General features: G+C 40.3%; 3 protein-coding genes across 10 annotated transcripts; all 3 read right to left on the reverse strand.

Moving 5' to 3' along the window:
• Positions 1-30827: 30827 nt before the first annotated feature.
• Positions 30828-159336, reverse strand: LOC126475272 (ras GTPase-activating protein-binding protein 1). 2 transcript variants are annotated; one of them, XM_050103013.1, is made up of 12 exons: positions 159176-159336; positions 158882-159078; positions 130824-131007; positions 103360-103476; positions 101902-102006; positions 93717-93956; positions 82757-83069; positions 71505-71626; positions 53994-54150; positions 45869-45990; positions 41988-42119; positions 30828-32335 (listed from the first exon to the last, which is right to left on the reverse strand). In XM_050103013.1, the coding sequence occupies exons 2-12, from the start codon at positions 158977-158979 to the stop codon at positions 32075-32077; spliced, it is 1851 nt and encodes a 616-aa protein (XP_049958970.1). In that variant the 5' UTR covers positions 158980-159078; positions 159176-159336; the 3' UTR covers positions 30828-32074. The 2 variants fall into 2 exon arrangements, with proteins under 2 accessions (XP_049958970.1, XP_049958959.1); XM_050103002.1 differs by having other exon boundaries at positions 53994-54165; positions 159176-159335.
• Positions 159337-160139: 803 nt separating this feature from the next.
• LOC126475274 (RNA-binding protein squid) lies at positions 160140-166702 on the reverse strand. 7 transcript variants are annotated; one of them, XM_050103037.1, is made up of 11 exons: positions 166435-166702; positions 164396-164436; positions 164196-164323; positions 163889-164035; positions 163684-163815; positions 163146-163260; positions 162872-162946; positions 162699-162794; positions 162378-162446; positions 160696-160808; positions 160140-160477 (listed from the first exon to the last, which is right to left on the reverse strand). In XM_050103037.1, exons 1-10 carry the CDS (start codon positions 166632-166634, stop codon positions 160732-160734), a joined length of 1080 nt encoding a protein of 359 aa, XP_049958994.1. In that variant the 5' UTR covers positions 166635-166702; the 3' UTR covers positions 160140-160477; positions 160696-160731. The 7 variants fall into 7 exon arrangements, with proteins under 7 accessions (XP_049958994.1, XP_049958986.1, XP_049959001.1 ...); XM_050103029.1 differs by having other exon boundaries at positions 160140-160480; XM_050103044.1 differs by having other exon boundaries at positions 160140-160480; positions 163167-163260; positions 166435-166701.
• Positions 166703-237391: 70689 nt separating this feature from the next.
• Positions 237392-270061, reverse strand: LOC126412629 (uncharacterized). Its single transcript, XM_050082340.1, has 2 exons — positions 269616-270061; positions 237392-238003 (listed from the first exon to the last, which is right to left on the reverse strand). Exons 1-2 carry the CDS (start codon positions 269946-269948, stop codon positions 237392-237394), a joined length of 945 nt encoding a protein of 314 aa, XP_049938297.1. The 5' UTR covers positions 269949-270061.
• Positions 270062-270955: the final 894 nt, after the last annotated feature.

Consider the following 270955-nt stretch of genomic DNA (forward strand, 5'->3'; position numbering starts at 1 on the left):
AGGTACTCGTGTTGGCCACAATTAAGGTCACATCAGGTATGAATATATCAAAAGCATTCACATATTCTCCTATACTATCACCATATTTACAAACAAAATCACTCAAAATTAAGCATCTCTAAACTGTAAAGATGTAACTATGTACAGGTTAATGTCAATGAACCAAAAATTAATTATATATGTATCCTTTCTTTTTGATTAATATTTCAGTATATTCCACTATACAGTATATTTGACCCCCCACCCCAGATCTCATTTAACTCTTTATCATATCAAACAAACTCACAGACTGCTCATCATCACACCATTTTGTAATAACAAACTTTCCACAAAATGTCTTTTTTCACAGTGAAACTTGTCCATTTAGCAACACACATACATCTTTACCATTGTCCATTTGTTCATCTCATTAGCAAATTCATAAACACATGACCATGCATGCAATTCTCAAAGAAGAACCACAAATCAAATACATGCTCTCCAGAGTATAACTACAATAACTGGTCAATCACTATTGTAGGAAAGTCATATTTAGTACACAGTTTACATTTACAAATTATTCCTCAAATAATGTCACTCAACAGTCATATTACATACAGAAAACTTATACTACAGAGAATGGACAGTATTTTCAGTAAGAGATAACTTCAATACAGGTTTATAAATAAGTAAAAAATGTAGCATCCGAAAACAAAAAGAAGAAAAATGGAATGCTACATAGCTCGGAGACCTAGTGCTCGCCATGCGCTTGACACAAAGAAGTGTTCTCCTGAGGGCATTTACATCATCTTAATTTTTCTTGCTGTTTGACACTCCATTTGGTTTGATAAAAAATGGTACATGAGGTTTTAGATTAAGTCTATACTCATAGTTTTTCACTTTTCAGGTTTCTCACTAAACACATCATTGTATTCCCACAACAAACTACCTAATTGATCTACCTGTTCTTCATCTAGACTTCCAGCTTCTTTTAGTTTGGTGGCCAATTCAGAATACTTGTCTTCACTGCACTCTTCTTCATTGTCTCCCTTGTTAATGTCAACATTTTCATTTACACCATTCTTGTCTGCACAATTTCTCTTGTTGTTATTGTGATCTTCAGTCCAGATACTGGTTTGCTGCAGCTCTCCATGCTACTCTATCCTGTGCAAGCTTCTTCACCTCCCAGTACCTACTGCAACCTACATCCTTCTGAATCTGTTTAGTGTATTTATCTCTTGGTCTCCCTCTACAATTTGTACCCTCCGCGCAGCCCTCCAATACCAAATTGGTGATCCCTAGATGCCTCAGAATATGTCCTATCAACTGATCCATTCTTCTAGTCAAGTTGTGCCACAAATTTCTCTTCTCCCCAATTCTATTCAGTACCTCCTCATTACTTACGTGATCTACCCATCTAATCTTCAGCATCCTTCTGTAGCACCACATTTTGAAAGCTTCTATTCTCTTTTTGTCTAAACTATTTATCATCGACGTTTCACTTCCATACATGGCTACACTCCATACAAATATTTTCAGAAATTACTTCCTTACACTTAAATCTATACTCGATGTTAACAAATTTCTTTTCGTCAGAAACGCATTCCTTGCCATTGGCAGTCTACATTTTATATCTCCTCTACTCCGACCATCCTCACTTATTTTTCTCCCCAAATAGCAAAACTCATTTACTACTTTAAGCATCTCATTTCCTAATCTAATACCCTCAGCATCACCCGGCTTATTTCAACTACATTCCATTATCCTCGTTTTGCTTTTGTTGATGTTCATCTTGTATCCTCCTTTCAAGACACTATCCATTTTGTTCAGCTGCTCTTCCAGGTCCTGTGCTGTCTCTGACAGAATTACAATGTCATCGGCAAACCTCAAAGTTTTTATTTCTTATCCATGGATTTTAATTCCTACTCGGAATTTTTCTTTTGTTTCCTTTACTGCTTGCTCAATATATAGATTGAATAACATCGGAGATAGGTTACAACCCTGTCTCACTCCCTTACCAACCACTGCTTCCCTTTCATGCCTCTCGACTCTTATAACTGCCATCTGGTTTTTGTACAAATTGTACATAGCCTTTCGCTCCCTGTATTTTACCCCTGCCACCTTCAGAATTTGAAAGAGAGTATTCCAGTCAACATTGTCAAAAGCTTTCTCTAAATCTACAAATGCTATAAATGTAGGTTTGCCTTTACTTAATCTATTTTCTAAGATAAGTCATAGGGTCAGTATTGGCTCACGTGTTCAAACATTTCTATGGAATCCAAAATGATCTTCCCCGAGGTCGGCTTCTACCAGTTTTTCCATTCGTCTGTAAAGAATTCATGTTAGTATTTTGCAACCATGGCTTATTAAACTGATAGTTTGGTATTTTTCACGTCTGTCAACACCTGCTTTCTTTGGGATTGGAATTATTATTTTCTTCTTGAAGTCTGAGGGTATTTCGCCTGTCTCATACATCTTGCTCACCAGATGGTAGAGTTTTGTCAGGGCTGGCTCTCCCAAGGCTGTAAGTAGTTCTAATGGAACGTTGTCTGCTCACGGGGCCTTGTTTCGACTTAAATCTTTCAGTGCTCTGTCAAACTCTTCATGCAGTATCATATCTCCCATTTCATCTTCATCTACATACTCTTCCATTTCCATAATATTGTCCTCAAGAACATCGCCCTTGTATAGATCCTCTATATACTCCTTCTTCTGCTTTCCCTTCTTTGCTTGGAATTGGATTTCCATCTGAGCTCTTGATATTCATGCAAGTGGTTCTCTTTTCTCCAAAGGTCTCTTTAATTTTCCTGTAGGCAGTATCTATCTTACCCCTAGAGATATACACCTCTACATTCTTCCATTTGTCCTCTAGCCATCCCTGTTTAGCCATTTTGCACTTCCTGTCGATTTCTTTTTTGAGACATTTGTATTCGTTTTTGCCTGCTTTATTTACTGCATTTTTATATTTTCTCCTTTCATCAATTAAATTCAGTATCTCTTCTGTTATCCAAGGGTTTCTATTAGCCGTCGTCTTTTTACCTACTTGATCCTCTGCTGCCTTCACTATTTCATCTCTCAAAGCTACCCATACTTCTTCTACTGTATTTCTTTCCCCCTTTCTTGTCAATCATTCCCTAATGCTCTCCCTGAAACTCTCTACAACCTCTGGTTCTGTCTGTTTATCCAGGTCCCCATCTCCTTAAATTCCCACCTTTTTGGAATTTCTTTAGTTTTAATCTACAGTTCATAACCAATCGATTATGGTCAGAGTCCACATCTACCCCTGGAAATGTTTTACAATTTAAAAACTGGTTCCTAAACCTCTGTCTTACCATTATATAATCTGTCTGAAACCGGTCAGTATCTCCAGGCTTCTTCCATGTATACAGTCTTCTTTTATGATTCTTGAACCAAGTGTTAGCTATGATTAAGTTATGCTTTGTGCAAAATTCTACCATGCGGCTTCTTGTTTCATTCCTTACCCCCATTCTATATTCACCTACTATGTTTCCTTTTCTTCCTTTTCATACTATCGAATTCCAGTCACCCATGGCTATTAAATTTTCGTCTCCCTTCACTATCTGAATAATTTCTTTTATCTCATCATACATTTCATCAATCTCTTCGTCTTCTGCGGAGCTAGTCGGCATATAAACTTGTCCTACTGTGGTAGGTGTGGGCTTCGTGTCTATCTTGACCACAATAATGTGTTCACTATGCTGTTTGTAGTAGCTTACCCACATTCCTACTTTTTTATTCATTATTAAACGTACTCCTGCATTACCCCTATTTGGTTTTGTATTTATAACCCTGTATTCAACTGACCAGAAGTCTTGTTCCTCCTGCCACCAAACTTCACTAATTCCCACTATATCTAACTTTAACCTATCCATTTCCCTTTTTAAATTTTCTAACCTACCTGCCTGATTAAGGGATCTGACATTACACGCTCTGACCCGTAGAATGCCAGTTTTCTTTCTCCTGATAACAACGTCGTCCTGAGTAGTCCCCACCTGGAGTTCCAAATGGGGGACTATTTTACCTCCGGAATATTTTACCCAAGAGGACGCCATCATCATTTAACCATACAGTAAAACTGCATGCCCTCGGGAAAAATTATAGCTGTACTTTCCCCTTGCTTTCAGCCGTTTGCAGTACCAGCACAGCAAGACTGTTTCGGTTAGTGTCACAAGGCCAGATCAGTAAATCATCCAGACTGTTGCCCCTGCAACTACCGAATAGGCTGCTGCCCCTCTTCAGGAACCACACATTTCTCTGGCCTCTCAACAATACCCCTCCGTCTGTATCGTTGAGGCATGCAAGCCTCCCCACCAGTGGCAAGGTCCATGGTTCATGGGGGGCAATTTCTCTTACTTGTCTGAATTTTACTTAGAGCTACATCAGATGACTGCTTGATGTCATGTCCCTCTTTTACACACTGTCTACATTTCCCAGAACTGATCTCATTGTAAGCCTGCCGATTGGTTCTACCTTCCCAGTTGGAGTGCAATTCTTTACAAATAATCTTGATGACCCTTTTTACTCTGTCGCTGTCACTATAACCCTTGTAAGTATCCCATAAAGTTTCTAGCATCACATCTAAATCATAATGTCTGTCCACATGTCCTTATTTGGATGATACCTTCCCAGTTTCCATTGGTACAATCTGGTTCTCATATTCTTCAGAAATACTGCTGACATCATCTTCCTCACCATTAATTAATCTTCTTTAACCTCCATATACACCATGCCGTCTAATTCTTCCTCCCATTCATCATCACTACGAGAGACGTTTGAAAAGTCCATGCAGAGATTGCATCACCGGCATGTATGGAGGTCATGTTTAGTTAGTAGTATCTTTGGAAAGAACTCACACCAAGTTTCAGCCATATTTGTCTATTTATTTGTGTTTGGCATTCATGTGAATCAAGGAAGTCGAGTGATTGTCAAAAATGGACGAAGAAGAATTTCGTGTGGTGATGGAACATTATTTTATGAAAGGCAAATGCCTCAGGAGACTAAAGAGAAGCTTGATAAACCTTCAATTAGAAGGGTTCATAAGTGGTTTCAAATTTTTGGAGTGGCCATACGGGCACAAGTGATGCTGAACGTTCTGGACGTCCTGTGGAGGTTACAAATCCAGAAATCGTTGATAAAATCCATGATATGGTGATGAATGACAGAAGAGTTAAGGTGTGTGAGGTTGCTAGTGCTGTGGGCATCTCAAATGAATGGGTACATAATATTTTGCATAAACATTTGAACATGAGAAAGCTATCCGCAAGGTCGGTTCCGCGATTGCTCACGCTTGACCAAAACTGGGATTGTGCGAAGTGTTGCAAGGATGGTTTTCAGATGTTCAGGAAGAATCTGCAGGACTTTAAGCATCGTTTCATCAGTGGGGATGAAACATGGATACATTACTATACTCCTGAGACCAAACAAAAAGTTAAGCAATGGATTACCAAGGGAGAATCTGCACCAAAAAAGGCGAAGACCGTTGACCAATATCCTTAATCTGTCCCATCTGTTCCTTCGCTTCTTTCATATGCTGCATTAATAACATTAACAAATCATCTCTGCCTACTCTTCCCTGTGCAATTGTAGTACTCGTGGCGACATTTTCACTGGAACCCTCTCCACCAAAGCTTCAGTCTACACTTTGATTACTACTGGGTGATAGTTCACTGATACTTGCTCCTAGTTCTGAAGTGTTTTCCATTGGTTCGCTGCTTACAAGTTTTTCCTCACCCGTTTTTACCTTGTCGATATCGGCCATGGTAAATTACAAAATATAAAATCTTCCCACACAAATGTTTGTCACTGTCACAAAACTATTTAATTAAAAAGATAAACTGTTACTCACCTGATGGTTGACAGCGCTGTCAGAGAATTTGGTCCTTTTTATCCACACCAACTCTTTCCTTGCTGTAACGTACATTTGTTCTGTGTGTCCATAACACAACATTTTTCAAGGCAATTTATGTTTGGCGTTTATCTTATGTTCACCTCAGACAGTCATTTGTTAAACATATTTCCACATTTCAAACATCGATCCCAGCTCAACTCCACCAATTGTAACAATTCATGTTGAATGTTACTTAACTTAAGTTTCTTCTGTCTGGTACATTGATAAATGAATGTGAAATTTTCATGCTTCACAAAATTGATTCACATTAATTGACATCTGAACTGCACATTCATCATGTAAACAAAACACGGACAGACTTCACTGATCTCTTTGACTTCCAAAACTGACTCCTCGCAGTATCGCTGCATCGCTTTATGTAGAATTTTAACAATAACTTCCAAAATAAAGCATTATTAATTTCGTATAATTGTGATGTTACAATTAAAATTTACAAAACGTAAAGAAACTGATGCTACAGCTGATAACAATCCGGATGTGTGTGTGTGTGTGTGTGTGTGTGTGTGTGTGTGTGTGTGTGTGTGTGTGTGTGGTATCAGACATTTCATATGAATTTTGGGGAAGGTTGTATCATTATAACTTACTGGATGGGACTTGTCATCACATCTGGTAAGTCTCCCCTGATCCAGGATTATGGGTGACTTTCCTGAACTGTATCCCTTTCCCTAAACCTGTCCAGTCCTTTTCCTTCACCCTTCTTCCTTCCCCTTCAACTCTTCTGCCAGAAGAAGGAGTCACTGGCTCCGAGAGCTTGTAAAAGTTAAATCCTTTTGTGTGTGCGTTCCCCTGTCACTGCTTGGTGAGCAGATTTTTTATCTATCCATTTACATCATATTTCATAAAGGGTTCAAGACACTGAAACAAGGTTTTGGCAAATAATAACACACAAAGAGAAGAGTATTTTGGCATGTAGTTAATCCGCAAAACTTTTGTATACTTTGCAACAGATGTAACGATAGTTTAAAAAAAAATGGAATGATGTTTTTTAAAGAGTATCAATAGATGGTGAAAGGAGAAATTGTGTATGTGTGTTTGCGTGCATGCGCATGCGAATGCGCGTGCAAATGCGTGTATGCAGCAACTTAAGTGAAGTGACTACACACTTATTTTCACACCAACAATGATTTATCCTATAAACTGTTGACATGTGTTTAATCAGTTGCTTGTTCAATAATGTTTTACAATCCTGTAGTAGTTGAAATAGCATTAGCATGTTTGTGACTTTAAGTTATATAAACTCCAGTATGTTTTGGCAAAAGAAGTTAAATTTAACTTAGCAACAAGAGAAATGTAAATACCGTTGCTTAGAACTTGCCATTTATGAAACCTCTCTGGGATAGGGGAAAAAAGAGTGTGACACCACCTCTGTTGCAGTTTCAGGGAATCCTGTGACTCAGTGTATTTTTACTAATGAGCAGCTGGGACTGAGATTTACCTAAGGATTTTTCTTTCTGTACTGCAGTGATCTCTGAACTATAAACAAAAAATTAACAGCAAATGATGTACCAGCTTTTCGTTCTGTCACTGCACAGGGTGAAGGACTGAACCTTTTCACTTGAAATATCTTATAGTTCATCAAAGATATTCATAAAATGTTTTTGATTTGATGAGTAGTCACATGGGTTCTGCAAGTTATCAGTGAATTCACAGCTTTAAATCTGCAAAAAAGTTATATTGTCTTAATGATAATTACTATTCTGGAGCTAAAAAGCAGCATAGTTCTATTAATTAATTATGAATACATACTGCTTATTATTTTGTGAGCAACTTGTGACTACTTTTCTCAAGGGCACCCAATCCAGCTGCTCTTTATTAAAAACACATAAGGTTACTGGATTTCAAAAAAACTGCTACAGAGATAGTGATTTATTTTCATCTGAATTTTAAACCCCTTTTTCTTTCAGAGAAGTGTCATCAGTGTTAAGTTCTAAGTAATGCCCACATTTCTCTTGTTGCTATGTGAAACTTGGCTTCTTTTACCAAAACAAGTAGAGTTTATACAATTTAACTTCTCTACAGCGGCAATTCTGTTGCAATTGTAATGGAATCCTGATCGCAGTCTATTGTTAAACAAAAAATTGAGGACAATGTTATTTCTGAAAAATCCTGAAAGTTCATTTACTTCAAATTTTTATACAATATTCGGACAAACATAGGCTATATTTTTTTTTAAACAATGACGTGCCGGCTTTCTGTTGAAACTGACTGCAAGTGAGAAAATGCTATGTTGTGCTGTGAAAATGTACAGTTTTGTTTTCTTTTTCAGTCAGTCTTAACTAAGGTAGCAGAGGATTTAAGCCATTGGACAAATTGTTTCTCCCCATATATTTTTTCACATGTATATAATTTTAAACAAAAATAGTATACACAACAATGTGCTGTTTTGTTTTCTTTTTCACAATTGGTTTTAACAGAAAACTTTTGTATTATGAAAGTTGTGTTTATGGCTTACAGGCTTATGATTAGAATGCTCCTGAATCAGCAAAACCTTTGTAATGCTACCTGCTTGCAGATTAAAATTAATGTGTGGTGTGGGATTCCTTGGAGATGAAATATCCCGTTCACACTACTTCACAAGTTCTCTTACTTGTGAAGTGTATCGAGCTTTTATCTTTGATAGTTTAGCTGCTCTCCTCAAAAATGTCAGTGCAAATATTAAAGGATGTACATGACTGCAGCACAGTGGTCTCCCAGCCCATTCATCACATGATATTGTGCAATAAGTAAATAACAGATTCATGAAAGATTGTTAGAATGACATGGTCCTTAGGAATGGACTGCACAGTTGCCCAGTTTAACACAGTAGATTTCCTTTTAGAGGGTATATGAAGAATAATGTTTATGTCACTGAATCTACAACCCCAGATGACTTCAAAGAGTGCATAGGGGAAGCTTTTTGCTCCTGACACCACAACATTATATACTGTATGCAGATCATTTAGATGCTGCATTGAGTTGTAAATTTATGAAACTGAACACTCATTTGAATATCACACTTAAATGTACATTCTGCAATCAGAACATCCACCTGAATGCAGCCCAGTATGTGCAGCATGTTGCATCAAACCCTAAAACTGAATATTTGTAGCTCCCTAACAAAAATTCATAGAAATTTAATTTAAAATGGTCTGCACTCAGTAGGTTTAAATACATCAGCTACAAGGTGTACTACTTTGCTTCTGCTATTTGCCGATAGGTGGCGACAACAGTAAGTAGAGGTCAAAAGAAACAGATCGCAGACGTCAGGCAGTTAGCTTGGATGTCAGTCAACATAACCTCATTCAAACATTAGTCGATTTGCATCTGTATCATAAAGTTGTTCATGATTGAAAATGTCAGTTTACGAGCCTAATTCTCTTCATTTGCGAGAGTTGTTACTGTTTTGTTTCACTATAAAGAAAACAGCAGCTGAATGTCATTGAACGCTCTCAAGTACGTATGGTAAGGACGCTATTAGTGAAAGAACATGTCATGAGTGGTTTCAATGTTTCAAGAATGGTGATTTTAATGTCATATACTGGCATAGTGGTGGAAGAGAGAATGTTTTTGAAGATGCAGAATTGGAGACATTGCTGAGTGAAGACTCACGTCAAACTCAAGAAGAATTGGCATGATTTGTGTGAGTGACACAGCAAGCGATTTCAAAATGTCTCAAGGCTCTGGGAATGATTCAGAAAGAAGGAACTTGGGCCCCATGTGTGCTGAAACCAAGAGATGTTGAACGGTGTTTGTGTGTTTGTGAACAGTTGCTTCAGAGTCAAAAACGGAAGGGATTTCTGCATTGCATTGTGACTGGGGACGAAAAATGGGTTCATTACGATAACCCTAAACACAAAATATCATGGGGATAGCCTGGCCATGCTTCCACGTCGACGGCCAAACCAAATATTCACGGCTCCAAGATCATGCTCTGCATTTGGTGGGACCAGCTCAGCGTCATGTACTATGAGGTATTAAAACCAAGTGAAACAATCGCAGGTGCTCATTATCAAATGCAATTAATGCATTTGAGCAGAGCATTAAAAGACAAGCAGCCGCAATACAGCGAGAGGCATGATAAAGTGATTTTTCAGCACAACAACGCTCAACCCCACAATGCGAAAGAGGTCAAAACACACTTGGAAATGTTAAAATGGGAAGTCCTACCCTACCCGCCGTATTCTCCAGACATTGCTCCCTCTATCACCTGTTTAGATCAATGGCAAAGGCCTGGCTGACCAACATTTCTGATCTCATGAAGAAGTCGCAAATTGGATCAATTTGTGGATCACTTCAAATGGTGAACAATTTTTTCGAGGCAGGATTCATACACTGCCTGAAAGATGGGAGGAAGTAGTGGCCAGCGATTGAAAATACTTTGAATGATACATGTGTAACCAATTTATTTCATTAAAGCCTCAAATGTTGGGGAAAAAAATGGCAAAAGCAAGGTTGTACACCTTTTACATGTCAGAAAAAATGTTCTGTTAAAAAGTTATGACCTGTCTTATAACTTTCTGGAAATTAACTACACAAATTACGTTCAAAATTCGACAGGAAAGTAATATTTCTTTTATTTACTGACCTAAATAAATTTCCTTTCATTTATTATTTTGTTAAGTTACAAAAGAAAACACCTCACCTGAAATATTCCGTAAGTATACAGGCAGTAGTTTTCTGTCAGAACTAATGTGATGCATCTATCTTCTCTAGTCTAACTTGTGCAAGTCCCTTCATCACTGTATGTCTGCATACCTACTGCAGCATACTTCCATTTGCTCCTAGTTTCTGCATTCAGGCATTGTTCTCCCACTTCAATTTTTACATCTCCCCCTCTTCCAACACCCCTCCACTCTGCAAATATCTACACACATTACTGTCTCCTACAAAATAAAGTATTTCCTGATGTCTAAGAACACCTCATGTCAACCTCTCTCTCCTTTTATTAAAGCTGTACCATAAAGCTCCGTACTCCTCAATTGGATTCAGTACCTTTTCATTAGTTACTCTGTCTACCCCTTTGATCTTCAACATTCTTTCTTATTAACACATTTGAAAAGCTTTTTTCTGTACAATTTATCAATCATTTTTCACTTCCATATAAGGCTAATACATAAATACTTTCAGAAAAGACATCCTAACACTTAAATTTTTATCTGATGTTACCATATTTCTGTTCCTCAGAAAGATATTCTTCTAATTCACTATTACAGATAATTGACAAGTCATACCCAAGGTGTTATTCCTCAGGTAACTAGAGCTTTAAAAATTTGAAACCAGAACAGAACAGTAATTTTTTTAATACACAAGTGACTACTTCCTGCAAGCAGCATGTGAGACTGAAGAGACTGTAAGGTTTTTTATACACATGGGTGTCTGCTACAGGTGAAGGTGGATGTGGTAGTTTGATCTGGCTTCAAAAAAACATACAATCATTAACAAAGTGTTGTGCATTCTTGGTGGAACATTAATGATGGAAAGAGTGAAGATAACAACTCACCATTTAGTTGAGGCATCAATAGGCACACAAACAAAACTGAGAAATTGGCTAAGCTTTCAGAATTTTACTGGCTGAATATATATTGTTATTCATAAGTTTCTGTGTGACATACAGAAAAATACACACATCAGTGGATGTAGTATCTCCCCGAGTTTCGATTGACTATACATACAGTAGTGTATTTGAGGAGAGCACCACTAGTGGCAGGTGGATTGCAACATCTACATCTACTACATCTACATTCATATTCCGCAAGCGACCTGATGGTGTGTGGCAGAGGGTACTTTGAATACCTCTATCGGTTCTCCCTTCTATTCCAGTCTTGTATTGTTCGAGGAAAGAAAGATTGTTGGTATGCCTCTGTGTGGGCTCTAATCTCTCTGATTTTATCCTCATGGTCTCTTCGCGAGATATACGTAGGAGGGAGCAATATACTGCTTGACTCCTCGGTGAAGGTATGTTCTCTAAACTTCAACAAAAGTCCGTACCAAGCTACTGAGCGTCTCTCCTGCAAAGTCTTCCACTGGAGTTTATCTATCATCTCCATAACGCTTTCGCGATTACTAAATGATCCTGTAACGAAGCGCGCTGCTCTCCGTTGGATTTTCGCTATCTCTTCTATCAACCCTATCTGGCACGGATCCCACACTGGTGAGCAGTATTCAAGCAGTGGGTGAACAAGTGTACTGTAACCTACTTCCTTTGTTTTCGGATTGCATTTCCTTAGGATTCTTCCAATGAATTTTAGTCTGGCATCTGCTTTACCGACGATCAACTTTATATGATCATTCCATTTTAAATCACTCCTAATGCCTACTCCCAGATAATTTATGGAATTAACTGCTTCCAGTTGCTGACCTGCTATATTGTAGCTAAATGATAAAGGATCTTTCTTTCTATGTACTGCATTTCAGTACAATTTTCCGTTGTTACAACCTCTCAATATACCACAGCATCATCTGCAAAAAGCCTCAGTGAACTTCCGATATTACCCACAAGGTAATTTATGTATATTGTGAATAGCAATGGTCCTACGACACTCCCCTGCGGCACACCTGAAATCACTCATACTTTGGAAGACTTCTCTCCACTGAGAATGACATTCTGCATTCTGTTATTTAGGAACTCTTCAATCCAATCACACAATTGGTCTGATAATCCATATGCTCTTACTTTGTTCATTAAACGACTGTGGGGAACTGTATTGAATGCCTTGCGGAAGTCAAGAAACACGGCATCTACCTGGGATCCCGTGTCTATGGCCCTCTGAGTCTCGTGGACGAATAGCACGAGCTGTGTTTCACACGATTGTCTTTTTCAAAACCCATGCTGATTCCTACAGAGTAGATTTCTAGTCTCCAGAAAAGTCACTATACTCGAACATAATATGTGTTCCAAAATTCTACAACTGATCGACGTTAAGAGATATAGGTCTATAGTTCTGCACATCTGTTCGACGTCCCTTCTTGGAAACGCGGATTACCTGTGCCCTTTTCCAATCCTTTGGAACGCTATGCTCTTCTGGAGACCTACAGTACACAGCTACAAGGAGGGGCCAAGTTCCTTCGCGTACTCTGTGTAAAATTGAACTGATATCCCATCAGGTCCAGCGGCCTTTCCTCTTTTGTGTGATTTTAATTGTTTCTCTATCCCTCTGTCATCTGTTTCGATATCTACCATTTTGTCGTTTGTGCAACAATCTAGAGAAGGAACTGCAGTGAAGTCTTCCTCTGTGAAACAGCTTTGGAAAAAGACATTTAGTATTTCAGCCTTTAGTCTGTCATCCTCTTTTTCAGTACCATTTTGGTCACAGAGTGTCTGAACATTTTGTTTTGATCCACCTACCACTTTGACATAAGACCAAAATTTCTTAGGATTTTCCTCCAAGTCAGTACATAGAACTTTACTTTCGAATTCATTGAATGCGAGAGGCATAGCCCTTCTCACACTACATTTCACTTCGCGTAATTTTTGTTTGTCTGCAAGGCTTTGCCTAGGTTTATATTTGCTGTGAAGTTCCCTTTGCTTCCGCAGCAGTTTTCTAACTCAACATGATGTATAATGAAAAAAAGTGTGCCTTTCACATCCCTTAATTTGCTAAATATAAGTCAGTGTGTTCGTTCAATGATGATTTCATACCAAATATGAAGTAAAATCTCCAATGTACAAAACATCCATGGGTGACACATTCTGTGAGACCAGTTGCTTATATGGTGCAAAGAAAACCTGCTGGCTGGCTAGCTATCAGCAGAAAAGATGGAGTGCATATGAGAATCATTCATTAGCAGCCTGAAGAATCTGTCAACATACACAAGCAGAGAACTGCAAATATCACAATCAATTCTCTTGTACATTCTACTGTGTCTAAAACTGTACTAGTTGCACTTGTTTGTTACATGCACTGGATATTTGGGACAATGAGCTTCGTTCTGACATTTGCTATGACTTCCAGTAACTGTCGGTGGAAGGTGGTTTTTCGCAGAAGTTAATTTTCAGTGACTGACCACATTTTTTGTGCCTGGAAATGTGAACTGTCATAACATGCACATTTGGAACACAGAAAATTCACATGTGATTTTGGAACGCAGTCATGGTTCACCTAAAGTTAATATGTTTTGTGTTATGCATTTTTCAGAGATATATGGTCCATTTTTCTGTGCAGAGAAAATTAGGACTGGTTTCATGGACCTGGACACGCTGCAGCAATGGCTTATGCCACAATTTTAGCAAGACTAGAGAGACTTCATTTGCAATAAGAGAGTGCTCCACCACACTTTCCTCCAAACAGATGTGATTACTTCATTGCCAGACTGCCTCTTCTGTAGTCCCAATGGTCTCCTGTCTCAACGCTATATTATTTTTCTCTTATTGGATTATTTTTTAAAAAATCATACTTTCGTGCTTCCACTGCCACTTAATTTGGAAGAATATTTTTTGTGGGCTTCAGTCCTGAGACTGGTTTGATGCAGCTCTCCATGCTACTCTATCCTGTGCAAGTTTCTTCATCTCCCAGTACCTACTGCAACCTACATCCTTCTGAATCTGCTTAGTGTATTCATCTCTTGGTCTCCCTCTATGATTTTTACCCTCCACGCTGCCCTCCAATGCTAAATTTGTGATCCCTTGATGCCTCAGAACATGTCCTACCAACCGGTCCCTTCTTCTCGTCAAGTTGTGCCACAAACTCCTCTTCTCCCCAATTTTATTCAATACCTCCTCATTAGTTATGTGATCTACCCATCTAATCTTCAGCATTCTTCTGTAGCACCACATTTCAAAAGCTTCTATTCTTCTCCTGTCCGAACTATTTATCACCCATGTTTCACTTCCATACATGGCTACACTCCATACAAATACTTTCAGAAATTACTTCCTGACACTTAAATCTATACTCGATGTTAACAAATTTCTCTTCTTCGGAAATACTTTCCTTGCCATTGCCAGTCTACATTTTATATCTTCTCTACTTCTACCATCATCAGTTATTTTGCTCCCCAAATAGCAAAACTCATTTACTACTTTAAGTGTCTCATTTCCTAATCTAATTCCCTCAGCATCACCCGATTTAATTCTACTACATTTCATTATCCTCTTTTTGCTTTTGTTGATGTTCATCATATATCCTCCTTTCAAGACACTGTCCATTCCATTCAACTGCTCTTCCAAGTCCTTTGCTGTCCCTGACAGAATTACAATGTCATCGGCAAACCTCAAAGTTTTTATTTCTTTTCCATGGATTTTAATACCTACTCCAAATTTTTCTTTTGTTTCCTTTACTGCTTGCTCAATATACAGATAGAATAACATTGGGGAGAGGCTACAACCCTGTCTCACTCCCTTCCCAACCACTGCTTCCCTTTCATGCCCCTCGACTCTTATAACTGCCATCTGGTTTCTGCACAAATTGTAAATAGCCTTTCGCTCCCTGTATTTTACCCCTGCCACCTTTAGAATTTGGAAGAGAGTATTCCAGTCAACATTGTCAAAAGCTTTCTCTAAGTCTACAAATGCTAGAAACGTAGGTTTTCCTTTCATTAATCTTTCTTCTAAGATAAGTTGTAAGGTCAGTATTGCCTCACGTGTTCCAATATTTCTACGGAATCCAAACTGATCTTCCCGTAGTCGGCTTCTACCAGTTTTTCCATTCGTCTGTAAAGAATTCATGTTAGTATTTTGCAACCATGGCTTATTAAACTGATAGTTTGGTATTTTTCACATCTGTCAACACCTGCTTTCTTTGGGATTGGAATTATTATTTTCTTCTTGAAGTCTGAGGGATTTCGCCTGTCTCATACATCTTGCTCACCAGATGGTAGAGTTTTGTCAGGGCTGGCTCTCCCAAGGCTGTAAGTAGTTCTAATGGAACGTTGTCTACTCACGGGGCCTTGTTTCGACTTAAATCTTTCAGTGCTCTGTCAAACTCTTCACGCAGTATCGTATCTCCCATTTCATTTTCATCTACATTCTCTTCCATTTCTATAATATTGTCCTCAAGTACATCGCCCTTGTATAGACCCTCTGTATACTCCTTCCATCTTTCTGCTTTCCCTTCTTTGGATAGAACTGGGTTTCCATCTGAGCTCTTGATATTCATACAAGTGGTTCTCTTTTCTCCAAAGGTCTCTTTAATTTTCCTGTAGGCGGTATCTATCTTACCCTTAGTGAGATAAGCCTCTACATTCTTCCATTTGTCCTCTAGCCATCCCTGCTTAGCCATTTTGCACTTCCTGTCAATCTCATTTTTGAGACGTTTGTATTCCTTTTTGCCTGCTTCATTTACTGCATTTTTATATTTTCTCCTTTCATCAATTAAATTCAATATTTCTTCTGTTACCCAAGGATTTCTACTAGCCCTCGTCTTTTTACCTACTTGATCCTCTTCTGCCTTCACTATTTCATTCCTCAAAGCTACCCATTCTTCTTCTACTGTATTTCTTTCCCCCATTCCTGTCAATTGTTCCCTTATGCTCTCCCTGAAACTCTGTACAACCTCTGGTTCTTTCAGTTTATCCAGGTCCCATCTCCTTTTAAATTCCCACCTTTTTGCAGTTTCTTCAATTTTAATCTGCAGTTCATAACCAATAGATTGTGGTCAGAGTCCACATCTGCCCCTGGAAATGTCTTACAATTTAAAACCCGGTTCCTAAATCTCTGTCTTACCATTATATAATCTATCTGATACCTTTTAGTATCTCCGGGATTCTTCCATGTATAAAACCTTCTTTTATGATTCTTGAACCAAGTGTTAGCTATGATTAAGTTATGCTCTGTGCAAAATTCTACCAGATGGCTTCCTCTCTCGTTTCTTAGCCCCTATCCATATTTACCTATTATGTTTCCTTCTCTCCCTTTTCCTACACTCGAATTCCAGTCACCCATGACTATTAAATTTTCGTCTCCCTTCACTATCTGAATAATTTCTTTTATCTCATCATACATTTCATCAATTTCTTCATCATCTGCAGAGCTAGTTGGCATATAAACCTGTACTACTGTAGTAGGAGTGGGCTTCGTGTCTATCTTGGCCACAATAATGCGTTCACTATGCTGTTTGTAGTAGCTTACCCGCACGCCTATTTTTTTATTCATTATTATTAAACCTACTCCTGCATTACCTCTATTTGATTTTGTATTTATAACCCTGTATTCACCTGACCAGAAGTCTTGTTCCTCCTGCCACCAAACTTCACTAATTCCCACTATATCTAACTTTAACCTATCCATTTCCCTTTTTAAATTTTCTAACCTACCTGCTCGATTAAGGGATCTGACATTCCATGCTCCGATCCGTAGAACAATGTCCTCTTGAGTAGTCCGCGCCCGGAGATCCAAATGGGGGACTATTTTACCTCCGGAATATTTTATCCAAGAGGACACCATCATCATTTAACCATACAGTAAAGCTGCATGCCCTCGGGAAAAATTACGGCTGTAGCTTCCCCTTGCTTTCAGCCATTTGCAGTACCAGCACAGCAAGGCCATTTTGGTTATTGTTACAAGGCCAGATCAGTCAATCATCCAGACTCTTGGCCCTGCAACTACTGAAAAGGCTGCTGCCCATCTTCAGGAACCACACGTTTGTCTGGCCTCTCAACAGATACCCCTCCGTTGTGGTTGCACCTACGGTATGGCCATCTGTATCGCTGAGGCAGACGAGCCTCACCACCAACGGCAAGGTCCATGGTTAATGGGGGGGGGGGGGGGGGGTGATGGGGGGGGGGGGGCAGGGGAAGGGGCGAAAGAATCGTAAGGATGCATAATGCAGTTGCTAATAGTGACAATGACGTGTTCGGGCATATTTGGCAAGAGTTCAACCATCGTATTGACATTTGCTATGTCACAAACAGTGCCCATTTTGATCAACTGTAATGTAAGTTAGAAATTTGGTTAGATGCCCTGATATGTAAGTTTGTTTTGTATACCTTTTGGTTTTGCATAGTTGTCTTCTGAAACCCTGGAGGTACGTATGAATAAGTCTGTATAGTGATGATTAAAACCACCATACCAGGCAGCCTTCCTGAAATTTTGTTGAACAGTGTATACATAAAGAATGTTACAAAACATCAGTTCATTTGAAATTGTAACTGGATTCTAAACTCCACAGTGTCACATCTATTTTTATAAATTTTGTGATGTTGAGATTATGAACCAATTTTTATTTCCAACATAAAAGTTATTGTTTTTTTCCCTCTGCTAGAAAATTTGATTGTAACTCATGGCTATAACCACTCTGTCCAAATTTCGTGGAATAATTTAACAGCATCAACAATACTGTGCAGTTATTCAGTTGCCTTGGAATAACATATTAAAACAGTGTTTCTTTTTATAAAAAGAAGAAGAGTGAACAACTTTATTCAGGATAATGCATAAAGAAGCTTTAACAGCAAGAAGAAACCCAGCAATCGAATGTCACTGACAGGTAATATTTAAAAATCAAAAGAAGTTAGAAATGATCTTGGTAGCAGTACTTGGAAATCATAGCTGGAAAATCAGTGACAATAATTGGGCCTAGATGTGTGCTCAGACAGCCTACTGGTTAAGGTGACTGCCTATGAAAAACTTGAAATCTGGGTTTTTAGTCCTGGTCTGGTGCATATTTTTTTATCATAACCTGTTCACAGAAGTGAATGATCTCGTGTGACAGAGATATAGGGAGAATAAACTAGGAATGGAAACAAATTTATAACGATTAACAACAGAAGAGAAAAAGGGCAGACAAAACCAGTAATGCAGAAGAGGTAAAAGAAATGAAAACAATGGAAACTTAAGAATATAAAGATAGACAAGAAAGTAAATGTGATTATAAGGGTAAAACAAAGGCAGAAACTTAACTGTCTGCCCCTTGCCCCCTTACCCCTCTGTCAGCCTCTACCTAACACCTCACCCAGAATATCTTTTGGAATGAGTGTTATTAATGAATCGAAGCACTTCAAGAACACAAATACAACTGCATGAGAACACAACTTGGTCACTAACAATATATTCCAGATGTTATAAAATAGGAACTGAATAGGGTAGAAAATCTATTTTATGTTTGCAACTAACAATGGAAATCCAGGATGGAACCATGACAATATTATGAAAAGGATAGATTCTACTCGCCATATAGTGGAGATGTTGGGTCACAGGTAGGCACAACAAAACATCTGCCAAACAAGTAATCTTTCACCCAACAGGCCTTCTTCTGAACTAGGCATAACACACACACACACACACACACACACACACACACACACACACACACACACACACACACTTGTGCAAATGCAGCTCACACACGTGGCCACTGTCTCTGGCTGTTGAGACCAGACTGCGAGCAGCTGCACATGATGGTAGAAGCAATCTGGGTGGTGGAGGTAAGCAGGCAAATGGGATGTGGAGGGGAGGGCTAGCAGGGTGCAGCAGGGAGATGGTAGAGTGCTGGTTGTGGGAGCATACAGGGACGAGATAGAGAGGGGGTAGGGCAGCTAGGTGCAGTCAGGAGGTTAGACAGAGGGTAGCAGAAGGATGGCAGGAGGTGTGAGCTGCCAGAGTTCTCAGTCGTGTGTAAGGTGTGCTTGCTTGTGTGAATGAATGGTGTGTGTGTCTCTTTCCTTTTCCAATGAAGACTGTGGCAGAAAGCTTGTGTGTAAGTGTCTTGTAATTGTGCCCGTCTAGAACTTAACATGTTATCTTTATGGTAAGTGGTACTATGTCTTTTTGCACAATGTTGATATTCCTACCAGGAGTTTATATTATTCAGTTAAAGTTATAATGCTTTCAGTAATTAGAAGGTATGTTGAGATGAAGTTCCAGATGAGTGCCTCCTTAGCACGACTGTACATACAGTGAGGCCCGCCATGCACATTGTGATGTCAGACTCCAGCAGTACTGCTGAGTTGGTAGCACATGTATCATTCAGAGAATCTTACCTGGAAAGTAGCACCAGAGCTGTTGTTGTTGTTATGCTCTTCAGTCCAGAGATTGGTTTGATGCAGCTTTCCATGCTATCCTACTGTGTGCAAGCTTCTTCATCTCTGAGTAACTAATATACCTCTATATTCTCCTGAATCTGCTTAGCATATCCATCTCTTGGTCTCGCTCTACGATTTTTACCCTTCACACTTCCTTCCAATACTAAAATGGTGATCCCTTGGTACCTCAGAATGAGTTCTACCAACCGACCCTGTCTGCTAGTCAAGTTGTGCCACAAATTCCTCTTCTCTCCAAAATACGACACAGTTCTCGTTGGTGTTGTGTGCCTAGATCTGCAGAACTGAATGTGTTGTGTCTTTTTTAAATTAAAAGTGAGACCATTCTCAGGAGACCAGTCACTGATTTTTTTAAGAACAATGGGGGAGATTAATGTCTAACATCCTGTTGACAACAAGATCTGCAAAAAGAGCTAAGTCTGCTTGTTATATCTTATACGGAAGATCGTTTACATATATGAGGAACAACAGTGGACCTAAGTTTGAGCCTCAGGGAATCCCATATGTGATTTCTCCCCAATCAGAATTAGCCCCCAGTCTATTTTGGCTGAATTAATAAATACAACTTTTTGCATTATTTCATTAAGTATGACACTATCCACTCATTGGCTATACCATCAATTGCATAAAACTGTGATTCGCATAGTCAAATGCCTTAGATAGGTCAAATAAAATACTAACCAGCACTTTTTATTATTTAATGCTTGGTAAAATTTGTTAAGTGCATATGTAAATTGTATTCTCAGTAGAACATCTTACCTGAAATAAAAACTGTGGTTTGCTGACAATTTTAAGGGGAGATACTATTCTAGAATACATCACCTTCCAAAAATTCTGGAAAATGATTTGAGCAGCAAAACAGGTCAGTAATTATCCACATCTCTCTTCATATTTCTTAAAGATGGGTTTAACAATGGCATACTTCAATCTATATGGGAACTGCCTCGAGTGAGTGATACATTACATATTTCAGGTAAGATTGGGGCTTATTGGGAACAAATCTTTAGTATTCTATTGGGAACACCATCAAAACAAGATCAGCTTTTCAACTTTTATTTTTGACAGAATGTTTAATTTTCTCAGTTTCAGTAGATGAAGCTGGTTATATACTCATCTGACCAAATTTTAAGAGAGCTACTTTCTCAACATACTGCTGTAATTTTGATCTGTTTATCTCTATGCTTTCTACTATATTTAAGATATGATTATTAAATATATTTGTTACTTGACTTAATATTTATAGTCCTATTCAATTCAATAGTAATGTTATCCCATTCGACAGCTAGTTGTCCTGCATTTTGTTTTACTTCATTCCATACAGCCTAAGTCTGTTGTTCTGACGTTAAAGTGCATATTCCTTGATTTTTTTAATAGCTTTTCTTAATAATTTTGAGTACTTTTGTTGTGCATCTCTAATTGTTCTTGCTAACAGATACATTTCCGTTCACTCATAGCATACTTTAATACCTCTAGTGATCCATGGTTTTTTCCATGGCGGTTTAATGTACCCTCTGATCAGCTTATATGGAAAGCTATTTTTAAGCTTATGGAAACTTACCAATATGTAAAAGACATTTGATTTCAGGAGAAGGAAAACCAAAAACCAGTCACTTTTTAAGAATTATTTATTGTAAAACTACTTCAATTTATATGGTTTATGAATTTACTGAACTACAGATAGTACAAAAAAATTTAAATATTGTTTGGATATTACAAACATGAGTCCTCGTCCAACAAACATGGTATCTTTTTCAGTCGTTCTCATGTAGTTTTTTTTTTTTTTTTTTAAATTTGAAATAACACTGCACTTCATTTGCAATTTGTTAATTTTGATCCTTTAGGCATTATCAAGTGATGCATCTGATAATATCCAGGTGGGGGGTGGGGGTTGGAACAACGCATCACAAATTGTTTGAAATAGTGTGTATTTCAAATAATAAAAAAAAGGCATCATATACAAAATTACTTCTTCCCAGAAATTTAGTGTAGTTGTGAAGCTTCTGAAACAGGTTATTTCCATATTAAATCCTTGATATGCTCTAAAAATCTACGAATATAAAGATAATTATGTTACATTCTGCGCCTGTTTTTAACTGCGAAATATATGAAAGAACAATTTGGAAAAGAGAAATTCTGATCGTTCATTACAGCTTTACCCATGCATATGCAAAGAAAAATATATAGGTATTAAGTGCATTATTGGACTGATTTTTGCATTTTGTGCCAACTGCACTGCGAATTCCTGTTGCTATAAACACACTTTTGCTAGGAACAGTTCTAGATATGCAAACAAACAAAATCATTAAGGCAATAAATGTATCAATGGGCACAATTTTTTTTCATTTTGAAATTTATTTAAAAACCTGTTTGATGACTGTTCACTCTCTCACCAACAGTGACATGGATAAGCTCTTTGTGCCAGCTAAAATACACTTAACACCATTCAATCAACAGCACATTACAAAAACATGCTGAAACTTGTTCACTTGCATGAGAGAGCTGTGTTTCTCACTGGAAACTGAATAACTACATGACCACAATGGTAACAATCAAGCATCAGTAATATATAAATCTTAAGAATGGAGGGTTGTTTGTGATTTAGTAAAACAGGATTCTTCAATAAGTTTTTTTTCCGATTGACAGGGGTTCAGTTTTTTGCCACGTAAGATCAGAGCATGAGTAACAGTACACCACAATACCTACTCTGAACCCTGAAAAAGAATTTAAGTCTGCATGAAAATTATTTTTCAGTTTTGTACTGCAGTTACGTAAACCACAAAGCAACAAACTGATCTTTATTAAGACACAACCGTTATTAAAGAGAATGAAAGTGCACGCGTGAATTCCTAGAACGCTTCTTCTCTGCAATGTGTGCAGTTACTTGGTGCACATCGTTCTCACAATGCTTAATTTTGCGATAGACCATGAAAATATAGGCCGAGTTGTGGGCTGCTAAGTTCCACTATATATTTTGCAAATAGTAGTTCTGTCTTATGTGATATATGTGAAAAGAATCTCTCACAGCAAAGCAGAAAGAAGAGACATGTTTAGCTTGTGTTGTTGATCATCATCCTAATTGTGTTCTGCCACTCTCCACATCAAAGATGTCATTAAGATTCTTTCAAACATGAGTACATCAGCACTGCACGAGATAGAGCTTATTCTCCTTTGCACTGCTCCTCTCACTGCAGCAATCTCAATTTGGGTGGAATTTGCTTCCTCTACTCCTTGCACAACCTTTTTGTAAGCTATCAAAAAAAGTTTGTCTAATAGCATTCTCTCATCATAACAACATTTCAAGACGTGCAATGTATTTGGGAGTGTGAGTCAAAATTATACAGCTGGGTTGTTATTGCAGAGCAGTACCAAGGTGTTCCTGCATCCATTGACAGAATTACCTGAAGCAAATAACATCTGCACTTAAAACGCCTAATTTGGCAAGTTTTGGCAGGTTCCATTAAATCTCACTCCATTTGACACTATCCACGCACCAGATGAGCAGGGGCTTTGGCAGAGAAGAGGGAGAGCTATCCGATTTGTCCTGCAAGAGTGAGCTAAACTGTTCTGACTGCAGTCCAACACTGGCATCTTAACTGCTGAGAGAATGATCGGTCTGCAAATTCAGTGACCTACATACAGCTACGAGCTACACCTGGTCACTTTTGGTTTCAGCACGGTTTAACAACTTATATATCGTTAATCTTGAGACATTGCAGCAAATCGTGTGGCACAATGCAATTAAGGTACTCCTCTGCTACAAATTTGTGGACCATATTTTATTATGCTGACTAAGAACAATGTGCTTTAAGCAGGTGCAGTCTGCAGTCTATTACACTAATTCTCTCTCTCTCTCTCTCTCTCTCTATCTACCTATTTATCTATCTCTCTCTCTCACACACACACACACACACACACACACACACACACACACACACACACACACACACACACACACACAGTTTATACATAGCTCGTAATATTAATAGGAAACTTCTGTGCTGCATGTTTGTGCATATCTTAACACTTTGAACATCTTGCTGCATTCTTTTATTAGATATGTGGGACCGCACATCTAAATTATTATTTTTTTTTTTACTTTAAGTGATTATTTTTTTACCATATACAATATCCTTTGTTATTTTGACTTATTTTGTATTTTTATGTATTAGTTTAATTGTACACCTGTAGTCACATGGTCCCAGGAAGTACACTCCTGGAAATGGAAAAAAGAACACATTGACACCGGTGTGTCAGACCCACCATACTTGCTCCGGACACTGCGAGAGGGCTGTACAAGCAATGATCACACGCACGGCACAGCGGACACACCAGGAACCGCGGTGTTGGCCGTCGAATGGCGCTAGCTGCGCAGCATTTGTGCACCGCCGCCGTCAGTGTCAGCCAGTTTGCCGTGGCATACGGAGCTCCATCGCAGTCTTTAACACTGGTAGCATGCCGCGACAGCGTGGACGTGAACCGTATGTGCAGTTGACGGACTTTGAGCGAGGGCATATAGTGGGCATGCGGGAGGCCGGGTGGACGTACCGCCGAATTGCTCAACACGTGGGGCGTGAGGTCTCCACAGTACATCGATGTTGTCGCCAGTGGTCGGCGGAAGGTGCACGTGCCCGTCGACCTGGGACCGGACCGCAGCGACGCACGGATGCACGCCAAGACCGTAGGCTCCTACGCAGTGCCGTAGGGGACCGCACCGCCACTTCCCAGCAAATTAGGGACACTGTTGCTCCTGGGGTATCGGCGAGGACCATTTGCAACCGTCTCCATGAAGCTGGGCTACGGTCCCGCACACCGTTAGGCCGTCTTCCGCTCACGCCCCAACATCGTGCAGCCCGCCTCCAGTGGTGTCGCGACAGGCGTGAATGGAGGGACGAATGGAAACGTGTCGTCTTCAGCGATGAGAGTCGCCCGCACGTCCGCATGTATCCCGTGCCACCCAACGTGCTCTAGAAGGTGTAAGTCAACTACCCTGGCCAGCAAGATCTCCGGATCTGTCCCCCATTGAGCATGTTTGGGACTGGATGAAGCGTCGTCTCACGCGGTCTGCACGTCCAGCACGAATGCTGGTCCAACTGAGGCGCCAGGTGGAAATGACATGGCAAGCCGTTCCACAGGACTACATCCAGCATCTCTACGATCGTCTCCATGGGAGAATAGCAGCCTGCATTGCTGCGAAAGGTGGATATACACTGTACTAGTGCCGACATTGTGCATGCTCTGTTGCCTGTGTCTATGTGCCTGTGGTTCTGTCAGTGTGATCATGTGATGTTTCTGACCCCAGGAATGTGTCAATAAAGTTTCCCCTTCCTGCGACAATGAATTCACGGTGTTCTTATTTCAATTTCCAGGAGTGTAATTTTGCATTGTGGAACCGAATGACCACACATGGGCATCTTGTTTTTTTAGTTTACGCATTTATTTCATTTCAGATACTGAACTAAAATGGGTGGTAGAGATCACTAAGATGCAGAAATCACTGAAATGCTGGCTAATCTTTCTGAAGATGACGCAAGAGGCTTTTCCGATGAATCCACTGAAGACCCGAATGTTTCACCTGATGATGGTTTCAGTTTGAGTTCTGGGGTTGATGATTGTGAACATAATGCAGGCTCAACTGATTCTGAGGCTAACATCGACGATCCTCTTTGTCAATCTTTCAAACAGGAACAAATGGGAACCTGTAGCAGGGGACAGAATACAAATCACTTTCTTCTCCTAATACATCATATTGCTAATAGTTGAAGAGACCCATAGGTTTTGCTGTTTGAAACACTGCTGCAGGTGAAACTCCAAATCAAAGGCTATCAAGATGGTTTGACACCAATACTCATGACATGCACACATTCTTGGGGATCATTCTCTGATTTAGACTTATGCAGTTTCCCAAATTGAGGAATTACTGGTCCAAAAAGAATTTATGAAGATGGGACACCAAAAATAATGAGTCATAACAGAATTGAGTTGTTACTTTCAATGTTGCATTTATCAAATATTGAGCAAGAAAGAGGTCCAGAAAACAGACTCTTCAAAATCTCACAATCTGTGGCTATTCTAGGGTAGAAATTCAAGGAATTCTACACTCCACAAGAAGTGGTTTGTATAAAGTTTTGTATTAGAGGTGGTTATACTTGGTCGTTCAAAGTCTACACTGGCAAAGAGCAGACAATATATTTGTTGTCAAGGGCGGTAAAAGAATTAATGGATCAACTCTTAGATAGATATTACAGCCCAACAGAGTGGAGATAAAACTGTAGTCCTAAAGTGGAAGGGTAAACAAGACATGCTAATATTTCGTACTAAACATGACGACTCAATGGTCTTTAGTTACCCGAAAAGGAAAAGAAACAAGTAAGCCCACTATACAAACGGAAAGGTCTTTACTGACCTCAGACCAGATGGCTTCATATACCACATGTGTAAAAGAAGACCTGTCAAACAGTAAAAGACACTTGTCTTGCATTTAATCACTTCTAAATCTGTTGTAAATGCTCTGTCTTTGTACAATAAACTGGGCATCAATAATTTCCAAGAAACTCTCACTGAAGTACTTATGTATCCTACACTGGATCCAAATTTGTCAAGACCTTCCAGCTGCAAGCCTTAACAATTGCTGAAAGAATACGAGGAGAGGCAGAAAGGGTTACCAAGAAAACATGCAGCTCATGCTACAAAACCATGACCCAATGGCAGAATGCTGCTTATTCTCACAAAAATGGGAAAAAATTAACACACTCTGAGACACATGTAACTTACCGATGAGCCTTGAATGTTTCCAAAAATATCACTATATGTACTTGGTACAGAAGCCTTTTTCGCATTTCCAATGGCTTTACTTTTCATCACAGAAACAAAGCATTAGTTTAATTTTTGTCTCACAATTTCGCTGCAAAATGGTTCAAATGGCTCTGACCACTATGGGACTTAACATCTATGGTCATCAGTCCCCTAGAACTTAGAACTACTTAAACCTAACTAACCTAAGGACATCACACAACACCCAGCCATCACGAGGCAGAGAAAATCCCTGACCCCGCCGGGAATCGAACCCGGGAACCCGGGCGTGGGAAGCGAGAACGCTACCGCACGACCACGAGATGTGGGCAATTTCGCTGCATTTCATTTAGATACTCATTTCCTTTATTATTGCAAATATCACTCATTTCCTCTTAAACACTTGGATGAATAAATATGTTACTAGTTGTAAGAGCTAGTTCACAAATCATATTTTTATTTTATGAGCATATTTGTAACCTTCTATGTAGCATTTCAGGAAAACAAAAAAATATAATCGTGTAACATATCAATGTTGATCCTCGAAACTTTGTATCAGTGTACACATTCTCCTCAGTCTGCATATGGCTTTGTTATTCACTGGGACCACAAAATCCTCTGGTGTATGTTAATAATATATAAAACACACCCAAGGTTGTGCACACAGGCTTGAAGTAAGATACACTGAATGACCACAGGTTAGCACACGAGCTGACAGAATTCAAAATGCCCACCAGTGGGCATATGTCATTCAACGTGTTAACAACTCTAATATATTTATTTATTCCATGTGATCTGATGGTACACAGTGTGTTGCACATGTCGGAAAATATCAGTTAACATTGTTAACATATATTAACATAGGCCTATAGTATCCTAATGTATTATATTGCTCAATGTCTTCAATTTAACACAAATAGCAAGATTACTGTTCTAAGTATTCATTTACAGAGTAAAAACAGTGACACAACAAATATGACTTCATGGCTTTGCTAAATTTTATGTTGTCTTCGATGGACTTAATATTAGTGGGAAGATTGTTGAACAGTTGGAGGCCCATGTGGAAAGCTCCCTTTGAGTGTTTGTACGTATAACATGCAGATTTGCGTTTTTCCTGGTGTTGTGTTCATGTATTTCATTATTTTTTACGACTCTGGGGTCAGTTGGCACTATGTGGTTTCTGAAAAATTTTAGAGTCTTGAGAATGTAGAGCCAAGGCAGTGTAAGGATTTCCAACTTTCTGAAGATGGGTTTGCAGGAGTCTCTGGGTTTGCTCCCAGTAATAATCCTCATTGCTCTCTTCTGGATTCTGAATGTGCTCAGAGCAGTTGGAGAATTTCCCCAGAATATTACACCATATTTTAGGTGGGCTAGAACGTAAGCGTAGTACGCGCTGGTTGTTTTCAGGCTAGCACGTTTTCAGAACATTCAATGCGTAACAGCCAGTACAAATCCTGGCATTTACCTTTCCTGTATGTGTATTCTATTTCAAGTTATCTTGAACCCACAGATCCAGGAACTTGAAAACAGTGTCGGTATCTATTGGCTGGTTATTTACAGTGACAAATGGCTGGGAGGAATTTGCATTTTGTGTTGTGTGAAAGATCATGGAAGCTGTCTTTTTGGTGTTGATAGTTAATCTGTTGATTTTAGCCCAGTTGCTGAGTTGTTCAGTGGCCAAGTTCACAGCTTTTTGCAAAGCCTCTGTATTCTCTCCTTTGAGTAGTACAGTTGTGTCATCAGCAAATATTATTGTTTTGTGTGCATCAACATTCAGCCTCAAGTCATTAATATACTGGAGGAAAAGTAAGGGTACCAATACTGAGCCCTGTGGAACACCTTGCTTTACAGTTTTATTACTTGATAGAATTTCGATTATTGAGTTGCTTTGTATATTAGTGTATTTCATGCTGACACTCTGCATCTGATTGGTTAGGAATGTAGCAATCCAGTTGTTTGCAATTCCTCTGATACCATAGTGTTCTATTTTTTCCAGTGATAGTTTGTGGTCAACAGTGTCAAAAGCCTTTGACAAATCGAGAAATATGCCTGTTATGGGTTGTTTTCTATCTAACAGTTCTAATAGCGTATTCATGCAATCATATACTGCAGTTTCAGTAAATTTGTTGCTTCTGAACCCACGTTGAGCTAAACTTAGTAATTTTTTTTTCTCCAATGAAGTCCATAATTTTTTTTTTTTTTGTACATTATTTTTTTCAAAAACTTTAGAAAAGCAGGATGAGATTTAGATAGGCCTGTAGTTATTCATATATTATTATCACCTTTTCTGAAGACAGGAATTACTTTAGCAAGTTTCAGAGCTTCAGGGAAGACACCTGCCTGGAAAGAACAGTCACAGAGATGACTCAATTGTTCAGCAATTGTGTGTTCACAATTTTTGATTACAGCTGCTGGGATACCATCAATTCCAGCTGAACATGAATTTTTTAACTCCGAGGGCTTTTGCAACATCATTTTCAGTGACTTTGGTAATGAAAATTGACTCTGCACACGTGTGATATTTTTGGTTTGCTGGTTGGTAATTTGTGTTAGGATTATTTTTGACCAATTTTTCAGCTATGCTCGTAAAGAAATTGTTGAAAGAGTTCACCACGACTTCGGGATTAGATATAGATTCATTGTTCAGTTTGATTTTTATGTTCGTGTGTGAAGCTTTCATTTCCCCTCTTTATGATATTTCACATTTCTTTTACTTTATTGCTGGATTTGTCAATGTACTCATCATTTTGCATCCTTCTTGCTTGCCTGATCACTCTTCTTAGGATACATGCGTAGTTTTTATAGTATTCTGTTAGTTGGGGGAAGTCACTATTTTGTTTACGTAACATGTGGAGTATTCTTTTATGTTTGCGAGAGATTTTTATAGCTGGTGTTATCCAACTCTTGTTTCTATTATATTTATCCTTACTGGTTTTTGTGGAAAGGCCTCTTCAAAGTGGTGAATCATTTTGTCAAGAAATATGTTGAATTTCATGTTGACATCATTGGCTGCGTACATCTCTGTCCACTTTTCTTTACTAAGGAGGGCATTTAGCTTGTTCAAGTTCTCTTGGGTGAAAAACCTTCGTAGAGTTTTAGGTGGGACTGGGTTTGAGGTATCTTTGCTAACATCGACCTTTAGAATGACAGCTCGGTGGTCGCTGAATCCTGCATTGTATTCTTCTAGAGTTGGGTTAAGTTTATTTCTATTTGCAAAAATTTGATCTAGAGCTGTCTTGGATGTGGGTGTTATTCTAGTGGGCTCGTTTACAAGGCCATGCAGATAATAAGTTTTTGCAATGTTAATCAATGTTTCCCTGTTTCTGTTGTGGGTGAGAAAGTCTATATTAAAGTCACCACATATAATCACATCCTGTTTCCACTGACTTATTTTAGATAGAAACAAGTCCTTTATGACAGAAAATCATTAATACTACTGGAGGGGGGGACGGTAAATTGTAGCTACAATTAGATTTATATCTGTAAGCTTTATGGCTGCATATTCAAAGATCTTGTCTGTTCCTATTTCCTTTAGGGTAGGAAGTGGGCTACATTCAATGTGTTGTTTGATGAAGATGGCGACCCCACCATGTCCATCATTTGATCTGGAGTAGTGTTCACACAATTTGAAGTTAGGTAGTGAGATTAACTTAACTACATCAGTGCAGAGCCAGTGCTCTGCTAGGCATAATACTGAGATCATTGAGTTCACTGGTCAGCAAAATGCTTAAGTCATCAGTTTTGTTGCTCAAGGATTGGACATTGTGATAATAGATTTTCAGGTCTGAGTGGGGTTTACTCAGGGGGCTCGAAGTCATATTTACTGTGTCACTGACCTTTAGTTTAAATTGTGCTGTATTCCAGGTATGTTGACTTCCGAGCAATTGTGCTGTTTCTGTTGGTCATCCTTAGCAGCAAACCCATCTTCCAGGTGGGCCTGAAAAGTATCCACATGCACTTCACACTGCTGAGGCATGACATTGACGTTTTGGAGGGATGTCTCAATAATGATCACCATCACATTATTGATCCTTTCAGGTTCTTCATCTTTTTGAGGGGTCAGGGTGTTTGTGCTTCGTCTCTGTGACTTCGTGACACATTTGTCTAGTGTAGTTTCCACGGTATGGCCACTATTACTGGTTTATGTTGCCCAAAGTCCATAAATAAGAAACAAAACAGATTTGTTAACTCTGTATGCATTGTATTTTATTATTACATTATCACAGGGAGTATTAAAGGAAAGATGACGGGCACAGAAGGGAGATATGGAGGGAGACATCGTATAAATGTAATTCATTCTCAGGCAGAAAAATATTACAAAATACATGAAAAATGTATACTAAAAGTATTACAACTATTTCTGTATCACTGACAGTATTTAACATCAGAAATGAAACATGTCAAGAATTGCTGGAACATTTGTTGCAGTTTCTTCTTACACAAAATGTTTAATTCGTACGATCATCACTTTATCTTAAAACATTATTTCTTTAAGTTCCTACAACACACACAACTTGGTTTCCACAACACACCGTGATTCAAGTCTGCATTTTAATTACACAAACAAATACGAAGTTAGGGTCTCCAAAATTCTTCACATGAAAACTTAAGTTAAAAGCCACTCAACAAATGAAGTATTTGAACGACTAGTTGCTGCAGTCCAAGAGAGGGTTCCTCCACATCCCTCTTCATAACCAGAAATGCCCTCAGAACTGTAAATGGCAGAACCTGGGAAAAAAGTGTCTGAACTGCCCTTTAACTTGACAAACTGTAGAAATGAACTGAACAAATAACATTAATGCAATTTTCTCTTTAGGCAACTACTGGTAATTAAAAGAAAAGGAAAATTAGCACCAATGTTCAGAAAGTATTCTTTAAAGTGTGCCTCTATCACTGTCCTAGTCACACTTTGGCACTTCCACAGTTCTCACAACATCTACGAAAATAAACACAGGTAGAGTTTTGTCAGAAAATTCCACGTAAACTCTCGACACTGAATGCACAAATCTCACCAATAACGCCGATGAGACTGATTTAGCCAAAAAGAAAGGGAAAAAAAACCCACAACAGCGACAGTGGTTGCAATGTTAGAAAGTTTTTAAAACAGTTCACTCTGGAAACTCATGCTTAAAGGGAAATGCAAGACTGTCTTGGGGAGGGCAAAAAAAAAAAAAAAACCACTTTGCTTGCAATTCAGTCAAGGTCGTCTTCAGTGTGCCAACGATGCATGTTGCAAATTACGCATTCTTTCTTGAATGATTTGTCACTTGCTTGGTTACTAATCCATTAAATAATTATATAACAATAGTACTGTTTTCATGACAAAATAAATCCCTGCTCAGAAAATTAAAAGCCTCAACATGATCGTTCTCCACAACTGAGAAACCATATGATGCAGAAGAGAGAACTCTTCTCACATTAAACTCGTTAGCGTCTGTAATTACCCCTAGTCATACCACCACCTCTCCCCTCCCCTCGGCCAAAGCCACCACGTCCCCCACCACGATGAAGGCCCGTACCTCCTCGTATCATGCCGCCTCGTGGGCCTCCCAGGCCACTGTTGGCACGACCACCAGCAATCAGTGTGTCACCGCTCGAGCCTAAGCGCCCTTGTTGGTCAACACGTAGCCTATTTGAGGATGTCTTCTTCTCTTCAACATTCAGCTTCTGATCTTGAAAGTAAATTGGCTAAAAACATAAGGGAAGCATGTTATTAGTGACGTGTGTGCTCATGGAAAAGCAATTTTTATAAAAATAGCTCTCTCTCTCTCTCTCTCTCTCTCTCTCTCTCTCTCTCTCTCTCTCTCTCTCTCTCTCTCTCTGTGTGTGTGTGTGTGTGTGTGTGTGTGTGTGTGTGTGTAAATGCGATTACTCGCTGTGTACTGCATGTACTGAGTAGTAGACAGGCACGTAGACAAGAACTGAATGTTTGTCACTTATCTTATCAATGGGCGATTTACAGGGTAGGCACAAAGGAAAAGATGGTTTAGGCCATGGGCTGATGCTAAGAGACTGCAGGACTAGAGGTTGTGTTTGAAGGACAGTGTCTGGACTTTATCCGTTGTAAAATAACCACTGAAAACTCTCATGCTCTGCTCAGTAAAACGCTTTCCCTTATATTTTATACCCCAGGCTGAGCTGCTGAGCAATTAACTGCAAGGAGTACCATCAAATTTGGGGTCTGTTTTAAGATCACAGATCGTTGCTGTTATTTTATGACAAGTGGTTTGTGTTATTGGCAAACGATGCACGAATCTTGCCAATAACACCAAAGAGACTGATTTGGGGGGGGGGGGGGGGGGGGGGGGGGGAGATAAAATAAAAATATAAAAAAATAAAATACCGCCAGTGGCTGCAATGTTAGAGAGTTTTTAATACAGTTCACTCTGGAAACTCACACTTAAAGGAAAATGCAAAACTGTCTTGGGGAGCACAAAAAACCACTTTACTTGCAATCCAGTCAAGGTCGTCTTCAGTGAGCCAATGATACATGCTGCAAATTACGCATTCTTTCTTGAATGATTTGTCACTTGCTTGGTTACTAATCCATTAAATAATAATATAACAAGAGGCAAGGTTTGAACAAAGGCATTCTTAAGTTTGATGCTTTTGGTCAGATGTGGCCAGGTTTTTGCAAAGCTGTGTTTCCATTAAAGAGGGGGTGAAGGACTGTAAATCTTTAAATAATCCAGCATCTTGACATTCTAGCTGATGAGACATTTGAAGTAGACAAACTTCTGCAAAATGGTGGTTTCTGGTGGATGGATTAATAATAGTGTCAGTTTGAATTTGAGTAGGCATCTGGAGTAGGTTTCTAGTGGCACGTCTGGTTTAAGAGACTTGCAAGGCAAGGTGTAGGTTATACGAGAGGCTTATGGATTTCTTCAAGCATTAATAGGCTTATGGATTTCTCCAAGCATTAATACAGTCTTTAGGGGTGTAAATGCTATTATAAGGCAGGAGTATGAATGCAGACAGTTGGAAGTATGTGAGTTTAACTCTGAGGTAGGGTGGGAAAACTGAGATTATGGTTAGAATCTCATCCCCAACAATAAGAACACTAGAAAAAAATCAAGTTCGGATAGGAAAAGGACGGGGAAGGAAATCAGCAGTATCCTTTACAAAATAATCACAAATCTGCCTTATTTAATTTACGGAAACAACAGAAAACCACTAGAGCCTTGATGCACATCTGAAATACATCCTTCTCAAATACAATGTTAACGTCATGACAAACGCACCACCTCATTCTGCAAGCACAACAGGAGTATGTACCGGGCATTGGGTTACTTCATGAATGAGTGTCAAAGAAATTCTTTCTGTAAAAATACTGTTTGTCCACTTTTGTAATAATGGTATCGTACAAGAAATATAACAAAGAAATAATTTGAATTTCAATGTACTGTGTTTTACCTTTGGATCCATTTGTGGAAAATTTTTTGAATTTTCATTGTCAACATTCTAAAGTTATGAGAGCAAATATGGAAAATTTTGAACAATACATTCAGTTAACAGTCAATAGCACATAAAGTATTAGCTGGCACAGTGAACTGGTACCCTGATAGTTGCATGAACTAACTTTGTCACAAGACTAGGTCCAGTCACATTACAGTTCAAAGTAGTAAACAGTTTTACCTCACATTACAAGCAGGGAAAGTGACTGCACAAAATGACTTCACAGAAAGCTGCGAGAACTTGCTACAAATATCACTGGCTTCACTTTCCCTAACAACAAGGAAGATGTGATAGTGCCAACAAGTGCGAGCAAATGTTAATATGCAAAAATTAAATTAGAGACTATGCTGAATGGAGCAGGATTCAAATATCTGCCCCACGGCAGACTAAGTAAAATTCACACTTTTTTTGACATAGATAAATATGACATTAGACAGCAATTTTGGCAATGTTATGAACTATATAGGCAAAATCATCTTTACAGAAACTTCACAGCTCTTGTCACACAGAATTGGACTTGCAGGTTAGCAAAAAAAACTCTCAGAAACTCAACTATGGATTTTGGTTTTAAAAGGACTTGCAAAAAGAAGCTCCGGAATTGAAACAGCTGGTGTTTTATTTCACATTTGTGGATTCATGCACACTACAGTGTTAATAATGGTTGCAAGGTGACAGTGTGAAGAGCATTGTCATAAACAGTGCCAGGCAACACTTTATTGTTGAGTATGCGAAGTTCTGTTTATTGTTCACTTGTGTGTGACAATAAGAGGAAAACCCCAGATTATGATGCAGAAATACACAGAAAAATTTAAAAATACGTAGTGACAAGGGAAGATGAACTTAAGGCATGAATTAAGGAACACATGCAAGAAATAACATAGTTTTAATATGTCTAGCATCTCATCTCTCTCTTTAAACTGAAGGACGAACGGTCGATGCTTTTGCTGTTGCGAGAAAGTCCGTTTCTGGGGCTGCACGAGTTTTGCATCCCCTTTCCCAATGCAGCAGTGAGAAGATTGAGGAAGCATTGTGAGACAAGATACAGGATTCTGCCTTGGCAAGAGAAAGGACTTTCTTTAAAAAACTGATTTATACAGATGAAAAAAAATGATGAGGTCAGGAGTGGGATTTAAGTACAGGAACAGAAACAAATCAGAAATTAGCACTTGGGAATCATACTGCAAATAATAATGAACAATGGAAAGTACCAGACGGAATAACATTATTATGAAAAGTATAGACTGTTACTCTCACTATAATGAGAAGACACTCAGTTGCAGACGGGCATAATGAAGAGACTACTAGACATTTTAGCTATCGACTAGAAGGCATTCTTCACCAGTAGAAAACATACACACACAACTCACACATATATGTGGCCTGTGTGTGTGTGTGTGTGTGTGTGTGTGTGTGTGTGTGTGTGTGTTTCCTACTCTGAATGGCTTTTGGACAAGCTAACATTTAAAGCAGTCTTTTCGCTGTTCCTGAGTGCGACTCAATGTCGCCTCTATGTTGTTGGTAATAAACAGTAGAAATAAAATGTATTAAGTGAACGCTTGAAGAAAAAAGTGAGCTAGCTAAAACTAAGAAGGATAGAAATGTGCAGAGGGAAGAAAAGAGAGGATTGGGGAACAATTGTTTGGCATGTTGTGTTGTCCCTGTCAAATTTCCTATGTTGACAATGTTAATATGCATCTGATTTTGCATCAACATATTTAATTTTCTTGCAATTTACACTTTATGAAAAAATGTCCATTGGGGGAGAAAACTTAAACAACATTGGCAGTCGAGTAGCATTTACAAACTTTAAGATTCTGGACACCAGTGCACTCTACACAGCACATCTAAACCAGCAGCCGGTAACAATTGATGCCATATATACTGCCACTGTCACACTCAACTTGGCACGGTGACTGATGGGAGTAATGAGGTATCATGACCAATCACAACAATTTCCATACCGTGTATTGCACATGAGCAGCATCGTGATTTTTGTGACACCTTTGTTGAATCGTATTTAGCATTTTTCACCATTTGGCCACTTGTAGTGCTAGCTAACACCTTTGCTCAGTTTGCGTTGCTCAAAACCTCATATGTTTTCGGTTTAAACACAGCACTAGTTACCCCCCCCCCCTCTCTCTCTCTCTCCCTCCCTCCCCCCCCTCACCCTCTCCCTTTTTTTTTAAGACCTACACCATCGTTAATCACTCCTATGTTTGCATTTCAAGTTGGGTGTGTACTTGTGTAACACTGTTTTCTTCCTGCAATACTAACCTAATGAACAAGTTAATAAGCCAGTGTATACAATGGGAGGCAATTCAAGGAGGAAGGGGAGGGGAGGGGGGCATATGGCAAAAGGAAGCCGATTTCATTTTGAGCATCATCAGTGAATTGTACTGTCTTATCACTAGACAGACTTTGTATCACTACCAAGCTAAAGCTTAACTTTAGATTTGAACCGTTAATCCAAGAATTTCATATCTCTTATCAAATTTTATTGTCAAACCATGAAAGGACAACGTGTAATGGATCTTCAGTTTGTGCAACAGCTTGGTTTTACAGATTATTATGTAATATGGAATGAAAATTAGGAAAACTGTAACAGTTAATTACCTTGAGACCACACTGCTTGAACACAGCCAAGTGCGCAACAGTATTTTTGTGTGTTGACTGACAGAATATCTGTACCAAAATTGCTCAGGATGCAGTTGAGATACATACATTAGGTTTGTTATCTTGGCAGTATTGTAACAACAGATACAGTGAAACCCCCCCCCCCCCCCTATTAAGGGACTTAAAAAAAAAAGTTATAAATGCGGGAAATTGTAAAATGTGGGAAACAACATTTTAGGCTGTAAAAGTTACATATAGGATATCCACTTGCATTTTCGCACTTTATGTATGATATATGTACATAGCACGCTTCAAAAAATTTGTCAGGTACATTTTTACTATCTAATAAAGATTTTTTATTAGATAATAAAAACCTCTGATGTAACTGGAACTGATAACTGTCTGCAAAGTAGGAACGTTTGATTCAATTTCATACATCATTATCGATGTTTTTGACAGCCTGCAGCTCTCATTAATTATTTAAATAATGAAACACTGCACTAGTTGCGTATTTTTTCACCCTTAGTAAAACACATTTCGAGAATTTTTCTCGTTGTCAATTGCAAATATGTACATTAGTATTGTGTGTTTGAATATGTGTATCATTCTGCGTCTCTTGCACTGTAGTCATCTTTTTGAAGTTATCAGGTACTGTGCATCCTCAGTTATGCAGAAAACCACACACATACACAGAAACTATCACTCACATTGTTTGTTTGTGTAAAATCACAAAAAATACATATGTAAATACTGCACTTGACAACAAGAATAGATTCTCAGAACATGTTTTGCTTGGTAAGAAAAAAGTACGTAACCGGCGGTACATTTAAACTAAAAACATTTGAGCAACACCAAGTGAATAACTGAGTCAACTAGTGCTACAAGAGGCCAGATACCGAAATTTCGATAAAGACATCACGATGATCACAACAATCAAAACATTGCATTTGCGCAGTAGAGACAGATTGGAAATGGTTGTGATAGGTCGTGATAACATAGTTAGTCCCATCAGTAACCACCCAAGTAGAGCTTGGCAGATGTGGGAGATGCGGCACGAATTGTTCCAACTTTAACATGTTTACCAGTTCAAATCCGCTGAGTAGAATGCCCTGGTGTCAAGAAACTTAACCACGTAATATGTAAACACTACTGGATGGCCGATATCTTGCCAACACCATTTTTTTCTCTATGAACATTTTTTGTAACACTTAAATCGCAGGAAAATTATAAATATGTTGACGCAAAATTGGGTGCAAATTAACATTTTGGACTGGACATAGGAAATTTTTTTATCGTTCCCATCAAATGCCATAAACAGTGGGAAAATGTAAAGGTAGGTTTATACTGTATCAAACAAATGGTGGCTTGCACAGTATGTATGTAGATGTAGATACAGAAATCACTAGTACAGCACAAAATGGAGCAAAGTTTGTTGTGATAAACATTCTTTGTGCACAATCCAATATCGTTATGCTAACTAGTAAATGACTGCTTTTGTTCATCTGATCATGTTGAACTATTCGTGCTTTTTTGATGTTTGAATACATGGAATTTTATGTACAGACACGAACTGTGACAGTCACTCATATGAAATTATAGCATTTTTCACACTGCAACTATATGCAATGTTCAACTTCTTTTAAATATCAATCTATCGGTTACGTGGAACTGTAAGCTGACCTTCACTGGAATCAGAGTGTGTCAGTTCGCAGAATGAGATCACTAGCACTGCTTTCTTCTAACATTCAAAGTTTACACTTTTCATTACATTTTTAATTAAGTGATACCAAGTAACCCTGCTATTTGTTTAACATTGTTTCAAGTGGTGTCATCTTCCTTGAATCATATAGCAGCAATGTAGTGGACTCTGAGGTGAATGGGGGGAAGCAGCTATCAAAGAAATGTCCCATTCAACATCATTTTCTTCAACACTGTACAATGCTGCCTATATATGGAATGACAATACCTTATCAAATGTACTACCACCTGCTGCCAGCCGAAAGTGGTATGTTGCATTACTTTTATTTTCTGCTGCCTAGAGACGTATCTCCATTCATAACCACTACGCCAAATTTATTAGCTTGGGTTTTTGTTTTATCTAACATCTCACCAGAAGCAATGCCAACATTTTTGCAGAAATTGTGGGTGGGAGTGCCATTCTGCTCCTACAAGCAGCTTGGAAACTTAACATCATGTCAGGTGGAACAGCTTATCAAACACTACAGATATGTGTTACTTAGTAAATACTTCCACCCATTGCAAAAATACATATGAAGGTGGGTCAAATATATACAAAGTTTTTATTTATTTTAAATTTATTTGATATTACTATGTCAATATGCATTCCTTTTCTAGTCAAGTCTTTTGGTTTAGAAATACATGTAGCCCAGTGCACTGGCAGCTTCCCGATGGAATCATGCACATGAAGCCCTCAAATCATTTGCCTCATACTGCCTAATGGAGAGGTACTAAGAAATGAAATAAGATGTTGGTTGAATGGTGTCCTTTTTATTTCTTCTAATTTCTGACTTGTGAAAGCTGCATTTTGAGAGTCGGCAATGTGATGAAGAATGACTTCTCGTATTGGTTGATCATGTAGTTTGGTGCGAGAAGTAAGTCTATCCTCACTTAAAAAGTTACAGTAATGTGATGTTTTGATGGTGAACAACTTAAAGAAAAATAAATATGCAAAATACTGCACCACGCGAAGAACACATTCGTAAGCACCTTGCCGGATGACATCCGAGTTGTGACTTTCACTGAGGTTGAGTTGTGACTTTCACTGAGGTTGCCTCACTCTGCCATCATCACTCTTGACTGTAGAGTGTACCCTATTTTTATCACAGATCACAATATGACTCAAAAATACTTCCCTCCTGCAGTAAATACGGTGAATGTGTTTCACTGACATTTGGACATTTAAATTTGTGTTCTGCAAATATCAAGACATCTTCCTGGTGCACACTACATGGTGGCCTAATTACTTTATGACGACGACTTGATGCTATTTTAACTTAATATGATCTGGGAAGTAACTTTCAATACTAGTCAAATTTATCAGCTTCAGTGAGGTCACAATTGTCACTACTGTTCTAATACATTATGCTCGACTGTTGACGACAATTGTGGCTTATTTTTAACCAGTTAATGGCCTTTTGGAACTCCTCATGCCAAGAAACACACAATGTCTTGAAACTGTTTCACCACAGCATGCTGTCAATCTCGATGAAATTTCTGCTGGCTGCATGCTTTCACAAGTAGGAAATTTGACGACTCTGTGTCACCCAGTTGTAGAGTAGCAATCAATTGCTAAATCATCATAGGTACTAACACAGGAAGTCTACAATTAATGTTCTACTTTCAAAACACTGTAGAAAACCACTGCTCAAATGACATCAAATTTGAACAGCATATTATTGACATGGGGGGGGGACCATCACGGAAGAAGACAAAAAAATTAACAAAAATTTGCGCAATAGATGGCACTGTAAGCAACAGAAATGTGCCCAACAAGAGATGCATGGCACAAGGCTATTCCTCAGTTTGTTTCCGCCCAGCATGACTGTCTGCTGGTATAGCTCTTTTTCAAGAATGGTGACTGTGCGCCAGTAGCCCTGCAGAAGTTTTTGTCACTCACGAGTACGAAAAAAAGCTCTGGTCCTATGTCAGTTAAGGGTCTGGAGAAAACGATTACAGAACTCGAAAAGACAGGTTCTAATGAAGTGGAATGTGGTGTAGACAGAGGAAAGCAGTTGATCCTAAGTTGGTCGAGGATGTGACCACAGCACTGCGGGAGTGGTAGAGCAGTGGTGTGCAAACATGCGATGGATGGGGAATTGCGAAAATGTTGGAGCTGACTGAACATGATGCATAAAATCCTACGAAACATCCTGCATTGCTACCCACACAAAAATCACCTTTGTTAGGAGTTGCTTCCTGTCAGCCTGCCAGCAACACAATTTTTAGCTCTGGAATTTCTTGCTTGCATTGAAGCGGAGAATGAATGGCCATGGGACATTAGGATGGATGAAACCAATTTCCATCTCCAACATGTCAATAAGCAAAATTGCAGGATATGGGCAGCAGAAGATATGTCGGCACATCAACCTGTACCACTTCATTCTGCAAAGGTGACTGTGTGGTACATGTTGAGGGCATCATTTATCGTACGGCCATATTTTTCAAGGAGGCGAATTCTGCATGTCCTATTACCTGTACCATCACTGGTGAACACTATGAGAGTCTCTTGCACACCAACTCCGTTCCAACCCTTGAACAGTGTGGATGTGTGGGTAGAATCATTTTATGGACGATGGGGCTCATCCGCATAATGCACCGTCACTGAAGCACCTGCTGCAGAGGCATTTCGGAAATGCTAAAATTATCAGCTGTCATTTCCCTACATCCTAGCCATTCAGATCACCTGATCTTAATCTGTGTCAATTCTGGCTATGGGGTTATCTGAAAGATGAAGTGTTCAGTGTTCCAATTACAAATGTAGCTGAATCGAAGGGCCATATTGTGCAACAATTTTTCAATGTGAACCCTGAAGAAACTTTGGTCTCTTGTGGAAAATGTTGTTTCTCTATTTCAAGTGGTGGCAGAAAACCGCGTACAGCACATTGAATACATCTTACACTGGTCTCATGACACAAACCAATGTCACTGTGCTTTTTATGCAAATTTTGGCCACGGGAAAATTAAAAACTGTTGTCATTTTGCTTTTTATGTGGTTTTTGGTCTAATGACAATTAAACATGTACGTTTCCTATCCAATGTGGAATGTGATATGACCTTGCCGTGGACGGCGGGGTTATGTTAACTGACACTGCCACATCTGTTTACTGCTGAGCTTACGCACATTGAACAGTGCGGATGGTGCAATGGCAATAGAAACCATAGTCATCGCATTGCCATTCATCTGTCATTTGTAGCCAACCCCGTTTACATCAAGATGCACAGAGTACTATCTACTAGTAAAATTTTCATTATTTTTTACCCCGTGGCATTTCCCCCTTGTGTCAATAATATGCTGTTCATATTTGACATCATTCTGAGCAGTGGCCACCTTTCTACAGCATTTTGAAACGGGAACTTTAATTTCTGACATCCTGTGTCTAGGTCTGAGAAAGTGATCTACCTACCATAGCCATTCCTGATGTCTCCACCCACCCCTTCAGCTATACCCCAAACACGCAAGGTCTAGCTTATATATGTTTCTCTAAATATTGTATCCTGATCTTCAACAAGTGTTTAACATAGCTGAACTCACCCGTTTGTTAAGCAATGTCTGTACAGAACTCGCTTCTTCATATATGATGAAACCGTAGTTTGGCCTGTTTCCTGTATTTTGTTTTGCATGGATTCGTAAATTTACGATACGTCCATAGGCACTAAATAATTCCTGAAAATAAATAAATATAATCAGAGAATGTATTTTATGGACTCTCAGAGAAGAGACAATTTCAGGATATTAGTGACAGATCAATAACAGACACTCACTAAGTCATCATGATAAAAATTAACTGCAGTAAACAAAATGCAATACAGCAGAAGATATAGCACCTCCTGTCTTCTTCAAAACTGTAATTCGCAGAAATTAAAGTAAAGGTGATAAATTTAGAAGAGATACAACTTTGACATAGTTCAAGCAAACTTAAAACCTCAAAGAAACCACAAGACAATAGTAAGATTAATTTAACTCAACTCTGGTTGTAGCACTGTAGCATTATTGTCATTTAAATCAAACCACACAACATTAAGTTCTATTAATTACTGGGAACTACAAATACTTTTTGAATTGTAATCTTCACAAAATGAGCCCTCTATCTAAAGGCTAGGCTACACAATTTCAGAAAACTATGTACAGAAATCTTGTTCATGAGAGGAGTATAAATAGTAAAAACAATTTGTAGATACAGTAAAATCCCTTTCTGAGTTATCTCTGGGGATTCAAATTGTATTTTTTCCCTACAATGGGACTCTCCCCTTAAACAGTGGTTTGTCTCGCTTACACCTGTTAGATGATACAATGGTTCATAAATGACCAGCTATCAGGTACCAGATCCTATACTATACTATACTATAGCTTAAAATGAACTGAAAACTGGTTTTCAGTTTTTGGTTACATGTCAAATCATCAATTTGTATTGCAATTTACAGAAAGTATCCGAAATGAATAAGTAGATTTTATTCCCATGTGGTTTTATTCTACTAGTGACACCAGATAATTATATATACCTTTTTTGCTTTAAAAGGAAATGTACTGAAAAGATTACTTTCCTTCCTTATTCCATTATAATGTCGTAACAGGTGATTGCCCTTCAACCAGTTGAAGTATCAGAAACTGACTGAACTGATGAAAACTAGATCCTAACATTATCAAGTTCTTGCACAACTGCAAGAAAACTTCTTGTGGGTGAACACAGAACCTCCCACAGAAGAGCCACAAAAGTGCCCCACTTGTGACAGGATACTTTCCGGGACTGGATCAGACTCTGAATGTGGCTCTCCAGCAGGGATACGACTTCCTCAAATCCTGCCCTGAAATGAGATCCATCCTTCATGAAATCCTCCCCACTCCACCAAGAGTGTCTTTCCGCTGTCCACCTAACCTTCGTAACCTCTTAGTTCATCCCTATGAAATCCCCAAACCACCTTCCCTACCCTCTGGCTCCTACCCTTGTAACTGCCCCCAGTGTAAAACCTGTCCCATGCACCCTCCCACCACCTACTCCAGTCCTGTAACCCGGAAGGTGTACACGATCAAAGGCAGAGCCACGTGTGAAAGCACCCACGTGATTTACCAACTGACCTGCCTACATTGTGAAGCTTTCTATGTGGGAATGACCAGCAACAAACTGTCCATTCGCATGAATGGGCACAGGCAGGCAGTGTTTGTTGGTAATGAGGATCACCCTGTGGCTAAATATGCCTTGGTGCACGGCCAGCACATCTTGGCACATTGTTACACCGTCCTGGTTATCTGGATACTTCCCACTAACACCACCCTGTCAGAACTCCGGAGATCCTGTTTTTATGTATAAAACCTACTAGGCCAGCCGAAGGTTAGGAAGACTAACTTCAGGACATCACAAACCCACTGTTCCTTAAAATTGATTGAATGTAAGAAGTTCACCTGTTAATAATCTCAATTTTGTGGAGCGTAATATTAATGAAGGAAAATAAATCAGCAAGATATTTCACGCTGACTTTTTACACCAGAGTGATGGCAAAATGTGAAATTTATTTTTTTGGAGCTTTTTAAAAATGATCACTGAAATTCCAAATTCAAACCATGAGACTGTCTGTGACATCCAGCCACGTGGCTTGCACCACACAGCACATTGAATTTGAGAGTTTTTTTTTTTTTTTAAATTCTTCTGCTCTGATTGGATAAAGTACTACTGACATTTACAACCAGATGCATTAGAACACTGTGTCAACATAAAAGTTGACAAACTTTGGGTGATTTCTCTGCACTTAATATATTATTTCACAAATGCAAGTATTTTACACTAAAACTGAAGAACATGATTCCACTAGAAATCTAAACATTTCACACACTGATGATTATGCAGTTGCTCAATGTAGTCCTACTTCACAAAGACCACTGAAACATCGGGAACTCCAATTGAATACATTACAACTGGAAACCAGTTAATCAACCGAAAACCTCACTAATTACATATTGATTGGAACAGGAAAATTTTGCGAAAATGAAGCAGCAAAAATCGGCAATTTTTATAAGATATAGTGAATTTCATTTTGCTATACAGACTGCAGCTTTGAAATTGCATTGTATTTTCTAATCTCATCAAGGCTGAAGTAACAGTTCATTTCCTGTGTAACTAGTTTTCATGCGATAATGAAAACAGCACTGAATTTGGGTAAAAATATCACCAATTTTGGCAACAAAAAGCACCAAATTTGGAGGGAAGGGGAGGTGCAACAGCAAAGGATACACCGACCTTGGAGAATCAGCAAATTTTAGGGGGAAAAAAAAATTGGTCAGATGTGAGTACGACTCTCACTATGAGGATTTCGTACAAACTTACTTACTTATCCATACCACTCATCCAACCTGAAAATCCAGAATCTTTGTGATTGTTGCTGGCTATCGGCACTGATACTGACAACAAATCGGTTCCGGGACTTATAAGGCTTCAGAGAATGTTTTGAGTCTGAAGTCTGATAACAAATGGCAAAAGAAATATTTTTCGTGCAATATAATTACAAATTAATAGTTTGCAGATTTTTCCTTTTTGTTGCACTATTGCTTACTGCCAGATTTCATAATTCTACATCAACAGGAAGTACCATATACTTTTTTTTATGAGCAAGTACCAAAATGTGTGTCATAACTGGCCATATCTTTTGATTGCACTGACATATAATCTTAGCTTTTGTACTCCACCAACATATCGTAGCAGAACATTGTGTTTTCTACAAATTTTAACTTCATTCATCAATCTGCCCACGGGAAAAATGTCCACAACAACAACAACAAAAAAAACACACACACACACACACAGACTGATCCTATAAGGGTTCCATGTTTACTGAATGAGGTACACAACCCCTTTTTTATGAAAAAAAGAACACCGCCAAATTTGGGCAAATGGCCATAAAATACAATGATCTTTTCCCGTTCTAACCTACCAACTGAAAGGAACAACCACAAATTCTGCTGCAACTTATTTAAAAATGGGAAATTGAGTTCCAGGCATGTTAGAAATTATGAAAAAACTTGGCAATCTGTGAATAGTTTCATATTTATTCCTTAAAAACAAACATGCCTTAAAATGATATTCATTAAAAATGAATATCACACTGTGTGTGCGTGCGTGTGTGTGTGTGTGTGTGTGTGTGTGTGTGTGTGCCGTGTGTGCCGTGTGTGTGTGTGTGTGTGTGCCGTGTGTGTGTGTGTGTGTGTGTGTGTGTGTGTGTGTGTGTGCGCGCGCGCGCGCGCGTGTTTTGTCAGTGAAGGAATGATTCTCTCACTCTGTGTGCATGTGCACATGTGTATGTGAATGTGAATTTTGTAGATCTATTTTTCCAAGCTCCGCAGAGCAACAAGAAACTGGATTACGCATGTAAAAACCACACTATCTCATCTTATAAGGCAACAGAAGTTATCATGTACTTCCCCACCTTTAGATCCTCTTCAGTTGCATGATGAGGAATATTTCCCAAGAACAGCTGATGAGAGTCTGGATACTGTTGCATAATACCAGTACCAATCCTGCGGCTATCTGCATCTGCTGTTACATTTCCTATTGACATGCAAAGCAATAATACAACTTAGCACCACTACCAAAATCAATTATTAAATTCCAGATAAAACAAATGGAAACATTATTTTAATGTAATAGACCCACATATGTAAACTCACGGTGGCCACCAAACCTTTATTTCAAATTCAAGGTTTTTTCCAGGTTAAAATAATGATTTTCCAGGTTGACATGTAACGTATTTTTACCTAAGTGAGGTTAGCAAATATACTGTGCTAGAAATAACAAGTAATATATTGTTAAAATATATATCATACAAGCTGAACCATATCATGTTATGATGTACAATACATAGTCTATAGTGCAATCAAATGTATTCAAATTGCATTGATTCATACAACAATGTTCGTTTAAGATAGACTCCTGATGATCATCTGATGATTTAATAAAAGGCAGGCACACTTAAATACAGAGTCATTTCTCATGAATAGCTGTAGAATGTTCCATTTCATCGTGAAAGATTACTTTAAGTTTCATCTAGAACTTTCTCCTTAAAGGTTTCCAAGGCAACAATATCCTAAAATTGGTTTCTTTAACAAAAAGATGTCATTGTATGATTCCATAACCACTACAAATCTTATGTTTCACATTTTGTTTTTGTTCCACAGTATTACTTTTATTGTGTTAATCAGTTTTCAGCTTACAAGGCCATCTTCAGAGATTTACTGAGTAATGCCTTGTAAGCTGAAAACTGGTTAATACAATAAAAGTAATACTGTCGAACAAAAGGAACTGGTGCTTTTCATTTATTATAATGTTGCTCTACCAAGAACCGATGGAAGATTCTGAGAACATTGTTTTTCTCAATTTTGTAAACATGCCTACACTATGCAGTATGTAGTGACAGATCAGTGCAACGGCAACTTTTAGGACATGCTGCAAGGTCTAATTCCGAGGAAACGTTATGGCGAGCCATAAATTATTATGAGAGATATAACAATTTAACTACTTAAGAAAGCTGAATTCTCACCTCTTCAAGTCTGTGAAGATATGCAGTCTGAAGAAGCATACACTGCACTTTTTAACTTAGACCGGCCCTACTGTAACATACATACTAAGGCATAAACACACGGAGGGGGCAGAGGCAGAGGCAGAGGCAGAGGCAGGGGCAGGGGCAGGGGGAGGGGGAGGGGGAGGGGGAGGGGGAGGGGGAGGGGGAGGGGGAGGGGGAGGGGGAGGGGGAGGGGGAGAGGGAGAGGGAGAGGGAGAGGGAGAGGGAGAGGGAGAGGGAGAGGGAGAGGGAGAGGGAGAGGGAGAGGGAGGAGTAACACATGCTTTACCGGTACATGCTCAATAGTGCATTTTAAACAGTAACATTATTTCGTTCTAATTAAGATGCTTCATTTTTGTGTTCTTACAATTTTAAAAAGATGACAGATGATCTGCAAACCATGACAGATGATCTGCAAACCACATAATTGAGAGTTTGCTATACTTGTGTAACTTTATTTGTATTGTTTCCTTTTTATCAATTTCAGTAACATTTTATAAAATCACTTAACATATATAGACATCTACCCATATTTTACAAACAAACAAATTCTGCTTTTACCTCTACAAGTAACAAGTATTACAAACTTGTAACTTGGAACATTTATAAATTGTTATAATTTATACTGTATTACGAACAGTATGATCAAAAACCAACAAAAATATTTAGATGCGAACTACTTTCTGCCATAATTTTTGCTGCTTAAACTAACATTTTTGTCTTCTTCGATTCTAAAAACCCTAATTTCAGATTGCATTCTTTTTCTGGCGAATTCTTGTTCTTGTAGTCTTTCAGTTTCACTTAGTTGTTTCTTTTTATCGTCTTTATACAATGAACTTGCATTACGAACAAACAGAATTAAGCTTTCGTCAATTTTGAAATTGTGAACACCACAAATATCATCATAGATCACAGCATAAATGTGTTTCTGAACAACAAGACCTTTTTTTCCATTTTGAATCTCAACAATACACTTAGAGTTTACTGAAAAACTTCATTCCACAACAGCATTTCCGTGCGAAAGTATTAAAATGATTTTGAGAAAATCTACACAACATTCGTTTTGTGAAAATTTAATCACATTCATCCAAAATTCATTCAAAGAAGTTTCACTTCTTTTGAACAATCTCATTCCTGTTTGAACATAAGCATTTCTACAGATACCAACAAACTCTTGTTTAACACAATCTGCTTTTACGCCAAATAACCTTTCGCAAGAGACGAGAATTTCTAGGCACAGTGTGAACCTTTTTACAGCCGTTTCTTGATTTAATGTTACTGAAGAGTCAAACATGAAATGGCACGTGTAAGTTTACATTTCAGTGGTGATTTTTCAAGTAGCTTTTGTATCGTGGCAGTAATACAAGAACACATTTCTCCTTTAAGGTTCAAGAAGTCACTCGGGTCCTTAACTTTTTTAGGGCATCTTGTGTAGTAAAATCCCATGCAAAGCACTGCACAGTACTCAAATTCTCCTTATCCTTCATGTCAATCTTCATGAGGGATTTATCATTTACCACAACGTCTGATTTGACGAGTTGCTGTATTAAAGCGGTGGTAAGAGTGAACAATTCTTTGTACAAAATCATGTAAAAAACCTTCAAATGCACATGCAGTCACAGCAAAAAAGGCCAATTCTGGACCTAAGAATCTGTCTCCTACTGCGTAAGATACCATTTTAAAACTCACTGAATTAGTGTGTTTTATTCGGAGCCATTTCAGAACATAATTTCTTAGATGTGGAAGAATTTTTAAAGCTCATTCAGCCACATTTGCATTTTCGATCCCTCTCGTACCACAGAATTGCAAAAGGAAATATGAGGCAGCTGCATATTCTGCATATTGGCTTCTTCAGGTAGGTGAATCATGAAACAAATAATATAAGACCCTTAAAATTGTGCAATTTCCAAATTTGTTTGTGACATGCCAGTTTTGAAAACTCCATGAACTACATGCATCCTGCAACTACCTAACTGTAACAGTTGCATGTTTTCAGAAATTTCTTTTAGCTCACTATTCAAGGCCTTCAAAACTTTAAAATTCATGTCTGGTCCATCCGTCGACAACTGCAAATTTTTTGGAGATTCTGCAAACCAAAAGATCATTTCGTAGCATTTGGTAGGGCACTGGCCCTTGTGCATTGAATAAAAGCAGTGTAAAAAATCGAGCTGAAACCTGTGACTTATTTCGAACCCAAAACCTAATATGAATGTCCATTTGTGTTTCTCAAGGAACAGTGTTTAAACTCTCATCAAATTCAAGAACAACATTGTCACATTGTTTAATCATGTCAATAAGTTTGGCATGAACATATGGAGCAATACCATAAACAATACTGCATGCATTTTTTGTCCTTTGGGACTACATTTTTGCCACAATTGGACTATCTGGAAACATATTGGGAAATAATGATATGCAAGCAGCAGAACTTCGGACTTGCCAATAATTAAAAATTGTACGTAAGCACCACAAGATTTCAGCTTTTGAGACATTTTCCAATAATAAAAGTGACTGCACTGAAGATTTTTTAGACGGTCAGTTTTTTGAAGCTGAAGGTGTCATACCTGCTTCTGCAGTACCAGTTGCCTTGGAAGAATGGCTAGACAGTGAAATTCAGAATGGCTAGACAGTGAAATTCCTGTGAAATTTAAGTAGTGTTTAACTTATGTTGTTGTTGTTGTTGTTTTCAGTCCAGAGGCTGGTTTGATGCAGCTCTCCTTGCTACTCTACTCTGTGTGCTTCATCTCCCAGTACCTACTGCAACCTATATCCTTCCGAATCTGCTTATTGTATTCATCTCTTGGTCTCCCTCTACAATTTTTACCCTCCACACTGCCCTCCAATACTAAATTGGTGCTCCCTTGATGCCTCAGAATATGTCCTGCCAACCAATCCCTTCTTCTACTCAAGTTGTGCCACAAATTTCTCTTCTCCCCAATTCTATTCAATACCTCCTTATTAGTTAAGTGGGCTACACATATAATCTTCAGCATTCTTCTGTAGCACCACATTTCAAAAGCTTCTATTTTCTTCTTGTCTAAACTATATATCATCCATGTTTCACTTCCATCCATGGCTACACTCCATACAAATATTTTCAGAAATGACTTATCTATGCTTGATGTTAACAAATTTCTCTCCAGAAATGCTTTGCTTGCCATTGCCAGTCTACATTTTATATCCTCTCTACTTCGACCATCATCAGTTATTTTGCTCCCCAAATAGCAAAACTCCTTTACTACTTTAAGTGCCTCATTTCCTAATCTAATTCCCTCAGCATCACCCGACTTAATTAGACTACATTCCATTATCCTTGTTTTGCTTTTGTTGAGGTTCATCTTATATCCTCCTTTCAAGACACTGTCCATTCCATTCAACTGCTCTTCCAAGTCCTTTGCTGTCTCTGACAGAATTACAATGTCATCGGCGAACCTCAAAGTTTTTATTTCTTCTCCATGAATTTTAATACCTAATCCGAATTTTTCTTTTGTTTCCTTTACTGCTTGCTCAATATACAGATTGAACAACATTGGGGATAGGCTACAACCCTGTCTCACTCCCTTCCCAACCACTGCTTCCCTTTCATGCCCCTCGACTCTTATAACTGCCATCTGGTTTCTGTACAAATTGTAAATAGCCTTTCGCTCCCTGTATTTGACCCCTACCACCTTCAGAATTTGAAAGAGTATTACAGCCAACATTTTCAGAAGCTTTCTCTAATCCTAGAAAAGTAGGTTTGCCTTTCCTTAATCTATCTTCTGAGATAAGACGTAAGGTAAGTATTGCCTCACGTGTTCAAACATTTCTATGGAAACCAAACTGATCTTCCTCAAGGTCGGCTTCTACGAGTTTTTCCATTCGTCTGTAAAGAATTCTTGTTAGTATTTTGTAGCAATGACTTATTATACTGAAAATTCAGGGGACTTGTCAAACTCTTCATGCAGTATCATATCTCCCATTTCATCTTCACCTACATCCTCTTCCATTTCCATAATATTGTCCTCACGTACATCGCCCTTGTATAGACCCTTATATACTCCTTTTACCTTTCTGCTTTCCCTTCTTTGCTTAGAAATGAGTGTCCATCTGAGCTCTTGATATTCATACAAGTGGTTCTCTTTTCTCCAAAGGTCTCTTTAATTTTCCTGTAGGCAGTATCTATCTTACCCTTGCATATATGCCTCTACAGCCTTACATTTGTCCTCTAGCCATCCCTGCTTAGCCATTTTGCACTTCCTGTCGATCTCATTTTTGAGACATTTGCATTCCTTTTTGCCAGCTTCATTTACTGGATTTTTGTATTTTCTCCTTACATCAATTAAATTCAATATTTCTTCTGTTCCCCATGGATTTCTACTAGCCCGAGTCTTTTTACCTACTCGATCCTCTGATACCATTACCATTTAATCTCTCAAAGCTACCCATTCTTCAACTACTTTATTTCTTTCCCCCAATCTTGTCAGTAGTTCCCTAATGCTCTCCCTGAAACTTTCTACAACCTTTGGTTCTGTCAGTTTATCCACCTCCTGTCTACTTAAATTCCCACCTTTTTGCAGTCTCTTCGGTTTTAATCTACAGTTCATAACCAACAGATTGTGTTCAGAGTACACATCTGAACCCAGAAATGTCTTCCAATTTAAAACCTGGTTCCTAAATCTCTGTCTTACCATTATATAATCTATCTGAAATGTTCCAGTATCTCCAAGCCTCATCCATGTACAAAACCTTCTTTCATGTTTCTTGAAACAAGTGTTAGCTATGATTAAGTTATGCTTTGCGCAAAATTCTACCAGGTGGCTTCCTCTTTCATTCCTTACCTCCATTCCATATTCACCTACTACATTTCCTTCTCTTCCTTTTCCTTTACCTACTATCGAATTCCAGTCACTCTCGAGTATTAAATTTTCGTCTCCCTTCACTATCTGAATTATTTTCTTTTATTTGATCATATATTTCATCTATCTCTTCATCATCTGTGAAGCTAGTTGGCATATTAACTTTTACTTCTGTGGTAGGTGAGGGGTTCGTTTCTTATCTTGGCCACAATAAAGCGTTTTTCATTATTATACCTACTCCTGCATTATCCCTGTTTGATTTTGTATTTACAACCATGTAGTCACCTGACCAGAAGTCTTGTTCCTCCTGCCACCGAACTTCACTAATTGCCACTATATCTAACTTTAACCTACCAACTTTCCTTTTAATTTTATTTTTTTGTCAATTATTATGATAATACTGGATTGTTGCCACAGCACCTGTCTTAAAATAATAATAATAATCCAATCCTGGATTTCTTTGTCAAACTATGTTCCTTGGGGCGCTGAGAGTCGATGTTGGGTGGAAAAGTCTTGAAAAGAATTCTTCCATTAAAAATGATATTCTAAAAATCTTGACTGCACATCATAGTAAGTCATATGCTGAGGCTAGACATGCATTCCTCCCAATTACTTTCTGTAAAAACTGAAATACAGCAAAAATCATCATGGCAGATTAAATACAATGATTTCCAAAATCAACACAAATAATTCGAAGATCAAAACGAAGAACAGATTCACTTAATTTTAAAAAAGGATTCCAAATACAATTTGCATAGTTGCAAAGAAGATAGAATTTTTAAAAAGTTACTATCGAGATATTTGTTGATTCATAATGGCTGATATTTAAGGAGGTTGATGCACTCGGGCATAAAAGTTGGAGAGATCATTTTTAATGCAAAGATAATTCTAATCAACATCTTCCTCCCCTACATCAACTCAGCGTCCAGCGTCCCAACGAATACAGTTCAACAAAGACACCTAAATTTCGATTTTTTATCTAAGACGATGACATCGTGGCAACATTCAAGTCTTATAAAAAATAATCTTACCTTGTTCACTGATTTGGGATTGAATTTTCATTGCGTCAGATTCTTGGCATAGCATAAATGTATTCATCAGAAGAGACTTCTGTTTACGGAAAGTTTGTTTTCGGATGTTAGCATGGCTGCCCAAAGCGCTTTTCCCCATTGTCGAAATATTTATTGTTGCATTGCACCAAGAGCATAATGTATTCATTATTAGATTTAAAAACAGCCGAACCGTTGCACAGGATAAAGTAATCTTTACCTAGGTTTCGATAAGTTTAAACCTATCTTCTTCAGAAGTCGGCACTATTATATTAACATGGAATAACACGTCGTTGCCATTTTTACAAACGTCTCCGTAGCTCCATTAGTCAAAATCAGATATTGCCCTACGAGTAGGGTTTGTCAGATAAATAAAATTCAGTACATGGAAGCTGGAGAGCGCATAAGCAAGAGTTGCTGTGTTTGCAGATCTCTCCACCATTCTCTGGCGGGCACACATGCTGGAATAGCCTACTCTAGAGGATCTAAACGTTAGTGAACGGCTCTTACTGAATATGGTATACCTGAAGAAACTTTTAAGACACTCATACTCACCAAATTATGGTTAATATCAAGGTTAGAAGCAGGGTTACACCGTATGCACACAATGTCTCCTGGATGTGATTAATTTTTTGTCCAGTGTACTTATCTTACATAAATAAAAAACTAAAGTACAGATTTTTGTGATCACTGTAGTAATCTGTAAATGATATTGGATGTATTTTAAATTTTTCCAGAACCTTACACTTCCTGTGTGAAATATGTGATGCATATTTTCATAAAATTCTTTTTGGTTGTAGACTGTGCCGTGTTGTAAAATAATAGCATGTAGCTTATATACCCTGATGAAATCAACATGCAACAATGGCAAAATGTATATACTGTAGTTCACAAAGTGACATGCTCTACAACCCAAATGAATTTAATGGACACTGACTCTGCCTATTAAAACTTATAAATATATACATTAGTGTGTATGTTATTTCTTTGGCATTTTCCCACTCCAAAGGGATCACTTCACTATGTCTGCATAAATTATACATTGAATTAACCTAACATAAGCAAGTCAGACATGCGTAAATACAGCTACACTAACATGCAATAACATACCATTGTCATCACCAAACGTTCCTCTGCCAGTACCAGAAGAGCGGTCTGGTCGGATAACACCACGGATGCTGCCTCCCCCACGAGCACGTGCACCTCTTTGACCTTGAGATAAACCACCTGGACCACTAAGGCCAGCCATCTGAGAGTCGACACCATGCTGCACCATTGGAGGCTGTTACACAGTGCCACACAGCAACGATACAGTACATACAATGTTGCGTTTGTGGAGGCTATTGCCCGCAAAACCCTTTTAAGGGGGATAGGACGTCAAAACAGGATGACGAAGCAAGAGAGGCACTACATGACATTTTAATTTCCACTGTCTATACTTTTACAAACAAATTCATAAAACTTTGTCAGCATGACCAAGGAGGATTCAGGATTCATACTCATAGCAGTGGAAGTTCAAAAACGTAACACAATAAAGTTTTTTTTACATGTGAAATTTCATCATTTTTTCACTTACTATATGCTGCATTTGTTGCTATAGGTACACTTTTCTATACAAACCATACTTACAGGTGTATTTATTTAATTTATGAAAAAATGAATGAGCTGTTGCATTTTAAACTTCATATTTAGAAAATACTCAAATTTTATAGTTAATTACCTCAATTTCTAATAGATTTGGAAAGTAAGTATCGTATGTATGCTGTGCAAAATTCATCAAAGATTCTCTCTTACTTATGAAGAAAAGTGTACCTATAGCAATAAATGCACTAGGTGAAAAAATTTATTAAATTTCACTTGTCAAAAAAAAATTGTTAATGTTTTTGAACTTCCACTGCTGTGAGTGTGAATCCTGAATCCTTCCTGGTCCTGCTGACAAAGTTTCATGAATTTATTTGTAAAAGTATAGACAGTGGAAATTAAAATGTCCTATGGTGCCTCTCCAGCTCCAAGCCGGCCTGCTTCATGTCCTACCCCCTTTAAGTGTTTCACTTAATATGCTACACAGGAATAGCAGTCAGTGTAGTATGAGAGGGTCAAGTAAAAAGTAATGCCTCTTTTTTTCCACTTATATAAAGTTTAAGTGAAAAATTCCCCCCCACCCCCATGAACCCTGAATCTTGCTGTTGGTCGAGTGGCTTATGTGCCTCAGCAGTACGAGTAGCCATACTGTAGGTGCAACCACAATGATGGGATAACAGTTGAGAGGCCAGACAAATGCATCTTCCTGAAGGAGGACACAGCAGCTTCTCCAGTACTTGCTCGGGCAACAGTCTGGATGACTACTGATCTGACTATGTAATGTCAACCAGATCAGCCTTTCTGTGCTGGTACTGCGAACAGCTAAAAGCAAGGGGAAAACTACAGCTGTAACTTTTCTCAAGGATATGCAGAACTACTGTGTGGTTAAATGATGATGCCATCCTCTTGGGTAAAATATTACAGAGTCCCCCATTCGCATCTCCAGGCAGGGACTACTCAGGAGTATGTTGTCATCAGGAGAAATAAAATTTGTCTTCTACAAATCTGAGTGTGGAATGCCAGATCCCTTAATCAGGCAGGTAGATTATAAAAATTTAAAAATGGAAATGGACAGGGTGAAGTTAAATACAATGGGAATTAGTGAAGTTCAATGGCAAGGGGAACAGAACCTTTGGTCAGGTGAGTACAGGGGCATAATCACTAAGTCAAACAGGGGTAATGCAGGAGTGAGTTTAAAAACGAGTACCGTATTTACTCGAGTCTAAGCCGCACTCGAATCTAAGCCGCACCTGAAAAATGAGACTCGAAATCAAGGAAAAAAAATTTCCCGAATCTAAGCCGCACCTGAAATTTGAGACTCGAAATTCAAGGGGAGAGAAAAGTTTTAGGCAGCATCTCCAAATCGAAACAAAGTTGGTCCACTGTAATATGAGACAATTTAGGTCGAATGAATGACGATACAGCTACAGTAGTTTGGTTCGAGTCGTAAGCTTAGCAGTTAAGCTTTACCAGGTAGCCATTGCTATGCGTCAGGTGCTCCGTCCATATTTATACGGGTACCCTTCCTTTTCCACGTGCTTCGTCTTGTTTGAATTGACTGCTTATTTTTCTATGATCTGATAAGCGCAGTTTTCTTTGTTATAGGTGTTTACGTCATTCTACGCTGAAAATGCATTACTGTACTGTGTCATGCATTGTTTGTCGTACTCTGATACTGCGTATTTACGGCCTGTCGCCGATCGCGGCATGGCTTGCTTTTGAGCGCGCTACCGCCGCTTACAAATAAAAAAAAGAAAAAGAGAGAGAGAGGAATCGTCTCATTAGCGAAACAATGGCAAGAGACTGCTACTTGTTGTTACTCACACTGCTGCTTTCTTTGATAATGATTAACAAGAACCAAATAATAGACTGCGTATGATAGAAGATGTTCTGAACGAGAGTTTAGCGAAAATTTTTCTCCGTTTGAAAATCTTTGCAGGCGCCTCTTTAGTACATTGCATTCTGCATAGAAATTAGAGTCATCTTAGATTTAAAAATCTAGCCAATTGCCTCGCTTCATTTCTGACTGTTTAGCATAAGAATAATACGAATATAAACATGACATGATATGTACATTCTTCCGCGTTTGCTGTTGTCTCACTCTAGTTTTGTGGTTTATTACGCAGACAGGATTTAAATGAGATAGTAGCAAACACGAAACAATACATGGCAAAATGTTTATATTCGTATTATCCTTATGGTGACGAGAATACTGCATGTGATTCACAATTTATATAAGTTCGTATTGGCAACCATCTCTTCTCACAGATAGGAAAAAATTCAGAATGTAGAGTTGGCCATATTGACAAACATCCTAAACATTCTTGCCAGTCGGGTTTTCGTAGTACATTGAAATGCTGCTACATTCGAAGATGAACAATACGGAATTAGTATTTACTTCGTTGGATAATGTATGAAAATGCAGTGGTCGAAACTCGGCGCGGAGAAAAAAAAGGTTGTCTTCCACCTTTTTTTTAATTTATTTACTGACACAGAGGTTTTGGCGCCAGTATTTATCTTTGTGCCTACAAAGCATGCCTGTGTAGCGCTACATATATATTCGACGGCAGAACTAAGTTGTGGCGGCACCCACCGACATTTTTAAGAACTTCCGCTTGCTTTGCACTCGATTCTAAGCCGCAGGCGGTTTTTTGGATTACAAAAACCGGAAAAAAAGTGCGGCTTAGATTTGAGTAAATGCGGTAAGAAAGTATGAATGTGGGTAAGCTACTTTGATTATCATAGTAAATGTATTAGGGTAGCCAAGGTAGAAACACAGTCTGCCACTATCACAGTAGTACAAGTCTATTTGGCAATTAGCTCTGCAGATGGAGGGATTGAAGAAATGTATTAAGTGACAAAAGAAATTATTTACACAGTTAAGGGAGACAAAAATTTAAATGTGATCGAGTACTGGAACTTCACAGTAAGAAAAGGAAGAGAAAGAAAAATAGGATGTAAATATGTCCTGGGGGAAAGGAATGAAAGGGAAGCCACAAGGTAGAATTTTGCAGAGTATAATTTGAGCTTTACTAACACTTTGTTTATGGATCATGTATATGTGAGGGAAGATTTCAGATTGATTATATAATGGTAAGACAGAGATTTAGGAACCAGATTTTAAATTGTAAGACATTTCCATGGGCAGATGTGGACTCTGAACACAATTTATTGTGTTATGAACTGTAGATTAAAACTGAAGACACTGCAAAAAGATATTAAATGAAGGAGATGGGACCCGGATAAATAGAAAGAACCACAGGTTGGCGAGAGTTTCAGAGAGAACATTAGGGAACGATTGACAAGAAGGGAAAAGAAATACAGTAGAGGACGAATAGGTAGCTTTGAGAGGTGAAATAGTGAAGGCAGCAGAGGATCGAGTAAGTAAAAAGATTAGGGCTAGTAGAAATCCTTTTGTAACACGAAAGATATTGAATTTAATTGATGAAAGGAGAAGATATAAAAAAGCAGTGAAAAAGCAGGAGAAAAGGAATACAAACGTCTCAAAACTGACATCGACAGGAAGTACAAAATGGCTAAGCAAGAATGGCTAGAGGACAAATGTAAGGATGTAGAGGCATGTCTCACTAGGGCTAAGTTAGATACTGCCTACAAGAAAATTAGAGAGACCTTTGCAGAAAAGAGAGCCACCTGTATGAATATCAAGAGCTCAGGTGGAAAACCAGTCCTAAGCACAGAAAGAAAATCTGAAAGCGGAAAGAGTACACAGAGGGTCTATACAAGGTGGATTACTTCAATGCGGTTTTATAGACATGGAAGAGGATGTAGACGAAGATAAGATATGAGATATGATAGTGCGAGAAGAATTTAAGAGCACTGAAAGACGTAAGTTGTAACAAGGCACTGGTATTAGATGGTATTTTGAAAGAACTACTGATAGCCTTGGAGAGCCAGCCATGGTAAAAGTCTTCTACCTGCGATGTAGGGGACAGATGAAATACCATCAGACTTCAAGAACAATGTAATAATACCAATTTCAAAGAAAGCAGGTGGTGACAGGTGTGAACATCTCTTAATTACCAAATAAGTCATGGCTTCAAAAAACTAACAAATTCTTTACAGGAGAAAGGAAAAACTGGTAGCAGCTGACCCTGGAGAAGATCAATACGGATTACGGGGAAATGTAGGATCATGCGAGGCAATACTGATCCTATGAGTTATCTTAAGAGATAAGTTAAGGAAAGGCAAACCTACGTTTACACCATATGTAGACTTGGAGAAAGCTTTGGACACTGCTGATTGGAGTACACTGAAATTCTTAAGGTAGCAGGAGTGAAACATAGGGTGCAAAAGGCTATTTACAACTTGCATAGAAACCACATGGCAGTTGTACGGGTTGAGAGGCTTGAAATGGAAAGGTGGTTGAGAAGGGGTGAGACAGGGCTGTAGCATAACCACGATGTTATTCAATCTGTACGCTGAGCAAGCAACAAAGGAAACCACAGAAAAATTTGGAATAGGAATTACAGTTCAGAGAGAAGAAATAAAAAACTTTGGGGTTTGCCAATGACATTGTAATTCTGCCAGAAATAGCAAAGGACTTGGGAAGAGCAGTTTAACAGAATGGACCGTGTCTTGAAAGGAGGCTATCTGACGAACGTCAACAAAAGCAAAACAAGGATAATGGAATTTAGTCTAATTAAATCAGACGATGCAGGGGGAATTTAGAGTATAAACAAAACACTTTGCTATTTGGGCAGCAAAATAAATGATGGCCAAAGTAGAGAGGATATAAAATGTAGACTAGCCATGGGAAGAAAAGTGTTGTTGAGGAACAGAAATTTGTTAACATCAAATACAGATTTAAGCCTTACAAAGTCTTTTCTGCAAATCTGTGTATGGAGTGTAGTCATGTACGGAAGTCAAACATGGGTGATAAACAGTTTACACAAGAAGAGAACAAAAGCTTTTGAAATGTGGTGCTAAGAATGCTGAAGACTGGGCGCGTATATAAGGTAACTAATTACGAGATACTGAATAGAACTGGGAGAAAAGAAATTTGTGGCACAACAACCTGACTAGAAAAAGCGATCAGTTGATAGGACACATTCAGAAACAATAAGGGATCACCAATTTATTACTGGAGGAAGTGGGAGGGAGTACGGGGGTCAAAAATTATACAGAGAGACCAAGAGATGAATACAATAAGGAGATTCAGAAGGATGGAAGTTACAGTAGTTCTTCAGAGATGATGAGTCTTGCACAGGACAGAGTATCATGGAGAGCTGCATTAAACCAGTCTTTGCACTGAAGACTACAAGTGAAAAATTCTGATTTGGTTGTATTCCACAACACTGCTTCCCCAATCTACTGCAGTAGTAATTTTCTACACCAACAGATGACAATACAGCAGACGCTTACAAAATGGCTGACTTCGATATTCGTATTAGACAGTGTTCTGCGATAGAATTGAATGCAGAAGCAGAAATGCTCATTCGCATTCATGAAATACTGAAATGTGTATGAAAACGTAACAGTGGACATCAGCACTGTTAGATGATGGTTTCATCACTGTAACAAAACTGAAGGACAAACACCTTTGGCCAACAAAATATGGAGCAGTAGGCCACTGACTGCAGTGACTTCATACAACATTCAGCAAGTTGATGGCATCATTCATGGTAACCGTCGGGTGACTGCAGTTGATTTGTGTCCCATTATCTTCCTTAGTAAAAGCAGTGTGATGAAAATTATTCAATAACTGGTGTACTTCATGGTGGGGGAACTTGGGGACCAAGAATGTAAGCTGACCAGAATGAAGAGACAAGAAAAACGATTGCCTCCTAACTCTTAAGGCATTTTTGTTTGGAGGAAGAGAAGTTTTTGGAAAAGATTGGCAAGAGACAAAAAATGGGTTCATTCTGTCCAATACATCACAGCCCCAACCAGCATGACAATGTGAGACCACACATCAGTCGTCACGCCACTGAAGAGAGTGTGAAAACCGGATGCAATGTCTTTTCCCCGTCCCCCACACAGCCCTCACCGTCAGACTTCAATCTGTTTGGCCACTAAAAGAAGCTCATTGCGGGACTCACTTTGAAGATGAGGCGGCCTTGGAAATGTCTGTGCACCAATGACTTCAGAAGCGCAGGACCTTGCATTTCCCCACAGTGGAATACATACCCTTGCTAAAGGGTGGACCATAACTGTGGGAATGTCCAAAGATTATATTGAAAAGTCCCAAATTAATCACCATGTTATGGTTTTCAAGCCACATAGTTGCATTTTGGGAGTAGGGGGTGGGGGATGAAGAAAGGAAGGAAGAAATAGGTGGTATTACTTTTTGACTGACCCTCTTATCTGACAATTAAAACCCAAATCTTTCACTTAAAATGCTACATAGAAGTAACAGTAAATTTAATATATGCCAACTGAAACCCAATGGCATTTTAGTAAAAAATTAGAATACATAATAAGCAAAGCAACAACACTGATTATGGGAGTAGTAGGAAATGAAAGAACAAACAAGGGAGAAATTGACACTTGTTTCATGTACAACCTAGCATTCCAGTTTTTGAAGAAAACACAGCATGAGAGTAGCATCCATTCAGTACACACTACTGCCTATCTTCTGTGACTGGAAGCATTTGAGTAACTGTTGTGTATACAGTATCAAAAGCAGGTATATTATCAACCAAATGAAACAGCTATCCAGTAGAACTAACAACCATTTTTGTGCCACCGGTTTAATGAACAGATGTGAGATTTCAAAGTTCTCCTCTGCACATGTAGAAGAATTGTTTTACGTGGAATGCTGAAAAGAAATGACTGGATGATTTATGTAAACGCAAAAATGTTTCCCGAGATTTAATGGTAATCTATCAGCATCTTCACTGAGAAATCCAACAGGCAAAATGATGGGACAGTGTTTCATTTGAGGTCCTTATGCAACAGAAATTATGCTATAGGAGCACTGCTAACGATTCGAGTATCTTTCGCAGGAAAATTTGGAAAAAATGGTAGTTTGGTATTTGTACTGAATAGTAAACTGAAACTCTTTGCCTTTACAAATGTCTGCTTGTGTCTGTGTATGTGCGGATGGATGTGTGTGTGTGCGCGCGCGAGTGTATACCCCTTCTTTCCCCCTAAGGTAAGTCTTTCCGCTCCCAGGATTGGAATGACTCCTTACCCTCTCCCTTAAAACCTACATCCTTTCGTCTTTCCCTCTCCTTCCCACTTTCCTGATAAGGCAACAGTTTGTTGCGAAAGCTTGAATTTCATGTGTATGTTTGTGTTTGTTTGTGTGTCTATCGACCTGCCAGCACTTTCGTTCGGTAAGTAACATCATCTGTGTTTTTAGAATAGTAAACTGAGTTAGAGATGCAACCCGTTAAATCACTGAAGGCCTTGGTATCAGAATTTCTGTGATAAACACTTAATACAAGTGTGTTGAGACAAATACAGGGTAGTTCAGCTGGCATTCAAGATTCACTATACGTAAAGTCTCCTAAAAATTCAACATTTCTGGAAGCTTGCTCCCTTTCCTAGCATTTATCCGTCACAAGAGGTCCTCTGCTTTTCACAATTTGGCAAAATGTAGCTATTTAGTAGAACTCAATGGCCAGGTCCCCCTCCTGTCCCTATAGTCGTCAACTAACATAACAGCCAGAAGTCATGTACAACATCAATCTCTGAACTGCTTGAAATGTGTTCATGTTTTTACAGCATTTTAACTGTTTGTATAGTGTGTTTTCTACAGTGGAGATTAAGGAACACACCAGCAGTTGTCTTAATGAATATGGAAAACCACCTAGAAACTACATTCCGGCTGGCCAATGTACGAGGTGCATTCAAGTTCTAAGGCCTCTGATTTTTTTTCTAATTAACTACTCACCCGAAATCGATGAAACTGGCGTTACTTCTCGAAGTAATCGCCCGTCAGACGTACACATTTTTCACAATGCTGACGCCATGATTCCATGGCAGCAGCGAAGGCTTCTTTAGGAGTATGTTTTGACCACTGGAAAATCGCTGATGCAATAGCAGCACGGCTGGTGAATGTGCGGCCATGGAGAGTGTCTTTCATTGTTGGAAAAAGCCAAAAGTCACTAGGAGCCAGGTCAGGTGAGTAGGGAGCATGAGGAATCACTTCAAAGTTGTTATCATGAAGAAACTGTTGCGTAACGTTAGCTCGATGTGCGGGTGCATTGTCTTGGTGAAACAGCACATGTGCAGCCCTTCCCGGACGTTTTTGTTGCAGTGTAGGAAAGAAATTGTTCTTCAAAACATTCTCGTAGGATGCACCTGTTACTGTAGTGCCCTTTGGAATGCAATGGGTAAGGATTACGCCCTCGCTGTCCCAGAACATGGACACCATCATTTTTTCAGCACTGGCGGTTACCCGAAATTTTGTTGGTGGCGGTGAATCTGTGTGCTTCCATTGAGCTGACTGGCGCTTTGTTTTTGGATTGAAAAATGGCACCCACGTCTCATCCATTGTCACAACCGACGAAAAGAAAGTCCCATTCATGCTGTCGTTGCGCGACAACATTGCTTGGCAACATGCCACATGGGCAGCCATGTGGTCGTCCGTCAGCATTCATGGCACCCACCTGGATGACACTTTTCGCATTTTCAGGTCGTCATGCAGGATTGTGTGCACAGAACCCACAGAAGTTCAACAGTCATTCGGCGATCCCCCAAAACAATTCTCTCCACTTTCTCGATCGTGTCGTCAGACCGGCTTGTGCGAGCCCGAAGTTGTTTCGGTTTGTTGTCCCACGATGTTCTGCCTTCATGAAACTGTTGCACCCACGAACAGATTTTCGACACATCCATAACTCCATCACCACATGTCTCCTTAAACTGTCGATTAATTTCAATTGGTTTCACACCACGCAAATTCAGAAAACGAATGATTGCACGCTGTTCAAATAAGGAAAATGTCGCCATTTTAAGTATTTGAAACAGTTCTCATTCTCGCCGCTGGTGGTAAAATTCCATCTGCCATACGGTGCTGCCATCTCTGGGACGTATTGACGATGAACGCGGCCTCGTTTTAAAACAATGCGCATGTTTCTATCTCTTTCCAGTCCAGAGAAAAAAAATCTGAGGCCTTAGAACTTGAATGCACCTCGCACCAAACAAATGGTTGTTAACCCATTGCTTGGATTCAATCTGAGTCTGGCACATCTTCATTGCACAAGCTAGCATTAAGCTATTTGGGAAGGTCAACAGTTCTGCAAGCTAGTTCAGTAACTTATTTTAGAAGATCAAAGATAATTAAAAGTTACTGAAATAATACAATTAATGAAACAATTATTTAAGTGATGTAAGAAAATGCAGTTATTGCCTCTCAAGCACAACTCTCTCTCTCTCTCTCTCTCTCTCTCTCTCTCTCTCTCACACACACACACACACACACACACACACACACAATTTTATCAAAGTTAGAAGACTGAATTCCAAATTTAAAAAAGTGATTTGCAACTAATGTATAATAAAACACTTTCTTCAAGTGGTCATCAACAGCAGCATTAGGTTTTGAAAACTGCACGACACACAGTATTACAGAAAATGAATATATTGCATCTCTGTCATGCATTTATTATTATAAATGAATACAATACAGCTCTGTGTATTATAGCCCTTCTGTGGTGTTAAGGAAGAAATGAAATGGGTAATTTCATGGGTTACAATGCAAGCAGGTAATGAAGAATAAAGAATCTATGCAACCAGCAACACAGAGGATGATTAGAAGCCGATGCTTATAGTTTATTAGGCCATATAGAAGGTTAACAATTATTGAAGTTGATATTAATATATTTCGCAATTATGACTGCTCCATGTATAAATATTTTATAATATTTACCCAATTCTTATCAATTACAGAGGTCGCAACGCACTTCTGACTGACGGATATACAAGAGGCATTCAATAAGTAACGCTACACTTTTTTCTCATCCAGTTCCAGTCGAAAAAATGCAGAATTCACTGTCAGACATCATGGAATATTCCCATTTCAGCACCTACAGTTTCATGAAGTTTCGATAGATGCCAATGCTACGTGTACCCTTCAAAAAGACATCTGTAATGAAAGTTTGTTCCAAGCAGGGAGCTGTCGTTGAGTTTCCCTTGGAGGAAAACCACAGCATCACAGATACTCACTGGCGTGTGTAGAATGTCTACAGAGACATGGCAGTGAACAGTAGCACCTTGAGTTCTTGGGCAAGGAGTCTGTTATCATAGCAACAAGAATGTGCTAACCTGTGCGATCTCCCACATGCCAGCTGCCACTCCTGCAACGTTGGAACATGTGGACACACTTGAGGTGATTAATGGATCACATCAGATGCCTCACTGCGCAACTGGACTTCTCTGTTGTTGCTGCTGACAAACTCATCCACCAGTTGGGGTTCTGAAAGGTGTGTGCCCACTGGACTTCTCACCATATAGCAGAAGACTACCAGGAGCAACGAAAGACCATTTGTTGTCCCAATGAAGTATACACTCCATGGGCAACAGCAAGAGGGTAACGGGGAGGGTACTGAAGCACAAAGACAATGGGTCCAACATCTATCAGCAGAGTGGTACCATGTGGGCATACAGGTTCTCCCAGTAAGAAGGCATAAAGTTGTCACACTGAATGGATATTATATTGAAAAATAGGGTTTTGTAGCCTAAAGATTGGGGAATAATATAGTGTATCAGAATACAGAAAAAAAACCAACCTGCTTTCAGAAAAAAATGTGTTGCATTCCTTATTGAACACCCCTCTTATTTTTTCTGTTTAAATACACAAAATTATTAAAATATTGGATAGAAAATGAAAGCCAGGCTTGAATATGGAGTAATGAGCTGAACTAATATTTACAAACATTCCTTTCTCACATGCTCACAAAGAAAGTACTTTTACTTTCGATGGAAGTGGAAATGAACATTTCCAAACTGACTGACTGATTAAATTGTGGAAGACCTTCACAGCCTCTGCCGCTCACTCAGTCTCCCTCCATTTACCAAGTGTGGAACACTGCCCTCTTCACTTAATGGAACAAATAAATAACTGAGTTTTTGTCACAGTAGATGAAAAGTCAGATTAGGAATATATAGAAAGTATAGTATTATTATTCTTTCTTTCTTTTCTCAGACGTTATGTCTGGTCAAAAATGGAAAGTGACACGGGCCTTGATCAAGCGTGACTTCCTTTTAACTGTACGGTATATGTTATATTGCATTTAGGAACTTTCGGGTAATTGAACATGTATCAATAATTACGGATTGCTGTAGTTGTATATATAAGTTTGGATATAATTGGTATAACGTCAACTTTATCCTGATGCCACATGTCCTTGACTTCCTCAGCCAGTTGGATGTATTTTTCAATTTTTTCTCCTGTTTTCTTTCATACAGTCCTGGAAATTGAAATAAGAACACCGTGAATTCATTGTCCCAGGAAGAGGAAACTTTATTGACACATTCCTGGGGTCAGATACATCACATGATCACACTGACAGACCCACAGGCACATAGACACAGGCAACAGAGCATGCACAATGTCGGCACTAGTACAGTGTATATCCACCTTTCGCAGCAATGCAGGCTGCTATTCTCCCATGGAGACGATTTTAGAGATGCTGGATGTAGTCCTGTGGAACGGCTTGCCATGCCATTTCCACCTGGCGCCTCAGTTGGACCAGCGTTCGTGCTGGACGTGCAGACCGTGTGAGACGACGCTTCATCCAGTCCCAAACATGCTCAATGGGGGACAGATCCGGAGATCTTGCTGGCCAGGGTAGTTGACTTACACCTTCTAGAGCACGTTGGGTGGCACGGGATACATGCGGACGTGCATTGTCCTGTTGGAACAGCAAGTTCCCTTGCCGGTCTAGGAATGGTAGAACGATGGGTTCGATGACGGTTTGGATGTACCGTGCACTATTCAGTGTCCCCTCGACGATCACCAGTGGTGTACGGCCAGTGTAGGAGATCGCTCCCCACACCATAATGCCGGGTGTTGGCCCTGTGTGCCTCGGTGGTATGCAGTCCTGATTGTGGCGCTCACCTGCACGGTGCCAAAAACGCATACGACCATCATTGGCACCAAGGCAGAAGCGACTCTCATCGCTGAAGACGACACGTCTCCATTCGTCCCTCCATTCACGCCTATCGCGACACCACCGGAGGCGGGCTGCACGATGTTGGGGCGTGAGCTGAAGACGGCCTAACGGTGTGCGGGACCGTAGCCCAGCTTCATGGAGACGGTTGCGAATGGTCCTCGCCGATACCCCAGGAGCAACAGTGTCCCTAATTTGCTGGGAAGTGGCAGTGCGGTCCCCTACGGCACTGCGTAGGATCCTACGGTCTTGGCGTGCATCCGTCCGTGGCTGCAGTCCGGTCCCAGGTCGACGGGCACGTGCACCTTCCGCCGACCACTGGCGACAACATCGATGTACTGTGGAGACCTCACGCCCCACGTGTTGAGCAATTCGGCGGTACGTCCACCCGGCCTCCCGCATGCCCACTATATGCCCTCGCTCAAAGTCCGTCAACTGCACGTACGGTTCACGTCCACGCTGTCGCGGCATGCTACCAGTGTTAAAGACTGCGATGGAGCTCCGTATGCCACGGCAAACTGGCTGACACTGACGGCGGCGGTGCACAAATGCTGCACAGCTAGCACCATTCGACGGCCAACACCGCGGTTCCTGGTGTGTCCGCTGTGCCGTGCGTGTGATCATTGCTTGTACAGCCCTCTCGCAGTGTCCGGAGCAAGTATGGTGGGTCTGACACACCGGTGTCAATGTGTTCTTTTTTCCATTTCCAGGAGTGTATATTTGTTGTATTGGGTATGGATATTTCGATTAGTTGTGTTAATTTCTTCTTTTTATTGGTGAGTATGATGTCAGGTTTGTTATGTGGTGTTGTTTTATCTATTATAATGGTTCTGTTCGAGTATAATTTGTATTCCTCATTCTCCAGTACATTTTTTGGTGCATACTTGTATGTGGGAACATGTTGTTTAATTAGTTTATGTTGAATGGCAAGCTGTTGATGTATTATTTTTGCTACACTGTCATGTCTTCTGGGGTATTCTGTATTTGCTAGTATTGTACACCCGCTTGTGATGTGATCTACTGTTTCTATGTGTTGTTTGCAAAGTCTGCATTTATCTGTTGTGGTATTGGGATCTTTAATAATATGCTTACTGTAATATCTGGTGTTTATTGTTTGATCCTGTATTGCAATCATGAATCCTTCCGTCTCACTGTATATATTGCCTTTTCTTAGCCATGTGTTGGATGCGTCTTGATCGATGTGTGGCTGTGTTAGATGATACGGGTGCTTGCCATGTAGTGTTTTCTTTTTCCAATTTACTTTCTTCGTATCTGTTGATGTTATGTGATCTAAAGGGTTGTAGAAGTGGTTATGAAATTGCAGTGGTGTAGCCGATGTATTTATATGAGTGATTGCTTTGTGTATTTTGCTAGTTTCTGCTCGTTCTAGAAAGAATTTTCTTAAATTGTCTACCTGTCCATAATGTAGGTTTTTTTTATGTATTTGCGTACAAATATCACTCAATGTGAAACCCACAGTCACATCAACAAATTTTCATTATAATTGCTATTTTTGTGACTATAATTCTACCCCTTCCATTTTCAGCAAAATTTCAAAATTCTCTTGACAAGCAGTCAAGTGTCGAAAACCATTTTTCTACAGGGTGGTTCATGGAAATATGCAAATATTTTAATATGTTGCAAGTTAAACAAAAGATAAAAAGTTCATATAAACGTAGGTACACTAATGTTCAGCTACACAGTTACAGTTAATAAGAGATTTTGCCCAATTTTAACAACTTTGCTAATATGAAGCCATCACAAAACTGTACGAGGTTAAAGTAAAGCATAATTTCCATTTATTTTGTTTTATTGATCTGGTGAACAGAATGTCCCAGACGTGTATCTACAGGAGTTTTCCAGAACATCCAGATAAGTAAAGAAGCAATTTCGTAAATTTTTATTTATTAACTACTTGGACCAATTTCCTTTTTAAATTCCAGACAATTGCACAACGTATTCGACAAAAGTTGTAAAGAATTTAATTTTGGTGAAATGATGGTAATAACGTTAACTGAAACTGTATGAATATGTTAGATAATCTGCTTTTATTAATACCACAGCACACGTGAATTCATGTTACACCAGAAAAGAAACAAAGCTTAGTTTTAAGGAAGTTGTACATTGTACATACAATTTCACAATACCTTCACAATAAATGATCAAAAATGTCTTCACTGAGTTCAATGCATTCAATGCATGTATGAACAGCTTTTGTTGCTCACTTCAGTTGCACCCGGATTGTTCTTAATTTCGTCTATTGCATTCATGATGCAAGCAAGCAATGCCTCATGTGTATTGACTCTGTCCTCATAAACTAAGTCTTTTATCCATCCCCATACACAAAAATCCATTGGTGTTAAATTGGGCAATCTGGGTGGCCACAGACATGTAGCACCACAATCAATCCATTTCTGGGGAAAATGTTCATTTAAATGTGTAGTAATGGCATTGGTGAAATGTGGAGGCAGGCTGTCATTTTGAAAATACATTTGCAATCGCGTAGCAAGTCGAACATCTTTGAACAAGTGGGGCATTTCTTCTTGAAGGCATTGCAAGTACGTCTTGCCAGTTAGACGTCCTGGGAAAATGAATGGTCCAATAAAGTGTGTGTTGATTACACCACACCACACATTTACGCTTAATCACTGCTGGAAATTGCGTTGCAGTGTTGCATGTGGGTTTGCTTCAGACCATAAGTGCTCATTATATATATTGTTTGTACCATCTCGAATAAACTGTTCCTCTCAGTAAATAAAATGTATTTGTGTAACTGCCAATTAGTATTTAATGAGTTGCACAACTCCAAGCAAAGGGCAGGATCTCCCAGACATAAATGATGCACTTTTTGTTTATGGTAAGGATACAGATTATTGTACTTCAGTGTACGTCATACCTTAAATTGTGAAATGCCTAATCGTTGAGAGATACGTTGTGTACTGCTACCCGCGCTATGTTGAACAACATCCATATTATCATCGTCATCATCATCATCAGAGTCTTCACGTATCGAGTAATTGTACTGATTATGAATGCTAGACAGAGAACTTGTCTCCTGTAACATTCGAAATACTCCACTAATTGTTCGTGCATTCGGAATCCTCAGTGCCTAATAACATACGCGATATTTGTTAACTGCAGCTGTAGCATTACCCACCATATCGGCATATTCTTCTTCTGTCAATTTGAAACACATCCCTATTTCGTAAACCTACAAACTACAACACTTACTATGTGGTTTCACTTAAATACACAGTTGTTATCTTCCTTCACTGAACAATACAGACATCTAACTTGTTTCAAGATTAGGAAACGACTGAAACAGCTCACTAACAGTTGCCACCAAAGACATAAGCATTTACTTGTATAATAATCTTTGCTTCTCTGGATGTTCTGGAAAATAGCTGCAGATACACGTCTGGGACATGTTTTATTAGATTCACCAGATCAATAACAACAAAATAAATGGAAATCATGCTTCACTTTAACCTCATAGTTTTAAAATGGCTTCATATTAGTGAAGTTGCTAATTTCAGGCAAAATCTTTTATTACCCATAACTCCGTAACTAAACATTTGAGGACCTATGTTTATATGAACTTTTTTCTTTAGTTTTACTTGTAGAATAACAAATTAAAATATCTGTGTATCTGCATGAATCAACATGTATATCCAACTGTTTCTTTTGACAAGAACCTCTTAGAAAGTCCATAGCACGACAATTTAAAGACGCAAAAATTGGTAAAAGTGGGACAAACGTAACAAATAAATTGTATTTCTCAATTCAAAAAACTTTACCAACAGCCGTACACTTCGGGTTATTTCATTTCATATATCAAATGCTATGTTTCGGCAATCCAAAATTACCATCTTCAGGCCCCTGCATAATAAAGGAGTATACATGTAGTAATATAAGGGTGTTCAAGTTAAGCTTACAAGTGACAGGTAATCATAATACCTCTTAAACTTGAAAATAATGGAAGTATTAGCATTATATCAAATCTGTGTGTCCATCCAGTACAATAGACTAAAATGTACGTATGCATTTGTTAACAGCATTAAACCAAACCTCTCTGTATATATAGCACAATAGACTATGTCACATAATAAGGTATGAATTACAATAGTTTGCATATTTACAGCCTAGGCAAAATCACAGATGGTAAGACAAGTAGTTGTCACAGTATCAAAAATAACTTGACACAAAACCCAATGGCAGTCTATATATTAAGAGAAAATATCATGCATAGCAAACACTAAGAATATTCACAACTAACTTGTGGCCTAGGTTATAAAGTAAATCGGAATAAAAGATATGATTGGTTTCATTTACATCACTGAAGAGGGTGGCATTACCACAGTGAACCAAACAAACAAACAAGTCAAATCCTACTTAAGCAAGGCAAATCCTTGAAGTTCACAGCCGACTACTTCATACAATGTCGTTGGGAGTATAAAGCAATCTTCGCATGACCTATCTATAGATGCCAAGCCATCTAAATACTAAGACCTAAAAAGTTGTGTAGCGATAAGGTACACGAGTACGGGGAAGGTAAATAGGTATGCAAGACCACTACAGTGTCGAAGCGAATACCATAAAATAAGTATCTTTTCTATCTGAATGAATACCAAAACCCATCTGTAGTAAAAACATAACTGCATACTCTCTAAACTGCATGGAGAAGCAAGGACCACACTAACACGCTAATAAACTAACTGGATCCTTATCATACTCATCAGGTGTGGTCAAGACATACCAAATTCCCACAAGTGAATAAATTGTATGGTTGTAACTTGAACCGGACAAATGTAAATTACTACTAGTGTTAGATACAAGCATCTTAAATTCACAATTAAGCATGATACATTCCGCATTAAAATAGAGGGCAGCTGCAACCCATATACAGTTTATATCTTTCATTTACTATTATTCTTATGAATATTAAAAATGTTACTTGACTTACAGGTGATGATGTCGGTTTTACTGCAGCACCTGTAGCTGTTGCTATTGATGAGAATGATGCAGTACCAACACCAATTCCACCAGTTTTAACTAGTGTTGCATATGTTTTTGGTTCGCTGGATGCTGTAAAATAATAATGAAATACATTAAGCAAGGCAACAAAAGACTAGAAGAGAGTGTGTGTGTGAGTGTGTGTGTGTGTGTGTGTGTGTGTGTGTGTGTGAGAGAGAGAGAGAGAGAGAGAGAGAGAGAGAGAGAGGTACTCAGCATTCATAACATTACAAAAACAAAGGAACTACATATTGAGAACATTATTTCTACAAGAGAAAGGAAATACCATAGTTCCTATGGACAAACAATACACTGACGAACAGCAAAACAATTATTTACACAATAAAAATATAATAAACTTGAGAACACCCAACAAAAATTTCTATAGTAAAAAAAAAAATTAAAAATATGGACTACATACTGGATGACAGAAGAAAGGGAAAATTAGTACACACTGCACCGCCACCCCCTGCATTATTATGGCATAATGCCATCTGAGCTAGAAGATGGAATACGTGCACTTCAAATGCAGCAAACAGTTGAAACTAGCCAAAAGTGTGAAATTAAACAGTTTCAAATAGATTGACTGCCTCACCACAAAAGATTGATAAAAGCCAAATCTCTTTCGCTAACCGACAAAAATAACTTCATTTTTCTGCAAGGCGATTAATGCTCAACTGTCAGAAAGGTGGAAATAAAACCTGAAACTAATAACATATTTTAGCCTTCGTAATTATGCGAACATATTTTAAATCATTTGATAGCTCCTGGCCACAGAAATCCATTTTGTTTTCATTTAATGTGAGAGCAATAAATGAGGAGGAAACAGCAAAAATCACTAAATGTAAACACAGGTCAAGTGGAGACTACCCACCTCCCCACAACAACTCAGACTGCTCAGTGGATCAGCCCCGGATCTCCGATATTTCCCAACTGGGGCAATATTAGATAGTGGTGCCCAGCCACACAATTGTAGCCAGAAGCGGGAGAAGGTACTACTCATACGCCACTCAACTGCACATTTACAAGAGCCCAACCAGAACTGCTCAAACGAATCTAATGTAAACAGCTGTCGTGTCACACTCAAAAGAGGCAATTTGTTGTTAGGAAGCACTGCATAGTCTTCCTAAAGCTTTTGACACACTTTGCTGTTGGCAGACGCTTGTATGAGCACTGTGTTTTATTGTTGTATATGGCGGATTTCCTTTGTGGCTTAAGTTTTATTTTTGTTTTTTTCTCTCGTTCATGTTTTGTTGCTGCAGTATTATTCTGCAGAAGTGGGATACAATAATATCCTTGTTAGAGTATTGGTTCTTACTAGTCAAAATCACAAAAATTTAACTGAAAACTAAAACAATGAAAAATTCCCGGAATTCTAAAAAATTCCCGTGTTTTTCCCAGTTTTCTCCAGGATGAAAAAATTCCTGGGTTTTTCCCGGATCTCCCGGGTCGTATACACCCTGTTTACAATAGTTATAAATTTACTCTTTTTAACTGCACGAAGAACTGCTTAACAGTGGTTTGTACAGCCCTTTCTGCCTAACACACAAAGTGGCGAATACGGAAACGCAGGCACAATAGAACATAGCATTAAGTCCAAAGTGAATACATTCGAAATTACGCACTTAACCACAATGTCTCAAATCATTTAAGTTTCTTTTGAATAACTTGCAGTTCTTATCAGCAGTTGAACTATTGCAGACAAATTTTTTTCCAAGTGCCTAGCAGAAGAAAGAAAATAACAGCTATCTATGATGTTACATTATGGTCCACCAAGTACACCAATAGGAACTTTCATTGACATGAAATTGTTGACATGAATTATTTTACAACAATTCCTGTAGCACAGTTATAATTTTCGAACAATGTATATCTTTTACCAACAATGAAATGGTTTCATGTTTATTCCCTGTGGGAATCACAAAAAGGCAGAAGTGCCTAATGCACAAAAACAAGCAACTTAGTAAAAGAGAAACTAATGTGTTCACATTTCTTGCAATTACTAGTTTAATTCAGAGAGAACTGGAACAGAGTGAGAAATGGTCACAGCCACTTTTCTGCATATTGTGCCGCGTACCAGGCGTACTTCATCAGACTTGTAAAATGTGGTGATGCAAACTGACAATGCACAAATGGCTGAACTTTATCACTACTGTTTTGCTGAAAACGTGAAATGAAAGTGCAACCAGATATTATTATGTCTGACATTTTTCTGAAAAATATTTACACTGTCAAAAAATTTTTTTACACTTTTAGTACAGGGTGGAATCTGAATTACACATTATATTAAGTGTTTCTGTCACTGTAGTAAATACTGAGGTGTTACTATGTCCAGACCAACAAAAGCAGTGAATTATTTTCTGCATCTGGTAAAATCACATTTTGTATGTAATATGGGAAATTATTCTTCCTCATTTCTCCAGATTTTGCTATGCGATTACAGGATTTTGCAAGTAGACAGTTTTTTTTTTTGTTTTCTTTTTTTTAACTTGAGGTTCCTGAAGACGGAATTAAAGCTGCAAAAGTAATCCACTGATACTTATCACCAGTACGTTGCATACAATGTTAACACTCACCGACTATACAAGAAACACACTTATTTTCAATTGAAATGATACGAAATCTGGTTTTCACTCAGTTCTTGCATGAAACCAGGCTGACAGGCTTTATGCACAGCATTTCAGGGGATAAAACAAGAAGCTTTGTCTTCTTATCAGTATGAATTTCTCTATAGTATTACCTGTAAATGACATCTCTGCATGATTACTTTCAGTAAACAATGATTAACACTCATTTCATTTGCACTTCAGAAAGCACAGTCTCTTTGCTCTCCCTCAGTAACTACGAACTGACTCAAAAGCAATTTCATTTTGACACTAACTTCATCCTTCATGTAAACCTTTCTTCCAGTTATACTACTTACACAATTCGTGTTCAGATTTTATGAAACGAAAGTGGCTCTGCACACTGTTTAATTTCAAGTGTTTCTCCATCCTTCGCTACACCAAAACATTCACACCCTTTTCCTTGTCACTGAAAGCTACTGTTGTACATGTTTCCTTTGGGCTAGGAAGGTACTGTGTTTTTATTCTGGACTTCAAATAAACAGAACACTCATAGTTTGAACACAATTCACAGAACTGTAAAAGTATTTCCTGTTTCTTCTAACGTTTCCCAAACTTCTAACAAAAAGTCGACATCATTCAAATGAATGTGCAATAAATTAACTAATATACGGCATTTCATGTTCATATGCCATCTTTGCAGGGTTGGAAACATTAATTGGACTCCACATTGCTGCGGAACTCTAGAACTTGCATAAGAACATATGCCATCAGAGAACTTGCATAAGAACATATGCCATCAGTATACACATACGAAGAAAAAACAAAGAAAATTAGTTCAGTTTTATCTCCATTGTTAAACATTTAGCAATACAGAGATGGTCAACTGCTAATTCCTAAGGTATGCTGAAAAGTAATGCACACATGCTCTTAGAACAAGACCTAAATGGCCTTAAATATGTGCCACGTGGCACAGAGAAGGTAATTTTCTCCTCTGTACGTATGTGCCATTTGAATGAGTTGGGTTCAGCAGTGTGTTTTGAGCAGTGGAATTATAGAGACGTATTCTAGTGCTACGTCAACACAACTTGAGATTGTGCTGTTATCATTTCAAGCCTGTTAATGGTGACAGTGCTGCTGATAGATCTACTGTTAATCAGTGGGTAGCAAAATTTCATGGTTGAGGGCCTGAAAAAGACATAATTGTTGATGGAACATGTAGCAGACATCCAATCACTGCCACAGACGATAAACATCGCAAACTCATCACCAATTTGATTCAAAATCACCAGCTAATCACCCAAAAGTGTATCGTAAGCCATATTGGAATATCCAATGAATGTGTCTACTTCACTGTTGAACAATTAGGATACTGTGAAATCTGTGCACAATGGGTACCACATTGTCTCTCAAACAAGAGCAAACAGCATTATTTGGAATGCTGTGAGCAACTTTTGCAATGTTACTGTGATGACGATGACGTTTGGCTTGTGGGATGCTCAACTACACAGCCATCAGCACCTGTACAAGGTCCCAATCTTTAAACAGTCCAATCTCACCAAGTTCATGAATGATGATGAAATGAAGAGGACAACATGAACACCCACTCCCCGGGCAGAGATAATCTCCAACCCAGCTGGGAATCGAACCCAGGACCCCGTGGTCCAGAGGCAGCAATGCCAGCCACTAGACCACAAGCTGCAGACTCACTACTGTGATAAAGGAGACAACTCCCTTTTGAATATTGTGATGGCAGACAAGTCATGGGTCCATTGTTGAGACCCAGAAGAGAAACGACAAAAAGTGCTGTATTCCAACATCTGTCACCTTCTCAGGGGCAAGAGTTTAGGACACAACAACAACAAAAAAAGACTCTTTTCACTGTGTTTTGGGATGCTTTCTGAGTTTAAGTGACCAATTATGTGGTATGAGTGGCAATGGCAAATTCTTCTCAGCACATTCAGACTCAAAAAAACACCTTCAAAGCTGAGTTTGACATGTTAGAGACAACAGAACATCAGTATTCTTACAAAATGACAATGCTTGTCTACACACGTCACATGTAACTGGTGCCTTGCAATTCTAATTTCTTTCTCCCCTCCCCGTCCTCTGAAGAGAGACCTCAAGGATAATCATTACACCTCGGCCAATGAGCTGAAGGCAGCTGTCCAGTCCTGAATTCGAGAAGAGTTTGAAAAATGTTTCAGTGACTGAATAAAAAAGCTTATTATACATTGGGAGAAATGTGTTAGTCTTAACAGTGACCATGATTTTGAAGCTTCAGAATTTTATTTTAATGTACCTTTTAACTGAACTACCTAGCTGTTTTTGTCGGTGTTCTACAAGCATATGTGCAATATTTTTCAGCCTACCCTCGCAAACTCAAGTGAATAGCAACTATAAACAACTGCATCAGAGAAACTATCAATGAAAATTTAAATTCACTTTACAAATTAGGATACAGTGTGTCGCGTTATCTGCCTACCACTGTTTCGACAATCAACACTATGTGCCAGCCATGTTGCACACGCACTGTCTGCTGCAATTCCAATAAGTGTATATTTTGCAAGCTGCCTGGCGAGCTACGAGTTGGGCAATTTTCAACTTTCTATTCTTACAAGGGGAGGCCGCCAATTGTGAAATTCAGATGCGATTCATACTGCGCATAATTAAAGCTCATGGCCAGAGATGGAATGTGGCAAAGCACCAAGATGCACTTCTCAGCCATTGTCGAGAAAATCGACAGTTAAAAGAAACCGTTGCCGTGAAATACTCTCTACGATTAGCAATTTTCTACAGCGTCGTGGCGCAGCGGTAAGCGCTCGGGTTCGTAATCCGAAGGTCGCCGGATCGAATCTCGCGCCATGCAATTTTTTTTATTATAGTTTTTTGTAATTCAAATATATATATATATATATATATATATATATATATATATATATATATATATATCTGCTTGTGTCTGTATGTGTGGATGGATATGTGCGAGTGTATACCTGTCCTTTTTTCCCCACTAAGGTAAGTCTTTCCGCTCCCGGGATTGGAATGACTCTTTACCCTCTCCCTTAAATATATATATAAAAAGATGAGGTGACTTACCGAACAAAAGCGCTGGCAGGTCGATAGACGCACAAACATACACACAAAATTCAAGCTTTCGCAACAAACTGTTGCCTCATCAGGAAAGAGGGAAGGAGAGGGGAAGACGGTGTGTGTGTGTGTGTGTGTGTGTGTCTATATATATATATATATATATATATATATATATATATATATATATATATATATAAACTATTAATGAATTGCTTATGCATGTTGGTGAAGGCGGACCGCTCTCCAATTGTACAGCCTCCATTTTTCCGTTTTTTTTAACAGGGTGTACCAAAGCTCTCCCGTCCGCACTGATTTTCGATGATGTTATAAGTTGCGCTAGGGACCGCATCTACCTTCTTTCGAAGTTAGCAGGCAACTACGCTGTTATGCGGTGGCTCGTTTCGGCCCATTCAACATCTGTCCTTCAAGTGTAACGAGCGAGTAACGGAGTTTATATTTCATACATGCCGCAGCAAATTTGTGTTCGTGGGGTCTCTATTCTAATTCGAACGTTTGACTTACGCTACACGTATTCGTTTCGGAATACCGTTTCTACGTCTTCCGTTAACTATACGTGGTTATCATTATGAAGACAATTAATAACATTTGTGAAATACAACTTTGTTTGCGGAAAACATAATGATGTTCGAAGCCGCCAGTTTTTGCACGACAAACAACTTTCAACAACTTATTATATGCGTAATTGTTGCAACTGATTGCCGGGAATTATATATATATGAATTACAAAAACCAAATACAAAAAAAAAGTTGCATGGCGCGAGATTCGATCCAGCGACCTTTGGATTACGAGCCCAAGCGCTTACCGCTGCGCCACGATGCTGTAGAAAATTATTAATCGTAGAGAGTATTTCACGGCAACGGTTTCTTTTAACTGTCGATTTTCTCAACAACGGTTGAGAAGTGCATCTTGGTGCTTTGCCACATTACGGTTCTGGCCATGAGCTTTTATTATGCGCAGTATGAATCGAATCTGAATTTCACAATTGACGGCCTCCCCTTGTTAGTGTTTTTCTTTGGCATTTTCTTCCCGTATAAAAAAAAAATTTCAGGGCAGGTTTCAACGTGACAGATTAGACCATTACCTTGTAAGAACTTCCACAAACAGATGCACTATACTGCACTATGTCAAGTACAGTGATGATGCCCTCTATTTAATCTGTGAACCAACATCACAAGCTGACCAGTTGCACAAAAACAAACAATACACAAACTGTTAATATGCATCATGGAAAAACATTACAACCAGATAAACTTCTTAGATATAACAACTAAAAACAAAAACAGCATAGCTGAAATTTATAGTAAATGTACACAATTGTATATCAGACCTTAAATCACCCAAAATAACTAGAAATCACCATATTTAGAGCAACAAATAATAGGTACAATACAAAAGTAAAAAAATGAGCACACAAAATGATGATATAAAGAATGCATAAAAAGAAAATGAGAGTCAAGGTGATAGACAATGGTATACAACCATAGACTTCGATATGAAACAACAAACATCTTCCTAAGGCAAGACAAAGATGGCATTCAGAAACAAAATTCAGTCCAAAAGTACATCCTAAAACAAAAAAAGGAAAGCCACCTACCAGAAGGCAAGAATATACCAAATAGAATGAAACATACATTATGAAAGCTATGTAAGACACACCAGCACATTTGAAACCTGATACAAAGAATAAATCAGAGCTGGAAGTATGGGACAAGTCACACAACTTCTGCAGAACATTTAAGAGAAATAAATCACAAGCCATTTGAATGAGAGAAAGACATGAAAATAGGATAAATAATGTCTGCGATAAGACACATCAAGGACTTAACAGTCTCCAGGGGTGCAGCAGTGCTGATGCTGCACAATTCGTGCAAAGTCAGGTAAGCAGTTCTTTATTACTGTTTCCATTGTTGATTACTATGATTAGACAGGATTTTTATGATTTGTTAGTGTTTTTTGTGGCTCAGTTACCATGTTGTAAAAAGTACTTCAAGAGTAATTAAATATTAATAAAAGGCACACAATTATCATCTACAGCAAAGGATATGGAAGTAACTTATAAATTTCTGAACTGGAGATTGTGTGCTGGTCCTGTACCTGGTCCAAATATTAGACTTGCTGATGTTAAGTATGGTGCAGATAAAATACTCATTTCATTCTAGCGTTCTTATTCCTTTGTACAGAAATTTGCTGGACATCATTCTAATATTATGCAATAAATCTTTTCACACTGGAGAAAAAAAAGAAAAAAAAACTGTTTCGTTTAACCACTCAATTGCCCTCATCTACAAGGGAAGTTTGAAAAGTTTGCCAAATTACCACCAGTTGGCAGTGTTAGCACAATGAGGTTCCATGTAATGATGTCATCCTTTATGAGAAGACATGTGAGGCATCAATGCTCCAGGTGGAGCAGACATCTCTGTGTTGTTGCTTCTGTGTAGTGATATAAAGAAAGGAAGAAAGAAAGAAAGGCAGGCAGAGCAGGGGACTTTAAGTCTTTAAAGTAAAATATAATTATTGGGTTAAAATATATGTAATCTATAATCATTCTTTTGGTCTAAAAGCCTTTCTGGATGTCCTGTTCCAAGGGGACAGCACAGGACAGGACAGGACAGGAAGATCGAGATTCAAGGGGTAGGTAGGTATTTCATAAAGCAAGGTATGGAGAGAGGAAAAAAAGAAACCATGATCTAACTTACCAAACGAAAGCGTTGGTATGTTGATAGAGACACAAACAAACACAAACACACACACACAAAATTCAAGAATTCAAGCTTTCGCAACCCACGGTTGCTTCATCAGGAAAGAGGGACAGAGAAGGAAAGACGAAAGGATGTGGCTTTTTGCCTTTACATATGTCTGCTTGTGTCTGTGTGTGTGTGTGTGTGTGTGTGCGCGTGTGAGCAAGTGTATACCTATCCCTTTTTCCCCTAAGGTAAGTCTTTCCGCTCCAGGGATGGGAATGATTCTTTACCCTCTCCCTTAAAACCCACATCCTTTCGTCTTTCCCTCTCCTTCCCTCTTTCCTGATGAAGCAACCGTGGGTTGCGAAAGCTTGAATTTTGTGTGTGTGTTTGTGTCTCTATCAACATACCAACGCTTTCGTTTGGTAAGTTACATCATCTTTGTTTTTAGGTACATTTTTCCCCACGTGGAATGTTTCCCCTCTAATATATATAAACACAAAGCATTAAATAGTGCATTTATATGACTGATTGGTAACTATCTCAGCGTGGTATTTTGCCAATAGCTGGCAAACTGTGTCATTTTCAAGCACAGATAGTAAATTTTTTCTCACCTAGCTCATTTATTGTGTATTACTGCTGCGGACTTTGATGTATGATACCACAACTTAGCACTGTGTTAGCTGAAGTGATAATGAAGGAACAGGTGTGTGTTTGCAATTGTAAAACAACAGTGGAATGGTACAAGACAATGTTATTTGCAGAGAGTGCACTTCATACATAGGTGCACTCACTTGAGGGTTAAACTTCCTGCCCAGCCTCGCCTATATATGCTATTTCGCAATTGCTGCATTCCAATTTGTACACAGCAGACCCTGCATACTTACTGCTGAGGGGGGGCACTCATTATGAACAGAATTTACCAGTAATTGAGCCAACATTCACATCTTTGTTTCTAAAAAGCTTAGGCAGATCATTGGAGAGAGTCCCCGTGAACAAGACTCTTACAAATCTTGACCGAGCGAGGTGGCGCAGTGGTTAGCACACTGGACTCGCATTCGGGAGGATGACGGTTCAATCCCGTCTCCGGCCATCCTGATTTAGGTTTTCCGTGATTTCCCTAAATCACTTCAGGCAAATGCCGGGATGGTTCCTTTGAAAGGGCACGGCCGATTTCCTTCCCCATCCTTCCCTCACCCGAGCTTGCGCTCCGTCTCTCATGACCTCATTGTCGACGGAATGATAAACACTAATCTCCTCCTCCTCCTCTTACAAATCTTGATTTCAAAAGCAATGGGGTGTGGAAAACTTTATGCCCAATTGCTGATGTTCTTGCTTCTTTATCCTCTTTACCTACTACAGCAGGACAGTAAGAAATGCTTACTGTGATGTGTTTCAAGTTCCCTAATTCTTTTCTTATCACAGATGAGCTGCGCTGTATCTCACTAATATGGTGTACCATAGATTTGAAGCTCCTGATTCTGGTGCTTGATGTCTGGCTTTGTTGATTACTGAATGCATGCACTGTACAGGCACTTTAAATTTTAGCCAATTTACTGCAAATTACTAGGCTTTTGTGGCAAACTTGATTCGCTATGTATCACGCTACCGTCACTTTATCTTTCCCTTTCGCCTGGTCACGCGGACCTTTATATATTTGCTTATGCAATTTTCTGAGTTCTTGTGTAACATGTATTTTAATCTATCTGTTTTTATGTAGTTTTATATTCCCGTGAGTGTATTATGGCTAGTTTTTCATGTCACATTTGTGTGACTGTGAAACAGAGCTACTGTAGGATTTTAGAAAGCATTCTTGACTGGAGCACAGTGATCGGTATAAAATGTTACAATCAAATCAACTGGTTTTGGCCCTTTCCTCAGACCGTCTTCAGGCTTACACCACCATTAGGGCTGCTGGTTGCAGCAGATGGAGAAGATCCATAGAAGTACAGATGGCACTGCAATTTTACTTCTACGGATCGTGCTCTATCTGCCGCCACCAGCAGCCTTAATGGTGGTGTAAGCCTGAAGATAGTCCGAGGAAAGGGCCAAAACTGGTTGCGGAAAAAAAAAACTGAAAACATGATTGAGACTGTTTTTATTGCTTTTTAAGACCTATTGTGATGCGCACAGCTGATAGCATGTTTACATACTTTTGTAAGCGTGTTCTATGCTGTGCTGCTATGGTGGTGTTTGCTAGTGTGCTGAATATACCAGAGTTTATTATTATTATTATTATCATTATTATTATTATTATTATTATTATTTTATTTTCTCATCTTTCATACACAAGGTGGCTTACTGCCATTATGTCTTTCTTTTAATTAGGTCCACATCTCATTCTTTATGTCTATGGTGGAAGGGTTTCACACAGTTTCTTTTGCATAAGTTTTAATGTAAGTTTTAATTTATTTATTCATGTAGTCATTCAAAGTAAGACCATGTCATTCCCTCTATCTGTTCTTAATGTATTGTTTTCTTGTTTTGCAGACAATCTGTTGATGTCACGAAAAGGCGAAACACATTATTGTAATTAGAAACTTTGCAACCACGACCTTTTCCAATTTGAAACCGAATTTATTGTGTGATTTCGCTTCCTACGATTCTAGTAAAGGCAGCCAGTACCCTTGAGTAGTAGTAGGAGAGTAGTAGAAGACTGTTTTATTAGACACTCTTTCTTCAGCACTTCTTTTCCCAAATACTTCGGGTCTTTTGATCTCCAATGCTTCACATTAAAAGATCAGATGCAGTGCCGTTTCACTACACCTCAGTATGTAGTCAATATGTTACTTGCAACCAATAAACACTTCAAAGGCAAAACAAAACAACTGTTTTTGCGTACCAGATTCACTAATCTGCTGAGTATCATCCAGAGTCTCTTGAAGTTGTCCCTTATCTTCATCAGCAGTATTGCTATCACGTTGTCCCAACTGCACATCATGTTCTTCATCTGTTCCATGTTCCTCATTGACTTCTGGGGCTGATACCTCCTCCTGAGGTGCAATAACTTGCTGTGTCTGCTGCACTGTTCCAGAGCTCGAATCATCTGAATGGGTACCATTTGGTACAGAGGCTCCTGAATTAGGCACTGTCACTGGCTGTGAAGCTGGTAGCACCTGAGGAGTTGGCCCTATTGAGGCTGGGCCAGATGCTACCTGCCACAAAGAATAACGTGTCAGCAATGAAAGACACAGACTTCAAAAAATTAGCTGAATGACATGAAGAACTCAAAAACACAAACTAACTCTAAATGTACAACAATACAACAGCAAAAGCTCTCAGAACTGCAGCACTTAGTTACTGTCTCACCAGACTTCATATATTAGTCAGGATGATGTATGCAACATTCATACTGCAACTGTGAGGTGTAAATTACATACTCTTAAGGGAAGTCCAACAAAAAAAATTTCATCATCTATATACTACTGATTTTTTCTCGTTAAGATTTGAATTTTTACCTTTTAATCTGTCTCTTGATATCGTAAAAACATTCGTATGCCTCTGTCAGTGATAAAGGTGAATCAATATACTCTGGAGGAACTGTGCAATGTTCTACTTCAGCTTTATTTCCTGCAGAAAGTTTTTAAAATAATGTACGAGCCTTGGGTAACTTCAATTCCTGAAGGCATTATCAAATTACTGTGGTCATGGAAAGTTATTTTTATTCCTGGATCACAATAACAAGGTGATGGACAGCCAGTTGTTTACAAGACAGCTCCCACAGCACCAACCAATTGAAGAATGAGCTTGATCAGTCTTCTGTTCTGTTTATTATTGTCTTATCACTTTATCACCTTAGGTGCCACCTGCCACAATCAGTTGCAGATGACACTAGCAGCCAGTAACATAACAATGTAGAATTTTTTCTTTTTTTAGATTGCTGCATTGTTTCCACTTGCGGGAGTTTTATTTTATGCAACAATGTTCTAAACTGGTTGCGAAACTATGCAGAAGAGATAAGACTTACCACCTTGTTAAGCAAACCCAACACTGTGCTGTACACCAAAGGGCAGTGTGTGAAAGTATTCATAATAGGAATGCCCAGCTGTTGTTGCCGTAGTCATTTAGTGCGCTCACACAAACATGACCCGATGACCTACGCTCCACTGTCAATTGCATTGTAATTTTGATCGAGGTGTGAACTGATGAGAAAACAAATGCTATTAATTTTCAAGCATAAACCACCATACCCAAGAGTTTCAAACTTTGGACCAAAATGTGCTGCCTCCTACAACTATGTATTAAAAGTTCGTCGATCAGGGATAGTCCAGATCCACAAGCCTATGTATGGTCTCCGCTAACCTCTATTTTTTCACTTCCATTATCTCCTCTCTTTTGCTCGCATTGCTTTAATAAACTTTCACACATTTCAATCAGTACCCAACAAACAGTTCCCTACACGAACATGAAACCAGATCAAGTCACCACATACACCTGAGCAGCAAAAACAAAACGAAAACACAGAATAGTGTACTATACAATGGACTTAAACTATTCAACGAACTTCCACAGAAAATGAAAGACAGAAGCGAAATACATGCCTTCAGACATAGCCTAAAAAGTTATTTGTTAGAAAAGTGTTTTTATTCTATCAAAGATTACCTCAAAAGTAGGTAAAATTTCGTTAACAATGTGACTGATTAAGTACTGTAACTAGGGGCTTTCTTTGGTATGTTCAATAACAGAGTGGTACACCATGTATAATCGTGAAACACAGTAAGCAAATAATTGTAGTTTATATGTAGGAAATGCAAATGTACTTTCATATACCCTTGTGTCTGTATCATATATATGTATTTGTTGACAACATCCATACAGTCTATATTGTCTACAGATGGATAGAAAATATAAATAAATACATTCTGACATCTATAAACAACAAATGAGAATGGTGAGTATAAACATTTTCTCTGGATACTTTGCTCATTGATTGCAATTCATCGAAAACCCACAGCTTATGATTTGTATCTTAAAAGAGTAAAAATGTTACTAAAAATATTTTACAAAATTTGCAGTATTCCCAGTTTCAATATAATTGTGGCAGTCTAAGTTCTTTTCAGGCATGGTAAGACCCTTTTTAATCAATTTTTTGGCACTGCAGTACTAATTTGGGGATATTTGTATAGGCAAATTCATGCTATACAGAGACAGTACAACAAAGTTTCATTGGCGAAAAAAATGCTACCCTTGTGATGACAGTACAACCCTTGCTGCATGTCCACTGCATCAGGTGAAACTACATTTACTCCTCAGGCCAGAAATTGCATGCTTATTTTATGTACGTATTTACAGTGACAACTTCTGATTCTCAGGAATGGATAACGACACCAAAAAAGATTTGTATGTTCCCCGAGGTCATCATCTTAAGAACACACGGTAAAAATTTTGATGACCTGTCATGAATAGAAAGTGCCCATTCCCAAAATTGCTACTTTTGGTACCCACAAATTACGGTGTGGTTTTTTTCCAGTAAGTGTCAAAGAAGAAATGGTGCTCTAATAAGCTGCATAAGATCCACTCTAGCCCACACCTAATGCAAAAGAACAAACTGACTGCTCAATTTGCTTGTGCTGAAGGAAGTATATATGTTCATATTTTGACCCAATACTGACGGATAGCTAGGGTAAGCCTGTTCTTCCGATATGTATACAAACACACACTTGGCCAAGGGCTATCCAGAAAACTTGATCCTTCATCTCTGGTCAACAGACCCCGACATATAACCATCTGAAAAGTCACATTTTCGAGCACAGCTTTTTGAAATATACTAGTATCAATGATTTTCCTCTATTTCAAACCAGAACAAAGGCAGAACCCTTTAACATGAAGGACATATGTGTTCCATAGTTTTCTGTTTATGCATCCAGGGGCATCTCTATTATTAATCAAGGTGAGAAAGCAACTCATAAATACCCCCCCCCCCCCCCACACACACACACACACACACACACACACACACACACACACACACCTACCTTCAGAAATACCACAGTGCCAACAAATAGTGTGAGGAAGAATTTCATGTGGCGAACTTCACCACTCGGAAGAGTATTACACTAATGTCCAAACATTACAGAATTGTTCTGAATGTGGCCGTTTTATATCACATTATAAATCCAAGTGATCATAAGCTCATGAGAATCAGAGCAAAAACTGATATAAAGTTAGAAAGTATTTGACAGGAAGTCAAATTTAGGTTTAAGAACAGGAAGACATAGAAAAATCAAAGTAAGTAACAAGTCCAGTATCTTAAAAAGTCAGGATTTTTTGTGGCACAAGATTCAATATATATTGTGGATACAAGGAAAGAGAAACAGACGTGAATGTCAAATACAACAGAGCAACTATTAAAGAAACAGAAAATGATAAAATTCTAAGCAAATGATTATCGGAACAATATAGAATATGCTGGCCCAAATTAAATTATCTAGGAACGTCTTGAGAAGTTGTGACAAGAAACAATTAACTTTTAATTAGATAAACTGGAAAAAAATAAATGCATTATGAGAAAAATCTTATGCTGGGCAGACACTGCATCAGTTAAGATGGCTGATGTCACAGTAAATAAAACCATGAGAAATTGTCCAAGCATACCTACAATCCTTTATTATGTTTCTATAGCTCAAGAAATTCGTCAGCTCCACAGGTAACAGTTATATTTTGAAAGTAATGGTAGATGGAGTGCATAAGGTTCAATGCATGAAGACAGTAAAAGTGCCTCGAGATTATCATCATCCCAATGAAACTGATTAAAGCTGGAGAAAAGTGATAAAACCCTGACTTACCCACACCGCAAGGTAAAGGATCATTATCAGTGAAGAATATATGCATTACGACCGTATCCTTTATTAGCTGCATCCCCATTCTGAAAAATCCAGAACTGAGAGAAGCTGGGCAAACATTCCATATCACCACAACCACTATCAGCAGCCCTAAAGCAAGTTCTCACTTCTAAACCAGGTACAAGACGATGCATGTGTTAATGGAACTGCAACTATTTTTCACCCATGACAACATAATGTTCGTCTCTAGTGGAGACGAATTTCAACAATGAATGTAGCATAAAAGTAGGTCTTGATGCCAATTATGACAAGCCTCAATGAACAAAAAAAGTAATTAATTATTGAACCTATTTAGGACATTTGAAGACAACTTTATGGACAATGTAGCACTCCTAACAAACACAGGAGTAAAAATGATCACAAGAGCTTTTGGTAAACTAGTTTGATGCACCTGAAGAGGAAAGTTTATGAACAATGTGTATTAGCAATTTTGCACTATGGCAGTGAGGCGTGAAATTTAAGTGTAAAAACTGTACAAGAATTGAGGATAGCTCAGCAACCAATAAAGAAAATTACAAGGAGATACAGGAAAACACACAGATCTGGTGACAGACTGTGTCAGAAGACTTAAATTACAAGTGCAGGTGGGTAAGACATTGAGCCTGAAGACTGTACGAGTCGGACAGCACAACTGATCCTCCACATAAATATATTTTTATTAAAATGTCACTAAGCATCTGTTGCAGCACGTCTTGTCCACTCTCCTCTTTAGAATAAAACCTGCAAATTTGAGATCTGATGTGTTCAATTAACATCCCTAATAACATGTCTCTTGACAAAATCCGTAAAATATGACTTGTGCACAATAAACTATGCACTCAACGTGTTTCAAATCCTGACCCTTTTTTTTTATTCAAATTGCAGAAACTGCACCTAGGATAACACCAAGAACAATAACTTTCCTTTGCCGATAAAATCTCCTTTAACTGTTCTAGTTAACCTCAGACTTTAAACAGTCATACATACTGGAGATGAAAAAATTAAACACTGACATTTTTTAATGAAACTTCATCCATGGAAATGTCCCAATACGGACTGTCCACTGCCAATTGTCGTCTACATAGAAATGTTTAGAGTTAACTTTCAGGTGTCAAGTTGCTTCAATACATTGCCAACTGAAGACTGCTAGCCACTAGTAGCAGCTTGAAACACAGCTAATCTATTTTTATTGTCCTCACTGTCTACTTGGTTAGCCTCGTAAGGGCACAGGCAACCCAGTCAGTGCAATCTCAAGATATATGCACAGTTCCAAGTCAAACTGTATCATTACTCACAAATAACAAGTGTCTTCTCCAATGATTTGCATGCAAGTTTTTATGTTCTTAAACAGGATCACATGCCCCACACTGATGACAAGTTTTCTTTCATAATTTGCCATCTGAAATTTTTCGAAAAACGTTTTATTCTGGATACAAATACTCCCTCCGATTTGAAGTCTTGCAATATGCCAAATTTAAGTTCATACTTTTAGTGCTTTTCATATTATTAGATTTGGCAACTAGACTGAATATTCTGTATAGTTCACAATAAGGATGGCACTGGGCGAATATATGCAGAGAGCCATTCTCCTGTTTGCAATTCTATTTACATGCAAGCATCAATAGCAACTGCAGGTAATATGATCTCTTCTCAAGCATCATACATGGATTTGAAAGTATTTTATCCGAACGGTGGGAACCTGCAGATGTTCAAATAGTGCAAGTCCAAAATCGTTACCATGGTACCAACATGTGCAGCAATAAGACGATGTTTCAAGTCTTTAAAGTGACACTTCTACATGATGCAAAAAAGGGTGAGCAACATGAAAAGCAATAAATCGGGAAGGGTGTTTGCACCAACAATACCTTTTGCATGGTAACTTTACTTAAATGGAATATCTGCAGATATTGTTAATTGCATATAAAGGCAAATAACATGTGCCTCACATTTTAAGATTACTTATCAAAGTTAAAACAAATCAGTCATCATTCAATTCTGAGGATGGGTTACAAATACATAAAAAGGTGATGAATATTCCACTGATTTAACTGTGTGGTAAAATGAAACAAGTGGAATTTTAAACTGTGCATAAAATCGATGTGTATCTCTCACTATGATAGAGCAAAAAGGTAATCTAAAAGTTATTTACATAGTGATTTGCATAGTTACTTTTCTTTGAGAGAAGTATGGGAGTATGTTGAGGAAACCAATGAGCCACCTGTCTACATATAAGATTACTTTTGTCAACGGAAATGTACAGCATAGTATTATGAAAGCCTGAATGCAGCTCTTTTTGAGACATGGGCAGTGTGATGAAGTGTCAAGTATCCAGAGCTCCAGATCTAACATTCTGATAAGTAACATTGGACACTTTAAATAAGTGTGTACCACAGAGAGAAAGGCAATTAAAGCCATGAGAGATTTTAATGGTCTCTGTATTCATTCTGTGTCCATTTTAACTTAGTCTTACTGGTATGTTGTATATTGCCACAGGGACTGAATTGCTATTGATGGTGGCGATTTTCATTCTTAGCTGTGTAACACTGCTTGTACATGAATGTCATGCATTTTGTCATTAGTATTCTTGTTACTGCCATTCAAGTTCATCAACATGAGGCATTTGCAACTCATTTCCAGAAATTGTTTCACTCATCATGTATGTAGCAATCTTTTGGTCACATAATTACACAGAATAATTTCAATGGCTGACATTCATTGAAAACTGCTCCACATAATGTGCAGATATTACACCAGGAAAAATATCTGTTGTTCAAAACTTACTTCCATTCTCTACAAATATTAATGAGGTGAAAAACAAAAACCTTCAATCTGATCACATATTTATAATGTGTTTGCGAATCACCTGTCTCATTTTGTGCACAGCACTTACTTGGAAGTATAATTAAGCAATTCACCTCAGTTTAAGCCGATGTCAGTGAAAACTTGTCAGCATTGATGTATTTGTTCTCCACAGCAGAACCCCACCAATATGGGAGAGGCACAGGGAAGATGTGTCTGCCTCTGCATCTGTAACAACACCGTGCCTCTGACCCTGACAGTTTGTATGCTTGATAAACAAGCATTTTAACAATATTTTTTTGAGAGGACCTTATCGATGTACACTGTGCATGCAAAAGTATTATTGCAGTTTTGATCAATAACATCACTGCCCATGTCTTGCTTGTTCCTGCATCCATAACTATATCCTTCATTAACTTTGATTGGAAAGGAATTTGCTCTGTAATGATATCTACAATTGTCTTCTGATGATCAGTAGCTATCTGTATACAGTGTTAACTGTTAGACACCGTTGCACTGCATGATCACTTCCCCGATTTAATAAACACAAATGACATAACTGTTTCATTATCTTACTTCCACGCCTCGGCTGTCACTCGTGTGGTTTTTCTTGACCTCTAGTTGAAGATTTCTAAGAGGACCTTAGACAGCTAGGAAGGAACAACACTTCAATATTTATTGAGGGACTGTACAATGACAAACACAAAATACTAATATTGTTTTCATTCAATGCACTTCTAAAATTCAATGTCTCATCAACAGTAGCCCTATATAAACTTTAGACTAAGAGCTTTCTACAATGAAATACGACATATCATCTGCATAAGTGTCTGATATTTGTGACATTTTTCTACTAGTTACTGCATCTGCATTGCGGCTGCATTTCAAATATTAAATGTTTGTTCTCTCTGCAGGTGATTGTAGTAATTCTTTGTCCAATATTTTCTTCTAGTTTCCATCTATGCACTTTCAAAAAGTTTATCACAGAATTTGGAAATCTTAAATGTAATAATGACAGCAGGAACTAATATGAGGATCATTGATTAGTGCTTCTTTTACCAATGACTCAAAAATTTAATCAAAGGTTAAGGACATGAACTATGAGATACTATCTAGGTAACAAATGGAGCACCGATACAGAAATATTTAACATTTGGAAAAAATGTATTTGGAATTGGTTGAGGAGGAGAGGAAAAAGGGACATGGGCAACAGTTTTTAACTTGAAAGTAGATTTATTACAGCAGGAGATTCAAATTAGATTTTTTTTCCACTAACTAGTGGCTGCAAACTGGACCTTGGCCTGGAAACTTCACGTACACTGATGTTTCAAATACAGAAGCGAAAACTAGATGAAACATAATGGCCACACAACATGCAGTAAAATAATTTTAAACACGTCTGGACAATGTCAATTTCTGACAATGTATATCAAATCAGTTGACATAAGAATGAATGAAAATCACTTAAAAATATTCACATAGAAACCAGTAAACATATTTCTAAAAAAAAAAAAAAATGTATTCAACAAACATGAAAATAAAAGAAATAGACATGCAATTGTTTCTCTTCATAAAAACAAGAAGGGTACAAAAATTGGCAGCTCCTTGCAAAAAACGGAAGATATGAAGATCAGGCTCTGACAAAGAATCATCCTCACAAAAGGCACCTGAGAACTGTGTAAATAGGAATTGGACTACAGCACAAATAAAGACAGCTATTGGATTAATAGTTTCTCTTTACAATGTGCAAAACGCCCACAATTTACAATACTGATGGTGCTTCAAACTCTGATGAAAAATAGTTTACCACAGTATTTTACATTGTGAGTGTTGCATTTCTTTTTAGATGTGTTGTGGAAAATAGACGAAAGTAAATTTAATATAATACCTGGACTGTCTTGTCAAAAGCAGTCATTTGTTGCAAGCAGGGACTTGAAAATGTTGCTTCTATTTCTGGCAAGATTCTCCTCTATTTTTGGCAAAATTTGCACTTTTTTAAAAATCAATGGACGCAGATTTAAAAGATTATCATGCTACAAAGCTTTAGTGCTTTAACATTGATTGTTAAAAAATGTGGTAAATGGGGAGTTTTATGTCTGAAACATCTCTTTTTGCAGAAACTCAAATGTTTAATTTTTTTCCGAAATGATCACTGTTTTACTTCTTTTGGCTGTATTTAAGCTTTCAACAGTGGACTGTTTCTGTTGGAAACCAATAGTATTTTTCCATCTGTGGTCTCTCTCTCTCTGTGTGTGTGTGTGTGTGTGTGTGTGTGTGTGTGTGTGTGTGTGTGTGTGTGTGTGAGAGAGAGAGAGAGAGAGAGAGAGAGAGAGAGAAGAGAGAGAGAGAGAGAGAGAGAGAGAGAGAGAGAGAGAGAGATTTAAGGAGTTTCTTGACATTGTTTTCCTTTTCCCATCCAATTCGATAATTACAAAATCTGTACTACATTCATATCAACCTTCCATGGTAAGTCACTGCCGCGTGACACATACTGTAGAAGGCTCCAGATAAAACCAAAAAGGCACTTACAGAAATAGAAGCAAAAATAACCCTCTTCACAAGATACAGAGAGAATTTCGGTGCAGTTGAAATAAGTTGACGAGTTCTGTTTTCCAGTTGCTGTAGTGCAAAATACAGACGCTATAAAAACACAGTCAATTCCAAGCGTAAAAACTAGAATTTTGACTGGTAGAGGGGAGCGAAGAGGAGCAGTTCAAGGAAATGAACCCCATCTCCCTCTCGCATCTGTGTTGTCTCTCTCTCGGAAAGCAGAACTGACACATGGTCACAGGGAAGACAACTAAAATCCATGCTGGACCAGGATTAGTCTTTTCACTTACTTCAAAATATGACATCAATGTGCAACGCACGACACAAAGAATTCAATTATAACTACTGTTACTGTGCAACGGTTTGCTGAAGTTGACATCATCGTAAATTTAAATGCTGGTCTACAATTTGTTGCAAGAAGGGACCTGAAAATGTCCGGTCCGAGCAGCTGAAGATGGTGGTCGTGAGATAAGTGGTGTGCTTGCTTGTGTGAATGAATGTGTATTTTTTTTCTACGAAGGAAGCTTCTGCCAAATGCTAATGTGTAAGTGTACCTGTCTGCAACGTAACATGAGTAACAATCTATCTTTTCCTTATGTTGATAATACTCCTTTCTGAAGTTTCCACTGTTTGATTGTCGTCAATCACATAGTTCAGTAACGGCCTCTAGCACTATTTGACACAACCACAGTTCAAAACATGGGCCACTTAAAACTGCCACATTAGAAGTGTCCACATTATACCAAGTTTTACATTTCAGCTAGCAGGCAAGCGTACACATTGCTTTGTTCTAGACGGTAGGTTCCACAGCTATGTTCTACTTTGCATTATGAGGTATGTGCCTCATACAGACCATCAACTACCCAAAATTGGTGTGGCACCAGAGCATGAAGTGCACTAATACACGGTTGGATTCATACATTTTTATTTTGCAAAAGTGAGAATGCTTTAACAAGTTTCAAAACAATAAAAAAAAACACACAATATTATTCTCTTTCTATCAAAATGTTTTGGAAAAAATACATTTTAATACTATTCAGTGACAAGGTAGTTTGATTTTATTAATTTGTATTACTACTGTATTCCAACAAGTCTTGAAATGCCTTTTCTTATTTTATCAGTTCTTACATGGAAATACAAAATAAGCCAGATGACCACAAGCCAAAATGCACCACTTTTAATTTCCTGCTATTAGCTGACCACAATATTGTTGCACCTGGGAGTGACAGCATCTCTTTCGGCTTGTGCGTTTCGCCCGTGCCCTTTAAGCCTGTAAGAATGCTCTCTGCTGTTCTACTGGTCAGACAAATTTCTCATGAAGCTAGTAGGACTTCCACAGTGAACAAGGCAGTTGAAAAAATGGAGAAGATAGTCATTTACTGCAATGTCGCTGCGTGTTTCTGATAGCAGCCAAGGGCGGCCAAGTGCAATAATATCGTGGCTTGGTAGTACCCAACTATAAGGAGTGTCATTAGTGGATCTGACATTAAGGTCTGAAGAAACAGTTACATGTAGCTCAGAATCAACTTCCAAGTGATTTATCCCATCAAATACATAGAACTGTGAACTATGTAGAAGCCATCAGTTCATATGAAATACACTGTTTTATCAAATCTATGAACAGACTAATACCTGCTGCAATGGAAGCTGTGGTGACTGCTGCTGTGACTGCTGCAAAGGTTGGGATGTTGGAAGTTGCAGAGGAACCTGCTGCTGTGGGGGTGGCTGCTGCTGCTGAGCTGTCTGTTGCAACTGCTGCTGAGGCTGTACAGTGGTTGCTGGTGCAGTGTTGGTTGGTGGCACAGGGGTAGGTATTGGACCAGTACTATTGTAGTAAGCCACAGCCTGCGACACAGGCTGTTGCTGTACTCTCTGTAAGAAAGGGTGAAAAATGTTTGGCCTGAAAGCACATATTCCAATACTTTATGCACAGAACACAACTCAGCTGAGACTTGTCACTACCTGCAGAAAAATATCTCCAAGATTTACTCTGTCTAAACTAATGTAGGAGTTCAATATTTCTGTCAATATACAAACGTAGTCATAATCAGTGTGGGAAAAGTTTGCTGCCAACAATAAAAATATGTACAATATATCTGTATTATTACCACATTTAATGTTTCTTATGATATTTTACTTCTTTAACATTACACGTGGTGCCAAAATTCTGTGGTACTTCACACCTATTCTTTCCAGCAATCAAAGCCGTCAAATATGACGTTAATTTACTTGAGGTCACATTATATCAGCCTACAATTATCTACAGTGGACTCATTAGCAATGCCCTTAAAATACCAAATTTTTCTGCATAGTATGTATATTTTTGGAAGTCCATGTCCCAACTGCATTAAACCAAAGTTAAAATGATTCATGTATACACTCTCTAGTGTAGTAATATTGGCACCCCAAGCTGCAGTACTTCAGGAAATATATATGCCCGCACCATGAATAATAGAAGATAATACAGAAGAAGCTGCAGCTGCTGTTCTTCAAGATTATTTGGAAATTAAAAACTATATGAGACGTAAAACAAAAACCTGATGGGTAAAGCTAGGCCAACTCAATATTATGAGGGAACAGTGTTGTGTGACGTCACGGTAGCATGGTGATATTGGGTTGGGTCATGTTTGTGCACGACTTCTTGTATTGGTGGCACTATCTCATGTTGGATATTTTATGTTTCCAAGTTGTTTGTTAGGCATATTAGTGTGTCATTGATATGAGCTGTGTGTATGTCAAGCTCTTATTGGAAGAGTTTATGCCTGTTTGCTGGTGTGTTACTTTGATTTCATGTACTGTGGCATTGTTTGTGTCTGGAATTATTACTGCTGTGTTTCTTTTAGTTGGAGATTTAATATCATTTTTCTTTTTTGTCAGGCCTCCATATAATACAGAAATTTACAAGTAGGTCATTGTTTGTTGCAATGTGCAAAGATATGTTGTCTTCGATCAAGTTCCTACAGCTACCTCGACTGATTGTAGCTTTGGTTGATAAGGGTGTTTTTCTTTTTTTAATATTAAATGTATGGTACATGTGTTAATTTTCATAGCAGTTTCTGTAATAACTATATTGCTGACAATGCAAGTGTTCATGAATTTCAAGGTTTTTCTTTTTAGCGTTCAATGATTGTGTTGAATTGCAACTAGTAAGTATTGTGGATATTGGTTTACCATCACTGATGATGATATGTTTTTGATAGTAGTTAAGTGAGCGACTTCCGGTTTGTTGTACTTTGAACTTTGTTTCAGACAGATAGGAAGGTCTGGATAACAGATTTGATGGTCTGAGTGTATTACCCTTTGGTAATGCAGGCTTCACTTTAGCTGCTATACAGGTCAAGTGAAATTTGCGGTGTTGGTTTTTCAAGTTACATGTGGATTTGTCCTATCAAGGGTTTTGCACAAGCTGTAGAGGTCAAGTGAAATTTATGGTACTGGGCATCCAACATGTGCATGGGTTACTGGCATCATGATCTTCATTTGAGCTATATAAATAAACAAAATTTACAATGCGAACATTTTCATTTTTGCATTTTTTCACTGCACTGAATGTTGAGAATTTCATGTGCTCGACTTTTGGATTATTATTGTTTTGGAATGGTGTCATTCTTATTGTCACACTTTCAGTTTGTACTCGTGCAAAACCCTCTACCCCCTGCAGTATGTTACTAATGTTAGTTTCTGGGTGCAAATGAGTTATGGCATGGTTGCCATTTTGTACTTGCTTGAAATAGGGGTGTCCCTCATCTTGCTGTCCAATGTCAAAACAGAAGGGTTGAATGGCAACTTTCGTTTAGCCTCCTTTGTTGAAAGCTGCACCATTCTCATTCAAGTTAAAAATAACAGCAATATGATTGAAGTGGGATCAATTAAAAATTTAATAGCTGCTCCTTTTCAGCTCCTTGACATATAAATATTTTTATGAAGTATGTACGAAATAAAGTTGTGTGTTTGTAGTTCTCTCTCTCTCTCTCTCTCTCTCTCTCTCTCTCTCTCTCTCTCTCTCTATGAAACGCAACCCTAAAGAATAATATTACATATGGACATGTGCACACACCTCAAAGCTTGAAATAACGGGTCATGAATTTTTTATCACCACCATGAGTTAACTCCCAGAGTATACTTTTGCACTGTATACTAGCCCAGTTTTCCAGAAATTTAAAGACCTCTTTCACTTCCTCTGTCGATATGAAACCCAACCACAAATTTCACAATGGTTTTAAAATATGGTGTCACAGTATGCACAACTTTATCTTTATTCTCTTCTTATCTTCATAATTGTTAATCTCTGTGTTTCTTCCCTTGTTAATAAGAAGCACAATTTATTCAATTGTTTCTTTAGTTTACTTTTGAGTTTCTGTGTGAGGTCATGAGAGATTTCTTGTATATGATTATTCTGAATGAACTCAAGTGTTTTATTTATATAATCATGTTTGCCCATGATAAATACTGTATTGCATTTGTTAGATTTTACTGCTAGTGGATTGCCCTCAATGAGCTTCTTGTTTTTAAGTAAATGGTTCTCCTCTTCAGCTTTTTCCAAGAAATTTTAAAACCCACTTTAAAGAACACATTGACTGTTTCAGACTTGGCAAGGCGAATTAATCAGCTATAGCGAAACATATAAATGAAATAGGACACAGTTTAACAATTGATAACGATCTCAAAGAACTACATAATTTAGAAAAGAGCTGGAAAATGTACATCTTTGAAGAAATGGAAATCTTCATCCATGGCCAAATGGGGAATAACGAGAACCTGAATGTAATGACAGATTTTAAAAATTCACATTTATTTTCCAATTTCACTACAGTTCTCTCAGAATAAAAGATGCCTAACACCTAAGTCTTTTGACTCCAGCCTCAGCAATAGCTTAGAAATGTGTAAAATAAATAGTACTTATATCATCATTTGTAAAATAATATCTTAACAGGTGCTCAATTGTAATGTATTTTGTCAACCTACATATGTAATATGATAACAAGACGTGCAGAACGGAAATACCTCAGCTCATCACGAGACTGCCATGCCATAAGAAAAAAGTGACTGACTGTTACAAAACATTTTCATGCAAACCATCAATCTAGCTTACAAAGTGACATCGCCTCTAACAAGGTTCTCTCTTCTTCCACAGGATAACCATAGCATTAATGGAAAGACTGTTTAACATCTGTATGATCTTCCTATGAAATTGTTTTTGTAATGCCATTGATGAGGTATTCCCTTGAAACATGTCGCACAGTAAATAAATAATACATTAGTTTACAAATTTTGCGATTGGTAGCAGTAATTAAAAACCTTTACAGAGAGAAGTATGTCTTTTTGCTAGCAGTCCAAGAAAGGGCATGTGCTGCTGGTAGATGTTTATCATTTACAATGTCCTTTTTCTTTTTACCAGTTCTCTCTCTCTCTCTCTCTCTCTCTCTCTCTCTCTCTCTCTCTCTCTAACACTCACTCACTCACACACTCACTCTATTGTCAGGCATAGTGACATTTGTTAGAGACTACATTTTTCTATTCTGTTCCTTCCTTTATCAACTTGCATATGACTGCACTCCTGTAAAGATAAAATGAGAATATTCACACACACACACACACACACACACACACACACACACACAAAAACCACCTACATCAAAAGACTGTAACTGAAAATGGAAAAGTCTCACTGCTCCAGTCTTATAAGATCTATAGCAGTAAGCCATAATTTTATTCTACACTGGTTCTTGGAACAGCTAACCATTCTTCGCCAGTTGCAGATGATCACGTTTATGAAACTAACAGTTCTCTCACTGTACTGTTAAACCTCAATAAAATATAAGATAAACAGCTGATTGTTATTTCAAACTAATGTAAATAATGCCCCAAGTCTGAGGTGTAGCACATCATTTTAGGGAAAATACCGAGTTATTCTCTTGGTCCTTCTAAACAAGCGAAGATGACACTGCACATACCATTTTGAAGATGTGAATTTTGGAAAAAATTTTGAAATGCTGTACCTCTGGAATAGTTCTTCTTGTGGGAGACTACAGATCAGTTCTCAGCAAAATTATAGTGAAGCACTAAACATAGTTCTTCAGCCTATACACACCCTTTCCCTTCTGCAATGTGTTGTTGCTATTCCTTGAGATGCTGGTGTGTTACTGCTTTCACTGACCATTTACCAACTTCATCAATGAAACTGTCAAAGGCAACAGTTTTCTTAATTTGTTTATTTTCCTCTCATGTCACATATGTAATTTCTGCAGAGTTATCTGCTACGTCTTCCAGGCCAAGCGTCTGTATAGGCAGTCCTCCCTTTCCTGGGCAGTCACGACATTCTTGAAACAAACAAATGTCTCGCTTTATGTCACAGATTACTACAACTTCACACTCCCAACCAAGGTGTCATATGTCACGTGCTCCAATAAGTTCTTCTAAGTTACCACATAAAGTTCAAAATTCACGCAGTACACTTATAAGCAGACGTCTCTACATGGGTATGTAACTACCAACTTAGGTCGTAGTGCATCAAATTTCAATCTTCCAATACGTGAAGTTGTATAGTTGCTTTTATAAACTGCAAAAGTTTCTTTAATACTGCTAGTCATGTACCTCTTCACCTTCACAACTATTTGACCTTCAACTGTTACAGTAATAGGGTCTTTTTGTTGGCACTCTCGTGAGAACAGTCCAATTTATCTTCCCGATAAAATGAGCATAGCAGGGATCTGGTCTTCCAAAGACTCCTTTCACAGACCCCATATTTCTTGATTTGTCTACCATGTACTATGATACTATGGAACATGATTCAATTTTTTTTTCTTTGAAAATGTCTCTGGAATAACACTTACAACTTGCACCTTTACACTGTAGGATGCAAAACATTCAACAGCTGTATTGATATTTGTGAAAAATTCCTGGCAAGAGGTGCAAGAGTGCTTTGGTTCATTTCCTTCTGAAGATGGAATTTCTATTATGAAGGGTGTGGTCAGTTTTGCTGTAGTGTATTTCTCTGCATTTTCTTGATGCATAGAGCTTATGACTCAACTTCACTGCCCATGTGTTCATAACAGAAGTAACACCTGCCTCTGTAGTTGACTGTTTCAGGGTATTTAATTCCTCTATTGACACAAAATCTGCAAAATCTGCATCATCTGCACCACGGGAGGCTTCACCTTTTTCAGATACTATCATTGCTGTTATTCTGTCAAAACATTTAGAACACAAAACATCTTCACTTTGAAACAGTCTTCAACTGAGAACACTTATTCCCAACCTGAAAAAAGTCTGTTTTCTTGTTTGTCTTGTATATCACTCTTATGGATATGCAAATAGTCAGCACACTTCACTCTCCTGTGGCTCCAATCAGAAGACATTTCATACAATCCTTTTCACAAAACACAATGCAACTGTGTCAACTGGCAAATTCTTCACGAAAATACAGAACTCACTGGATGGTCTTGGATTTCTTAGAAGCCTCTTCAGTAAACAAATTAGCGCTGCACAACTACAATACAGACACTTGCAATGAAGAACCATGACAAAGAACTGGCACGAAATTACAACAATGTGTAAGAAATATCTGCAACAATGAAAATGAAAAGCAATAGCCGCAACAAAGAAAGTGGTAAGAAATAGCCACAACAAAGAAAGTGATAAGAAATAGCCGCAACAAAGAAAGTGATAAGAAGTAACTGCAAACAAAGACAATACAAATTAGGTTCGCAGGAGAGCTTCTGTAAAGTTTGGAAGGTAGGAGACGAGGTACTGGCGGAAGTAAAGCTGTGAGTACTGGACGTGAGTCGTGCTTCGGTAGCTCAGATGGTAGAGCACTTGCCCGCGAAAGGCAAAGGTCCCGAGTTCGAGTCTCGGTCGGGCACACAGTTTTAATCTGCCAGGAAGTTTCATATCAGCGCACACTCCGCTGCAGAGTGAAAATCTCATTCTGGAAACATCCCCCAGGCTGTGGCTACGCCATGTCTCCGCATATCCTTTCTTTCAGGAGTGCTAGTTCTGCAAGGTTCACAGGAGAGCTTCTGTAAAGTTTGGAAGGTAGGAGACGAGGTACTGGCAGAAGTAAAGCTGTGAGTACCGGGCGTGAGTCGTGCTTCGGTAGCTCAGATGGTAGAGCACTTGCCTGCGAAAGGCAAAGGTCCCAAGTTCGAGTCTCGGTCGGGCACACAGTTTTAATCTGCCACGAAGTTTTTTTAATACAAATAAACATTGTAAGAAAGAAATCAGTAAGAAACAACTTCAGTGAAGACTTAATTATCCTTGCAAGTTGAAAAAAATCATTTTTAAAATAAAACCTGTCCAACTTAAAAGCTCTCCTTTACACAGAATATAGTACTATGTGGTACTAATCAACAGGAAAAAATCTAAATTTTCTGGATTGGCATTTTCGGGTGGGGGGACAGTAAATTATAAAAAAATTCAAAAGACCTTTGACAGATATGTGCAAACGGAGGATACCATAAAGCAATTACCTTTCAAACAAAAAAGCATCTAGAAGTTACAGAAATACAGCATTTTAAAAAATTTTCCAAAATTTGCATCTTCAAAATGGTGTTCACAATGTCATCTTTGGAGGCCTTTATCTCGGGGCAGGAATTATTTTGGAGAAACAAAAAAACTTGTTTCTTACTTACTCCTGAATTTTAATATGTGCTGAATTCAGTAAGATCTGAGACTATGAAGTGATACGTATTATGCCCTTTGAGACTTAAGTTTTATTTTGCTGTTATTCTCTCATTTATGTTTTATTGCTGCAGTATTATTCTATACTAGTGGGCTGAACTGAAATTCATCATTACAGTATCAGTTCTTACCAATCAAAATTACAGAAATTTAACTGAGAACTCAAACAATGAAAAATTCCCAAAATCTTAAAGATTTCCCGCATTTTACCTGGATTTCCTAATTGTTCTGCGATGTACACACATTTACACTGAAATTGGAAAACTGTGGTGGACACACACACACACACACACACACACACACACACACACACACACACACACACAAACTAAATATGGCAAAAGAGAGATGGGGGAAGGGAGGGGACGGCACCGAATTGGGGGGGGGGGGGGGGGGGGGGTGGCCCAAAAATGGCCGAATGTGTCAAAAAGACACACAACAATGACAACACTTAACTTTGCGAAAAAAAACACCAAATTTGGCCATAAAATATTTTCCTGTCCTTATCCAAAAATTACTCTTTCAGCCTTGGCAAGACACATTATCCTCATTCCACCATAGCATCAACATTTGTCACCATTTCAACCTGATCCTGAGCTCCACATGCAACCTTTCTGGACATTAACCGTACCTCTTCCAGTAACTCCAATAAAACTTCTGTCCATATAAAGTGCAACAACCTTCCGTAGCACCTGTATGTTGATAGTTGCCACCCTTGCCATATTAGAAAGCACAAATTACTGTACTACAATTTTTGTTTGCTTAGTAAGGCTTGTTGGAATGTCTTAATTTCGTATTTCCAGTTAATTTTTTATTATTTTGAAAACAGTCAAAACAAGAAGGATTAACATTTAGTGCCTAAATCTTTGGTGGTATTTTAATGGTACAAAGAGAGAGAATCAACTAGACATCTGGCATGAAAAATTGACAACTGTTCTAAATCCAGGTTGTGTTAAGTAGATATGCTATCAATAACACATGCACACGCACAGAGAGAGAGAGAAGAGAGAGAGAGAGAGAGAGAGAGAGAGAGAGAGAGAGAGAGAGAGAGAGAGAGAGAGACTATCAGCAATGACTTATTTAATAATTTTATTATAATTAAATATGTTTTAATCGCAAATGTCTAAAAAAATCATACCGGCTGTATCACTTCTGGGGCGGGATGAAGTTCTGATTCAGCATCATCTTCAGCTTCTGATCTACCTGAATCCTGTTCGACTTCTTCATCACTTAGTATCATGTCCTTAACAGAGAAAATAATTAACAATATATAACATCAGAAACCTGGCATCACAAAACATACACATTTCTTTAAAAATGTTGTAAATAAATAGTAACATTAATTTTTTTGCAGTATACAGTTAATTCATTCTCAGACTTATTTTCAATCGTTCTTGTCAGTGTACCTGATTATTAGCTGCCCTCTTAACTGCTACCTAAGACAAAATTTTTTGTTCCTGTGTTTCTGTTTATTCCTTTACTTAATGACTGTTTCAGACAGAAATATTGATTTCAGCAGTATTTACTAATGTATATACAAAACTGGTCATGGTTGGACCTAATCCAACAGACCCTACCATCACTTGTCAGGATAGATAGCCTGAGAGTGCCGCATTAAATTCCTCCAAACGAGTCAATGAAGTATCGATTATATGGTATTATGTAACAATGAGCCAAACATTCAAGAGAAACAATGACAATAATCCAAACCACTGAAAAACATTCAGCATAAAAATGAACTCAAATTACTTTAGTAGTAAACATATTTGCTTTATCCTAGAGACAGTCATAAATTACTAATTGCTCAGCTTGGTAGCTAATGTGTTACAAAATTTAAGATTAAAAATAAAGTACTAAGCTATTTTTTATTGAACTTCATGGAAAATATAAAATTCTGCAGTAACTCTGCAAGATTTGATTATGTCGAAACCATTGCAAAAGTATGATTCCCTAAAACAACAAATGCTGCCAGGACGATGTGATGTTGCTACAGAACAGAAAATCAGATTCATAAAGCTAATGTAGAGAAAACCAATGTAAGAAAGATATTTAGATTAGTAACACCCACTGCATTGCGATTTTAGCAATTTTCTCTTGTGTATCTTAATTTCAATTAGATCCATCAACTACAAAGCAGTGCTGTTTTCTTTAAAACAGCAGCATCGAATACTGCTCTCAGATCCATCAACTACAAAGCAGTGCTGTTTTCTTTAAAACAGCAGCATCAAATACTGCTCTCGGTTGCCAAAGTGATCTTACATCTGTTATTTTACAATGCCTCATTCTTCCCAGTAAGAGAACTACATTCTCGCCCTTCTTATGCTTTGCTTGATAGTCCTTCCACCGCACTTCACTGAAATGCACTTTGCATCAGGATCTAACCCCCCAATTCTCAATCAATATATGTAGTATTGACTGAATGATGATTTCTGCCAACATATCAAATTTTTTAAAATTCTGTAGGTGAGCAAAGTTAATAGAAAACATTACTGCGTTAATAACAGTATGGTGAGCAACAAATATTCAAACAACTGAATACTGTAATTAACTAGCAAACCCAACAAAAGGCCAACTGCTTTAATACATAAATACCAACCTGATAGCGAAATATGTCATTGTGAACATAATACTGCCTTGGTGCCTGTGCCGCTAGAACAAAAGTTTGAGTAAAACGTCGCATTGGTTGACCACTGTTTGACAGTTCACCTGTTACCTGCAAACCAAAAGCCAGTTTCAATAGCTGCTGTCATAACCAACGAAAGCCGGCTGACACATTATTGACATGTACTCTCTTACTGAGCAGATAAAAAAATAAAATTGAGAATTATTTCTCCTTTTCTACATTATTAAACAATGGAAAGTTCAGGAAGGAATGCAACAATATTAGAAAAGGATAGTTGCTACTCACCATATAGCAGAGATGCTGAGTCACAGATAGGCACAACAAAAAGAGTCAGAAAATAAGCTTTCAACCAACAAGGCATTTGCAAAAAAAACAGACACCAGGTGCACGCGCGCACGCACACACACACACACACACACACACACACACACACACACACACACACACACACTCACTCTAGCACAGTCTCTGGCAGATGAAGCCACAATAAGAACAGCAGGAGTAGCGCATGATGGGAGAGGCAACTGGGTGGGGATAAGGAGGTGGCTGGGGTGGGGAGGGGGACAGATAGCAGGGTAGGTGTGGAGGACAGTGAAATGCTGCTGGGTAGTGTCCAGGGATGAGGTGGAGAGAGGGTAGAATAGCTAGGTGCAGTTGGGTTAGACAGAGGGCGGGGGAGAGGGGGGTGTGGGGGGGGGGGGGGGGGGTTGGTGGAAAAGGAGAGAAGTAAAAAGACTGATGTGTTGGTGGAATAGAGGGCTGTGTAGTGCTGGAATGGGAACAAGGAAGAAAGAAAGTTTTGGAGAGAGATAATTACATTCTCCAGCTTGTTCCCATCTTACAGGGTGTTTTCCAGAAGAATTCTTTAGCAAACATTATAACATAGCAATATTCGCAGAGAATAAAATAAAACTTTATTTATACATAGTAAGGTATTATCAGGAGAATAACAAGGAAGAAAACCATCTCCTCATAAAAACTCATCCCCTATACACAATACTGCAGTATTAAATATCAAATAGTAAGATGTATTCATAAATTTCATGAAATATTAATGAGGTGGAATCCAGAATTTTCAGGACTGGTGCTGCCATCTGGAAAGTAGTAGTAGTAGTAGTAGATCTTTGCACTGCTAGGTGGCAAGAGCTGCACATCTGATGAGTCAGTGTGTGGAGTGGCATTCAGCTGGGAGGATGTGTTGAGTGTCCACAGTGATTTCCGTAATACTCTGTGTTTGGTGTGTGGTAATTTTACGATGGATCCGCGAACAGCACAGCACGTGTGTATCAAATTCTGTGCGAATCTCGGGAACAGTGCTACGTAGACCCTTGCAATGATTCAAGTGTTTGGGGGACAGAGCATGAGCCGTACACATGTGTGAGTGGCATGCTCGGTTCAGGGCCGGCCATACAGACGTTGAAGATGATGCTCAGACTGGAAGGCCCGTTAGCCGCACAACACCACAGATTGTTGCCAAACTTCAACAATTGGTTCATGTGGATCGACGTCTAACCATTCAAGAGCTTGCAGATGTAGTGGGTATTGGTTATGGGACATGTCAACGAATGTTGACTGATGAATTGGGCACGCATCGTGTCGCTGCAAAATTTGTGCCAAGGATCTTGACTGCCAATCATAAGCCACAGCGTGTTGTTGTGTGCACGGACCTTCATCAGACCGCATCTGACGCTCCAACCTTCTTGTCATGGGTTATCACCAGCGACGAGAGCTGTATTTAAGGTTATGTCCCAGAGACAAAGCAAGAATCATCCCAGTGGAACAGCCCGGGCTCTCCAAGACCCAAAAAAGCGAGACAAGTGAAGAGCAAAGTGAAGAGAATGATCATCATTTTCTTTGACACCAAGGGTATTGTGCACAAAGATTTCGTCCCACCCTACCAAACAGTGAATTCCGCGTACTACTGTGACGTTTTGCAACAGCTCCACGAAAACGTGCGGCGACAACGGCCTGAACTTTGGCGTCAAGGGAACTGGCTGCCGCATCACGACAATGCACACTGACACACATCCTTACCTTGCAACTTCGTGCTATTCCCAAAACTGAAACTCAAGTTGAAAGGCAGTCGGTTAGACATTCTAGAGAGGATTCAAAAAGCATCGCTGGCGGTGATGAACACCCTCAAAGAACAGGACTTCCAGAAAATGTTTGACCAGTGGCAGAAGTGCTGGGACCAGTGTGTACGTGCTGATGGCAACTACTTCAGGGTGATGGTGACCATTAGTCCAAAGGAAAGGTTTTTAACAGATGGCAGCACCAGTCCCAAAAATTTTGGATAGCACCCTGTATTATACAGAATAGGCACAAGAAGATAACAAACTGTGCACATTTGTTGCAACTAATTTGTTATTACGTGCAGAAGATTTGTTAACATTCCACATAAAATACAATGGTCATTCAATAATTTGATAATTTATGCATTTGTTCCAATGGGCTACAAGCCATTTTATTCCAACTGTAAAGAACTTTATCTTCTTGTTTGAACCAATTTCCCACAAATTGTTTCACGTCCTCATTGTCACGGAACCTCTTCCCACGTAATGCCACCTTCAATGCACCAAACAAATTGAAATCACTAGATGCTAAATCAGGACTGTAAGGGGGTGAGGCAGTACTTCCCAGCCAATTTTGTTGATGGTTTCACGGGTTAGTTGAGCAATATGAGGATGTGCATTGTCCTGCTGGAGAATCACACCTCTCCTATGAGATCCACGTCTCTCTCTCTCTCTCTCTCTCTCTCTCTCTCTCTCTCTCTCTCTCAGGTTGGCTTCACCTTGTTTAAAAGCAAATCAGAGTAGTATTGACTGTTCATTGTACGCTGCTCTTTGAGCTTTTAAAAAAATAAAAAAATAAATAAATAAAAAAAATTAAAAAAATTAAAAAAAACAAAAACACTGGACCTTCAGCATCCCAAAACACCGTCAACGTGACTTTTCCTGTTGATGCTTGGGTTCTGATTTTTTTCTTGACAGGTGAGTTGGTGTGCTTCCTCTCCATGCTTTATCTTTTTGATTCTGGCTCAGAATAGTGAACCCAAGTTTCATCACAAGTTAAAATTTTATTGAGGAAGTGCTCACCTTATCTTTCATAATGTTCCTTTAGCTCTGTGCGCACCCTCAATCTTGTTTCCTTGTGTAGCTGCGTCAACTCCTTTGGGACCCATCTTGCACGTTTTGCGGTACTTCAGCTTGTTACAAATAATATTATGAACGGTACCATTACTAACTTTAATGTTATCAACTATCACTTCCACAGCCACACAGCGGTCGGCAGGAATAATGTCATCAATTCGACTTTCACGTGAGGGAGTTGAAACTGCTACTGGTCGACCAGAAGGATGTTCGTCAGTCACCGAGTCATGACCATTTTTGAACTGTTCTACGCACTTACCTTCACCATAGATTTTAGACATTCTACAGTACATTTTCACTGGTTTCTCACCTTCAGCAAGTAAAAAACAAATAACCGAACACTGTTTAACTAATGCGAACATTTCATTTCAAGCGGACTCGTCATCTTGAAACATATTTTTGAGGTTACAAACGAAAACAATGTTGATACATCAGCTGATCAGGGCTCATCCCAGTAATACCAATTTACGGGGTGTATACATGGGCAAGGAAAAAAAAATTGCTGTATCTTTCCAGGATTTCCCGGTTAAAAATACACTTTCTCCCGGATGAAAACACACTTTTTCCGTGTTATTAAGTACAGTATATTTTCCCTTGGAACTGTAAAACTTATCAATCCTTTGAATGGTTATGTTTTTATACACGGGCGTAAAATTTCCCGGCACTTTAGAAAATGAAACTCAGGGAAGAAAACTCCTTTTGGAAAGATTTTCGATGTGCAGCAACATGTAAGCTGCATATTTTCGTATTACGAAAGTATAAATTCGAATTCCACCAAACACCGAATGTTACTTTCCGAACCATTGTAACTGAAATTGCGATGCGCTTTTGTAAGCCAGTCATAGCTCATGCCGATGACAGCGGGTATTCAGACCACAGGATATGTGAAGTAGTCAGCTAATAGCAACATCACTGTTAAACAGGAAAAGTTAATGTTTTAAATTAATATACATAGTGTTGTTACAAGAAAAGCAAAGCTTTCACATATAATATTGATATTTTTTACGCGTATTACACTTTAAGATATATCGCAAATGAGCCAGTAAAATTTTTTAGCTGAGTCCAGTGACTTGTCCACGAAATTTTTTGCAAATAAATTAGCTACCGCAGAGGAGAGAGAGAGCTTCCTGTAGCACTACATCAAGTTGCTCATAATAACGATATAAACGCCTGATCTTCTGGGCTCGAAATACTGCTAAATGGCTCGTCATCAAATGCTCTGTGATTTAAGAAATTCATCGTACATTCTCGCACGTAGTTCAACTTGCGTAAAAGGTAATTTACTTTGAAAGCAGTGCTTTTCAAACTACCATTCGCAATATTTTCCCGTGACCTGTTAGAAATAGGTTCATTTCAGCAGTTGTCAGAGAGCGCCAGATAACAAGCATCACAGCCGCTATGATGCAGGAAGCTCTTATGTTCGTACGTGTAACAGACATCAGAGGATACTATAAGAGCACCGGAATTTCGTGAACCATACTAAATTGGCACATTTAAAGTGCACACTTAAAGAGCACATTCATATGTCCAGATTCTCAATGAAGCTTGTATTAAGCTTTTCAGTGTGGGTTTTGGGATGTAAATTTTCTTGGAGTACCAGTACTTTATTAACTCATTTTTGATTCTTTATCATGTCATAATGCCATACGTGCTAGAAGATGAAAACGTGAACTTGAAATGCAGCGAGCGGTTGAAATTAGCCAATAGTGTGGAACTAAACACTTTGTTTCAAACACAATGACTGCCTCAGCGTAAATGATTAATAAAAACCAAATTTCTTTACCAAACTGACAAAATTAACATCATTCTATAAGGTGATTAATGCATGGGTGTCAGATAAGTGGAAATAAAATAAAATCTGAAACTAATAATGTACATTAGCCTTCTTTAATCATGTGAATGTATTTTAGTTCACTTGATAGCTACCAGCCACAGAAATCCATTTTGTTTTCATATGACGTTAGAGCAGTAAACAAAGAGGAAACAGCAAAATCACTAAATGTAAACACATGTAACGTGGAGATTACACACTTCCCCACTAACTCAGATTGCTCTGTGCATCAGCCTCGGATCTACGATATTTCCGAACCGGGGCAATACTTAGACGTGGCACCACGCGCCCTCGAGCATTTGAGATACAACGTCAAAAATTTTTTTAAAAAAATCGAGTTTTCAAAAATATGTTCATTTTGTAGCGCACATCTTTCTGAAGAGTCTTATACATAAAACATACATGTTCGAGGAAATGTAAGACATGTTATTTGGTCTTAAGTGTGCCCAAATGCAGTGCCACCCCACTTCACACACACATTCTTCTATCGTATGTCACTGCATTTCGCTCCGTGGAACTGAAACGTGTATATTTTGTATTGGACGCCATCAAACTATATTCAGGCCAGTGGAAATTAAACTGTCTTATGGCGCCTCTCCTGCTCCCAGTTGCCTGATTTGACATCCTGCCCTTCTTCCTTTAAAAATAACTTTGTTTTGGTGACATAAAATTAAATATAGGATACATAAAACCAGTAAAGGAAAGAGACAAGCAATAAAGTACACATTTCTTCAAGCCTTAGCGCCAAGAATTGATTTTTCTCTCTAATCTTGCTACAGCTTTCATGACGTGCTTTCCTTTCTGCGAAAGAATCTATTACCTCATCAAAGTTCGTCAAACATTTTGCTACATGAAAAATCGAAATAATAGCGTTGTCTAATACTGAGTAAGCTGTTAATACAAATAGTACCCAAGACTGGTGTGGTTTCTCGATCTGATTACGTCTATTTTGTCACTGTCTGTTAGATAAAACAAAATAGGCCTTTCTAACACTGCAGGCTTTGCAACACACACCAAATAAACGAGACTGTTTTGGCACAAATGGTCATTTTTATAACAAGACAGAACATAATTCACGAAGACCAACATCAAATGCCTATTAGGCCAACTACAAGCAAAAACCTTTGTTAGAAAATAGTTTCACATTTCATTCATATGCTCCAGTTTCTCGAGCACGAGATCGAAAAGCAGTAGTACGAGATTTTTATATAAATTTGGAATCGTCATTTTCTTCCCTAATTTGTGTGATGTCCCTGTTTCTTCTCCTTCCTCGTTCTAACAAACAATCTTGTCATGACTAATTCTGGAACTATTCCTGCCTTTGTCAAAACTTATTCGCCGGTTAACTTTACTAATCCAGCCAGAATCACTGGTTTAGTTATCCCTAATTATTCTCCGGTTAGGCATTGTTATGTTCGTACAAAGCATTTTCAGCGCTACTTCCACAATAGAACTTAAGTGGCTGCTAGACAGGGACTGTACAACTGGCCCTTACTAGTGTAGCGATCTGGCCAAAAATTTTCTGACAACATTTCATTTTCCTGCATACACCGAGAAGATAATACGTAATCTTTATTACCTGTTATTCCTGTTAGTCGTTAATTTCCACTCTGGTAGTCTAAATCTAAGGATTTCCCTAGTAATCGCCGGCTGCGGTGGCCGAGCGGTTCTAGGCACTTCAGTCCAGAACCGTGTGACTGCTACGGTCACAGGTTCGAATCCTGCCTCGGGCATGGATGTGTGTGTTGTCCTTAGGTTAGTTAGGTTTAAGTAGTTCTCAGTTCTAGTGGACTGATGACCTCAGATGTTAAGTCCCATAGTGCTCAGCGCCATTTGAACCATTTTCAACCTAATAATTATGACAAAGCTGATCATTCGCAAACTAAAACTACAACATAATGAGACAGTGATTGGCGTTCACTCGTTCCGCTTTATTCCGCACAGCTCGTGTAGTCTGGTCCCCTTTTGGCGCCCCCCCCCCCCTTTTTTTTTTTGGGGGGACAACACACACACCCACGCGCAAGGGAGGATTTGAATCTCCAACAAGGGGAGCCGAACGAACCGTGACAAGTCGCCCTAGACCGCACGGCTACCATGCGCACCTTATGATTCATTCAGAAATCAACTTACAGAGTGTGTTCAAAAACAACAGGGATGGGCATCAAAATCATATGTGTAATCGATAGACCAGCGTGCGCTTCACGCTGGGCACTTTGTGAGACATGGTTTTTTCTCCTCAAGAATATGAATTTGGCGACCCCCTTCCCCCACCCCTCCCTCCTAGATCAGGGTCCACTGTGCATGAGTGAATCTGGGAGCGCTCTTTTTTTTCCTTTTTTTTTCTAATCACGTTTTGTACTATATTGTTCGTTGAATTTGTTCGTGGCGGACATCCAATGACACTCGCTCAGGCTGTTCGTTGATCTGTTCACTCAGTTTTTTATTACAGAGGGTAGCTAAACCCTCTGACCGAACATGCTGAGCTACCGTGCCAGCATGCAGCTTGGGTGCGGCAGTAAAATTTTTCCCGGTTGCATCTAGCTGCTTGCTGCGACTGCTTACATAACCAACAGCCACATTTCTGTAGCCAGAAACGGGAGAAGGTAATACATGCCACTCAACTGCGCATGCGCATGAACCTGCTTGTAACTGCTAAAAGGAATCTAATGTAAACAGATGTGACGTCATGCTCATCGGAGGCTATTTGTTGTTATGAAGCATTGCATAGTCTTCCTAAAGCCTTTGACACATTTTGCTGTTGGGAAACGCTTGTATGAGCACTGTGTTTTGTTGTTGTATATGGCACATTTCCTTTGCAAATTTTTTTATATTTGCGTTTCTTTTTTCTCGTTCACATTTTATTGTTGCAGTATTACTCTGCAGGAGCAGGATATAGTAATATCCTTTGTTGGAGTATCCATTCCTACCAGTCAAAGTTACAAAAATTTAACTGAAAACTAAAACAACGAAAAATTCCCGGAATTCTAAAAAATTACCGGGTTTTTCCCCGGTTTTCTTCCCGGGATCTCCCGGTTGTCCTGGGTCATATACACCCTGATTTAAAGCCATAAAAATACCAAACTTTCCCTACAGTTTTTCCCCAGACCAATTTGTGTCTCTAATTATTGAATAACCCTCATATATTTTCCTGGCCAGCCATGTTCATTAGCCGAGTTAGCTATTATGGTAACTTTCAGCCAGTTTCTGGCCGCTGCGGGAAAGGAGATTTTGTGCACCCTAAAAAAAATGGGGTGGCCTTTCTGTAACGCTTCTAAAAGGATTGTGGCTAGAATCTACATGGTGGGCTTAGAGGGACAGTAATCTTCCCCACAATGGCTATTGTTTCCAACATCCATCATAGGAAAATTTCTTCTAGTCCTGGCAAAAGGCAGCATCTCACATAAATACTGCAAGCAGGAGTACGAAGTGGCCATTAAGGAAACCTCTATTCTGCTCCTGATTCTGACTGACAAAGGCGTGTGTGTTAAATAATTTTGTGGATTTGTTTTGGAGCTGTGACATCAAGAGTTGGCCAGCAGGCTTCACGGAATTCAAGTTTTAAAACGATTATTATTAAGGAAGTCTGGAGTTAGTGATCCATAATGGTCAACTGGGATACTTTTCCAGGGTAATAGGTAATTTTGGTAAAACTGTGTGTTACCCAACATCTATCTAACTGACGAATGAAGAGCTTGACAGCTGAAACCATTGTTTATTACTATAGTATAAGAGGTGATGAAAAAGTTTCTGTTCAAAGGCCATACAGTCAAAAGTCAGTGTGACAATTGAGCAAATTCACCATGAGCATGGAGACAACCATCCCACCGACACAGCCGGTTGAAGATACCCATTCGTTACACCATGTACTGCTGCATGAAGAAGTCCACAACTGCCTGTTGCACATTCTTGTCAGACAGGAAACATTAATCCTTCATGGACATATAAGGAACGTGCTGTGGCGCGCACAGTCACACAAACGCAATGGTCGGCCAACGCGGCAGAGTTAAGTGGCGCCTGCAACTTAGTGCCGGCACGTTCCACCAGCCGACACTAGAGGCATTCCCGCCAAACATTCAATCAGCCGCAAACTACGCACGCACGCAAGCCTCTTTCTGGCGCAGATGGTCACACTATGATATCACCATCCACCAGTCAGGGATCGCCAACGGCCGCCAATCATCACTCCGGAATCAGTGGAAGAAGACTGGAGCCACCATGTTAAATAGCCGGAAGAAAGGGAAACAGGAATCTTTCGACCCGCCACAGACTGCCGCCCGGAAGATACTTCGACACAGCCATACTTCGACACAGCCGAAACGTCCAGGTGCCACGTCTTCGCTACGCCAGCCATTGACCCTGGACTCTGCACCCATCTACTTCCTCGGCATCCACCAGAAAACATCGAGAGAAAACCCGACAAAGGAATGTAAATTCCGTTCAGTTGCTAATATTTCATATCAATAGGGTGGCATATTCTTTGGCTTGTTATAAAATTTTGGTAGGAGAGGAAGCTTTTTGTTTTTGAAGAAAGTTTATCTTTTTGTAAAATTAAGCGGTGGCCTTGCTCCACCTAATAACAATTTTTGTTCACACATGGATGTTAATCTGTGGATATAACAGAACTGAAGGTATGATAACTGCATGGGGAGAGATCACAACTATAGGGCTGTTGCCCAAGTGTCTCCCACTTGAGTTGGCTTAACTTCTGCATTACAACTTTTGCAATATTAGGGTGTCCTGTGTTGAATCACAAAAAATTGGCACACTACTCCACAATGGTGGTTTCTGACACACATACTGCCCCACACATGTTCTCCATTATCCAATGGATGTCTACAGGTTTTTGTCCTTCAGCAGCCGAGAGAAGAATGACAGCTTGTTGGTCATGTGTGGACACATTTTGTAATAATGTAGCTACAGCTCATGTTTCCATATTTACTGTATACATCAGAAAGGCAAGAATGCCACACTAATTCCTTGCCTACAAGGCAGTGCTTATTTACTGCACAAGAGACATTCTAAATTGCAAAGACACTGCAACAAGCCCCTCAAATGAAAATTTTTCGATCACCCCTGATTGTTTAAAAGTTTACACTGTTTGGAAGTTTTGGTTAATGACCATGCGCATGAACTTGTACCCATGGATTCTATGAATTCCACGAATCTTCAAGTGGGGATCACCCGATTTGGTAGTTATTCTGTGTTGTGGCATGCCAACCTGGAGAAACAATTTGCGCTTTTGAATAAAGAGCACACTTTGACAATGAAGATGAGATCACAAAGTATCTCATTAACTGTCATTTGGAGAGAACCGTCATTTGTTGCTGTCAGACAGAGATCATGCTTATGTCGTGCTGAATGTTTGGATTGTAACTGTGTATGCATTGTTCTTTTGTCTGCAGCAACTGTAACACAATTCAGATTCCAGCATGAGAACCACCACAACGGAGAAGAAATACAATTTATTTAATACACATTGTTATATCTGAATATTTAATCAAGCAGCAGCAGTTCAGAGTTGGAGAATATCAATATTCTTAATTTGCACAAACTTAGACATTCAAGAATAAAGGCAGCAAACCACAATTCTGACAACAGTGCTAAATAACATTAAATTTGCATTTCAATTGCAAGAACTCAACAACCTGGAGGAAGCTATTAAATTCAAATTACAATGCAGCACTTGGAACTGCTAAGTTACACAGTATTAGGGTGACAACAGAATTTTTTGTCTTAAATGTGGGTCCCAGAATAAATGTGCATTACCATTAGAGAAGATACTAAATTTTTTTTGACCAAAGAATTTCCGATGAACATCACTCTGTTCTGAACAATAAAGGCAACAGCAGAAATACGACGACATAGCAGTTCAGTAATTATGTCTCAAAACAATCAACAAACTTCAAAGAATTTGTCAATCAAAAAATAACAAAACATTCAATCAATAATTATGTTGAAAAAGAAATAAAGTCCAAAGTCTTAACACGATCAGTGTGATTAGGAAGAGCTGCTAGTCTCATCTGGTTGGTAATTTTGTGATGGATAGGAGAATCAACATCAACTGCTCAACTGCCAAAGGAATGTTAATTCACCAAATACAATGACCCAGTTTCCTGGCAATTTCAGGATGTGGTGACCCAAGTAAGTATTCTTATAGAGCTGTGTTAAAACTAAAGGGATGTGTGTATGTGTGTGTGTATGTGTGTCAGTTACAGGAGAAAATTAGTTGTGAACTACATACTGTTTTAACTGTATAGCATTTGTAACTAGATATATGGATGATTAACATTATCAAATAATTTTACAAGCTCTTCTCAATGTTAATAATTAGCTCCATGCATAAGATGCTGAGTTACAAGCGCTACTCAAGTCTTGAGGTGATTAAATACATAAGCTACATAAAAATACAGAAAAATTTTGTACTAATGTAGAAATGTCAATAATATGAAGCTGTGATGAGAAGTGTGAATTAAAAACACTGATAGATGCTTGGGGTGTTACTGATCAAGAAACAAGCTTTTACTGGAATAGACACAATCGGTGAGAAAATAATTCGTCAAAACATAATGTTACATGTACAAGGCTAAAAAATAACGGAACTGTTGCTGCAAAACATTTTACTTCGAGAACATACAAATTTAGAGATTGTCTTCGTCAATGCAATCCCCTCCTTTATCCCTATAATTCTGTATGTTAATTTTCTATTTTCCATTGATGGAAATAGTGCTGTAAGTCTTCCTCTGTGAGCTCCTTGACGAAGCATTCTGCTTTTTCTTTCACTGCTTCAACGGATTGAAATCTTGTTCCTTTTAAAGCTGGTTTCACCTTAGGGAATAGACAAAAGTCACATAGTGCTAGGCCAGGCAAATAAGATGGGTGGTCAATACTAGGATGCCATACTCTGCTAGAAACCTCTTGACAGACAATGCGGCATGAGCAGGTGCACTGTCTTGATGTGGAACATGTGACTTGTTCTTCCACAATTTGGGTCTTTCTTCCTTATTTTCTCATGGAGCTGAGCAAGAACCTCAAGGCAATAATATCGATTAATAGTCTGACATTCAGGAACCCCGTGAAGATACAACATTCTATGACTATCGTCCTCTCGGATAAGTTCAGCCCTTCAAATGCATAGATTGGCACTTAGTTTCTGAATCATAAATGAAAAACCAAGATTTGCCATATTTTCACTCTTTCCAAGAAATTAGGATAATTTTCAATGGTATTCAAAGTGTCAGTACGAAGTTTTTCAGAAGATGCTTTTTGTTCGCTCTAGAGAATTTTCAACACCAACACCAATTTCGCACACACTTTTCTCATGTTAAACTGGTTATGTAAAATGTACCTTATGCATTGTGTCCTACAGTTACAGCAATCAATCAGACATTCAACAGACAGTCAGGCCAAATCAGATTAAGTACATTTTCGATATTTTCTTCTGGTTTTTATGTTTAAGGGTGTCCCAAGCGTGAGTCATCTCCCCATCTCAGCCATCCCGGAAGCACTAGAACTATTCAAACACTCGCAAATATGATGCGCAGTCTTCACCATACACGTCTTTTAGTGGAAGATTGGTTTCAGTAACAGTTTTTACAAGTCTCATGTGAAAACTTCACAATTCATTGCTCTATTATTACATTTACCGTTTTTCAAGCAAAACATAGTAATGGCTCATAGCTCTTATGCAAAAATAAAGGTCATGGCCACAATGATTTGTCTACAGACGCCAGAAACAGTGCATTAGACTGAGAAGTAACTTCACAGTTACTGGTCATTTATCTTTGGCACCTGCATACCTACTATGTGACAGAACCAGTCCCGTTATTTTTATAATCACAACTCATATATACTGAGGGAATCAGAAAAATAAAGAAATAGGTAAAAACTTGCCCCAACTGGAATCTAACACCTTATATAAGAGGAGTGATCAGACGTTAAGTTTATAAAGCCTGCAGTGAAACCTGTACATTTCATTTCGTACAAAAAAAAAACAGAAAACTGATAGTACATGCACTGGGCTATTTTTTTGACAGTCCCCATGCCAGTTTAGGCAATTGTGGAATCGTAGGATGGATTTGAATATACCTTAGTGGTAAAAATCCTATCGTCATGTGATCAGCCACATTGACACAGTGTTCTAATACCTCATCTGAAACAAATTATCGGTCTCCTAGGTGCACCTTCCAGTAGGGAAAAAGGTGAAAGTTGCTTGTAGCTAGGTCTAGGCTGTAAGGAGGGTGGTCAATGAAATGCCAGAGAAACTGCTTCAAAAGCGTGGTTGTCTGCTTGGCTTTATGAGCCACACATCTTCATGAAGGAAGATTACACCCACAGTGAGATGTCCTGAACATTTCCTGCAAATCACTTCACATAATCATGTCAAGGCCTTGCACCATCAGTCAGCAGTCACTGTCACTGTCTTCCCACTTTCCAAAAACTTCAAGAGTATGACACCCAGACTGTCACAAATCATTGTGGCCTTGTGCCTTCCTCGTAGATGATACAACCTTAAATTTCTATGTCTTTTGAGAGGAGAAATTTTCCCCACTCCATTTAGAACCACTTAGACAAGAGGTGTTGTAGTGGATGCACGTTTCATCAGTCATGACAATGCGGTGAAGGAAACCATTTCCTTTCCTGGCAAACAGTTGCACAATTTGCAAACTTGTCCCAACGCTCTTCTCCTTGTGTTGGACTGTTACAATTTTGTGTAACCCATCGGGAACAATATGACACATACTTCCAAATGACATTCCCATTTCCACAATCAAAAGCCGCGACGTGATCCCCATAGTCTAAAAATCAGTTCCTCCACAAGAACCCATAAAGGAAGTCAACAGGTCCAGTGGATGTTAGCGCAAAAGAGGCTGTCTAGTGATTTACTGTCACAAGCCTTTGAAAATATATGGAAATGTCAAAACAAACGGATGAGGATTCTCAAGCACTATGATCCTCATCAACATTCTTTTCTCTACCACCCACGAAATTTCAACACCACTCCGACAACAAGATGACACGGCATTACAGTCTCTCTGTAAACCTCTACCACCTGCCAGTGTATTTCAGCTAAGGGTTAATGTTTCACCCATAGAAATTTAATAACTGATCATCATTCTGACATATCTAGAGAGAGAGAGAGAGAGAGAGAGAGAGAGAGAGAGAGAGAGTGTGTGAGTGTGTGTGTGTGTGTGTGTGTGTGTGTGTGTGTGTGTGTGTGTGTTGGGCTTATGGGTGCTCAACGTCGAGGTCATCATCAGCACTCTGACACGCATTAGAAGAAACAAATGGGTACAAATTTAGTAAAATGGAAGCATACATGCAAAAGAGCGGAAAAAGATGCAAAATGTTGTACAAGAAAATAAAACGTAAGGAAAACAAAAAAGGAGTGTCAAGCAAGGGTGCCACAGGAAATTGTCACTGGCTGGCCATTTACGTAAAATATGGGCGAGCCAGTCATCCTGTGAACAAATTAAGTCCCTCTCCCTAAAATTTTGGTAAAAACATTGGACAAGTCACAGAACTTTAACCACATTCATTTGATTACTTCCTAAAAGAGATGGCAGATCTTCCAGCAGGTAAGCCGCAGCCCGCTGGTCAGAAAATAAAATGTGGCGCACAGTGACCTGGACGCCACAAGCACATATCTAAACAACCAGATTACATTCCAAGTCCATTAAAGGTACATGAGGTCGAATGTAACACTAAATCAAAGAAAAAACTGACACAAGTGTCAGTTCAAATATTTTAGAACAAAGCTCAGATTTAAGTAATGTAGATGTTTGTGTGCCACCTTGTCAACTCTGAAGGAGTGTAATAGTGATTTATTAAAACTAAAGAATACAGCAGGATGCTGAGTTATCTACAACACACCCTTGCTGCCAGAAGTTGCAGCTACTCAAACTCTCTGGGAAATATTAAACGATGTTAATGCACACTGCAATTAAACTAGTGGAACATTTATGTGACAGATTTCAGTCAAGAACTTCTAATTAACTGAGTGGATTTTAGTTGTTTGGTAGCATCTGGTAATAATTTACATGACATGTAAGATGTTTTCATATGAGCAAGCACAAATAATTTAGTATTGACCTCCACAGAAATGATTAGTTACAGTACGGACAGTCAGAGTACAGTAAGATTTGGCTAAACATTTGCATTTCAACTTTACAGAATGTCTCAGGGTTTTAACTGTTTATGGGAGATAAGAGAGATGAAAAAGGAGATCTGAAATGGTAGATAGGTGCCTCGTGCCTATATTAAGCAAAAAGTGAAGTACGTGGATCAAGGGGTCAACTGGCGTACCCAATGATACATGTTGGGGTACGTTTTTTCATGCCATACACGGGAAGAAGTTATAAACATGTAGCATATTACTTCCTGTTTCAATAAATGAAACTATCCTTTAGTTCTACCGATAACTGTTCTTTCCATTTTATTTTCTCTCACTATCCTATCCATAATTCTCAAATAATTACATAAGTACATTAATAATTTACACTTACGACAATGTCAGTTTGTAGTAAACTAACACAAGTTTAATATTACTGTAAAGCCAGAAATATGGAGATAAAAAGAGAAGGGAGGTGGCATTACATTACAAACCTGAAGCCAATGTCCGCCATCTTTACTAACCCAAAACATTGGGTTTACTGCAGTCTTAGCCCCATAGTTCACCACAGTGACACTTACCCATGATATCACTCTGTCACATTACTACAGCAAATACGCATTCAAGAACAGAAAAACATTCAAAATTGCCTTCCTTACACTATGCTATTTATGTTAGCTCTATAAGAAGCATTTGTAATCAGTAGTCTGCTAACGTTTTGGGCTACTTAAAATGGCAAGAAGCCCCGCCATATCTGGTTTCAAAACAACATACAGTGAGTCTGTAGTGCCATCTCCTGTCTTTTTAACCTCCATGGCCAGAAACAATGTACATAACCTATATAAATATTCTTTTTTACATACAAATCCACCAGTGTGAATGTGGATGTTTGCGTTGCCACATCAAGGAGGGGCAGGATGATAAGTCTAAATGTAGACTAAGTTGGATGACTAAGTTGGATGACTAAGTTGGATGACTAAGTTGGATGACTAAGTTGGATGACTAAGTTGGATGACTAAGTTGGATGACTAAGTTGGATGACTAAGTTGGATGACTAAGTTGGATGACTAAGTTGGATGACTAAGTTGGATGACTAAGTTGGATGACTAAGTTGGATGACTAAGTTGGATGACTAAGTTGGATGACTAAGTTGGATGACTAAGTTGGATGACTAAGTTGGATGACTAAGTTGGATGACTAAGTTGGATGACTAAGTTGGATGACTAAGTTGGATGACTAAGTTGGATGACTAAGTTGGATGACTAAGTTGGATGACTAAGTTGGATGACTAAGTTGGATGACTAAGTTGGATGACTAAGTTGGATGACTAAGTTGGATGACTAAGTTGGATGACTAAGTTGGATGACTAAGTTGGATGACTAAGTTGGATGACTAAGTTGGATGACTAAGTTGGATGACTAAGTTGGATGACTAAGTTGGATGACTAAGTTGGATGACTAAGTTGGATGACTAAGTTGGATGACTAAGTTGGATGACTAAGTTGGATGACTAAGTTGGATGACTAAGTTGGATGACTAAGTTGGATGACTAAGTTGGATGACTAAGTTGGATGACTAAGTTGGATGACTAAGTTGGATGACTAAGTTGGATGACTAAGTTGGATGACTAAGTTGGATGACTAAGTTGGATGACTAAGTTGGATGACTAAGTTGGATGACTAAGTTGGATGACTAAGTTGGATGACTAAGTTGGATGACTAAGTTGGATGACTAAGTTGGATGACTAAGTTGGATGACTAAGTTGGATGACTAAGTTGGATGACTAAGTTGGATGACTAAGTTGGATGACTAAGTTGGATGACTAAGTTGGATGACTAAGTTGGATGACTAAGTTGGATGACTAAGTTGGATGACTAAGTTGGATGACTAAGTTGGATGACTAAGTTGGATGACTAAGTTGGATGACTAAGTTGGATGACTAAGTTGGATGACTAAGTTGGATGACTTGTTAACACCTGATTAGATCCAGGTGAGCTCAGCAAAATCATTAAGATTCACATTACCCCCCCCTCCCAACTTCATTGAGTCCTACCGAAAATACTCAGCACAGTGCGAAATTTCAGTTAGCTTCACAGAGTGGTATTTTTCAGTAGGCACGATATTCTTCAATTCAGCAAAAGGTGGTGTCAGTCAGCATCATTGAAATTTGTTCACGGTATAAAGGAAGTTGACAAGTCCTGCGGCAGCTAGTACAAAATAGTCTACCAATCCATCGTCACAAGCCTTTAAAAAATATTGAATGAATAGGGGGATGAGAATACTCTGTTATCTGATATGCAGTCACATAATCCGGGAGTGCCACAAATCTGCTATGGAACAAAATTAGGTCATCATGCAGAATGAATTTAAAGATTTAGTTGATGATGAAAGAGCAGAAAATTACAATATTCGACACGTGGTATTCATTGTTCTGTACATCAAGAAGCATTTTGTGCTAAATTTCAGGTATGGAGCATGTAATGTAATCTGTGGTACGAATAATAAATTTTCAGAAACTGCATTCATTTTTACAGTTTCAGTTCCAACCATTTTCATCCGGAATGGAATACAGGCATCACATTTGAAGTGGACTGCTCACAGTATGACACTGCAAGCTAAGAAAAACTTGTTTCTGATTTAATGGGGATGCATTTCAAAAGAAAATTTCATTGTGGAAGGGAAAAAACTTGGCCGAAAAATACTGACAATGTTCCGTAAGCTCACTACCGTTAAAGAAACGCAAGGTTTGAAGAATTCATTGTGACCTTGAAAAAATTACAAGGATTTTGAGGTCACTGCCAATCTTACATCTGTTTTCAAACTGTTTATGAGCCATTTGCCTTTTCAGTTGAAAGCAGCCTTGTGCATGTGCACATGGAACTGATTGATCTGCAATTTAATTCTTATTTAAAAGACAAATTTTTTCACATTAAACCAGTTCAAAAGGTGTACGTGATTTTCCCCGGGGGAAGTTTTCACTTCTCCATAATGAGGTTGCAAATAATGTTAAAATATTTTGATTAACGTATTTATATTTGAAAGGCTTTTTTTATAATGAAACTAAGGAAGTCATGATTACATGGCATCCAGATTGCGAAAATCTGTGAAATTACACTGTTTGTCCATACGCCAAGTTTGTATTTTATTAAAATTATATTATGTATTCTGCATGCCAAAATAATTAAATAATACTGGAATCTTGTTTAGTCTATTATCTATGTTCTGGAGAAATACAAATATGAAACCAAATCATACGCAGTGCGACTGGGTGAGAGAGCTATGCACAGAATGTCCTGAGGAAAAAGGTATGTCATTGGTTGTTTCCACAAAGCTGAAATACTAAAATTTTGAGGCTTACTCAAAAGTTGCGAATTACAGGAAACCACACAAGTCACAGTGGTACAGTTAATATATCAAATCTGAAACATAAATATGAGATGAGTGTCGAGTTTTGTATGCCAGCCCTAAGGAAGGTTAAAGTTTGTAAAGCATAGCAGTGACTGAAACAAAGAAATCACATTTTCATAAAATATATGTTGTTATATAGGACGGTATGCCTATTGTAAAATAGGGTTATAAGAAATATCGACTGCTTCCATACTGTGGTAGTAGGTGTTAGGATATTTACCAGGGACTTGCACATCCACTTCATAAAATGGGAAAAATCTGGTACGGATCTGTATAAACTGTTTTGTAATACACTGCTCTGAAAACTTAACAGTGAGCGAGATAATGTAACATGACATTAACTACCTGGTAGTGTCTGAAGTCACGTACAGACAGCTGGATGTCACATGGCATGAGATCAGCATTACTGTAGTAAGTGCGGGAATGCAGAAAAACTGTATCAATCAGCAAACAATTACGATGCATTGCAGCGCTTTTCTTAATTACAAAATGGCCCAGAGAGAACTTTGTGAAAGAGGGTGCAATTGCAATCACATTTAACAGGACTACAAGGCATGCAATCTCATGCTCCACAGTGGCATGGTGGCTGCATAGGGGTGGTCTCTTCGTCCAATGATCAGTATGACGTGTTCCAGTGACATCTGCACATCAGCGGTACCATTTGAGATAGTACAGAGAACATAAGCATAAGGAGGACTGGGGTCGTGTAAACTTCTCTCATGAGAGCAGATTCAGATTCAGTCTCAGTAGTGGTTCTGGACATACCCTCAGGAACATGATGCAACTGCAGTGCACCAGCTTGGAGAAGCAGACTATGCCATGACACTGAAGATGACTTCACAAGAAAGAATCTCATTATCTGTCAATTGGGATAGAACCGTCACTCTTTGCTGACAGAGAGATCATGCTATGTCATGCTGAATGAATGAATTATAACTGTTTTTGCAGTGTTCCTTGATCTCCACCAATTGTAACAGAAGCCAAGTGGGACTTCATTCAACGTCAGAAGTTGTTCCAAGGCACAGACGAATGGAACATTTCAAAATTACATGTTCATCCATGTAATCTGCCAGACGTTCCATAATCAAATAAGACGATCTCTCTTGCTAAGCAAGATGACTGTTGGTGCATGCACATTGAAAACTGCTGTAATATTACAATAACATCTTATGCAACTTTACCAGTATGACGACTCTGCACAAAGTGAGAAGACAAGGTAAACAAGTAGGGGGTCTTAAGTGATCCGAATCGTGTAACATGAAGTGGCTTGTCACACAGAACTGTAAAGGTGAGGTGATCTAAATGGCGAGAGATCTCACTCACAATGACTTTCCTCTACAAACAACACAAAACTAACTGTGTTAGATTAGTAAAACATTCCACACTATTTAAGTTTTGCAAACATCAATGAAAAGAAAGCAGTACTCATTAGCGCACACCTGTTCACCAATCTGCTCATGAAAACTGGCTTTTGATTTTAAAGGAACTTCTCCCTTCTTTAAGTACTGCATCATGAAAGTATATATACTTGAATTTAAAATTATGGCAACTTAACAAACTGTCATTCCTGTGATGACTGAACAGTTTGCACCTCCCAGCACTACATAATGAGTCTGACAGCCACATTTTATAGCAAGTGCTCACTACTCAGGTGGCAACTGAGAATGAGCACTCTTACTTGTCTAGCTGCCTCCTGCACAGGCCTGATTTAGTGCATGAGAATGAGAAATGAAAATTTAGCTTCTGCCTGCTGAGATATGTGAAAGAAATACCTGCTACCGACATCTTGTACACAGCAAGTGTACTATTGGCATAAAGGCTACAGCAACAGGTTTCACGTGCTCCCATTATTTTCACTACTACCCGTCTTTCATATTGTGTATGTCAAGATTAGGAATGTGTGGCCATCAGGAAAATGGAAACTTGCGTTCTACAGGTTGGCATATGGAATGTTAAGAATCCTTTATCAAGCAAGTAGTTCAGAACATTTACAAAGGCGGACATAAGTTGAAGTTAGATATAGCAATAATGAAACAAGTGCAGTGGCAGGAAGAACAACACTTCTGATTAGATGAATACAGGGTTATAAATACAAAATCAAATACAAGTAATGGAAGAGTGCGTCTAATGTTGATTAAAAGCAATAGGAATGTGAGTAACCTAATACAGACAACACAGAGTGTGAAAAACTATAAGATAAGAGAAATGAGTCAGGTAGTTATGGGATGCATAATTTAATAGTGACTGAAAACTGAAATTCAACACCAGGAAATGGAAGGCAAGGAAAAGTAATTAGAGAACATCAGAAAAGCCATCTTGTGAAATGCATAATTTAGTCATAGCAAAAGCTTGGTTTTAAGAATCGTAAGGGAAGGTTTTATACATGGAAGAGACCTGGATACACCATTAAATTTCAGCCAGGTTATGTACAGGGAATACTGTCTCCAAAACCAGATTCTAAAATGCATAACACTTTCATGGGCAGATGCTGACTTTTGAGCATATATTTTTTGTTTATGAACTGTAGATTAAAACTGAATAAATTGCAAAAAGGTGCAAAATTAAGGAGATGGAACATGGATAAGTTGGAAGAACTAGAGGTTGTAGAGAGTTTCAGAAGGAGCAATAGGCAACACAAAAGATGGCAAATGGGTAGCTCTGAGAGATTAAATAATCGAGGAGACAGAATCAAATATGCAGAACAACAATGCCCAATAGAAATCCTTGGATAACACGTGAGATACTGAATTCACAAGAGGAGACAACAAAATAATGGAAAAATGTGACATGAAAAAAGGAATACAAATGACTAAAAATATGACTGACAGAACATGTAAAATGGTTAAGCAGGTGTTGCTCAATGACAAATGTGAAAGCATGCACAACAAGGAGAAAGGAAAATTAAAGAGACTTGCGGAGAAAGAACAAGCAGCTTTATGAATATCAAGCACTCAGATGGCAAGCCAGTATCAGCAAAGAAAGGAAAAAGAAGGTTGAAGGGCTATACAATAGACATAAGCTTCAAGACAGTATTATAGAAAAGCAAGAGGAAAATAACAAGGGACGTGGTGAAGAATTTGACAATGTGGCTAAAGGAAATGGTAAAACTGATAAGACTCATTATGACAAGAAGAAAATTTTTATCTAGTTACAGGGAAGAGTGCGCAGGAAAAATGGTAGATTGGCACCTAGGCTTAATAAGCAGATTCATAGGGGTGAAAGATAGAGACAAAGAGGCTTGCGGAGGGTAGACAAGCAACAAGAGCTGCATCAGACCAAGTTTTGGACTGAAGATTATGATAAAAATACAAATCTGCCCAGCAGGGTTAACTGCAGACCTGGGACAGGGTGGCACCTTGGTCTTCTATATGCCCCAGAAACATGCGGAGAAAATATTAATAGCCTACAGTTCAGTATTGTTATGATGGACCATTGTCCTATATAGCACAACAACTCACCCACACTTTAATTTGAGAGTAGTTCACACGATCACTGTCACAATACTTATTCACAGTGTTATGTATATGATATATTGATTGTGTTAAACGCAACCTCACATGTCGAAAAATTCAGTTTACATGAGAGCAATAAAAATTATTACCTCAATATCAAACAAATGTAAAACTATCATCAATATAATACATTTCACTAATAAATTATTACATGAAAAAAATTGGAAATTATAAATTTCAAGTAATGCATTAAATAAAATTTGACGTACTATGTTGTTGTATGAATGAACTGACATACAAGGTTGCAGTTGAACACCATCAACAAGCTTTCCTGATATTGTCTTCCCATTCGTATGTGTCCGCTTCGCTTTCCTGAAACCACGTTGTCTAATTTGCTACTTTATTCTAGTGCCTATTGAAACCAAGCTCCGTAGACAAAACTACAAGGTGCCCATAAATTATCTTTACAACTTAAACTTTAATAACTGTAGAACTATACTAGATGTTAATGAACGGTTTTCAACATGTGGTAAGATAAATCAAAGCTTTTTTTAACCATCCAGGTAATGCAATTTCGACACTAAACTAAACTTGAAAACCTGATAAAATGTCGATGTCTCAGGAGCAACCTTAGTGTGTGGCCTGGTCCATACAGATGACACAGACTAACAGAGGCTGTGTGTAGGTCCGTCAGTAAAATATCGAGTCAGATCGCAGTTGGTCTTCCCAGTTTTGGGCAATGCACAAACTGTCTGAACTGCTGGATGTGGAACAGAGTTGGGTGACATAGATGGGTAGACATCTGATGAACTGTGACTGCGTAACTTGCGTAACCACGCAGTGGTGGTGATACTAGTTTCCACCAGGAGGCTGTCAACAGTGCTTTTACGGAAGGCCCCCGTTGCCAACCACATGCAAGTGTCGTGAACTGGGTCCAGCAGGCTCAGTACAGACAGTGCTACTGACCCATAGGCAACACATCCGTAGTCCAAGCAAGATAATATCAGCGCTTTGTAAAATCCCAGAAGAACTATGTGGGGTTCATGCCCCACGAGGAGTGACTACGGAAACAGAGGGCATTCAGCTTCTTCATGCAAGTTGCCTTGAGCCAGTGGACATGTGGCAGTCCTCAGAAGTTGGCGCTCAGCAGCATGCAGCGATGCAGATGCGTAGTACAGGCGAAGATCATCCGCATATAGCAATAGAGACTGTGGGATCAACTGCATTTGCAATAACATTGATGGGGCAACTGCAAACAGTGTTACGCTCAAAACCAATCCCTGAGGGACTCCAGTTTCCTGTACATATTGGTTGCTGAGAGTCAAATCTATCCTGACAGGGGGGGGGGGGGGGGGGGGGTGAAGAAGAAAAGAAAAGAAGAAAATAGAAAAGTCTGGATAAAAATGGTTAAACTGCCCCAGAAACCTCACTCATGCAGTGTAGATAGTGTATGACCTGCTAGGTGGTATTTTATGCCTTCTGTACATCAAAGAACATAACACTCAGATATTGGCGATGCGCAAAAGCACTACACACTGCGGATTCCAAATGAACCAGGTGATTTATCATGGACCAGAAAGCCCAAAAGCTGCTTAGGAATTGTGATATACGCCCTCCAGCTTCAAGGCACAAAAAGAGACAGCAGTTGACCATTCGTTCGAATAGCTTACACAGCCCATTCGTCAGTGAGATTTTCCTGCAGTTAGTTAAAATATGTAGGTCCTTTCCAGGTTTCAGGGCAGAAAAATAATATTTTCTCACTATTGACAGGGAAATACTTCCTCCCACCAAATGTGGTTAAAAAGCCCGAGAATATGTTTCATTTTGTCGGCACAAAGATGTTTGAGCATTTGGTTGCGACGCAGTGCCAAAAGCGCTGCAAAGTCTGTAAAAGGGATGTTATATGATAAGAGAGCCATGTGCATTGAAAGATGGCAGGCGGGACTCAATACAGCATTTCTGGGTCAGGAAACGAGGATGATAATTACTATGAGTGGACACTTCACTGAAGTGTGTTGTGAAACATTCGCCAAGTATCACGGGGTAAGTGCAGATTTTAACATTGACAAGGATGCCAGGAACCATTGTGGGTGGTGGATGGCCGTAAATGCGGCAGAGTTTAGCCCATGCTCGAGATGATGGGGTGTGAGATCGCATAGTTGACATATATTGCTCCCAACACTCCTGCTTCCTTTTCTTTATCAAAAACTGCGCTTTTGCTCGGAGTCTCTTGAAAGCTATTCTCTTGAAAGCTCCATAGAGGGATGGCACTTGTACCACACAAGCACCCTGCAGTGCTTCCTTACAGCTGTGGCTATGCCTTCAGACCACCATGGCAGTGGCAGTCATCAGGATGAGTCTGAAGAGTAGCTGCTCAGCATGTGTAATACTGTCAATAGTACCCCGTACTAATTTGTCGATATCTGTCACGACTGGCTGCGTAAGTTCTAGATTGTTGTGAGTGGAAAGGGAAAGAATGATAGGAAAATGGTCACTGTCGCAAAGATTGGCAGGGATGAGCAACTAAATCAAAGGGCAAGATACTCTGGCAGCAAACTGCAAGATCAGTAGCTATAAACATTCCGTGGGCCACATTGAAATGGGTTGGATCTCCAGTGCTAAACAGGCAGACATCCAATTCTGAAAGAATGTGTTCTAGTACCTGGCCTCTGAAATTTAATGTCGCTGCCCCACAAAAGATAATGAGCATTCAAGTCCCCCTATAAGAGGAAGGAGCGGGGAGCTGTGACACTCTTTCGAACAGCTCACGATAATGGAAAGATCCGTCTGGGGGTAGATAAACACTGCATATTGTCATCCAAACTGACAGGTAGACATGTAATGGCCACAGCTTCTACTGCAGTGGTAAGGGGCACATGCTCACTGAAAATATCAGAGCGTATGAGGGTACAAAAACCCCACCAGATGCCCTCAAGACATTTGTGTGATTGTTACAGTATGGTTGGTAGTTTATCTGAGCAGGGAGGTGTATTGCCCTAAATGGTGTTTGCTGATGGGCTATGCCAATTGCCGAGTAAATAGCCATTTTGCCATTAAATGACAGAGTTCGGTCAGATGGCAAAGTAACCATTACAGTTCCAGTGAAGGAATACTGGAGTCAGGTCTGAGAAAGTGGAGAATGGAAAAGATGGGTGTGATTACTTTGTTACCAGGTCGTGGTTGACCTGATTGTGGGATCCATCATCCAAGTGCACAGGCTAGACCACTGCAGGGCTGAGGAGCGGAACATCCAAAGCCTAAGAAAGTAGCTTACCTTTCTGCTTAGCCTTCTTATCCTTCTGTGACTTCGATTTCTGTGAAGATTTCCCATTTTTTCTTCCGAGAGAGAAGAGCGCCATACTTTTCTGCAGCCTGCAGCCTGTGGCTGTTGGTCCTTGTCTTGAGAAGGCGGCCACCCTGACAGGTGTCCTCACCCTGACGCCAGAGAATGACTGGACATCTCTGGCCGCACCAATGGTGTGGCAACCACCAGTACTATAGGTGTAGGGTATGAAGGAGCTGACATTCCCTCCCCCAACTGTGGGGCAAGCCCTGGAATATGACAAAGGCCAGGAGTTTTCGTGCGAGACCTTGTCATTGTGTGGACTGTGACACAACAGCTGCAAAATTCAAGGCCACATTAGTCAAATGAAATCTGAAAGACTTTTTCCTTGCACCTTGGTAAGACAGGCAGTCAAGCATTTTATACTCTTGAATTTCCTTCTCCTTCTCGAACATCGAGCATTGCGGTAAACAAGGAGGGTGTGGTTCCGGACAGTTGAACACTGTGGCGGTTGGTCACAAGGACTGCCGTCATGGGATGCTCATCCACATTTTTTGCCCTACATATAACCTCATTAGAACAGCAGGAGGACATGTGCGCGAAACTTTGACACTTAAAACATCTCATTGGAGGATGAAAGTAACACCTGACATCTCACCTATAAATCATGACCTTTACCTTCCCACGTAAAACATTGCCATCGAAGGCTACGATAGAAGCTCCAGTGTCTGCTCTACTTGATTGGAAAGTGCAAAAAATAACAGCATACAGCGGAGAGGTAATCCACCACAGTACGGCATTCTTCTCCAAACGGCCCGCACTTCAGTAAAATTTGGAAAGCGGAGGTCAAACTCAAAAAGGGGACAAGAATTTAAAAAGCCAAAAAATGTGAGGGAGAAGTGTTAAAAACGTGAAAGGAGTAAAAGCCTTCAAAATTCCAAAGACCGGTCACAAGACCAAGGTTAAAAACTCTATGCAATAAAGAAGACTCTTATAGTAGCCTCTTATGATGAACAAGAAAGAACCATGGGTCTATTCTAGCCACCGAAGGGGAATTGTTTTGTAAAGGATTTGGTGTACCAAACCAAGGTTAGAGACCTACAGGACTTCAAGGCTTGCAATCACAATACATATGAACATGTCACTGTGGACATCTTGAACCATACACAGAGAGTAAAACAAAGCTTTGTGTGTTTCCTTTTCGCATGTTGAAAACCATTTGTTAAAATCTAGTACAATTTTAAAGATATTAAAAGTCAAGTTGTAAAGTTAATTTGTGAATAACCTTTATTTTTGGATTTTCTTGTTACCCTTCAAGCAATAAAGGCTGTAAGTTTTTGAAAAGTTGATACTACTACTAATTGTCCATAGCATCAGAGAAACTGCTGCATAACACATTTATCTATATCTATATATTTGTTGCACTTTGCTACTGCTTCTTTGACACAAACTTCAATCCCAGTCCACTCAGCATTGTCCTTTCTGTTGCAATTTCCAGACCAATACAACTTCATTATTTTGTTTGCAAACTATCAGCTTTTCAATGAGTACAGTGACTTTCTCCTTCTTACCACCAAGAAGATGGCAAGCAGCATTTGAATTTTCCATTATCACCTTGTGTGCCTGCATTGTGAGATATTAACATGAGCAACTCTGAAGTTGTACAAGACTGCACCTAGTCACCGCGTCACGTGATAGCAGTCAGTAAACATTCCCCAAAACGAGAGTGCAGTAAACACTGCTAGTATTCATCCAAAGTTATCTACACTGCTGTGGATAGAATGTATATGTGCGTGTGCGTGTGCGCAGGGGGGAGGGGTGGTGGGTAGTGGCACGGAACACACTGGCTGATTTGCTTATGGAGTCATCCCATTCTGTTGCATGCTCTTGTTACTTACGGCACTATTTTTGAGGCACATTTAGTAGGTGATGGCACTACTTCGTAGTCTCAATATAAATCGTGCACGAATTGAAAACTAAAATATATAGTGTATTATTTCCATATGGCAAAAATCTGACACTTTACTGGAGTAAAATTAGAATAAAGTACTCAATTTACCAGTAAGTGGAAAGAGTCAGACAGTACTGATTTACCGCACATTCTGCTTTTGCTTATCGAGTTCAAAAAGTCAAAATTACATGTACAAAAAGAGGATTACTAAATAAATGCTGACAAAGTAATTGTACACATCCAATGCTGTAAATACCTGGACAACAACACCATCTCCAAGTGTTGCCTGAGAATCAACTTGACTTATCTTAGCATGACAGTCATGAAAATTAAGCTGTTGAATTTTTTGATGGATCTGCTTTTGTCCAATCACAGGTGTCGTTTCTCTATTGGGTGCATCTAGACCGCCATGTACAAAGGAGGAATTATTGTTGTAAAACCTGAAAGAGAAACTGACTTAATAAGAATCCATTCCTCCATATTAAAAACAAAACACATATTCAAAAGTAACAGCGTCAAGAATGACAAGTGAAACACTTCTTCAAAACTACAGCAACACAAAAAAAATCAGTTTACATATCTAAAGCACGTATGAATTACTTCAAATTCTAATACTCTGCCAAATGAAAGATCAAAATTTCCACAGCAATGAGAAGATTTGGTGCTGCACTGTTTGAAAGTAACTTAGTACTAACACACCTGTTGACAGCCATCTAATGTTTATCTACATCTAAATCTATATTCTGCAAACCACTGTGAAGCACATTGCAAAAGGTATATGCCATTGTACCAGTTATTGGGGTTTCCTCCCATTCCATTCGTATATTGAGTTTGGGAAGAATGACTGTTTAAATACCTGTGTGTACTGTAATTAATCTGATGTTGTCCTTATGATCCTTATGCGAGTGATAAGCAGGGATCTTAGTATATTCCTAGAATCATCATTTCAAGACGCTTCTTGAAATTTCGTAAGTAGGCTTTCTCAGGATAATTTATCTCCAGGAGTCTCTGCCACTTCAATTTCTTCAGTATCTCTGTGAGACACTCCTACGGGTCAAACAAACCTGTGATCATTCACACTGCTCTCCTCCGCACATGGTCAATATCTTATGTTAGTACTATTTGGTACAGGTCCCAGGTCTCACACACTTGACTGATATTACAAAATAGGTCACCCGAGCGATTTGTAAGCTATCTCATTTGCAGACAGCATTTTCTCAGATTTTCTCAGTACTCTAACAATAAACTGAAGTCTACCTCGTACTTTAACCATGATTAGGCTCATGTGATCATTCCATTTCATATCCCTACAAAGTGTTACATCGAGGTATTTGAGTTGGCTGATCCCAGCAGTGACTCAGTAATATTACAGTCATACGTTACTATGATTTTTTTTCTTTCTGTAAAGTGCAAAATTTTACATTTTTGAACATTTAAAGCAAGTTGCCAATCTTTGCACCAATTTAGAATCTTTTTAAAATCAGAAAACGTTTATGCAGCTTCTTTCAGACTGAGCTTCATACAAGCTCTGTTCAAAAAATTCCGGAACTTTGTCCACAATTCCCCCCCCCCCCCCCCCTTCTATACTTACCTTTTACTTATTGTGCATGGCCTCCTTTGAAAGACTCTCCTCAACAATTGATACCCCGGTGCCAGCTCCATTTCCACCGGCAGAAGCAGTCTTGGTACACCTCTTGCGGCATCACAAGGAGCACCGTATGTGGATTTTCTTTTATCTTGTCTATCGTTGCATATCTTCGTTCTTTCAACAGGGTTTTCAAATTTGAAAATAAAATAAAGTCCACAGCGGCGTGGTCTGGAGAGATTTCATTTTTTGTGCAACAGTCACACACCAAAAGGGATGAATGCGCAGGTGATGCAAGAGCCATGCCTTGCCTCTCCACATTTTGCAGATTACATGATGAAAGCCGTGAATAGAAAGTCTAGTTACGACATGTCGCTGTTCGAAGTTTGGTGCTGTCCATGAGTGATTCGTCATTGCTTCGGTGCTATAGAACACCGGCCATATTTTTTCTCGTTTGTCCTCCATGATCTTCAGTTGCTTTCTGGAAGCCCTGGTGTGTGGCATCATATATCGAAGTCTGATGTCTTCAATTAGGAATGTCTCTCTCGCTAGCAGGTACATTAGTCTAGATCTTGTCGTCTTTGAGAGACCTAGTGCTCTTTTTAGATAGGTCGATTTTACCTTTTCTAGTGTTTCTAGATTTTTTTCTGTCAGGTGGTCCCATATAACCTCCATCCCGTAGGACAGGATTGGCAAGATTTTTGTGTTGAATAATTTCATGGCTGTTTCTAGACTGAGTAGGCGGATGTTTTTGATGTCCTGTATTGCTATTAATGCTTGGGCTGCACGTTCTGTTGTATTTTTTGTGAATCATTTGGCTGTTGGTTGCAATGTCACTCCTAGGTATTTAAGTCTGATGAGATTTTTATTTTTTGTCCTCTGATGCTGATTTCCGCATTCCTGGGTGTTTTGCCCCCTATTCTGAAAATTACCATTTCTGCCTTTGTTATGTTTATGTGTAGTTTGTGTTCACTGCACCATCTGTCTATTTTCTCAATGATTCTCTGCAGCTTCTGTATATCTGTTGAACCTACTGCTATGTCGTCAGCGTATGCATATACATACACATCTTCTTCATTTTCTCCAATTCGGAGTACTTCTTCAGTGGCAAGAATGTACAGCAAAGGGCTCATTGGGTCACCCTGTAAGACTCCGTTCAATTGCAGAATGGGGTTCGAAAAAGAGAGGTTGTCTGATATTATGATTAAGTTGTATTTGAGGATTGACTTGATTCTTGCCCATACGCTATCTTCTCCCATTGTGTTTTCCAGTTTTTGGACTATGAGATCTCTTTCCAATAGGTCAAAGGCTTTGGTAAAGTATATGAACACTGTGTAGAACATTTGCTTCTTTTGTAGCGCTTCGTCGATGATGTTTAGAAGAAGCCTGACTGCCGTAAGTGTTGATCTTCCAGATCTGAAACCCATTTGTCATTCTGGGAGATGACTGTCCACAGAGGCTTAGATTTTTTGTGTTATCTTTGAAAATATCTTGAATTGAGTATTTTCCAGGGCTATGCCTCTCTACTTGTTTGGGTCCACTGGGTCTCCTCTACCTTTGTAGAGAACTTTTATTGTCGAGTGTCTCCATTGTGTCTGAATTCTTCCAAGCTCCAGGCATTTGTTAAATAGTTTGGTCCATATGTGTTGGAGGGCCTCTTTTGCATCTTTTATATGTTCATTATGTATATTATCGGGTCCTCCTGCTTTCTTGTTCTTCAGTGCTTTTATTACTTCTTTCACATCTTCTTCATTTAGAGGCTCCCATATATTGTCTTTTTCCTTAGTTTGATGTTGTTTCTCTTTCTTTGGGGGTGTTTTGATTCCTCGTTTGTTCATTTACTTACTGAAGTGGTCTTCCCATTCCTTCAGGTCTATATTTGGTGTATGAACCATTTTTCTTGGTCTTGCTGCTATGTATGGGTCTTTCTCTGCTTCATCCGCTTCTCTTTTTGCCTCTCTTTCTATGTATTCTTTTTTCTTCTCTTCTATTAGTTTTTGTAGATTCTCCTCTCTTCTGTGTACAGTTTGTATGTTTCCTCATCATGCTGGTTTCTTTTTAGTCTGTGGAGCATTCTTAGAACAGTGTTCCTTTTGCTGTAGCATTCAGCATCGAACCATCTTTTTGCCTTCCTTGTTTTGGGGATTGTTTGTATCACTGAATTTTTTAGGAGGTCTTCTATTTGGTCTGTTGCTTTTTCAAGGTCTCCTTCCTCTATGAAAGTTTCTATTTATGTTGATTGTTCTTGCTGGTTTGTTAATTTTTCTATATCAATTTTTCTTTGTGCGATTTGGTGGGTCTTTCTTGCTGGCGGTGACGTGACGATATTTATTTTTTATCTTCATTGGAATGTGTTTTCGTACAGGAGTAATGGAGTCATGCCATATTGGTTGAATACTTCCTTCTATTTCTCCTCTTGTTAATGCGATATCAATGGTGCTTTTCCCATTGTGGCATATGTATGTAGGTATCTGTCTATCGTTAAGTAGGGTGAAACCACCTTCTTCTAGGCTTTCAACAACTAGTTTTGTTTTATAGTTTTCTGTGTCTATTCTGCAGTTGAGATCGCCTGCAGTAATGGTGGGTTTGCTGTCGCACTGTTTGATGAGTGCGACTATTTCGTCAATTATTTCTACAGCATTTGTGTGCTGTTTAAAATAGGCTGCAATTTAATTTGTGTTTGCTGCTTCTACTAGCATACTACTTTCTTGTTTTATGATTTTTTTGGTGGGCCTTCTCTATTTGGAACCCTTAAGGAACCCAAACTGTGACTTGAAAACTAAATTCTTTGCAGTCAGCTGCTTAACAGGACACTTGAAAACAACCTTTTCAAATATTTTGAAAATCCCGGAAAAAATGAAATTGGATGATAGGTTGTCTGTATCTTTCTATCTCCCTTCCTGTCAAAGGACTTACTTTCAGCATATTTTAGCCAGTCTGGAAATATTCTACTGATAAGAGAGGATTGTACAAATAACTCAACTGAAGTGAACACCCTTTGAAGAACTTCGTTGATGTGTTACCATAACCACTAGAAGTTTCTGATTTTTAAGGATTTTATAATGGGTGCTACTTCTTTTGGAGTAGCCATTTCCATTTTATTGAAGTTATTCATAGAGACTGGTCTCAGATATCCCACAGCACTGTTTACTGAACCTGATGACCCCAAACTGTCAGTAACAGAAACGGAACACCTGTTTTAAGAGGTTTGTAACACTACATATACTTGTTACCAATGTCTCATTTATTTTAGAGCTATCTGTTCCTTTTCCTTTCTGGCTTCCTGCTGCCTGTCTTCGCTATATCCCATATAGTCTTTATTTTGTTGCTGAAGAAATTATCTTTTTCTCATAACAAAACTGCTTATGTTTCTGGTTTACTTGCTTCAATATATTGCAGTATTCTTTGTAATGCTAACATCAGAGCTGTTCCTAGATAGTATATACACTTTTGTTTTTTGTCCACATGATACCTTTATACCTTGTGGTTTATTTTTAGACTTCTGTTAGGTTTCAGTTACCTTCAGGGGAAAACAATTTTCAAATGAGGAAGTAACTTTATTAATGGATGTTTTGTATTTTCCATTTGAGTCTGAAGAGACATCTATCCAGAGACATCTATCCAGTTCATGTCTTTGAGCAACCTCCTAAAATCCTATACTCAGATTTAATAGATTTTATATCCAACAAGTTTCAACATTTACTATAAGATGCTACATGTCATGATCAATAGTCCACTTACTATTTGTTTTGTGATATGGCTTTTTTCCCCAATATTTGTCTACAAAGATATTATCAATGACAATCTCAGAATAATTACATACCCTAGTTGCAAAATTCATGGTAGGTATTAAATTTAATGATAGCGATTCTGATTGCAGTAATGTTTCACTGACGGAGCTTTTCAATAAACCCACATTTGAATCACCAGCAACGACTATTTCTTTGTTTTTCACTGTGAGATGGGACAACCAAGCTTCCAGAATTTCTCATGAAGGACCGAAGTTTCTTGAAGGTGCTCTGTATATACTTACTTTGGCTTTGTGAAAGATCATTTGACCATATTCTACTACAGTCGTCACCGAAGGCTTCATGCAGTGCTCTCATGAAAGCCAAATGTGTTTCATTCAGCCTTTCTCTACCTATAGCCTTATGCTACCTATCATGCAGTAGTCTCTTATTTGGCTATGTGGGACAATTAGGGATGTACCTGATATCCAATCATATAGATATGTAGGAATATTTTATTCTACATTACCAAGAGCAATGTGGAGCCATTAACCAATTGTAAAGGAAATGCCTTACCTTTTACTGGTCGGTGGGCAAAGACTACAAAAACTGACAGACCATTTACTGGTTAATGCCAACAGCCATGCCATAATGGTAACTCCAGTCCAATCAGATCAGTGAAGTTAAACCTGTTGAGTTTGACAAGCACTTGGATTGATGATTGACTGGGTCTACCAACCCCTGTTGGCAAGTGGGGTGCACTCAGTCCTTGTGAAGCCATTCAGGAGCCACTCGATTGAGAAGTAACAGTCGGGAAAGTGGCTTGCTGACCACATGCCCCTCCATACAGCGATGCCTAACAGCTGAGGTTGACACTGTAGTCCATCAGTACCACTGGGCCTTCCAAGGCCTGTTCAGATGGAGTTTTTACCTTTAGTGGTTAGTAATTGGTTCATTTTAATGGAAAGTATTTTCAGTCACATCAGCAAAGCACAGAAAATGTAATGCCACTATCAAAGTGCAATTTGTTTTATTCTGCCCGGGTAGTAGTAGTTCAAAATTGGTATTATGTATCCTTTAAATCTCAATAGGCAAGTGAACAATTATATTTGTATGAGGGTCCAAAACAGGCAAGTCCACAGTTTGTTGTTGCTGAGGTCTTCAGTCCAAAGACCGATTTGATGCTACTCTATCCTGTGCATGCCTTTTCATCTCCAAATAAATACTGCAACTTACATCCTTCGGAATCTGTTTACACAGATACTAACACGGTAACACCATATATAAGGAATCCAATGCAAGATTCTTAAGACACGGGAAAACAAAATAAAGCAGCCATGTGAGAAGACAACAATTTGAGAAAAGCATACGAAGAGGTCTGACAAGTCTTCAAAGTGGATGAAAACAACATGATTTAACAGCAGGTTCCTGAGCCAGTATGATCCTATTGGTAAGCTGACATCTTTAAGATTCAGGAATTCTGTCCAGAAGACACACTTACTCAAATGACAATGGTAATCAGCACTCTGCAATAATGGTGGTGTACAATTTGGCACACCACCTAATAACATCAATCTGTCACATCTGTATTGCATGTATTTTGAAAGAAACATTAAATATTTAAATACATTTTACTGTTAGAGCATGTATTACCACTGCTGTGTTTACTGCAAATGGCACAGCAGAAATTACATGAAGCCAAACAACAGTGTACAGCATACATTGTTTTATGAAAGAGTAAGAAACAGAATCTTAGTCTAATGGCACATGTCCCATTGCTGGCAGTATAACGAACTACTGGGGCCACTGGTGTGGGAGAAGCTCGTGACAAAGTATTTTTTGTCTCTCACCGCACAGAATATATATTACACCCACATATTCAAATATGACAGTGAACAATCTATTAATTTGGTTTCTTTCTGTATGTACATTGTTAACACAATCTGTTTCAATTTTAAATGTGTCTGCTGTCTTATTAAGTCAAAAAATCGGAAATCTAGGCTGGAACAACAACATGGAAAGGGTAGATTGGCCAAAGTCCTTCAGAAAACCTTTATACACACACACACACACACACACACACACACACACACACATACACACACACACACACACACACACAGTCTAAAGGCACTACAGTGTCTGGTCTTAGCACCTAGACACAGTGGCCTTGTGTGTAAGAGTTATGCTTGTGTGATACAGTTGTTTGTAAATGTGAGAGTTTTCTGCTTCTGAAAAAAGAATTTGAAAGGTAAAATATTTCACGTATTTTTCTTCATTGTGCCCGTCTGTGAATCAATGCCTCCTCTATATGGCAAGTAGTGAGCTACACTTTCTACCATCTTACAGCTTCTTGTAGTTTTGGGCAAGTTTGCTCTGCAGTTCCTTTCTATCATTCAAACAAACCTCCACTAATCATGATAAGTGTGTAATTAATTTGAACTGGAATGTAAATTTAAATCATGGCGGAGGATTACATGATTTAATGTCCCTCAATTAGTATGCCATAGTGAGCTGTGGCCAGCTGCCATTTCTCTGCCAAAATTTTTCTGGCTGCCAAGTTCTCACTCCTTTCCATACTAGGTAGCACTAGTGGCCTTGGCAACACTACCTCAAAATGCGCTAATCATTTCTGACAGAGTTTTCCCTGTCTGAACATTTGTAAACCACACCATTAATTGCTCCTGATTAGTATAAAATGTGTACCCACACTATGACTTCACAAATGAAATGATGTACAGAAACAAAAAAAAATACAAAACTGGCTACTCTTTTCAACATCAAGGCAAGGATACCAATAAATTAACTATTTTAATTCCCCAGCTGTACAGAGTCAACAGGGGTACACATAACTTCCTTGATCCCTGTACTGAAAGTAATTACCTAAGCCCCAACATTTGGGGGGAAAAAAAAAAAAAAACACTGAAGAGCAAGGCAGAGGGTACTTGGCACAGAGTACCATATATTACGGTGGTTGTAGTGTTCCACTCACATGTAAAGTGTGTGGAGTATGAAAAGAGTTATTGTTTAAACTCTTCTGTGAAAACTGCAAGAACTTAAGATGCGACTTAACTGTGTGTAGCAATTTATACGGAAATGACCTTAACAAAGTCAACAAAAGCAGATATATTTTCACAGCTGCAGAGATTTAAAAAAATGAAACAAAACATTCCCAAGGCTCCGTCTCTTAAATTATTACCTAAAATTCATGAACTAAATAACCCCTAGCCCTGTGGTCATCATCATTATCCATGCAACAACCTACCATTTAGCTCAATTTACTATGAACAGCATACGCACATTGCAAACTGAAGCCTAAAGAACTCCACTGAGTTCTGAGAAAATAAGCAACAAATGGCATACAACAGAAACACACACACAGTAGGAAACACAACAGAACCTAGCATACATAACTAACGTGTTAGCCAGCTGTAAACTTGCAATTATTGACTATCTGTAGACCAAACTTGTAGGAACTAAAGAACCAGATACACAGAGCATTAGAAAAGTAACACTCAACTTTTGTATACAGTTTTGTTGATCAGAAACAACACTGAACAGATACGGAAATTGATACGAAAATTTTTAAAACTAGTAATAGCTTGCAACAAAAATTAATACTGGAAGATAACTGCTGTATTCTAAAATCAATAGCCCAAGGAAAAATGTACTAAATGAATACATATCAGCCTTCAATAGAACAACATTATCTGCCACAACAGAAGAATATTATAAATACCCCCCCTCAAAACACACACACACACACACACACACACACACACACACACACACACACACACACACACACAGACAGAGAGAGAGAGAGAGAGAGAGAGAGAGAGAGAGAGAGAGAGAGAGAGAGAGAGAGAACGGCAGTGAAGCTTTGAACTTTGTGGACCATCCTTCAAGTTAACACACAAAACATAACATATGAAGCACACAACAAATAAATAGCAGACAATCACACTAACACAACCAATTTTTTTGTGACAAAATAAAAAAAAAAAAAAAATCAGATCTTCCATTAACAAAGAAAACAGTGTTTTAACACATTGAAAATGACAGGAAACAAGGGTAGAGAATCAGAAATCATTAGATGAAGTGCCCATTAATTATGTGTATCAACCCTTGCAAAATATGATTCTTAAATGTCTCTTTTTTACATGTATACAAATAACTTAAATTTACTGCAACGAGGTGGTCAGTGGCACAGCAGTCAAGCTGAAATTCTTCATCTACATCTACATTTATACTCCACAAGCCACCCAACGGTGTGTGGCGGAGGGTACTTTACGTGCCACTGTCATTACCTCCCTTTCCTGTTCCACTCACGTATGGCTCGCGGGAGAATGACTGCTGGAAAGCCTCCGTGCACGCTCGGATCTCTCTAATTTTACATTCATGATCTCCTCGGGAGGTATAAGTAGGGGGAAGCAATACATTAGATACCTCATCCAGAAACGCACCCTCTCGAAACCCCTACACCAAGCTAAACCGCGATTCAGAGCGCCTCTCTTGAAGAGTCTGCCACTTGAGTTTGTTATCCATCTCTGTAACGCTATCACGCTTACCAAATAACCCTGTGACGAAACGCGCCGCTCTTCTTTGGATCTTCTCAATCTCCTCTGTCAACCCGACCTGGTACGGATCGATGAGCAATACTCAAGTATAGACAGAACGAGTGTTTTGTAAGCCACCTCCTTTGTTGATGGACTAAATTTTCTAAGAACTCTCCCAATGAATCTCAACCTGAAACCCGCCTTACTAACAATTAATTTTATATGATCATTCCACTTCAAATCATTCCATATGCATACTCCCAGATATTTTACAGAAGTAACTACTACCAATCATAATCCTACAATAAAGGATCCTTCTTTCTATATATTCACAATACATTACATTTGTCTACATTAAGGGTCAGTTGCCACTCCCTGCACCAAGTGCCTATCTGCTGCAGATCATCTTGCATTTCGCTGCAATTTTCTAATGCTGCAACTTCTCTTTATACTACAGCATCATCCGCGAAAAGCCGCATGGAACTTCCAACACTATCTACTAGGTCATTTACATATATTGTGAAAAGCAATGGTCCCATAACACTCCCCTGTGGTACACCAGAGGTTACTTTAATGTCTGTAGACGTCTCTCCATTGAAAACAACATGCTGTGTTCTGTTTGCTAAAAACTCTTCAATTCAGCCACACAGCTGGTCTGATATTCCGTAGGCTCTTACTTTATTTATCAGGCGACAGTGCGGAACTGCATCGAACACCTTCCGGAAGTCAAGGAAAATGGCATCTACCTGGGAACCTGCATCTAATATTTTCTGTGTCTCATGAACAAATAAAGCAAGTTGGGTCTCACATGATCACTGTTTCCGGAATCCATGTTGATTCCTACAGAGTAGATTCTGGGTTTCCAGAAATGACATGATACACGAGCAAAAAACATGTTCTAAAATTCTACAACAGATCGATGTCAAAGATATAGGCCTATAGTTTTGCGTATCTGCTTGACGATCCTTCTTGAAAACTGGGACTACCTGTGCTCTTTTCCAATCATTTGGAACCTTCCGTTCCCATAGAGACTTATGGTACAAGGCTGTTAGAAAGGAGGCAAGTTCTTTCGCGTACTCTGTGTAGAATCGAACTGGTATCCCGTCAGGTCCAGTGGACTTTCCTCCGTTGAGTGATTTCAGTTGCTTTTCTATTCCTTGGACACTTATTTCAATGTCAGCCATTTTTTTCGTTTGTGCAAGGATTTAGAGAAGGAACTGCAGTGCGGTCTTTCTCTGTGAAACAGCTCTGGAAAAAGATGTTTAGTATTTCAGCTTTACAATGTCATCTTCTGTTTCAATGCCACCATCATCCCAGAGTCCCTGGATATGCTGTTTCGATCCACTTACTGATTCAATGTAAGACCAGAACTTCCTAGGATTTTCTGTCAAGTCAGTACATAGAATTTTACTTTCGAATTCACTGAACGCTTCACGCATAGTCCTCCTTACGCTAACTTTGACATCGTTTAGCTTCTGTTTGTCCGAGAGGTTTTGGCTTCGTTTAAACTTGCAGTGAAGCTCTCTCCGCTTTCGCAGTAGTTTCCTAATTTTGTTGTTGAACCACGGTGGGTTTTTCCCGTCCCTCACAGTTTTACTCGGCACTTACCTGTCTAAATCGCATTTTACGATTGCCTTGAACTTTTTCCATAAACACTCAACATTATCAGTGTCGGAACAGAAATTTTCGTTTTGATCTGTTAGGTAGTCTGAAATCTGCCTCCTATTATTCTTGCTAAACAGATACACCTTCCTCCCTTTTTTTATATTCCTATTTACTTCCATATTCAGGGATGCTGCAACGAGCTTATGATCACTGATTCCCTGTTCTGGGCTTACAGAGTCGAAAAGTTCGGGTCTGTTTGTTATCAGTAGGTCCAAGATGTTATCTACACAAGTCAGTTCTCTGTTTAATTGCTCGAGGTAATTTTCGGATAGTGCTCTCAGTATAACGTCACTCGATGCTCTGTCCCTACCAGCTGTCATAAACATCTGAGTGTCCCAGTCTATATCTGGTAAATTGAAATCTCCACCTAAGACTATAACATGCAGAGGAAATTTATGTGAAATGTATTCCAGATTTTCTCTCAGTTGTTCTGCCACTAATGCTGCTGAGCCAGGAGGTCAGCAAAAGGAGCCAATTATTAACCTAGCGCGGCTGTTGAGTATAACCTCCACCCATAATAATTCACAGGAACTATCCACTTCTATTTCACTACAGGATAAACTACTACTAACAGCAATAAACACGCCACCACCGGTTGCATGCAATCTATCCTTTCTAAACACTGTCTGTGCCTTTGTAAAAATTTTGTCAGAATTTATCTCTGGCTTCAGCCAGCTTTCTGTACCTATAACGATTTCAGCTTCGGTGCTTTCTATCTGCGCTTTAAGTTCTGGTACTTTAACAACGCAGCTTCGACAGTTTATAATTACAATACCGATTGCTGCTTGGTCCCCACATGTCCTGACTTTGCCCCGCACCCTTTGAGGCTATTGCCCTTTCTGTACTTGACCGAGGCCTTCTAACCTAAAAAACCGCCCAGTCCACGTCACACAGCCGCCCCTGCTACCCATGTAGCCGACTGCTGGGTGTAGTGGACTCTTGACCTATCCAGCGAAACCCGACACCCCACCACCCTATGGTGCAAGTCAATTAATCTGCAGCCCAAACGGTCGCAGAAATTGTTACCATAGTATAATACCTTTCAGGCTGAAAAGTCTGGAGGGGGAGTGTATTATTGATGATGATTACTACTACTACTACTGCTAGTATTATTATTATTTCTTTACTTTCTCAGACGTTAAGTCTGGTTAAAAATGGGATGTGACGCGGACCTTGATCAAGCGTCACTTCCTTTTAACTGTACGGTATATGTTATATTGCATTTAGGAACTTTCGGGTAATTGAACATGTATCAATAATTACGGATTTCTGTAATTGTATATATAAGTTTGGATGTAGCTGTATTGTATTGATGTAATGGTGGATATTGTGTGGTATGACTCCTGTAGTTGATAGTATGATTGGTATGATGTCAACTTTATTCTGATGCCACATGTCCTTGACTTCCTCAGCCAATTGGATGTATTATTCAATTTTTTCTCCTGTTTTCTTTTGTATATTTGTTGTATTGGGTATGGATATTTCGATTAGTTGTGTTAATTTCTTCTTTTTATTGGTGAGTATGATGTCAGGTTTGTTATGTGGTGTTGTTTTATCTGTCATAATGGTTCTGTTCCAGTATAATTTGTACTCATCATTCTCCAGTACATTTTGTGGTGCATACTTGTATATGGGAACATGTTGTTTTATTAGTTCATGTTGTATGGCAAGTTGTTGATGTATTATTTTTGCTACATTGTCATGTCTTCTGGGGTATTCTGTATTTGCTAGTATTGTACATCCGCTTGTTATGTGATCTACTGTTTCTATTTGTTGTTTACAAAGTCTGCATTTATCTGTTGTGGTATTGGGATCTTTAATAATATGCTTGCTGTAATATCTGGTGTTTATTGTTTGATCCTGTATTGCAATCATGAATCCTTCCGTCTCACTGTATATATTGCCTTTTCTTAGCCATGTGTTGGATGCGTCTTGATCGATGTGTGGCTGTGTTAGATGATACGGGTGCTTGCCATGTAGTGTTTTCTTTTTCCAATTTACTTTCTTCGTATCTGCTGATGTTACATGATCTAAAGGGTTGTAAAGGTGGTTATGAAATTGCAGTGGTGTAGCCGATGTATTTATATGAGTGATTGCTTTGTGTATTTTGCTAGTTTCTGCTCGTTCTAGAAAGAATTTTCTTAAATTGTCTACTTGTCCATAATGTAGGTTTTTTATGTCGATGAATCCCCGTCCTCCTTCCTTTATGCTTAATGTGAATCTTTCTGTTGCTGAATGTATGTGATGTACTCTATATTTGTGGCATTGTGAACGTGTAAGTGTATTGAGTGCTTCTAGGTCTGTGTTACTCCATTTCACTACTCCACATGAGTAGGTCAATATTGGTATAGCATAAGTATTTATAGCTTTTGTCTTGTTTCTTGCTGTCAATTCTGTTTTCAGTATTTTTGTTAGCCTTTGTCTATATTTTTCTTTTAGTTCTTCTTTAATATTTGTATTATCTATTCCTATTTTTTGTCTGTATCCTAGATATTTATAGGCATCTGTTTTTTCCATCGCTTCTATGGAGTCACTGTGGTTATTCAATATGTAATCTTCTTGTTTAGTATGTTTTCCCTTGACTATGCAATTTTTCTTACATTTGTCTGTTCCAAAAGCCATATTTATATCATTGCTGAATACTTCTGTTATCCTTAGTAATTGGTTGAGTTGTTGATTGGTTGCTGCCAGTAGTTTTAGATCATCCATATATAGCAAATGTGTGATTTTGTGTGGGTATGTTCCAGTAATATTATATCCATAATTTGTATTATTTAGCATTTGGATAGTGGGTTCAGAGCAAGACAGAACCAGAAAGGACTTAATGAGTCTCCTTGGTATATTCCACGCTTAATCTATATTGGCTGTGATGTGATGTTATCTGAATTTGTTTGAATATTAAGTGTGGTTTTTCAGTTTTTCATTACTATGTTTAGAAACTGTATGAATTTAGGATCTACTTTGTATATTTCCAATATCTGTAGTAACCATGAGTGGGGTACACTATCAAAGGCTTTTTGGTAATCAATGTATGCGTAGTGTAGCGACCTTTGTTTAGTTTTAGCTTGATATGTCACCTCTGTATCTATTATCAGTTGCTCTTTACATCCTCGTGCTCCTTTGCAGCAGCCTTTTTGTTCTTCATTTATAGTTTTGTTCTGTGTTGCATGTGTCATTAATTTCTGTGTAATGACTGAAGTTAATATTTTGTAGATTGTTGGTAGGCATGTTATGGGGCGATATTTAGCTGGGTTTGCTGTGTCTGCTTGATCTTTAGGTTTCAGATAAGTTATTCCATGTGTAAGTGTATCAGGGAATGTGTATGGGTCTGCAATGTAACTGTTAAATAATTTAGTTAGATGTGAATGTGTTGAGGTGAACTTCTTTAGCCAGTAATTTGCTATTTTATCATTTCCAGGGGCTTTCCAATTGTGTGTAGAATTAATTGCTCGGGTGACTTCATGTTGCAAAATTATCACTTCAGGCATTTGTGGTATCATCTTGTATGTGTCTGTTTCTGCTTGTATCCACCGTGCATGCCTGTTATGTTGTACCAGGTTTGACCATATGTTGCTCCAGAAGTGTTCCATGTCTGTTGTGTTTGGTGGATTGTCTGTTTTAATGTGTGTGTTATCTATTGTTTGGTAAAATCTCTTTTGGTTTGTGTTGAATGTTTGGTTTTGTTTCCTTCTATTTTCACTTTTTTTGTATCTTCTAAGTCGTTTGGCCAATGCTTGTAATTTCTGCTTCTTTTCATCTAATTGCTCTATTGCTTCTTGTTGTGAGATTTTACCTAACCTTTTTCGTTTTTTGTCTGATATTTCATTTCTTATAAATTGTGTTAGTTGTCCGATGTCTTTTCTCAGTTTTTCTATTCTGATCTGTAGCCTGTGTTGCCATGCTGGTTTTGTGGGTTTCTTCTGTGTATTGGTTTGTTCTGATCTCTGCCTAGTGTGTATTATTATTATTATTATTATTATTATTATTATTATTATTATTATTTGGGTTGGGGGGTGATCGACATCATGTTCATCAGTGCCCTGACGAAAAAGTCAGCATGCTAATCTCATGGGTGGAGATGAAGGCTGTTCCCAAATGTGCGTAAGTATGCCGCCCTTTCCCACCAATTTAAGGATGAAGCCTGACAGTTCACAAAATTTCACCACCCTGGTAACACTGAAATCGGTATCCGAAAGGATGGTGGGCACGTCTTTTCATCGAGACTGAGGGCTGCCTTAAGATCAGTATAAAGGACACATGTAATCCCAATATACTGAACGGAAAGCAGCATGCCACAAACTTCACAAATTGGTGGATCATCCCAGTGGAGGAGGAAGCCATGTGTTAAAGGGCTATGCCCAATGCGCAGTCTGGTAAGCAGAACCTCCTTCCAGCGGTGAGGCTGACATGAAGTCCGTCAAGCCTTTGTAGTTGATTTGAGCAATCGCAGTTTGTTGTCTGTCAGCTGCAACCATTCAGTCTCCCACAGACACATGATGCGACTGTCAGAAAATGAGATGATGGTGTGCAACGGGATGGGACATTGATGGAGAGCACCATCCCAACATGCTTCCTTGGCAGCTATGTCATTGCCCGTATCCCAATGTGGCCAGGTACCCAGCAAAAGAACACCACCTTGCCACGGTGTTGGAGCCTCTGTAAGGAGTCATGGACAAGCTGAATCAGCGGGTCTACTGCATACATATGGTGAAATGCTTGCAGTGCACTAAGAGACAGAACAGAACAGAAAAGAAACATTGTACGGTGATGACTGAATCCTCTCCTGTGCCATCAGAATGCATGTAATTCCGCATAATAATTTGTAAACTGTTCCAGGAGATTCACTTTAAAAACTATCAAGGAAAACACCAGAACAACCAAGAGCATTCTCTTGCTGGCATCCACCTCCATAAACAACAATAAAACTGTGGTATGTACATAAAATTGACAAAAAGAAAATTGTAAAAACAAAATCTGAAGTACAAGTTTTCTTGTACTGTGTCAAACTTAAAATCGCCAAATCAAGGCAAGAATGTGTTCCATCCCTCGCTGTGCATTTTAATGCCTAAGAGATCCAGATCTTTGAGACAGTCTGTAGCACGTATCCTGAACGGCTTGGTCGTGTGGGGCTGATTCCTGAACCCTCATGTTGGAGCACGTCTTAACATCCTGAGGTAGGAAGGACGGGCCAATCCATAATCATGCTACCATAATCTAAGCGCGATTGAATAAATGCCCGATAAAATTGCAGGAGGCGGAATCTGTCAGCTCCTCATGTTTTTCCACTGAAGTATTTCAAAATATTTAATGACTGGAAGCCCTCTGTTCATTGATCTTTCAGGTGTGGGAGCCAAGTTAATTTCGAGTCAAATAATAAACCCAAAAACCGCACAAGTGTCAGGAAGAGTAAAAGATTGCAAAGTAATCCACAAACAAAGAGCATATTACAGGGCTCCTGACTGCAGAGGAAATGCCACTGATAGCAATGGCAAACAATGACACTGAGGACACTGCCCTGGAGGGCCCCATTCTCCTGAACACAGCAGTCAGACATGGCATCGTCAATGTGATATCAAAACGTTCATGTAGTCCCAATTCATGAAGTTGGCGAAGGAAGTTGTACGCCAAGTAGTGCAACATGCTTTTTTGAGGCCAAAGAACACACAAACCAAATGATTTCGGCATAAGATGGACCCCTGCATCATCGCCACCAGGTAACTTGTCAAGAGGGGAACAGTAGTACCTGAAACTCCAATGGGAGCATCTCAGGTGACCTTGGGATTCTGAGCAGCCAGACGAGGCGACAGTTGACTACGCGTTCAATAGTCTTACCCATATGACTGGTAAGTGTTACACTTCGGTAACTGTTAGGGGCGCTAAGGTCCCTGCCCGGTTCCCAGAAAGGAATCAATATTGCCTACTTTCAAGTTGTAGGGTACTGTCCACCAAACCAGATCTTATTGAAACAAAACAAGAGCAGTCTTTTCGCTTCAGGGCACAGATGACGAAGTATTGCATAATTGATCTAATCAGGGCCTGGAGCAGTTTCTCTAGCTGCAGACAAAGCTGGCTCCAGTTCCCACATGGAGAATGGAAAGCTGTAGACTTCCTCATTATGCAGGAAGAAATTGAGCTTCCTCATCTCTGCAGTCCTACAGAACACGTTAAAAGCAGGAGCTTGTCTGGATGACATAGTAACAGTAAAGACGTGTTCATCTAAAACCTGAGCCATGTCTTCTGGCGTGCCCACCAAGACACCCATTACTTGACAAGGCTGCAGGGAACATGTACTACCATTCCCTGAAATCGGTCTTATTGATTCCCAAACTTGCGCTGTGGAAGTGGACCGATTAATGGAAGTTGTGAATTCGCTTCAGGAAGCCCTCTTCCATTCTTTCATCACTCGCCTTACATGTGCTCTCGCAGATCTGAAAACATGAAGATTTTCTGTCATTGAACAGTGTTTGAGGTTCCGCAAAGCTGTTCATCTAGACCTGATTGCCAATCGACAGTCGTCATTCCACCAAGGTACAGGCCATCTTCTGAGGTGGTCACTAGACCAGGGGATGGACTCTGCCGCAGCCCACTGGGACTCAAGTGATATGGGCCACCATCTTCTGTGCACTATCCTGTTATTCAAAAATAGCCTGTTGACTCTGGTGCAACCGATTTGCCCTTTGTATCATACATCTGTGTGGTCTCCTGTCAGCTATCACTCTAGTCGGCAGACAGATCCACAATGGGAAGTGGTCACTAGAACGTAAATCTGGAGCCAATCCCCACTGAACTGAGTCTGCAACAGCTGGGAACAAAATCAAAGATCAATGGCTGAAAAAAAAACCTGTAGCCGTGGAAAAGTGTGTCATCTGGCCAATGTTCAGAAGGCAGATACTGTAGTACACATCCACCCTGGGCTCGGGCGCCACAGCACAGTTGCGACACCTGAGGATGGGCTTATGAGAGCCTGAAACCAGTCTCAGAATGGACAAGTCACTTAATCGTCCAACCCCTGGAGCAAGTAGTAGCCGAGCCCCACAGCACATTCTGTGCATTGAAGTCTCCCACAAGGAGGAATGTGCACGGGAGTGCCCAGAAGAGGCCTGACAGTGCGTCTGCATCCAAAGCACCATTAGGGGGAAGGTACAGGACAGAAGAGGAGTGCCATCTGCCAGTGATGAAAACAGGCACTCCAACATTAGTCCTGTCTCCATTAGTATCGTCCTTCCGGTATGCGTGGTAGCTCCATAATGCAGGTGTGTCAGTGACTTTATGATGTGTTTCTTGTAAGTAAATGCAGGATGGTTTCTCCTGGACCAGGAGCTGCAATTCTTCCAAATGTGAGCGACATCCATTCAAATTCCACTGCAACCATCAATTTAGGAAGAAACACACAACTCACAGGAATAGCTTCATATTATTATTCAAGTGTCAGCTGGTTCAGGTCTTTCAGCATCTCTGTGATGCTTTCTCCACTAATCAACATATGTCTGCCACCTGTGTTACTAACTACTAGGCCTTCATGGTCATTCTACTTCATAACCTCCACAAACTGTTACACCCTAGTATTTGTACAAGTTGATCAATTCCAACTGTGATTCACTGATATCTCAGTCTTAAAATGTCAAAATTTTGTAGTTTTTGATGTGCGCAATTTTACATTTGTGAACATTAAAAGCAAAATGTCAATATTTGTGCCACTTAGAATTCTGTTCAAGATCAGACTGCTTATTTGTGCAGATTTTTTTCAGACAGTACTTCATTACATATCACTGCATCATCCACAAAAGTCTAAGGTTACTATAAATATAGTCTGTCACATCAATTATAGACAATATGGACAGCAAGGTCCCAACAGTTCCTTGAGTGAAACTTTCTGTATACGTCCTCTCCTAACAAATTCTTCCATCCTCTGCTTTTATACATTCCAATGTAGCCTTCATATAGCAACCTACATATCAGTGAGTCGTGTTCTCTGCAGTATGCTCGTCATTAATATCTATTATATTTACTTTCCCTTTTACTCATAGCACAGATCATTGATAATTACAGCCTGTAACAAATTCTTTGCATTTGTGAGAAAGGGTGCTTCCTATGATTGTAGACAAAGTTTTGTACATTGCCTTAACAAGCTCTATTAATGAAAAATAGACAATATGGCTTATATAATGTACAGCAAGTATTGCAAAAAATGTACTATTTGCGGAATGTTCATGACTGCAGCCAAAATTTTTACACGAGTGAATTGTACACATGACCCAAGTTTCAGGATATAAACCGTTTGAAGAAGCAACAAAAAAACAAGGAAAACTGAAAGGAATTTCCATAAAATTAATCAACACCAAAAAGGACTCATAAAAATGTGAATATCATGTTATATCTTGATTGCATACAATAATGTCATACCAGTCATATAAAAAAAGTCCAACAAATTTATCAAGTAGCATGCGAGCTGCAATGTGGGTGAGACATAAAAAGTTGTCCGAGTCAACCAGTATCACACCGGATAAAATGGGCTGAACTGAAAAAGCAGGAAAGCAGCAACAAAGAGGCACACACTGCCAGCTTAATGTAACCTATGACACAACCAGAACTACTACATACGAGACATGGGCTAACATTACAATGGTGACACACAATCCGTAGAATGCCTATCTGTGAACCTCAAAAGAAGCTTAAAATGTACGTGCCCTGTCCACTGCACATTGCAGAAGCCCAGCAAGACTAGTCAACAGAGTGCCATGCGAATCTTTGCAGTTCAGACAATGTCAGAAAGGTGGAAAATTTTAGGAAGTGGAGGGAGAGGGGGAAAAGGGGGGGGGGGGGGGGGGGGGGGGGTCCACTCCTTTACTTTTATATATTTGAATGACCTTCCACTCAACATTCAGCACGCAAAATTTGTAGTTTTAGCCAGTGAGACTAGTGTTATAATACATCCCATTAGAGAGAAAGCAACTGAAGAGTTGGTAAATTACAATTTCCATATTATTAAGTGGTTCTCTAAAAACTGACTCTCCCAACATTTGGGGGGGGGGGGGGGGGGGACAACAACATTACATTCATTTCTGTACAACAAATAGTCATACCAAAAACAGATGCAGCAAATCATCAGGAAACCGTAAATAAGGTAGAATGCTCCAAATTTTTGGGTGTACACACTGATGATTAACTGGAAGGAGCGTACTACTGAGTTCAAACAATGAAGCTCAGCTTCTTTTGCTCTTCACACAATTGCTTATCTTGGAAATAAACCAATCATCTCCTGACATATTTTGCATATTTCCACTCAATAATGACACACGGAATAATTTTCTGGGTAAATTATTACTTAGGAAAACATACTGATTGTACAAAAGCAAGCAGTAAGAATAATATGCAATTTAACCCCAGATGACATATACATACCTTTTTTAGAAGCTAGGCATTTTAACTGTAGTGTCAAAATACATATATTTGCTAATGAAATTCATCAAAAACAATCCACAGTTTGAGAAGAGCAGTGCTGCACATATCTACAACACTTGAACGTAAAATGACCTTTATTTGCCCACTGTTAAGCTGTCAGTGCCTCAGAAAGGAGCTCATATGAAGTGACAAAAATCTTTGATCATTTGCCCCAGAACATAAACCATCTTACATATAACCAAGAAAGTTTTAAATGTAATTTAAAATATTTCTCCTGGACAACTACTCCTATTCCACTGATGAATTTTTACTTAAAAACTGGTAGCCAGTAATTGCACAGCTATGACTAGAAATAATGTTTTCATTAATGCTGACACTAATCATGTACACACATCCTGTAAACTGACTCATTTCACACCATTTCCATAAAGAATCATTCAAATGCTCTATGGAACGTGTAACTAACACAGTATAGTACTGGCTGACTCAAAGAACATTCCCTTGCCTCACCTGCACGGGATCTCACATGCTACTTGATAAATTTGAGGGTTTTTTAACTTCCTTGTAAGAAATCAAAGTATAATTTTGTGTTCACATTTTTATGGGCCCTTTTTAATATTAATTTTATAACGCAACCCTCTTAGTTTTTCCTTGTTTTCTGCAGCACCTGAAGATGAGATTTGCATACTGAAACCCGTGTCATTACGATATTAGCCAAATCAAGGTTTAATCAAGTACAACAGGAGCGGATTTATTCGTCAAGAAAAATGGTGTAAAAATGGTAAAAATAAAAAATCATGGAAAATGTTTCAAATGTAGTCATTTCTACTGCAACAAACAGGTAACTAAAATAAATGAATCATTGTGGGTATTGTTAAGTTCCCATAGACACAAAATTTCTCAGTTCCTTGCAAAATACCTGCACTAATCCACATTTCCTTGAGTATTATCATAGGTTCAAAACACACAGGAGACTACTGTTAGCGGAAGAAAAATCATTGAATGACAATATATAATTCAGAAAATAAAAGCTAAGTATTTCAAATGATAGAACACAGCAGTTAGTCATCCTTTTCTTGCAGGTTTCATTTGGCAACAGGGGACTGACGCATTAGAACATGCATTGACACTATAAAATGGTGCAATGATAATGGCTAGGCACTAGCCAGAATCTAGATTTGCCAAACAGAAGCTGCAAGAAAAGGACTACTGAATGCTGTGCTCTATAATTTTAAAGTCATATCACAGTTACCTAGTGCACCCATGTTCCTAATGGAGGATAACCTGGAAAGCTAAGTAGCTGCAATTTTGCTTTCAATGTTCAGAATGTAAGACAACAAAAAACCACAAATGTGGCATCTTATGACCACGACATCAGACACTTACAACTGGGATTGGTCAACTCTTACAAATACTATGGTGTACCAAGCTTATAAAACAAGAAACTGGAAAAGTTAGCAAATATTGTAAATGATTATTTCTCTGGTATTAAGGAGAAGCTGTAGAACACACGTAGTACTCAAAATGACTTACACTGCAAGCACAATGGTGATGTTTCTAACAACAGAGCTTGAAGTTTGGAAGACAGTACGACAATTAAAAAATAAGAAGTCAGTGGGCATACGTGAGATTCCTGTCTGTTCTGAAGGCAAGCGTAGATAGCATACAAGCCCCAATAACAAGCATAATAAATTAATCTTTTAATTCAGGTGTTTTCCCAGAATATCAAGAGAATGCAAAGCTAAGGAAAGGTAATGCAGAAAGCAAAGAAAACTACACACCAGTCTCACTGCTGTCTTCATTCTCAAAAATAATTGAGACACTCATGAAAGATGCAGAAGAAGTACAATATTGGCCACTGCAGAATTCACTGGCACTTTAAGCTCTTTATAGGGATAATTGTTTTACAAGCATTTTCTTAAACATATCCAAGGGTTTTTACACTGTTGCTCATAAAATTTTACTGAGCAAACTAGAAGTGCCAAGTAGAAGCAGTAGATAGAATAGGGACAGTGAAAGAGTCGTTCAAGCGTTACTTGGAAAAAAAGGTGCAGAAGGTGGAGATTGTTCATGTCTGCTGATGATAATTTTTAATAAACAATTGTCAGACCAAAAATATATAAACATTAGGGTTCCTTAGGGTAGTGTATTGCGTACAATTCTGTTTTTAATACATATCCGTGACTTTCCAGACACTGTAAGACATGGAGAAAAAGCTCTCTTTGCCAATAACAGCAACATCATAGTCATTGTTAAAACATCAGAACTCTTATAAGAGATAGCAAACAAAACCCTGAAGAATGTTTACAATTGGGCACCATGTAGTACATTAACATTAAACAGAAAGAAAGCGAACAGCCTGCATTTCAGCATAAAAAGAGAAAGCAACTGTGTCACTTTAAGTGTAGATAATTCTACAGATTGTGTAGCAAATACAAATTTTTACGGTCAAACATTGTTAGCTAACACGGTTTAAACAAAAATATTGGCAAACACAATGTGAGCAGCATGCTACATCTTGCGATGTTAGCATCAATTCGCAACAATGTCTTGGAGTGACATACTATGCCTACACACATTCTATTTCTTGGCAATGGGACTCCTTTCGAGAAATTGTAGGCACAAAACATGAACACAGTTTTTAAACTGCGGAAAGGATCATAACAACAATAACAAAGTAGTGGTTGGGGTCTCACATAATAGCTATTTAAAAAATTAGGTATCCTTACTGCACCAAATGAGTACATACACCATTCTGTGGCATCAGGCAAGATATTAATAAATACTGTACTAATAGTTATATTCATAATCACGGAACAAGAGCTCATTTGAAATTACATTTACCCTCAAAAAACAAACAAAACACAAGAGTATTTTATGTTGGGGATAAAATTGTATAATTTCAAAAGGAAGTGAAAAAGTTTAATGAAATACATTTATTTACATAGGCAGCTAGAAAGTTCTTCACAAGTAATGCATATCACTGAATTCAAGATTACTTAGAGGACCCAAGAACAGTGGGTAGACATGAAAGAGGCTACTACAGAACCTTGTCACCTGTCCCATCTGCATAGGCTACCAGCCCTATACTCTTAAGGCATAGCATGTATGCTATGTTTTATATTTTGGCCTATTAATTGGCACTGTAGTATCTTGAGAAAACCTATATCACTGTGAAACCATCTTTGGATGAATAAAGACAACTAAATCAAAAAAGAAATAAAATCTATACCAGAACATTGCCATGGAAAAGATAAGACTGGTTAATAACAGCACACAAAAACAGGGATTAATCAGTCTTGCACTTAATTTAAAAATAAAATGACCGAGGCAGTAACAGCACCAACCACTGACTAACCAAACTATTTTAATTACAATAGCGTCCACAGCCAAAACAGGTATTCGGAATGGTAACTTCTGCCACATTGATTCGATTAAATATTCCTTAAATTTCCACTGACACCTCCAGTTCACCAGTATATTGGAAAAGCGATTTCAATGACAGATTTGTTTAACCTTGCATTGTAATTTTGGCTGTATATAACGTGCCATGACAAAATTCCTATGGTTATGGCATATAACTATTGAACTTTAGTGATGACAACTTTACTCGTATCAGAAATTTGACACAAACATGCTTTGAGTCATTTCTTCAACACACACAAGTCAGTCTGCTGCTCTTTCTTTCAGTACTTGTTTACCAGCTGCAAAACAAGTTAGAAGCAGCACTGCCCTTGCAGTAAATGTTTAAACTCTGCATATGGCTGTATAACCGATGTGGGCAAATAATTATCTTGGAGTCAATAACTACTGATCAACAAGGACATCAATACCTTTTTCACAGTTTTAAACAAGTGAATTTACTCGTAAATTGAGTAAAGTATCTGTAATATCTGATAAGACTCCAAACAGATTCTTTTGAGCATGGGCTCTCCAAAACAGGTTAAAATCATTTGAGACATCAATATATTCCAGCACAATGATTTAGGCCCTTATGTGGAGTACTGTGAATTGTCCAGAGATGATCATTTGTTAATCACACACAATAACATAACTACTCTGAAGGACAGATCATAGCAAATATAATTTTGGATTTTTTTTTGTGTTTTTCCATTGGAAATAACAGAGTATTGGGTCCTTATAACCTTAATTACAGAGTAGGGGGAAGTCCATTATCAGTCATACAAGATTTGACTGTTGTTAATACACTTTCCAAGGTTTTGCCAGGTCATGTGTTTACACATGTCAGGACATTTGAGTATCACTTTATTTAACAAGGGTTACATTAAGACGATGAATATCTTGTGATAGTATTTTTTACTTGCAGACTATCACAAATATTATATCTTACAGAACAAAGTTCAAGTGAGGATTTTCTTTCCCAATGGTTCCTAAACGATTAGCATATTGTTTGCATAAAATTCCCCACACCGAATGCAGAAATAGCGAGAGTTTAAAAAATCTTACCCTCTAGTTCTAGATAAACTGAAGACTCAACCTAACCCACAACACTGGCTATTCTACAGATCAATACATCAACACCAGTTAAGATTACCTACTAACACTCACCAACTTTGCCAAGAAACAAAAACCTATCAACTTTCAACTTAACCAAGACCTCAGGCTAGGTCCCAGATCAGTCCATCAAATCTTACAATCTACTCTCTTTCTGTTAAAACACTATGACATCAATCAAGTGCAACAGAAAAAAAGAAGTGTTCTATGTCATCAGGCAAGTTTTAACATACCATTTATGCCATGTATACAGAGTGTTAGTGACCCTAAATTGTGTTGGCCCTTTTCTTTTCCGGCCAATTCAGAGGAACCATTAAAGCAATCAATACATCCATTTTAAGCATGGGCCAACTGAAGAGAAAAATTATTACAATCTGTCACATTCATCACAATTACTTGTGTTTTAATACTAAAGAGCATTGTCAATAAAATTCTTCTCGGTTTGGGATCGCATTGTCAACTATAAAACTCTGACATTTTGGTGACTATTGCAAGAAACCTTCTTAAGGGTGGATTCTTGCAACAGTCGTCAAGATGTTGGAATAAATACAATACACCCTGAGAAAGGCGTCTTGCAAAAGTCGCCGAAATGACGGAATTTTTAGTAGTTGAACATTCGTTCCTACACTCAGAAGAATTTTACTGACTGTGACAATGAACGTGGAAGCCCATGTTTACAATAAAGACAATTGTTCTTGCATATTGCAATCCACAAAAGTACTAAGGCTACATATTAGAAACTTGCTGCTCAGTTAAATCTGAACACTGAGAACAAGGAATTTACAAGTCAACATCTTTAAGTTAGATATTAGAATTTCAGTTTTTGTTTTAATTTAGTATCCTCATACCTACACACCATTTATATAATTCAGTTTTAGCGCAGGAACCAATCTTAATTACAAACAATAATTACATTGTTTGCATTGAAACCGAAAATGAATGATTCAAGACAGTCAATGAGGCAGTAAACTACGATCAAACTAAAATGGACTGCACTAATGTCCTCAGAACTATGAAAGTCATTACAGATACTCATCAGTCTAGAACACAGACAACAAAAGTGTTTACAGCTCAATGATAACCGTAGTAGAAATATTTGTAATTATCTGAATATGGGAAATAAAACCACATAATGCCAAATATCTGTAATACATTTAGTGTCGAAAAGTGGTTTTTAAAAGATAAAATTTACTAATAATCAATGTTTTTTCTTTAATTTGCAAGATAAGAACCTTTTTAAATCAAATTACAATTATTTTTGCTTTTTGTCTTCATTTGATTAAATTTATCTTTTCTCACAAAGCTTCATGGAAGCCCCTTCCCTGAACACCAGGAGAAAAAAATATTTAAAAAATATCAAAATCACAAATGACACACAAGATATAAATGAAATGAGACATAATAAACAAGTGCAAAATGTAACGCAACAATGCAGAAACGTTATGCACACATGAGACTTGAAGTTTGCAGGAATTTAGGAAAATCAGCAGCCAACTGCAACCAGTTTTGAACCAATGCTCATGCAACTACAGACCGAATGAATTACGCAGATGCACTGTTGAAATATTGTTTCTGTGGTGCAGATATATAACTGTTTTGAATTATTGTTCTGCAGAACCAAAACTAATGGAGAGGGAGGATAAAGTCCCAGTAACCAAATAGGTTGCACTTAGTTGGGGATCAGTACCTTTTTAAAAGACAATACTGTGTGGCTAAGGACTAACTATTGTGTTAAGGAACTTACTTTGTTGATGATCAAGCAGCCAGTAAAAGTAAAGTCTTTTAAACATCAGACATGAAACCATATCGTGGATGACACTGAAACATGACACTTATCTATTTATTATACACGGTTATGTCTACCTCCCTCCATTCTTCAAACCTCCACAATGTTTCTGCAATTTTTAAGTGGCACAACTACCTACCAAGTTAGTGTTTATTTCAAATGGCAAATCTGCTATCAATTAACCAAATATATAATTAGAGAGTATACAGAAGAAAGTCACAGAGGTGAGGGCACTGATCACATGGAAACACATGAGCTTCTGCTTAAAATGTAGCATCAAAAATGTGGTACACACATCACCTCCAAATACATGAACTGCATTCATCATTTACAAAAGACACCTATTTCAAAGTTTCAAAATTACAACAAAAAGGTTACTTTTCCATTCAATACAAAGACTCCAACATTAACAGGATTCTTAATTCAAGTACCAAGGCTTCAGCAAATACATCAGTGCAACATTTATTTAACCCTCAATAATAAAAGATTTGTCGCAAAACAAGGATAGACAACCCAGTTTTCTGCGTCCAAATTGCAGTACCGACTACAACTATTTCTGTACCTATCTCTAAACTACACAGTTTGCTAGTTTATCAGTAAATCCACACCTTACTGTGATGAACATGTTCAATCGCTAGTTACGAACATGGTTGGAAAACTACAAACAACCAGACGCTGGCACTTCAAAACAGACGCCCAGTATTATCAATCATTCCCAAGCACAAAATTCTGCGTTTAGCAGTTGCAGAAATACGAAGAAGACGGCATAACCGGATTTATTTAAAGATCTACGTGAAGTCAATGGGTTTACTCGTATGGAAAATGGGTTACTCTCTATTTCATTTAAAATTTAAATGACAGGCACAAATATCTTGAATACGAACAGCTTCTATTTATGGCAAAGCTGCTATTACCTAGTTTAACCACTAGAACCGAAAGTCGTGGATACTGCTTACACTAACCCCAAGAAGTCTTCAATAACAACGTATTCGAGAGATATCTGTGGGTTGACGATTCTTTTGCGCTAACAACCAACAGTTTACAATGCTTTGTATTGCTGGAACATTATCTTACCTATGAAGATGTGCTGGTGCTTTATTAAGCAATGTGTAGTATTGCCGCACGAACTCACGGCCTACGCATTGAGGACTTGGGGCGGCTTCCATGACCATTTCCCAACTGATGTCTGTGTTCACCGTGCAGTAAACAGAAAACTAAATCACGTAGACGGTTTATATGCCGCAAATACTAATAACTCTGCAAACGGATTCCTGCGAACAAGCACAATGTAAAACATTTGAACTTCTTCGATCATTCAACATATCGCGGCTTACGAATACAGAGGATTTATAACATAATATGACATACAGGTTAACACAAACTGCAAGTCCTTCGAAGCTCGCTATAGTTCCAATTGACTGTTTCTTATGTCAAAGAATAAAACACACCCGACTGCAACAACGTAACCTATCAAACTACTTCGATGGTCAGAGACGGAACAATAGAACGCATGGACACGGCATGGCGGTTGGCGGGTAAAGAATATATACACAGCACATCAAGGCTTCGTAAAGCGGAGCTTCAAAGAAATGCTACTCTCCCTACTGAAAAGTAGCCAACAAGGCAGTGAAATGGCCGCGTTCAAATTGCTTACCTGAATCACCGAGTTGCATATACACTACACATTTTCATGTTCAGATCAAATAATGTTATAAAAACGCCTATATGACCACAATTTGATATAAATACTCAACAGCATGTATACCAATTCCTCATCAAAATTATGCTCTCTGATGCTTGTTCATGCACAGATGCGTGCTGGCTTTGCGGTATTGCAACATAAAATGTGGTCCCTGCCCGTGCCGGTGTAGCCCCCGTATAACTAACAGCGCCATCTGCACGTTATAGTTCGTGTGACCTTCAAACCATTTCCAAATATATAATTTAGTTTACTCGATTATGCAGGCCGTACGATAAGCATACGGCAATTTCCTTGTACTATCATTTCTCCGTTTAAAAGGCCGTATAATAAGCTTACTGTGTACTCATTCTTACTTTATGAAGGACCACGTGCTTCAATTACCCTCAAAGTAGCGTTTCATTCCATACTTTTATAACATTGTTTCAATTACCCTCATAGTAAAGTTTCATTTCATACTTTTACATCAGCAATATACCCAAAATGCTTCACTAAAAATCTCCAATTTTTAGACAGCTTTTAAGCAATTTTCAATTTTCTTTCATCACTTTAGAATTTTTTTTAAGTTAATATTTTAATTTCAGATTGAAGGGAAGGATAGGGCTTAGGATTGGCAACTAAAAAATGATCAGCTTTTGTACATAAATTTTCTTTATTCAGACAGTTGCTGTCCATACTCAAAAAGAATTAGACCCATCAAATGACAGGTAACATAAAAAATCTTCCACATAATGAATTAAAATTTGTCCAATTCTAAATGGTGACAACACTGACAATACAAGGGCTATTGTTATGAAATGTTTCGTACAAAGTTCAAATTAAATACATTAACACATCTGGTGTTCTTTTATTAAAAACTGCACTTATACACACAAGTCCATTCACTTTCACACATGCTTTCACTGCACTGCTGCAGAGCTTCTCATGGAATGATGTAAAATGAAGATGAGACCACATACAGGACTAATCTGCTGCTGAAAAAAAACAAAAAGAAATTATTAGTACTGAGAATTACAATACAGGCAGTGGTTTAAAAGTTATAATTCAGAAAATGCTTAGGTATGATAAAACTACTAATGCAGATATCACTACATCAAAGGCTGACATGAAATTCTAGTATCTTTTCGAATCAAGGTAAAGAGGGAGCAAAATAAACTACCAAACTAAACATTACTGCACTTTTACTTACCAAGACAAACACAAGACACAAGTGTGAGCGAGCGATTTAATAGGGCTGGTGTCTCTGTGTCTGGCGGCTCCCACCCCTCTGCTTCCCACCACTGTAACCACCACCTGTACTGCCTGCAACAATCAAACCCCAAACCTGTTACTTACCCTCCCATATAACCCTGCAATTGAGCTGCACATCAAATCTACACTACAAACAATATTCCCAAAATTTAGAATAGCACACTCAATTGCAAGTTATTGCTCTTAAAATCATACTAAAATGATAAATGTAAAGTACTTATTTCAGATAAAGCAGTAATGTAAACTTGAAGTGGTGCAGGTCACTTAAAGTGTCCATCAGAAACTAAAATATCTAGCATACTGTACAGGAAAACTAAGCCTACATCTGAAAGCAAGCATAACAGGCATTCTAATTTTACTAGCAGAAGTGGGGTGAGTTGCCAGAAGCCACAATAGGCTTTTGCTGACACCAATTTTTTTTATTTGGTAAGTTCACTTTGCATCCCCCTTACCCAGCAACCAAATTATAAAATAAGCATGAAGCTGCTGCTACCCTGACAATTAGATCCAATCCACAAACTTAAATTCTATTGTACCTACTCAAGTCTTTCAGAAGACTACACCAAAAGTAGGTAAAATTTTTCAGGGTCAAGGTAAAACTCCAGCAGCAGCACACTCATGTTAGTTCAAATCTACAAGCAACTTAGGCACATGCTTTGACATTTAAGACATGCACATGAGGCTTGTGCAACTACTAAGCAACTTACCTAACCACTTCACAATTTATTCAGGGTTTCATACTGTCAATGATACAACAGCTTTCACTCTCGCCAATTGTGCACCACATTCCACACTCCAAGAATAGTATTAGGTGAAAATTTAAAATGAAATGTGAAGGGTTGAAAATGTATAGAAGAAACCAACAATCCAAACAACCAAGCATCCCAACAAGGATGACTTGAACATGTTATTCCAAACTCACTGATACATACCCAACCTCAGTTTATTAAACAGTAAATATTAATAAAAAGAGCTCAACACCATAACATGTAGCCACTATGTGCAGTCATTAAATCAAAACTGTCTACAACACTAAAAAAATCAAAATTTGCAATCTGAGCTATGTATACAGCTTCTTAGATTGGAAAGTTCCGAATTTTGCATTCAGTCATCTTTTGTTCAACAACTTAAGTAACATAATAGCATCGTATCATCTTCCATATATTTGTATTGGATCCAAGTTTAATATTTGACAGCACTCTTTACACAACGCCACACTGAAGAAACACTATCCAGATTTCTAAACAGTTCACATGCCATTTTATGTCCAGCAGTAATCTACTGGCCTACAGCTGTTAAGCATTGATATATTTTGAAGCATAAATCCCAAAGGCACTTACACCAAACCCTTTCCAATAAGAGTATTTAGAACTGTTCCTAATGTGAATAGTACAGTTTACCCAGAGGAGTTTTAACAGCTAACTATTTTAACAGCAATCTGATCCTGCAACTACTTGCATATACAATCTACAAATACCAAGCATAAAAAGCAAATTTCTTGCACAATCAACTTTTACGTCGCAAGCTACTGTTAAAACAGTATTAATGCATGAACATTTTACACAAGGTGTGATCGAGGGAGGATTTACTCAAATCAAATCAGTTGTCAATTCTGAATACCTTTCCCACGTCCACCACCTCTTCCACCACTGTATCCGCCATCATAACTATTTCCATATCCTCCGTAGTCTGGAGTGGAAAGAATCACATTAACGACATCTAAGAATTAGACCTTTAAAAATGTCTAGACAAGAAACATTACCGACTGACTTTCCCAAAAGCAAGATGTATTAATTATTGCAAGATTTATGCCACAGCCGTAATCCACAACATGCACCCATACTATGTTTAATGTCTGAAAGTAACTCCAACAGAACTTAATTCCCAAAAGAGCAACAAGCAATATATAACAAGCAGACAAATTTCTGGTAAGAAAGTTACCATAGTTTCCATAGCCAGAATACGGTGTGTAATCATATCCTCCATATCCACCATAATTTCCGTATCCACTTCCATAATAATCATACCCGCCATATCCTGCAAAAGAGGAGTTTCAAGTAAAATACAGTCACACCTCTGGCTGTTCTGGTTAGAACACCATTATTTGTACCTACCTCCATAGCCTCCTTGGTCATATCCACCGTAACCTCCATAACCTCCCTGGTTACCCCAGCCTTGACTACCATAACCTGGGAAATAAATAGATTTAATTGAAGTCATCAGCAAATACGGCAAATTCAAAGAAGTATAAAACAAGGTAAAGGGGAACATCTAGCTACAAGAAAAATGGAGTCATCAGCAAGTAAGTAAATCATGGAACTCATCGGTGTCCTAAGGTATATCATCACAACTCCAGCAAAAATTTGAGAAACCACATGTTCCCCTTACCTCCAACCTGAGCTCCCCTACCTCCTCTGCCTCTTCCACGGCCACCTCTTCCGCCTCTGCCGCCACGGACTCCACCCATGCCGTCTGGTTTTGGTGTTGCTTTTTTAACATCCACCTAAAAAAATTGCAAGAGTGAAGTACATTTTCTCAGGTGTCTAGCACAAATTTATTCAAGGGCAATTTTCCCACCCTGTCTATCTTAGTAATCAGCCAAACCACAATAAGTGGACTTCAGGCATTCACTATTTCCCAGTGTGTATTACATTCTTTAAGTATACAGTAAAGAACAATTCCCTATACTTTTCAACACAAACTATTGAGTGGCAAATATACAAAGCTAACTCACCTCAGTATTCAAGGTTTTGAGCACATGTGGTGAGACATTATGTCCTTTTGTTACTAGTAGTTCTGAAGTGTCATTAAAGAGTAGTGCACACTTTAAAAAGCCAAAATCAACCTAACCTATAACAGCCTTAGTGTCAGAATAGAAATGTCCTACATTATGCATTTTAAGTTACATGAAATAATGAATACGTACCTCTTTTCCATTTATGCTCTGCTTAGGAGATTTTAACAATTCTTGTACAACTTGTTCAGATTCAAAAGTGATAAAGCAGAAACCTTTTCGCTGGTTCTTTGTCTTGTCAAATGGCATCTCTACCTCTACTATCTGGAAAGGAAACATTGTTTAGAATACTGCAAACAAATACAGTAAAATATTAAACATGGAAACAATAGCTTACTGTTCCATATTGTGCAAAGTAGTTCTTTATGTCATCATCTGACAGCTCTGGAACCAGGCCACCAACAAAAATCTTCCCATGCCTGGCCTTTGCTTTTTTTGGGTCAACTTTTTTATTATTTATTATGTGGTCCCCTGCACTCAATACCTGCAATGAGAAACAACTTTTCAGGTGTGTACAAAATTGTATACGTAAAACATAGAATAAACAAACATCAGAGGCCAAAGTGACATCACGTAAGTCAGTAGCAGAACTGACAGTTATCATCATTCACTGAAACAGAATAGTACACAGTTTACATTCATACCTTGTCAATTGATTCTGCCTGTGAGAAAACAATGAAGGCAAACCCTCTTGACCTACCAGTGCTTGGGTCAGTCTTTACATTAATACTCTCAATCTCACCATATGTTTGGAAGTGTTCCCTAAGTTCCTCTGTAAACAAAAAGATGGTTTAGTGAAAATCCAAAGCAATTACACACAATATTGGTTTGGTCATGTACTTACTGTCAGTTGTTTCCCAACTGAGGCCACCAACAAACAGTTTCCTGGAAAGAGAAAAAAATCAGTATTATGAATAATCAAACAAAAGCATTGTAATGCATGGCATTTACTCTCAAAGGAAAATCTTCGCCATGAACATTAAGTTGTACTTTACTGTGCACCCATTCAACTGCAGCAAACTGAACTGAACTGTAACTAAGTTCGTATGGCATCTGAAAATATTGATAAAATGTCTGTAACAACTTATAATGAAGGCTTGGGTGGCATGGCCGCAAATGCAACAGGTTAACATGAACAATTAAGTGAACTTGCAAATAGTACAGAAAAGATGAGAATGGTCATGTACTTTAATGTGGCCAATCAAACAAAAGCAAACAGCGTTAAGTTTGACCAGTATGGAAATCTGCACTTTACTAGTGACCACAAGAAAGTAACCCAGGAATAAATACCATGGGTCAGCAGGCTGCAGGCAGCAAACTTGCGTCTCGCCTTATGAGCGTGTGTGACCTGGAGGAAAGGAAGGCAGGTTAGTTCACAGAAATCTTCATACATCACGTTAATATCTAACCTGTCTGAGCAAGACTATAGTGAACGAACTACTCCATTGCTGGGAATCCAAATTTCTCAAGAGTCAGGAATCTGTAAGCAGTCTTCTGATCTAACTGTAAAACTAATTACAACATTTGAGCAAGATTTAATTCTCTTGAGAAGCCAACAATTAAGTTACTAGTTTTTCAAAAGCTAGAATCAAAATTAAATCTGAAAAAAAGTAAAATCTGGTTTGATAAATCCATAAGCACAACATAGTTAGCACTAATTTACTCAATTACCAGTTCCAGTATAATTGCACTACATAAGCATCAAAACTTTGAAAGGTAAAAATGTGGAATGTTTATTGATGTGCAATGTTTACATATTTCAGGCTTTACAGTCCAAGACCCATGATAATGCAATGCGTTCAATTTGCAATCTCAACAAGCTGAAAATGTTTTTCACACGAAAGAGATTTGAAGACCTAAGCAGAAAAACTGTGCTTAATGCAGAATAGCGAAGTCTGCAACCGACAGATATATAGCATAGGGGTACAAACAACAAAGGACTCCAGGCATCCAATTATCCATTACTAAGCTCACAGTAGAAAAATTACCGTGAGAAGCACGTTTGGAACATGCCAAGAAATTGCGAACTTTTACCAGGTACTCTTACAGCTCGTCATGATACCTAAAAAATTGGAGTTTTACACTTAATTCACCTCGAAATAGTGAAACACTGACCATCACGAAAAAGCTGAAAAATAATCAAGCAATACAAGAGCAATTAGTTTCTTACAAATGACCTCAACTATACACACACTTAAAATTTAAACTACCATGGATCTTGGAATGAAAGCACGAAATGTAACTGCACAAGTCCTTTATGAGAAATATGAACAAACTTAACACACGTGCGCCACTTTACAATTGCAAAACATGCTGGAACTCGTATCTTAAAGAATTTTTGCAGTTGCTGAAATTTATATTTTGTTTTACATAAAACTTAACATGATGAAAAGTTACACAATATCCACCCCACATGCATCCTCAAAAGCACCCATGCCGCTCCCCCTCCGAATGCATATTACCAGCTATTTAGAACCATTTCAGTCGTGCTCACAAATGCGTGATAGGAAAACATCCCCGCAAACTCAATTTCCTAGTTCAGCATCCTAAGGAGTGAAAAAACAAAACTTCCAAATGTGCGCGCCAGCTACAACATGGCGCCTCCTTATCCGCAACCGCCATTACAGTTATTCAGCAACGGTAATGAAGTACGCGAGGCCGTCCTGTTCCACTTTTAGTAGTAACGACATAGCAATTACTCTCAAATTCAATTTCATTACACACTGACCTCTTAATTCAATATTTGCCCAACCCCTTCCCGTTGGAACAATAAAACCGAAGTTCAAACCCGAAAATTTCTTACGGCGACAAGAAAAAAAAAAAAAAAAAATCACCTGAAAGTTATGAAGAAAAGTTAAAAAGATTTAATTGTCATTGAATTACCTGTCATCGTCTCTTCCTGGTGCTTCCGCGCTACCGCTGTCTGCTGGCGCATCACCACCACCTCCGCCAGCCTCATTTGTTCCTTCTCCTTCACCATTAACTTGTTGCTGTTGCTGCTGTTCGTCAGACTGGAATTTCTGTTCACCACCGTCCTGCTGATACTCTCCATTTCCCATCTCATACTCCTGATTTTCAGCCATCTCTAATCTCTGATTCTCTCACACGTCTTCACTCTACGACCGCTGGAGTTGAAGAGACAAGCAGGAAGGAAAGCGTCGTAGGTCTAGTTATAATGTAGACTCGCCCAAGGCTTGCGTTGCGGTCACGTGTCTACGGCTATGGCTGTCCAGCGAACCTTACCGAGCTGCCGTGTTCTGTTAGGAAGGGTGAAAGTAGGTAACGATTTGCGGGAAAACTGGACCTTAAGGAATATTCCCGCTTAAGAATATCCGAAAAATTAGTTTATCTTTCAATTAGAAAATAGCTAATATTTTTGAAGAGACGACATTGTCTGTGGTTACGGCAAAAAAATGTGAACTCTTCCGCAAAGACACTTATTGTACTATCAAAGATCTTTGACAAATATATTTTAAAGGCTAGGACCACGGTCAAACTTTTGTAGATATCGTTGAAATACTCGAGTATAGCGTAAAATAAAATTACTTTTATAAAAAATAAAAAAGTTGTTTTACAGTGTAATTCGACCGTAAGAGACATCTCATCACTAGAGTATTATCAATAAAAGTTGGGAGTTTAGACTTACGATTTAGCTATTTAAGTCATTACCGTATTCTAACAGAATGGGTTTCATCTGAATAAAATCTTTCGATTATAATAAGTGAACAGTTTACAGCTCGTATAATTAAATTGGGAATCTGAAACAAATTCACAGCATCGTACGTAACATAGGGCTTCTCACAATTCGTAAATTAGATGTGGCACCGCATCGTTACGTTTCAGCGGACATCTGGATTTATTGATACATGTGCAGGTTCCACACGGAACAAACGAAGCTTAGACATTATCGTGTGCCCGTTAACTAACTGGATTCACTGATAATTATGAGAAATGACGAATTCTAAAAAATGACAAATTCGGTTTTTCTTATTTCCACTTCTATAAATACTAGATGAAATGTTTTGCTGGAAAAAAATACTACTATCGAAAAGTGACTTGTTCGTCTAGGTATTTAATGTAATACGCAGATCGACAGCATGCGTCTTTATTTTTTCGGAGACTAAGAGTTTCTCTCTATACAATTAAGACTAGAACTTTCACTTGATCAAATGTGAATACTGAAGACCGTGATTAACAAACAGGTCGCATTTTTACAACAACAAACCTCCAGTTCACAAAATTATTTTTTTAAGTCATTTGTGTGCTTTACTTTCTCTGACTTGGTTTGTGTTTTGTATTGTATATTGAACTGTAACAGAGTAATCTCAGATACTAATCGGAGGAAGATAAAATTTCTGATTAAGCACTGAAAATCGACGCGAAGAAATTACCGTACTGCAGTAACAGAGAAAGCAAGCATAATGTCAAGCAAGGTATGCATGTTATCATCAGTTACAATTTTTTGATAACATAGACCACAGTATTGTTAATCACTTTTCATCACCCACCTAATATATTTTAGAATCCGTTCAAACCCTGAACGTCGTCGGAAAACTAATAACTGAGTAACAATTACGATACACATTTGGTTGGAAACAGATTCTGGTTCGGAGCGAACACCAACAATCATCTGTGTACATGTGCACAATAAATTAGCAACGGCTTCTTAAATTGGGTAAACAGAACAGAAAGTCGCCATTCCTAAAGTTAAAAAAAATAAAGGTACCGTATTTTATCAGAGCAGGTAACATTCATTACAGTATGATTTTACGAAAAGACAATATTCGTTATTTGAACCTTCGCGCGCAATATCTTGGAAGAGTCGACATGATAAGGAACGACCAATCTTAATTCCGTTGATGCATGTAAAGTGATATGGCTCACAACCGAACAGAAGAGAAAGCCCGCAATGCAACAAATTATTGTGAAGCCTGGGAGGTCAGATAAATCTATGCTGCGGTTTGAGAACACGCACTGCCAGTGTACGTGAATGTTATGCTGCGTGAATGTTATGCTGACTTTACCGTCCTACCCCAAAGCTGACATTTATTTCACAGTCTAAAACCGTAACGGTTGTTGTTGTTGTTGTTGTTGTTGTGGTCTTCAGTCCTGAGACTGGTTTGATGCAGCTCTCCCTGTTACTCTATCCTGTGCAAGCCTCTTCATCTCCCAGTACCTACTGCAACCTACATCCTTCTGAATCTGCTTAGTGTATTAATCTCTTGGTCTTCCTCTACGATTTTTACCCTCCACGTTGCCCTCCAATATTAAATTAATGATCCCTTGATGCCTCAGAACATGTGCTACCAATCGATCCCTTCTTCTAGTCAAGTTGTGCCACAAACTTCTCTTCTCCCCAGTCCTATTCAATACTTCCTTGACAGTCTAAAACCGTAACGGTAACATCTCGAATTCAAAAAGAACACAGGAAGTGGGTGCAAGCGCTGACAGAATAGTGATAGTATGTGGAGTAATCAGTGTAGAGGTAGTCATTTCGAATATTTGTGCTACGAGATTATTCACTACCAGTAATTTGTTTACGAGAGCCGGCCGGTGTGGTCGTGCGGTTCTAGACGCTACAGTCTGGAACCGCGCGGCCGCTACGGTCGCAGGTTCGAATCCTGCCTCGGGCATGGATGAGTGTGATGTCCTTAGGTTAGTTAGGTTTAAGTAGTTCTAAGTTCTAGGGGACTGATGACCTAAGATGTTGAGTCCCATAGTGCTCAGAGCCATTTGAACCGTTTTTTTGTTTACGAGAGGAGCAAAGACAGCGACTTACACTCTTTTAACACCATTCCACGTTGCAAAGGGAGTCAACCATATGATACAGATATACAAAGTACTTTGAGGAAAAATCCTTACAGTTATTTCACCAATAAAATTACTTTAAAAAACAGTTATTTCAGAAGGTCTCGGTGAACTGATTTCATTGCATGACTGAAAAACATAACAAGAATTAAAGAAATTTCAAATTAAGCAGCAGAATCGAAAACCACGAATAAAATAAATTGCAAGGTCGTTACTTGCATAAATTTGTATCAGGAAGCTGATTAGAAAAATAAAAAATGTACTTATAAAACATCCACTGTACTTAAAGAAAAAAGTTGTCCACTTTGAGTAATACTTCATAAAGTAATCAACGGCTTGAAATACCGATAGAGGTCACTTACGAGGAAAACGCTCATGTTTTGTACGAGTTTCGTGACACTTTCAGATTTTTATCGATAGATAATACTCCCGAGCAGAGCATATAACCGGACTAATCTCACATACGTATAAAATAAAACCACTTCCCCTTTTTTTGTACAATCAGTCATCCATCTCTTTTTATTCGGTCCTTCATTCGGTATTGCCCAGCTCCAGATTCTTAATATCTAAATGCTGATGGCAACAAGTACCTTCAGTAATGAGTATTAGGTATGTATTGTTTTTACACGCAGTTCTTACGCTCCATTGTGCGCAAGTTACCTAGTTACTTAAGTCGGATACCGTCATATGGATCTCATTTTCCTCTACTAAAGTCTTGACAACTATGTGTAAGACGAGCAGTAGAAACATGTATAATTTCCTGCCACAGAAGGATGTTTAAATGTTACACGGAGAGAGAGAAAAAACAGAATGAAGATATATAAGTAACTGAAGTTATTCCATAAACGTCTTAGCTCGCTCAGAATTTCAGAACCATCTAGAGACAAATCAGCTAACTGCGAAGATATTAAAACTTAAAACATATTTATACGTCTCTAGTGGCTGAACGTTAGTATGCGAACTAATTAATTTTATCTATATGCGAAACGGGAAGCTAAGCCAGAAACGGCAAAGCGACTCAACATAATGCTTCGACGAGAGCGCCCTTCTGCTTCGCTCGCGTAGACTGTACGATATACACAGATTTTTGTTGTTTTTCTTCAGTCGAATTTTTAAGTTGTTCACAAACTGCAAAATCTACATTTTTCACCCTAATTAAGGCCATAGAAGCAATTTTTGTTAATCATACCTTTTACGTTCTTATGATGTTATTTCGATAGAAACTTTCATTCCTAATACATTTTTCTTTTTATCTACCCGAGAAGTAGTTTCAAAAATACTTTAGTAATTCTTTAAGAATGATATATTTTCAAAACAACTTTCACCCCTCTATTTAACCCCTATAGGAGTTAAATTTTCAAAAATGTTGAAACACGTATTTTATAAAGGCAGCGATAGGCCTCCTTGCAGGAAAATTAACATGTCGGTTGGCACAGCTGTGCACAATGTATATGCAATATATGAAATCCAGTATACCAATAAATGCAATCAAATTGTATCACATTTGATTCAGTACTACAGTATACATAATAAGGTATCAACGATTCAGGTGGTAGAGGGTGGAACTCGGCATAAAGGTAAGTGGGCTCTGTGCGATATTAGTGTGTGCGTATATGCCTTTACTGCAGATAGAAAACAGGCTCAATTACTGACAATGCGTAGTGTACATAAACCACGATTGTGACAGTGCCAAGGGGAAGCAGTTATCATAAGATTTCAAAGAAAAAATCAGTCCGTACACGGAAACGAGGCTATCTAATCATAAAATTGTCAAAGAGGTAAACTGTTCGAGTACAGAAATTGATAATTTCATTAGATTGGCTCATGGGCAAAGCGCAAAACATGGGCAAAGTAGAAAATAATCTGGGCTACTTCTGCGTAAAGCAAGGACCACAAACCGTTATTCTTCTCATCTTGTTGCTGATTTAGATTGCCAGTAACTGCCAGACGCGTACGAAAAATTTTATCACATGACAGACGTGTTGCGTTCAAGAAACGACTGCAGAAACCTGCTCTAACACCCAAACATAAACAGGCTAGATTGGAGTTTGCTGAATAACATATGTCATGGACTTCGGAATGGAATAAAGTGATATTCAGTGATGAAAAGAAGTTTAGATGGGAAAGGTGGATTTCAGTATTGTTGGTGTGATCCGAGAACAGAGCAGCAGATAAGAATGAGCAGAAATTTTGTTGGTGGAAGTGTTATGATTTGGGCAGACTTCTGTGCAAAAGATAAATAACGCACAACTCATGCACACGTGACCACCAACTCCGACAGCTCGGGCCAGAAAACCGAGATGCCTGAGTTGGCGGTCACGTGTGCATGAGGTCTATTTGCTGGTGTGAGTGAATGGTGTGTGTTTCTCTTTTTCTGACGAAGGCTGAGGCTGAAAGCTCGTGTGTAAGTGTCTTTTAATTGTGCCTGTCTGCAACTTAGTGTGTTATCATTACGGCAAGTAGACATCTTTCTTTTCCTACATTGCTGATATTCCTATCTGAAGTTTCCACTGTTTGATGTAAATTGAGATGCTAGAGACATAATTGATTAGAATATATAAAGATCTAGGAAAGGAAAATTTAGTATTTCAACAAGATAATGCATGTGTGTATATTTCTGCTACAACCAAAATGTGGTTAAAGGATAAGGATATTGTTATCTTTCCCGGATTTGAAGCCCGTGGAAAACCTTTTGGGAATACTTGCAAGCCGTGTTTATCGCAATGGAGGGCAATTGAGGCTGTATATGAACAGAAAACACCAACACGAAAAGAGCGGGCGACAATTTCAGTGCAAGAGCTACAAACCCTTACAAAATCAATATCGAAGAGAATTTTTGAGGTAGTTAGGAAGAACAGAGGTTGGACAAAGTACTATCAATGCAACAACACAACACAACAGTGAGTGCCTTTAAATCAGTTTCCAACCAGAAAATGCAAACGCCTTCTTTTATTATTCTCGGTGTGAAAGAACCCATGTAATTCCGTCATGATAGTTTATGTCTTGTATGCATCTATTACTTTCGTACAACGCTGCCTTTGATTTCCTCAACTGTATTTCACCCTCTTAAAGGTGGAATTTCAAAAATCCCTTCATAAACAACGTCAACAGCATAAGATCAACACTCTCTCCTAATTTCAAGCTCTCTGGGCTGTCAGTCAGGACATTGCCTTTTATATATATGCTTCTATAAATGTGAGACTGTCCCCGCTATTAGCATACCCATAATGCTACTCGAACTCCATCTTTTATCGTGCATCCCCCCTCAATGTTGCTCGGGCAAAAGTAATTTTTTATTGTATGTTATGTTATGTTATGTTATGTAAATTACCATATTTCGACAAATATTCCTTATAGAAAATATTATTTTGGAATACGCGACGTTCTTGAAGGCAGGGAGCTTTCACCAGGCTAATGCTAACTGAAGTACGCTGGATGTTTTATTCATGAATTATATCCATATCCATATCGTTTGTATTTATATTTACAATGGTGAATTTGATTTAATCTCTTCTTTGCATAGGAGGAGATTCATCCAGACATCTGGCGAACGTGCAATAAGATCCGTGCTGCCGTAGCCCAGAAAAACGTCAGCCTGTGGGATATTCTCAGTCCCCTCGACCCGCAGAAGGACTCTTTGGTTTCCGGTCAGTAGTAAAAATCATTGTTATATAACTATTTATATTTGTTTCAGTTTTTGGGGAGAAAATCATTTTCATGTGGACATGTCCTTCATTGTTATAATGTTGACCATCCCTCAGGAACAGAAATAGATTCAGACTGTGTACCAACTGAGATTCGAATCCAGACACCTGCTTTCGTGGGATTCCCCTTCCCTATGCAGGTACGCCTCACGAGCGAATTGAAAGCAACAACATGCAGTTCGCCATCCACAATGGAGACAGTGAATAAAGTCTTCTTATTACTTAATTGCACAGAAAGTCCGAATACCATGATACACTTTCTCTCCTTCTAGAAAGGCTGTGACGCAGGATATTGTAGCGAGAGCCCAGAGAATGTTTCTACAAAGAGTTAGATTAGTCTTGCTACATTTTCCTCGGGGATACTAGTCCATCATGCTTTGTGGGAGAGCCTCTGTAGATTGTGGACACTAGGGGGGACAACTGCGAAAAGTGTGATTACCGCTTTGAGTATCGATACATCACGTTGTTTTAGACCTGCGGCGCATGCAACTAGTAAATAGTTTAGTCGCTGAATATAACCTGCTCCACATTTGGGGATGCTGTACGTGATGGGATCTTTTCAAAGCTCCCAAGTTTGGTCGAGGTTTCTCTTAATCGCTTTTCTTTTTCGCTGATTCAAGTGGCCAACAAGACATGCTTGTCTGAAGAACATCATTTTCGCTTTTGCTGTCAGCTTTGTTTCAGTTTCGACTGAAGGGGTCAGCGACAAACGACAGGTTTCGTGCTCATGTACATGTCAAAAATTTAAACATCTTGTGGCATATATAAACATTTCATGTCATAGTCAGCTTAGTAGAAGCATTGGGGTCAAACAACACTTCCTTCCTGTATGCATAGGCACCAAAGCTTTCACTTAAAGCAGTTGTAAGTTCGCGATGATTGAAATGAAGCTGATAGCTAAAAAGTACCCTCCAAAAAATTTCTGCACGACTTGACGCAAATACCGGGATTGTTTCTTCGAAAAGGGTACGACAGTTTTCCTTCCCTATCCTTCGCCAATCCGAGCTATCCTTCGTCTGTAATTATCTCTTCATCGGTTAAACGTTAAACTATTATCACGTCATCTCAGCGACCGCTGCGTTCTAACTGGAGTGGTATATTATGATCTCGTGGCAGCAGTAAACGGTGAGCACAATTTAACCACTATTCAGTGTGTAACTCTGACCCCGAGGACGCTATGTCACACATTCCTCACGTAAAGGAAGTAGTTAAACTCGTATGCCACCTGAACACTTTACTGTGAATCTTAAAAGTCAGAAGGTCAATGGACGTAACGTAGGGAAGGAATAAAATAGAGGAGCAAGAGTAATTGTCGTTATGAACAGTGAGCACATCAGAGAGTAGGTTCTGTATTTCCCATTGGAGTAAAAAGTAAATCTTTGAGAGAAAGATTCAAAACAAAAAATTTTCCTTATACATAATCCATGGCAGCACACCTTACGCTGGTCAATTAAAAAAGCAGCAGCGCGCGAGGCCAGATGTCACTGTTTATTCATTGGATGGGAAGTCTCTCCGACGATGAACGTGTGACACATGACAATTGCAGAGGTTATTCAGTGTAAGACGATGAGAATAACTGTGTAAGAGTCACCAGTCGCTTGTTCCAGTATCACGAATCTGCTTCCCGTAAAGTCAATGCGACGCCACTTTTGCCATTCACTTTTTACTACAAAAGTCTGAATGGTATACTGTTGCCTAACTTTCTTACAATGTGGTCCTTTCATTTTTCCTTATATTTACTAATGCCGTTCAACACTGGTTTTATTTTTAGCTGTTTGCTAATATCTTCATTACGGAATCTGTTTAACCTAGTACAACCTTTCACGCAGTAAATCTTCTATACTACTGTATAACGACAAGTTGTTATTAAATGCTCTTACCAAAAGCCTCGAAAATAAATTGACTGACCTATTTCAAATATTTACTCGATATTCTAATGAACATTCTGACAGACATAGGCTAATGTTTGGGCGGACACAAGCTATTGCCCAAGAAACCTTCCAGCACCGGATTGAACGTATACCTGCGAGAGTGGAAGCTGTCATCAAGACTAAGGGTGGACCAACACCATAATGAATTCCAGCAGTACCGATGGAGAGCGCCACCAACTTGTAAGTCATTTTCAGCCAGGTGTCCGGATACTTTTGATCACATATTGTAGGTTCCATCCCTATTATATCTCTCTCCATGAAGAGCTGCGTGGAAACGACTATGAGAATCGTGTTAACTTCTATACAAGGGCATGAAGACAGAATATTCCAGATCTGTCATGTATCTTATTTAGTGATGAAGCCACATTTACCAATTATGGCCATGTGACCGCCGAAACATGCACTATTATTGAAAATCCCCTTTGACTTCGTCGGATGGAACGTCGGCGTCCATGAAGAGTAAACATGTGTAGGATAGTGAACCATTAGCTCATAGGCCCTTTATTCATAGACGAAACACAACGGGCACAAGTATCGCAGCCTCTTAACAGACCATCGTCCACGGATGCTAGAAGACGTTCATCTGCAGACTAGGAGGAATCAATGGTACCAAAATGATGACCGTCCAGCCCAAAGCGCACCAAATACTTCAGTATGTCTTCACGAATTGTTTCCAAACCGTTGGATTGGGCGCATGAGACCTGTACCTTGACCGGCCCGTTTCCCGGATTCGACGAGTGTAGTGTTTCTGTGGGGAAAGCTGAAAGACGCTGCCTACAAGGACACGTCAACTGCATCCGATGACATGCAACGACGTATTAGTGCAGCCTGCTCAGACATCTCCGCTGAAACGCTAGCTCGTGTGTAGCACTCGTTCCATACCAGACTAGAAGCATGTATTGCCGCTGCCGATGGTCATTTTCAACACAACGTGTAATGGTCAGTTGTCTCGTTTCTGGTCAGAATTCACATAACGAGTGCATGCGTTGTTCTTTAGTGTGCGCTACCACAGATATTGTACAAGTGTCGGTGTGGGAAGGAATTTTCCAAAATATGACACCTCATAAAAGACTCGCACTAGAATCCTGCAACAAACACCACTGACATTGCAATTTACCTTACGTTTAGTTCGTTAATATCAATAGGCATTGTTCCACTTAAAAAGTGTATGTTTGCATAAAAATACACTTTCCAAGTATTACTACAGTCTGTTGATTAGCTAATAATACGAGGCTTTGACTACTAATACATTCTGTGAAAACCACACATCAGTAGCACCTGCCACTTCCGCAATATTTGAAGTGCAAGTTTTAGGTGTTTCACCCTGTATATTCTTTCCCATTACGTACATATATTTTTTTAACAAAAAGTGTATGCAGAGCAGTGATCTGGTTTTTTTTCCCCTGCTCGCGATCGGTTTTCACAGAAAACAGGAAATATGTACTTATCGTTTATCGGCTTTTGATTAATGTATTACTATGGAATCTGAATTCGCGATGACACTAACAAAGGCTCAGGGTCAGAGAGAGGGTAGAAGCAGAGACAGACAGGGGGAGGGTTCTGGATTCGCTTGTGCCTTGGTATCTGTGAATAAATTGTCAAGTTTACTTGCACTCATACTTATTTGTTACTTATAAAACAAGTTTTTGGAAACATAGGAGTTTGGTTGAGAAATCAGCGAACTGTAAAAAATACACCCCGACTTCGGAAAGTATATTGCACATGTCATCACACGCTAAGACCGTTGAGCAACAAGAGTGCTGCATTGTTAGAATAGGATACATGTTCCAGGTTTGCTGCAGAGACAGTTCTGCTGCGGTGTGGATAATAGGTGCATCACAGTGTAGGAATGAAATGGCGCGGCAACTTGAAAAGTACTCCGTGTTGAAGTAATCGTGACAATACGATCCTTGTGGACAAAATGGCTAATTTGCATTAAGATTCACCTTGAAACTCTGACGATATACGAACCTAATGCAATGTCGCGTCCAACCGTAATGAAATGGTACCAACAATTTGGCTAGGCGGTACTAAGGCTGCACTGACGTGGCTGATGCTGACAGAGACTATCAGACTTGCACCAAGCGATTTCCGTATTTTAGACAATCTGAAAGACTTTCTGGATCTGGAGGGGAAGAGATTTTCCAACAATGAGGACGTTCACACGGCGCTTCTCGAATGGCTCATGACTAAGGAGTGAATTTCTATCGTCAAAGATCTGAACGATTGGGAGAACGCCCCGACCACTGTTTACTTAAACATGGTGACTATGTTGAAAAATGGTGTCATCTGTCTGTGTCACTTTGAAGTGTACTGCAGCATTCAGTAAAAGTTATTTGGTCTGCCATAATAGTGTGTAACTTACTGTTTGAAGCCCCCTGCAATTTTGATGGCACTTAACTACTATTCATTGAGACGAAAGACGAAATTGGTGAACTACGTAAAGAACGTAAGTCATTCCATAAAAATACCACAAAGCTTAGTGCAGAATGTAAAGTAAATCACTGTGTAAAATCCTTACATCCGACAACCACTAATGTATAACAGAAACATGACTTCGTCATTTATAAGATACAACCAATTACTGATATCACACAGGTTTTATCACACAGGTTTCTGATCTTGTGCTCCACACTCATATAAACAAGCAGCAGTCCGGTCCATGTCAAACAGGATATACATTTTACCACTAAATTAACACCTAGTGCAGAAGTAAATAGACACTACAAAAATAGAAATAAACAATAGATAATAACGAAGTTGATAGATGAGCAAACTATTAATAACCAAAATGAGACGAACTGAAATTTCGCTTTCATTCAAAGACAATAATTACGCTGAAGTCACCTCGCTTTTTGATCGTATCATGAACGTAAAAAAAGGAGAGACATGGTTCTTGATACGGTGTGTGGTCACCATGGACGGAAGTGCATGCTTCGCAGCATGCTCCCATGTTGGCCAAAAGGTTAATAACGGGTTCTTGTGGTAGGGCGTTCTATTCCTCCACCAACGCGCTTGATGGGCGTTGGCGCATGTGGAAGTATTGTAACACGTCTCCCCAACGCATTTTACATGTGCTCGATTGGATTTAAGTCGGAGGAACGGGCAGGCCACTCTATTCGCCGAATATTCTGTCATTTCAAGAGCTCCTACATCTGCGCTCTTCTATGCGGTTGGGAATTGTCATCCATGAACATGAAGTCAGGGCTGAATGCAACACTGAAATGTTGCTCATGATGAAGGAATGCAGTGTCACAATAACATTTACCGGTGAGTAACCGTGTTCAGAGATACGTAGGTCACTATGCTCATGTAAATTACACCTCCCCAAATCATAACATCTGGACCACCAGACAAATCATGTTAGACAATGTTCTTGGAAGCACTGCGTACACTCATATGGCAAGAAGTGGGAACCCATAGTGCACTCAGGAATGATATGGAACACTATCCAGCGGGCCGCGGTGGCCGAGCGGTTCTAGGCGCTTCAGTCCGGAATCGCGCGACTGCTACGGTCGCAGGTTCGAATCCTGCCTCGGGCATGAATGTGTGTGATGTCTTTAGGTTCGTTAGGTTTAAGTAGTTCTAAGTTCTAGGGGACTAATGACTAGACCGTGGATTTTAGGTAAAAACCTATTTTGTTCCTGAGTTCCTATTTGCATAAAAATTTGTACTTATGCGTTTCATGACTATTTATACTTAATAGCGTTAATTCTTTATTAACGCTATTAAGTGTAAATAGTCATGAAACGCATAAGTACAAATTTTTATGCAAATAGGAACTCAGGAATAAAATATTTGCACTCAGGAATGATATGGAACACTATCCAGCGGGCCGCAAATAGGAACTCAGGAACAAAATATTTGCATAAAAATTTGTACTTACGCGTTTCATGACTATTTGCACTTAATAGCGTTAATTCTCGATGTAATAAAGAATTAACGCTATTAAGTGTTAATAGTCATGAAACGCATAAGTACAAATTTACAAATTTAGATGTAATAAAGAGAAGAAAAAGAAATTGGATTGGGCATATATTAAGAAAGAATGACGGACTGATAAAAACAGTTTTAGAAGGTTATGTAGAAGGGAAAAGGAAGCGAGGAAGGAAGAGATTCCAGATACTGGATGACATGATGGACGGTACAACATACAGCAGCCTTAAGAAGGAAGCAATGGATCGCAGAAAATGGAGAGGCAAAGGACCTGCTAATATAGCAGATAACTGATGATGATGAGCGTTAATTCTATAGGACCTAAAAGAGCCCATTTCGATGTTAGTGCCTATTTCGGCTTTAATATCCTAAAAAGTGCCTATTTCATCATATAAGACAGTGGCTCCAAGTTTTTCCACACTATACGACAGATGGAAAAAAATATTTTCTGCCCAGCGTGCAGCAAGGTGGCTAGTTGATATGCGCTCATGCTTCGTATTTGCCTAACGCTTCGGTCTTTTTTTATTTTTTTATATCGCTATCCCTGTTAATACCAAATACTCTTTATAGGTGTTTTATTATTCATATGTAAAAATAGATCACGGATCTTTAGGTTAAAACCTATTTTTTTCCTAAGCTCCAATTTGCAGATAAGTTGGTACTTATGCGTTTCATGACCAACTAAACTGAATACCGTTAGTTCTATAGGACCTAAAATTGCGTATTTCGACGTTGACGCCTAATTTTGCCTATTTCGGCATCAAAATCCTAAAAAGTGCCTATTTCGTTTATCTGACACAGAGTTATTGTGTTTTCAAAGATTAGAAAAATGAAGTAAACTTAGGGCTTTACGTCTAGTCGAAGGCGAAGGTCGTAAGAGACTGCTTACAGTTCCTTTGCTTGCCTTACTACCAACAGCACTCGGCACGGTTGAATGGTCATCCATCCAAGTACGCGCCGAGCGCGACGGTGCTTAACTTCGGTGAGCGAATGGGAACCGGTCAGAGATTTGAGTTACACATTACAATCGAACGTGGGAGTACTAAGTGTTATAGCTGAAAATATTTCGTTCGTAGGATTCTGGCCAGCTGTGTATTTTCGCAAAGAAACGGTTTCATAGGCCTTAAGCTGAGCACGGATTAAAAAATCACAGTGTTAATCGTAGACGCCATCTATAGCTAATTACTGCCCTTCGCGCATTTTCTCGCTGTTGTCTACAGGCAGTCCTATCAAACTACTCTGTTTCATGAAAGGTATTATACGTGAATTTTCCGGTTCGAAAAATAATTTGCCAGTAGTGAGATGTTTTCATCTGAAGCACCGGTAGATTCCATTCGCTTGTTCAGAAGGAGCGGCCATCTGTCAGGTGCCATATGTCCAGCAACGAGTACGGTACTTCCCCTACCACTCCCATGCACCGCAGTAATAAAAAAAAAATAAAAAAAAATACATGTCATCATTCACTTTTTCCCAGGGAAAACAAATCAGTACATTGTGTAGTGACCGACGTGTTAAGTGTTACTGACGTTCTAAGTGCAAAATAAATTCTAATTTCTGTGTGAGAATACTACGCAATGCTGAAAACAACTAGTTCAAAGTCTATTCATATAAGGCAGTGGCTACAAGATTTTCCGCATTATACAACGGATGGGAAAATTATTTTCTGTCAAGCATGCAACAAGGAGGTTAGTTGATGTTTTTCTTAGACTTCTTATTTTCCTGTCACGTAGGATTCTTTTTTATCGCTATACTTAGTAATACGAAATACTCTTTATAGGCCGGCCGGTGTGGCCGTGCGGTTCTAAGCGCTTCAGTTTGGAATCGCGTGACCGCTACGGTCGCAGGTTCGAATCCTGCCTCGGGCATGGATGTGTGTGATGTCCTTAGGTTAGTTAGGTTTAAGTTGTTCTAAGTTCTAGGGGACTGATGACCTGAGAAGTTAAGTCCCATAGTGCTCAGAGCCATTTGAACCATTTTACTCTTTATATGCGATTCTAAACTGCATTTTCCTTTTCTATCGTATTAGGTTTCGAGTGTTAAAGAAATCTCACTTAACTCAGCATGCAGGTGGAATCGCACATAAAGCTAATGTTGAACGAAAGTCAAAATTGAAGCAAACTCTTTTAACCAATAAATCTGGTGAATCCTCCGAAAAAAACACGTTCTGCAGTGATTTGTTTCATGCACTTGTGGCAGCAAACATCCCCTTTCGGAAACTAGAAAACCCTATTCTCAGAGGTTTTCTTGAGAAGTACTGCCATCATTCTATTCCTGAAGAGTCAACTTTACGTAAGAATTATGTGGATTCAGCTTACAATGCTGCATTGCACAGAATCCGAGAAGATGTTGGAGAATCTTGTATATGAATTTCTGTGGATGAAACTACTGACAGTCTTTGCCGTTACATTGTAAATCTGATTATTGGCAAGCTAGATCCAGATGCTCCATCCAGGGCTCATTTGATTTACTCAAAACAGCTTGCAAAAACTAACCAACAAACAATAGCACAGTCTGTGAACTGCCCTGAAGGAGTTGTGTGCAGCTGCCGACACACTTAGTGGAAAATCCAGCACTTCTGACTGCAGCATTCCTGTCCAACATGTGCCGAAAATGAAGTACGCCTCTGTCACATCTGTTGATGTAGAACGTTCTTTTTCAGCGTATAAACTGATTCTGACTGACAAGCGCCACTAGAAAACCTAGAATAGATTTTGGTTATTTATTGTGAAGCCAACTATGGTCAGAATATGTGAAACTACGAATGTATTAATTAAACCATTGCCACATCTTTTTTTACGGAGATCTTTATCTTGGAGGAACTCAAAAATATTTGGAGTTATGTTCAACATTAATGTTGTAGATTGCTATGCTCTGTAACTGTGTAAATATACATTCTCCTTGTTTTAATGACTAATAAGATGTTCATACTGTCAACACTGTGTATTTTAATTTATTTTTATTTTCTCTGCATCATTTTTATTAGAGCCTCTTTTAGGTTTTATATAGCGTAAATGAACTACTGAAGGAGCCTATTTTAGGTGCCTAAAACACACTTTTTTAGGACCTAAAAATCCGTGGTCTACTGATGACCTAAGATGTTAAGTCCCATAGTTCTCAGAGCCATTTGAACCATTTTTGAACACTATCGTTTTGGTGACCCAGGTTTTATAAAGTGAGAAAGTATAATGATGGATGGGCGTACTGGCCTCCATGTGCATCTTTTCAGGAGTGCAGTCGGACTTGAATAAACTTTTATTGACGACAATGCGGAACCGCACCACAGGTGGTGGAGTTCTTGGAACGAGAGGATATTCGGCCTTCTCGTTCCTCCAAATCCTATCGACCACATACAGGATGCGTTGGAGAGACATATTGCAGCACATCCATACGCACCAACGACCATGCAGCAGTTGTGAACCGCGCTGATAGAGGGCAGGAACGCTCTGCCACAGAAACTTTGTGGCCTGCATGGGAGCACGTTGCACAGCACGCGTTGCCGTCCACGATGATCACACTCTCTACTAAGAATCACTTCCCTTCACCTGTAATGCCCAGCAGTGACTTCAGTATAATTATTGTCCTTGAACAAGAGTGTCATTTCCAATCGTCACATTGTGTATTTCTTTCAGTTACCTTCTGTACTATACTATAGCAGTTCTTTTCATCTCTAGTCCAAGTTTCATAGATCTGTGTTGACAGTGACACATTATACGAAAGTTATTTACACCATTCAGTATGTTCTAATAATTACTACACTTATTATAATTTGTATTACTATTATTTGCTGCTCAGTACTATGCGTATTGCAGTGACAATTCATCAAAGATTTTGGGTTAGACATAAGAGAAGGCATGAAGGTCCTCATCATATCCGACAAAAGAACTGTAAATATATATATATATGTTGAACGGGACAAATTTATAAAATCACAACTAATTGAGGAATTTCAATTACATATATTTGTCCTTCCCAAAACTGGTCAGTTCCAACAGTCAACTCGTTTGAGGTTTCTAAAAGCACGTAATACTTTCACTGTAAAAGAAGACTACACCTTTTACCGATCATATACATTATATCGTACGGGTTGCAATAACTGAGGACCTTTCTCAAACACCTATTTGGAATACATGTGCACTGTGTTCGTGAGTGACATTGCATATTCTATGTCGTTTATAGTTTCAAAAATGGTTCTAATGGCTCTGAACACTATGGGACTTAACATCTGAGGTCATCAGTCCCCTAGACTTAGAACTACTTAAACCTAACAAACCTAAGGACAGCACCCACATCCATGCCCGTGGCAGGATTCGAACCTGCGACCGTAGCAGCAGCGCGGTGCCGGACTGAAGCGCCTAGAACCTCTTTTTTTCTTTTTTTTTTTAGTAACAATAATATTTTATTTATTCATTTAATTTTAATGTCCCAAAAGAAAAATCATATATAAAAAAGAAGGGAAATAAATATAGGGCCGAAGTGACATTCTCGTCACTTCACTGGGAGTAAATCCTATCCCTTGAAACAATGTAAACCTGGGACTCCCCACCGCTTCGGGGGGTTATGAAACATGCTGCCTAGAAAGTTCGCAAAATGCGTTTTATATTTAGAGTGGCGTCTGATGATTTCGTGTTGTTCTAGTAGATAATGCCAATAATCCATGACCGATATCAAGGTCCGCGAGAGCACGTAGTGTGGTGCGTGTCCTCCAATCCATCGGATTGCCGACGTTTTGTGTGAGGGGAAAAAGACAGGGTCAGGGAAAAATAGAGCGTCCGTCGTGATCGTGGATTCGTCGGTGCGTCGGAGGAGGGCCATGATGCGTTGCGTCAGCCGCCAAACATCCTTTGCCTCACCGCACTGCAGAGAATGTTCGTCGGTGTCCTGCATGCCACATATAAGGCAGAGCGGGGAATCTACCATGCGAATGTCGTACAATCGTTGGCGGTTGACTGTCTTGCGGTTGATTGGTGTATACCATGACGATCGCGCTGCTGTGGTGAGGAGAGGTGTGTGGACCGCTCGCCAAATCTGTCGCCAGTTTCGTGTTGGGTATTTAAGTTCGACAACATTGCTGCCATGATGACGCCGCAAGTATCGATATATCTCACGGGTAGTGGGGATTCTGGTAGAAGGTATCTGTAACTGAACATAACTAAAATCAACAAAAAATCGCGCGACGTGAGAAAACGAGGGCGAGATGGTGCCTACTGCTACCGGTGGTTCAAAGGACGTGGGAAGAAGCACATCCAGGATGGCCGACGTGATGGCGTGTTGCCGCTGGTTCCAAGTTCGTAGCGTCGCTCGCAGGTATAGAGCTAAAGCCTTGTTCCGCACATCCGTGAGGTTAAGTCCTCCAGAATGGTATGGGAGAGTTAAAGTCTCGTATTTGATCTTAAACAACATTCCTTGGCTGAAATAGTATCCAAAGGCCGCCATTAATCTGTCAGCGAGACCATGTGGCATTGGCAGTACCTGTGCCAAGTGCGGCAGTCGCGAGGCCAGGTGAACATTAGTGTAGTCCACCCTTTGGAGCAGGTCGTGCGTTCGGAGTGAATTGTTGCGTATGTGCAGTCGGACGTTCTGGAGGAGACGTCGGTAGCTCGCCGCCGCTGATTGCCTTAGCGATCGGGTGAACAAGACACCTAAGCATCGCAAGATGTCCACCGTCGTAAATGGACTTCGCAGAGCGTCCAGCCCTCGACCGATGTGCATGATCTTGGTTTTATTCATGTTGACCCTGCTTCCCGCAGCTACCCCGTACGTAGTAAGAAGGGTAACCACCTGACTTACTTCATTCTCCGACCGGACGAGTATCATCAAGTCGTCGGCATATGCACGACACGTGAAGGAGCTCGCACCGAGTCGGACGCCTGTTAGAGTCCGTCTAAGAGTCTGCATCAATGGTTCGAGCGCTATTGTAAACAGTATCATCGACAAGGGACATCCTTGCCTAACTGAGCTGCGAACAGGAATCGTTCCTACCTCCCTGCCATTGACTCTCACCGTCGAAGAAGCGCCGCGAAGGAGGCGCATGAGGACGGTAATAAAATCCTGTGGTATCGCCATGCGTCGCATGGTCGAGTCAAGGAAATCATGGTTGATCCTGTCAAAGGCACGATCAAAATCCACCGATACGAACGCCGCTCGCATGTGACAAGCTTCCGTCAGGGAAATTACGTCACGGTATTCGCCGAGGATAGAATGTATGTTGCTCCGAACCCCTAGACAAGCCTGGTCTGGTGGTATTGTTTTGGATATTACAATCTTGAGCCTTGTCGCCAACATTCGCGCAAAGATCTTATAGTCAGTATTGAGCATCGTGAGCGGTCTAAATTGATGGGCGCTGTCACTCGCTGTTGATTTCGGTATTGGTATAAGCAGTCCCGCCATGAACTGCGACGGAACATCCGTGTCAGGGCTCAATAACTCGTTATACATGAGTACCAACTGGGACATCATTAAATCCGCAAATGCGCGGTAAAATTCGAGTGTCAACCCATCTGGCCCGGGGGATTTATGCACCGCACCCTTCGCGAGTGCGCCCCGGATGTCATCTTCCGTTAGGGGTGCCAATAGCACCTCTGCATCCGGACCATCCACCTCCGTTTGCATCTGTCGCAAAATTTCTTCTTCTGTCCGATTGTCCGTCGGCGTCCCAGTGAAAAGGAGGCGGTAATGCTCCAGAAACTCAGCAGCAATGGCCTGTTGTGACGTCAAGGGCCGACCATCGTCATCATGGAGGACTGTGATTAGGGATCGGCGATTACGCCCATGTCCCTTGGACATATGATGCATGCCAATACGTTCTCCATCGACGTTGTCCAAGCACCGAGCACGGATCGAAAGTCCCTCCAGTCGACGTCTCGTGATCGATAAAATGCAGGCCTGAATGCGATGGACTTCCGCTTGACGTTCGGGCGATGGGGCCCTGGAGGACAGGTCGCGGAGCACCATGTAGTAATAGTCAAGTGTATCTCGGAGTCGTTTCGCTTTTTCCTTGCCATACGTATCGCCGGTTTTGCACACTGCAGCCACCACGAAAGAACCGTACGGTGCAGCGGCAGACGGCGAGTGCAAGTCTGCCATGTTTCTTCGATCCGCTGGCGACATTCGAGATCCACCAATAAAGAGGAATTAAGTTTCCAGGAACTACGACTCCGCCAGACCCGCTGCCGTGGGAGGGTTAACGTGCATAAATACGCAAGGTGATCCGTAAAAGCTGTGGGCCAACGTTCAGCAGCCAACACGTGATCTCTTAATCCGTCAGAAACATAAATCCGATCCAGCCTGCTCGCCGAGTGGCTAGTAAAATACGTGTAGCCCTCTCGCGGGCCATGGATCTTTTCCCACGTGTCCATAAGGGCCATGCCCCGGCAGATCGTGTTCAATGCGTGGCAGGAGCTGAAATTAGGAGTTTGATCCTTCGGTGTGAGTACACAGTTAAAATCCCGCCCTACCAAGATGTGGTCATACTTCCCATGGAATAGGGGGGCAATCTCCTCCGAGTAGAATCGTGCACGCGCCTGTCGATTGTCAGATCCGGAGGGTGCATAGATGTTGACGATACGAATGCCGTTCACGGTCATAGCCAAACCCCGAGCCGAAGGAAGGTAATCGAGGTCACACATCGGAATCCCTTCCCGGACTAGTATCGCTGTGCCACGTCCTCCATCTGGAGTCGGCGCTAGATAAGTGTTGTATCCATGCACGTCGGGAAAAGCAGCATTGAAGGTTTCCTGCAGCAGCAGAATATCAACGTCTGTGGCGTAAATCATGTCCCAGAGAAGTTGCATCTTTGCAAGCGAACGTGCGGTGTTAATGTTCACTGTGCCCACCTTATATGCTTGGTTCGTTGTCGTTGTCATGCTCGTGTCATGTCATTGAGAACTCCAAAGGCTTTAGTCCACTATTCGTGCTCAGAGGGGTGCCCGCCAACGGGCTGCCCTCCTTCGTTTTCGTTCCGTGGTGTGCATCCTGTAGGTGAGTGGTCATCATTTGGGGGTGGCAATTCCTGTAGGTCTTCGACTGGTTCCGCCCAGTCGCAGTGGTCATCCATCCGAGAAACGTCCTCTGATGTATTTCGACGTGGCTGCCGGGACATTGGTGTCCCTGACTCCTTCGTCGGCAGCGCTGGGTCAGTCGGTGTCAATGAAGAGGGACCATCTAAAAGGCAGGACATCCGGTCACCATCGGACGGAATCCTGTCAGCGTCCTCTGAAGACACGTGTTCTGTGTCAGACAGTTCTTCGGCTAGGACACCTTCCGTGTCCCCTAGGCTAGGGGGGGACGTGTCACCCGAACTATGGCGACGCTTTTTGCGACGCTTCGGCGATCGCTGTTTGCGTGCCCTGCCCTCTGCTGCCTCACTGTGTTCGTCGGTCGTTCGTTGGTCCGTTGCCGGCGCCACCGTCTGTACCTCCACTTCCACGTCTCTTGCTACATGTGAGTTTTCGGAAGGTTCCTCTCTCAACTGTCGTGACATGGGTGCGGGGACATTCTCCGAGTCACCTCCATGCTCCCGTAACTCGGTCTGCTCTTGCATAAACACGTCCTTGTCACGCTCCGAACTTGGCAACACTTCTCGGCGGGCCACCGACACGTACGTCATCGGCAGTTGCGTGGGAACTTCTCGCTGTGACGCTTCTCCACGTGGCAGTTGCACGACGCGGCGTTGTATGCACTCCGAGCGGATATGTCCTTCTCCACCACAGCCAGAACAGGTGCGTGGCTGGCCATCGTAGATCACAATAGCTCGACATCCGCCAATGTATAAATAAGACGGGATATGTTTAGTAAGGACGACCCGCACCTGTCGCACGCCGTTTAGCACAGGATAGGTATTAAAACTAGCCCAGCGTTCAGGCGTATGACTAAGTACCGTTCCATATGGTCGCAGCGATTCAGTAACCATCGATTCTGGCACCTCAAACGGCAATTCAAAGATCCGAATGACCCTCACACCCAATCCTGAAGGAGCTATTGTTACATCGCTGATATGGCCATCAGAGTGTCGAAATTTAAATCCTCTTTGAGCAGCGGAGAGAGTTCTTTCACACGCAGCTTCATCGGTCATCTTTACGTACATTGTACTGCTTACAATGGACAGGTGTATTCCAATTATGTCTGCAGCAGGTAAACGAACTTCTTCCCTCAAAAAACGCTCTATTTCGAAAGCTTTGGGTCTGGCAAATCCGTTGTCGAACTTAAATTGGAGCGTAGTCTTTCGAAAATTGTGTGCCATGGCGATCGAGTCAGACAACAACACGCGCGAGTACCGGCGGTGTAAACACTTCCCCGTTCACGCGCGCCCGTGGCCGGGACAGCAGGTCCGTGCCGCGCCACTGCCTAAAGCAGACTGAACCTCTCGGCCACAAAGGCCGGCTTTATAGTTTCACTGCTCAGTAAACTCTCATACGAAATTTACTTTTTCATTATAGAGAGCTGTACGTAATGTAATTATACTTGATTTCTAACCACAAAGTAACATTGTAATATGGCCTAACCAACTTACTTGTTCGCAGAAGAAAAACTTAATTCTAATAGTTTGCTTTTGTAGATGGAGCTACAGGTTTGGAAATGAATTGTCCACAATAAAAAGAAATCTAGATGTGACTGAGTTCTTACCGCAAAACTTCATTTAATTAATGCGAACACAAATTTATTCGTTATAAAACTCAGTCCTGTTGCTCGTATTCTACATTCCGTCCGTCGTTCTTGTAGCCATGTCCCACTTCCAGATTATTCTAGTGAGCGGAGCGGTAATTCTGTATAACTTAAGTTTTCCTTTCCAACTTTATTTCTCTTAGTTCGCTGTATGATGCCACAGATGTACTGTTTTGCTTAATAACTACTTCACCCTTGTTCTTGAGATATCTCATAGGATTATTTGTCCTTGAGGAAAACGACATTTTCGTGCTGCAAAATCGGTAATTTTTATCCCAGGAGTGTTTAACATTTTACGTGAACGGTATAATCAGTGAAAGTTAGTTATTGTTTGCATGTTCTGTCAATTTTTTATTTTATATCATGTGATTACAGGTTGAAAGATGAATTAAAAAGTTCTCTGGTTTCCAAACGCGTCATGTAATTAAAATTGCACCAGCTTTCCCCCAACTACTCCTTGGCAATTGGCAAACGGTCAGGTTGAAAGACGAGGCCGGCTGGTGTGGCCAAGCGGTTCTAGGAGCTTCAGTCTAGAACCGTGCGACCGCTACGGACGCAGGTTCGAATCCTGCCTCGGGCATGGATGTGTGTGATGTCCTTAGGTTAGCTATGTTTAAGTGATTCTAAGTTCTAGGGGACTGATGACCTCAGATGTTAAATCCCATAGTGCTCGGAGCCATTTGAACAATTTTTTGAAAGATGAGCTTGCGCTTGAAATAGGAACTTCCTCAGTACATTGTGTCGCAGTTTTTTTTCTGTCCTCCTTTCGTGTGTAGTATTTGATGAAGACACTTAACTGATGATCCGGAAATCATTTAAGATTTTTAACAAGAGAACTGTGTTAGCTTTGATAGAAGAACTGTTTGTTACTAACAGATCCTACACTCAAAGTTTGCGTCTCATTTTATACATAGAATAAGGTTTGAAAGAGCGAGAAAACGAGTAATTTTGATGCGAATATGCAGAGAATTTTCCTAAGCGAAGCGCAAGAGTGTCAGTTAGTTTGAGAGAACGCTATAGAAAACACAATAAACGCTAGGACATGCAAAACGTAGCTGTCACCTGATGATGATGGCTTTCATATAAAAAACCAAACTCCTTTTTTTGTAATAATGGCCAACACTACAGCGCGAAAAAGGCGTTTTGTCTATGAACGGAAACTTATGTAGCTGACGCGAAAAATGTCCACTCCAATAAACTTGCGTTCTCGTAGTTTCGTTAGTGATTATGTATAACTAAAGAAGCCACAGTGCCACGAAGTAATAACGCCCAATATAGACCTTGCCAACCTGCGATTTGTATTTGATTGCAGAGTCGGAGTTCTGCAACGCTGTGCGCCAGGCGATTGGGCTGAGTGACCTTGAGGCTGCCCAGGTGGCCGCTCACTTCCGAGCCAACGGCGGTCGCATCCTCTACCGGCAGTTCTGCTCGCTCATACATGGTCAAGGTACCCACTCAGCCGAGGATCAATTCCACATTAACACATACGACTACAAGATTCACAAAAGCACTTTTAAACGCGTCCATGGCTGCAAAGGACACTGTGGAATGTAAACTCTGTGAAAATTATAGGTAAACATTGGAGTAAGTAGTCTGTTGTTTATCTGTTTATCTTTTCCATTACAACTGATATTAAAAAAGATATATCACGAGTGCATTCATGGTAGTTTCCTTTGCGTGGTGGGAAATAAATAACTATATTTACTAGAATCCACAATTGGCAAGCACGACGTGATAGTGAACACAGAACAATCACTCCAAACATTATTTCGATTTTACTGCGGCATTTTAACTACGTTTTGTACAACAAACTCATCGTTGAACGACACCAATATGGAAATACCACGTGTGGCGTGAAAATGCCACCTGTCTATCCAAAAAATGTAAAGTTGTTTTTTGCAAGTGGAGTCCTAATTTATCACCGCAAATATTACCAACGACATGACAAGTATAATTTCGTTTTGGGATGCCTAGCAAAGTTGCTGCGCTAATTAATTATCATGTCCAAAACATCATCAGCCTCTCCATACACAGACTTAAAAACACGTCTTACCGCAGAATTTGACGAATCGGAATCACTCGAAGTTTAAAAAAAAATTGTATCCGAAGTGGAACTAGGGGGCAAAGAGCGATCTGCTTTTCCCCGAGAGGTGCCTGCTCTTGCCAGAACGCAAGTAACCGATGATTTTCGAATAACTTTTTTTCGTCAACGACTACCAACCGATCATTCTATATCAGTAATTGGTTAAGATGTAAATCTCGAAGCAATGACTTTTGTGGTCGATAAAACTGTGAAGATTATGAGGCCCAGCCAGTTCGCATATAGAACGGAAACTGTTTCGCCCTATCTCAAGATGACAGTCTTTCCCATATCGAAAGACATCTTTCATAACTAACGACCCAGATTCAGTAACTACGAACTAGGACACGATCGAGAAGCTGATCGAAATGACAACTGCATGCACAGAAACATTCCGTGTGCTGGTATCATTATAAATTCAAACAGAACGCGAAGAAATGAACATTACCATGTGCATTTGTTTCTCATCAGCCCATTAACTCTCAGGCGGAAAACTAGGACACTAGTTACTCAACCGAAAAACTTAAATCGCTAGTACAGGCTCTGTAGACATAATTACTGGTATTTTAGTGTTTTTGTTTGACCCACTGCATAAATATCTAGACTTACTAAAGAGAGAGCCTGACGTTCTCAAGGCGAAACTTAATTACGATTTTCCCGGAGTTACTGTGCAACACAAAATTACAACAGGACATCCAAGGCTGCATGAGCCATACGCTTGTCATCAGAAAAAATAGTGCGTGCAAAACTTGAATTTCAGGAGACGATCAACCTTCTAAAAGCTGCTGGTCTAGTCCCCTCCATCTAGTTGCAAAGAAGATGAAACCTGGGCGTCCCCGTGGACTTACCAGAGTTTTAAATGCTGTCACAGTCCCAGACCACTATGCCATACTGCATTTACAAGATTTCAATTGTCAGTTCTTCAGTAAGATACTCTTTAAATTGCCCTTATCTGAGCTTATCACCACATTCCTGTTGATCCAGAAGATGTGCCTAAAACAACTGTCACCACACCATCTGGACTTTTCGAATTACCGAAGACGCCATTTGGTCTATGCAGTGCAGTGCAAACATTCCAGCGATTTATTCATAACATTTTGAATGATTTGACTTTCGTGTATTCCTATTTATATGATATTCTTGTTGCTTCAGCATCAGGTGAGGAACATAAAATGGATCTGCAACAGCTTCTTCAACGGCTGGCTAAGTGTTATTTTAACATTAACTTGGCAAAATGCATTTTTCGAGGGAAAGAGATGTCATTCTTGGGTTATAGTGAGTCACATCAAGGTATTTCACCGTTAAAAGATAGAGCGAAAATAATCAAGTAAGTTCACTCGTCCTAAAACAGTAGGAGAACTATATCCTTTTCTAGGAATGGTGGAATTTCTACAGATATTTGTTACCATATACTGAAAAAAACCGACAACCTTTGTTTAATTTCTGCAAAAAACACAAAGAGGAAGGATAATCGTCCTTTTACAACGAGCAGTGTAGCAGACCAATCATTAAGAAGTTAAAAGAAGAACGATTTGATGCAACTCAGGTCGCTCATCCCTCGACAGATCTTCCCTTAATTATGATGAATGATGCTTCGGACCATGCTATTGATGCTTCTTGACACAAATTGCGAGAAGGAACACCTGAACCACTTGCGTTTTTCTCCAGGTCCCTCACTAATACCTGAACCACTTGCGTTTCTCCAGGTTCCTTACCATTAACATTTGTCTTTAAACAGCGCGCGTAAAAAGTAACACTCAGGCACCTGCGTGATTTGGAATTTCTCAGTCACTTCACCACAGATATTCGATATCTTCTTGGAGGACACAACATTCCTGCTGATACATGTTCCAGAACTGCAAAAATCGTGTTACTGGCCAACATTTCACATGAACATAATGCAAAGTCACAAAACAGTGACCCACAATTGGTCAAAGTGAAAAATTCAGACTCCTGCTCCCTACTGTTTGAAACAATATTGTTATCTGATGGATCACAGCTATTTCGTGATAATTCTACAGGTAAACTCAGGCCATGTGTCGCTCCATCCTACGACAAAAAGTCTTCCATGCACTATATGACTTGGCTCACCCTGGTAGTAATGGCACAGAAGACTTAATTCGACAGAACTTCATTTGGCCTTCAATGAAATAAGACATAAAGCTTACGGCGAAAATATGTGTTCTCTGTCAACGAGCAAAAACTTCAAAACATATAGCTAGTGCTTGTGGAGCGTTTAGTGAAGCTGACAGTCGCTTCTCGCATACACATGTTGATTTTGTGGTATCATTACCTTGTTCCCAATGCTTCATCCATCACTTAACAATGATCGGCAGGTTTTACACGTTTTCCACGGGCAGTTCCACTGAAGAACATATCTGCAGAAAGGGTTGCAAGCACTCTGATTATCATGGATCGCACGTTTTGAAGTTCCAGAAATCGTCATCACAGACAAAGGATTGCAGTTTGAGTGTCAGTTGTTCACTCACCTCACAAAGAACCTACACTACATCAAAACCACTGCTTCCCATCCAGAGTCGAAGGCAAAGTTGATCGGTGGTATCGCAACATCAATATTTGGCCTGGACTGTCATTGACTGGAGTAGAATTGTCTTCGAATTGAGCCCCGATGAACAGCCAAGATCTTCGGATTGAGCCCTGATGAACAGCCAAGACGTTGCTGGAGATTCTCTGAAAAGCAATGGAATACCAACCTGTTTGTCGCCCTCTATACGGCCCGACAACGAGGAATGACGGTCTGAGATGCCATTTCTTGTCATAGCAAGACTCCTTTGGTTGTCATTCGCCGCTTCTTTACATCACAACGGTACGTCGACGATATTTTACGCCTCATTTTGTTGCCCTCCAAGCCAAGCCATCCTGTGCTTACATTTCAGTAAAACAATGCCCGCCTGCACACGGCGAGAGTTTCTACTGCTTGTCTTCGTGCTTCCCAAACCGTACCTTGGCCAGAAACGTCGCCAGATCTCTCCCCAATTGAGAACGTTTGGGGCATTATGGATAGGACCCTCCAACCAGCTCGGGATTTTGTCTATCAGACGCGCCAGTTGAACAGAATATGGCACGATATCCCTCAGTAGAACATCCAGTAACTCTATCAACCAATGCCAAGCCTAACAACTGTTTGCATAAAGACCAGATGTGGAGCAACGCGTTACTGTTTTGACCAATTTATGAAGTTCTTTCTCTTGAATAAATCATCCAGTTTTTCTGAAATTGCAATCATTTGTTTGCCTGTACGTGTACATGGCATCTACCGATTTACGACCCATTCGGATGATTCCTCCGTCATGCGCCTTTTTTTTATCTTAGAGTGTATATAGCACTTCTCTGGGGTACTTCTGATATTATTTTTGCATATGCGGATTTTGTCCCCTTATGAGCGTCGTGTTGATTTCTATTTGCAAGGAAGTCTTGAATCCAGTCACAAATCTGGTTAGATACTCGGTAAGCGCAGTTTTAGTTCATGAGTAATCTCAAACGGTGGAGAATGATCGATATTGAGGAAATATGTCTGTCACGCCGTTTCATTTGGGCTACAAATGGCTTGCAGCTACGACAGCGATGCTTATGTGGAGCCAGTGTGGAAAAGAGTAAAACCACCAAAGAACTAGTTCTGGACCACACAATCTGAAAACAGCATAACTATGCATTTTGATTGCATAATCTTACTACCACCCGAAAATAGGAAGCATGAGCGATTTTCAATGTTCTTGTTGCGAGCTCCATGTGAAATGTGAAAAATGTACAGGCAGTACTGGCAATGTCGCTAACCGCACATAATCAGATTTCATGTGATATTCTTAATGCCGGTGGTAACGCACTTTCTCTCTTCTGTCAGAAGTGTGCAGGTAATTAATTGGATGCTAACTTTCACCTTGATGAAACAATAAACAATAAAGCCGGCGACCTGGGTTCCCATTTGCAGAGGATTTTGTCGGTGGACTCTACCGACCTGGCGTGCCTCCATTAAGATAGCCCAAAATGCAGGTAAGCCAACACAGTGGATTCTATCTTCGTAAAGGAACCTATGTTCCTGCAACTATCCGTGAGCATGAACTTAACGTATGGTCCGAAATGCCAACAAGATGTGTCCATTGACACTTGTCTCGTGAATAAAAACCAACCCAGTCCCCAACTTGTTTGACTCAGGCTATCACTTCTGATCTCCATATTTCCAAATGTGCCAACCAGCTTCCCATATAAAGTACACTCCTGGAAATGGAAAAAAGAACACATTGACACCGGTACGTCAGACCCACCATACTTGCTCCGGACACTGCGAGAGGGCTGTACGAGCAATGATCACACGCACGGCATAGCGGACACACCAGGAACCGCGGTGTTGGCCGTCGAATGGCGCTAGCTGCGCAGCATTTGTGCACCGCCGCCGTCAGTGTCAGCCAGTTTGCCGTGGCATACGGAGCTCCACGCAGTCTTTAACACTGGTAGCATGCCGCGACAGCGTGGACGTGAACCGTATTTGCAGTTGACGGACTTTGAGCGAGGGCGTATAGTGGGCATGCGGGAGGCCGGATGGACGTACCGCCGAATTGCTCAACACGTGGGGCGTGAGGTCTCCACAGTACATCGATGTTGTCGCCAGTGGTCGGCGGAAGGTGCACGTGCCCGTCGACCTGGGACCGGACCGCAGCGACGCACGGATGCACGCCAAGACCGTAGGATCCTACGCAGTGCCGTAGGGGACCGCACCGCCACTTCCCAGCAAATTAGGGACACTGTTGCTCCTGGGGTATCGGCGAGGACCATTCGCAACCGTCTCCATGAAGCTGGGCTACGGTCCCGCACACCGTTAGGCCGTCTTCCGCTCACGCCCCAACATCGTGCAGCCCGCCTCCAGTGGTGTCGTGACAGGCGTGAATGGAGGGACGAATGGAGACGTGTCGTCTTCAGCGATGAGAGTCGCTTCTGCTTTGGTGCCAATGATGGTCGTATGCGTGTTTGGCGCCGTGCAGGTGAGCGCCACAATCAGGACTGCATACGACCGAGGCACACAGGGCCAACACCCGGCATCATGGTGTGGGGAGCGATCTCCTACACTGGCCGTATACCACTGGTGATCGTCGAGGGGACACTGAATAGTGCACGGTACATCCAAACCGTCATCGAACCCATCGTTCTACCATTCCTAGACCGGCAAGGGAACTTGCTGTTCCAACAGGACAATGCACGTCCGCATGTATCCCGTGCCACCCAACGTGCTCTAGAAGGTGTAAGTCAACTACCCTGGCCAGTAAGATCTCCGGATCTGTCCCCCATTGAGCATGTTTGGGACTGGATGAAGCGTCGTCTCACGCGGTCTGCACGTCCAGCACGAACGCTGGTCCAACTGAGGCGCCAGGTGGAAATGGCATGGCAAGCCGTTCCACAGGACTACATCCAGCATCTCTACGATCGTCTCCATGGGAGAACAGCAGCCTGCATTGCTGCGAAAGGTGGATATACACTGTACTAGTGCCGACATTGTGCATGCTCTGTTGCCTGTGTCTATGTGCCTGTGGTTCTGTCAGTGTGATCATGTGATGTATCTGACCCCAGGAATGTGTCAATAAAGTTTCCCCTTCCTGGGACAATGAATTCACGGTGTTCTTATTTCAATTTCCAGGAGTGTAAATATCACTTCATTTGTCATTGATTAATTCCGGCAAATGCTTAGGTGGATCGGTGCTGGCCATGCAATTTTTGCAGAGAAGGTCTGCATGGTGCCTTTAACAGATCATTACACTGTAAGCAATGTATTATTGAAGTCTGTACGAGATCGAATGCAGTTTCCTTTCATAGAATCTGCTTCATCATCAGTGTAGTGTTGATAACTGCAACTGCTAGCTTTTTCTCTTCCCTGAATTTTTTCAAGGTTTGAAACTATTCGCTCACTCCCCGGAATGACTTCCGTGGGCTTCGTAGGAAATATTTACGCACTTCGCGATTGTATCTCCCTTACACTCTAAGCACCCTTTACTTTGCTGGCAGATTCATGTGATGTCCCAAATTAGTTCAAACTAACCATTCTAGGTTGTGTATGGAATCAGAAGTCAATGTGTATCACAATCATTACTTTACATGGTGGCAAGATCATATATTTCCGTTCAGTATCGGTGAAAATTTAATATAGTATCATGAATCGTCCAATAAACACTTAGCACCCCGTCATCTGGCTACATGTGGCCCGACGGGACCATCCGACCGCCGTGTCATCCTCACTGAGGATGCCGATAGGAGGGGCGTGTGGTCAGCACATAGCTCTCCCGGTCGTTACGATAGTTTTCTTTGACCGGAGCCGCTACTATTCGGTGGAGTAGTTCCTCAAATGGCATCATGAGGCCGAGTGCACCCCGAAAAATGCCAACAGCGCATGGCGGCCCAGATGGTCACCCATCCAAGTACCGGCCACGCCCAACAGCGCTTAACTTTGGTAATCTGACTGGAACCGGTGTATCCACTGCGGCAAGGCCGTTAATAATCACTTACCCTCTTAAATATTTATGTCACATTATGTATAACCAGTTTGAAGTATAAATGGAGCCATGGTGCTTTCAGAACAGACTGTGCCCGGAAATCTGGCACTCCTGTTGCTAGTAAACTAATCATTTTTCCACTGAAGCTACTGGCGCCATCATCTACGTGATTGTGTTCTTACACCGCTTGAGAAGTGTGTGTCCTGGAACCTCTTCTCCGCACCCACTCGCTTTGTCGCTTAGAAAGACATGTAGGCATCGACATCATTTAAATATATTCTGACTTGTGTAAATGAGAAATGTCTATCCAATTTCTTTTAGGATGCAGACTGCTGCCTGTGCAGTTTGCCGAAATGCAGGATCTGAAATTTACTGCATTGTGGATTTGCTTTTCTCAACGTCACTTGTTTTGCTTTTCTTCAAAAATTTATATCTGTTTGAACTCCTAGAAATGTTGCTGCTTTGAATTCAAATCGTGTTAAGAATGTGAAGTCACATAAGAATGTCAGCTGACAAGCACTTTTTGAAGTCTACTGTGTGGCCTATAACTCCTCACAAAATCTTATTTTTTATCTATGATCGATACAGTAAAAAAATATTGATGTGCATTGCTATTCACAGTGCAACATTTATCATAACTTCATTAGATTTTCCGTGTACAGAAAGCGTATTTATTTCACGAAACAAGTGGCTTACAAAACATTCGTTCGACCGATTCTTGAGTAATCTTCATCAGTCCAGACCCTTATCTAAAGCTTTTTTACAAGTGTTCCACGCACTTCGAGTTTGTTTTGTAATGTTCGTGCCACGCTGATATAGCAACGCGATACATGTACCACAGTCCACCATTTGCTATTCATTATGGAATAAGTTTTCTCTCTTCCCAGTATGAAAGAGAAGATCCAGCGAAGAGTTGCGCGTCTCCTCAGGAGATCGTTTACTAAGCCGTTACTTAGCTGTTCAGTAAACTACAGTGGTAGGTCCTACAGAAGAGAGTTTTAGAGCTGAAATTCCGAGAGCGTGCTTTACAACAAGAATAGGGCAACATACGTTACGCGAAATAGCCACGGCGAGGAAATATAAAATCGGAGCCATTCACAGGCTTTCTTCCCAACCATCATTCACGAAAATAACATTGAAGAAGGACATAACAGTGATAAACCAAGCACCCTTCGCAACATACCTTACGGTGGCTGGCGAAGTTTAGATATACGAATGGGTGGTCAAAAGCTTTGTGATAAGGGTATCGTGCATTTCGAGTTTATTTCCTAACGCCCATCGCACAGTAGTGCAGTAATTCAGCATACAAGGGCGTGCTGAAATGTAATGCCTCTAACATTTAATCTATTCTCGATATTGAAATGTAATGCCTTTGAACTTTTTATTCTATTCTCGATATCGGTTGATATGTCATGCATATTGTTCAGTCGACTTTCCCGCTTTATTGACTCAAGTTGCAATCCTCAGCCACTAGAGGGCTCCGAATTGTAACATGACGGTGTGTAACGTAACTGTATCGGTCGTGAGAGACCCTTAGAAAACTGAAAGCACGAATTCGAAGAGTTCGCCCACTCATGAAGTACCCTTTACTTCAGCATTAAAATATCAGGCCACGCACAAGCGCTCCGACATCGGCAACAGTCCGACGCCTTAAGTTCACTGTCGTCGATCATCATCCATATAATCCCGGCTTGGTCCCATCTGTTTTTCATCCGTTTCCAAAACGTAAAGAATACCTTCGAAGATTTCACTTTGACAGTGATGAAGTGTTGCAAGCAGAGGAGAGGCTGTGACTCCGTCAACAAACATTTTACAGTGATAGTATCAACAAAGTGATATCTTGGGAGATATGCGATCGTCGCCAGGATAATTATGTGGAGAAATAAACGTGTGGACATGAAGAATAAAGATGTAGAATGTTAGTAATGTTTGTTTTATTAAAAAGCTTCAAGAGTTTTCACGTAAAAAGATACGAGGCATTACTTTTCAGCCTGCCCACGTACATACAGCTTTCATCAATTACCCCTTTCTACCGAATCAGTTATATATTGTCTCAGCTAAATAATTCTCATTCTATAAGATTGCTCCCGTTATTTTCATACTTATCTTTGGTTACTTCACATATAAAAAAAAGTTTTGCATCACCTCAGTTCCCAGAACTCCTGAAGATAGACGTTGACCGTGGATATTGTATCACAGACACAGTCCCTTTGACTGTTCAGGGATGTCACTAAACCCGCTCAAAGACGTAAACAACCATGCATGAGCAGCGACATTAGACGGAGGGGGCCGACAGCCGATCAGTTCCACTCATTCCACTAGGAAGGAGGTACATGGCTCGTGTTGTCTGTAGTTTAATCATGCCTAGACGGTCATGTCTAGACGGTCAATACCGTGGTTCGATCGCGTCCGCATTGTTACTTTGTGCCAGGAAGGGCTCTCACGAGGGGAGTGTCCAGGCGTCATGGAGTGAACCAAAGCGATGTTGTTCGGACATGGAGGAGAGACAGAGAGACAGAAACTGTCGCTGACATGTCTCGCTCAGGCCGCCCAAGGGCTACTACTGCAGTGGATGACCGCTACCTACGGATTATGGCTCGGAGGAACCCTGACAGCAACGCCACCATGTTGAATAATGCTTTTCGTGCAGCCACAGGACGTCATGTTATGACTCAAACTGTGCGCAATAGGCTGCATGATGCGCAACTTCACTCCAGACGCCCATGGCGAAGTCCATGTTTGCAACCACGACACCATGCAGCGCGGTACAGATGGGCACAACAACATGCCGAATGGACCGATCAGGATTGGTATCACGTTCTCTTAACCGATGAGTGTCGCATATGCCTTCAACCAAACAATCGTCAAGGCGTGTTTGAAGGCAACCCGGTCACGCTGAACGCCTTAAACACACTGTCCAGCGAGTACAGCAAGGTGGAGGTTCCCTGCTGTTTTGGGGTGGCATTATGTGGGGCCGACGTACATGGAAGGGGCCGTAACGTCTGTACGATACGTGAATGCCATCCTCCGACCGATAGCGCAGCCATTTCGGCAGCATATTGGCAAGGCATTCGTCTTCATGTACGACAATTCACGCCCCCATCGTGCACATCTTGTGAATGATTTCCTTCAGGATAACGACATCGCTCGAGTAGAGTGGCCAGCATGTTCTCCAGACATGAACCCTATCGAACATGCCTGGGATAGACTGAAAAGGGTTGTTTATGGACGACCTGACCCACCAACCACTCTGAGGGATCTACGCCGAATCTCAGTTGAGGAGTGGGACAATCTGGACCAACAGTGCTTTGATGAACTTGTGGATAGTAGGCCACGACGAATACAGACATGCATAAATGCAAGAGGGCGTGCTACTGGGTATCAGAGGTAGCGGTGTGTACAGCAATCTGGACCACCACCTCCGAAGGTCTTGCTGTATGGTGGTACAACAGGCAATGTGTGGTTTTCATGAGCAATAAAAAGGGCGGAAATGATGTTTATGTTGATCCCTATTCGCATTTTCTGTACAGGTTCCGGAACTCTCGGAACTGAGGTGATGCAAAACATTTTTTGATCAGTGTAGGAATTACTAACCTCTGTGCAGCATATAATGTGTGTCTACACAAACAAGACAAATTATTGTAGAATGTGTAACAATGCAAACAGTAAATTCTCTACAGTCGTTCTGGGCATTCTGATACTGTCTGTGTTGCATATGCTTTCACCAGTTAAATATGTAGTCATTTTGAGAACAGTGCCTTATCTCTGCCCCTCATTTTACTGTAAGCCTGTCTCGAAAGAGTAGCGAACGCGAAATAATCTGGCTGGTGAGGCGATGGGCTGTATCAAGAGACAATCAGTAATGTGACATACCAGCCAATACACACACGAATAAAATTTCCCCCATCTGCCTGTAGTCTGTTCTTCGACATTTGTGCTGAACAGATTGCGTTGATTTTAGTATCAGCGGATTTATGCAGACCGCCGGTTTGCCATTGTTGGATTCAGTGTGAGCGACGCATAATATTAACAACCGTTAGAGATGGGGTATTCATATTTTTGGAGGGAGATTCAGTAGCAGAGACATGTCCTCATGCAAGGCATGCCCCAACGTTGCTCGAGAACAACTTAAGCGTGTGGTATGGGGCAGATACAAAGAGCCGTTGTTGAACAGAGCGCTTTCTGGCGACCACACAACCTATCGTAGACGATTGCTGAATGGTCTGGGCGACGCTTAAAAACGAAATAAACGGCTGGCAGCGGAAGTTTTGTTAATTTGTTCACTGCAGTTTCATTCTATTAAATATTATAAAAGTTATTTTTGTGGCCTACTGTCCGAAGACTGATTTGATACACTTGTCCACACTAACATATCATGTGAAAGTCCCTGCGACCTACACCAAATGGAACTGTTTATTATTGGTTTGGTGCATAAGTTAGTATCGTTTTTCTATAAGTTTAATAAACACAACAGATACACGTAACAGACTCATCAATAACATGTTCTCCTGCACTATTTACAACAGTCTTCCAACGATGGGGTAACTTTCCGATTCCGCGACTGTAGCAATCACGTGGTTTTGAGGCGAAGGATTCGTCGAGCCATGTTCGGAGCGCGTTTTCATCCGGAACGGATATTCCTTGAGGGTTGTTCGACAGAAAAATGGTGAAAATCTGAGAGCGCAAGATCAGGTGAATAAGGTGGGTGCAGAATTACTTCCCAACCCAACTCCCGTATAGCATTTTTTGTCAGTCTAGCAGAATGAGGGCGGGCGATATCATGAAGTAGTATTACTTTACCTGCCTTCTTGGTCGTTGTCCTGGATTGCTTCTGCAGGACGTCTCATTTGATGACAATAAATGTCAGCAGTGATGACTGCACGTCGGGGTAGAAATTTGTAGTACACCATACCGTCGCTGTTCCACTAGATGTAGCCGGCCGAAGTGGCCGTGCGGTTAAAGGCACTGCAGTCTGGAACCGCAAGACCGCTACGGTCGCAGGTTCGAATCCTGTCTCGGGCACGGATGTTTGTGATGTCCTTAGGTTAGTTAGGTTTAACTAGTTCTAAGTTCTAGGGGACTAACGACCTCAGCAGTTGAGTCCCATAGTGCTCAGAGCCATTTGAACCATTTTTTTCCACTAGATGCGTAAGATAATCTTTTGTAGGTGCGCGCAGGTCTATGCACGGGGAGCTGCTGCTTATCACAGTTCATCACATTTGCCAGTTCCAGAATATAGTGTCGTGTATCATTATGGATTAATGCGTTTAAACGATCTGCATCAAACCTCGAAGGCCTTCCTGAACATGGTGCACTGTCATTCATAAAAATTCCATCTTTGTTTGGGAACATGAAGTCCATGAATGTCCGCAAAAGGTCCCCAAGTAGCCGAACACAATCCTTTTTAGTCAATGATCGGTTCATTTGGACCAGAGAACCCAGTCCATTCCGTATAAACACAGCCCACACCAATATGGAACCACCACCAGCTTGCTCAGTGCCTTGTTGGCAACATGGGTCCATGGATTTTTACGTTCTGCGACAGACTCGATCATTTCCACTAGCTCTTACCAACTGAAATAGGGTCTCACCTCACCAGGCCACGGTTTTCCAGTCGTCTGAGGTCCAACCGATATGGCCATGAGTCCATAAGAGGCGCTGCAGGCGATATCGTGCTGTTAGCAAAGGCGCTCGCGACGGTCGTCTGCTGCCATAGCCCATTAACGCCAAATTTCGCCGCACTGTCCTATCGGATGCGTTCGTCGTATGTCCTACATTGATTCCTACGGTTAATTCACGCAGTGTTGCTCTTCTGTTGGCGCCGACTACTCTAGCAAACGTCGCTGTTCTTGGTCGTTAAGTGCTGACCGTCTGCCACTGGGTCCTCCGTGGTGAGATGTAACGCCTGAAGTTTGGTGTTCCCGGCGCACTCTTGACTCTGTGGATCTCTGAATATTGAATTCCCTAACGATATCCGAAATGGAATGCCCGATGCACCTAACTCTAAATACCATTCCGCATTCAAGATGTTAATTCCAGTCATGCGGCCATAGTTACGTCGGAAATTTTTCACTTGAATCATCTGAGTACAAATGACAAATCCGCCCGTGCACTGCCCATTTATACATTATGTGATCAAAAGTATCCGGGCACCTGGCTGAAAATGACGTACAAGTTCGTGGTGCCTTCCATCGGTAACGTTGGTATCCAGTGTGGTGTTGGCCCACCCTTGGCCTTGTTGACAGCTTCCACTCTCACAGGCATACGTTCAATTAGGTGCTGGAAGGTTTCCTGGGGAATCGCAGCCCATTCTTCACGAAGTATTGCACTGAGAAGAGGTATCGATGTCGGTCGGTGAGGCCTGGCACGAAGTCGGCTTTCCAAAAGAACCCAAAGGTGTTCTATAGGATTTAGGTCAGAACTCTGTGCAGGCCAGTCGATTGCAGGGATGTTATTGTCGTGTAACCAGTCCGTCACAGGCCATGCAACGTTGGGAAACAAGAAGGTGCTTAAAATATCAATATAGGCCTGTTCGGTGATAGTGCCACGCAAAACAACAAGAGGTGCAAGCCACTTCCATGAAAAACGCGACCACACCAGAACACCACCGCCTCCGAATTTTGCTGTTGGCACTACACACGCTGGCAGATGAAGTTCACCGGGCATTCGTCATACCCACACCCTACCATCGGATCGCCACATTGTGTACCTTGATTCGTCACTCCACACAATGTTTTTCCACCGCTCAGTCGTCCAATGTTTACGCTCCTTACACCAAGCGAGGCGTCGTTTGGCATTTACCGGCGTGATGTGTGGCTTATGAGCAGCCGCTCGACCATGATATCCAAGTTTTCTCACCTCCCGCCTAGCTGGCATAGTACTTGCAGTGGATCCTGAAGCAGTTTGGCATTCCTGCGTCATGATCTGGATAGATGTCTGCCTATTACATATTACGACACTCTTCAACTGTCGGTGGTCTCTGTCAGTCAACAGACGAGGTCGGCCTGTACGCTTTTGTGCTGTACGTGTCGCTTCACGTTTCCATTTCACTATCATATCGGAATCAGTGGGCCTAGAGATGTGTAGGAGTGTAGAAATCTCGCGTACAGACATATGACACACATGACACCCAATCACCTGACCACGTTCGAAGTCCGTGAGTTCTGCAGAGCGCCCCATTTTTCTCTCTCACTATGTCTAATGACTAACGAGGTCGCTGATATTGGGTACTAGGCAGTAGGTGGAAGCACAATGCATCTAATAAGAAAAACTTATATTTTTGGGGGTGTCCGGATACTTTTGATCACATAGTGTACCTTCTGTACGTGATACTACCGCCATCTGTGTATGTGCATATCGCTGTCCCATTACTTTTGTCACTTCGGTGTACATGGGATTCACTAGTCATCCTACACACCTAAGTCGACTACACTGCTAGAGAATCGTAGTATGCGCTTACACGACACGCAAAACTTCATCGGATGAAATCGTGTGGAGTATTGGGCATGTGGAGCATGTTGTGGCGTACATTTTGGAGAATTTCATACACATAGATGAACGGAAGTTCCTCCATTTTTAACTCAGTTCAGCTTTGTGTGCACAGATCTGTTTGTGTTCTACAAAGAAAGGTACTGAACTCGTAGTAATGCGAAAAAAAAACAGGATCGAAAACACGGCTTTAATGACCATTCTACGAGAAGGTCACTGAGCCGCGGTGCACATACGAATAGGACAATGGTGGGGAAAGAAATTAGCCTTGTTGTCAAAGGACCAATGTTGGAAATCGTCCCAACCGATTAGGGCAACCACGGGAAAAGTAAATCTCTATAGCCGAGCAGTATATTGAGTCCCTCTCCCCCCGAATACGAGTCTAGTGCTTCAGCCACTACGCCATCTCATATACGGTCTGTACGAGAGTGGGCCTCAAATCAACTTCTGGAGTACCACTTCGCGTTTTACATATTTACAGAAATCACGTCAGAATGATTCACAAAACCACAGCCAGTTCCCTTCTACAAATGTCGGTAATAATCCAACATAAATCAATGTAAATCGCGCACTGATGTATGCTCATGGGCATACCACGGAAGAAATCGGAGGACATTCATTCCTTATATAACACTGTGCATCCTATTAGCCGACATTTTTTTACCTTAACAGCCCCTATGGGAACATTATAGAAATAGATGAACTATATTTGTAGACTACGTTCTGAAAACTGATACTTTCAGTTCTCTAAGTAGAATTTCACTAGATATTATGCAACTTCTTCAAGTCTCTGCTAGTTAGATTTTCCACTCTCCCTGCAGTTAAACACATCTTTGCACATTCTCAAGCCACCTGGGTGTTAAAGCCTGAGCCAGATACTAAATACTTAAGAAGCACATAACACGTACCGCATGACTTGAGTAAGAAACTCCTTTCATAGCAGAGCTATTTTAGCAGTTTCCATTATCCATTCGCAGTTTAGTCTATATGGTCCAACAATAGGTCACCACGCATTGTGAATTTCACGTACGTTGAGAGACGTCACGTGACATCTGCACAAAACCGATCTCCCAACGAAGAAAGATGACGTAGAGAAAAAGAGTGTGGTAAAGTGCCCGATTACAGTTCCAAAGGTCTTGTGTTCGAATTCCTGTTAGTCCCGGCATTTTTATTTGTGACTTATCACTTCTCTCACTTTTGGAAATGTTTGTTGATGTGAAAAATGCCGAGATGCAGCGTGATAAAAAATGATTGTGTGGCATTGTTGACCGGAATAAACTGTAGCTTCACGGGTAATTGGGTGGGTACGTCTTTTGAAGGTCGGAGAAAGACAAAGGCGTACCACATCTAATAGCACCATACCTAGTAAACCAATGTGGTGCTCAAGCTAAACGTCAAATTGGCGACAGCTTTGCATAAGATTAAAAGCTATTAAAAGCTGTATGCCAGTCATTGCAGCAGACTGACGGGTTTTCGCTAGATGATTCGACGTGTTTTCACTGGGTAATTGGGCGTGTTTATCTTATAGCTGGAGGCTGTGACTGCTGTAGACTAACCTGTAAGAGTTACCAAAATATGGATGCATTTCTGCACTAAAAATGTCGGAGACACACGCTAAATATGTGAAATACTTACTAAAAAAACACACCAACTACATTTAAAAAGAATGAACTAATTCATAATAGAGACTCCCAGCAGACGCTGACGCTCTGTTAACAATTCTTAAGATCAATGGCAACAATTTCACGTTCTTAACGACTATTGTTTACGTTTCTTACACTATACTACTAATATTACGTCAAATACTATGGAATCAATGTCTTTCTTTATTCTCTCAAAAAAAAATTTCCAAATGTAGAAATATTTCTCTCCATTTCGCTTTACGTCAGAGAGCAGAACCTGAATGCAACAACGTCGCTTGGAGAATAGTTCACCAAGGAGCCCTCTGCTTCCCCCTTTAGTACCGAGCTGACACCACGAATAAAATTTAACCGCCAATTCCTTACCGCCATCTTCCTTACTTGTAATAGAAATAGAATCTCTAATATAAGCAGGCTGTTCCTCCTTGGTAATGGAATTTCTTATTTCCCGAGAACACACTCAAGGAAGTCCTTTATCAAGTCATTTGATTGCGAGTGCCCAGTTACTGAAGTGTGATCTATAATATACCGGCTCAAAATTCTTGCTTTCGTATATAATTTAAAGACAGCGGTTTCTGTGCGAATGCTCTGGAACCAGGGCAAGCAAAACCTTGTAACGAGTTAAAAAATTAAACGTGTATTTTCATTAACTGTTTCAGTGTAAACAAAAATTAGTAGTTATGAACTCGAGTGTTCTAAACATAATGTTAAAATTTGGACTCGGAGAAGTCTTGGTTACGTTTCACGTCGATGAACATGAGAAGATCAGTTTGTTATTTTCGTCAGCAGAGGACTGATTTGCGTCATAGGTTCGTAACTTATTCTAAAACCCAAAATTTGAATGATATTGGGTTTGCATAATCTGATATGGTTGCAAAAAAACTTCATCGTAAAACTAGAAACTTATCTTCTTAACATTTTCTAAGTGGTCAGAATAGAACATAGCAGCCTACAAGTTACATGCCTCACATTCAATCCAGGTTTGGTTGGACAGCCGTGTTTCTGGTAACACTTTCCACAAGAGTTTACTCTCCAGGGAGTCGAACACCTTTACTATAGTCACTGCAGGATGGAAGCATCTTAATTCTTCCACCACTTTGCGCAGTTCTTGAAGCAGACCCGTTACTTGCATAAATTTGCAACAGTTAAATCTTAAGCGCTTCTGTTTTCTTCATATATGCACCAGTATCTGTCACCATGATGCAGAACATTTTCTCATCTTCTTCACTGAGTCATAAAATACATAAAGACTTCGTCAATAACATTGCATTAATATTGTTAAAGCCCAAAGGAAATACGCTACCTTTCATCAAGAAAAGTTTACCGATAATTGTATATCAGTCAAAAAAAAGTAAATTTATATGTCCTCACAGTTTCAACAACACTCGTGTTGTTTATCAGCTCCAGTACGTAATTAACTGTAAGAATCAGATAAGGCATTCCAGGATCACTTTAATTCAAGTTTCCAACAGCCACGTTACAAATTTATCTTCTGTCGGAATCGACGGTCAGTCCTACAGGAAGGCAAACGAGAGTGCCGCCAATGTTCTTCCTGACGCTCTGGTTAACCTGCAAATTGCAAGAAAATGATAAGCATGCAACGTTAGCCGGCCGCGGTGGTCTAGTGGTTCAGGCGCTCAGTCCGGAACCGCGGGAGTGCTACGGTCGCAGGTTCGAATCCTGCCTCGGGCATGGATGTGTGTGATGTCCTTAGGTTAGTTAGGTTTAAGTAGTTCTAAGTTCTAGGGGACTGATGACCACAGATGTTAAGTCCCATAGTGCTCAGAGCCATTTGAACCATTTGAACCATGCAACGTTATAGTTTTGGAATCAGCACTAAATGAAGTGTATCAAGGTAATTCTTTCTTCTTGCCGAGTTGCTGGGATTCATCATGCCAGGTGCGGTTTTTTGTAAGTGAGTGTTGTGACGATACTGATTAGACACATTGCGTTATGTATTGTATTGACCGGGACTTTCTGGAAGGAGGGCAGGGCAGGTGTTGGCGAAATTCAGCGTTCGCTAAAGCTCCCCGCTGGTGGGACGAGAGACGCGTGGCTACCCACACTCTTGAGGCGGATTGTGGCTGAATAGCTGCGTCTCGAGATGTTCCCCGAATTTTTCGGATGGGCCGCGTGAGGCAGCCGACCGAGAGCTATTTTCTGGCCGGCCGTACCATTATCCACCTTTCTGCTGCGTGCTGGGCTGTTCTTCGTGTGGCTGCTGAAACCCTTGAGAAACGCAATTGGGCGTTTCCTGTATCCATAGCAGAGGGGAAGCCACACCCATATTTTCGCACACAGCGTGAGAAATAAGCGACTTTTCGCACAGTAAACGTGCAGCCAGTAAGGAAAGAGAGTACTGCCTATAGCCAGCTTCTGATTAGTTTACGGCAATACAACAGGAGCGAACGGGAAAATTTAGGCAGGCCCTCCTTGCAGTGTGGTGTGGAAATATAAATTCACGATTGTCGTGGTGCGAAATCCTGTGGTTGGCTCCCTCCATGTGTGAGAGCAAAGTAAAGGGGTTGGAGAGCAGACGGGCAGCAGACGGGTTGCTGGGCGGTCTTGTCTGGCACAGCAGAGCAACGTTTACTTCATAGAGTTACGAGTAGTATCCGGCCCACCCTGGCTCTTCTTGTTGCTGACGATGGTCAAGAATAGAAGTTATGCTGCTTGCAGTCTGTGCAGCTCGCAACTCGTCAGTGCCTCCCGCCGGCCTGTGTTGCTATTTGGATGAGAGTTTGTACTACGAAGATCGTGTTCCGAGCTTCGGCGGAATTGCTGCATTTGCGAGCTGCCCAGGCTCTGATAAGTAGTTTGGCCAAGAAGTTAACGGCCTTCCAAATAGCTTTCAGATGCCTTCTGCTTCAAATTTTAATTCCGAAATCAGTTTTTAATTTATATTCCCGGAATAATTGGGATTTTTATTGTACTTCATGTTCAGTGGTTTTATCTGGTTGAGAAAAGATCTTGTCAAACTGCCTATTGGCTTCTGTCTCGGGTTCTTCGGCCGACGTTCATCTAATGATTTTTCTGACGTTTCGCCAGCACGAGTGGCTGGCATTGTCAAAGCTTCACCCTCCATTGCCGGTGGTGAACTGGAGGCGAGCTCGCGGCCGCAGACTGTATGTACAGGGCTATTACAAATGATTGAAGCGATTTCATAAATTCACTGTAGCTCCATTTATTGACATATGGTCACGACACACTACAGATACGTAGAAAAACTCATAAAGTTTTGTTCGGCTGAAGCCGCACTTCAGGTTTCTGCCGCCAGAGCGCTCGAGAGCGCAGTGAGAGAAATGGCGACAGGAGCCGAGAAAGCGTATGTTGTGCTTGAAATGCACTCATATCAGTCAGTCATAACAGTGCAATGACACTTCAGGACGAAGTTCAACAAAGATCTGCCAACTCCATTCGGCGATGGTATGCGCAGTTTAAAGCTTCTGGATGCCTCTGTAAGGGGAAATCAACGGGTCGGCCTGCAGTGAGCGAAGAAACGGTTGAACGCGTGCGGGCAAGTTTCACGCGTAGTCCGCGGAAGTCGACGAATAAAGCAAGCAGGGAGCTAAACGTACCACAGCCGACGGTTTAGAAAATCTTACGGAAAAGGCTAAAGTAGAAGCCTTACCGTTTACAATTGCTACAAGCCCTGACACCCGATGACAGAGTCAAACGCTTTGAATTTTCGGCGCGGTTGCAACAGCTCATGGAAGAGGATGCGTTCAGTGCGAAACTTGTTTTCAGTGATGAAGCAACATTTTTTCTTAATGGTGAAGTGAACAGACACAATGCGCGAATCTGGCCGGTAGAGAATCCTCACACATTCGTGCAGCAAATTCGCAATTCACCAAACGTTAACGTGTTTTGTGCAATCTCACGGTTTAAAGTTTACGGCCCCTGTTTCTTCTGCGAAAAAAACGTTACAGGACACGTGTATCTGGACATGCTGGAAAATTGGCTCATGCCACAACTGGAGACCGACAGCGCCGACTTCATCTTTCAACAGGATGGTGCTCCACCGCACTTCCATCATGATGTTCGGCATTTCTTAAACAGGAGATTGGAAAACCGATGGATCGGTCGTGGTGGAGATCATGATCAGCAATTCATGTCATGGCCTCCACACTCTCCCGACTTAACCCCATGCGATTTCTTTCTGTGGGGTTATGTGAAAGATTCAGTGTTTAAACCTCCTCTACCAAGAAACGTGCCAGAACTGCGAGCTCGCATCAACGATGCTTTCGAACTCATTGATGGGGACATGCTGCGCCGAGTGTGGGAGGAACTTGATTATCGGCTTGATGTCTGCCGAATCACTAAAGGGGCACATATCGAACATTTGTGAATGCCTAAAAAACTTTTTGAGTTTTTGTATGTGTGTGCAAAGCATTGTGAAAATATCTCAAATAATAAAGTTATTGTAGAGCTGTGAAATCGCTTCAATCATTTGTAATAGCCCTGTACCTGGCGCGCCAACGTCCGAGGGCTTCTCCGCGGTCATTTCCGGTGCGGTTCTCCTCTTGCTACCTGCGACGGTCGTTCGCTGCAGCACGGGAAGCCAGGATCCGTTTACCTTAAGGCTTTCCTCTTTCTTATTGAAACTGTTCGCGTGTTTTTGTATTTCTACAGCTTCTCTGAACAAGCGCGTGTGATAGTGCTTCTCTACAGCTAGAACTTCCGTGTCGGCGAATTTTATTACGTGGTCGATCCCATTCAGTGCGTGCTCTGCCACGGCCGATTTCTCCACCTGCCCCAACCTGCAATATCGCTTGTGCTCTTTGATCCTGGTGTTAATTGATCGTCCAGTCATTCCGACATAAACTTTTTCGCATGTGTATGGTATACGGTATATTCCCGACCTTGCAAGTGGGTCTCTTTTCTCCTTCGCCGATCTAAGACACTCTTTGATCTTCCTTGTCGGTTTGAAAATCGTCTTTACGCCATGTTTGCGCAATGTACGCCCGATTCTGCCCGTCACTCTGGGAATGTATGGCAGAAAGGCCGTACCCGTTCGAGCCGTCCTGCAACTACTTTAATAAGGCGACCCTCCCTTAATTTAAAACAAATATCACCAGGTGGTTTTATCTTTCTGAACTGTGTGCTCACTGTGTCGGTGTTCCACAGTTAACAGGTCATTACTGATTAATAAGGGGAAGATAATTGCTTCATTTCTGGTTTATATAAATATTTTTATTAATTTTTTTATTGATAAATTGAAATTCTTCTGCTTCAGCACGTAGCGGAGAGAGTGTTTGGCTTTTTCAATATCATTCTGTGGTGTGATAATTTCACAAGGTAGTCATTTCTTGGTGGAATTAATGGTGTTCCGAGTTCGCGAGTGTGGCAAGCAGGCTGCACTGACGTCTGCTGAACTCCGAGCGATCGCAAACGCGTAAAACAAAAAAAGGACAAGAAACTAAGTGGGAGTTCTCAGTGTTAAGTAGATAGCGAATTATTGCTTATGTGCATATATGTCATAAACGAGACATAAAGTGCTTATCTTTTATGATACATTCATTTAAATGATATTAACTACGTTTTTCTCATTCGCTGCCTTTAAAATGAGCGGGTGGTTCACGTTTCGAAACATCGGCGGTAATCGAGGACGTTACCCGGTTGCATTTCCGTAAGTTATTGGAATACTTACGCTTGTTCCGCATAATTTCTAAGAATTTTTGGTCTAAAATTATCCCGATATTCAATATTTTCTTGTGTGATCGTTGTCGGTTGGAAACGTTTTCTATTTTTTATGTTATTATTGCTTTCTGTCTTTACCATGGCCCTATTTCCATTAAGTTCAGTTACTTGCCTTGTGAGTCTGTCTGATCTCATTCTCTTTTACGACCGCGAAATTGCACTCGATGTTTAATCAATATCACTGTGAATGTTTGTGTAGCATATGACCTCTTGCTTTCTTCTTTTCTCTGAACTGATATTCTAAGAATTGAGGTCACGCAATCTCCTATACCGTTTTCGTTCTCTGTCGTCGATGTTTAGTATCTGCTATCCTGTTCAGAATTACTGTTCATGATGCACAGAGTCATAATGATTTGGTGATACAATTGCAATATTTCAGCTATGTTTCACTGGAAGTACACATCTTGTTTGAGTCAATATATTTCCAGTTTAGCTTTCCTTTCGACTGCACTGTCTGAATTGTTTTAGTGAGATCTTTAAATTTAGTAAATTGTTGTTTTCTTTATATTCCAATTGACCAATAAGGATCACGTAACAACTACAGTTACTCTTCTTTCTTTATTATCTATTTTTCCAGTGCTCCTTTATCTTGTCACCATGTTGCCTTTTCCTATCTTCTAACCGTGTCGTTCCCGATTATTTCTTCTGCGTTGAGGGCCTTATAAATTTTGTATTTTTTTAGTAAAAGCTTTTCTTTCTGTTGTTTCTGTTCTTTGATTTTATTTCTTTCTAGTCAGTTTCTTATATTTATGCTATTTCATGCTATTACTGAATTCTTTGTCCAGAAATACAGGCATATTTGTTTCGTTAGCCTGTTCTCTTTTGTTTGGTAGAGGATTCTCAAGAAGATTGACCATCGATTTGATATTACTTCTGATTTTTGCTAAATAATTTGATAGATGTTCTCATTCGTTTGTATTTTCCAACTATCTGTGGGCTGTGTTTAACTCACTATTTTTGTAGTAATCCTTTTTTCGAGTATTACTACAGGATGATTTACAAAGAAAGAACTGATTTCAGTTGTGTATTACAGACAAACTATCAAAGACAGAAACACATTGCCGGCAGGAGTGGCCGTGCGGTTCTACGCGCTACAGTCTGGAACTGAGCGACCGCTACGGTCGCAGGTTCGAATCCTGCCTCGGGCATGGATGTGTGTGATGTCCTTATGTTAGTTAGGTTTAACTAGTTCTAAGTTCTAGGCGACTGATGACCTCAGAAGTTAAGTCGCATAGTGCTCAGAGCCATTTGAACAGAAACACATTGCGCATATCACTGGATAGAGGATGATTCAAAGATTTATGTTCGCATAGACACTGCACCATACACTCAACAAAAGCATCACATCTCACAGTAAACGCTAGCGCTGATGAGTGGACTATCATGTCAGGCGATTCAAACCTTCGTAGTATATTTGGTATATTTGTATCAATTCTGATCATGTATTTCTTTGGGCTGTGCCCACAAGGATTAATGGGCCCGCGTGACATGTAATACGGCCTTAACAGATGCGCCCTGCCCGGCGGAGGTGCAACCGCAGTGGGCGGACGCGCAACACGTGAGGGAATTGTCTCAGTGCGAGGAGCGTCGCCTGTGTATGCTGCTGCGAAAGCTGGCTGCCGCGGTCGCAGGGCGCCGACTCATACTCAGGCCCTACTTCTACGACTACGAGCTAGTGAGTACAGAGATCCGTCTCAGCTTCGACAACTGTTTCTGTCACTGTCCATACTACTGTTGTGTCTACGTCGTGTCTCTTATTGTTTACTTTAACTGCTGCTGTGGGAGAAGAATGTTCTTTAACCACATATGGACGCTTGAATAAAAAGATAGACCATGTCCACTTCTGATAATAGAATACATTAAAATTTCGTTTTGTTTTATTTTATTTTTTTGTGATGATACATTTAAGAGCGACTTTTGTCGGAATGTGCACAGATCACCATCGATGTTTCGTTGGAGCCAATTGGGGAAACCTGTTGATTGCGGCCGTAACTCGGCCGAAAGGTGAATAACATCTCGCTGGCTAGTGGTTCCCGGTGAAAGAAGCGTCTGTTGTGAGCGACATGGTGAAATAGGGAGGACAACTTATCTTCCCGAGCCACGCAGCAAGTGAACCCGTCCGAGGGTCACGTTTATCACGAAGCCTTTGTCATACCTAGACTAGTTATGGAACCATAGTGGCTGCAAAACCTCGGAGGCTATGTGTGAACACCATACGGACGTGCAAAGTGTTTCTTCCCTTTTGTAGAGTGGCATCTGTGGTTTCCGGGCGACAACGTTGTCTGAAATTCAGCTGAGATGACCTAGCATGGCAGTGGGTGGCAATGTGGTAGCAGATTGACCAACGGGAGCTCGATTTTTACTGATACAACCAATTAACAGAGCAAGAAGACGAAACGTATGCCCCAGTGCTAGAGGGAATGAGGGGAGCGCAAAAAGTCGGTGTTTCCCTAACTAATGGTCCCTCTAAATGTACCGTCACATTGTTCCGATATGATCAGCATTAGAAAATTATAGTTACGATATAATTTGACTTCCAGAGGTCGCTTTGGCAAAAAAATCCTCACTTTTACTGTAGAGCTACGGCTATTTTGAGGAACCCTTGACCATGTCCTTCAAGCTGCACATCTGAAAAATGAAAGAAAGAATCAAGCAAAGACCTTACATAGATGATGTACCCAAACATTATGAAATTACGATTTACTCCTTCTCTACCAGCACTGGAGCTGCTGGCTTACTCACATATTCATAACTCTCGTCATAATCATTAAATCCATCCTCTGCTGTCAGATTCTGATAGAAGATGGCACACAGGAGCTATGCAAGGAAGAAGTTTCCTGGAGTTCCGTAGCTTTACAGAGTCTCTCGCTTGCTGTCTTAACTTTCCACAAGCTCATTAGCATTTTTCAGTGTCTCCCTTCGTTCTTGATTTCAAGGATGGTCATCAGTCTTAAATTTATTACGTATTTAACAAGTCTCTTTCTCTGAAGTATGTCAAGACGGATTCAAATCTTCATTTAAACATTTAGTGTAGCCCCATTTCTTAATGGACTGCAGTTCTCCAGCCCATCAAAAGCCCTAAATACAGATCTTTCCGTATGAAGTGATATGGTGAAATAAACCTCTTATCTGGTGAAAAAATAAAGGACAGAAAGCTAAAATTTTACAAAAGTGATGGCTACCCCTAGTGTAATAGTTGAAAGTGAATCTTGAACATAAACTAAGAGAAACGAAAGCTGAATACAATTGACTGAAATGAAATTTTTAAGGTAATTTAAAATATGTACACCCGGAGATCAAATACAAAACAATAAGAGACGAACTTAACATATATTGTATTAAAAAAATAAAAAAATCAGAGCAAGGCTGCATGAAATGGATACAACATATCAACAGTATGGGGGAAGACAGGTCAGTTAAGCAGTCAACACAATTAGAAACCAAAAAGAAAGAAAAATGTAGGACCACTGAAGAACAGATGGAATCAGTGAAGACGGAACAGGCTGCGGGTCTACTGCATGAAATGAGGAAGAAAAAGATCTCTCGTATCCCACTACCCATAAATTTTAACTTGCACTCAATGGACATGGCTTATTTATATTATTGAACAGGGAGGTCTCACTTAGAAGTACATCGAAACGTTAAAAATTGACGGAGAAATACACACTGTAGTACACTCCCCCCCCCCCCCCCCCTTTAAAGATTTCTGTCTTTGCTAGAAAAAGCAACTCGAAAAATCAAAATTGGACGTGGTCTGTTTTTTACTCAAGCACCCACTTTTTTATTTTTTTAATGCATTACAGCGGATTTAGCAGCCTATGCTCTATCTTCAAGCAATGTACAAAGTTTTATTGCTTGTACCTCTCATGAGAATGGAGCGTAGGTCCGGAAAAATGATTTGGTGCAGTAAACAGCGTAAAATATAGGTTGCGTACTATTTCTTCTTTTCTAATTGTCTTTGGTTAGAAGGTTATGAACATGCTACACTTCAAAGAATTATCGGACGACGTTAGACATCCACGTACCCTGCTGTCGAAATGGGCTATGTTACCACCGATGAAAAGACACCTTAAGTGTTTTAGCCATGTAGAGATGACTAATTTCCACCCAAATAACTATTAATATGAGAGTGCCACTATTATGCATATTATTGATAAGAGCAACAATAGCACAATGTCTGTACTTTAGAGACAGTTTTCTTTCTAATTCCTGTAACATCCAATGCTCTACGCTATTACCAAAAAATTATTTATTCCTTCCATTCGCTTAATTTAACATATGGTGAATTTTGCTTTTTGTTACAAATGTCAGGTTATTTCTCCGGATCGATATTTCGTACCTCATGACTACGTTAAGGGACGCTTTTCAACTGCTGTGAATGGACAATCGTTGGCCAGTGGATCAGCTATTTCATCCATACTGACACCTCTGTTTTCTTAAGCTTGCCGAAAACATAGTGCACAGCGCTTCCAGTTTACTTGACAGCTGAACTACATTTACAATACAATGAAAAAAAAAACTGCTTTGTAGCTAGAGACATCTCAGGTTGGGTCACTATCATCACAGTTATAATTTTAAATTTACAGTGACCATCATACGTGTGGTGCAATTGGAATAAATTTTAGAAGACTAGTACAAATGCCACAATATTCATATCTAGCATTTGATATTTTCTAAATGAAGCTCTCCGTTCTAAATGTACATCATCTGAACCTCTAGGCTGTTTAGTATGTAACATACGGCGATTGTTCGTGAATAGCACTTTGTCCTGTAGTGATAGTTACGTGGAAATTTTACGTTTAAAAGCAGTTTATTGATGAAGTGCATTCGGGTTGCTGTCGTAATTTTACGAATGAAGATACACTCCGTCAGTCCAAAAAGTTTCGAGACTGAATTAATAAAAGATAGAGAATAGTTAAAACGGTGGTTTTAATGCCTCCTCTCCCCCCCCCCCCCCCCCTCTCCAGCCACCCACTTGAGTACAACACACAGGAAGTTCATAAAGCCACGTGAAACTGTCGAAAAGTCCTTGTTAGGGATATTGTTCAATTTTCTTGCAAGATTGGCGGTTATGTCGTCAAAATCGTTGACTCTTCACGTGAATTTACTTTGACGTTTTGTGGTAGGTTCGTTTTGATAACACGAAGTCTCGTCACCCGGAATGCTTCCCCCCCCCCCCCCCCCCCCCCCCCAAATAAGAACAGTCCTCGGAAGAAGTCCACGCATCGTTGTTTTTGTTTTGATGTCAAGGTTCGCGGCACAGACTTTGCAAACACTTTTCTCGAATTTAAAACATTCTGGAGAATATCTTGAACACTTGATTTAGAGATGGTTCTCCATTGCAGTATTCACATAACAACGTTGACAAACTACGGTCACACGTTCACTATTTAAAGTTGTCTGCAAGACTGGTCGAATGCAGGACTTAACTCAAGCTGTTACCGTAGTTACTACGTTGAAGTTGGTTGTACGCCGGGGTGTATTATATGGACGTCTGCACGATTACCTCTTAAAAACATCCTCCCATGACTATGATAAAACATAAAGACGGCGAACCACATGTTATGATCTCTTCAAGTTAACGAGCTAAAGACTTTCGACTCAGCCTGCGCAGTGAGCCAGAACTGCCACTTCGGCCGATAATGTCCTAACTGTCTTCCAGAATGATGCACAACTTTACGTGATGTTACAAATGCAGACGGCACCTACTTTAAGGACCACGCGTTAAATATCCTTGAACGGGAAAAATGAAAAGTGAGTATATACAGGGAGGCGAGGTGATTCTGTAGATACCATCAAGTGCCAGCTCGACCTGCTTAGACATAGATTTTATTATTAACTGACAATGAACTTTGCTTTACCAAATTTTTTACTTTTTAATTATTTTATCATTTGTCATAGTTAACACCTTTCATTGGTATATTCCTTTCATCTTAATTATACAGGGTGGTACATTGATAGTGACCGGGCCAAATATCTCACGAAATAAGCATCAAACGAAAAAACTACAAAGAACGAAACTCGTCTAGCTTGATGGGGGAAACCAGATGGCGCTATGGTTGGCCCGCTAGATGGCGTTGCCATAGGTCAAACGGATATCAACTGCGTGTTTTTTTTAAACAGGAACCCCCATTTTTATTACATATTCGTGTAGTACGTAAAGAACTATGAATGTTTTAGTTGGACCACGTTTTTCGATTTGTGATAGATGGCGCTGTAATAGTCACAAACGTAGAAGTACGTGGTATCACGTAACATTCCGCCAGTGCGGACGGTATTTGCTTCGTGATACAGTACCCGTGTTAAAATGGACCGTTTACCAATTGCGGAAAAGGTCGATATCGTGTTGATATATGGCTATTGTGATCAAAATGCCCAACGGGCGTGTGCTATGTATGCTGCTCGGTATCCTGGACGACATCATCCAAGTGTCCGGACCGTTCGCCGGATAGTTACGTTATTTAAGGAAACAGGAAGTGTTCAGCCACATGTGAAACGTCGACCACGACCTGCAACAAATGATGATGCCCAAGTAGGTGTTTTAGCTGCTGTCGCGGCTAATCCGCACATCAGTAGCAGACAAATTGCACGAGAATCGGAAATCTCAAAACGTCGGTGTTGAGAATGCTACATCAACATCGATTGCACCAGGACCATATTTCTATGCACCAGGAATTGCATGGCGACGACTTTGAACGTCGTGTACAGTTCTACCATGAGCACAAGAAAAATTACGGGACGAGGACAGATTTTTTCCACGCGTTCTATTTAGCGATGAAGCGTCATTCACCAACAGCGGTAACGTAAACCGGCATTACACTACTGGGCAACGGAAAATCCACGATGGCTGCGACAAGTGGAAAATCAGCGACCTTGGCGGGTTAATGTATGGTGCGGCATTATAGGAGGAAGGATAATTGGCCCCCATTTTATCGATGACAATCTAAATGGTGCAATATATGCTGATTTCTTACGTAATGTTCTATCGATGTTGCTACAAGATGTTTCACTGCATGACAGAATGGCGATGTACTTCCAACATGATGGATGTCCGGCACGTAGCTCGCGTGCGGTTGAAGCGGTATTGAATAGCATATTTCATGACAGGTGGATTGGTCGTCGAAGCACCATACCATGGCCCGCATGTTCACCAGATCTGACGTCCGAGGATTTCTTTCTGTGGAGGACGTGGAAGGATATTTGCTATCGTGATCCACCGACAAACCTGACACCTTGCGTCAGCGCATTGTCAATGCATGTGCGAACGTTACGGAAGGCGAACTACTCGCTGTTGAGAGGAATGTCGTTACACGTATTGCCAAACGCATTGAGGTTGACGGACATCATTTTGAGTATTTATTGCATTAATGTGGTATTTACAGGTAATCACGCTGTAACAGCGTGCGTTCTCAGAAATGATAAGTTCACAAAGGTACATGTATCACATTGGATCAACCGAAATAAAATGTTCAAACGTACCTACGTTCTGTATTTTAATTTAAAAAACCTACCTGTTACATACTGTTCATCTAAAATTGTGAGCCATACGTTTGTGACTATTACAGCGCCATTTATCACAAAGCGAAAAAAAGTGGTCCAATTAAAACATTCATATTTCTTTACGTACTACAAGAATATGTAATAAAAAATGGGAGTTCCTATTTTAAAAACGCAGTTGATATCCGTTTGACCTATGGCAGCGCCATCTAGCGGGCCAACCATAGCGCCATCTGTTTCCCCCCTTCAAGCTAGACAAGTTTCGTACTTTGTACTTTTTTCGTTTGACGCTTATTTCGTGAGGTATTTGGCCCGGTCATGATCAATGGACCACCCTGTATATATGATGATGGTAGTGTTCGAAACGTCGTTATAAATAAGAACTATATTAAGTGTACTCACCTCATATGAGACACCACAAAAGAAACTGAAAAATATTCGGGTAACATATTCGCACAGTAGCGAACAAAAGTAATGAGCCCCATTCTTAATTCGTGGCGTTTACAGCACGTTTAGAACTTACCAGATACGTAATGACTGCAAAGTAGACCACGCATGCAAGGTTGTATCTGAAAATTCTTATCTACCGAGTCAAAATAAATTGCAAAATAAGTTAGCTCTCGCTGCTTATTTCCAGTTTTTACACAATTAGCGTTTAACTTTCGTATTCACCAATTTCAGCATTTGTGTCAGTTAACCTTAATATGCATTATTAAATACTTTCGTACGTTTATTTAGTTGTGAAATCTTTCTGTTTGAATTTTATTATAATTCGCTCGACAGTTATGACATACATCTGTTTATAGACCATGAAAATATTTGCTATTAAGTTTGTACGTTCTTTCGACGACAGTAAGTTACAGATACAGTAACTTGACGTAACTGCTTGATGCACATTAAAAGTCAAGAGGAACAAAAAAACGCAGTCTAACATAAGGTTAGGGGAATATGTCAACAATAGACCGAGACCACAACGAATCTCAAGACCACGTGGCGCAAGTGTTCCGACAGGATCTTGTCAGTTATGTCCGTCAACCTAACGGAGGAAAAATGTCGTAGGTAAACCTTGGCATGTGGTGATGACAACCCGTTCAGTTGGTGCGAACGCCGCAGTTTAAATCTCGAGGCAGGACACTTTGATGTGTCATGATGTTGACATCACTTCCTGTGCAAATCGACACTTAACTAGTCATACTCCCATGCAAGCAGCGATTACGGTGGTTTCCTGAACTGGCTTTGGAATGTGTAACGACGATGTCTGCCAACAAAGCGACAACACCGGTGAGTGGTATTCATCGGTAGCAAAGGGAAGAATGTTGCTAAGGCTATGACGTAACGCAGATGTACTGTGAATGAAAACAGGTTTTGAAATACTTCTCCTAATCTCAGAGTATTCGAAGCAAGGTTGAAGAGAGAAAATTGAAACGTCTGAATTTGTACTCTCTGTTTAACGCTGTAATCAAAATTTCACATCAAATGCGACTTTTTATTAATTGTCATTTGTCCCGTGCTATCACTTTCACTCAATATATCTGCGAGTTTATTATACTAATTCTACAATTATAAGAAGCGCTAAAACTTAGTACTGTAACCGAAAAAAGGCGTCCCTCTACGTATTATTAAAAATCTGCCCTGACTTACCATTTCCGAGTCATTCAACCATCTTCCTAGTGACGTAGTCATTAATTGTTTGTTATTTTAGGAACAGCGATCGCTCTTGTGCTAATTTTGGTGGTGATACCAGAATTAGTTACAAGTGTTCGTAAAACAGTCATAAACAATTGCCTGAATGGCAATAGTGCGGAAATAAAAGAAAAAGCTACGCCTCACCCTCCTGATTTTATAGTAATGGACTTCATCAACGTTCGCTCATCGTAGTGTGGTTTAGTTGGATATCTGAACGAAATAGTACCTCTCTCAGCTAAATTTTATTGTGTGGTTCTTGACACCATAATTCGATCCAATGCCCGCATCTCGTGGTCGTGCGGTAGCGTTCTCGCTTCCCACACCCGGGTTCCCGGGTTCGATTCCCGGCGGGGTCAGGGATTTTCTCTGCCTCGTGATGGCTGGGTGTTGTGTGATGTCCTTAGGTTAGTTAGGTTTAAGTAGTTCTAAGTTCTAGGGGCTGATGACCTAAGATGTTAAGTCCCATAGTGCTCAGAGCCATTTGAACCATTTTTTGAATTCGATCCAATCCGACGCAACAGGGTTATTTTTGGATTGCGTCTGCCTTTGGATTCACTAATTCATATTGAAAGTTTTACAATACGCGATTAGCTGTCTGCATATTGTACGTAGGCCATTATGGGAACTCATCTCGGCATCATGTAAATGTATGGGAAACCAACGAACTTGTGGTTCTATATTATTCGACTAGTTCTTTAACTTCGAAGTATTTGACTGCGACCCATTTATTTTACCACTAAACAAACTGTTACCTCACCTTACTGAGCATGTATCTTTGCTTTTTTATTTGTTCAAAAAGTAACTGGAATAAAAGAAAAACGAGATGTTTCTGACGTATCCCTGGGTGGTGGACAAGAGTTTGAAATAGGAAACCATGTTCGCACGCTTTCTCCGTGCCGCAGTAACAGACGAGTAAAATACTTTGTTCGGCTTATCAATGTGTGCAGGGTGAGAGAACACTAACAATCTATTGTCACATTAGTAATGTATAAATTTGTAGCAAACAATCTAATGCAATAACAAAGCTCAGTTGTAACCACTGAAGTAGTACTGGAACAGCAGGCAGCCTTCTATGGCAGAAGACGCACAGGTGTAATGTGGTATGTGGATATTTTACTTGAATGTACTGTAAGACTGATTTAGGTCACCACGTTAGTTTGATGGTTGAAACTGTAATTACTGCCTGTCACAGTAAATTATTGTCGCCCTTCATGTAGTATTGGCCTAATAGTACAACACGTTTTTACATATTTACAATAATTATTCCGTAGCATGAACTGTCTCCTACAAATCTTCAAGGGTCATTTACAAACAAGTTGCGTGTCTGCATTTGAATTTTCTGAACTTTGTCGCAGGCTTGCATGGAAACGATCCAGAATCAACGGATGTGTTGTTATGGAAAGCATGTGAAGTAACGGGCGAGTTGCAGCGCCCTGGAAATATTCTAAGTTCGGAGGCGGCGGCCTCCTCTCGGGCCGCGCGGCAGGCCGAGCTCGTTAGCAAACACGTGGTGCCAAATGTTAGCCGGACCAGAGGGGTAGCCCCAGCGCATTGCCCAGCCGCGTGGCTGGGAATTCCGCTGTGACGGGGACGGTGCTTTGTGTCGATGAATGAGATGCCAGGTTCCTATGAACAGTTGGCAGCGGGCTCGTGCGCATGCGCAGAGCTGAATTCTCGTATGAGCAGTGCCTTCCTCTCGCTTCTGGCTACTTGAAGCGTGGCTGTTTGCCGTATGAGCAGTAGCAGCAAGTAGCCATATGCTACCCGGAAAAATTTTTCCAGCGCGCCCAAGCTGCCAGATTCACGCATGCGCGGAGCAAGCTGAGTTACAGTGGGTGGATACTTCCCCACGTGACCCGTGAATATGTTTCGTGTCTTCGTAATATTCCTGGTCTATTCGTGTGGAATTTAGAGGGTGGTGGGGCATTACGTGACCATGTGCAGCCCTGCGGCATGTTGTTGAGAGGGCGTACAGAGTTGTACTTAGAGCAATAGTTTATCATATCCCACCCAGATAAAGGATGCAAATAAAGAAGCAGTTTTGGCATAATATCATTTAAAAATTAGACTCCACAGCTCAAAGTACCATAACATTTTGCTATGGGGTGACTTTGACAGATTTTTTTGTTTAATTCGTACTCTGCAATATTGTTATGTAGCATTTCCAATCAGATTTACATCTACACAGCACTGCAAAAACGCTAGTAGGATGGAATACGGATTTCTTGCAAAAAAAAAAAAAAAAAAAGGAAGTAGTTTCTTTTGCAGCTTACATCAGAATAAAGGACAATAAATTTCATGACTATTTCACAATGTGTAAAAAATTAACAATGTTGTCTGTGAGGCAAAGAAACTGACAGTTGTATTCTACTCTAGGAATAAATATAAAGCCATGTGGGGAGTTAAAACGATAAAACACGGTATGCTGCCAGTCTACAATTTAGCATAGAATGGCATTCTATGAATTTAAGATGTAAACACAAATTAAGAAATACCCTCAGGCCTAGAGGAAGTACTAGACACAAGTTCCTTGTGATCGAATAACATTGTTTCACAGAAGGCAGATTTGTAAAATTCCTCTACAGATGTCAATATATTTGAAACAAAATATTTAGTTCAAAACTACTGACCAAATTTGCCTACTTAGTGAGCTTCAGGTCGATGTTTACGTATGTTCGTACGTATGTAGCATTAAGAGGTCTTACAGTGTCATAAAAGGAACGGGACATCAGAGACTACTCCAGCAGCATCGTAATTTGGCCAGTAATGCGGCAACTACGTATCCCAGCCCCTACACAACTAAACCAGCCAAAACATTTAATATTTCAACTCTGAGTCAGAGGGTGCATAGTTATTTGAAAGCCCGCAAGCAAATACCTTTAAAATCTATGACCGCATTATATTTCAAAGAGTTCGTTCTCTGATTTTTGACTTAGCGAAGCGCGTCTTAAAGGCGCCGTTTTCTTTTTTTAGATATACATTATACACCACTTCTCAGTATCTTCCTCAGATTCCCGTAGGAATACCATCTTGGCCTGATACATGTGTGGAATGGCAAGTCGTCAGAGAGACACGGCTGTGAGAGGCTCTCGCGCGTATTCCCGACGTTCAAGAATTGAGTATTACATTCAGCAATATGATCATAATATTGCAAAATGATATTTTGTCAACGAAATGTTGATATTACAAGTAGTGCATTCACTTTTCATGGCCATCTTAGGGCTTCCATGGCATACAGCAGAGCCAGGAAACTTCCCCTCGATACAAAGAGTTTGGACAAAGAAAATGTCATATGCCGTTAGAAACTCAACAACCTACAACGGTCACTTAATCGTCTACTTGGGAAGATTTGCTCTCGACCCGTGCGACCCAACTATCCAACACAGCTTTACTAACACAAGAAACTTGGAAGTTACTACAGCTTTCTTACACTCTCCACACAGTCAAACCAACGTCTGCCTAAATGTTCCATCCTTGTTCTGCTGGAAGCATCCACAAGACATTTGGATAACCACGTGTGGTACTTATCACAATAGAGAACTCAGTATGGGTAACAGTAAGTTTTAAGGCAGAAACTGTCTCCAGGACCTCTCAGATCACTGAATGATTCACGACAGTTTTGAAGACTGTCGGATAGACTGTCAGTGACAGAGCACCTTGTGTTCCTGTTGCTAATAAGGCGAGTACGCCGTTCGTTTGTTACATATTTTTACGAGCTTCCAACAGGAGCGACTTTAGTAATGAATAGGAATTGTGATTGCTGTGTACAGATGCGAGCTGAGTTGGTGACCCTTTGCTCACAGCTCCAGGCTGTGTTGGCTTCAGTCACATAGCTTGAGGCTGCTGCCAAGTGGCATCACTGTGGGGGTCAGACGTGGGGATGCGAGGAACGTCGAGCACGTCCCACGTGTCTCCCGATAGGTCCACTGCTGTGGCCGCCCCGGGTACTACCTGCACTGAGGTTGACCCCACGCCCGCGGTCGAGTGATAGATCATTGTAAAGTCTGGCAGACAGCGAAACACTTTCCAGGGGCCGATTGTAGGACCTCCCCGGTTCATTTGATGAACAGGTTTCGGGCCTTATCTGAGGCTGACGTAGTCTCTAAGACAGATGCAGTCGTCCACACTGTTTCAGAGGAAGCTTCTCGACCTGCAGGGCCTGGGCATTCACAGAGGGTGAGTTTGCTTGTAGTTGGGAGCTCCAACGTTAGCCGCGTAATGGGGCCCCCTAGGAACATGGCTACCAAGGAGGGGTGCAGCCAACTGCAAGTGGCTCATGTCGGTACCAATGACCTGTGTCGCTTTTGATCAGAGGAGATTCTCTATGGTTTCGGGCGGCTAGCGGAAATGGTAAAGACTGGCAGTCCTGCTAGTGAGATTAAGGCGGAGCTCACCATCTGCAGCATCGTGGATAGAACCGACTGTGGTCCTTTGGTGCACAGCCCAGTGGAGAGTCTGAATCAGAGGCTCAGGCAGTTCTGTAACCGTGTAGGGTGCAGATTCCTTGACTTGCGTCAACGGGTGTGGGCGTCAACGGGTGATGGGTTTCAGGGTTCCACTTTACAGGTCAGGAGTCGCTCAAATAGTTATAGGCACAGAAAGCTGGCTAAAGCCGGAATTAAGTTCAGCCGAAATTTTTTCAAACGATCTAACAGTGTTCAGAAAGGATAGATTAAATACAGTTGATGGTGGAGCATTTATTGCTGTCAGAAGTAGTTTACCTTGTAGTGAAATTGAAGCAGATAGTTCCTGCGAAATAGTAAGGGTGGATGTTAAACTTGACAATCGGACTAAACTATTAATTGGATTGTTTTACTGACCCCCGACTCAGAAGATATAGTTACTGAGCAGTTCAAAGAAAACTTGAGTTTCATTTCAAATAGGTACGCCACTCACACAGTTATAGTTGATGGTGACTTCAGTCTACCCTCGATATGCTGGAAAAATTATACGTTTAAAGCCGGCGGCAGGCATAAAACGTCGTCCAAAATTGTACTGCATGCTTTCTCAGAAAATTATTTTGAACAATTAGTTCATGAGCCCACTCGAAGCGTAAATAGTTGCGAGAGCATACTTGATCTCTTAGCAACAAATAATTCTGGCCAAAAAGTGAGTATCGTGATGAATACAGGGATTAGCGACCACAAGGCAGTTGCTGACAGGATGAATGCCGCGACACCTATAACCATCAAAAAGAAACGCAAAGTATATCTATTTAAAAGAAGCTGGTAAAAATGCTCTTGAAGTCGTTTTAAGAGACAGTCTTTACCTCTTCCGATCTGGTCATGTAAGCGTAGAAAAGTTGTGGAATGATTTCAAAGAGAGAGTATCGAGAGCAATTGAGAGATATAAACCACTTAAATTAGTAAGTGATGGTACTGATCTCCCATGGTACACAAAACGGGTCAGATCGCTGTTGCAGAAGCAACGAAAAAAGCGTGCCAAATTTAAAAGAACGCAAAATCTGCAAGATTGGCAAAGTGTCGCTGGAGTTCGAAATATAGCGCGCACTTCAATGCGAGATGCTTTCAATAATTTCCAGAACGAAACTCTGTCTCGAAATCTGGCAGTAAACCCAAAGAGATTCTGGTCATACATAAAGCACACCAGTGGCAAAATGCAATTAATACCTTCATTGCGCGATAACAACGTTGAAGTCACTGATGACAGTGCCACTATAGCAGAGTTATTAAACACGGTTTTCCGAAACTCCCTCACCAAAGAAGACGAAGTAAATACTCCTGAATTCCAATCAAAACCAACTGCCAAGATGAGAAACATAGAAGTAGATATCCTCGGTGTAACAAAGCAGCTTAAATCACTTAATAAAGGCAAGACTTCTGGTCCAGATTGTATACCAGTCAGGTTCCTCTCAGAGTATGCTGATAACAATAGCTCCATATTTAGAAATTATATACAACCGCTTGCTCAAGTCATACCAATACCCAAAAAGGGAAGTAGGGGTAATCCGTTGAATTACAGGCCCGTATCACTAACGTCGATTTGTTGTAGGGTTTTGGAACACATACTGTGTTCGAACATTGTGAAGTACCTCGAAGAAAACGATTTATTGACACATACTCAGCACGGATTCAGAAAATATCGTTCTTGTGAAACACAACTAGCTCTTTATACTCATGAAGTAATGAGTGCTATCGACAGAGGATGTCAAATTGATTCCATATTTTTGGATTTCCAGCAGGCTTTCGACACTGTTCCTCACAAGCGTCTTCTAACCAAACTGCGTGCCTATGGAATATCTCCTCAGTTGTGCGACTGGATTTGTGATTTCCTGTCAGAAAGGTCACAGTTCGTTGTAATAGAAGAAAAGTCATCGAGTAAAACATAAGTAATATCCGGCGTTCCCCAAGGAAGTGTTATAAGGCCCTCTATTGTTCCTGATCTATATGAAAGACATAGGAGACAATGTGAGTAGTCCTCTTAGATTTTTGCAGATGATGCTGTCATTTACCGTCTTGTTAAGTCATCAGATGACCAAAACGAATTGCAAAATGATTTAGTTAAGATATCTGTATGGTGCGAAAAGCGGCAATTGACCATGAATAAAGAAAAGTGTGAAGTTATTCGCATGAGAACTAAAAGAAATCCGCTAAATTTCGATTACGCGATAAGGCACACAAACATGAAGACTGTGAATTCAACTAAATATTTAGGGATTACAATTATAAATAACCTAAATTGGAATGATCACATCGATAATGTTGTGGGTAGAGCAAACCGAAGACTGCGATTCATTGGCAGAACACGTAGAAGGAGCAACAGATCTACTAAAGACTGCTTACACCACGCTTTTCCGCCATTTTCTGGAGTATTGCTGTGCAGTTTGGGATCCGCGTCAGGTGGTACTAACGGGTGACATCGAAAAAGTTCAGAGAAGGGCAGCTCGTTTTGTATTATCGCGAAATAGGGGAGATAGTGTCACAGACATTATACGTGAACTGCAGTGGCAATCATTTAAAAAGGCGTTTTTCGTTGCAACGTGACCTTCTCATGAAATTTCAAACACCAGTTTTCTCCTCCAATTGTGAAAACATTCTGTTGGCACCCACCAACACAGGGAGAAATGATCATCACGATGAAATAAGAGAAATCAGAGCTCGCACAGAAAAATTTTGGTTTTTCCCGCGCGTCGTTCGAGAGTGGAACGGTAGAGAGACAGCTTGAAGGTGGTTCTTTGAACCCTCTGCCAGGCGCTTTATTGTGAATAGCAGAGTAATCACGTAGCTGTAGATGTAGACACTGTCTTCACCAAGATTTGACCTGGAAACAGTATTTCTAAGGAGAGTAGCATTTAAATGTTAAGACTTCACTATATCGTCGACAGGTTACACTGTATCTGATACTCCCTTCTCATTATAAACGCGTTGTGCTTTGGGTAAATCTGAAAGCTACTTTTTACAGTGCTTGGAATGTCTATTAATTAGCACTTTCTATTAATTTATCCAGCACGTATTTGACACCTAATGACAAGTTGTCCGTTATAAATCCAGCAAAGCCAATTTAGTAATATGCCATTCAGAACAGAGATTAAAATTACCTGCTTAATAAGAAAAAAGCATAGCTAAATACCCAGGGACATTACTTACAAGAAAATTAAAATAAGTAGTTCACCAAGCCAATCAACAACATTTCAGGTATATCAGTCGTATTACGGTTTTGTTGTTAATTTTTTTGCGCCAGCTGGGAAGAGAATGTTCGGCATATCTTTAAAATTTAATTTCTTTCGCAACTGTCGATACGTAGTCAGTGATGTATGTTTTGAAGAACCTTGTCGTAATACTGCATTCTTTTAAAATCCTTTACAAGATAATGAGTAAAACAAAACAGCAGAAAGAATTGCCACACAGCTTTAACTGGCGGATCAACACTATGCTAGTTGATGAGTAGATATGGAATGCCTACAGGTGTTTGAAGCAATGCTGTTAAACACTACCTGTAGTATTAATATCGAATTTAACTTCGGTGGTGACAGACAGCGCGATCATTAGTCGTTGCGACAATAGAATTCCTAGAGAGAGAGAGAGAGAGAGAGAGAGAGAGAGAGAGAGAGATTTTTAGGGGGGGGGGGAGGGAGATATAAAGGTGTTCCGAAATTATTCTGGAACTCTGGCCTACTGTCCAACAGCTTAGTGCACTTCGGCTTTTTACAGTGTTTTAAACTGATATGAGAGAAGTCATGGGATACCTCCTGTTGGCCGGAGTAGTGCAAGAACTCGACGTGGCATGGACTCGGCAAGGCATTGCAGGAACACTGAGCCATGCTGCTCTACAGCCGTCCATAATTGCGAAAGTGTTGCCCCTGCAAGAATTTGTTCACGAAAAGTCTCTCGATTATGGCCCATAAATGTTCGATGGAATTCATGTCGGGCGATCTGGGTGGCCAGATCATTCGCTCGAATTCTTCAGAATGTTCTTCGAACCAATCGCGAACAATTGTGGTCCGATGTTATAGCGCAATGTCATCCATTAAAGTTCCATCGTTGTTTGGGAACACAATGTTTATGAATGGCTGCAAGTGGTCTCCAAGTAGTCGAACGTAACAGTCTCCAGCCAATGACCGGTTCAAAAGAATCAGAAGACCCAATCCACATAAAAGTAGCCCACACTGTAATGAAGCCACCAACAGCTTGCACAGTGCCTTGTTGACAGTTTGGATCCATGGTTTCGTGGGGTCTACGCCACACTAACTCTACCATCAGCTCTTGCCAAGTGAAATCGGGATTCATCTGACCAGCCATGGTTTTCTAGTAGTCTAGGGTCCAAACGATATGACTACGAGCCCAGGAGATGCGCAGCAGGCAATGTCGTGGTGTTAGCAAAGGCAATCGCGTCGGTCGTCTGCTGCCGTAGCCCACTAATGCCATATTTTGCCGCACGTTCGCCGTACGTCCCGCATTTTCTGTGGTTATTTCACACAGTGTTGCTGTTCTGTCAGCACTGACAACTCTAGGCAAACGCCGCTGCTCTTGGTCGTCAAATGAAGGACGTCGGCCAGTGCGTTGCCCCTGGTAAGAGGCAATGCCTGAAATCTGGTACTCTCAGCACACTCTTGACACTGTGTATCTCAAAATACTGAATTTCCTAACGATTCCCGAAATGGAATGTCACATGCGTCTAGCTCTCATTACCATTCCGCGTTCAAAGTCTGTTAAGTCCCGACGTGCGACCATAATCGCGCCAGAAGTCTTCTCACATTACTGACCTGAGTACAAATGACAGCTCCGCCAGTGCTCTGCCTTTTATACCTTATGTACGCGATACTGTCGCCACCTGTATATGTACATATCGCTATCCCATGACTTTTGTCCCCTCAGTGTATCAATGCGAATGTCGCTCAAGACGAACAATACTTGCAACTTGAAACGAATCTATCTCAGCTATTTAGGTCAGTTTGCTTATAGTACGGTCATGATTTTCTTTTAAGCTTGGTTTTTAAGATTTGACAATATTTGCCATCGCCGATTTGGTTATAACAAAACACTTAACAAATGGATCTAGGTACCTGAAAATGGCCGAAATTATGCAGTAGAACACTTGAGGGGTATAGAATCGTTAACAAAAAGCTATTGCAGGAAAATTGGGTATAGATTGCTTTCCATGTGAAATCCAAGTGGAGGGTCTTCTTTGGGATGGAGGTTCTGTTATTTCACAGCAATTCGTGGGCGACATTGTAGCGAGATAATACTGATATTTCCCAGAAATGAATACTGTTGGAGTCACCATAAAAGGCAAGCGTGTTCAGTTATGAAACACCACTCGAATGCAGCACGAAACCAATAGCAAGCAAGCAACTTGCCAGTAATTGTATCACCTGTTGGCTTTTGTCTCTGGATCTTCGGCCGACGTTTGTTTAGTAATTTTTCTGAATGGCATTGTCAAAGAATCAATCTGCATTGTCGGTGAGGGACTGGAGTCGAGCCAGCGACCGGAGATTACTGACACATACCTGTCGCACCAGCGTCTGACGGCCTTCCCCTGGTCATTACGGCTGTGGTTCTCAGGTATGAACATTCATAAACATGACAACCGTTATAATAAAAATAAAGAAAGTCTTAAGGGAAAACGGATCTTGGAATCCCATGCTGCAACGAACGACCGTTGTAGTTAACCACAGCCGTAATGACCGGGTCAGACGCTGGTCGCGAGCTCTACTCCAGTCCGCCACCATCAGCGGAGGTTAAATCTCTGACAAGCCTGCCACAGTGCTGGCGAAACGTCAGAAAAAAAACAGTACGCAAACGTCGCCCCAAGTTCCCGAGACGAAAACCGGCAGGCAATACGTCAATAGGTGGCCATAAATCTTCAACAATATTCATCATCATCATCTTGGACAGTTTCCAGTCACTGGCTGCGTCTGTCGGGAACACAAGCCTCTCCATCTTCAACACTATTGCTGCAGTAAATATGTCTCTCCACCTGACGAAACTTATTTGTATTACAAAACTCTCTCTATAATTAGATGCTGCACGTTAGAAATATTTCGATACAATACTGTGATGCTAAAATTTCGCATTTGTGGAATTAATTTCAGGTATGAACGACTTAACTTCAGACTATTAACAACAGTTTGCGTTTCATAAATGTACACAGTATTTTCGCTTTACATTTATGAGTCGTGTAACCACAGAGACTAATGAAATTTTTGTTGTGCTGACGTAATCATTACTACATACTATGTATTAGAGAACAATGAGGTCACTTACCTGCTTCTATCTACAAACCTTGCGGAGGGAACTGTTATTATCATGTTGCCGAAGCTCGTCTTGTGACTGTATCTCAGGCCCCTTGACACCTTTCTCGTTCCTATGACCTTATCTTGTATACTACATAACCGTCCACGACGTTATTGTTAAGGTGTTACTTTCTCACCTAGGGCTCTAAGGGAGAAAGGGTTATTGACGTTTAAAATCTTGTCGACGAGGATGTCATTAGGGACGGAAAATGACATGCATGGAGGTTTCGATGCGATAGTAACCAAATACACCAGACAGGGACGTATTGAGCTTTTCAGATTTAAAGATGAAAAGACAAAGGGAAGTTAAAGAGTTTAACCTCCATCAAGATTAAGTTTGTTGAGGTGGAGCACTGTGTTGGTGGGACAAAGATGGACAATAATATTGGCTTTAGCTTATTTAAGAGAACCGTCCCGAAATTCGCCTGAAGTCAAAAGTGAAACTACTTAAAACGTGAATTTAGACCCCTCTGCTCCTAATAACTAGGCCGGTGCCGCGCTTTGTTCTCTTCAGGATCGAAGAGCTACGGCAGAACTCTACGACCAGTTTTAGGATGTTTTCTGAAAACTTGGGAAGAGCATTGTATTCAGCACATGAATTCTCAGAATATAAGATACGTGAGCACGGATATATGATCCACGCATTAACAGATGTGGGTGACTACGTATGGTCAGCGGCCTACAAGAAACACCGTAGTGAAAATAGGTAACCGAACGATCAGGGCAGATGAGGTGGTGGTATCCGTAAAACCACGTAGGTGTTCAATAACACCTAGTAAAAAGTAAATTCGTCCACAACCCGAGGGTTGACTGAAGATAACATTGCTTCATTGTGTGTGGTCCCACTGGATGTAAAACTTGATATTTTCTTACCTTTAGCCGACTGGAAAACCAGCTTAACTGATCAGTTACAGAAGGATCCAGAGTTTGACAGGGAACTCGAAGCAAGATGTAATTAGAAAATTCACGAGGCTATCAAGCCACAACTAGACTATAAAAACTGCCAAAATACGATTCGGACTGTGGATAGTCACGCCCACAATTTGAAACAGCGTACAGCGTGACTGGACTCGTCTCAAAAGCCATCTTTCTCCATCTACCCTGAAAACTGTGGCACCAACTAGATATAACAGTTAGCATGTCTTACCATATGAGGTATGACCTATATTTTGTTTTAACTTGGAAAACTGGAAATTTGTGGTAAGGTCTTATGGGACCAAACTGCTGAGGTCATCGGTCTCTAAGCTTACACACTACTTAATCTAACTTACGCTACGGACGACACACACACCCATTGCCCGAGGAAGACTCGAACCTCTGACTAGGGAAGCCGCGCGGACCGTGACAAGATGCCCCAGACCACTCGGCTACCCCGCGCGGCATGTTTTAATTTCAATTCAACATTTTCTTTAGTCTCAGTTGTTCAAAATGGTTCAAATGGCTCTGAGCACTATGGGACTTAACATCTGTGGTCATCAGTCCCCTAGAACTTAAACCTAACTAACCTAAGGACATCACACACATCCATGCCCGAGGCAGGATTCGAACCTGCGACCGTAGCAGTCGCGCGGTTCCGGACTGAGCGCCTAGAACCGCTAGACCACCGCGGCCGGCAGTCTCAGTTGTAAGAGACAAATTAGCGAAGATACACTATGTGATCAAAAGTATCCGGACACCCCCAAAAGCCGGCCGCTGTGGTCGAGCGATTCTAGACGCCTCAGTCCGGAGCCACGCGGCTGCTACGGTCGCAGGTTCGAATCCTGCCTCGGGTATGGACGTGTGTGATGTCCTTAGGTTAGTTAGGTTTAAGTAGTTCTAAGTCTAGGGGACTGATGACCTCAGTCCCATAGTGCTTAGAGCCATTTGAACAATTTTAAACACCCACAAAAACATACGTTTTTCATATTAGGTGCATTGTGCTGCTGTCTATTGCCAGGTACTCCACATCAGCGACCTCAGTAGTCATTAGACATCGTGAGAGACCAGAATGGGGCGCTCTGCGGAACTCACGGACTTCGAACGTGGTCAGGTGGTTGGATATCACTTGTGTCATACGTCTGTACGCGAGATTTCCACACTCCTAAACATCCACTGGTCCACTTTTTCCGATGTGATACTGAAGTGGGAACGTGAACGGAAACGTACAGCACAAAAGCGCACAGGCCGACCTCGTCTGTTGACTGACAGAGACCACCGACAGTTGAAGAGGGTCGTAATATGTAATAGGCAGACATCTATCCAGACCATCAAACAGGAATTCCAAATTGCATCAGGATCCACTACAAGTACTATGACAGTTAGGCGGGAGGTGAGAAAACTTGGATTTCATGGTCGAGCGGCTGTTCATATGCCACACATCACGCCGGTAAATGCTAGACGACGCCTCACTTAATGCAAGGAGCGTGAACATTGGACGATTGAACAGTGGAAAAACGTTGTGTGGAGTGACGAATCACCGTACACAATGTGGCGATCCTATGGCAGGGTGTGGGTATGGCGAATGCCCAGTGAACATCATCTGCCAGCGTGTGTAGTGCCAACAATAAAATTCGGAGGCGCTGGTGTTATGGTGTGGTCGTGTTTTTCATGAAGGGGGCTTGCACCCCTTGTTGTTTTGCGTGGCACTATCACAGCACAGGCCTACATTGATGTTTTAAGCACCTTATTGCTTCCCACTGTTGAAGAGCAATTCGTGCATGGTGATTGCATCTTTCAACACTATTGACCACCTGTTCATAATGCACGGCCTGTGGCGGAGTGGTTACACGACAGTAACATCCCTGTAATGGACTGGCATGCACGGAGTCCTGACCTGAATCCTACAGTACAGCTTTGGGATGTTTTGAAGCGCTAACTTTGTGAAAGGCCTCAGCGACCGACATCGATACTTCTCAGTGCTGCACTCCATAAAGAATGGGCTGCCATTGCCCAACAAACCTTCCAGCACCTTCCAGCCTGCGAGGGTGGAAGCTGTCATGAAGGCTAAGGGTGGGCCAACCCCATATTGAATCCCAGCGTTACCGATGGAAGGCGCCACGAACTTTTAAGTCATTTTCAGCCTTATGCCCGGATACTTTGGATCACATAGTGTCTGCCAAAATATAGCGTTTAACGTATTTACTTGAGTAAATAATTTGTTCTTACCTTATTATAAAGTTCACTATCAGTTACAACTATTACAATAGAATATGGCTGTCTTAACAACGATGAGAAAAGAGAGGATGTACTCAAAGTGTTGCTGCATGAATCATCCTCTAGCTGTAACTCCTCATTTCTGCTATTTTTATCTCCTGCGATTGTTTTGAGTAAGGAGATTATCTATTACCCATAGGGAAAAAACACCAAAGAAGCCAGTGCATAACTCGTTGCTCCTGTCTTTATGTTTCCCATTTCGCTGGCTACAGCGTTGCTCGCTGTAAGACAGAGTACACGTGGAACTCGGGATGGCATCACTACAACTTTGTGAAAGAAGATGCCGCACCGAGGAGATTCAAGTAGCTGCGACATATTTCACTCAGCATCCAGTGAAGCTCGTTCACAAACAGATGTTTGTAAGGAAAATGGCAAACGAAAAATCGTTATATTTTGTAGTGCTTTTATTACACATTTTTCGGTTGTTTTATTTACACGCTTTGAACCCAGTCATTTATAGATAGTACATTTACAAAGTAATATGTTCAGTCAATTACGCACAGAAATAATACACTGAGATCTGTGTAATTGCTAAGAATGACAGTCGTTTGACGATGATAGCAACACTGAGCACACAACTTCCTGAAAACCATAGTGAAGAAAGTACTTGATCAGATTTTCAAGGACAGAATCTCTCATATACGTATTCGTAAAAATATCTGCTCAAAAGTGCAAAATATTCCGAAGTAGGAAGTAGTATAACAAAAGACATTTCGTAGGAAGTCCAACAAAATTACATATATGTTCTCCATGAACTGCTGCACGCAAATGACTATTGTATCGTGACATAATTTAAGTGTGAAGTTTGAGAAAGGTTGGTCTGCTGGCTAAATTACTCAGTTACTCATGTTATACTACTACGATTCTGAGGATCAGGCGTAAAAATATATATATATATATATATATATATATATATCATACACACATTCTTCAAGCTTATTCTCTTTCGCAAACCTGTCAGCGGTTGCGATATTCGGTATGTACACCTTCAACATTACTTAACTGAAAATATGATATTACTAAAAGGACATGGACTAAACGCATAACAGCGTTTAAACTTCTGAACGAAAATGATGTTCTTGAATATGAAATTCTTGTTAGCGGCAGAAGAAAGCAGAGCATTTGGGTTACATATCGCTATAAAAACAATATGTCACGAAGAGAGTTTAAACATGGATACAGGGGGAATGCATGTTACAAGGAGTCCAGCCGTCCACCAAAAATATGAGAAACAAGAAGACTTAAACACAAAATTTATCGCAGAATTTTCCATCTTCAGGAAGAATAAGAGGTGAAATGAAAAAGAGTCGAAAGTTCAATTTACCACAGGAGAGAAAAAATTGACATTTTCACATATGAAGCATTCATTTTCTTGTCGTAGTTTTAATTCTTTAAACGTGTTGTACGACATTTTACAACGTGATGGAAAATAATTTTTCTCTAAATGTAAAGAAAATTCCTAGTGCATGATGAGACGGCCAAGAATGTCAAAGCGTTAAATGAGACAATCGCAAGCCCGTCTAACGCGATGAGAGATGCGTAGGCTTGGAGAAATTACGATTTATGAGTACTAGCACATAACAAAACACAAAGCGCAAACAAGTGAATAAATACTTGTTCAATATGTTATAAGAACAGAGATAACTAACATGGAGCATGTGACAAGAAGTTTAGGTCTGTCACATGGATCAGTCTAGCAAAAGTTCAGAGTCGTGCAAGCGTTTCGATCAAGCTAGAAATGGTTATCTTGGGGGTAAAGCTACACAGCTTTCCGCATAGATGAGAGGATGAAATGACATATTTCTTGCACTCGAGAAACGTGAATCCTCGAGAAGATATGGACTGGTACTCGATTCTTCATGTCAAAGGATCTGCACGTGAAAGGCCTATGTATGTCCAAATTATGTTCCACGTACTTCATATTACCAGACCTTTCACTTTCTAATTACTTTATTTTCCGAAATATGAAGAAATATTTAGATTCATGGAATAAGCGATAATATGTAATAATAAACCAGGTGGAAAATGTGTTCGTTTGTGAAATGGCGAAAGTAAGCAGAAAATAAAGCGTGTAAGATTGTCAACTTGCAGGTTTTCATCACACTTTTACAATTTTCATCTCCCGATGAACGTGGGAACTTTTCAACTCCTCTCGTATTTCACCTAAAATTGACACAATGGAAATAAAGTGTAACGGGACCTAGCGAGGGTACACAGTTTGGCAGGAGTGCCGCGCACCACTGAGAACGGCAGCGGCTGAGGCGCGGTTCAGGCGCGCGGACTCTGGTGCGGGGGCTGAGAGGCGGCGGTGGGCGACGCGTGCGCCTGCGCGCCGGCCGGCGCCTGTTGCGGAGGCGGCGGTGGGCACATCATGGCGGCGGCGGCGGCCGCGGCGGCGGCGGCCTGCTGGGGCTGCGGCGTGGGCGGCGCCCAGGCGGGCGGGAAGCCGGCAGGGGTGGCGCACTCGTAGTACGCCGGCTGGAAGTGTGGCGCGCCCGCCTCGCTGTACTTGCCCATATCCGCCTCGAACAGCACGTTGTTGATGGCGTGCTGCACGATGGCGCGCGTGCGGTGGTCGAGCGCGCGCAGCTTGTTGGCCACGTGCTCGCCGTAGACGGCGCAATCGTCCCGCGCCAATGCACCCGCCGTCACCGCCGCCTTGAGCAGGCCGCACGCGTCCGCCAGCCGCGTCTCCTCCGACCAGCCGCGCTTGCGCTTCAGCGCCGGCTTCTTGTCGCCGTCCGCCGAGAACCGCTCCAGCACAGCGCTGTCGCCCGCCACTGGGCTATCCTCGCTGTACTCCATCTTCAGAACGTCCGTCGGGATGTCCGGTTCCTCGTCCGTAATAAAGTCCTCTCCCTCGTAGTCACCGTCGTCATCCTGGCAGAAGAATAATATCGAAGAATAACACCAAACAGCAGCACTATTTATTTACTACATGATACGGCCAGCTATTACAATTATTAAATAAAAAAGTTACATAACATTTCATTAAATACTGTACAAAGCAAAAAAATAACAAGAAAGCCTACAATGAGCAGAACAGACGTTAAATAGCAAACGACCACAGTCACTTTTTCATGACAGACTAAACGTCACTGTTGATGTAGAAATGTCAGAATCGTAAAGGCAAAATACACCGAAGTGACATGTTCGCATGTTATTCAGCCTGTATATAGAGCAAACAATAAAAGAAACCACAGATAAATTTGGAAAAGGGAATAAACGTGCTCGGAGAAGAAATAAAAAATCAAGATTTCCTGATGACATAGTAATTCTATCAGCGACGGTAAGAGTTCAGAAAATCTGTTGAACGCAATGGGCAGTGTTTTGAAAAGATGCCATAAAACGACCATTAAGAAAACTAAAACAGGGATAATCGTACGTAGACGAATTAAAACAGCCGATATTGGTGCAGTTTGATTAGTATATGAGCCTTTAAGGGTGCTATATTAGATCTGCTATTTGGCCATCAAAATAACTGACGTAGATGCGAAAATATCGATGTCAGTTGAAGTTGTTTTCTTTGAGAGCTAAAGGACGATCCTGAGAACTGTTCCAAACCTGTCACCCAGCGGCTGGTACGTACGGTTACCAGCGAAGAAGCAACGACTGTTTTGAGAATCACAACCGGTGTGCACGCTCTCCACGCCGTTATGACGTGCCCCTGTTTGCCATAGACAGGCATAAATGACTTGGCGTACCGATGCAGAAACTTTTTGCACCAGCGTGGTGAGAATATTAATTATGTTGGGTATTACTTCCACACAACGGGGTACTATTCTATCTGACTATGGATAACATTTTGTCACAAGAGTTAATTACTTCTTGAATCACATTCTTAAAATACCTGGTAAACGAAGCCATATGAGACCCTGGTTTACAGAGAGATTTCTATGTGCACTAATATGTCGTATCTACTAGTACGAAAGAAAAGAAACTAAGTTAATGCTCCACCGGCGACAAGGTGCAACACTACGACATTTGGACAAATAGCAGTCCTCTAATCGTCTGAAATGATATAGGGTGATAATCAAAACCAAACTCGCGATAGTCAAACGTGGACTTCAACCCCGTTTCTCCCGAAGACGTTTCCAGTGACTTAACCGCTACGCCATCTGAGCTTAAGTGAGTGCTAAGTCTAGAGGATGAGCTATGAATACAGTATTCATCCCCCTTACTAGAAGTTTCGGAGTTCATTCTAGACCCCACAGCAATCCTTTGCGAATAGATACACTTTTATTGTTATGAGGCTAGTTACTCTCGTGCAATCTTGTAGGAACATACTAGACACAGCGTCTCTATTTCAATCTAACCAGCCAATATCGTTGTTTAATTGTTCAAGCTGCCTCTCTTTTCGTCTCGGAGCTGAGCAGATGCAATTTCCACACCTTCCATCTGGGAGATTGGAGGAGAGCTTACTGCGGATCTGTACGGGATTTGGCGAGCGGAGAGGACTCATTAGTTTATTAGAATGGTAACGGATACAGTAGTAGTGGAAATAATACAAAGGCGGGGTTCACGGAGGTAACAGTACAATGTCTGAACCATAAATGTATCGAATTTACTATGGAAGTAGTACAGGCATATAAGACATAAACAGCCATAGCGGAATTACATAGTTTCTTTCATAACATGAATAACAAAAAACCAGGCGTTTGCATTTCCTGGATGGAAACGGGTATAAGTGCACTCTCCTGTTGTGTTACTGCATTGTTAGTATGTTGTCCAATATTCGCTCTACCTCTTCGGCATTGATTTTGTTAGGCCTTGCAGTAAAATTGTCGCCACTCTGCTCCTGTCGCCCTTTCAGCTCATATACGGTCTCAAATTGCCTTCCATTCCGATAAACAGGCTTGCAAGTGTTCACCAAAGATTTTCCATGCTACTCAAATCCGGGCTACGTGCAGACGAGGGAAAGACATGAAATCTTTATCTTCAAACCACTTATTGTTTGTAGAAGAAACACACACAGATTCATTGTCTTGTTGAAATATTACACTTTCGTTCCCTAGGTTCTTACACGTTCCAATCAATTTTGTCTCTAACATCTCTGTGTGCAAGATGGAGTTCATTGTTGTGTTCAGCCAAGCAATGTGACTTAACTTCACCACTCAAGTCTGTTCAAATAATAACACTTCCACCATAAAAAATTCTGCTCATTGTTACCTGCTGTTCTGTTCTGTGATCATGTTAATAATATTGAAATCCATCCTGTCCATCTAAATCAAACTTCTTCTCCTCGTAATGAAGATCACTTTATCCCATTCCGAAGATCATGACAGATGTTTTTCACCAAATTCCAATCTCGCCTGTTTATGTTTGGATGTTAGAGCGTGTTTCTGCAGTTATTTCTTGAATGCAAGATGTTTGTCATGAGGAAAAATTTGTCTTACACGTCTGGCAGTTACTGGCAACTGTAAATCAACAACAAGTTGAGAAGAATAACAGTTTGTGGCCCTTTCTATGTCTCAGATAATTTTCTACTTTGCCCATAGTTTCCGTTCTATCCATATCGTGCCCCCACTCTACCGAGATTATCAATCACTGTACTTTGAACAAAAATGGTTCAAATGGCTCTGAGTACTATGGGACTTAACTGCTGAGGTCATCAGTCCCCTAGAACTTAGAACTACTTAAACCTAACTAACCTAAGGACGTGACACATATCCATGCCCGAGGCAGGATTCGAACCTGCGACCGTAGCGGTCGCGCGGTTCCAGACTGTAGCGCCTAGAACCGCTCGGTCATCCCGGCAGGCGTACTTTGAACAGTTCACCTTCTTAGCAATTTGACGATTACAGAGTTCCATTTCATTGTACACACAGATTTTTGCATTTTAATCACATATGATAAATTTTCTCAATCACATAATGATAACTTTTCTCTGCGTAACATTATCACAATCGTGGTTCACGTACACAACTCGCATTATCACTAATGGTGTCTGTTTTCTATTTGCAGTAAAGGCGCATACGCACACACTAAAACCGCACAGAGCCGACTGCCTCTATACCGAATTCCACCCTCTACCGCCGCGCGGGGTAGTCGTTCGGTCTTAGGCGTCTTGTCACTTTTCGCGCGGCTCCCCCCGCGAGGTTAGAGCCCTCCCTCGGGAGTGGGTGTGTGTTGACCTTAGCGTAAGTTAAAAGTTAGATTAAGTAGTGCGTAAGCCTAGGGACCGATGACCTCAGCAGTTTGGTCCCATAGTCATAAAAAAATAATAATAAAAAAAAAACCTCAACCAACTGAATCGTTGATGTCTTGTTATACACCGTGCTACTGTCAGCAAACGCGGTACCACTTGACTGTATTTGTCGATAGAATGGATTTCATACTGCTGCATATACACTGTGTACATCTGTTCCAACCGACAATGTTAATTTTCCAGCAAATATACTCACTTCCACTACTGATAGGAATCTAAGTACAACTGTTTCTTACAAAATAAAATTAAAAGGTGCCCCTTTACAATAGTCGCCTGCAATAAATACCTACGATGTAGATAATTACTTTGGTAACATACAGGTAAGTTCCTATATTCACATTTTTCATAGTTTTTGACGTAGGGCGATAACATAAAAAAAATACCACGTTGAAGAAAACGAAGGATGTACTGTATTGGAATAAAATCATTGACATTTTTCGAAGACATTGAAGTCGGCATTGACTAGAAATTATTGATTGTGACTATTGCAGTTTCGGCCTTACGGCCATTATCAAGTGATATACTGGAAAAGACTGTGCTTTAGCAGAATGTAAAACCTTTACAATCTTCTGACATGTATTTATATCATCGTCGTGCCTGCACCTTTTGACAGTGTCACCATCTTCAACATACACTGACTAGCCAGAACATTATGGCCACCTACCCAATAGCCGGTATGTCCGCCTTTGGCACTGATAATAGCGGCGACAGGTCGTATCATGGAAGCAATAATGCCGATGCAGGAAGTTGACATCGCATCTACACACGCATGTCGCCCAATTCCTGTAATTTCCGGGGAGAGGGGCGATGAGATCTGACCCCACGTTCAACCACATCCCAGAAGTGTTCGATCGGGTTCGGATCTGGCGAGTTGGGGAGAATGACGCTGCTATCGCCTGGACGGGTTTATATCGATAGTAGTTCGGTGGTCATAATTTTCTGGCTGATCAGTATAAAGCCCAACGAAGCATTGGTCCTGTAGCAGTTGGTGCGAAAATACATTCACAATTTTACGCGACAGTGACCTCCAAACATTAAAAATTAATCAGTTGACTGACGTAAAAAAATTGGTATGGCCTACTGAGGACTACATGAAATAAGTTCTCATTTCTTTCTGCTAATTTCTCCTTTCTTTCTTTCCAGTAGTTTCTCATTCTTTTCCTATGTTGTGTTCTTTCTACTGACCGTATTTTTCTATGTTTTCTCTCGGCAGCCTTTGAAATTTTTTACTTTTGAATTGATTTTTTTTCATATTTCTTCCTCCGTAATTTCCATTTCCCTCATGTTTGATTGACTTCTTTGACCAACGTCACTGTCGTTTTTGGATTCTTGTCAAACAAATAAAAATTCTTTTTGTTATTCTTTTCTCATCTTGTCCTTTAAGGTGTCCATAGTTGAACAGAACTCTTTTCTTGCTCATCGCGTCTAATATACGTTTTATTCTTTCATAAAGTACTTTATACCTTCTTAATTTTCTTTTCCAGTAGTCATATATTGGTCCCATAATTTTTGTATTTTCTTTTCCTTCTTTTCTATTTCAACTAACTGTTTGGCTATACAGCGTGATTTTTTTCACCGTGTACAAACTCTAGGGATTGATCGAAGAGAGGGTACGGAATAAAAAAGGTCCAATGAACTTATGAGCGGAAATGCATGCTAGAGACCATTTATTCAATCATAAATTGTTACAGAACTGCGGTATAATACTCGCTGTTACCATGCAACCACAGTTACAGTATGTGCTGAAAATGGTTTCCATGAGCCTCAACGCACACGTGTACGCGCCGTAGCATGTTCTGTCTCACATGTTCACATCGGCCAGGCTGCATCCGAACAGTGTCAAAGGCAGAATGAATACGCTTCTCCGGTGTTTCCACATCTGAAATGGGCTCTGCATACACGATACTTTTGAGATGGCCCCATAACCAAAAATCGTACCGGTTGAGATCCGGTGAACGAGCAGGCTGGACCCCCTCGTCGGATCCATCGACCGGGAAGACACGATTAAAATGCGTCAAGACGTTAAGTGGGCTGGAGCACTATTATGGTAGCAACCACAGAACCCTTCGAATCATCAATGGCACTTCTTCCAGCAGGGGAGGCAAAGTCACCCTCAAGAAACGCCGATAGTTGCAGCCAGAAACGGCGATAGTTGCGGCCTGTTAGGCGACGTGGAAGGTACATTGGTCGCAAAATACGGTCGCCAATTATTCCGGCCCACACATTCCCGCTGCACCGATGCTGATGATGCGCTGTCACCATACCATTGGTGTTCTGTATACAATCTCATAGATGACTGTTAAGAAAGTTGAAGATAAAACTGCGCGTAAAGGTGGCCTCATCTGTGAGTAGGATGGATGACACAAATCCCGGAATCACGGTTACCTGGTGAAGAAACCAGTGATAAAACTGCTTCCTATATGGAAAGTATGCCGTTAGTAAGTCATGCACACGCCTTAAGTGATAAGGGTAGCAACAATTGACACGGAGAACGTTCATCATGGTCGTCTGGCAGGCCAACTGCCTAGTACTCAAAGGCCAACTGCCTAGTACTCAAACGGCGGTCGCTTAACACAGTGTTAATCACATAGTCCTCAAGCCTGGTGTCCGAACATTTCGGGTACGTCCTTCATGATTTCCTACTTCCTGAAACAACCATGTCTCAGACAAACGGCGAAACACTGTTGCGAACATTGAATGCTGTGGTTGTTGTCGGCGGGGATAGGTCTCCTTATACAACATTGGTGCCCGCGGCCCGTTGCTATTTGCAACACATGTTGGCAAGCTCTCGATATGAATTCGAAACCATTGTGTACAACGTTGCATCACATCCACTACGAGGTGAGTCAGCAAGAGAAGAAGTAAATCGGACACAACATATGCCGCATGAGGAATAGTACCACTCTCTGGAAGGAAACCATGCCTACTGTAACTTCATGGTACAGCGCGTATTAGACTGCAGTCTCAGTAACAAAGTGTGACTGAATAAATGGTCTCTAGCATGGAAACCATGCATTTCCGGACATAAATTATTTAGAATTTTTTGTTCCGTAACCTCTCATCGATCAATCCCTAGAGTTTGTACACGGTAGAAAAAATCAACCTGTATTTAACGAAAGGCATTCTGTACCATAAGGCATGACAGTGTTGTCGTTCTTTTGTTTTTACATTTTTATTTCGACTATCACATTAGCGTTGCACAATGCCATTGTCTGCTTCGACCAGCCATTGGTCATCTGCAGGCTGAAGGCAGACGTTGCTAGTGGATACTACTGCGTTGTCACAACGGAAACTGCTTGAAGCATGTGTCTTTATACATGGATCAGAGTAACGTAAGTGACTCGCAGCTAAGCCGTTGCAGCTGCAACCAGAGTACGAGGCGAGTCACACCTTCTCTCCTGTACACAGTTATACTACTTCCCTATCTCAGCTGCCGTTACTAATCAATGTTTGTCCGCCCCTGGTAGCTGAGTGGTCACCGCGGCGGAATGTCGTACCTAACGGCCCGGGTTCGATTCCCGGCTGGGCCAGAGAGTTTCTCCGCTCTGGGACTGGGTGTTGTGTTGTCCGTATCATTATCATTTCATCCTCATCGACACGTAAGTCGCCGAAGTGGCGTCAACTCGAAAGACTTACACCAGGCGAACTGTCTACCCGACGGGAGGCCCCAGGCACACGGCATAATCAATGTTTTTTCTCAGTGGTGTAGGTTTCTTGTACAAAACTTGTGAAACTGCTTACGAATGCGATAAGACTTTCATAATCCTACAAAGTAAACTCAGTGCTTCATGTTCATGGGGTACGCATGAACGTCCTCACGGTGTAACTGCACAGCTGCTACTGAGGCCATATTGCGCTTGGGGCGAACCGACAACACCAACCGTTCTCATGTTCACTTTCTTATTCTGATCCATGCATGTTCTGAAGATGACCACTGACTAACCAAAAGCAGCAACAGCATTGTGAAATGCTCATGTGACTGTGTAGAAACAAATATAAAAATAATGATACTCGATTGATAAGGTTAGGGGACCTAATTCTGCCACCGCTCCTAATGTCGACACCCCCCCTCCCCTTCCCTTCAAGAATTTCCGGTTTCCACAGTTGGTAAACAACGTTTAGCTGTGCGCGCACATACTTAACTCATTCTATTGCCTTGTTGAGAAAGTACGTTCTATGCAACAGGTTTAACTTCCATGTGCGAGCCGGCCAGAGTGGCCGAGCGGTTCTAGACGCTTCAGTCTTGAACCGCGCGACCGCTACGGTCGCAGGTTCGAAACCTGCCTCGGGCATGGATGTGTGTGATGTCCTTAGCTTAGTTATGTTTAAGTATTTCTAAGTTCTAGGGGACTGATGACCTCAGCTGTTAAGTCCCATAGTGCTCAGAGCCATTTGAACCATTTTTGACAATATGGCAACATACCGAAGATTCTGTAATGTTAAGGATGGGTGGCTCTCTACGATGCCAAAATGCCTAATCATGTGGTTTCCGTCCTGATTAACCCTGCAAACGTCCGAAAACGAGATTCGAACCGACCAATGACGATCATCAAATTATGAAACCCTTCATGATGACGGAACTAGAATCAGCCATCATATCATCCAATAGAACAGCCCGCGGATCGAATAATAACTGCTACTTCATGATTAATGTCTTGCTATCAAAGGAGAACGATTCTTCGTCATCGTCAAAAGCCTGGAACCTCGCAGTGTTCCAAACTGAGAGCCTTACTAGTCTCTCTCCTTCGTTAGTCTTACAGAGTTGTAAGGCACTGTGATAAAGGTTTGGTTCTGCGTTCTAAGTCAAATAGAGAAAGAGGGTTTTATTCCGTGGTAGCTCCAATAAAAGTAACGAACCACCAATATCGGTATCATTGAACATAACCGGTATTGTAGGTTTATCGACCGCGGTGGAACACGTGCTGTGAGAGAACAACGACATAACAAAAGTTGCTTACAGACAGGCACGGAGTGAGATGCAGGCTCTCGCCGTGGAGAAGGGCTACCACGTCTGTTTGTTCAAGGAAGCCATAGAAATTCACGAACATGGCAATGGTTTTAGCAACGAAGATGAAACAACGGGTTCTGTATTCCCGCGCGGCAGCTAACAACTGTTGCAGGTAACAAGGGGAGAAACTCAGCGGTAACAACTAGTCAAAGCCGTCAAGACGTTGGCGCGACAGGTATATAGGGTGTCCCTGGAGGAACGGACAGGGACGACCATTAGGAACAAAAGTGTTTGATGAATACGGGCTGTAAAATACATGTCTTAAGAGCTTTGAGCTTTCAGTAGAGATAACATACTGCCACCTCTCAAAATATGGAAGAAAAGAGCTTGCAGTAGAAGCGATTTGTTTCACAGTATCGAAGATGAAAAAGTGTTCATAGATCTTCAAGTACGCATTTTAGAGCGCATGTTTACTAGAATTTTTGCTTCAAATGATCGTTACTGTCATATCCCTAAATACTGACCATTTCTCCTGGAACACCCTTTGTACAATCTCCCACCGCGCGTTCGAATTCAGCCCTCCACCAGAAATGGAGGGTGAATCTTTAACAAGATACCAGCCACTGAGCTGGCAAAACGTCAGAAGGATCATTAAGCAAATGTTGCCCGAAGATCTTGAGACAGAATTCAACAGACAGTCTGTCAAGAAACGGCTACGAAATCTTAATCAATTTTGTAAAATTAACTGCATGGATCTTTTTTAAAATTTAGTATAGCTGCGGAATCCAATGTGTGAACTTTTCATAACTTATAATAGCACATTTATTTGACTTTATAATTATTATTGTATTTACTATCATTAATGTGTCATATACCGTCGCCTAAAGGTTAAATCATAACCTCAGTAGTACATAAAGGCTGTATATTGTAACCTGTCTAATTCGATAAACTTTCTACGACATTTTTCAAAGTATAGAACCTCAACGTCTAGTGCGAGTTCTTACAGGATCCTGTTGCAAGCTTTGCAAACGAAATAATGTTTTGTTTTATAATTAAATTAAAAACGTCAGTAAATAACGGTCCTTGCGAACTAATAACTTCGTTTTTTCCCAGGATAACTGTAATAAATGCCTTTTGTCTACCTGCTCCTTTGTCAGGAATCTCTAAGTAGAGCAGGGAGACGTTGCAGGGCATTCATTGCTGTCCGTCGTGGTCACACATCCTATTAAGAAACACATCCATCCATTTACAATGTCCCGAGGAAGCATTATGAATCACGGTGACTGCAATGCAATTATTGTCCTTGAATAAAAGTGTCACTTCTGCCCGTCACATTGCATAATTCTTTTAATTACCTTCTGTATTGTACTGTAGGTGTGCTTTCTATACATGTGTGTTCCTCGTTACATCGAGCTATGTTACTTGGCAGTGCCACATCATCCGATAATTACTTTCGCCCTTCAGTTTTGCACAAGGGTGTAGAATAGATTGCTTGTTTTTAAAGTGGTTCACGGCTGTAGTGTGTGGATTCAAGGACTCAGTCTTGTAACTTTTCCATTGCTGCGAGGCAAATAACAGACAAACAGGATATTTGAGAAGTACAGCAGCTTTTGAAACGCCTCCTACAAGTACATAACGGGAAATAATGCGGTTATGTCAAAAGTTATGTCCTTTGGATTTAACAAAGTGTGATATTGGTTAAAAACAAAATCTCTAGAACAGATGAGATGGATATGAAATCAGGAGCTCTTCAGGAAAACTGTATCAGGTAACATTGTGTCTGAACAGAGATAAATGCAATAGGAGATGTCGTCCACTGGAAGAGAACATTTGGAGATGTTTCTCGATGTACTAGGGAGATTAACTGTAAGATCAGTCAGTAAAAGGATTAACATACTTCCTCACTAGTCCCCGAACCTGTCTAACACATTTACTTCTGGTTGGCAAGTGTTAACAACTGACTGTGATTATTAGAGTGCTAGAAATAAACTCCCGATTAAGTAATATTTCAATGTGCTATGTGTGCTTAACTTGTCTCACACTTGCGCTGTAGGGCTCTTCAACACACACACACACACACACACACACACACACACACACACAACCTCAAGGACAGAATCTTAGCTTCAACTTTGCCACTGGCTCCTCTCCTTCCCTTCGAAACCACACAGAAGCTCACCGACAGTGCTAGCACCGCCAAGAGGCAGGATGGAAGGGGGTTTCTGAATCCCCGACGACCTCAGTGTTGTTACAGAGGGTGAACCCTTTACTGTCTGGTATGTGGTGCGTTGATCATATGTGACCATCTGAAACTGTGTAATAAGTTGATGCTTTGAATCGGTTCATGTGGTGTGATTTGACAGTTACCTTACTGACGGATCTGGGTTCGAAAACCGCTCCAGTACACATTCTCAGATTATCTGGGCAACATTTTATTAATAAGTTCCGTTGCTGTGATCTAAAGTGGTATAACATATGAGTGTCGTGTCTTGAGGCAGATGACCGTGTTGGATGAATGCAGTATGTATATCTGGAGGAGGAGGTGATTAGCGATTAACGTCCCATCGACAACGAGGTCATTAGAGATGGAGCACAAGCTCGGATTAGAAAAGGATGGGGAAGGAAATCCGCTGTGCCCTTTCAAAGGAACCATTCTTGCATTTGCCTGCAGCGATTTAGGGAAACCACGGAAAACCTGAATCAGGATGGCTGGACGAGGGTTTGAACCGCGAATCCAGTGTGTTCACTGCGCCACCTCTCTTGTGTGCGTATAGCTGGATCAAGCGATAAGTATGAATAGCGTTGGGGGTGCACTACGTCATGTTTTTTGGAGAAAAGAGGGCCTAATTATTTTTATATTAAAGTCGAAAGAAAAATGGAATACTGAGTATAATTATTTACAGTCTGCATTTCCTCTCTGGAGAAGGAATACCAAATAAGTCACTAAGACACACAATACACCTAGATTGGCACGAAAATGTCGGATGTCATTAGTCGTTCTCAAAATACAGTGAAATCCGGTAGCGGAGGATAGGCCACTCCTTTAAATTTGTGCCAATGGAACCGCCGAGTTCATCCCCCTCCGACGGGTGGCTCATCAGTGTCACATGTCATCAGCTATACAAGACACTGGGTGGAGGTTTGACTGTAGAACTGTATAGCATCACCTCTCCACCCGTTGCTGACATAATTACGGTGATGATTTTCTTACAACGCGGGGATTCTATCTTGTTACCTCCATGTTCAGCTTCGCTACAAAACAAAAAAAGAAACACAGAAATACAGCGTCCGGGTGCAACCTCGGCTACGGAGGCGGCGTGGTAACAAAGTTGCTGTTGCTGTACCTAACTTGGTTTGACGTTCGTCATAATTTCATAAACTGCCTATATTCACCTCAAAATACATTTAGTGCCCCGTTTTACGCAGATCCGGAGTTAACGCGATTCGTTTGTTTGAGTGCTGCGCACCTCTATTCTCCGCTCCGCCTACATAGTTTCGTGCGGAATCGTTTTATCCACAGAGATGGCTTGATTGATATATCATCTAAACAAAACAGAACTGATTCATTTGCATCAACAAGAAAAGGAAATCATTAACTTTGGAATTTGATCTTAATATTATCAAAGTATTCGATGCAAAAATTAAAATTTGTTAGTTGGCAAAGAAGTTTGATTTACCGGTATCAATAGTCAGAACAATTATAAAAGATAAAGGAAAAATATTTGAAGCTGTGAAAAATGCTTAGTCTTTGAATTCAAGAGTCATTCGTAAACGTCATGGTATTATCGCTCAGGTGAAAACAACGTTAAAATTATGGTGTGATAATCAAGTAAGAATGAAAAATTGTTCTGTTGATCAGAAGACGGTTTGCTCTCAAGCTAAGCTGATTTTTGAGAGACTGAAAGAAGAAGCTGAGGAGGCGGCTAAAGATGAACGCTTAAAGCTAGTAACGGTTGGTGTAGCCGATTCAAAAGTCATTGTAATTGGCATAGAATCGCAAAACGTGGCTAGACAGCAAGCGATGGTAAAGAGAGTGCGTCGCTCTATCCAGAAAAACTCAAGGCAATTTTAGACGGAAGTGGTTATACTAGCCAAACTATATTCACCGTATATGAAACTGATTTGTACTGGAAGAAGATGCATAAAAGGACTTTAAATGCACGTGAAGGGAAAACATTTCCAGGTTTTAAAGCCACCAAAGATCAATTGATAATGATCGTTGGCGCGAATGCAGCTATGATTGTAGATTCAAATCTCTCTTAGTATATCGCTTAGAAAATCCAAGAGCATTAAAAAATAAATCGAATGCTAGGTTTCCTGTAATCTGGAAGTCGAATGCTAAAGCTTAGGTGACAGCTTCCATTTTTGAGGACTGGTTTGGTCATCACTTCATACCTTAAGTCGAACGTAACTGACAGTTAAAACAAATCCCATTTAACGTGATGTAATTAAACGACATCGCACTAGGACATCCTCCTGTTGCTCTAATTAATTTCGACTCACATGTGACAGTTGTATTTTTGCCACCGAATATGTGTATGCTTCAATCGACTGACCAGGGAGTCATTCTTGTCAGACAAATTTAGAAGTGGGTGGCGATCACTTTCAAGAACTGTTGAATTCACACAATCAGTAGCTGACCATTGATGAGTTTACTGAAATGCGCGAGCGAGAGCAAAACACTGAATAACCTGTTTACAGCTCAATCAGAAGATGAAATGATAGTTGCAGACTTGACGTAAGGCCTCAGTTCAGTTGAAAAAGGGTTTTGATGCGGCCCGCCACGAATTCCTCTGCTGTGCCAATCTCTTCATCTCAGAGCAGCACTTGCAACCTAAGTTCTCAATCACTTGCTGGATATATTCCAGTCTGCCTTCCTCTATGGATTTTACTCTCTACAGCTCCCTTTAGTAGCATGAAAGTTATTCCCTGATGTCCAAACAGATGTCATATTATCCTGCCCCTTCTTCTTGTCAGTGTTTTCCACACATTCTTTTCCTCCCCGATTCTGCGTCGAACCACCTCATTCCTCACCTTATCGGTCCAAATTTTCAATACTCGTCTGCAGTGCCACATCTCAAATGATTCGATTCTTTCTGTTCCGGTTTCCCACAGACCATGTTGCTGTACTATAAAACGCTGAGCTCCAACCATACATTCTCAGAAATTTCTGCCTCAAATTAAGGCCTATGTTTGATACCTAGGGCGGTAACATTAAGAGTGCAAGGGGAATTCCATTCTTAAATGCAGAGGAGATAGCGGATGAGAGAGAAGATTTGTCTGATGTGATAGAAGAAGGAACAGGAGTCGATTTAGAGGGGTTAGGAAATCCAGTATTAGAATCAGAATTTAAGAGACCTTTCGAGGACTTAAGATCAATTACAGCAGAAGGGATGGATAACATTCCACCAGAGTTTCTAAAATCAGCAAGACAACTATTCACGTTGGTGTGTAGAATGTTTGAGTCTGGCGACATACCATCTGACTTTCGGAAAAATATCATCCACACTGTTCCGAAGACTTTAAGAGCTGAGAAGTGCGAGAATTATCGCACAATAATCGCTTAACATCTCATGCATCCAAGTTGCTGACAAGAATAATACACAGAAGAATGGAAAAGAAAATTGGGGATGTGTTAGATGACGATAAGTTTGTCTTTAGGAAAGATAAAGTCATCGGAGAGTCAATTCTGACGTTCGGTTGATAATGGTAGCAAGACAAAAGGAAAATCAAGACACGTTCATAGGATTTGTGGACCTGAAAAAAAATCGTTCAACATTGTAAAGCGGTGCAAGACGTTCGGAATTCTGAGAAAAATAGGGGTAAGCTATAGGGAGAGACGGGTAATATACAATATGTACAAGAGCCAAGAGCGAATAATAACAGTGAACGCCGGCCGCGGTGGTCTAGCGGTTCTAGGCGCACAGTCCGGAACCGCGCGTCTGCTACGGTCGCAGGTTCGAATACTGCCTCGGGCATGGATGTGTGTGATGTCCTTAGGTTAGTTAGGTTTAAGTAGTTCTAAGTTCTAGGGGACTGATGACCACAGATGTTAAGTCCCATAGTGCTCAGAGCCAATAACAGTGAACGACCACGAACGAAGAGCTCGGATTAGAAAGGATGTAAGACAGCGATGTAGTCTTTCGCCCCTACTGTTCAATCTATACAGCGAAGAAGCAATGTGGAAATAAAAGAAAGGTTCAGGAGTGGAATCAAAATCCAAGGTGAAATAATATCAATGATACGATTCGCTGATGACATTGCTAACGCGAGTGAAAGTGAAGTATTACAAGATCTGCTAAATGGAATGAGCAGTCTAATGAGTACAGAATATGGGCAGAGAGTAAATCTAAGAAAGACGAAAGTAATGAGAAGTAGCAGAAGTGAGAACAGCGAGAAACTTAACATCAGGATTGATGGTCACGAAGTAGATGAAGATACGGAATTTTACAACCCAGGCAACAAAATTACCAATGACGGACGGAGCAAGGAGGACACCAAAAGCAGACTAGCAATGGAGCAAACAGCATTCCTGGCCAAGAGAAGTCTACCAGTATCAAACATAGGCCTTAATTTGAGAAAGAAATTTCTGAGTATATACGTTTGAAGCTCAACATTGCATGACAGTGAAACATGGACTGTGGAAAAACCGGAACAGAAGAGAATCGAAGCATTTGAGATGTGGTGCTGCAGACGAATGTTGAAAATTAGGTGGACTGACAAGGTAAGGAATGAGGAGGTTCTGCGCAGAATCTGAGAGGAAATGGATATATGGAAAACGCTGACAAGGAGAAGGAACAGGATGATAGGACATGTATTAAGACATTAGGGAATGACTACCATGGTCCTAGAGGGAGCTGTAGAGGGCAAGAACTGTAGAGGAAGACAGAAATTGGAATGCGCCCAGTAAATAATCGAGGACATAGGTTGCAAGTGCTACTCTGAGATGGAGAGGTAGGCACAGGAGAGGAATAATTGGTGGCGGGTAGCATCAGACCAATCAGAAGGCTGATGACGCAAAAAAAAAATAATACATAGGCCTTAATTTGAAGAAGACTTCTCTTGGCCAGGAATGCCCATTTTGCCAGTGCTAGTCTGCTTTTGATGTCCTTGTTCCATCCGTCATTGGTTACGTTGCTGCCTACGTAGTAGCATTCCTTAACTTTATTTCGTGACCATCAAACCTGATGTTAAGTTTCTCACTGGCCTCATTCCCGATATTTCTCATTACTTTCACCTTTGATTTACTTTCAATCCTTATTTTGTACTCGTTAGACCCTTCATACTCTTCAGCAGATCATGTAATTCTTCTTCACTTTCACTGATGATAGCAATGTCTTCAGCGAATTGTGTGATTGTAATTTCACCTCGAATTTTAATTCCACTGCTGAATCATTCTTTTTTTTCCATCATTACTTCTTCGTTGTATAGATTGAACAGTAGGGGCGAAAGACTACATCCCTGTGTTAGTGTGTTACATCATTTTTAATCCGAGCACTTCGTTCTTGGTCTTCCACTCTTATTATTCCCTATTGGCTCTTGTACATGTTGTATATTACCCATCTCTCTCTCTCTCTCTGTAGCTCACCCTTATTTCCCTCAGAATTTCGAACATCTTGTATCAGTTGACATTGTCGAACGCTTTTTCCGGGTCAACAATCTTATGGACGTGTCTTGATTTTTCTTTAGTCTCGCTTCCATTATGAACCGAAGCGTCAATTATCTCTCTGGTGCCTTTACCTTACAAATTTTAGAGAAAATAGACTCCAATAAATGCTCATTAGTGCTAGAAAACGGGGAATGAAAACTTGATTAGCATGCTACGAGGAAATTTTGTGTGAGAAGAAAAAATTTGGCTCGTCAGGCGACATTGTTTTTATGAAGCTTTCTACGTCACAACGTATTCGGTGTACATTGTTACAATATTGTACCGTAATATAATTTGTTGTATTGTTGAATATTTTATTGTACGTTTTTCTTATAAATTACCTTGTTTTCTTTAACCTCTGGTCCCAAATGAAGACAATTTGTATGTATTAATACGCAAAATTGGACACCGACTTCAGCGAATTCGACCTACACGGTTATCGCTCGGTTCCACCTATGGCGGAAGTCGTGTTACTGTACGAGGTATAGCTTAGCACTTCACGTTAAAAGTATTGTTCATTGAAGTCTAACGATGAATAGACAGAAAAGTAGGTGCTTTCTCGATAGTCAAATTTAAACGAGACTGTGAACTCTAATCAGTTGGTGTAAACTATTTTTGACAATGTCTTACGAACTAAACAACCAATATAAAGAGAAACGTACGTGGCTGTTATGCACCGCCGTAGCAAATGAGAAGCCTGCAGAAGAAGTGGAAGAAAATAGACTCTGTGCCAATGGAGAGATGGTACACAAGTAAATTTGTGAATAACGACCACTGACGAACGCGAAAGACGTACATCAACCATATACAGGTGCGCCTTGCAGAAACAAGCATTTATTTTATTTTACTAGATATTTACAGTTTCTAGTAATACTTCATTGCCTTGTGACGATTGCACTAAAAGCGAAACGCGATTAAGAAATAAAACACTCACATACGCCTTTAATAACTCCTTCTGACGTTCCCGGTACAGAACTAAAGTTGGAAGAGATGAGTACTTGCAACGAGAAGCACAAGTAGATAACCCCTTAAAGCTCCATTGGACGGACAACGTAGGAGAAATGGCCGTGAACTTCAATTCTATCTTTCCAACTAGGGCGTACATCTCAACCCGTATCTTTAATTACTGTGCCACATTTTCCGTAAGAAGATCTCTCGTGATTATGGACGAACGTTGATTGGAATGCCCCACGTTTCGTCAGCGCTCTGTTAGAGTCTCGTTCAGTATCCTTTGCACACAGTTTAGGGTAACGAACGTTGTTGAGCTGCGGTCTTTAGTAGTTCCACGTAGCTTGCGCATACTAGCATAACATAATCAGATAAATGCAGTAAAAACTGATGTTTTCACAAGGCAATACACTTGAGCAGGCAGAAACTTAAGAGACCTATTCGAACGTCAACCTGGCCCATGACCCCGAGAGTTAATCCTATAAGCAAACTGTCAATCGAAAAGAACAATTATTTTAATGCTATTTCCTGTGCGCACGAAAGAGAAACGATATTGATTTGGGACACTGACACTGATTTGCGGTTTTTAAACGTGAATACTTAAATAGTTTTATGAATTCCATCAAGTGATTTCAAGTCCATGGCCAAAATAAGCCATCTCACTGTTACTCCGAAATCACTGTGCGCTGGTTTACTTTACATATATCCTGCTACTTACTTCTGAAATTACGAGACATTTTATGTTACAGATATGATTTTTGTAGCCTTTGTTTTGTTTTCATAGCTCACTCATAGCGCTTTAGAATGGTTCTAAGACTTTCTGTTGGTACTGTAATTATTCTGCATACCGTTATTCCAAACTGCTTCATTTACAATTGCTGTTTCAATTCTGTGGAATTCTAAGTTTTGGTCTGGATCAAAACAGCCAAACACGGAGTTCAAATGGTTCAAATGGCTCTGAGCACTATGGGACTTAACATCCGAGGTCATCAGTCCCCTAGAACTCAGAACTACTTAAACCTAACTAACCTAAGAACATCACACACATCCATGCCCGAGGCAGGATTCGAACCTGCGACCGTAGCAAGCGCAGTTTCAGATTGAAGCGCCTAGAACCGCTCGGCCACCCCGACCCCGGCCGGCCAAACACGGAGTCTCGTGAACGACTATGTAAAATGGCAAAAAAAAAAAAAAAAAAAAAAAATGCCACAAAAACTAAACGGCAGCAAGCTCATCGTGTGATAAACTGAATGAAAATAGTGGCAACACCAAAAATTAATTTATGTAGAGTAATGAAATTTCGGGAATACATTTGCCAATACATTTGTCACGGTTTAAGTGATTAACGTTGCAAGATCACAAGTAAATGTAAACGTGAGCTAAGCATTTGCAAACGTGAAATGCTGGTACATTAGTAACCTGTGTAACCGCCAGAATGTTGAATGCAAGCATGCAAATGTGCTTGCATTGTGTTAAGTTGCATAGGTGTCAGATTTCAGTTTGGGGGCGGAGTTCCATCCCTGTTGCATGTGGTTAGTCAATACAGGGGCGACTAATGCAGGCTGTGGATGAGCTGGAGTTGTTATCCGGTGATATCCCATGTGCTCAATTGGAGACAGATCTTGTGATCGAGCAGGCAATGGCCACATGTCGATGCTCTGTAGGGCACGTTCGGTTACAACAGCGTAATGTGGACGAGCGTTATCTTGTTGGAAAAAAAACTTGGAATGCTGTTCATGAATGGCGGCTCAACATGTCAAATCACCAGACTGACGTACAAATTTGCGATAAGGGTGCGTGGGATAACCACGACAGTGCTCCTGCTGCCATTGCACTCCAGATCACAACTCCATGTGCAGGTTCAGTGTGTGTCGCATACAGAGAGGTTGGTTGCAGACCTTCAACTGGCATCCTCCTTACCAACACATGGCCATCACTGGCACCAAGGTAGAACCAACAGACCTCCACCCCGCCCTCCAATTAGCTCTCGCTTGACACCACTGAAGTCACAAATGGCGGTGGTAATCGATTTATAACAGTTCGTCGCGACACTGTGGTCCCAACTGCTGCTCAGATTGCTATTGCGGATGCAGTACGATGTGCCAGAGCCATACACCAAACACGATGTCTTCCCTCTCGATAGTGCCACACGGCCGTCCGGAGCCCGGACGTTTTGAGACCGTACATTCTCATGACTACCGCTGCCAGCAGTCATGTACAGCGGCTTCATTTCTGCCAAGGCATTCTGCAACATCGCAGAAGGAACATCTAGCTTCTCGTAGCCTTATTACACGACCTCGTTCAAACGCAGTGAGGTGTTGATAATGACGTCTTTGTCGCCTTAAAGGCATTCTTGACTCACCATGTCCAACCTCAAATCTCAATGGTAACTAACACTTACAACAGTTACAAAAGGTATTTAAAGCAAACCTGATTTGCATCCTCATTGTGGCTCTATTAGGACTACTCTTATCCGACTGGCGCGAAATTTGAATAGACATCTTTCAGATGTAGAAACACGCCTACCAATTTTCGTTTATGTCACACAACTCCTCCTTGGTGTTGTGATTTTATTTTTTTTTTCGTCAGTGCAGAGTTGAATCAAAGTAAATCTTGTTCAATCTATACTTTGGGGCTCTGTTCAATCTATACTTTGGGGCTCCGGAACCGTAACACTGAACTTCTTTAATTCATATACCTGCGATTTTCAGAAATTTACCCCGTTTATTAAAGTACATTGTGGCGATTTCAGAATTACTCCAGCAATACAGGGTTCAAATGAACGCAGTACTAAAACTGCTCTTATGAGCGAAGTAGAAGGGAGATTTCATGTGGGCCCGAAGCAGAAGGGAGATTTCATGTGGGCCTCAATGGCTACGGTAGCTGTTAAGCTCCTACAGAAATTACAGAAACACTGCAAAGAGACAATTGTCATAGCTTTGAACCTTGCTAGGTATGGAGGATCTCAGTGGTAAAGACACTGCAGTCGTATTCGACAGGAGAGGGGTTCAAATCCCTGTCAGCGAATTGTAATTAAATTTACAGTGGTTTTTCTAAATAAACTGCAGTTGACTGCAGAAATAGTTAGTTTGAATATGCTGCGACCAGTTTCCTTCTCTTTCCTTACTTCATGTTCAACAATCCATGTTTACATAAATGAATGTCCTTAAAGGAAAGAAATTTGACGAACCGATTACCCTAGAAAGAAACGAGCGGAACTTTCATCATGGGAGTTAGCATAACAACTGGAAAATTCCGGAATAAGGGACATTCGTTTTGGATAAGAACTTTACAGCCTGAAGATAAATTTTACCAGAGAATGGAGCAGAATTTATACTTGCTGAGGACAGAGCTGTCTAGTTAAATTTATCAAAGACGAAGTAAACAGTCAGCAAGCTGGAATGAAAAGAAGTATTGCGTGATCTGATAAATATTAACAGACTGGGTGTTCTCATGAAGAGAACTTACAATCAGACGAGTATTGCGAAGATATAGGTATAATGAATATTTGAATTCCTAGGTCGGATTACATAGACTGGGTAATTTACCTACACTGCGTCCTCGTAGTTCCAGTAGACGAAATAGTTCCGGAGATGGCCAATAAACTCCGTAGCAGACGCTACAAAGGAGGTAATGTTCATGTCGGTTAGGTCTGTTGTTAAAATTTCGAGAGATCATTTGCCAGGTAGGAGCGTACAACGTTCTACTTTATCCAGATACATTTCAAGAACTACTCAGACGAGAAAATCAGAGAAATTTGAATTAGCATGGAGACTTAGAGGCAAGCTTATTTTCGCAACACGCATTCGCGAATGGAACAGGGAAAGGGTGAAATAGCAGTGGTACAACATGTGCCCTCCGCCTCACACCGAAAGGTGGATTGTAGAGCACACACGTAGACGTGAATTTAGATGTAGATTACGTGTTCATAATCTACATTTCGCCAAGGATGACACTTGGGCAACAGGAAACGTGTTTAAATGAAAGCGTTTCACATCAAAGCAATCACTTTAGTTGGGATGATAGAAGGGGAGCAATTTGCTGTATATTGATTATCTAAGATATTTTGAATCCTTAGTGAACTACATAACAGGATGACGATTACCGAACTACATGAAATAAAATCGTCATAACTTCTGAAAGGTTTGCGTTAGGACGTTCAAACTACACGGTTGGCCGCGGAGCATGATGGGAATTAGTATGTGCATGGTTTCTTTTGGTTTAGCGACGAAGCCCACTTTCATTTGGATGCGTTCGTCAATAAGCAAAATTGAAACTTCCTGACAGATTAAAACTGTGTGGTGGACCGAGGCTCCAGCTCGGGAGGAGAGCTTCTGTGAAGTTTGGAGGGTAGGAGACGAGGTACTGGTAAAAGTAAAGCTGTGAGGACGGGGCGTGCGTTGTGCATGGGTAGCTCAGACGGATGCCGGCACGGTAGCTCAGCGTGTTCGGTCAGAGAGCTGGTTGGCCTCTGTAATAAAAAACTGAGTGGAAGGATCAACATACGGACTTGACCGGATGTCATGTGACGTCCGCAACGACCAAACACAATGATAAAAAGAAGAAGACGGTAGAGCACTTCCCCGCGAAAGGCAAAGGTCCGGAGTTCGAGTCTAGGCCGGCACACTGTTCCAATCTGCCAGAAAGTTTCATATCAGCGCACACTTCGCTGCAAAGTCAAAATTTCATTCTGAATAAGCAAAATTGGTGCGGTTTGGAGACTGAGAATCCGCATTTTGCGATCTAGAAGTCTCTTAAACCTCAACGGGTGACTGTGTGGTGTGCAATGTCCTGTCAAGGAATAATCGGTGCGATATTCCTTGCTGGCACGGTGACTACCGAACGGTACGAGAAGGATTTGAAGATGATTTCATCTCCCTTATCCAAAGTGACGCTGATTTCGACAAGATGTGGTTCCTGCAAGACCGAGGTCGACCCCATCGAAGCAGGAGAGTGTTTGATGTCTTAGAGGAGCACTTTGGGAACTGCATTCTGGCTCTGCGGTCACGAGAGGCCATGGGCATGGGTCTCGATTGGCCACCATATTCTCTCTCTGGATGTGAACACTTTCGACTCCTTTTTGTGGGGCTATATTAAAGACAAGGTGTACAGCAATAACGCCAAAAAACATTACTGAGCTGAATACAGCCATTCATGAGGTCATCGACTGCATCGATGTTCCGACACTTCAGCGGGTCATGCAGAATTGCGCGATTCGTCTGCGTCACATCATTGCCAATGATGGCAGGCATATCGAATAGGTGATAACCTGAATCCGAGTATCTGTAGTGACGCTTACATGTTGAGTAAAGTGAGTGCACGCCGTAGTTTGTAACTAATTTACGTTTTTGTCATATAGTTCAATAATTGTCACCCTGTACCACATACTGTTCGTTTCATGTTTGCGTCTGCAGTCAGGAAACACAGATGTACAATCTAGCGCTTTCTAAAACATATATACCTATAAAAGTAAAATTTCGATACGACATTCGCAGAGTGTTGCAGAAAATATGATTTGTAAATAATGAATGAGAATTTCCCAAAGGAAAGAAGGTTAGAGCGCAACTCTTCAAAATCATAAAATGATACAGCACTAATTGCCGTTGGGATGCCAAATGTTTTGGCAGATACCTTGTTGAAAAAATCATAACGAAATGCTGAAGGAATGTAGGTTGTTGTTGTTACGGTGGTCTCCGATCAGAAAACTGGTTTTAGGCTCTCTCCGCCCTAATATATCCTCTTCATCTCCTCATAACTATTGCAGTCTACATTCATTTGAACCTGCTTGGAATTATAAAACCTTTCTCTCTCTCTAATCTTCCAAGCCCCGCCACCACGCCTTGCACCAACCCCCCTCCTCACAAACTTACCTCCATCATCAAATTATTATTTTGTGGATCAAAATGAATCGTACCTGCCTATTCCTCCTTTTAGTGAATTTGTACTGTCAATTTATTTTCTCCCTAAGTCTGCTCAGTACCTGTTTATTAATTATCAGAGTCACTCATCTGATCTCCAGCATTTTTCTGTAAGACCACGTTTCAAAAGCTTCTATTCTTTTCTTTTCACTTTCAGTAATATTTATCGTCCACTTTTCATTTCTATATAAGGCCATACTCCAGACAAATAATAGTTTGGAGCATAAGTTCATGGCGTTTTTATTTTGCTGTTGATATTCCGGTTGCTATGGATTTATTTGTTGACTGTCATTTTCATTTGTAGTTAGTTCACTGTTGCTATTTTAGTTCACATATTGCCATTTGGAGATAGTGGGGCTGTGGACGCTAGAAAATGGAGTGCCAAATGGAGAAATCAGAATATTTCCAACATATTCTTCTATTTTTCATCAATAGAGGGAGGCGGCCAGAAAAATTTGCGCCGTGTATGGAGATAATAACACTGGACAGTGCAAGGCAAAACAATGGTTTTCTCGTTTTAAGGAGGCTCGTTTTGACATTAGTGGTCCCCCACGTTCATAAAGGCATGGGGACTTCTTGAAGATCGTTTAAACGCATTAATCCAGAATGAACCATGTCAATGTACTAGAGAACTGGCTGATTTGATGAACGGCGATCATTCCACCATCGTGCGACTTTTGCGTGCAATGGGGAAGATTAAAAAATAGGGTGTACGGGTACAATCACAAAATCACAAAAATCAGAAAGTGGCCATATGTGCATCTCTGCTTGCTCGTCGTCAATTGGGTCATGGACAATACCAACCATTCCAATCCTATATCGTTACTGGTGACAAGAAATGGTCTATTTTGGCTAATATAAGGAAAAGAAAGGAATGGTTGGGCAAACAAAGTAGTATATCCACGTAAAAAAGGCTTGCGCGCATCCGCAAAAGATAATGTTATGTATCTGGTGGAACAGCGACTGTGTGGTGGACTACGAATTGCTTCCCCCAGGTGTAGTCATCACTGCTAGCATTTATTGTCAACGATACAGGCGTCTTGCAGAAGAAATCCAAGAATAACCACCTGGAAGACTGCGTGAAATGGTGCTTCTCAACGCCCGCATTCTGCTAGATTGACAAAAAACACTATTCAGGAATTGGGTTGAGAAGTCATTCCGCACCCACCTGATCTCGCGTCCTTATATTTTCACCTTTTTCTACTCTCTATCGAACAACTACAAGGAAATTTTCGTTCCGGATGAAAATGCGCTGTGAAAATGACTCGACGAGTTCTTCGCCTCAAAACCCCGTGATTTCTGCAGTCGCGGTACCTAGAAGTTACCACAGTGTTGGCAGACTGTTGTAAATAGTTAAGGAGAATATATTATTGATGACTAGAGTCTCTTTTCTGTGTACCTGTTGTGTTTATTAAACTCATAGAAAAACGCTACGAACATATGCACCAACAAACTATATTTCACATCTGCTAATAGTTAAATTTATACTGTAATATTAAAATGTTTCTCTTTTTCAGTATTATTTTCTCTGCATTGCCAGTCTACATTTTACATCTTCTTTACCTTACTCGTCACCAGTTATTTTGCTCTCCAAATGGAAGAACACTTCTCTCAATTTCAGCGTCTCATTTACTAATCAAAGTCCCCTGATTTAAGTCTGTTACACTCTTTTATCTTTGTTTTATTTTTATTTATGTTCATTTTATAACCTCTTTCCCACACTGTCCTGTTATTGCTACACATATGGTGGAGACCTGGACATACCGAAACTACGAGGAGAGAAGTCTAAAGGAACTGGCAGTATGGGTTTGGAGGAAACTAGAGAGTGTGAGTTGGGAGGATAGCATGGGGAACGAGGAATGTTGAGAAGAGCTGGGGAAAATGGATGGCCTCTTAGACACCAGAAGGAAAAGGAAGAAAAATCTACGCCACGTCTTAAGAAAAGGAACTGGGAAGGAATTGAAAAGATAGAAAAAGGAAAGAGAGGGAGAGGAAGATTGTGATATCAAAACAGTGTAAGGGAGGAAAAGGACAACTATCCAGAACTGAAGAGAGATGCACGGTACAAGGCGAGGTGGCACAGTATCATGGCTGGGGGGGGGGGGGGAGGGCTGCTACAAGGCAGAACCACTACTGATTATGATATTTTCTTTGAGAAGTTCCCAAGGGGTTTTACGCATCGGCAAATCATCCATAGACACTTAGTAAGGGAGTTGTGAAACGCTCCCTTGGGGGGTTGTTCAAAATTACTTTGTTGAGGGGGCACACACACACCCACTTCCACACTGCAGATAGTTTCTGTTATTTTTAGGAAAATCATATGGGGTCAGATCAGGACAATTTTGTTGGACACAGAAATTTCTAGATTCATGTTTTCGAGCAGTAATCGTCTTTTACTAATCCTGCGAGGAATCACATTATCGCTATGGAACTAGATGCTGCAGCATTGTCTCTACATCTACATTTACATCTGCATCTAAATCTGCAGGACTACCCTGCAATTCACACTCAAGTGCCTCGCAGAGGAGCCATCGAACCACCTTTAAACTGTTTCTCTACCGTTCACACCCGAACAGCACGCGGAAAAAACAGAGTTAAATCTTTTCGCGCGAGCTCTGATTTTTCTTATTTGTTACGATGATCATTTCTCTCTATTTAGATGGACGCCAGCAAAATATTGTCTTATTCAGAAGAGAAAGATGATGATTGAAATTTCTGGAACAGATCCAGCCGCAACAAAAAACACCTCTCTTTTAATGATTGCCACCCCAACTCGTATATCGTATCCGTAACACTCTCTACCCTAATACAAAACTAGTTACACTTCCTTGAACTTTTTCGATGACCTCCGTCGATCCTATCTGTTAAAGATCCCATATTGCACAGCGGTACTCCAGAAGAGGACGGACAACCTTAGTATTGGCAGTCTCTTTAGTGTTCTGCCAATAAAATGCAGTCTTTGGGTACCTTTTCAACAATTATCTACGTGATCCTTCCAATTTAAGTTGTTCGTAATTGTAATCGACAGGTATTTAGTTGAATTTATGGTCTTCATATTTGAGCGATATATCGGGTAATATAAATTTAACGGGTTCCTTTTAGTACTCAAGTGGATAATCTTACACTTTTCATTATTTAGAGTCAAACTGCCACTTTTCGCACCATACAGATATCCCATCTAAGTTATTTTGCAATTGGTTTTGATCTCCTGATGACTTTACTAGACCGTAACGACAGCCTCATATGCAAACAATCTAAGACGGCTGCTCAGATTACCTCTTAAATCGTTTATACAATTTAAAATCAGCAGAGGGCCTATGAGGCTATAACGTTCGAACATAGTGTGCGGTCAAAAATCCTACTGCAAATCGACGTCAGTGATACGAACCTATAATTCTGTGGATTACTTCTGTATCCTTTCTTGTGCAGTGAAGCGATATGCGCGACTTTCTAATCTTTACGTATGATCTTTTGTCGAAAGCGCGGTTATACAAGATTGCTAAATGTGGATCTATTCTGTAAGCATACTCTGAAGGCAACCTAAGAGGTATATAATATTTGTTTCGCTACATCGAGGATACCGACTCAAAGTTTCTCATGTTTGCAACTGTTATTGAGTCCAGTTATGGAATATTTACTTCGTCTTCTTTGGTGAAGGAATTTCGGAAAACCTTGTTTACTAAAAAATTGAAATGAGCGTATGGCATCGTTGGCCGGAAGGCCCCATCCAAGGAAGTTTGGCCGCCAAGTGCAAGTCTTATTTCAGTAGACGCCACATTGGGCGACTTGCGCGCCGGTGATGAGGATGAAATGATGATGAGGACAACACAACACCCAGTCCCCGAGCGGTGAAGATCTCCAACCCGGCCGGGAATCAAACCCGGGTCCGCTTGCATGGGAGGCGAGTACGTTACCCCCAGCTAAGCAGGCGGACCTCGTTTACTGATTGCTGTTTGATGAAACTGTCATCGTTAACATTACCATTGCTATGGCGCAGTGACGGTAGTGATCATGTCTACCCACTGGTGTACTTCACATACAACCACAATCTCTTTAGATTTTCTGCCCGATTTCGGGACAGTGATTCATTGTGGGAACCATTAAAAGCATCTCACATTTAAGTCCACGCTGAACTTCAAGCTCCAGTAAAGTAAAGCTAATGTTGGAGATGTTGGTCCTTTTAAATCTGGCATGCTTTTTTCATCTCTTAATTGCAGTCCATAGCATTTCTTCGAAATTAAGCCATACGTTGTGTACTCTTACATAGTTAGTTTGCAAGGAACGGAGACTGTCTCTTACGAAGACATCAAATGGATTTCCTTCTGCTTTTTTAAGTAGATGTACTTTGCGTTTATTTTTGGTGAATTTGAATGTTACGATATTCAGTCTCGCTGTAACTAATCACAGGATCCGCCGTGATGCTCCCTATGTGCTCAGGCTTGTTTGTTGCTAAGGGGTCAAGTATGTTACGCAACCACTTATATTTGGAGTGGCGTCCTGAACTAATTGCTCAAATAATTATCAGACAAAGAATTTAGTACAATCTGTCCATATCCTCCTCCCCCTTCGATATATCCATTACCTCCCCCCTCCTATCTGTGACCTTATGTACTGTTATTGCAAACAGAACCTTGAATGGGAATAGAAGTCAAAATGAGTGGGTAAATCTGTTGGAATGATTAGTACGCGGGGTATGAGAGAGACCTTCCCAGCTGCTGGATCTGTGCGGGGATAGTGGCTTTAATGACAGTATTTCGAATGGTTTTAATATAGGAACAGATAAGATTATGTTAGCCACGAACACAACTTTCCTGTTGTGTGTTAGAAGTAACTGCGAGAAAGAAAACAAAACCGCACATTTTCACAGCACAGTTTAGGATGTTTTTTCTCGCAGCCGGTTTACTGATAGTGTTTACTGTGAACGTGTATATGTATATTGCGCGTAATAGAGATGGGCGAACTGAAACACGTAACTGTTTCGAAACAAATGAAACAGTACAATGTAATGTTTCGATACGCTGTTTCGAAACAGTGAAACAGTTTGTGTTTTGTAATCTAATAAACCTACACATTTTATCATCTTGAATGTCTACTCTATAAGTATGTCCATATAAACACAAATGAGGTGCGAGAGCGCTAATCATATCGCAGAAAGCATGAAACTATCACTTAGGCGTCTTGGCAGTTTCGTATTTCCTGCAGCAAATGCGCTGCTTTCGTGTCGTGTGACTTCCATACTTTTCAATTGGCTGAGGACAGCCATAGCTGAAGACAAGAACTACCACAAACGGAACTGGAAGTGGGAGCAAACTGCAGAAACAACGGATATGCTACTGGGATTCCCATATTCTGTTAGTATGGGTAATATACCCATCCTGCTAATTTCCATTCACACAAAGGGAATCATTGTGGATAATAGGCACAGTGACTATAGACTCACAAATAACGCCAAATAATTCGAATAAATAACAAAGTATAACAGAAAAAATTTTTGTCTTTCAAAGGTTTTCGAACCGTTACTATAAATTCACCATGCTTCCCACCCTTTCCTGTTCACCATTACACTATCAGTGATACGTCAAACAGATTGCTTGCAATTATACCTACATAAAATTTATGTATATGTCTAATAACTGTCACTCTACACCTTTTTTTTATTCAAAATGTTGTAGGTTTATTTGCGTTTCTTAATGTGATTACTGTACATGAACAGAGAAGCGTATGTTATAAAAAAGTGTAATTTAACTGAATGATTTTCACATATTTATTATTTTGAATGTGAATAGTATGCGTTGTTTTATTGTTTGGTTAGTGTTTATAAAGCAGATGTTACGCCATTTCGTAATAGGACAGTCAGCTAGAAAGGGAGCTTTATTTTCGGATATCTTCAGCTTCACGCTATGCTTGACAAAAAGATTTCGACACTCTTGAAAGTGTTTCATGAAGTGTTATGTTGTGTTTCAGTACCTGTGCCAAGCCCGAATCTCGTCCGACACAGAGCGGAATGGAACATCACTGTTTCGATACAAGCACAGGTGGACTGAAACAGCCTTATTTTGAAACAACGATACAGTTTCTGTGTCTGGCTCGAGATCGAATCTGGTCCGGTTATCCGAGACAGGGGCGGAATGAAACACCACTGTTTTGAAACAGTGAACCACAGCCGATCCGAAACACTGAAACAGTTCCACATATCGATACACTGTATCGAAACATAGAAACAGTGGCCAAGTCTAGTGCGTAAGGTCCAACTGTCGAATTCACTGTATCCGTTGTTCCAGAGTCATAATGGATCGCGCTTGGGAATTTCTTATTGGATTTGCCTCCAGACACTGTCTGTGCACTTCGTCATCATGTAGTTGGCCAGCGCTGCGCGTACGCCGTCCGATATTTCGACGCAAATGAAAGAAAACACGAACTGAAACAAATTGAATGTTTACAACACACCAAATTACCACGAATTGATATCACTTCAGTCTTTGCAACATCAAAGATTTGATCACCAACTATAACATTGAAATACTGGTTTTATTTGTATTCCTTTCTTTAAGCGCAATATCACTGTTCAGGGCGGAATTTGTTTTTGTTATGTTCCTATATTGTCAAACCCACCGTCGCATTTATTTTACTGGGATTTTCGCGCAAAACTACCATCCTAATTTCTGACTTTTCCGGTGGATTTTCGAAAAATTTTCATTCATACAAGCTTTAACCTGACAATTACGAACACAAAAACAGAAAGAAATCAACAAAATCAGTTGAGCATTTCTTAGGTGTTCTTTCATACATATGGCAATTCACTTTTATTTGTATAGATAAATGTTCAAGTGATGTACATTGCAGAGTTTAATAACGAACAGTGAACAAAAAATAACTGCTGGCTGCCACAATATCGGTGATGAACCTGACTGCCACCAACTTCAGCTCATTATTACATGCATCATCAAACTACTGGCGCCAATGACAAACTGTTTGGCTTGAAGCAAAAGGAATTACAGCCAGCCTTTGGGTGTGCTTTTGTCATTGAGTGTCTGAAATTATTTACGGACAAAGCCTCACTACTTGGAAGTGAAAATAAAAGGCGTACGACTATCTAATTTTCGAGTCTCATTTTCACATATTTGTTACGTTACAGCACAGGGATTCATCTTTCGCTTATCGTGCTGAACAGTCAAGTCGACAACATGGTCGCTCCGTATCGGACTTCAAGGCTCATTTGCAAAGATAACGGAGAAGACACTCTAGTTCCACACCCTGATATACAATAGGAATTCGCTTGGCTACATCCAAAACAGTCCTAAACGTCATACTAAGAAATGATTTTGAGCATCGCCTGTTGTGTAATAGAACGCCCAAATCTCAGTCCTGCCGCCTCACATAATGTGACCTGTAATGGTCGGACTCTGACAGGAAACACTTAACAGTATTTAGTCATGTTTCATTCTTAAAAACTACGCGATAGATATTATTTTCCAAGAGCTGTACAATGACCTGAGTTTAGCAGTTGGAGGATATCCTGAACGGTTAAACGATATTCGTAGCCTCCATGATGTTCATAATATGTATATGAATAGTACGTTTCCATGTTTCCGCCTTTCTGGACGATTCCATTTATGGGAAAAATGAACACAGTTTGGTTGGACATCTGCTAACATTATGAAGGCAGTAAAACCCGAAAAATCTCGTCTGTGTGAAATCACTGGGAAATGACTAAAGACAGGTGATGTGAGGGCATAATGCAAACGATGCCTGTGACGTAAACAGCGCGCCATTCAACAGGTCTACAATGGGGAAACTGAGCTAAAAGCCTTCATTGTTATTTTGCTCAAGCCTACAACTAGTCTTTTCCTATGTATTTATACAGTTACAAACCTTTTCTTATTCTCATCACATAGATTGCTTTAGAATAATAATAATAACTAAAGATATTCGGAGCAGAATATAAACTGCAGGCTGGCAATAGCAAGAAATGCTTTCCTGAAAACGAGAAATTTATTAACAGGAGATGTAAATTTAAGTGTTAGAAAGTCTTTTCTAAAGATATTTGTCTAGAGTGTAGGTTATGCGGAAGGGAAATGTGGACTTCACACGGTGCTGGCAAAAATAGAAGCTTTTGTAATACGGCGCTACAGCAGAACGCTGAAGATCATTGGGTCGGATAACCAATAAGGAGGTACTGAATTGAGTTGAAGAGAAAAGATATTTATGGCACAACTAGACTAAAAAAGGAATAGATTGATAGGGCACATCCTGAGGCATCAACGAATCATTAATTTCGCCAACGTAGAGAACTGCCAGAGGAAGGCCAATACTTACTTAGAGTAAGCAGTTTCAAAGGGAAGTAACTCAAAAAATGGTTCAAATGGCTCTGAGCACTATGGGACTTAACATCTACGGTCATCAGTCCCCTAGAACTCAGAACTACTTAAACCTAACTAACCTAAGGACGATACAGCGCACACTCCGCTGCAGAGTGAAAATCTCATTCTGGTAACCTAAGGACATCACACAACACTCAGTCAGGGAAGTAATTGCGGTAGTTATGCAAAGATTAAGAGGGTTGACCACGAGGATGGAGAACTGCATGAAATGAGTCTTCGGAATGTAGACAATAAGACAGAACAATATGGATGTTAGCTGAAATACACTTGCGGTAAACTTTTATGCGACGTCTAAGTCTATTGTAGTTTAGTAGAGTAAGGCATACCTGCACTGTATACAATATATTACAGCCTGCGAAAAAAAGAATACTTACGTGCAATTTGTACAGTAAATATAACATTCAGAAAACAGATAGGGCGGCTGTTGTTGGCAGAACTCACCTCAAAGTTGTGCCTGTGGCGGCGAGGCCGGTATCTGTCAAACAGGAATTTGAGACTGTTGAAAGCGAACCACGTGGAGTGATACACCTCCTCCGGGCCGGTGCCCGAGCGCCGCAGCCCCTCCTTCTGTCGTTCTCGGCGGAAGGACGACAGTAGCGAATTCATCTTCTTCTTCACCTCCATGACGTCGCAGTTGAAGAGCTTGGCGATCTCAGCCCAAGCCTCGTTGCGACGGTTGGCCAACTTGTAATAGTTGTGGCTGACGTCCCAAAGAACGGGCCGATCGCGGTAAGCCTCTATCAGCTGCAAAGACAGGTCGTTTGACCACTCCATCTCGACGCGACGCCGCCGAGCGGCTCTCGTCCGATACGTGGCGTGCGTTGTGGAAAGAGAGCTGAGGCGCTGGGCAACGAGCGCTGGCGAGCGCGGGATACCGGCCGAGCTGCGTCCGCCGCGAATGCGAACGAACAACTGAGCTGGTGCGCCGCCGCGGCCGGCGAACGCGTGCGAACAAACACGGACGGCGGCGAAGGGAACTGCGGCCTCGGCGCCCGGGGAGGGGCGCGCACAAACACACACGCGCGCACACACACGCACACACACACACACACACATATAGACGGTCGCAGCTACGCAGGAACACGTGCACACACACACACACACACACACACACACACACACACACACACACACACACACACAAGCGCGCGGACCCGCCACGCACGCTAGCACGCACGCCATCATGCACGTCCGCTCCGCCCTGGCCGTCCCGCACGCACTCACGCGCGCACGCAAGCATGCGTGCACGCACCGCGCCGGGCACTCGTTTTGCTGTGGCCTGAAACGCGAGCATCGATCGTTGTTGCAGGGGGAGAGGGGTAATGGGGGGAGAGGGTGGCCCGCTGGAGCGCAAACTAGAGCTCTCAATTGTGATGTTCGTTCTTCATATAATTATTCGCAATAATCCAACCACATCAGAGACAGGCAACACTTAGCTCACTGCACGAGCGTAACCCACTGCTTGTGAGTTGTAATTCGCTCGAGCTCTGTAGCATCTTCCCTGTCTTTCATTCCATCTGCATACGTAGCCGAATTTAATTTTTTTATTTGCATAATGGATGTGAAGTACATTTTCAGGAATTCCAAAGTACGTTTTTGCGTACACCGGCCTCGCACTTAGGATAGGTGGGCATTATATATACCACTCAGATCATTCCCATTAATGGGTTTAATGCCAGCATGCTATATCTACCAATATTCATGTTGCATTTGTTTCCCAAATGTAATGGTTTGTCGGACTTAATGGCAGAAGTCAATGCAAGATGGCATATTTTGTTTTA

Source organism: Schistocerca serialis, chromosome 1 (genome assembly GCF_023864345.2).
Source record: "Schistocerca serialis cubense isolate TAMUIC-IGC-003099 chromosome 1, iqSchSeri2.2, whole genome shotgun sequence".
Classification (NCBI taxonomy): Eukaryota; Metazoa; Arthropoda; class Insecta; order Orthoptera; family Acrididae; genus Schistocerca; species Schistocerca serialis.

Bases quoted from the DNA above. Each gene is read 5' to 3' on its own strand.
- LOC126475274 (XM_050103037.1), bottom strand. From the start codon at position 166,634: ATGGCTGAAAATCAGGAGTATGAGATGGGAAATGGAGAGTATCAGCAG. The intron at 164,437-166,434 runs GTAATTCAATGA...TTCTCTTTCCAG, and splicing joins CCAGGAAGAGACGATGACAG to GAAACTGTTTGTTGGTGGCC. The intron at 164,324-164,395 runs GTAAGTACATGA...TTTTGTTTACAG, and splicing joins CAGTTGGGAAACAACTGACA to AGGAACTTAGGGAACACTTC.
- LOC126475272 (XM_050103002.1), bottom strand. From the start codon at position 158,979: ATGGTCATGGAAGCCGCCCCAAGTCCTCAATGCGTAGGCCGTGAGTTC. The intron at 45,991-53,993 runs GTATGTTATTGC...GCATGTCAATAG, and splicing joins AACGTTTGGTGATGACAATG to GAAATGTAACAGCAGATGCA. The intron at 42,120-45,868 runs GTGGGGAAGTAC...ATTTATTTTCAG, and splicing joins CAACTGAAGAGGATCTAAAG to GAATTATTTAGTGCCTATGG.
- LOC126412629 (XM_050082340.1), bottom strand. From the start codon at position 269,948: ATGGAGTGGTCAAACGACCTGTCTTTGCAGCTGATAGAGGCTTACCGC. The intron at 238,004-269,615 runs GTGAGTTCTGCC...TTCTTCTGCCAG, and splicing joins GCCACAGGCACAACTTTGAG to GATGACGACGGTGACTACGA.